The sequence below is a fragment of the Lithobates pipiens genome, unplaced genomic scaffold (assembly GCF_037356315.1).
Source record: "Lithobates pipiens isolate NorthernLeopardFrog02 unplaced genomic scaffold, aLitPip1_a1.2 Scaffold_13, whole genome shotgun sequence".
Classification (NCBI taxonomy): domain Eukaryota; kingdom Metazoa; phylum Chordata; class Amphibia; order Anura; family Ranidae; genus Lithobates; species Lithobates pipiens.
The window spans coordinates 56,632,232-56,920,589 of record NW_027507718.1 but is presented as its reverse complement, the minus strand read 5'-3'; positions in this window follow the sequence as shown (position 1 = coordinate 56,920,589).

The following is a 288,358-nucleotide window of genomic DNA, read 5'->3' as shown; positions in this document are numbered from 1 at the left end:
TTAGCTTAATTCCATTTTAAACAGATATTTTTGCTAGAAGACAATAAAAAAAAAAAAGAATAACAATAAAAAGTTGGAAGTAAAAAATTATTTATTTCTGACAGCTTATGTAAGTTTGTGAAGCTAACACGTTATATTCACAAAGGAGATGATGTAAAGTGAAATTGTGAAATTTTAGCAAGAAAAGTATGAAAATATAATTAAAGCTTTTTGCATTAGTTGTATTTTAAATGGGTTTCTTTTACAGGAAATAAGCAAGAGAAAAAATGTTGACTATTGTGTGACTTTCTGAGCTGCTGGAAGTCAATTAGGTAGTAAATTACCCTTTTAGCATGAAATAATGGAATATGACCACAAAAGTGTTTTCATTATTATATACTGTTATTTTGACAGTAATTGACACAGGTTGCAAGAACATGTGATTTAGGCAGGCATATTCACTATGCACTCTATTTTATTGCAAATGGTTTCTGTTATTTAGGAGGGATTTTCATTTAATAAAGAACATCAAATTTTTTTTTTTGTAAATTTTGATTTGACAGAAGCAAACGTACTGATAATTCTACCAGGATACCGTTAACAACATTATCAACATAATAATGAATTTTTTAAATGAAAACCTTTCTGATTTCATTAAATACTTTATTTTAGACCCAGTGACATTATCACTGCATATCTGTGCTTCTCTATGCAATGCAGGTAGATCATAACTGGTGGGTAGGGCTGGCAAGGTGCTGTACATAGATTCATGAAAACACTCCAGCTCAGTCCTGATGTAAGTAGCAGGTTGGCCCTTGGGAGATTTATGTGAATATCCCTTTAAATTGATATGTGGATGTCAGTCTGGAGGAGTGGGCATTCTTTGTTAGACTGCATTTGTGATGTTGCTCAGCCACTATGATTGAAAGAAGTAAAATCCAATTAATGAAAGAGGCAGGCCAATGTTAGTAGGGTTGGGGAGATGCTGGACATCCTTTGGCCAGGAAATTAGGTGGGCTCTGTATGACTTCAGATTCTAGTTCACACTGTCAGAATTTCAAAGTGTGCATTGAAAATGGTGTAAGCAATTTCAGTACAAGATTGTAGTCTGTACAACGGTGGAGGGATTCCAGAAAGGGATGAGGACTTTGGTGCATGTGTATGTTATTTTTTAGCTCATTTTTATTTACATGCAATGTATTAAAAAATTTAATTAAATAATATGACGCCAACAATGTGAAAAGCAAAACATTCATATATATGTGCAGCTGTCCATTTATGTGGATGAGCCCACCATGGAATTAAAACATTAAAGAAAGTAAGGTGCTACTAAACCACCACAATACTTCATATAAGTGATGCTGAATATAACATATTCCAAAATAAATCCATAAAGAAATTCTTAATTGGAAATAAACATATATATAGTATGTGTATAAATGTCCCATAAAATATAACAGTTCTTTTCAAAGTTCTCCAGCCACCATGCTTGAAGATGTAAAGTGCTTTAATCACCGTCAGTAAGTACAAAGTGCATACTCACCAATCATAAGCTTTTGACAAGCCTCAAATAATTTGGGAAAATAATCAATGTTATTCCTCAGATTATAATTCAAGTAATTCACATGTGGTACTGTATAAGATCCACAGACACCAGGCACTCCAGATATCTCTCTTTCACGCAATAGGGAAGGGACTCAAAAAGGATAATAAACCATAAAAGTCTAGTACTTTTTAGTGAAAGATAAATATAAAACATCAGACGTGCCGTTAGCACCAACATAAACAGCCTGAGGTTTGTTGCAAGCCACTCGTAGGGAGCTGGCATGTGTTCCAATGCCCAGAATTATGCACGAGACCCAATAGGAAGTAGATGTGACAGAAAAATATGTTTTGTTTTGTTTTAATTCGTTAATCTAGTTATTTTTGTTTAGTTAAATTTGGTTGATTCATTCAATTCGTGTTCAGAATTCGTATTCGGAATTCGTATTCAGAGTTTTCCAATTTTCTTCGAATTTACAGATTTTTTTGATTCGAAACATTCAAATTGATACATTTTCAAATCGGTCAAAACAAAAATGTCGTATTATTTTCGATTTGAATGCAGCAAAGTGAACAAGCAAAAGAGACATCTTCATCAATTGATTACAATGACTCTTTAAATCACCTTTGGCTTAACAAAAACAGCATTATTTCAAAAGGGTACTCTAATAACACACACACTCTTTGATTTCAGCAATATGTGTAAAATTAGAATTCGACTGAAGTTGAATGTAAAATTTGATTTGAATTTCAGTCTGAGTTTCCGAAATTCAGACGACTTTCATTACGTTATTTGGAGCACTCAGTAAAATTTGTTTATATTGTAATTGGGGTATTTGGATATATCCGAATCTCTGAATAATGAAAAATTTGTCCAAATATTAATTCAGAATGAAACTAACTGCACATGTCTAATAGGAAGTAACATCAATGATGGCGGACATGCAGCCTCAATTCATTTCACAAAGTATGCGTCATCAGGAAGCTTGAAGGAGAGGTGTGGCCAGCAGCCGGGGTGGATGGCTGTGTAAAGACACAGCATCCAGCGACATCCACTGACATTTTTTGCCCCAAAAGGCTACCAACTAGCTCGGGATACTCCTGATACAATCTGGCAGTGATGCGGAAGAGAAAAGGTGAAAGAAATCTGAGGAAATTGATGGATTTCTACCCGCCAACGAGCACACCTAGGCTGCAAGATGGCGCCAAAGCCTCAGACTTGCGGCGCGGCCTGCAACACAGCGGAGACCGGGGGAATCCAGCACACAACACTGCAGCCTCACTGTTTCAAGGCAGCAGTGGTAGGCCTTCTCCGAGGTCCTCACCAAGCCACAGCCTGCAGAAATCAGCCCAGAAAAGATCCTCCAACCACAAATATGTAGGTGAGCTGGATGAATGCTGTGACTCCCAAAATAGCACAAGAGACTTCATTGAGCAGATAAACAAATTCCCTACATCAGGGCAACCCTTTAATGATACAATAATGAGGGACAAGTTAGTGACTCTCAGGGGATCTCTGCACAAAGATATGACACTATGCATAGCGCAATTGAAGAGTGAGGGTTCTGTCATGGGAGAAAGAGTCAGTCACTTAGAAGACAAAATTGGGTGAATTCACAGTAGCTCGTAACGAATTAGTAGATGCACATAATGACGCTGAAGGGGATATACAAGCTATGAGAGAGAAAATCGCAGATTTGGAAGATAGGTCGCGAAGAAACAACATTAAGCTGCAGGGATTAGAGGAATCTATAACCCCCGGCTGAATTGAGGCAAAATGTCCAAGACTTCATAGTGGCCATTTTGCCTGACTCACCAGAGAGGGAAGTTATAGTGGACAGAGCGCATCATCTTCCTCAACCTAAATTCCTGCCAGAAAAAGTTCAGAAGGATGAGATCGCTCACTTCTTTCACATTAAAGGCGAGCTCATGCGCTTTTCTAGGAAAAATCATCCTCTTCCAGCTCCCTATTCTGGACTCTCTGTGTTTGCTGACCTATCACAGCATACTATGATAGCACGTAAAAACCTATCTTCTCTCACCAAACTACTGCAAAACCACAAAATCCCCTATTCCTGGGGCTTCCCCACAAAACTATTAATTACTTGGAACAACCATACTCACGTCATCACAAACATGGAGTATGGGCTAACCCTGGCCAGAAAATGTAATATTTTACCTGAAGAAACATATACCCCATCACCTAAACAAGGATCCCCTAAAATAACCCCAGAATTGAACACTACATGAACCATACCCTGATCTTGTTTCCACTTTCTATTGTTCCTCAACATCAATCCATTGGGCCTAAGATGATGCACATTTTGGTTCACTTGGCGCTAATTACCCCACTTCAAATTGATGCGAAAAATATTCGCACATTGTGAATTTATTCACCTTTTTACGTTCACATTCTTGTTTGTGACTTTAACCATTTCCTTTGTTTCGTTTGTATCTGAGGAGCACTATGAAAAATCCACCTTCCTATTAGCCTGGATGTACATTCCAATCTTCTTCTACTGCACGGCCTTGATCTTGCATCAATACCTGGTTCAATAGCACCATCTACAGGCAAAGCTTTATTACTACATAATATATAACCAACGGGGGCGTGGCTTGACGCTGTTCCGAGATGGCCGCATAACTCCTGAGCTCCCGTCCACGAGACCCTGCTACATAGGCTAAGGCAAGTGACAGTGTACTCTGTACCACCGAATTGTGCCCCTTATCGCTCCACCATGTCGGCGGCTAGACCCCGCTCATCCCCGGAGCCTGAGGCTCCCCCGCACAGGCAGATTCCGGAGATCTTCCAGTCGCGGCCTACCAGTGGCTCCCGAGCCGCGGCCTCAAGTGAATCACGATCGCACAGCAGGAGCCCGCTGCGCACTAGGCCTGATACAAGCCCCGGGAACAGCCGGCGATAAGCCTAGAAGATTTGCGCAGTGTAGCAGCGGACATTAAACATACCCTATCTGCTGCAATATCCGATCTGAGGGCTGACATTCACTCCATGTCGCTACGGGTGGACGAATTAGAAGCTGTCCAGACCCGCCATGATGCCTCCCTCTGCCAAGTACAACAGCTCTCTGAGTCCCACGCCATACACCTGAGGGACATCAACAGACACCTGGAAGACCTCGATAACAGAGGGAGACGCCGCAACCTGAGGGTGAGGGGTATACCAGAGTCCTTAGACCCTAACCTGCTATCCCAAAGAGTCGCCCAGATTTTCAATGACCTCCTGGAGAGGCCTCCGGACACCCCAGTGGCCTTTGAGCGTATACACAGAGCCCTGCGCCCCAGAGGCCATGACACTGACCCTCCGAGGGACGTGATATGCTGCCTGGTGGACTTTCCTCTGAAGGAGGACATTATGCGCAAAGCGAGAGAAAGGAACCAGATTACCCACAGAGGAGTGACCATCAAGATTTTTCAGGACCTTTCCAACATAACCCTGCAGCGTAGAAGAGAACTTCGACCTCTATTGGAAGTTCTGAAAAACAGAGCTATTCCATACCGTTGGAAATACCCTTTCTGCCTCTCTGTTTCTCACCAAGGTCGCATAGAAAATCTGCGAGTCCCAGAGGATCTTGAGCATTTCTGTACCGCTCTTGACCTTCCTTCCGTTGACCTCCCTGACTGGTACAGCGACTTCAGGCTGCCTACTCTCCGTAGAGTATCCTCCATGGAGGTGATGGACGAAGCGGGCAACTATGCCATTGGGAGACGCCGGAGACCCGACCACCAACCTCCTCCACCTCACTCACCACGGAGGAATGCTTCTCCACCAAGGAATGGCAGTCCCACAGCTTCGCCTGCTCATCGCAGACCCCGCCGTAGTTGAGAAGACACCGAAACCCTCTCCTACCTGTTGAATGACGCTTTCCGTTATTAATGCTGGACCTAGTTGCCGTATAGGCCTGCGGACACAACCCTTTCAACCTCTACACCCGTCAAATTTCTTTTTAGTGTGTTCCTACACCGAGAACTCTCGATTGATCCCTGCTTCTTGATTCTACCCATCGTTGAATCTTCAGTTTAAACCCACAGACTCCCCCACTCTACCCACACAAGTTGAGACACGTTTGGTCCCCTCTTTATGACAGTACCCACGTCGAGTCCAGATACATTCCCATCGTTCTTCATCTTCTATCAAGTCGCATGGATCTCCCGGCATCTTCCCTGTCTTTTCTCCCTTCTGCTCCGACTTTGAGGCCTTAAGGACCCCCATTATGCTTTTGCTTTGCCTCCTGCTACCCACGGCCTCGGATTACTCCATGTGACTCTCACAAACCTTTGCTTCATCCGGCACCTGTTTACCGTTACGTAGTGCCCACCTCAGCATACCTCAATCAGACGTGTCCATGGTACTTCCATCTCCTTAAGTGGTATATTTGCCTGTGTTTTTCTCACCTCTGCCTCTCTCCCCTCTTTCTTTACCCCTCCCTATTCCTCTTTCCTTACTCTTCTTTTATAGTGTCTACAGCTAAGGTTTATCTGCATCGACCTGATATAACTTGTGCTAACTTGAAACCTTCCTGTGAGTCGGAAGTGAGGTGCAGGATAAAATTAGACTTTAAACCCCGCTGCCCAATTATTGACACGTTATCATCCAGTATCCTGGGCGATCATCTGTCTACATCATGACTGGTTCCATGCGGCTTCTCCTCTACGCCCGAAAGTTGTCAGAAGCTCTTGGGGTCATCAACGCTGAGACTGCACGCAACCAGATGGCAGTGACCACAGGTGACTGTTTAACAATTTCTACTATAATGTGTACTCCCCAATGGCATATTTGCTACCCACATGTCTTGACCTACCCCTCACTTCCGGCTCCAAGCTCTCAGCCTCTCTCCACAATGCTTTCAGGTAATTGTTATATATCTCATGGGTGTAGGTGCCAATGCATTACCTTCTTTGTTTTCCCTGTGTCCGATTTCCTTGTCCAGGCATTATATTATGTCATTCTGATCCTTTGTTTATGGAATATGTTATGTTATAGTCTACTTGCTAGAAGCTATCTTTGCATACCCGTGATATGCCCCGCCCTAACATTCCCCCATGTACAAGAAGTAGCAGGTCTATTTTATGTCACCCTTTTAACTGCCAACTTATGACCAACCCCTCATCACATTCCTTGTAAACCCCTGACCATTCCTCCCCGGCTTCTCCTGAACTACCGTTCCCATTCCGCATCATCACCCCCCTCCCCACTAGCCCCGAACAGTATTGACTGCCCCTGACTCTCTGGTTTCACTGTTTCAACTATGACACGTTCAAATCCACCCGCCCTCTTGCTCCCCCGTAGCCCTTCCAATGTAGCTATTGTGCTAATAACTTCTGATCGCATATCCATTGTCTTAATCAATTGCCGATCCTCTGCCTCTTTAGGTCTCTTAGTGACGGAGATCTCCTACATCTCGTGTGACATCGCCCGCTACCCCCGCACAACAGACGCTGGTAGTCAGAGTTGACCCGGCCGGTGCCTCCCTCGGTTCTCCGAGGGGTTGACAGGTTCAACCCATCCACCGGCCCCACACTCCCCGTACCCCCCACCGGGTTCACTCTTCCCCTAACACCCCCCCCCTATCTTTTGTCCCCTCTTCTCCTCTTCCCCCCCCCCCTTTTTTTTTTTTTCTCTCTCTCTCTCTCCCCCTCCCCTGGGACCCTCCCCCCAGAAGCTCTTTAACTAATCTTACCTCTCTCACAATGTCACCGACAACGCAAAGCTCGAAAAATCTGTCACTACAGCTTGTCTCTCTAAATGCCAAAGGCCTAAATACTCCTGAGAAGCGCCACCAGACGCTAACGCTAATGCAAAAACTGAAGGCAGATGTGGTCCTCCTTCAGGAGACCCATTTCAGTGCTAAATCTACCCCCAAACTGTCCAACCAAACTTTTCCTGTAGTATTTCATGCTACTAGTCCATCTGCTAAATGTAAAGGTGTTTCCATACTCCTCTCAAAGCACTTTGACCTTCAGCTTACGGATACCTTAGCAGACGAAGATGGTAGATTCCTTTTCATCAAAGGAACATATAAAAGTAGAATGTTCACCATCGCCAATATATATAGCCCCAACTCTTCACAGGTGCCTTTCTTTCGAAAAGTGGTACATAAACTGCACTCCTTCATGGAAGGAATGCTGATCCTCGGTGGTGATTTTAACGCCCCCTTGGATCCCTTATTGGACACCTCCTCAGGGTCCTCCAGCCTGACATTCCGTGCCCTCAAACAAATCAAGAAAAGTCTCCAGGAACTACTACTCCATGACACATGGCTATCGCTTTATCCCAAAGACAAAGATTTCACTTTTTTTTCCATCCCGCACAATAGGTATTCTCGCATTGACTACCTCATGGTTTCCCAACACAGCTTACATAATCTGACCAAGGCCTCAATTGAGCCTATGACGATCTCAGACCACCACCCTATTACAGCCCTGTTCACATTCCCTGAAAAACTTGACCGGACCAGCGTCTGGAGACTAGATGCAAGCATCCTCACGGACGAACTCAGAGCAAACGTAATTAGAGACTGCTTAACCCACTATTTTTCAGAAAATGACACACCAGATGTTTCCCCCCTGACTCAATGGGAAGCACATAAATGTGCTGTAAGAGGAAAGATTATCTCCCTGGCCGCTGCCCTCAAAAAAGAAAGAGCTGCCGAGCTAACAACACTGTTCTCGCAACTTAGGTCCCTTGAAACCCAACACAAGAGAACTCTTGCGTTGGATACCCAGGCAGAACTAACGTACGTCCGCACCCGAATCCTAGACATATTGGGGTATCAGACGAGAAAGAGATTCGCCCTATCCCAGAAGCTCTTTTACGAACATGGGAACAAGTCAGGACACCTCCTGGCCCGAGCCCTGAAAACCAAAACTGCTAAACGAACGATACACCGTATAAATTCCCCCACGGGTTCGGTCCTTGAGTCCAACACAGATATAGCTTTGGAATTCGAACGTTACTACACCTCTCTCTACAACCTCAATCTTTCGACTCCACAACCCCTGGACCCCCGTAAACGACTCTGTGACATCCAGACGTATCTCTCGAAGCTCCCCCTTAAGACTATCCCCTCGGACACCCTCCAAGCCCTGGAAGCCCCTATCTCCTCAGCGGAATGGTCACAAGCAGTTAAACAACTGAAGCCTGGAAAGAGCCCCGGCCCCGATGGGCTGACCTCAGCTTATTACAAGTTGTTCGCAGAGACGCTTCAAACACCTTTTCTGAAGGCCTTTAATTCCACTCCCACCTCGAAATCCCTCCCTGGCGGTATTTTAGAAGCCCACATTGCTGTCATACCCAAACCAGATAAGGATCCCACACTCACTAGTAGTTATAGGCCGATCTCCCTACTTAATGTGGACGTGAAAATATTTGCAAAAATTCTCGCCAATAGAATCCTCCCGCTCCTCTCGACCCTGATATCCCCCGATCAGGTAGGTTTCGTCCCCGGACGCGAGGCAAGGGACAATACCCTGAAATCCATTAACATTCATCATCTGATCACGCAATCTAAACAGAAAGCCTTCTTCCTGTCCCTGGACGCAGAGAAGGCGTTTGACAGAGTGGCCTGGGACTATATGGAAGCAGTACTCACCACCCTAGGACTCGGCCCTCATATGATCAATATGATCATGTCCCTTTACTCCACACCAACAGCGCGGGTACGGGTCAACGGCACTCTGTCAAACGCCTTCTCCATCAGAAATGGTACAAGGCAGGGATGCCCCCTCTCCCCGATCCTTTTTATTCTTACATTGGAACCTCTTCTCCAAACCCTTACCTTAAACTGTGACATTAAGGGCGTCCACACTCCAATAAAAGAATTCAAGTATGCGGCCTTCGCCGACGACATCCTAATGTATCTCACGGAACCTATTACCACCATCCCAATTGTCCTCTCAGAGTTCCAAAAGTTTAAGGCTATATCAAATCTTAAGATAAATTTTTCCAAGTCTTATGCCCTTAATATTTCCCTTCCAGACACACTCAAGACGCAATGTGAATCAAATTTCCAGATACGCTGGAAACCTGACTTCATTACTTATTTAGGCACCCAAATCCCCCGAAAGTTAACGGACCTGTATGTGAAAAATCATCTCCCCATCTTGCACAAATTGACGACGGACCTTGAAAGATGGAACAAACAAATTTTATCCTGGTTTGGTAGGATCGCGGTCCTCAAGATGAACGTTCTACCCCGCCTATTATATATCCTCCAAACCATACCCATACAAGTCCCCCAATCTTTTTTCACAACCTACAACAGCATCTGCTCCAGGTTTGTATGGGGTGACCGGAAACCTAGAATCTCACTTAAGACTCTTTCTCGCCCAAAACATCTAGGAGGCCTGGGCTTCCCAGATATACTTAATTACTATAGAGCGGTCCACCTGACCAGGGTAGTGGATTGGAACATTCAGGACCCCTGTAAAGAATGGGTTCAGTTGGAAGCTTCTTTCTTACCTATACCACTCGCGTCACTACCCTGGGTACGATCTACCCATATCCCCGCTTCCGCCACCCTACACCCTCTCCTACATCCCACTCTGAAATGTTTTCAGCAAATCTGCTCCCGCACAAAAATCTCCTCGATTCCCGGGCCCCTAACTCCACTCAAGTGCAACCCAGACTTCCCTCCCGGCGTGTCCCCCGATTTTTTATCGGCTCACTGGCCACAAGACAGCTTACAGGCCTACCATTTGTATGACAGAGGCAGACTCATCTCCGCCCCAACCCTTGCCAGCACTGTGGCTAGACCACCTATTCCCCCCTGGACTTACCTTTTAATTGCATATTATCTACAATCCTTAAACAGAAACTCCCTATGTTCCAGGCCTCTCTCGCCCTTTGAGAAACTTTGCACCCAAACAACCCCCCAAAGACACGTAATAGCCCTCACTCACAACATGTTGTGGGATGGGGAACTCCCCGGATCCACCTTAGCTTGCAAACGCTGGGAGGAAGACCTCTCCCAGTCAATATCCGATGAGCAATGGAGCTCTATTTTCCAAACCATCCATAGAGGCTCTTCCAATGTTAGCACTCAAGAGAATAATTATAAGATCCAATCGAGATGGTACCGCACCCCTTCCATTGTACACAAATTCACTCCCAATGCCACCGACGTCTGCTGGAGGTGTCTCTTGGAAAAGGGTACACCACTGCATATTTGGTGGTCCTGTACCCTCCTTCAGGACTACTGGAGAGAAGTATGTAGAATCACCTCCCAAGTTACCACCTACAATATTGAACCCTCACCATCACAATGCCTTCTCCACCTTTCACCCTTATCTAGGCGTGTCTACCAGGGCTCCTTGGCGATGCATATTCTCAACGCGGCGAAACAGTGTATCCCTGTTCACTGGGGGTCTCCCAGAGTCCCCTCCATTAAAGAATGGTTCGCCAGAATCAACAAAACGGCCGAAATGGAGGAGCTGATTCACATTTCCAAAGACACCCTCTCGAAATTTAGCACGAAATGGGCCTGTTGGAAACACTTTCAGACCACCACAACTTACTCAGAGGTATTCAAATGAAGGCTTTTAGTTCACAAATTTGCTGCCTTTACCCTACGGGGCTTTATCTACTTTTCACTACTGAACTTACTACAACATAACTGAGAAGAAGGTGAGAACCTATGCTACATGTTCATTGCTCTGCTTCGGGGGGGGTCACAGGGAAGGGGGACACCTCCCCCTTGACGTGATCCCTTCATACCTCCCTTCCCCCCCTCTTTTTTTTTTTTCTCTCCTTCTCTTCTTCTCCCCTTCCCTTCTGCTCCGTTCCCTCCTCTTAATTTTACTTCAGACCATCCCAAAACAGACGTTCACGCACTTTAGCCCCCGTAATCACCACATACCCCCAACAACACATAGTCTCCCCATCCTAGGAGGATCCCCTCCTAGGTTTCCATTGCCATGTCCCAATACGCACGCTAACCCCCCGTTCTCATATGGCTTGACCCGTCGTACTATATTATGAGTCCCTCGACCTTTACGAAAAACCTGGGGCAATTCCTCTCAGGGTAACATGTTTTGGACCATACCTGTTAGTTTATATTTTGCTTATCCACCAGACAAGCTCCTACTCAGGGTTCTCTCCTAAGCAGTTCTGGTCTTGTGATTTTCAGCATGTTTCTGTATTCTGTACACCCTATTACTCTGTAACTCAGCCGTTTTTGTATTCAAACTGTTGTTGGAAATTTCTGTTCGTCTGTACTTTTGAGCTTTTTCAGAATAAAATTTGTTTCAAAAAAATTAAAAATAAAAATAAAAAATATATAACCAACACTTCTTATAGCAAAATCAAAGACTCTAGACCAGGGATATGCAATTAACGGACCTCCAGCTGTTGCAGAACTACAAATCCCATGAGGCATAGCAAGACTCTGACAGCCACAAGCATGACACCCAGAGGCAGAGGCATGATGGGAGTTTTGCAACAGCTGAAGGTCCGCTAATTGCATATCCCTGCACTAGACCAATGACCTTATCAATTGTCTCCATGAATGTGAAATTAATTGAACAGCCCTTTCAAACCACATTCCATGTGGAGAGAAATTGATAAGCTCAAAGGGGGTGTATTGTGTGCACAAGAAACACATTTTATGTCAGCCAAACAACCTAAATGCACGCACAATGCCTTTCCTCACATTTTCAGTGCCACAGCACCTTTCAAAAAAAGGGGGGTGTTGATATCCATCAAACAAACTGTTACCTTCAATTTATATGAGGTCATATATGATACCAACGGCAGATACAACATATTAGTATGTGATTTAAACAATTCCACGTATACTGTGGTGAACCTATATGCACCCAATAGAAGACAAATCTCCTTTTTAAAATCTCTGCTTAAAAAAGTAGATCAAGTTAAAAAAGGTTCTCTAATCCTGTGTGGTGACTTCAACAACATGGTAAACAAACATATGGACTGTTCTGATCAAAATCCTTCTAATAGGCAAGAATTCCAATCCTTCTTGTCCGCCACAGTTTATATGATACCTGGAGGTGCATCCACTCGTCTGAAAAAGACTTTGCTTATTACTTATCACCCCACCGGGCCTACTCCAGGATTGACCTCTTCCTCTCAGACCTTAACCTACTTCAGAAGATTATTTCAACATCAATACACTCAATTATGTGGTCGGACCACGCTTTGATTTCCATAATATTAAAGAAGCAGGACTCAACTTCCCCGACATACTTTTGGAGGAAAAATACTGAAATCCTTGCTAATCCCTCAAACAATAGACCTTCTCCTAAAATAGAAACTATCTATTTCACGGTAGACAGAAAGTTCACCTAGCACTTCTCTCAAACCATCAACACTACTTGAGATGCATTAAAGCTAATTATTATGCCCAGGGAAATAAGGCAGGCAAATTATTAGCCAATAATATCTCCAAAAGACAACAAAAGTCTAAACTCATCTCTATTAAAGACCCATACACAGGCATTCTAGAACATCACCCAACAAAAATAGCTAACGCCTTCATGAAATATTATAGAGACTATACAATCTTCACTCTGATAGCACCATACCACAGCCCACAGACCAGACCTTCAACACCTTTTTAGACTCAGTAAATCTTCCTTCCTTAAAAGGAGAAGATCTATCCTTGCTTAATTCACCAATCCTACCTAAAGAGATTCTTGACACTATACATTCTTTACCAAAAAACAAATCCCGGGATCAGATGGATTTTCCACAAAATAGGCATTGTTCAACAGTGTTGCCTCCTCGGCCTCATTCCCTGAGGAAATGTTACAAGCGACTATTGTCACATTGCCGAAGCCAGGTAAGAAGCCGGACTCTAGTTAAAATGTCAGACCTGAGAGCGCATGCGCGGAGTATCCAATATGGCCGCTTGAGCCGGAGCTCCGCCGAGTCCAGCGCCCACGACTCACACCGCGCACCGCAGACAGCTCAGCCAAGGTCGAAAACGGGCGATCCGTCTCCCCCTCATCCCGGGAAGCTCTCCGTATGCCCAGAAAACCAGTCTGCAGAGACCTGGTACCGCAATTCGACGGGACTCCGCCGACAGGGTGTACCAAGATGGCCGCCGCGGCCCAGCAACACGCCTCAGGGAGAGAAGCACATCCTGAGCCAAGGCAAGTGATTGCTCCAGCCTCCCTCACCTATACCCCATCCCACCAAAGTGGAGCCCTGCAACCCCCCACCCCATCTCCAGCCTCCACGGAATCTCTGCTTGGCAGAAGCTTCGGGGACCCACCATATTCCCCAGCGGGCCCTACCCTTATCCCACCACCAGGGGGACCCTCTCCTTTCCCCCTATCAGAGTCTGGCACACATACAGATGATCTTCTCCTAAAAATGTCAGCTCTCCTGGAAAGGGGCTTAGCATCTACTGCTGCCAAAATTACGGGAGACATTAAAACGGATTTTCAAAACCTGGGTGCCAGGATGGAAGCGATAGAACACAAACTTGACATGACAGTCTGAGTAACCAATCAAAATTCGGAGCATATTCAGACTCTGCAAGATAGGCTGGATACCGCCATACTCAGAATCGATGAACTCGAAAACAGATCCAGAAGATAAAATTTCCGGATCAGAGGAATACCGGAATCCATCTCTGATGTGGCACAAGCTACCCGAGATATCATCAAATCCTTGATTCCAGATATACCGCAACATCGCTTGGAGCTAGATAGGGTCCACAGAGCCCTAGGACCCCCTAGAAAAGATGGATCTCCCAGAGACATCATTGCCAAGCCGCACTTTTACCTGGTAAAAGAAGAGATCATGAAACAGTCCAGAGCGACAAAACAACTCTCCTATCAAGGCCATTCTATCCAAGTCTTCGCCGACCTCTCCCCCTCCACAATCCAGAGAAGAAGAGCTCTAAAACCCCTTCTACTGGTGCTCGCTCAAAAAGAAATAAAGTATTGGTGGACATTCCCCTTTGCCGTTAAGTTCCAGCACAAGGGCAAGACTCATTTTTTCACCAATTTCCAAGACGGAGAAAAGATCCTCCTATCCCTGAGGCTTATCACAACGGAAGCGGACATGGATACTTCAAATCCGAATTACAACCCAGCTAAACGTCCGCCTCCAACTAGCCTACTTACACCCCTGTGGAATAAGCAGCTGTCAAAAAGAACGAAGGACCACACCCAGACCTGAGGCCCGACTTCTTTTACACTCTCCAACTTTTCTAACCCTAACTTCACTTCAAGATGGAGTGTACCGGGGACACTTCCCCTCACCTGGCGGGAGCTCTGGCTCCTCTGATTTTCCTTGAACATTCTTCCCCTGACTGCGGGACCCATCTACGGTCCCCCCTCTGGCTGACCTGCTCACACGATGGTCTTCTCCCGCTTAAAGCCAGGGAACATGGTTTGGACTTCGCCTAGCCTCTGGTCTCCACAAAGCTTTTGTTTTCATTGGACGACGCAGAGACTTCTAGCAAGTCGGATCTTTTCCAGGACGGACATTCTGCTTTAATCTCTATTATAGATGCTTGTTCTCCATCCTGCCCCCAGCGTTCTGTCCCTCCCTCCCTCCCTTCCCCTTCACCCTCCTGACCCCTATCCCCCTTCTCCCCCCCTTCCCTCTTTCTCCCCCCCCCCTTTTTTATTTATTTATTTATTTTTTGAGCAGGAAACTGTCCTACGCCTCTTCAAGATAATCCTGTCATGACCCATGCTCTACATAGAGGCCCGCAGTGGGGCAATGCCCCCTTCATAGTACTTCCTTTCCTACATACTTGTTTTACGGTTTGGTTCGTGGTTCTATAATTTTGTTTATATAGCCAAACAGAGCGTTAGACTCTGTCATTGACCTCAAATATATACTTACTGCACCTGGTGCTTACTTTATATCCGTTATTTGTATATTGATGTGTCGGGGCGCTGGACTTGGTCCATGTGCCTCCACCTACCCCGCGAAACTCCAATGTTTTGTGGGCTAGGGTGCCTGCCCCTAGAGGAGCAGGCGTTTTTGGTAGGGGTAACCTCCGGGGGACGGTTTGGTCCCCAGGGGCTTGCCCCGAATCACCAGAGGAGGTTTCCTCAGGATTCTTCCTCTCCTTCTCTCTACTCTCTCTTCCTTTCCTCTCTCTCTGATCCTTTACCTCTTCATCTTGATCTATCTCCGAGATTTTCAGTGGTCGCTCATTATTTTCTCTCCCTCCAGGCCCACACAATTGTTTCTCCTAGAGAAACGACCCTGCTCGATGGACTACAAAATGGGACGTTAGACCCCCGTGACTCTCTGGAGGCTTGTGACGAAGGATTGGTAAGCACCCCCTCTCTTTGTTTCCATGGCTGACCACCCGGGCTCTAAACTCAGAATAGCTTCTCATAACGTTCAGGGCTTGAACTCCCCTATTAAGAGGAGAAAGATGTTTGACAGTTACAAATCCCTGAAATTGGACGTAGCTCTGATCCAAGAAACCCATTTTCCTGATCGGTACAGCCCAAACTTCTTACACCAGCATTTCCCCCAGTTTTATTTAGCAAAATCTGAAAACAAAACAAAAGGAGTGGCGATCTTATTGGCTAAATCTAGTAATTTTGTCTGGCAGGCGGATTTCAAAGATCCAAAAGGGAGATTTATCCTCGTTAAAGGGACAATAGATGGCCAAATTTACTCCTTCGTGTCTTACTACGCTCCTAATAAGGGACAACACAAATTTTTCCAATCCACGATGGCCACTCTTGCCCCCCTTCTGGAGGGCAACGCGGTCCTTGGAGGAGATTCTAATGTTGCTCTGGACCAAGGTCTGGATAAATCGAACCCGTCCAAAAGTAGGCTCATTCGTCCCTCTAACACCAGCCTTAAATTCGCTAAATTAATTCATACTCACGGACTGGCAGACGCATGGCGTGAAGCCAACCCGACGAGTAGGGATTTCACCCACTTTTCCAATCCGCACCAATCCTATGCTAGGATAGACCACATATTATTGCCTACATGTTTACTGCCCAATCTTGTTAACTCCAAAATTATAGACACTGCCCTCTCAGATCACTCTATAGTCACTATCACTATGCAGAACTCCATCCATAAAGCTAAGCATTTCCACTGGAGACTTAATGAGTCAATTTTAACAGAGCCCTCTAGGGTGGCAGACATCAATAAAGTGCTTCTTGACTATTTCGATCTCAACAGGACGGAGGGTATTTCAGCAGAAACCTTATGGGCTGCCCACAAAGTCTCAATAAGGGGGAAAATTATTCAAATAGCATCACAGATCAAACGTGAAAGAGAGGCTGACATTTGCAGGCTTGAAAACACGTATGCTGACCTCAGGGCCCAACACAAAAGATATCCCCACAGAATTCCCACCTCTCTTCTGGACTCAGCTAAGCTTGAGCTAAATCTCGCCTTGACGGCGAGGGCTGAGAAACATTTGAGATGGACCGGGGCCAAATTTTACTCACATACAGACAAATTAGGGCGAATGCTAGCCAATAAACTCTCTCCAAAGATGAGGTGCAGGACTATTCCCAAAATCAGGACTCATGATCACATAACCACTTCTGACCCTACTAAAATTATATCTGCATTTCGAGAATTTTATGCCAAACTGTACAAAGACGACCGTCAGGGTCCCCCCAATCTTACCTCTAACTTTTTGGACTCTTTACCCATCCCATCCCTTTCGGACGAACACAAAGCCATCATGGAAGAGAGGATCACCGTAGAGGAAACTTTAGAGGTAATAAAGAACTTAAAGAAGGGCCCAGCCCCCGGACCGGATGGTCTGTCGGTGCCCTATTATAAGTCTTTTGCAGAGACCTTGGCCCCTTACATGACAAATTTCTTCAACGAAAAGGTGAATGGCTCTCCTCTAAACCCTGATCTAAACTCAGTTTTCTTGACAGTGATTCCAAAACCAGACAAAAATCCAGAAGAAGTAAGTAATTACAGACCCATTTCATTGATAAATAACGACCTCAAAATTCTCACTAAAATTCTCGCAAATAGGCTGAACTCCTTTATTCGAACGTATGTCCACAAAGACCAGGTCGGCTTTATTCCAGGTAGACAGGGTCCTGACCAGACTAGACGCACCATAGATGTGATCTCCATCCTCCAATCGAACTGGCCGGGGGGTCCCAAGCAACAGGGTATGTTACTTTCATTAGACATACAAAAGGCCTTCGACTCTGTCTCGTGGCAATATCTTTTTATGCTCCTGGAACGATGGGGGTTTGGAGACCGCTTTATGGGACTAGTTAAAGCTTTATATTCTACGCCCTCAGCTATTATCAAATCACAGGGATACCTATCCACCCCTATCAAGATAGCTAGAGGTACTAGGCAGGGGTGCCCTTTATCCCCATTACTCTTCGCAATAGCGATCGAGACACTAGCAATAGCAATTAGGACGAACCCAGACATCAAAGGGGTACTCTGTGGGCCGCAGGAACACAAATGCGGACTGTTCGCTGACGACTTAATACTCTTCATCACCTCCCCCCTTATTTCCCTCCCGGATTTATGTAATACCTTGTCCTCCTTCGCGAAAGTCTCAGGCCTGGAAGTAAACTTTTCCAAATCCCAAGCCCTCAATGTCTCCCTCCCCCCAGCCACGGTGGATTTACTTAAATTAAATTTCCATTTTGACTGGAATGATCGGGCCATTAAATATCTCGGCATAAACCTTACTCCCAAATTCAAAACTCTATATGAGAAAAACTATCCCTCCATGTATCGCAAACTTGAACAAGATTTAAAATTTTGGTCCACACAAAATATCTCCTGGCTGGGTAAAATTAACGCCGTAAAGATGACCTTGATGCCAAGACTCTTGTACCTCTTCAGAGCTCTCCCAATCCCGATAAGGTCGGACCACCTCCGATCTTTTCAAAGTAAGGTCCTGAAATTTGTCTGGGGAGGCGCAGGTTATAGACTCCCCCAACAAACGCTTTATTTAACACGCAAAAAATGGAGCTTCGGCCTCCCGCATCTACATAAATATTATCAATCGGCCAGACTTGCGCAACTCTCAGTGATATATTTTAATGGGGAGAAGCCTGACTGGCTACAAATAGAAAGATTCGCAGCCCCGCATAATACTCTAGACTTTTTACTTTGGACCTTACCTAAATGCAGACCTCCAATTTTGGCTCCCACACTCTCCCACTCCCTTGCCCTATGGGACAAATTAAAGCTGAACCCAAATATCATCTCTAGCATGACCCCTCTGTCCCACATCTTCCGGAATCCCAAATTTCCCCCAGGGCTAGAGATCCAAGCCTTCCAATGGTGGCTAGACAAAGGGCTGTACCGAATAGGCCACTTCTTTTCTACCAATGGGCCACTCTCTCTCGCACAATGCATTAGCAAACTGGACCTTCCGAGACCGGAAAGGTTTAGATTCGGACAAATTAGTCACTTCCTACATAGCTTATGGTTGGACAAACCAAATCCCCCTCGTTTCTCTAATTATGAGCTCTGGTGTGGTCAAGCGGTGGAACAAAGGGGGGGGGATCTCCATCATCTACGCTTCACTCCTACATCCCTCGGGGAAGTCCTCTTATATGACAACCTGGGAGGAAGATCTTCAGTTTCAGTGGAGCCTGGAGTCTTGGCAATCTGCCTTTTCCATGGCCTTCACAGGAATAATAAACACATCCCTAATGGAGGCAAGTTTAAAAGTAATCGCCAGATGGTACCGTACCCCCGCGAGACTAGCTAAGATATACCCATCGGCCGACCCCTTGTGCTTCAGGGGTTGTCACCTATTGGGCACAATTGCACATGTGTGGTGGGAATGCCCTAGAATTAGACATTTTTGGAAAAAAATATTCAACATTATCAAAAAGGTGACCGGACACGAGCTCTCCAGGCTCCCAGAAATTGCCTTACTGAATGCGCATCTTCCTCTCATCTCCAAATATAAGCGGAAGCTGATCCACTTTATTCTACTGGGGGCGAAAATGACCTTAGCTAAATCCTGGAAACAACCTGGGGTCTCCGTTAGGCTAGCTATAAGAAAGATCTCATGGATTATGTCCCAAGAAAAATTAGCGAGCTCCCTCATGGACACGAAGCAAAAATTTGAACTAACCTGGGAGCCTTGGGCCCAATATGTGGGGATCTCTCTTGTTCCTGGGATCCCCTCGGCTCAAACACTAATCCAGAGTGACCACTGAGAATCTTTTGACTACTACCTCTTTTCTCTTCCTTGCTTTTCCATCTTTCCTCTTCTTTTCCTGTCTCTTCGGAGGGCTATCCTCCCTTCCCCTCAGGGATACTGATTGACCTCTACAACAATCCCCCTAAGTCGATTGTAGTTATAACGGGGGGAGCCTGGGAGCTCTCGCCCTTTAAGGGGGGGGGGCCCTGTTCCTGTGCAGTGTGATCCCAAGAGGGGCACGGGGACAGGTTCTCCTCCGGCAACTGGCCCAGGTTGGGTTCATCCTGGGAACTTGAGCTCATCCAGCCTTGGTTTAGTACGCCTTTACCTTAGTCCTAGCGGACTCCCCGGATGTCTCACCCACACCTTTGTTGAAGGGACGCAGGCTTAGACCCGATAGAGCTATCTCTCTATAGGCGTTTTTTCTCCTTTTATATACAAATTCTCTTCTCCCTTAAAAGGATAAGAAGGTTGACTTTATTCGTTTTTGGTATTTCGATATCACATTGTTGTTATTCGAGTATTATCTGTCATTTATGATGTTTTGGTATCTCTGTATCCTGCTACTTGAAAATAAAATACTTTGAAAGAAAATGTCAGACCTATCTCCATCCTAAACACGGATGTAAAGATCTATACCAAGATCTTAGCAAATAGACTAGCTAGAATTACCCCTAATCTAGTCAAAGCTGACCAGGTGGGCTTTGTCAGAGGTAGACAAGCTCCGGATGGCACTAGACAGCTATTTAACCTTCTACATATTGTAGAAGCTAAGAAAACACCTGCAACAATTTTAGCTTTAGATGCAGAGAAGGCTTTTGACAGGGTCCACTGGGGTTATCTCAGATCGACCCTGCAAAAGTTCGGACTCCAAGGAACAATCCTGTCTGCAATCTCTGCCCTATATACCACACCTTCAGCTAGAGTCTCCTCATCCAATGCCCTCTTCGATACATTTTTTATCACAAATGGAACCCACCAGGGGTGCCCGCTATCCCCAATCACTTTTACTTTAATGATGAAACCCTTGGCGGAGGCCATTAGAGCAGACGATGGAATTTCCGGGATCAAGATGGCAAACCGCATACATAAGATAGGCCTCTTCGCTGACGATGTGATTCTAACAATTACCAATCTGGCTTCTTCCCTGGCCAGACTATATACATTATTGCATGAATATGGTACAGTGTCTTATAAGCTTAATGTTACAAAATCCTGCTTATTACCCAATAACTTATCGAAAAAACAATTATCTCTGTTAAAAGAAAGGTACCCATTTCAATGGATGACCAAAACAATCCCTTACTTGGGCATCAAATTAACTGCTCCAACATCTCTAATGTATTCAGCGAACTTCCCTGCCCTAATACAAATCATCAAAAATGACTTACAGCATATAGCCTCCTATGAACTCTCCTGGTTGGGCAGAATAGATGCTATAAAAAATGACTCTCCTACCTAAACTAATTTACTACTTCAGAACCATACCCATCTGCTTATCAAAATATTTTTTAGCCTCATCGATAAACTATTCAGACAATTTGTATGGAAAAGCAAAATACCCAAAATATAATTTTCAATTATCCAAAAACATAGTTCCAATGGTGGAACAGGATTTTCCAATATACCTTTAATCTGCCAAAAGTTTCCTTCCATTATGGATACTCTCTCCGCCTGGGAAACACTCCATTTTAATATAGATCCTGAATTTAAATCCAACCAGGAGATTTCCAACCTTCGAACATATGAATACATAATCCCAAATCTTAATATACAGTTTTGGTTGAAGGAAAACATACTCACCTATAATGACCTAACTCTAAAAAAAAAAACATACTTACTCTATGTTACAAATACAACACTTCGCCGGCCGGCTCCATCATATAATGTACATTATGGTGTATGGAATTATTTACTACCCAATCAAAATGAGCCTAAGGGCCTATCCTGGTTCTACAAGTTCATTAAAACTGCTAATATGACTAATTGGGAGAGGGATTTAGGCTCCACTCACTCTCCTGAGGAGTGGAAAAAAGCAATAAAAAAGCAATAAAAATGAACTATAAATATACTCATTGTACAAACCATTAGGATCTTATGCTGAAGATTTTACATAGATCTTATCTCATGCTGGTAAAGCTTTCAATCATTTTCCCCTCAGAACCCAACCTATGTTGCAGACAATGTGGCTCAAAGGGCAATATTTACCACATACTTTGGGGATGCAAACATATCCGCAGCTTTTGGCATGCGGTTTTCAAAATCATTTCCTCTACGACGGGATTCTTCATAAAACCTAACCCCCAATTAGCCTTTCTCTCCCTTACAATTTAAAACATTCCAATGCAATTCAGGAGCATAGTGCTTCATGTACTAATAGTGGCCAGATTGACGATCACTTCCAAATGGAAATCCAATTTAGTACCTAATACTAAAGAGGTAATTCAAAGGGAAAATGTGCAGCACTCTTATGAAAAACATTTCAATTCTCGGTCTCAGTCGTTATTAACGTCTGATAAACAATGGGCACTATGGTCTTCCAGATTCTCCAATTCAGACTAATCTTCTCCATGAAAGTGACCTACTGAAGGATATTGGTGCTCTAGTTCCACCCAGGTAAAGCCAAGTTTTGTTATTCCTTATATTGTTATTTCCTATGTTTACGGAATACTTACGTTAATAGATTATCAACCTATCATATAATAATAATGTGATAAACAGAGGCATTATCATTTACTGATTTTTCTTTTTATGATGAGTGTTTGCCTTCCTCCTCCGTACCTACTGGGGGCGGTAGCATCCACATTGAGAAGTAGGATGTGCAGTCCCCGCAGTAACAAAGAAGCAGGTAGATATGTCAAGTTACAATGTACATGTACCTTTATATCGAAATGCAAATTGCACTCTGTACGATAACCCATATTAATGTATATATTTTCTTCTATTAAAAACTAATAAAAACAATTAAAAAGGAAGCCTGAAGAAATTAAAGGAGATGAAAGTACTATCTTTAACCACTTCAGCCCTGGAAGATTTGGCTGCTCAATGACTAGAGCACTTTTTACAATTTTGCACTGCACTGCTTTAACTAATAATTGCATAGTCATGCAATTCTGTACCCAAATTAAATTTGTGTCATTTTTTCCCCACAAATAGAGCTGCCTTTTGATGGTATTTGATTGCCTCTGTGATTTTTATTTTTTGCGATATAAATGGAAAAAGATTGAAAATTTAGAAAAAAAATATGATATTTTCTACATTTTGTTATAAAACTCAGTTTTAGTCATACATTTAGGCTGCATTCACATCTGAGAGTAATGTTTTCAAGCAGAAAATCGCGCAAATTTACAGCAATTTTGCGGCGTTTTTTACCGCGATTTCGCTGAGTTTTTTACCGCGATTTGCCACGATTTTGTGCAGGACAAAAGGTCACCAATGTTAAAAGAAGAAAAACACCCAAAACTACTCGATTCAAGCAATAAAAAAGGGTCCGTAACTTGTTTGAGCTTCAGGCGTTCGGCTTCAGGCGACATGGAGTGGAGATGTGAACCATCTCCATTGAGAATAATAGATTTTTTCCCCTCTAGCCTTTTGTAGCTTCAGGCTTCAAGCTACAAAACGCTCAGGTGTGAATGGGGTCTTAGGCCAAAATGTATTTCGGACATGTCTTTGTTAAAAAAAAGTCAATAAGCATATATTTATTGGTTTAAGCAAAAGTTATAGCATCTACAAACTAAAGTACATTTTCTGGAATGTACGCCTGCTTTAGTTTATGGCAGGGCAGTAAACCCCCCCCCCCCCCAAATGACTCCAGTTTGGAAAGTAGACATCCCAAGCAAATTGTTGAAAGTCATGTTGAGCCCATTGAATATTTTTTTTTTTCACAAGTGATTGAAAAATGACAGAAAAAAATACACAAAGCTGTCACTAAATGATATATTGCACACACATACCATAGTTATATGTGGAATTACACCCCAAAATACATTCTGCTACTTCTCCTGAGTATGAGGATACTACATGTGTAAGACATTTTGGGAGCCTAGCCGCGTACAGGACCCTCAAACCCAAGCACCGCCTTAAGGATTTCTAAGAGTGTAAATTTTTTATTTCACCCCTCGTTACCTATCACAGTTTTGAAGGCCATAAAATGCTAAGATAGCACAACCCCCACACCCCAAAATGATCCCATTTTCGAAAGTGGACACCCCAAGCTATTTGCTGAGAGGTATGTTTAGTGCAGAGAATATTTTATATTTTGCCACAAGTTGAGGGAATTTTTTTTTTTAGTTGACACTAAATGAAATATTGCTCAAACATGCCGTGGGCATATGTGAAATTACACTCCAAAATACATTCTGATGCTTCTACTGTGTATGGTGATACCACATGTGTGAGGCTTTTTGAGAGCCTAGCTGTGTACAGGACCCCAAAAACCAATCATTGCCTTCAGGTTTCCTAAGGGCGTAAAATGGTGATTTCACTTCCTCACTACCTATTGCAGTTTTGGAGACCCCCCCCCCCCCCCCCAAATGACCCCATTTTGGAAAGAAGACACTTCAGATAACCACTGGGAGACAAAGCCCTTCTGACACATTTTGTTTACATAAATATATTTTTCTTTTCACTCGAAAATTCCTTTGAACCCCTCAAACATATATGTGTTTAAAGCAAAGGCCCTAAAGATTAAAATGGTGGGTGTTTCAATTTTTTTTCACACACAGCAATTTTTCAAATGCAATTTTTTGGGCAAAAAAACACTTTTTTATTTTAATGCACTAAAACACACTATATTGCCCAAATGTTTGATGAAATAAAAAGATGAAGACACGACATGCTTTAAAATTGTGCACAAATGTGCGGTGACATACTAGATTAATTTTTAAAAGCCTTTAACTGCTTGCCGACTGCCTCACGCCAATATATGTTGGCAGAAGGGCTTGTGCAGGCAGAATCACATACCTGTACGTTGCCCTTCAAGAGGTGGCCAGCTCAGGGTTGCGAGTTCCAAGCACTCGATCGCCATGGGGATACCCACAATTGCCTCATGGGGAGGAAGAACGGTGAGACGCTAATGTAAACAAGCATCTTCTCGATCTGCCTAGTCAGAGTTTCACTGATCTCTGCTCCCTGTGATCGGAGCAGAGATCAGTGACATGTCACACGCAGCCACGCCCCCCCCCCCCCACAGTTAGAAACATGCCATAGGACACACTTAACCTCTATACTGCCACCTAACTTGCCAGTGTAATTTATACAGGAATCAGTGAATTTGTATAGCATTGATTGCTGTATAAATGACAATGGACCCAAAAATGTGTCAAAAATGTACGATGTATCCGCCATAATGTCGCATAATGTTGCAATCATGATAAAAATTGCTGATCACAAAAATTATTACTGAAAATGCCATAAAACTATCCCTTATTTTGTAAACGCTAGAACTTTTGCACAAACCGATTTTCTTTACCAAAAATATGTAAAAGAATATGTATCAGCCTAAACTGAGAAAAAAAATGTTTTTTATATATTTTTGGTGGATATTTATTACAGCAAAATGTAAAAAATAATTTTTTCAAAATTGTTGCTCTTTTTTTGTTTATAGCGCAAAAAATAAAAAACGCAGAGGTGATCAAATACCACAAAAAGAAATCTCTATTTGTGGGAAAAAAAGGACGTCAATTTTATTTGGGAGACACGTAGCACGGCCGCGCAATTGTCAGTTAAAGCAACACAGTGCCGAATCGGAAAAAGTGGTCAGGAAGGGGTTAAATTCTTACGGGGCAAAAGTGGCTAAAATCATTTACAGGTTACCACTTTAGATTTACAGAGGAGGTCTGCTGCTAAAATGTCTGCCCTTGATCTGACCTTTGCGGTGATAACTCACATGCATAGTGCAATTGCTGTTTACATATGACACCAGACCGACGCTTGCATTCACATTTACGTGTGAGCCCGGGGGGACACTTTTTTTTGTTTTGTTTTAATTATTTATTTTGCTTTTTTATTTTATTTTTAAACTGTTACTTTCATTTTTAATCATTTTTATAGTTAACTCAGGGAATGTAAATGTTCCCTAGCAATAGGTAGTGACAGGTACTCTTTTTTGAAAAAAATGGGGTCTATTAGACCCTAGATCTCTCCTCTGCCCTCAAAGCATCTGACCACACCAAGATCGGTGTGATCAAATTCTTTCTCAATTTCCCAATGGCGCTGTTTATATCTGGTAAAATCAAAGCCATGAAATGCTTGTAGCTTCCGGTTTCTTAGGCCATAGAGATGTTTGGAGCCAATCCTGGTCTCCGATCAGCTTTATGGTCAGCTGGCAGAACCACTGGCTGCATTCTCTGGTTCCCTCTAGGGACAGGAGAGCCTGAGAAAACCAGGGAGGGGGGATATTCCCACCCACTGCTTGTAAAAGCAGTCTAAAGGCTAATTAGCCACTACATGAATACCGACTGCTGGCTGAAAAGAATGATACCAAGATGATACCTAAACCTGCAGGCATAATTCTGGTATAACCAATGAGAGTCCAGCAACTTACCAGTATGTTGCTGGTTCTTGTTAGGCATATATTGGACTGCATGAAAAAAATATATTGATCAGTGGGTATGCCCACCATTAGAATAGTGCCCTTCATCCACCCACTTCTAATGATGGGCATATATGCACCATTGTTTTAAACTGTGGTGGTTAGTGATGGACAAACTTCTGATGGGATATTTTGCGAAAGCGAACCGCGAATGTGACCGGTTCGCGGCGGACCCCATTGAATTTATTGGCAGGCAAACCTTAAAAACCTCCAGGTCATATTTTCAGCCACAAAATACTTACTAGCTGTGCACACATAATCCCACAACATGGACACTGACATAACAAAAGTATTAAGTGAATTTGGGATCGCCAACGACAAGCATTCTTTTTTTATCTGTGAAATTTTGACAATTGAGGAGCGCATGAAGGCCACGGAGGAGAGGCAAGGTCAGGCCAGGCTATGAAGGGGGTGCAGGAGATGATCAGTGCCACAGTCAGGGCAGCGCAATCCCGTGCCAGTGTCCCAGTGTGCCAACCTGTGCTTGAGCCCCTCCCCCTGCCCGGCCCTTACCCCCACCTATGCAGGGCTCCACTGCGGTGGTCTGGAGGTGCCAGTCCAGTGCTGATCCTCAGCCATGGTGCTGGAATTGCCTGCTGATTGGCTTTTCCTCTGCTATCTCCCTCACTGTCTGAAACCAGCACCGCGATTAGTGATGGACGAACTTCCGATGGGACGTTTTGCGAACCGCAAACGCGGCCAAAAGTTTGCGAACCACAAAGTTTGCGGTGGGCCCCATTGACTTTAATGGCAGGCGAACCTTAAAAACCTACACACATAGTCCCACCACATGGACACTAACATAACAGAAGTATTAAGTGAATCTGGGATCGACAATGTCCACATTTGTGAAATTTTGACAATTCAGGAGCGCATGAAGGCCATGGAGGAGAGGAAAGGTCAGGGCAGGCTATGAAGAGGGTGCAGGAGATGATCACCAGCACCATGATAGAGAGCACTGACACCAGCACCGTGATAGAGAGCACTGACACCAGCACCTAGATAGAGAGCACTGCTACCACACCAGGTATAGGTAGAGAACACTGAGAACACTGAGACCACACCAGCACCATGATAGAGAGCACTGACACCAGCACCGTGATAGAGAGCACTGCTACCACACCAGGTATAGGTAGAGAACACTGAGAACACTGAGACCACACCAGCACCATGATAGAGAGCACTGACACCAGCACCGTGATAGAGAGCACTGACACCAGCACCGTGATATATAATATTCTTTCTATATTTGAAAGAAAGTACGTGTATAACCCTATATACTGTACACCTATACCAGTCCTTAAAAGGACCATTGTGGACCTAGTAGCTAGTGATTTGCAGACTGTCCCTCAGTCCCTACACTGATAAAAGACAGCTGCAGAATCGGGCAGCAATCAGCAGCACAGCAGTCAGCAGCAGTGCACCACAACCCTATATATTGTACACCTATACCAGTCCTTAAAAGGACCTTTGTGGACCTAATAGCTAGTGATTTGCAGACTGTCCCTCAGTCTCTACACTGACAAAAGACAGCTGCAGAATCGGTCAGCAGTCAAGTATAATATTCTTTCTATATTTGGAAGAAAGTATATTATACGTGTACAACCCTATATACTGTACACCTATACCAGTCCTTAAAAGGACCTTTGTGGACCTAATAGTAATAGCTAGTGATTAAACTGACTGTCCCTGCTCCACACAGTCTCCTGTCCCTACACTGACAAAAGACAGCTGCAGAATCAGTCAACAGTGCACTCAGCAATCACCAGTCCTTAAAAGGACTTTTATGGACCTAATAGCTAGCGATTTGTGTCACTAGAGTCTGTCCCTGCTCCACACAGCAACCTTTCCCTACACTGACAAAATACAGAATGTAAAATGGCCAGATCACGTCTATTTATAAGGTAGGGGGAATGTCCAATTTTCCATGTGCTAAAATGTCTCAATTGGCTGTCCTGTACCCAATGATGGATGTGTCATCATGGGTCAAAGTTCTTTCACAATATAAACGCATATGTCCGCCGGGCGAACAGCGCCAGAAGTCCGCCGGTTTGGCAAATTGCGAACACGCAAAATTCGCCGCGAACCAACCGACGGGCGAACCACAAGGCCAACTCTAACCGCGATAGAGACTGAGCACTGACACCAGCACCATGATAGAGACTGACACCAGCACCGAGATAGAGAGCACTGACACCAGCACCGAGATAGAGAGCACTGGCACCACACCAGCACCGTGATAGAGAGCACTGACACCAGCACCATGATAGAGACTGAGCACTGACACCAGCACCGAGATAGAGAGCACTGACACCAGCACCGTGATAGAGAGCACTGACAGCAGCAACGAGATAGAGAGTACCGACACCACACCAGCACCGAGATAGAGAGAGAGCACTGACACCAGCACCGAGATAGAGAGAGAGCACTGATACCAGCACCATGATAGAGAGCACTGACACAACACCAGCACCGTGATAGAGAGCACTGACACCAGCACCGAGATAGAGAGCACTGACACCAGCACCGTGATAGAGAGCACTGACACCAGCACCGTGATAGAGAGCACTGACACCAGCATTGAGATAGAGAGCACTGACACCAGCACCGAGATAGAGAGCACTGACACCACACCAGCACTGTGATAGAGAGCACTGACACCAGCACCGTGATAGAGACTGAGCACTAACACCAGCACCGAGATAGAGAGCACCGACACCAGCACCATGATAGAGAGCACTGACAGCAGCAACGAGATAGAGAGTACTGAAATCACACCAGCACCAAGATAGAGAGAGAGCACTGACACCAGCACCGTGATAGAGAGCACTGACACCACACCAGCACCGAGATAGAGAGAGAGCACTGACACCAGCACCGTGATAGAGAGCACTGACACCACACCAGCACCAAGATAGAGAGAGAGCACTGACACCAGCACTGAGATAGAGAGAGAGCACTGACTCCAGCACCATGATAGAGACCACTGACACCACACCAGCACCGTGATAGAGAGCATTGACACCAGCACCAAGATAGAGAGCACTGACACCAGCATCATGATAGAGAGCACTGACACCAGCACCGAGATAGAGAGCACTGACACCAGCACCGTGATAGAGAGCACTGACACCAGCACCGAGATAGAGAGCACTGACACCAGCACCGAGATAGAGAGCACTGACACCAGCACCGTGATAGAGAGCACTGACATTTTGAACATAAACATTGCAAGCAGATTAGACACAAACATTTTTGGCCAACATAAGTATAACATTTATTGAAATGAGTATTTAAAGACAAAAGTATAAGGTCCACTTATCTGATTCCTCCCCCATCTGATGGCCCATTGCAAAAATTTAGGGAGGGGGAGTATTTTGTACAGGTAACCCTCTCTACTTCATTGAGAGCTGAATGCAAAAATAATGTGTGTTAACTTTGGCCAGCTTACTTACACTACTGGCAGCCCACTGGAAAGGTAAGAAGTGTCATATTAAAAAAATAAAATAAAATACACACTGAACAAATGGAAGCACATTTTTACATTCTGCTATTACCTATCAAGATAATAATATGATAAACAAACTTAAAACAGTACTATTTGAAAGTATTCAGGCAGGCTCTTGTACTACATGCTTTGGTGAATTCATCCATAAATCTGACCACAAAAGAGGTAGGTATAGTATGGGTTGCCAAAGTCAGCAGATAGAGGATTGCTATCAGCTGACTTAGTGGTTGGGGGGAGGGAGGGTTCCAAATGAATTTGGGCCACCAAAAAAAAGTCTCTGGCACTCTGCATGAATTTAAGGACACTCATAAAATTTGTACACATTTTAAGGGGTGTCTAGGGGAAAGCACTACTATGGAGCTGACAAAATACATTGCTAAGTGACTAGGCTATATGTGTATATGGGCCCAGAAGAGCATGCTGGGGAAGTTAGTGAAGGCAAATATGCATGGAGGACAAAAAAGTAACTTTAAAAGCTTCCAGCATGCATAAGGACAAATGGGCACGGTATATTACAGCATATTACAATCATGGAAATTAGGGAATGATGAAAGAAATACAACATATTAGCAAACATTAAATACATAGAATGTGATGTTAAAGGAGAAAACTTGCCTTAATATAGTCCTTCTGCAGGACCTCAATAATGGCAGAACAAGTCTCTGGAATAATGATCCCCAGAGGCTGGGGGGAGATGCCTGTGGAGAACTTGAGGTCCTGCAGGCTTCTCCCAGTCGCCAAGTACCACAATGTGATGACTAGCCTCTGCTCCAGAGTGATGGTTTGCCGCATGCAGGTATACTGCCTGCTGATATAAGGGGACAGCAAAGCCAACAGACAGTCCATCATCCGGAGATAATTCTTGAAATCATCAGGATTATTCTCCCGGATCTCATGAAGCAAAGGCATGTGCGAGAATTGGTCACGCTGGAGCAACCAATTCTTCGTCCATGAACTCCTCCTCACCCTGTTCACGGACTGAGCTTGTGTCAAAGCTAGAAGCCCAACACCAAACCCCTGCACAGCACAAACTCGAACGACGAGTATATACACACAACATGGCTTCAAAACGGTCGGATGGTCAGACCGGACTAGCAGAAATCACTGAAAAACAGCAAGGCCTGAAAGAATGAACTGAAAATCAGCAACAAGCAGACAAGAACGCACTGAATATCAAATATGGTACTATAAATAGCACGCAATGACAAACAAATGCAAACTGACTGCACACACTGAAAAGCAGATACTAAGCCACAAGCACAAACTGAAGAGCAGTGACGATCTGAAGCACAAGTCTGAAAAGCGCGGATCGTCTCTAACCAAACTTCTACTAACACGCCCTCAGCAGAAGGAGCCCAAAGGCTGAACTTCCCTTTTCTAGTTCCGTCATGCATGGTGTACGTCACCACGTTCTTCACGATTGGAAATTCCGTCAACTTTGTGCGACTGTGTATGCAAGACAAGTTTGAGCCAACATCCGCTGGAGAAAATCTGATGGATTTTGTTGTCGGAATGTCCGATCATGTGTACTGGGTATAACTCTACTCTCTCCCCAGACTGACAATGCTGCTGTCCAAAAGTGTCTGCTTGTCTACTTCTATTAGAATGCAGACACCCTAAGACAAGAAGTGTGTAACTGGCTGGATCACCAGGTGAAATAAAGGAAAAGAACATCTAAAAGGTAAACCTAAAACAGTCACTACACCTAAGGACTGGTGAACTGCAATACATTACATTTTAGTTTTCAGGTTTAATCCTTTCAGAGCCAGGCCAGTACTGGAAGAAATCAACAGAAACAATAGCGCAACCCTACAGTGTGGCATTAAAAAATTAAATAAATAAAAAAATATTGAAAAGTAGAAATGCACTCACAATGTATGCATATGTAGGGCATGGCATAAAGGTGATTTGGGAGTCAGAAATGTTCAAGGGGCAGCCAGAGAACCACCAGACTTGGTCTACAGTTGGGGATGAAGCATGCTGAAGATAGAGGAAACTACTTTCACTGCAACTGGTGTTCAACCAAGGACTGGAATTCCCAACGTCACTGTAAACACATGCATTTTAGACACAGGATGCATTTTGAAGCTGGTTGGCTTCTTCATCAGTCTGTCTATGCTGGGCTTCTGATCTACAGAACCGCTTCCAGCTGGCCAGGTCGGAACTCTGTACTGCAGTGACCATGAACTTATAGCAGAACTGTTTAGCAGACTCTGTTGAACAAAGCTATAGCTGTGATCAGTGGCTGACAAGCCTATTTACCTAAAATATGACACGTCTTCCACTGCTGCAGCTAATCTGCCCTGTGTCTCCCCTGCAACTACCAACTTCTCACCCATTCCACCTTCGTCAGTTTCTAGTACTACAGGGGAACCACAGGGGAATTTAACTCTGCAAACAGATCCCGATGGCTGCTCAAACCTCCCTGTACTGCTCCCCCTCCATTCTCTCGGCACCCTCTCCTTGCAGCTCTGCTGACTGGCTTCCCTCCTCCCCCTCCTGCTGGTTTCAGTTTCTGCTGTGGAGGCTCAGGGAATATCAAATTTTCTAAATATTTTGCCCCCACGTCCCTCTGACCTGAAATGCTGATGCTGCTGGGGATGGGAGATCAGCATCAGGATGGAGAGTGGGGGAGCTGATCAATGTGTCATGTTTACCAGCCCCTTCCTGAATGAGCACAGTGAGTGATCTGTGCTTTGACCTTCACCCATACTGGCCCCCCTCACTGATCCCCCGAGGCACCCCCTCCCTACAGTGCTGCTGGCTAGCTTCCCTCTCCCCTATCCTACCAGCTTCAGCTACTGCAGGGGAACCTCAGAGGATATCAACTTCATGGCACTCCAACCTTGAATCCCCCAGCAGCCCTGATCCCTGCACTCCCCCTTCTCACAGTCCCGCTGGCCAGCTCCCACCCCCTCCTGCTGGCTGCTGCTAGGGACATTGGTAATAGGGTGGAGAGGTCATGTTTAGCAGTCCCTTCCTGAATGAGGACAGTGAGCAATCGCTACCAATTACTCCTGTGTTCATTTATCACTGAAGCTAGTAAACTGTTTTTTAGTGTAAAATAATTTTAGTGTATTTTTTGTGAAAACAATTATTTGGTAAACATTTTTGTGGGGTCTAAAAAAATCAGTATCACATTTTTTTTTATTCTACAGGTCATGCGCTTACAGAATATGTATGGTTTGTTGGCTCTTTTACAAACTATGAAAGCTATAAGTAAAAAATTATAACCTCCACATTTTTAGAATAAATTACTTATTTATGGTTTATCTATATTCAATTTTCATCGTTTTTCAAAAAAGCGCAATTTAAAATTTAGAAATATATTGTTATTTATGAACTCAATTAAGTTTTATTTTTTATATTTAGTAGTAGGATTATTTTGTAGAAAGTACGCCAGCATTTTGTACATTTTTTCTAGGGTTGTGTCCACTAAAAGGTTCTAGTGTATTTTTAGCAAAAACATTTTGATAAACTTTTGCACATATATCACCATATGGCCTCAAAAATCAGTATCACCTTTTATCCTATTGGTCCTATTATTCAGAAAATGTGTGGTTTGGGGGCTAATCAACAAACTCTGAAAGTTGTAAGTGATAAATAAAAAAAAACAATGCAAAAATTGCAAAATTGGTCTGGCAACCTGAGTTTAGAAGTGGAGCGCAGGACCTGGCAGTGAATTAATACTTCTTTAATCAAATTGTTTTTATAAAAAATATAAGAAAAATAAATTTTACACATACAGGACCAAGCCAGGCTACAATGCGTTGAAATACATCACACAAAAGGACACTTTTCAATCTGAGCACCTAACAAACACAGTAAATGTATATTTCACATTCCTGAAGTCTCCATCACTTTGATCATATCGCTAACTGTAAAGATTGTGCCTCATATAGCATGCCGCATTCTAACCTGAACGTGTGTAGAACAACATTGAACCTTCTTCAATTGAAGATTAATAAGAAAATAGTGAACTAGAAGAAGATAAAGAAAAAAGGAAAAAGATAGGAGGAATAAAGGAAGAAGAGAGTTTGGGGTATGAGGTTTGAAATTTTAGATTTTAGATTCAAGGGTACAGAAATGATATATAAATGAACCATCACAGGAGTGTACTTTACATATCCATTTACCCTGAGGAGGCATTCCATGCAGACCAATTATTTAGGTATTTCTTTCTAGATCCATCTCTAAATGCTAGAATTTTCTCATATTCCGAGATAACATTCACTTTCATAATCAATTCCGAGATGTTAGGAGTAACCCTTGATTTCCACTTATGCACTTTCAAGGTCCTGGCTGCGAAAACGATGTGCATAGCCATTGTTCTCATGGGTACTGGGTATTTTGACATACCAATACTTAATAATGCCTTTTCCGGGGAGGGCCTGATCAGGACGCCTGTGACTCGGGCAATCAGTTTAAATACCTCGTTCCAGAAGCTCCGCAAGTGCGGACACATCCACCACATATGAAGTAGCATCCCCACCTGGCCACATCCCCTCCAACACTCGCTAAACTTCTCGTCTGAAAATTTAGCTATTATGTAAGGAGTGAGATGCCATCTAGCCGTTATTTTCACAGCCAGTTCCTCATAGTTCGAACATCCCGAGAAGCTAGCATTATTTCTAAAAGTCAGTAACCATTGTTGCTCAGTAAATTTCTGACCTAGATCTGTCTCCCATCTCTCCAAATGTCCGAACCGATAAAAAGAAGACTTTGCATTGAGTAAGTCATACATTAATGAAATTCCCTTAGGTTTGGGTTTGGGTGAATTCAGGAAATCCCACACCGTCGTAATAAACTTAGTGCCTGACTCCTTCTTTTTTTGGAACCAAGACAGAATTTGACAATATGTCAGAAATTCAGTCTGGGGTATATTAAATTTGTTTTGGAGTACCTGGACTGGAAGGGCATGATGTGGTTGCCCTCTAGAAGGTCCTGAACAGTGGATATCCCGCCTCTGCGCCAAACGGCCAGAGACATGTTCGGAATTAACCAAAGAAGAGATTCTATGGGGATAGGAACCAAGGTGAATGATTTTGTAGTGTGGTACGATGTAAGTAGATCCTTCCAGGCTCCCAATGTTGAGGGCATGTGGCCTGGTACGGTTCAGGAGGGAGGGGGGGCCGCTCTCTCGTCCCCCCCTCTTTTCCTGCGGCCTGCCAGGTTGCGTGCTCGGATAAAGGGTCTGGTATGGATTTTTAGGGGGAACCCCACGTCAATTTTTTTTTTAATTTGACGCGGGGTTCCCCTTAATATCCATACCAGACCTGAAGGGTCTGGTTATGGATATTTAGGGGGAACCCCACGTCAAATTTTTTCTTAAATTTGAGGCAGGGTTCTCCTTAATATCCATACCAGACCTGAAGGGCCTGGTAATTGAATTTGGGGGACCCCCACGCTTTTTTTTTTATTTATTTATTTATTTATTTATTTATCAATGACTTTCAATGAGTGTTCTCTGTATTACGGAGCCGACAATTCATTATAGCTGCGAGTGATTTTAAAGGACTTTTTTTCCTGCATAAATGACACTTTGTGCAGGGACAATTCTAAGCACGGGAAACATGCACCCCTTCACAGGCATACTATAGACAACCCCCCCCCTACGAAATTTAAAGGAATATTACACTTTTATTGTTTCACTTTAATCATTATTAAAATCACTGCTCCCGAAAAAACGGCCGTTTTTAAAACTTTTTTTTGCATTGATACATGTCCCCTGGGGCAGGACCCGGGTCCCCAAACACTTTTTAGGACAGTAACTTGCAAATTAGCCTTTAAAATTAGCACTTTAGATTTTGAACGTTGGAGTCCCATAGACTTTAATAGGGTTCTAAAGTATGCTATATACTAGCTCCGTCGAATCTTCTTTATACATTCGACAGACACCATAAGCCTTCAAAGACAGATTCGACCGTAATTCATGTGGATTTTCGGACGAATGCAATTTTTGAACGAAAAACAAAATAAATAAAAATGAATTTCGGGAGTAACTAAATAAATTAAGTTTTCAGACGAAAACGAAATTCCGAAACGAAATATTTTACTCTGCACATGTCTAGTGGTCAGTAATAAATTGGAATTGCTCAGAGTTATAAGCGATTAGAAGGGAGCGGAGCGACTTAGGATGTATCCAGGCCTGTTCCAATTGGCACCAAGGCTTCGGCTCTAGGGTGGAAAACCATCCCTGAAGTTGATCCAGAACCGCGGCCGTGGCGTAGTCCCGTAGGATAGGTACTCCCAATCCCCCCGCATGCTTCTTCTTAACTTCGCATAGTAGCAGAAAATCTAGCTCTATTCCCCGCCCAGATAAATGCTAACATTTGTCTCTGTAAAGCCTTAAAAAAGTGGGTGGGTATGTGGATTGGTAGAGCCCTGAAGAGGTATGTCAGTTTGGGAAGCAGTAGCATTTTATATGCTGCTAAGCGTCCGTGCCACGATATATAATATTTCTTGAGTTTATTTATGTCTGACTGAAGCAACTCTAATAATGGGGGGAAGTTTGCCTGAAATAACTGGGTAGTTGAAGGAGTTAAGTTAGTGCCCAGGTACTTTATGGAGTCTGAAGACTACGGATATGAAAGAGCTCCTCGAATTTGTGCTTTAAGGCGATCATCTATACCGATTCCTAGAATGCAGGACTTATTTTCAATAATTTTATAATAAGAAGCATTCCCAAACTTCACAATAATTTCATGCGCTGCTATAAAGGACTTAAAGGGATCGGAGAGTGTCAAAATGACATCATCCGCAAATAGTGAGAGCTTGTGCTGCTTTTGCTGGGAGTGGATGCCCTGCACATCTAGCTGTTGTCTAATGGTTTCGGCAAAGGGCTCCATTACTAACGCAAAAATAATGGGAGATAGCGGGCAACCTTGTCTGGTGCCATTTGTTATATGGAATTTTTTGGAGAACATTCCCTCGGCATACACATAGGCAGACGGGGAAGAGTATAGAGCTAGTATGGCTTGGTGGATTTGTCCCGCCAACCCAAACTTTTGTAGAACCCTGGTCAGATATCCCCAGTGAATTCTATCGAAGGCCTTCTCTGCATCCAACGAAAGGAGCAGAGAAGGCCTTCCCGACTTCTCAGCTGAGTAAATTAAGTTTATCAGTCTCCTGGTTGCGTCATTGGCCTGCCAGCCTAGTACAAAGCCCACTTGGTCATGGTTGATAAGCCCCGGTAGCAATCCCGCCAGTCTACTAGCAACCATTTTCGCATATACTTTAATGTCGACATTCAATAAAGATATCGGTCTGTAACTCTGTGGAAGTGTGGGGTCCTTACCCACTTTTGGTAAAGTAATGATGGATGCAGTAAGCATCTCACTCGGAAAAGAGGCACTGGACATCGCGGCTCCAAAGATCCGTTTCATATATGGTGATAGTTCAGTTTGGAACAATTGATAATACTCTGACGAATAGCCGTCCGGACCCGGCGCTTTATTATGAGGCATACTGTTAATAATTTTTTGGATTTCCGGAATCGTGCAAGGTGAGTTTAAAGCCTCCAGGTCACCTTGAGATATTTTGGGTAGATTAAGCGAATTTAAAAAATTGGAAATCGATCGTTCGGATGGTTGGAACGTTTCTGGGTCATCTTTAAGATTATAAAGGGTCTCATAATAGTCGCTGAAAGCGTCCGCAATCTCTTTAGGGTTGTGAACTTTACGCTTCGTAATGGGGTTAACCATGCATCCGACCTTTTGTTGTGCAATCCTTTCCCGAAGCTGGCCCGCCAGCAGTTTCCCCGCCTTGTTGCTGTATCTATAGCTATGAGCTTTAAGGAAACAAAGGCGGTTCTCCTGCTGGGAGACCAGCAAAGTACGCAATTCTTGTCGAGTAGCAAACAGAGCTTCCCTAAGTTTTTGTGTAGTGTTTTGTTTGTTTGTAGTTTCCAAATTCTCTATCTTCTCTAATAGACCGTTAAGCCGTTCCGTCCATTGCCTCTTAACCTTAGCACTTAACTGGATTAATAAACCCCTCATATACATCTTGTGTGTATTCCAGAGGGTGAAGGGATCCGACACCGACGGAGCATTGATCTCGAAAAATTCTGACATAGCTGTCTTTAAGTATTTTGTATTCTCAGGCTGGGAAATGATGGACACATCATTTCGCCACCTGTTTGCTCTCGTGACAGCGCCTTGTTTCCCCACCCTAACTGAAAAAGGCGCATGCTCTGACCAAGTTATGGCATGAATCTCAGATTTGACAATCTTCTGTAACAAAAATTTGTCAACATGGAACCTATCAATACGTGAATATGAATGATGTACATTTGAGAAAAAGGTATAGTCCCTTTCTGACGTGTGCTGACACCGCCAAACATCAAAAAGGTCAACAGTAGAAACATTTTTTGTTAAATTTGGCCTGCGAGACTTACGTTTTCGCGGGTTAGAAACATCTAAATCCCTATGCATAATAGCATTAAAATCCCCACATAATACAACATGGCCCCGTTTCATGGTTGACACTTTTTTCAAACTTTTTTGCAAGAAGCCATGTTGGTTGGAATTTGGGAGATACACATTTACTAGAGTGTATGTCACCTGGGCAATCTCACAAATAAGAATAATGTACTGTCCCGATTGGTCCAAGTGAGAGTCTATAAAACAAAAAGGGATGGTATTCTTAACCGCGATAACCACTCCTGCTTTCTTCTTGGGACCGTTGGCCATAAACACCAGTGGAAATTTGCGATTAGTAAATGAAGGGTGATTCCCCGCCATGAAGTGGGATTCCTGAAAACAAACTATGTCACAGTGCAATCTAGCCGCCTCCTTCCACGCCATTTGACGTTTATAGGGACTATTAAGACCCTTGACATTGAGCGACGAGATTGTAAAAGCCATATTGCGTTGTGTAAGTCTCAAATTCCAATACTTGTCAGGTCTGATGGGTCGCTCCTATGGAGAGGAGCAGCCAATGGGACTTCAAATAGACTAGTAGTGATAGGCAGATAAGTCCAAATCTGTACCCTCGATAGACTATATAAGGGAGAACCACAGTAGGGTTCGGTGATAGAGTAGCTGCTAGATAAGCGACTACAGCAAGAACAGAAAAAGAAATAAAAAGGTAGTGATTCACTGAGGAATCTGTGCTGGTAATATACCGTTAAATCCTGGGGGTAAAAGCGGGTTTAGGTAGAACCAACAGTTAGTAAGAAAAATTAACGCGTTCAAAAACCAAACAAAAAGATAAACCTGTAGGCCTGTTATCTGGGCGTGAAAGCGAATTTAGTACTACCGTCATGAAATAAACTCAGCCCCTTTTTAGCATCTGAGCTTGTACGCGTGGAGAGAGGTGATCCCGTCCTGGTCGGGTCTGTACTTGGTGGTAGCAGAAGTTGCCACTCTTCAAGAAGGCGGATACCCTCTGCGACTTTGGCCACTACATGCAACTTCCCATCGTATGTGATGAGCAACTTAGCCGGGTACAGCCACCTATAGGGGATTCGGTGGTTGTTCAGGGGTTTTGTTATAGTAACCAGTTGCCTACGTTGCTGCATGGTGTAGGCCGAGAGGTCGGCAAAAAAGGATTAATCTTTAAGCTCGATAGGTAGTTCCTCCCTCCTTCTTGTTGCTCTAACAAACCTCTCTTTTACATGGTAGAAATGGACCCTGACTAAGGTGGTGTCCATTACTGGCTGATTTAGTGTGGGAAAGTCAGTAATAGAGTCCTGCAGCTCTCTGGTATCATCCATGGAGGAAATAAAAGCACTCACCTCCTCTGTGTCAGTCATGTGTGCCTCCGTTCTTTGCCTGCTTTTCGCTGGGCTTGTAGATGCAGAAGTAGATATGGAGTGCGAGGATGGCATCGCTGCCTGCGGGTTGCCATGGTCTGTGTGTCGGACCGTCCACTCCCGCTGTGGCTGTTGGCCTTGTGCGCGGCCGCCATCTTGGACAGGGAGCTGGCGCTGCTGGGCAAAAAAATCCAGCATTTTGCCCGGTTTTGTGAGCCCTTTTCTCTTCCTAGATGGCATCAGGGAGGTTGCCCGCCGGTGCTGGTATAAATTGCGGCTGATAACGAGGGCTGACACCGCTATAATTCGCCTTTTCAGCTCAGAGTGCGGCGGAGCTTCTCTCCTAAGCGTCCATTCGCTCCGCTATTCGGCCACGCCCCCGAATTAATACTTCTTTAATATAACTATGTGTTACTGAAGAAAATACGGCAGTGAAAATTTAAAAAAAAAATACAGTGAATGTTTAGGGAATGCAATGTTACCCTGAGATAAGTCAAGAGTTAACAGAAAGAATTGTAAGGATTTTTTTTTGTTTTTGTTTTGTTTTTTTGTTTAACAATTTAAAAGAACAGTAAACTATTTTGCCTTTTGCCCTTGAATTTAAACAGAGTTTAGGGTTAAATGGAACTGGTGTGCTGAGACAGCATAGATTAATACAGTAAGACTAATGTTTTTTGTCAAAGTTTTTAACTTTTCCCCCCAAAATCTATACTAAAAAGTTAATTTTTAGTTTTTTCTATAGTATCTAAAAATTCTAAAATGTTATGCTCTGAAATATTTCACCCCAAGATTAAGGATTTTGAGATAGAAATGCATTTCGTTTGGCTAGTATGGATGGTGAAAAACTGACCAAACTTAATTTACTGCTACAGTATTTCAACCCGTAAGTGTTTTTTGCATTTAATTGATTTTCTATCATGTGGAATATCTAAGAGCTAAAGGTTAACAACTTATAATGATGGCTGGGTGTATAAATGAATTAAATCAGTGGGAATCACTGTGAACTGTTCCACCCACATGAATCTTTCCTCTACTAGCTTTGCACTGAGTTAAGTAACTACCACATTCAGGTATGACCCCAATTATTGTGTATATGCTAGATTATTTAATGGTTCTATTGTAACATGCCAATGATCTCATTTGTGGTCAAAAGATCTTATAAGATACTAGGCAGTTGTGTTATTGAACATATTCTAGACTTTTTTCTTAAAAAAATAAAATAAAAAAATAACCTATAAAAAATGACAGTGAAAAAGCATTTGTTGAAACCTGGAAAAAAGAGAAGTATGGAGACTCTGGATGAAGCTGAAGGAAGCTCCTTCTACTTACTTACTCTATGACTTATTGGACCTGATTATTAAAGTGTTTGATATAATAAAATGTAAGAGTAACTCTACTTTTGTTGAGAAAAAGCAATCTCCTCTTGGTAAACTTTATACAGTATATTGCAAGGATTTTAACAAACCATGTTGCAGATACATTCTTCTGTTCTTAGGAAACTAAGGAAACTATGTTAAACTATGTCATTGGAAGGCTGATTACTGAATGTCGCAGTGTCTGCATCCCTTTAGAAGTAATTAACCCATAGGCGGAGATCACCAAAAAATATCATTTTTGTTGCAGAGAATGCCTAATATTGTACTTGTATCTTATTGCAGACTTCTGAGGAAGTCAGTGAGCTAATCACAGAAGCAGGAAATTACATTTCTGGGTAAGTTTTGTATACCAATTGTGTATAGAAGGCCTGCAGGTTGTCATATGGCATTGAATTTTGCAGAAAAGTAAATTGGCTACAGATTGTAAAGGAAAGATCATGTTTAATATATTTATTTTTTATTTAACAATATAGTTTGTGTAGCAATTGTATATTGTAAAAATGTTTATACTGAAATATTAAACAGTTTTATATTCATGAAAATAAACAAGAATCTATAATTAGCCATTAGTGCCATGTATCAGTGCCATCTGCCATCAGTGCCACGTCAGTGTCACGTGTCATTGTCCTGGTGCTCCAGGGCCTTCAAAAGTGTAATAGGTAGTCAACAATTTAGATGTGTAATTTATGCTCCTAGAACACGTGATGGCGCTCCCTGCATGTTGGGCGTCTCTAAGTGGCCAGGCTGTGAAAAAGTCCCACACATGTGGTATCATAATACTCAGGAGGAGTAGCAGAATTTAATTTGGGGTGTCATTTGTGGTATACACATGCCATGTGAGAGAAATAACCTATTACAATGACAATTTTGTGGGAAAAAAAATAAAAAACAAAAAAAACGTCATTTTGCAAAGAATTGTGTGAAAAAAATTATAACACCAAAAACCTCACTATGCCTCTTACTAAATACCTTGCAATGTCTACTTTCCAAAAAGGGGTCATTTGGGGGGTATTTGTACTTTCCTGGCTTGTTCGGGTCACAAGAAATGAGATTGCCACCAGTACATCAGATGTGATCAATTTTGTATGATTCGCACCACAGCTTGTAGACTCTCTAACTTTCACAAAGACCAAATAATATCCATTAAGTTGGGTTATTTTTACCAAAGATATGTAGCAGTATAAATTATGGCCGAAATTTATGAAGAAAAATTAATAATTTGCATAATTTTATCACAGAAACAAAGAAAATGTGTTTTTTTTTCAAAATTTTCGGTCTTTTTTCATTTATAGCGCAAAAAAGAAAAAACCCAGAGGTGATCAAATACCACCAAAAGAAAGCTCTATTTCTGGGGAAAAAAGGGCAAAAAAATCATTTGGGTACAGTGTTGCATGACTGAGTAATTGTCATTCAAAATGTGAGAGCACCGTAAGCTGAAAATTGGTCTGGGCAGGAGGGGTATTTAAGTGCCCAGTAGGCAAGTGGTTAAGCATACATCATTACTAAACCATTTACTAGAACCTGAAATCAACTTCAATGACATTATACAGATGTGTGTATTTCTCTATGTTTAGTCCATTGCCTACAAATAAATAGAAATATATACTTTACCAAAAATCTCAAAATCTTTTGTCTGAGAGATATCAGTTTTGTCTGATTCCTTCTTTTTTTCTTATGCTTGTTCTCCCTTGTGTTTCCCTCTCCTGTTTTTCCATCCCCACTGCAGTATGTATATAAGTCTGAATGACACAATTAGCTTTTCCTTCAAATGCCTTTGATAATGATGTAACTGGTAATGAAAACATAATGGTTATTCACATGTAATTTCACCTATGTTCATCATAATACTTTTAAACATGCATCCTTATATTAATACTATATATACTAATATATTCCAATGAGTACAATCAAATAATATATAATGAATATACGTTGAATATTATAAAAGTACATAAACAGAATATATGTGAAATGATTAATTTAAGTAGGCATATAACTACTCCGTATAATGTATTACTAATACAATAGAAATGATTGCTAATAGAATTACTTGCAATTCCTAATACGTGTTCATAAGGCAACTTTTAAATAAGCCCCTTTTTCTTTTTCCAGTAATGAGAAAAAAAATCAGTCTCTATTCATTGTTCAGTTGAGACATGAGTCATCAGTCTCATTATAACACACTCTACCCCCATGGCCAGTCCTTATCTTGTTTGGTTGTCTGGGATCCTCACAATTTACAACCTGAGAGAATATGCGATTAGGTTTCTTTCCATTAATAAGAATCCTGGAGGGAAAGGGAGGAAAGGGGAAGGAGAGGGAAGAAAGTGAAAAAGGTGAAAAAATTATAAATTTTCAGAAATATGGCCATTCGAGAGGGGATGATAAAGGATAGATCCATTTTTATCTTTGTTCCTGTTTTTCTACTTGTATTTGTGTATGTATTTTCTTTTCTGAATGTTTTGTATTCATATATTGGAAATTAAATGGAAGATTTAGTATGTTTATAATAACTTAATCAAAATAATTAAAATATAAATAAGAATCCTGGAGTGTCTGGCAACATGACTCTTGATGAAGGACCCAGTTTGATGACAGGTTCAGTCCAGAACTGGGCGCCAAGGATTAATACCATCCACATGATCGCTGTGTCTTTGCTATTCATCATTGTCTTTACCAATCAACATTCTTGTTAGACTGTCAATCTTGAATTGAATAAGAAACTTTTTAGGCACAATAAAAAAAGAATTTTAGAACAAAGAATAACAAAGAATATTAATTAATATAAACATACATTTTTTTACAAATCTTTTAAAATCCCACAAATAGTAGTTATAACCATGTACCCTACTGTAACAAAACCATGATTCTAATGGAGACTAGCAATATATATTGTGGTCTTTCCATGGTAAGTCGAAATCCAAGAATATGGTTGAAGGACAGATTTGCAGTTGAGTGATGTTTATTCAAATAATAAAGATTGACTTCAATCTTTTTCTATTTAAAAAAAAAAAAACACATGGTATGAATGCATATTCTTATCAATTGATATTTACTTTTTCTAGCTATGCTATATATATATATAGCAACTGGTTCCTTATCCTTCAGATAGCTAAAATTATTCAATGATCCTCATGATTATGGTATTTTGCCACGATTGGCAAGACCAATAAAAATGTGTAGAAGCTCAAAATATGAAGATCTGAAAGTTGAGAGAGAATTTTCACAATGTCAAATCATCACATTCTCTTGAGATACTTAGTAAGTCTCTTTTTCTACATTATCTTCCAGCTTTTTCAGTTGCATGCAATTGATTGACATGAACCCATTTTTCCACAAAACCATTATTTTTGACAATTCTTATTTTGTAAACCACAGGTGAGATCTTGCCAATGATATTGCATAGACTTTTCCATGACGGAGGAAACATTTTTTTCTTTTACTTGGTCTCGAGCAAAAGTGTACAGATACACTTTATCACCTGTTTCATACTTCTTCTTGGTGGCTTTAAGATCATAACACGTTGTATTACTTACTGCTGCTTTCTCAAGATTCTTCTGTGCAAAGGCAAAAGCATGTTGAAGATGCTGACGAAGGTTTTCCATGTACTGATGTGTTATTGCTGCATTGATCAGTAGGGATGAGCCGAACACCGACCCCCCCCCCCCCCCGCGGTTTGATTCACACCAGAACTTGCGAAGAGGCAAACAATTTGTGTGAACACGTGATCGCACCAAGTCTATGGGGACACGAACATGAAAAATCAAAAGTGCTAATTTTAAAGGCTTATATTCATGTTATTGCCAGAAAAAGTGTTTGGGGACCTGGGTCCTGCCCCAGGGGACATGTATCAATGCAAAACAAAGTTTTATAAACGTCTGTTTTTTTCAGGAGCAGGTATTTTAATAATGCTTAAAGTGAAACAATAAAAATGAAATATTCCTTTAAATATCGTGCCTGGGGGGAGGGAGGGTGTTCTTAGTATGACTGTAAAGTGGCACATCTTTCCTGTGTATAGAACAGTACAACAGAACAATGACATTTCTGAAGGAAAGAATGTAATTCAAAGCTGCTTGTGGCTTTAATGAATTGTCGGATCCCAGCAATATAGATAAAAAAATCATTTAAAAACAGCATGCACCCTCCCCCCCAGTCCATTACCAGGCCCTTTGGGACGAGTATGTATATAAAGGGGAACCCCACACCAAAATGTAAAAAAATTGCCCGGGTTCCCCCCAAAATCCATACCAGGCCCTCCAGGTCTGTTATGGATATTAAGAGGAACCCTGTACCAAAATTTTTAAAAAATTGCATGGGGCCCCCCCAAAATCCATACCACACCCTTATCTGAGCACGCAACCTAGCAGGCCACAGGAAAAGGGGGAGGGACAAGAGAGTGCCCCCCTCCTGAACTGTACCAGGCCATGTGCCCTCAACATGGGGAGGGTGTTTTGGGGTCCCCAAAACACCTTGTCACCATTTTGAAGGGGGCAAGGGCCTCTTCCTCACAAGCCTTGCTGTTGGCTCTGGGGTCTGCGGGTGGTGGGCCTATCAGAATCTGGAAGCCCTCTTTAACAAGGGGACCCCAGATCCTGCCCCCATGTGAATGAGTATCAGGTACATTGTACCCCTACACATTCACCAAAAAAAGTGTAAAAATGGTTAAAATGAATGTAGACAGTTTGAGGACCTGAGAAAAAAAAGGAAAAACTCCAGCTGTTATAAACCTGAGCATGGGGCCACCCATGGATGTAAATGGGTGACCCTGCCCCCTTCTAATGTCTGTGACATCACGCAATGTCACCGGGTAGTCCCGCCCTTAGCTATATAACAGCTGTTATTGCATCCCATCGAAGCAGAATTTATCAGTTTTTTTCCTTGGGTCGCCAGCGCTGTCATCAAAGATGGAGTTACATTGCAAGGCACTTTTTTTTAAATAAAGGACTTGTCCCAAAATGGGGGGCAGGATCTGGGGGTCCCCTTGTTAAAGGGGGCTTTCAGATTCTGATAATCCCCCTGCCTGCAGACCCCAACAACCACCAGGCAGGGGTTGTGAGGAAGAGGCCATTGTCCCCATCAATATGGGGACAAGGTGTTTTGAGGGTGACCCCAAAACACCCTCCCTATGTTGAGGGCATGTGGCCTGGTATGTTTCAGGGGGGGTGCTCTTTTGTCCCCCCTTCCCTTTTACTGGGGCCTGCCAGGTTGCGTACTTGGATAGGGGTCTGGTATGGATTTTGAGGGGACCCCCAAGAAATTTTTTTTTAATTTTGGTGTGGTAACCACCCGTCTCAGCATGCAGTGGACCAGTTTCTTGACAATATACAGATCCCCTGATGCCTCTATCTGATTGGAGGAAGTATGCACGGTAATCAAAAACTTAAAGTTGCAATCGGCTCCCTATTACAAATCCTTCACTACAACACTCGCACGCAATTTGGCCCATTTCTTTAATGCTCTGCAATGGGGAGACCCTCTAGATAACTCAATAAACACAGCATATATTCCAGTTCTCCCTAAACCCCAGCTCGGTAAGCAATTTCAGATTGATTTTGCGAATGATTTGAAGATTCTGACTAAAATCCTTGCGGATCGTGTATCTTCTTTTATTAGCCTATATATTAATAAGGATCAAGTGGGCTTTATTTCTGGAAGACAGGGCCCAGACCAAATCCGCCGCGCAATCGACATCATATCCCTTCTCAACTCAAACTGAAACAATGATACCCCTTGGCAGTGCTGTCTCCTCCCACTAGACCTCCAAAAAGCCTTTAATTCTGTCTACTGGCCCTATATTTTCTCTACCCTGAAACACTGGGGATTCAGAGACTCCTTTATCAATATCCTGCATGCTCTTTACTCCACCCCAGAGGCTCAGGTGAGCCTGCAGGGATTTAACTCAGAATCTTTCCAAATATTTAGGGGCACCAGGCAGGGATGCCCACTCTCACCACTGAAATGGATATTTTGATGATATGCAACTCCTATCCTCATATTGATTAGTGGTTCCAAATTAATAACTACTGCAGTAGGGAACAGACACAAAAGATATGCTCAGCATCTTTCCAAATAACCGTTCTTCTTTATTATGATGCATTTGAAGGTTTTTATACACATGATTACGTAGGTATCACATTAATATTACAATTGTACATTTATGGTAACAAGGGCGTTACATAGGCAGGCTAATTCTAATCAGGACTTGAAGGAATGCAAAACATGTACTGAAAACATTGTTAGTACCGTGTGCACAGTGAGGGCATCGTGCAATACATATAAATTAGAATACAATTATATACAGAACCTACAAATTTTCATTACAGTCTCCTCTCTTTTGATCAATATTTTGATTACTAACCATACCTGCTATCACCTTTAACCTGGAACCTCCACACGCTTAGGTGGAGGTAGTCCTGGCCAAAGAGGCAAAAACTCCATTGTGGAGAAAATAATAGCTGAGCAGCTTTTTTCATTACAAAATGACTTTTCACTATGAAAAACAAATGATTGATAAGACATATTTACAGAGTACTAGCCGTACACTCCTGCGGCCAGAATGGCCTTCTAGGTTAATTGCTGGTATGCTGACTTATCAGCACATGTAAACACAGACAATTCTACATAAAATGGAAGAGGTACAAAAGACAAATATGACTTCAACGTGGCTAAACTACTTTTCAAATATATATATCCCTTACAATTAAAGTAATTGAATAAAGAATTACCCTAGACCAGTGATGGCGAACCTTGGCACCCCAGATGTTTTGGAACTATATTTCCCATGATGCACTGGCACTCTGCAGTGTAGTTGAGCGTCATGGGAAATGTAGTTCCAAAACATCTGGGGTGCCAAGGTTCGCCATCACTGCCCTAGACTGTTATCGCAAGAGGGAAACAAATCAAACACAGAGATTTCTTTAATTTAGTCATTTTTTGCAGTGTCTGGTATGGATCCAGGTGACTTTTCTTTCAAGTATTGCAAAACTGTACATGAAATAGATGCTGTATTGAGTCTCCAAACATTTCCTTATGTATAAATGTCTCTTAACAATCCACAAGTCACCTGGCTTTAGTTTTAGATCCTTCCAAACTTTTAGGATCTGGAATTGGGGAGAAAACACATAAATAAGTTTGTCAAAAACCTTAAAAAATCAGCAACATTCTCTGTGAGATCTGAATGGAGGACTTCAGCTGCTGAGACAAAATATAAGCAAGTGAGTAACACACTCCCAAACCAATTCCCATAGGGAGAGAGTCCAACATCCCCTTACAGGCTTGATAAAATATAAGAAAACATTCAGGCAAACATTTTCTAGTTTCTTACTCTACTTTGGCCGCTACATTGTAGACAGTAGGGGGTGTAAAAATAAAACCTCAAAACTTCTAGTAAGGACTCTCCTATAAAAATGATTTTCTCTGTTACTCTGTGTAGATTCTGCACTTTGTAGTAACAAATTACTTCTGATAACACTTTTTTACTGTGGCCTTTGCAGTAGCATTTGCCACTGGACATCCAGAAAACATGTCCATACAAACAAAATACATACTCGTAAGATCCTGACTTGGGCATCTGGATATATCTTTTTGTTATCTCTGGAAGGGATGTTCAGCTTTTGGTAACACCTTTGGTAACAGGTAAAACAAGAAGTAGTATGTTATAAAAACAAACTGTGGTGAACCCTGGCTCTATCCCACGCTCATTTACTAAGGCAGCCATAACTGCTTGTGACAGATGACATGATCCATGTGTCAAGCTGAAGGGAAAAGAGTGTCTGGCAGATATAAATGATCATCTTTTCCAAAGTCTTGTTTCGTAAGAAGTTGCCCTCTGTGGACCACTTGTGCTTCTCGTTCTGGGGTCCTTAAAGTTGAATTATTAATCCCTGCTATACTGGGCCAGAACTAGGGTGGAATCTGTGAGTTGCACAGACCCAGCAAGTGTCCGGGGCTGTAAATGCAGCATCCTTAGAGTCGCCTGGTCTGCTTCCATATGCGAGTTTTACTGTTAGTATAGCTATCTCAGCAAGAACCTGGAAGGCTGAAAACAGCCGATCAAATTAACTTGTCATGCTTGATTGGTTTACCTGCCGAAGTAAAAACAAACTTCTGGCCCTTCAAATGGAACCAAAAGCTCTCTATATCTCGACTATCTATATAAATATATACTCTTTTTATAGCTCACAGGCTTTGCTAAAACATGGAGCTCTGCTTCTTGAGCTGGGGAAAAAGGATCCAATGACTGAATACAGGGAATCCTTCTGGGTGATAAACTTCATCCTCGGTATAAAACCGGAAATAACACTACAAAAAAGTAAATACTCGGGTCTTCAGGGAGTGTGTCCTGCACTGGGCTCACAGCAGCTGATTCCCACATCATCAATTTAACACATGTGCTTTTTCTTTGTCTCCAGCCTCCTCCAATAGAGGCAATAAGGTGGCTGGATTCAAATGTACGCATTTTTCATTTTTAGATTTGTACATAAACAAAACAAATTCGTATTTTGAAACTTTCATTAGACAAACATTTAGTTAGCTATATATTTGCTGTGCAGAATGTCGGACCATTAAAAATTAAATATTCAACCAAAATAATATCTGTAACTTTGTCTAATAGCATAAATATAACAATGGCTTTTTTCTATCATGCTGTTTGTGTAAGAACTCCAGTTTCATGTTTCAGAAAGACAACTTTTTCCTGGCAATATTATAATAAATGATAAGAATACCCTGCAGTCATACAGAGATGTCCATAAATCCAAAATATTCTTCTACTTATACCCACTGCACTTACAAGGAAAAGGGGCACACCATTTCACAATCCACACATTCTGCTTTGGATTTCAAAAATAAAAAATACATAAAAACAAAAGGACCAACAATATTGTCACGTACCTTACAGCGGAGTCAGACTGTTGAGGGTGGCCTCTTGCACGGTTCCGGTCTCCACACCCCTGGAGGTGGTAACAGGGAGCGTGAAGACAGCGAAAGGGTGCAGGTGCCTGCAGGTGGAAGTTGAAGACCTGGAGACGCTGGGTCCTCACGGAGGAAGAGGTGTAGGTAGATCACGGAGGTAGACAGCAGAGGCTCAGCAGGTATACAGGAAACACTGCGCGTCTGGAACAAGCAAGGTCGGCAACTGGCAGGCAATGCGGTACAGGAACGAGAGGCAGGTGCGTAGTCAAGGACGAGCAAGGGTCTGGTAATGTGCTAGCAATGAGGTACAAAATCAGGAAGCAAGCCAAAGTCAAAAGTCTAAGCCGAGGTCAGTGGTAGTCCAGGAGATCAAAACAAGGAGTATCCAAAGGAATGGGTATAAGGAACAAGGTCACAGGAACAAGATCACAGGAACAACGGTCAGGTGTCTCAGGAGTAGCTGAAGACGATCCAGCACTGGTATCAAGTCAGGATCCTGTTTATATAGGGTGAGATGTGCCCGGATTGGTGGACGTGGCCGTGCGTGCGTAATTACGTACACACGTTCGGTTGGCGCGAGTGCGTCCACGTGTTCGTATTGGCGTGCGTCCGTTCGTACCGGAACTTGCACGCCTCCGACGGGGACACCGCACATGATCCTTGGGATGAAAGTGAACTGCTGCCACACGGGGACGGATCTTCGCATGGGGAGTTCTCTGACAAATATGTATGATAGACCAGAAAGCACTTGGCCATCAAAAACTATAAAACAACTGGCTGCAGGCAGCAGCTATCCTAACAGGGTGTGTGGACTTGATGTGATGGGTCTGTTATACTTAAATGTTATTATTACTCTCACATCATGGACCGCACATTAAGTTATTATCAGACTTCAAGATTTAATTTCTGTAGAAAAACTTCCTTATATATCCCATTCATCTTGGCTTTGTTAAACATTATTGCAGCTGTATTGAAATTAACAACCTCATCTTAATCTTTTTTTCCTTTCACTCAATAAATGTAAAATTACAAAATTGTTATCTTAATCTAAACGAATTCCATTTTTACCAATTTCTCCATTAACCTGGATTTCATTTCCAACCAAAGGTTGTCTAAACCAGTTTCAATATTTCTATATTTATTAATAAAATTGTTAAACTCATATTAGAAATGAATACTCATATGATAATTTCAATATCACGCACTAATATATATGCACAGATAAATGTCCTTCAAGGGGGACATAATACTTAATTTTACTCAATTTCTCTCTTTTTTTTTAATGCACTGTTTCAACTATCACAGGATATTCAATTAGTGTAAGACATGGTTAAATGTAACCTTCATTTTACCGTGTTTGGAAAACAGATTCAAAAATAATTGTGATCACATTGTTTAGATTCGTTAACCCGGCACATTTTGTTATAAATGTTTTGTCTAAAAAACTGAAATTGGCATGGTGTCCTTCCAGCTTATCACCAACCTCTCATCCCAGCTACATTCTTTCAGGAGAGCTGTCAATATCGAGGTAAGGAGGCCGAGATGCTGAGAGGGCTCCCCTTGCGGCCGAGTGCAGTACAACCCTGAAGGTGACACAGGGATGCAGTGCCCACAGTAGCACAGGTTGCCGGGTAGCAGCAGCAGGTGGAAAGCTGAGTAGACAGTCTCTGGAGGCAACTGTGCAAGGAAGTCCAAGGCAGGGTCAGGGTCAAGCCGAAGGTCAAACACGGGAGATCAATCCGGAGGTGAGAGCAATGGATCCTGAGCTGGAGACCAGGAAACGGGAGCCAAGCCAAGCCGAGGTCGGGTGCCAGGAGCAGACAAGGAGTATCAGGGACAAGCCAGAAGTCGGAGCCAGGAGAGTAGCAGAAGCAGGTCAAACAAGCCGGGTCGGTAAACAGGAGATCAGACAGCAGGGATAACAGGCACAGGTACTCAGGAGAAGCTGACGATAAACCAGCAATGCGGCACTGTCAGGTGAACGTTTAAATAGGCACGGCGCTGGGGTTACGTCGTGAGCGCGCCATCGCGTTCGTACGCCTACGACGTGTAACGTTATGCGTTCGTCCTACCCCACGTACTCGCACTTGAACAGAAGCTACATCAGGCGTTCGTCTGGGAATCACATTGCGTCTTCGTGAGCGCTGACGCGCGTTAACACGATCGTATGTTCCGAGGTAACGCCTATTTCCCTGACAGTGCCCCCCCCCCAAGAGGCAGCCTCCGGATGCCTAAACGAGCCCATTTTTCGGGATGAAGACTACGAAACCTGTGTATGAGCCTAGGTGCATGTACAAAACTTGCAGGTTCCCAAGAATTCTCTTCAGCAGAATACCCCTTCCATTTAATTAGAAATTGGATTGTCCTACCTCTCCGACGACAGTCAAGGATAGATTCGACTTCAAATTCGGTTTCGTCACCAACCTGAACCGGAGGCGGGGGCACTTCTTCTCTTCCTGAAAAAGGACTGGAGATGACACGTTTGAGAAGAGAGACATGGAAAACGGGATGAATTCTGAAAGATTTAGGTAAAGCAAGTTCAAATGCTACAGGGTTAATTTCACGTCTGATCTCAAAAGGGCCCAGGAACTTGGGTCCCAACTTCCGAGATGGACATGACAATTTTAGATTCACTGCAGAGAGCCACACTTTGTCCCCTATCTTAAAGGCAGGGTTAATTCTCTTCTTCTTATCATAATGTTTCTTGTATTCCTCCTGAGCCTTCTTCATAGTATCCTGGAGCATCTGATAGTTATAGTTGGATAAGGTTTACTCTGTCCTGAACTGCTGGGACCATGGATTCAGGAATGGTATTGGGTAAAAATGAAGGGTGGAACCCGTAATTTGCCCAAAAGGGTGATTGGTTGGTAGAGGCGTGTACTGAGTTGTTGTACGCGAATTCCGCACAGGGAAGCAAGGAAACCCAATCATCCTGGGAAAAGGAACAGAAGCATCGTAGATATTGTTCAAGCGTCTGATTGGTCCTTTCCGTTTGTCCATTACTCTGTGGATGGTAGGCCGAGGATAGACATATTCTAATTGACAACAACTTACAGAGCTCCTTCCAGAACCTGGAGGTAAATTGTACCCCTCTATCTGATACAATGCTGTCGGGTACACCATGTAATCGGACAATTTCCCTAATGAAGATTTTTGCGGTATCCAAGGCGGAGGGGGTCCCTTTCATCGGCAAAAAGTGCGCCATCTTAGATAAACGGTCCACCACCACCAAGATGGTAGTGTACTCTTCAGAAGGGGGCAACTCCACGATGAAGTCCAAAGATATTTCCTTCCAAGGTTGTTCTGGGACTGGTAGCGGCCTTAGCAGGCCCCAGGATCTAGCATTAGACCCCTTGTTTCGTTGGCAGGTTGTACAGGAGTCAACGTACTTTTTACAGTCAGATCTTAGGGTAGGCCACCATAAGGACCGCTGCACAAGGTCAATCGTCTTCCGAACTCCGAAGTGGCCGGCTAGCTGATGGTCGTGGAAGGTCCTTAATACGGGTAACCTGGCTTGCTGAGGAACAAAAATTTTATCCTGATGCCATAGAAGCCCTTCTTGGCTTCTCAGGGAAGAAGCTTCTATTTCTGTACACTGGCTAGAGGCCTGGACTAACGAGGCTCTTAGATCCGGTTGGATTAATAGGAAATTCTGAGGAGACAGGATAGTACTGGGTGTAATTTTTTCTGAGGAATCTGGGAACATCCGGGACAAGGCATCTGCCTTGCCATTTTTTGATCCTGGACGATAGGTCACATGGAAATTGAACCTCGAGAAGAATAAGGCCCATCGGGCTTGTCGGGGTCTTAGACGTTTGGCCGTGCGGAGATATTCTAAGTTTTTATGATCAGTGAAAACCAGAATGGGGTGAGCGGCACCTTCCAAGAGGTATCTCCACTCTTCAAGGGCGGTCTTGATCGCCAGAAGCTCCCGGTCACCTACATCGTAGTTCCTTTCTGGGGAGCTCATCTTCCGTGAAAAGAAAGCTACGGGGTGTAATAATGCCTTGGGACCTTGACGCTGGGATAGAATTGCCCCTGTGACCACCTCTGAGGCGTCAACCTCCAGTACGTAGGGTAAGGCAGGGTCTGGATGCTGCAGGATAGGTGCGGTAGTGAAGAGGGTTTTGAGCTGGTCAAAGGCAGACTGTGCTGCTGGGGACCAGAGGAACTTGGTATGCTGACGAGTGGTCTGCGTGATGGGTGCTACGATGGTGGAGAAGTTCCTTATGAATCTTCGGTAGAAGTTTGCAAACCCGATAAACCTCTGAACGCCCTTCTTGTCGGAAGGAGCGGGCCAGTCTAGGATGGATTTCACTTTCTGGGGGTCCATGGCGATTCCACCTGTGGTGATGATGAGTCCCAGGAATTGAATGGATTCTTTTTCAAAGTCACACTTCTCGGCTTTAACGAATAGTCCATGGGTCCTGAGAATACCTAGCACTTTCTTAACATGTATTCTATGGAGTTCCAGAGTGGTCGAGAAGATAAGAATGTCGTCCAAGTAGGCGACGACGAAGTGGTCCAAGTACTCCCGGAAAATGTCATTAATAAAGTGCTGGAAAGTTGCTGGGGCATTGCACAATCCGAAGGGCATGACTAAATATTCGAAATGCCCAAATCTTGTTCTGAATGCCGTCTTCCACTCGTCCCCCTCCCGAATACGGACAAGGTTGTAGGCTCCACGTAGATCAAGTTTGGTAAAAACGCGGGAAGTGTGGAACCTTTGGAAAAGTTCTGGGATGAGCGGAAGTGGGTAGCGGTTCTTGAGGGTGATATTATTTAATTCCCTGTAGTCCACACATGGTCTTAAAGTCTTGTCTTTTTTTTCTACGAAAAAGATGCCGGCACCAGCAGGGGATGAGGAAGGACGGATGAATCCCTTTGCCAGATTCTCGTCTATATACTGTCTCAAGGCCCCAAGTTTAGTCTCAGAAAGAGGGAAAATCCGGCCGAAGGGAATGGGAGCTCCTGGCAATAATTCGATGGGGCAATCATAGGGACGATGCGGGGGTAAGATGTCCGCCTTTTTCTTGTCGAACACATCTCTGAATTCCTGGTAAGCTGCTGGTATGTTGGGAGCAGGACTGGGTACGGGTTGAACGGTCAAACAGCTGGACAAGTTTCTTGACTCGGGATCCAGGCAGTATTGTTGGCAGTAGGCAGAAGTGAAGGTTATTTGTTTCTTGAACCAATCAATCCGAGGGTTGTGTGCCTGAAGCCACGGGATTCCTAGGATGACAGGAAACATGGGAGAACACAGGACGTCAAATTTAAGAAACTCCCGATGCCCTGAACCTGTGGTCGTTAGAATGGGTCTTGTTTCCCTGGTGACATGGCCAGAGCTAGGTAGGGAGCCATCGGCCAGACGGACAGTCAGTCTTTGTTTCTTTAAGAGAAGCGGGAGAGCAAGACTTTCAGCCAAGGATAAATCCAAAAAGCAGCTGCAGGCCCCAGAGTCAAGTATTGCCTGTAAGTGGACCTCCTGACCTGCCACCATCAGTGTGACAGGAAGGGTGATGTGGGCTGAAGCGGGCTTCGTTACTTGGAGGTGAAATGGAGCACAGAGGGTCGGTTTACTTGGTCTTGTGGGACAGTTGTTAATACGATGTCCTGACTCCCCACAATAGAAGCAGAGGTGTGCCTGACGGCGGTGAAGCTTTTCCTCAATGGTCAAGGGGGAGCGGAACAGGCCATTCGGAACAGAGGTTAGGATAGGATTAAGAGTCCAAGTGCGTTCAGACTGGCGTTCACGTAGGCGCCTATCAAGCTGAATGGTAAGTTGGATAAGTTCCTCAAGTGTTGAGGGAACCTCCAATCTGGCTAGTTCATCCTTGAGGGCTTCGGACAACCCCATCCGGTATTGATATTTTAGAGCTGCCTCATTCCAGCCAGCATCTGTAGACCAAGTACGGAACTCCACTGTATAGTCCTCTGCAGGCCGCTCACCCTGGCGAAGGGAGTACAAGGTTGCTTCGGCTGTAGCTGTCCGAAAGGGATCATCATATAAGCGAGCCATGGCTTGAAAAAACTGATCCAGAGTACTAATGAAGGAGCTGCGTTGCTCCAGTAGGCCGTGAGCCCATGTCTGGGGATCGTCCCTTAGTAGTGAGATGGTAAAACCCACCTTGGTCACTTCAGAAGAAAAAGTCTGAGGCTGCAGGGAGAAGTACAAATAGCATGAGTTCCTGAAGGACCTAAATTTTCGTCGGTTCCCATGAAAATACTCTGGTGCAGGGACTCGTGGCTCTGGAGAGGTTGAGATTATAGTGGTAGAACCTTGGCCAGAGAGGATAGGTGACTCAGGAGGGTGCTGCAGACGTTCCTCCAGCCGGAGATATTTCTCTTGGAGTCCCTGAATCGCTGGGGTAAGGGCCATGACTTCCCGTAGGATGGCCTCTATCGGGGAGTTACCTCTGTCGGCCTCTGACATATGGCTGGTTTATACTGTCAATATCGAGGTAAGGAGGCCGAGATGCTGAGAGGGCTCCCCTTGCGGCCGAGTGCAGTACAACCCTGAAGGTGACACAGGGATGCAGTGCCCACAGTAGCACAGGTTGCCGGGTAGCAGCAGCAGGTGGAAAGCTGAGTAGACAGTCTCTGGAGGCAACTGTGCAAGGAAGTCCAAGGCAGGGTCAGGGTCAAGCCGAAGGTCAAACACGGGAGATCAATCCGGAGGTGAGAGCAATGGATCCTGAGCTGGAGACCAGGAAACGGGAGCCAAGCCAAGCCGAGGTCGGGTGCCAGGAGCAGACAAGGAGTATCAGGGACAAGCCAGAAGTCGGAGCCAGGAGAGTAGCAGAAGCAGGTCAAACAAGCCGGGTCGGTAAACAGGAGATCAGACAGCAGGGATAACAGGCACAGGTACTCAGGAGAAGCTGACGATAAACCAGCAATGCGGCACTGTCAGGTGAACGTTTAAATAGGCACGGCGCTGGGGTTACGTCGTGAGCGCGCCATCGCGTTCGTACGCCTACGACGTGTAACGTTATGCGTTCGTCCTACCCCGCGTTCTCGCACTTGAACAGAAGCTACATCAGGCGTTCGTCTGGGAATCACATTGCGTCTTCGTGAGCGCTGACGCGCGTTAACACGATCGTATGTTCCGAGGTAACGCCTATTTCCCTGACAAGAGCACAAAGGAGGGGGTCACATTTGCGTACATGACACACACAAGTGATAGAACTAAAGGTTCCAGCATTCACAAACATACTCAAATATATCTCTAAAATTGCTTACATTATTCCCATTTGTACACAACACATGCATATCATTCTCTCACTTTATTTTAACGCATTTTATTAATACTTCCTTGCTTAAACTTCTGCTTTCTTTATTTTGTTCTGATATCCTTTGCATCCAATGTATTGTAATACCATACTTCACGTACTGTACCTTCTATGATCAGATGGGCAGCCATAGTGCTCATCCCATCTTCCCTCTCTGACAACATATAAAGGATTCTGTTTTAACTCTCATTACTGTTTGTTGACTTTACTAGTTGTAATGCCTGACCCTAAATTCATCCCACTACTTAACATCAAAAAGTCCCTTTCTGGCTCGTGTTAATGTCACTCTTGATTCATCCTGCTCACATAGATAGCTGTTTCTCTAGCTGTATACTCTGCATGATTCTTTGTCCCTGTGGACTTTGGTGGTAACCCAGTTACCCTTTGTGGATCCCTGTCCACTTTAACCATTAATCTAGGGGCTCAGTATAGGTGGAACGGCACCTTCGGTTCATATATAGCACTCCTCTTGCGCTGGGCATTTTTTAGGGGCTCTTACCCGTCATTCCCTTACTTAATTTAATGCCCATAATGACTGGCCAGTCTTCTCTACGTGTGCCTATACCCTCTTGCCTCTAAACTACTTTATCTAGCAGATGTACTACATATACCTGTGAACAGCACTATTTTTCCCTTTCTCTATAACACTCCGATGGACAGTAGACAGTGACAACATAACATATAACCACCAATCAATACAGTTCGATTAAGGGGAGTAAAATAAGTACCCTTTGTCCCGAAAATGCCTTACCGATCAAGGAAGTCTGATAACTCAAATGTAAGCAAAAGGTTTACCTCAGCCTGCTGATTATCAGAAATTCCCAGATCGTCTCAAGCTCCTTGTTTCGGATACTCAGGGTCACCTGATAACCCCTGCTGGCCAAGCTCGCCACCTGAAATAGATATTTTGATGATAGGCAACTCCTATCCTCATATTGATTAGTGGTTCCAAATTAATAACTACTGCAGTAGGGAACAGACACAAAAGATACGCTCAGCATCTTTCCAAATAACCGTTCTTCTTTATTATGACGCATTTGAAGGTTTTTATACACATGATTATGTAGGTATCACATTAATATTACAATTGTACGTTTATGGTAACAAGGGCGTTACATAGGCAGGCTAATTCTAATCAGGACTTGAAAGAATGCAAAACATGTACTGAAAACATTGTTAGTACCGTTAGCACAGTGAGGGCATCGTGCAATACATATAAAATAGAATACAATTATATACAGAACCTACAAATTTCCATTACACCACTGATCTTCTCCATAGCAATTGAAATGCTGGCGATAGCCATCAGAAACAATCCGAACATTCACGGCATTCAATGTGGAACCTGGTGTTACAAATGTGCTTTGTTCGCTAATGACATACTCCTCTTCATCTCGTCCCAGGTCATTTCCCTCCCTAATATTTGCCGGCTCCTGGACAACTTCGGAAAATCTTGGGGCTCCTGGTCAATTTTAATAAATCCCAAACACTCAACATTCATCTCCCGGACCATCTGCTCAGCAGACTTAGAAAGGAGTTTCAATTCACCTGGAGTGACACGTCAATCATGTACCTGAGGATTAACCTAACGTCCAAAGTTGATCTCCTTTATCAGACCAAATACCCCCAGCTATTCAAAAAACTAGAGAATAATATAACCAGGTGATTGCAGTTTTCCCTATCCTGGTTGGGCAGAATCAATCAATAAGAACCAATAACTGCTTCCTCGCATTTTATACTACTTCAGGGAGCTCCCTATACCCCTAGCCAGGGCCCACCTAAAACAATTTCAAGCCAAAATCATTACATTTATTTGGGGGGGACACAGGCTTTCTAAAACAGTCCTATTCAGGTTGAGAGAGGAGGGAGGTCTGGGCCTTCCAAACATATTTTATACTACCAAGCTGCACAGCTAGCCCAGATCTTGGCAGTATACTCTCTCTACCTGACTGAATACACATCGAACGCCAGGCGATCCCACTCCACACCCTAAACTATCTCCTATGATGCCATAAGCCATAAGAAAAGGAGACCCCCAATATTATCCCCAACACTCTCACATTCATTTGCCCTTTGGGACAGTCTGAGAGGTAAACTGCAGTTGACCTCCCCCATTGAACCTCTTAAGCACCTCTTCCAAAACCTGACATTTCCACCAGGGTTAAACATTAAGGCCTTCAGGTGGTGGCTCAACACCTGGAGGGTCTGATATGGAATTTAGGGGGACACCCGTGCATTTTTTTTTAAATTTTGGTTCAGGGTTCCCCTGTGGGGAAATTCTATGCCGTTTTTATCAATGAGCTATTATGTGTATTGTCGGACCCGACAATTCATTATAGCCGCAAGTAGTTTTAAATTACTTTTTTTCTTTGGAAATGTAATTTTGCTGTCAGGCTGTTCTAAACACAGGAAACATGTGCCCCTTTACAGGCATACTATAGACTACCCCCAGGTACGATAAATAAAGGATTATTATACTTTTATTGTTTCACTTTAAGCATTATTAAAATCACTGCTCCCGGAAAAACTGCAGTTTTTAAAACTTCTTTTGCATTAATACATGTCCCTTGGGGCAGGACCCAAGCCCCCAAATACTTTTTATGACAATAGCATGCATATAAGCCTTTAAAATTAGCACTTTTGATTTCTCCCATAAACTTATAAAGGGTGTTTCGCAGCTTTCAAATTTGCTGCAAACACGCAAAATTGTTCACTGTTCGATGAACGGCCAATGTTCGAGTTGAACTCATGTTCGTCGCGAACATAAAACTCATCCCTAATGATGAGATTATTAATACGATAATAAGGGAAAAATTTGCTTATATAAGTAGGGGAGGCTAAATTAAATTTGAGAAGATTTGAAATTGATACTCCAGGATTTTCACCCAAACTTGAAACTATATAGAAAAAAAATGTGAACATATTATATTAAACTTTATAGAGAAATAGGGAGGGGGAGGGGGAGTGGGAGCCGCTAGGTTGGTGGAAAGGGGGTCTGGTGGGAGGGAAGTGGAAATTATAAGTATTTATGAAAATGGATTTAGTTGTTTTTGTATTTAAAATTTTCATATTGTAAAAACAAATAAAAATTAATGGAATTTAAAAAAAAGTATGTGGATAAGTTAATAGGTGAAAATGTAGCTCTAAAAAGAAAATACAGTGTTAATATTAGTAAAGTGAGTCCCAAAAGTGAATGTGGAAAACAATAAAAAAAAGTTCCACAGAGGTCTGTCCAGTCCAATGGGGATTCTTCCCAAACTGGAACTATGAAAGCAATTCAAACCACATAGCATTCATAGGTGGGTAGTATCCAAAGAAGATATAAGGGTGGTTACTCTTACCAGATCCCGGGGACCAAAATGCCAGCGGCACCAGGTCAAACATGCATGGGTACTACAATCGACAATTCAATCAGGATGTTCACAAGGATTGTCAACTGTCTTCAGAGGCTGAGGAACTCTCCAGCGAAAGTGACAGCACACAGACCAAGGAAGCCAAGATGGAGCACTCAAGGGGAGGAATGGGGCATGCATGTACAAAAAAAAAGGACAGCAGTTCCAATAGTGCAGGTAAAAAACAATGGGATTTTAATTTTAATAAAAACCAATACAATAAAATGTGATCACAATACCAAACGGGGCAATATGAGGAGCAGAGAAAATCACGCCCTATGCGTTTCATCCTAGAGGGACTTTAACTGGGGCATCTAACAGCTCTCCCATATGGCACATATATTTATACATTTCTAAAAATGGTATGAACCAATAAAGGCACAATACTAAATAGCCAATAACAATCCCCTGGATAGGTGGAATACAAATCACATGACAGTCCAAATATACTCCCACCGAATCAGGAGCCAATCCCCGGCCACTTGGCCGATTATAAAATCACCAGAAGGTCAGACTGTGTGTGTAGAAAGCCTGCGAAAGCGGGGCGTAAACCACGTGGTACCTATAAGCCAATTGCAACCGGCGTTGCTCCAACACGCGGTAACGCCCATCGCTGTATGCGGCAAAACATAGTCACTCGCGGAAGTGGTCATCCAACTCAGAACGAGGCTTGGATAGACACACATTCCCAGGAAGTGACAAAGTGGAACACATCAACGTCACACGCAGAAGTGGTCATCCAACTCAAACCGGGGCTTGAATGAACACACCTCCACTGGAAGTGACTGGATAAACCACACCAGCATCACAACATCCGCCGGAGAGTAGCATAGGAAGCGGCTGCGACCTCCTTCTATGGAATGGAGACTGTGAGTCATTGGATGGATTTATGTCTCTCCTCAATTCCAATAATATAGATATAAGTCCGACCCATACAGCCAGTCTTACCTCTGTCCACTTTCTAGACCTAGAAGTCTGTGTTGTAGATAAACATCTGGAATTTAAGACTTATTTTAAACCTACTGACCGGAATGGTTACATTCCGGTCAATAGCTGTCACCATTCCCAGTGGTCGGTCCCCCGTAGCCAGTTCCTCAGAATAAGGAGGAACTGTACACGGATGGACAACTACAACATCCAATCCACTATCTTGAAAAATAGATTTGTGGAAAAGGGGTACCAACTCAAGGTTTTAGATTCAGAGATCCAACGGATTTCTGCGCTTGATAGAGCTTCCCTGTTGAAATCTGTTCCTAGGACTGCTAATGCTGACAAGTTTAGATGGTCTTTTTTTACAACACATTCCAGTCAGTCTAGACAGATTAGGGCGATAATTAATAAACATTGGAGGACCCTTCAGAGTGATAGGTTCCTCGGTTCAATTATTCCTGATAAGGCTGGTGTCATTTTTAGGGGAGCACGGTCCATTCAGGGACAGATTGCGCCTAATGTGATTGACCCCCTAAACATACTCAGTTTTTCCAACAATGCAAGGGATACTATCCCTGTCGCAAATGCAACATTTGTTAGTACAATGTTTGCAGTAGACGTAAGAGTGACACTTTTCAATGAGCGCTCACTCTACATAGTTACCCCATGGAACAGTTTACCACATGTGCCACCAAATTTGTGGTTTATTTACTAACCTGTTCCTGTAATAAACAATATATAGGACATACCATCAGGACTTTTGCTATTCAGGTAAACGAACATTTAACCAACATCAAAGCAGGGAAGACCAATCATAGTGTCCCTCGGCACTATCTTGAACACCATGATCGGAATCCGACAGGAACACAATTTGTAATTATTGGCAAATTTGTTCCTTGTTGGAGAGGCAATTCTCTTCTCCATGGGGTTTCTCATTTGGAAACCTATTGGATCTAGAATGTAGAGTGGGACATCAATTCGTTTATAAATAAAGCCTAATTGATTCTTGAGTATCTAGACCATCAGTCAGTTTGAGTGGTGGGGCAGTGTAGATTTTAGTGTTAGGTATGGTTATTTTTTATGCCGTATGTGGTTTCAGGTTTATATGTATTTTGCAATTTTATTTTTTTTACGTTTTTTTTTTGGAATGTTTATTTATTTATATGTGCATTGGTTGATGTTTACATAAGTATACGTTTTTTTCCCCGTATACTATTTGTCACCATGGTGTGGGTTCAACCAATGTCATGCTATTAATGCAGAGATTATGTGTTAACTATTTTAATATAGTAACACCTTATATATTTTTTATCTTTATCTATTTATGTTTATTATCATTATGGTGCTAATTATACAGTGAAGTAATCAATATCTCTGGTGCATTGGCCATATGGTGGAGGTTTCTTCACTCCTTATTTTGTTTGGTGTGTTTTGACGTCCTTATCATGTGGCTCAATGACCGTTTTGGGAATGTGGATCTTATATATGAATTGTGGCACATACCGATGACGTTATGATGCCTACAGTTCTTACGCTACTTTCCGGCAAATGTTGTGACGCTGGCGTGGTTTATCCAGTCACTTCCGGTGGATGTGTGTTCATCCAAGCCTCGGTTTGAGTTGGATGACCGCTCCCGCGTGTGACGTTGATGTGTTCCACTTCATCACTTCCGGTGGATGTGTGTCTATACAAGCCTCATTCTGAGTTGGCACTTCCGCGAGTGACTATGTTTTGCCGCATACCGTGGGCGTTACCATGTGTTCGCACAGTTTTGTTGGAGCAACGCCGGTCGGGATTGGCTTATAGGTACCACGTGGTTTACGCCCCGCTTTTGCAGGCTTTCTACACACACGGTCAGACCTTCTGGGTGATTTTATAATTGGCCGAGTGGCCAGGGATTGGCTTCTGATTCGGTGGGAGTATATTTGGACTGTCATGTGATTTGTATTCCACCTATCCAGGGGATTGTTATTGGCTATTTGGGATTGTGCCTTTATTGGTTCATACCATTTTTAGAAATGTATAAATATATGTGCAATATGGGGGAGCTGTTAGATGCCCCAGTTGAAGTCCCTCTAGGACGAATTGCATAGGGCATGGTTTTCTCCGCGCCTCATATTCCCCCGTTTGGTATTGTGATCACATTTTATTGTATAGGTTTTTATTAAAATTAAAGACCCGTCGTTTTTTACCTGCATTATTGGAACTGCTGTCCTTTTTTTTGTACATTTATGCTCCATTCCTCCGCTTGAGTGCTCCATCTTGGCTTCCTTGGTCTGTGTGCTGTCGCCAACGCGAGTTCGCTGGAGAGTTCCTCAGCATCTGAAGGCAGTTGACGATCCTTGTGAACATCCTGATCGAATTGTCGATTGTAGTACCCATGCATGTCTGACCTGGTGCCGCTGGCATTTTGGTCCCCGGGATCTGGTAAGAGTAACCACCCTTATCTCTTTTTTGGATACTATACACTTATGGATGCCATGTGGTTTGAGTTGCTATCATAGTTCCAGTTTGTGAAGAATCCCCATTGGACTGGACAGACCTCTGTGGAACTTTTTTATTATTTTCTACATTCACTTTTGGGACTCACTTTACTAATATTAACACTGTATTTTCTTTTTTTTTTTTTTCCAAATAACATATTTATTTATATTCAAAGAGTGCATTACACGTCATGCATTACTACAACATAGTAGAACAGTTAGAACAGAGAAAAGAGGGCTGCAGGGACCACCCAGCCAGTGGCCTGTTCCAGTAGGCCCCCCAGGGCCGGCGACTGCCAGCCCTGGGGGGGCCCCCCGCGAACAACCGGGCCGACCCTGTTAATCAACAAGTGGCGTTGCCCACCTTAGGGTCCAGTAGGGTAGCCCCGCACCCAATCATAAACAGCTACCAACAGTATTAACCTCTCATGAGTAGCAGCATCTACGAAGTAGTGTGCTAGAGGAGCAGCAAGGCACATAGGAACACCAGCCATGAGGAAAAGGGAGAAAGAGACTGGCAGAGAGATATAGGAATACCAAGCAGTAGAGAGAGAGGAAAAACAAGAGGAGAGACGAGAAGGATAGGAAGTAAGAGGGGTAAGGAGAATGAGAGAGAGAATAGCAAAGGAGATAAAGAGAAGAGAAAAGAAAAGGGAGGGAGAGGGGAACGTGGGGAAGGAGGGGTAAGGAAAGGTAGGGGGTATAGTCACCGTGTGTGGTCCCTGCGGCATTTTCACCTCCGGAGCTCCCGTAAGTTCCATGGGCTCCAGACCACATCATGGGCCTCAAGCCTGTCCCGTATCCTGGCGGTCATCCTCTCCATCAACTCCACGTCCTGAACTCTAGCATGGAGTGCTCCGAGAGCGGGGGGCAGCACCCTTTTCCAATGTAGTGCTATTAGGCATCTCGCCGCTGTCAGGATATGTCGTGACAATGTCTTGCGGGACTTCGTCAATTTAGGGAAAGGGATGCCCAACAAGAAGGTCTTAGGATCCAGGACCACCCGCCGGTCCAAGAGATCCGACAAGAGGCGCCGGACCCCCTCCCAGAAGGGAACCACCAGGAGACATTGCCAGAAAATGTGGAACAACGTGCCCCTGTGGGTCAAGCACCTCCAGCATCTGTCAGAGGTAGTAGGGTAAATGGTGTGGAGGACGTCTGGGGTCATGTACCAGAAAAACAAAATTTTGTACGCGTTCTCCCTGTAGAGCGTGCATAGAGAGCTTTTCGAGGCCTGGGACCATATCGTCTGCCATTGCTCATCCGTTAGCTCCTCCCCCAGCTGTTCCTCCCACTTGAGCATATAAGCATGTCTGCATGCCGAAGCTAACGGAGGTGCATTAAGGATTTTATATATAGCTGATATCAATCCTCTTTGGGCCATGCCCTCTAGGATTATGGTCTCAAAAGCGGAGGGAGGGGAGAATCGCAAGTCAGAGGATATGGTCTGGGCAAAGTGCTGTATCTGCAGATAGCTGTAGAAGCTCTGTCTCGGGAGGTCAAATTTGGACTGAAGATCAGCATAAGACAACATTCTCCGCGATCTGGGGTCCACTAAGGTCCCCAGATGGAAGAGGTTCCGGGACGACCAGGGGTGGGACATCGCATACGTCAGACTGTCTGGCATCTTAGGGTGGTACAGGAAGGACGTCAGGAGCGATTTGTCCGAGGACAAGACATAGATCTTAGTAAGCTTGCGCCATAGGCCCTGTAGATGGGACATAGATCCTAGCAGCTGGGTCCGGGGAGTCAACGCTGGGGCGCTCCATAGCATACTATTAGGATGCACTAGAGCCATCCAGAGCTTCTCAATTTCCGTCCATCTGTTGTACGACCTCTGGGTGAACCAGGAGGTCACTGCCCGGAGCTGAGCTGCCTGGAAGTACTTTACAAGATCTGGAAACGCCAGTCCCCCGGCCGAGCGAGAGGCTGTCATTACCGAGCGGGGGATTCTATGACGCTTGTAATTCCATGTAAAATCAAGCAGGTCCGCCTGTAATTTTCTCAGGTGGTGATATGGTACTGGGATAGGAAGGGTCTGGAAAAGGTAGAGGAGCTTCGGGAGAATCGTCATTTTCACCGAAGCAATCCTACCAAAGAGGGAGATCTGGTGCTTCCGCCATTGGGAAAGTAATTGCCTAATAACTCCATATAGGGGCGGGAAGTTTGCCTGATACAGAGATTCAAAGGTCGGGGTGATATGAACCCCCAAGTATTTCAGGGAATCGGTTTTCCAGTGGTACGGAAAGGTGGTTCGGAGATGTTCGGCTTCCTGGGGCGGCATATTTACCAGTAGGGCTTCCGATTTGGATGCATTAATTTTATAGCCCGATAGGGCACTGTAGCGGTCCAACTCCCTATGTAGGTTAGGCAGGGATATCCTGGGCTGGGTCAGGGTGAGAATGACATCGTCCGCGAACAAGGACACCTTAAATTCCCTGTCTCGAACCGGGACGCCCCTGATATCCGGGTTCCGCCGAATGGACGCCGCCAGGGGTTCCACACAGATAGCAAATAGTAAAGGCGATAGGGGGCAGCCCTGGCGCGTGCCATTGGATACCGAGAACGCCGAGGATGTGGCGAAGGGGGTTTTAACCTGGGAGGACGGGTTGAAATAAAGGTGGCGTATGGCCCGCAGAAACGGTCCCCTCATCCCCATGTGCTGCAACGTAGCGAACAGGAAGGGCCACCCCAGTCTATCAAATGCCTTTTCCGCATCTAAACTCAGAAGCAAAGACGGGGTGCCCCCCCTATTCGCCACGTCGACTAAATCTATGACCCTTCTGGTATTGTCGCCGGCTTGGCGAAGAGGGACAAATCCCACCTGATCTTTATGGATGAGGGAGGGGAGGACCCTATTGAGCCGGAGGGAGAGGAGCTTCGTAAAGATCTTTAGATCTGTATTCAGGAGTGTAATGGGCCTGTAATTGGCACAGAGAATGGGGTCTTTATCGGGCTTGGGTATCAGGGTGATGAAGGAGCGTTGCATATCGGAAGGGACCGGGGTATTTAACAAAAACACATTAAACAGTCTGCTCAAATAAGGAAGCAGAAGGGGCAGAAACGTTTTGTAGTATTCGTAGGGTAAACCGTCCGGGCCCGGGGATTTATGAGCCGGTAGCGACTTGACGGTCAGCTCTATTTCCTCCTCCGTGATGGGCATATTCAGGGAGGCCAGATCCAGGTCTCGGATATGGGGGATCCCACTGTCTGTCAAGTATTGGCGCATGCGCTGGGAGAGCTCCTCCGACAAGGGAGCACTGGGTATGTCGTCGCTGTTGTATAACTCCGCATAAAATTTCGCAAATGTGTCTGCTATCTCCTTAGGGTGAGAGACTACGGTGTTGTTTTTAGTTTTAATCTGATGTGGAGTGGATAGGAGGGTTTTATCGTTAAGTTTCCTCGCCAAAAGAGAGTGCGCCTTGTTGCCCCTGTCGTAATACAGCTGCTTAACCCGCAGAATGGCCTTTTCTACCCGGCGAAGCGCCAGGTCCTTAAGTACCATGCGAAGCCTAGTGATCTTCCGGAGGAGTCGCAGCGACGGAGAGGCCTGCATATCCCTTTCTAACTGCCCCAGTTCCCTTTCCGTCCGCAGTTTAGCGGCCTCTGCATCCTTCTTTAAAGCAGAAGAAAGAGCCATGCACTTTCCGCGGATGACCGCCTTATGGGCCTCCCACAAAGTGGGGAGAGTAACGTCCGGGGTCGCGTTCTCAGCGAAGTAGAGTTTCAAGGTTGAGGTCATTTCCGCCTGTGAGGGGGAATGTTGTAGGAGAAAGGTGTTAAGTTTCCAATTGTAGGGTCTAATTACAGGGGCCGCTAGATCCAGTGTTAACAGGATCGGCGCGTGGTCCGACCATGAGATCGGCAGGATATGGGCTCTGCGGGCCACTCTCAGCGTTGAATTGTTAGTAAAGAAGTAGTCTATGCGGGAGTGCAACTGGTGCGGGGCCGAGTAGAACGTGTACTGGCGGTCCGCCGGGTGAAGGGCCCACCAGACGTCAAAAAGAGCGTGTCTACGGGTCAGCTGGCGGAATAGTTTCGAATCCCTAAGAGCTTTAGCAGAGGGAGGCCGGGTCATTGTCGCCAAACGGTCCGCAATGGCGGAGTGAGCCAGGTTAAAATCACCCCCCACCACTAAGTAACCATGGTCCGACTTGAACAGACGGGACAGGAGTTTGGAAAGAAAGCTATGTTGGCGGACATTGGGGGCGTACAGGGTGCATAGAGTGATCGGCTGTGAACCCCATTTGCCCTTAAGAATCAAGAAGCCTCCCCCGGGATCACCATAGTGATCGAGGTAGGTAAATGGGGCTCCGCGACGTATCAGGATGGCCACGCCGTGTATTTTCTTTTTAGCGCTACATTTTCAACTATTGTCTATATGAATGTATGTCACATTTGTGTGTAGCAGGTTTGCCTTTTTTTATAGAGTAACGCAGTATATATTTTTTCCATTTATGTGGATAAGTTAAACACTCTCCATGTGCCTGTATACAGTAAGGAGCATAGGTTGGAGGTTTTTTTTCTATATCTAACCATAGTGGTTTTGCTAAGGGGTCAAACCAGTGTTTCAGATGGTCCAGAGGGTAGATTAGGAAAGGGGTGACTGTAATGCCTAGGTATGAATTGCATGATTCAGCCCATGTGTATGGCAAGCTCTTTTTAAATTTAGCTATAATAGAATTAGGGATGTTTAGCTCCATTATTAGAGACTTATGCCACGTACACATGCCCGGACTTTCCAGCAGACTAGGTCTGAAGAGATTAGTCCGTCGGACAATCCGATTGTGTGTGGGCTAGTCTGATCATTCCTAGAAAAAAAAATCTGGCGGACCTAGAAATAGAACATGTTTCAAATCTATGCAAAGGTCTCAATTCCGACTGACTAAAATCGGGAAAACCGTTCGTCTGTGGGCTGGTCTGATGGACCAAATACAACGCAAGGGAAGCTATTGGCTACTGGCTATTGAACTTCCTTGTTTAGTCCCATTTACATTTTCACGTTAAAAATGAACGGACTTATGTTCATTCAGAAAGTCCGTCGGAACTCTGCCGAAAGTCCGGTCATGTGTACGCGGCATTAGAATGATTGACTTTATAATAAGATAGACTACTGAATTCTGTTAAGATTGTGTGAACTTGTGGAAGTGAAGTTTGGGGGTTCGCAGCATCAAGATAATATCATCTGAGAACAGATTTTTAGCGTTCGGTCTTTCTCTGAATAGAAAGCCTGTTATCAGTGGGTGGGAGCGAATCTTTTCCACCAACGGTGAGATCATCAAATTGAAGATCGATGGGGGGAGTTAACACCCCTGTCTTGTTCCATTAGATATGGAAAATGGTTTGGAGAGTAAGCTTGCCATGTACACCTGGGCCGAAGGGGTGGAATATAGTGCTAGTATAGCAGATAGAATTATCCCCTGAAAAACTAATTTATTAAGTGCTTGCGACATGTAACCCCAATTAACTCGATCAAAGCCGTCTCTGCGTCGATAGAGTGCAGCAGAGAAGTCGTTCGAATTTGCTTAGCAAAATGCACATCAATCACACATCTTGTGGAATCAGATGTCTGTCTGCCCGGAATGAATCATGTCTGATCCAGTTTTATTAAAGATGATAATACTCTTTTAAACCTTTGAGCTAAAGTTTTGGCATACAGTTTGATGTCTACGTTAAGCAGGGAGATTGGTCGAAAGATAGCCGGACAGTCAGGACTCTTTCCTTGGTTTGGGAATGGCAACGTCTCTGCTGGGAAATTCATTCTGTTAGCCACAGAATGAAATAACTAGGTGAGGGATCAGGAGAGGGGGAAAGTAGTGATAATATTCATTAGGGAACTCATCAGGGCTAGGAGATTTTCCACAGAGCTTTGATTGAATTGTTTTTTGTATCTCTGAGGCAGAAAAGGGGTGATTTCTTTCCTCTAGATCTGAAGGAGTTAGGGAGGGAAGTTTGATTTTGGCTAAAAAGTAAGAGATGTCGACCATCTCCAATGTCTCAGCAAAGGACATATGCGTGGCCTTAAATATCCTCCGGGATTGGGATGTTCCTGGTTCGGGCTTTCCTCCTCCTCATTACTGCTATTATTATTATGCACCTGGTGTGTCTCTCCGCCATTTTCCTATCCCACTATGATGAAAGAGACGGGACAGAGAATATTCTAGAAAGAACGTCAGGGGCGGGCGATGCAGGCGGAGTTTCACACATGTGCAGTGTATATAAAGCTTAAACACGCATGTGTAGTAACTACGTTCTGTGTGCAGAGAAAGGAAGAACGGAAGAGACGAACGTTATAACGAAGGTAAGATTTTAACTTTGGTTACATGAGCGGACTATACTGAATATAGATTGATGCCTTTATTGGCTTTTAAGATTATCCTGAGATGAGTGTTTTTGTCTTTTGTTTGGTCTTGCAGAGAAAATGTATCAATTTAAAAACAAAGAATTCCTGGGCGAATTCCTGGATAAATAAAGCAGCTAGGAAGGCAACGCTGGAGAAGCTGCTTGGATTTGTAAAGATCTGGGCCCCCAATGCAGACATGAGGTCTCTGGAAACGAAAAATTGGTAGCTTGAGAAGCACCTATAGGAAGGAGTATCAGAAGATCCAGCAATCCCTGAGGTCAGGAGCAGCAGCAGATCAGGTGTATGTACCCAGTCTGTGGTACTATAACAGGATGCGCTTTCTTGATGACCAGATTGAGGGCATGGAATTGCTTTGAACTCTTCTGGCACCCCTTCCCTCCAGCCTTCCATCCAGCCTTCCCTCAACCCCAGCTGAGGCTTCCATGGACCAACCTGGGCCTTCCATCCAGGAGGCGATGGAGGAGCCCAGTTAGAGCCAGGTATAGGATTTTTATACATATTTTTTATGTGAAAATTATTGTTGTTAACTAGATGTTATTATTGATAATAAATGAATGAATTAACAAAAAAGTGTATCACATATCAATAGACAGTAGTGGCCAAAAATGATTGGGACAAGAATGAAAAATGCTGGGCTCAGAATGATAGTCTTTTCTATTTAGTAACATTAAATTTTCAACAGTCATGAGCTGAAAACTGTGTGTGTTTGATGAACAAAAAACTAAAACTATGTCCCTTTTTCATACACAGGAAGACCTCAGCCAGGACGAGGCTCTGGCAAGTGGCACACAGGAGGAGGCAGGGGGAAGGTGTCAGCCAGGAGGTGGCAGGGCCCAGTAACACCCAGTCTCAGGTGCCTCCCCTAAAACAGAGGAAGCAGCACTGGCCCTCATCAAGGAGGCTAATGATGCCCTGAAATCCCCCCTTGATGCTGTAGAGGCCTATGGCATCTACATAGCCTTCAATTTACAGAAAATGGACTGTCGAAAGAAGTTCACTCCCAGCCATCCACATGCCCAGCGTTTGAATGCTAGCTTGGCAAAATTTCTAGCATTTCAGCTGCTGCCTTTTCAGTTTGTAGACTCGGCCCCCTTCCGTGAGTTTGTGCAATGTGCGGTTCCTCAGTGGCAGGTTCCCAAGCGCCACTTTTTGTCACAGAAGGTAATTATGGCTCTCTACCAGCATGTGGAAGGCAATGTCCATGCCTCGCTGGACAGGGCGTTTAGAGGTAAGGTGCATATTACCGCTGACTCATGGTCCAGCAGGCATGGACAGGGACCTTACTTATCTGTCACGGCCCATTGGGTCACTCTTCTGACAGCTGGGAAGGATGCAGGACAAGGTGCAGTAGTGTTGGAGGTTGTTCCGCCACCACGCCTCCAAAATGCTACTACTGGTTGTGACACACCTCTCTCCTCCACCCCTCCTCTTCTTCTTCTTCCTCCATGGCCTCTTCCAGTGCTTTGTCCTCGGAACCAACGGTTCTCCCTATGCGTTCAAGGGGCTACGCAAGTACGCAGGCAAAAAGATGCCATCCTGTGCTTGTTTGGTGGACAAGAGCCATGCTGGGGCAGATATTTTGTCAGCCCTGCAGGGGTAGGCCGAGAGGTGGTTGATGCCATGTCAGATTAAGCCAGGAATGGTGGTTTGCGACAATGGCACCAACCTCCTCTCCGCCCTCCGACAGGGACAACTGACCCATGTGCCCTGTGTGGCTCACGTCCTTAACCTAGTGGTGCAGTGGTTCTTGGGCAGGTACCAAGGCTTACATGACATCCTGAGGCAGGCCAGGAAAGTCTGTGTGCCTTTCCGCCAATCATTTAATGCCAGTGCTCGGCTGGCTGAGCTCCATAAGAAGTTGAACCTGCCCAAGAACCGCCTTATATGTGACATCCAGGTGAAACTCAACGAGGGCCATCAATGAGTACCTGTGCGACTATGGCACCAGGGCAGGGTCAGGGGAGCTCTTTTTTTTCACCACGCCAGTGGGGCATGATCAGGGATGCATGCACTGTCCTGTCAACATTTGAGGAGGCCACGAGGATGGTGAGCAGTGACAGTGCATGCATCAGTGACACTGTACCTCTTGTCCACCAGTTGGAGCATACACTGTGTGGAATAATGGACAGGGCACTTGAGGCAGAACAGTGGCAGGAAGAGGAGGACTCCCGTGCCTCTCAAGGCCCCCTTTATCCAGACAGTGTTCCTGCTGTCCCACCCATCACACAGGAAGAGGACAAGGAGGAAGAGGAGGCTTGTGTCAGCATGGAGGTGGAGCCTGGCACTCAGTAGCAGCAGTCTTTTAGGGATTAATTACAGTCCCAAGAAACCCGTGGACTTGTACGTGGCTGGGAGGAGGTGGCTGCGGATCAAGTTGTCCTTAGTGACCCAGAGTACTCCGGACCGAATGCCTCAGCTAGCCTACGCTGCATGGCCTCCCTGATCCTGCAAAGCCTGCGGAAGGATCCTCGTATTCTTCGGATCAAGGAGAGGGACCATTACTGGCTGGCCACTCTCCTTGATCCATGGTACAAGGGTAAGGTTGCGGACCTTATCTTGCCATCGCAGAGGGAGCAGAGGATGAGACATCTCTGGGAGGCCTTGCAGAAAGGTCTGTGCAACGCGTTCAGAGAGACTGGGAGGTTACAAACTCCTGGTCCTGGACAACATTTTGCTGAGGCTTGGGTCAGTCACAGAAGGAGTGGTGAAGAAGGTGGCCATCTGACCGATGCGTTCAGACAATTTTTTAGTCCACAGCGCCAAGGTATGATCAGTTTCAGCAACCATCGCCAGCGTCTGATTTATATGGTGCAGGAATACCTAGGGGCAAGGTCAGACTTGGACACCTTTCCCACCGAAAATCCTCTAGGTTACTGGGTCTTGAGGATGGATCACTGGCCAGAGCTTGCACAGTATGCAATTGAGCTACTGGCCTGTCCTTCATCCAGCGTTCTTTCGGAACCGCACTTTCAGTGCTGCTGGTGGCTTTGTAACCGACCTGTCCACCAACTCGGTTGATTCGACTGACCTTCATAAAGATGAATCAGTCTTGGATCACCACCAGCTACCAAGCACCTGAAGCTGATGTAACTGTCAAAAACCATGAATCAGACTGAGACAGAAGTACAATTAAATCACACTTGTTTATTAAATAAAAATAAAAAGGTAAATAGAAAAAGCGTAGTCAAAGCATAGCCAGAGTCCAGTAACCAGATCGAGTAGTCAGCCAGGCCAGAGTTCAATAACCATATCGGGTAATCAGCCAGGCCAGAAGTCAGGGATCCAAGTAGAGCAACAGCAAGCAAGATAAGGAGCCAAAAGGGATGACAGCAAGCCAGTCTTTAAACAGAACCGCAGGAGATGGTTTCTTGTGATGTGACCAAGGTGAAGGCAGAGGTGAAGTGAGCTGGACAGATTTAAGTAGGCAGGTCAGACGAGCATGATCAGGAACAGCTGGTAGCTGTGGAGAAAAATGAGAGTTGGTATTTAGCCAACAGCTGAGCAGCCCAGAGAAGGAAGGGCTAAGCCAGCTCTGACAGTAACCGAATAATTTATTTTTGAAATGTCACATCCCTCCAAAACTGCCTATGCTGATGCTGAGTGACTGTCCTGTTATGTTGACTGACTATCCTCTTCCTCCTCAATGATCCTGCTGATAGCTTGGAAGAACATTTTTGGTTCTGGGTGACGCCACCAGTGGCTAAGGCCCAATTTTTCAGCCCCTGTTTAACAGGGGCATGTAATTACAATTTTTGATGCAATGCTTTGCAGCAGGGCTCATTCCTGCACTCCAACTAGAGTATCTGGGAGAGGTTGCAATGTCGTAGCACCAGCACCAATGCCTAAGGCCAAATTTTTCAGCCCCTGTTTAACAGGGGGCATGTAATTACAATTTTGTATGCAATGCTTTGCAGCAGGGCTCATTCCTGCACTCCAACTAGCATATCTGGGAGAGGTTGCAGTGTCGTGGCACCAGCACCAGTGCCTAAGGCCCAATTTTTCAGCCCCTGTTTAACAGGGGCATGTAATAAAACATTTTTTTTATTACAAACGTTTTTTTATTGAGAAAATAGTAATACAGTTGATTGACAGTACATGTACATGTGTGAAAATCAAGAAAATAACAAAAGGAAAACAAATAAATAAAATTTTGAAGCATCCAAGGAAAAATTAGGCAAGATGCAGACCATCAGTATCTAACAGAGCATAACCTGTTTGAAATGGGGATAGGGTATATCTGCGAGTTATAATCTTGTGAGGACTGGTTACTCAAACTGGTGTTCAATCTTAAGGTAGTAGGGTATCTCTGTGAGATTTCCAGGCATTCCATCTGCATTCGAATAGGTGCATTTTATCCCCTAAAGTATATAGAATTCTTTCCATGAGCATAATAGTATCCATTCTGTTAAGAATGGAGGACAGGGGAACTGTGGGGGATTTCCAGTGTAGAGCAATGGCCCATAGAGCTACCAAACACATAATGTGGATCAGACATTCTTCACTGCGAAGGACACCCGGAATTGATGCTCCAAGAAGGCATACAGGGAGTGTGAGCTGTACAGGTGTACCAGATATGGTAGAGGCCATGGTCTTCACCCACCCCATAATGGGGAGAGCTGGTCACAGTCCCAAAATATGTGCCTAAAAGTACCTGGGACAGGACACCCCCTAAAACACAATTCAGAGGCCCCAGGAAAGATAGAGTGAAGTCTGGATGGGGTATAATACCATCTAGTTAATACCTTGTAAGCCGTTTCTCTAATCGCTAAGGACTTTGAAGCTCTGCGTAAGTAACCAGCATCGTGTCCTAGTCCCCCAAATTAAACTGTTCACCACAGTCCGACTCCCATTTACATTTATAAGGTGGTTCCCCTGGAAATCCAGTGGATAGAGCCGATCTGTAAATGATAGAAACCAAGCCTTTTCCCCTGGGAGAGTCACGGCAGATCTGTTCAAACATAGTAGAGGGAGAGGAGGGTGAACGGGCCAAGTGGGTCATATAAAAGTGTCTTATTTGCAAATATTGATAATATTCCCTAAGTGGAATCTGTTTTTGTGTGCGGTGGAAGGTCAAATGTAGCGAAGGAATTACCAAACTGCAGGTCCGCCAATGTGACCAAAGAGTTAAAAGTCCACCAAGAGAAACTTTCTGGGTGTTGAAAGGCTATAGTGAATGCGGGTTCTCCTAGAAAGGAGGAGCCTGGAGGTGCAGGCGATACTAATACAAATTTATTCTTATATAAATAAGTAAATAAGTTCCATAGTAAAATAGAGTGTGCCACTAGGGAATTCAGGGAGGTGATTTTTAGAGTAGACTTTGTGGGGGACCAAAGTATAGAAGCGAGTCTATAAGGTACGATGGACTGCGATTCAAACCTGACCCATGGAACCTTGGAGTCAGGGATATTCCATTGAGCTATCTGGGAGAAATGAGTGGCCAAGAAATAGAGCTAGAGGTTTGGCAAACCCATCCCACCAGACTTTTGTGGGTTATACAGAACATGTTTAGAGAATCTAGGCCGCTTGCCCTGCCAGACAAACCTGTTGACATCCTGTTGTAGCTTATCTATAAAGGGTTTGGGGATAGGTATAGGAAGGGCTCTGAAAAGGTATAGGAGTTTGGGTAGGAAGGTCATTTTAATTGCTGTGACTCTCCCAAGGAATGAAATATGGTAGGTGCTCCACAGCTTAAGCATATTCTGGAGCCGGGACACACATGTTGGATAGTTTGCTGAAAAGATTGAGGACCAATGTGGTGTGATATAGATGCCCAAGTAGGGTATTTTATTGGTTGACCAATGCATAGGGAAGGCACTCTGGAGAGTCTCACACTGAGCAAGGGGTATGTTTACGGGAAGTGATGTGGACTTCGTCATATTGACCGTGAGTCCCGAAATTGAGGCAAATTTAGAAAGTAAGGCAAACAAGTTGGGCAAGGAGTTATGTGGTTTGGTTAAAAAGAGCATGACATCATCTGCGTACATGCAGAGATGTGAGGAAGTGGATGCTAATGGGCATCCAGAAATGTGTGGGTGTAGCTTGATGGCAGTTGCAAGGGGATCTAAAGCTAGGGCAAATAATAGGGTTGATAAGGGGCATCCCTAACGGGTACCCCTACCCAGCGTGAAAAATCCAGAGTTACAACCCGATAGTCAAATTCTCGTTTTAGGGTGATGGTATAGGGCTTGCACCCCTCTTAAAAATTCCTCCCTGAAACCCAGCCGTTTTAGGACCGCGAATAAAAATGGCCATAGTACGCTATCAAATGCCTTATTAATATCCAGGCTCAATAGCAGAACCTGTTGTTTACGTAAATTCGCATCTTGTCTGTGATAAGTCTGTGTGGGATGAAACCCGATTGGTCGGGGGGGGGGGGGGGTTAGAGATTCTATAATGTTGGCCAATCTATCTGCTAGGGCTCGACTAAAGATTTTGAGGTCGTTGTTGATGACCGATATTGGTCTATAATTTTGCGGGAGGGAATGGTCTGTAAGGGGTTTGGGTAGGAGGGATGTTGCCTAAAGTCATTTCAGTAGGGAACTGATCTCCTGTAAGAATATTGTTAAACATGCTAGTAAGGCATTGAATTAAAATAGGGGCGTAATGTTTGTAGTAATTAGCCATGAGGCCATCCGGGCCACCGAGGGCTTCAGAGATTTGACAACCCCTAGCAGTTCATCCTCTGTGAAGGGGGCATTAAGAGCGTCTGTTTGTGACTCAGAAAGGGTGGGTAGGGGCAAGGAGGATAGCCAATCATGGGCAGTTTGGTCAGGAAAAGGAGGTGGGTGAGAAAGTAATTTGAAGTAGAAGTTTTCAAAAATATGCAGGACATCCTGAGGGTGGGAAACTACATTACCTGAGGAATTACGGAGTTTATAAAGATGTGGAAGATGCAGTGTTTGATTTAACTTACGGGCAAACATAGAAGATGCAGTGTTGCTGTGAAGGAGAAATTTGGCCTTGGACCAACGAAGAGCCTTTTCAGTTTTAGTGGATAACAAAGTATCCAACTCAAGTCTCTTCTGAGATACCATGTGTTCGCTGGACCTTGATGGGTTCCCTATTTGAAATTTATGTAGTTGGCCCAGCTCGGTAGTTAAAGTGTAAATTTGTTGCCATCGTTCCTTGTGTTTTCGTGATGCTATACTAATAAGATGGCCTCTCAGCACCGCCTTATTGGTGACCCAGAGAGTACTAGGAGATATATCAGGGGTGGCATTAATAGTGAAATATTCTTGAATGGCTGTAGAAATGTATTGGCGTACAATAAGGTCCGTGAGGAGGGAATCATTCAACCTCCACGTGTAGGGGGTGTCTGATAGGCCAATTAGAGAGGTAGATAAGGAGACCATATTATGGTCAGACCAGGGGCAGAGATGGATAGCAGATTGTGTGGCGTTGGCCAAGATGATGGGAGTGCAGAAAATATAGTCCAATCTAGCAAATGAGTTATGGGGATGGGAGAAAAAGGTGAAATCTTTTGCACTCATATTATGTGCTCTCCAGGCATCGGCTAGTTGGAATTATTGGAGTGTTTTGGACATTGACTTGGGGAAAGATGAGCTTGATTGGGAGGCATGGCTTCTGTCCATCTGAGGGTGGGCTACTAGATTAAAGTCCCCGCCAACAAACATGGGTGTGGAAGAATATCTTTCCAAAATCTTAAAGAAGGTAGTAAAGAACGTGGCTTGTGCTCCATTGGGGGAGTACACATTTGCTATAGTGAGTTCACGTCCTGCCACTAAACCTTTTATGATAATAAATCTGCTTTCAGGGTCCCTATAGACTTGTTTCACCTCCAGCGGGAAAGAGTTAAGAATAGACATGTGCAGAGTAAAATATTTCGTTTCGGAATTTCGTTTTCGTCTGAAAACTTAATTTATTTAGTTACTCCCGAAATTCGTTTTTATTTATTTCGTTTTTCGTTCAAAAATTGCATTCGTCCGAAAATCCACATGAATTACGGTCGAATCTGTCTTGGAAGGCTTATGGTGTCTGTCGAATGTATAAAGAAGATTCGACGGAGCTAACTATATAGCATACTTTAGAACCCTATTAAAGTCTATGGGACTCCAACGTTCAAAATCTAAAGTGCTAATTTTAAAGGCTAATTTGCAAGTTACTGTCCTAAAAAGTGTTTGGGGACCCGGGTCCTGCCCCAGGGGACATGTATCAATGCAAAAAAAAGTTTTAAAAACGGCCGTTTTTTCGGGAGCAGTGATTTTAATAATGATTAAAGTGAAACAATAAAAGTGTAATATTCCTTTAAATTTCGTAGGGGGGGGTTGTCTATAGTATGCCTGTGAAGGGGCGCATGTTTCTGGTGCTTAGAATTGTCCCTGCACAAAGTGTCATTTATGCAGGAAAAAAAGTCCTTTAAAATCACTCGCAGCTATAATGAATTGTCGGCTCCCGTAATACAGAGAACACTCATTGAAAGTCATTGATAAAAAAATAAATAAATAAATAAATAAAAAAAAAAGCGTGGGGGTCCCCCAAATTCAATTACCAGGCCCTTCAGGTCTGGTATGGATATTAAGGAGAACCCTGCCTCAAATTTAAGAAAAAATTTGACGTGGGGTTCCCCCTAAATATCCATAACCAGACCCTTCAGGTCTGGTATGGATATTAAGGGGAACCCCGCGTCAAATTAAAAAAAAAATTGACGTGGGGTTCCCCCTAAAAATCCATACCAGACCCTTTATCCGAGCACGCAACCTGGCAGGCCGCAGGAAAAGAGGGGGGGACGAGAAAGCGGCCCCCCCTCCCTCCTGAACCGTACCAGGCCACATGCCCTCAACATTGGGAGGATGCTTTGGGGGTCCGTGACCCCTCAAAGCACCTTGTCCCCATGTTGATGAGGACAAGGGCCTCATCCCCACAACCCTGGCCGGTGGTTGTGGAGGTCTGCGGGCGGGGGGCTTATCAGAATCTGGAAGCCCCCTTTAACAAGGGGACCCCCAGATCCCGGCCCCCCCCCTGTTTGAAATGGTAAGGGGGTACAAAAGTACCCCTACCATTTCACAAAGAAAGTGTAAAAAATGTTTAAATAAAACAAACACACTTTTTAAAAATTCCTTTATTAAAAATAAAAAAAGATTCCAGCGGCGGTAATCCACTCTTGCTATCCAGCGACGGACGGTCAGCTCTCCATCGATGTCTAATGTCATCCAGCGCAGCGCAGCATCCTTCTTCTGTCTCCTCCACGGAGACACTGGAGGCATTCCGGCGCTGACGTTTCTTATATACGGAGGGCGGGGCCACCCGTCACCTGACCCCGCCCCCCTCTGACGCAAGGGGAAACCCGGGGTTCCCCGTGACGTATGGGTGACCCCGCCCCCCTCTGATGTAACGGAAACCTGCCTGTGTTACATCAGAGGGGTGCGGGTCACCCCTACGTCACAGGGAACCCCGGGTTTCCCCTTGCGTCAGAGGGGGGCGGGGTCAGGTGACGGGTGGCCCCGCCCACCCTATATAAGAAACGTCAAGCCGCCGGAATGTCTGTAGTGTCTCCTCGACGGAGACAGAAGAAGGATGCTGCGCTGCGCTGGATGACATTAGACATCGATGGAGAGCTGACCGTCCGTCGCTGGATAGCAAGAGTGGATTACCGCCGCTGGAATCTTTTTTTTATTTTTAATAAAGGAATTTTTCAAAAGTGTGTTTGTTTTATTTAACCATTTTTTACACTTTCTTTGTGAAATGGTAGGGGTACTTTTGTACCCCCTTACCATTTCAAACAGGGGGGGGGCCGGGATCTGGGGGTCCCCTTGTTAAAGGGGGCTTCCAGATTCTGATAAGCCCCCCGCCCGCAGACCTCCACAACCACCGGCCAGGGTTGTGGGGATGAGGCCCTTGTCCTCATCAACATGGGGACAAGGTGCTTTGAGGGGTCACGGACCCCCAAAGCATCCTCCCAATGTTGAGGGCATGTGGCCTGGTACGGTTCAGGAGGGAGGGGGGGCCGCTCTCTCGTCCCCCCCTCTTTTCCTGCGGCCTGCCAGGTTGCGTGCTCGGATAAAGGGTCTGGTATGGATTTTTAGGGGGAACCCCATGTCAAATTTTTTTTAAATTTGATGCGGGGTTCCCCTTAATATCCATACCAGACCTGAAGGGTCTGGTTATGGATATTTAGGGGGAACCCCACGTCAAATTTTTTCTTAAATTTGAGGCAGGGTTCCCCTTAATATCCATACCAGACCTGAAGGGCCTGGAAATTGAATTTGGGGGACCCCCAAGCTTTTTTTTTAATTTATTTATTTATTTTTTTATCAATGACTTTCAATGAGTGTTCTCTGCATTACGGAGCCGACAATTCATAATAGCTGCGAGTGATTTTAAAGGACTTTTTTTCCTGCATAAATGACACTTTGTGCAGGGACAATTCTAAGCACGGGAAACATGCGCCCCTTCACAGGCATACTATAGACAACCCCCCCCTACGAAATTTAAAGGAATATTACACTTTTATTGTTTCACTTTAATCATTATTAAAATCACTGCTCCCGAAAAAACGGCCGTTTTTAAAACTTTTTTTTGCATTGATACATGTCCCCTGGGGCAGGACCCGGGTCCCCAAACACTTTTTAGGACAGTAACTTGCAGAATCTTTTCTCTCTGTCAAATCTTTTTTCTCTGTCGAATATTTTCTCTATATAATCTTGGACTAATAGAGGTAAGGTTAAGCACATTCGACCACAGGTTCTATAGACAGATTGTTATTGTCAGAGTCATGTCGAATCTCCTATTCTATATCGAACTGTTGTAACAATGAAAACGAAAATAAAGCATTTATTTATGTCGGATCTTTCGTTTTTCGGATTTTGTGCTTTCGTTATCGTTTGTCAAAACGAAAACGAAAATAGCTGAAATTCGGACGAAAATGCATTCGGACGAAAACGAATGCACATGTCTAGTTAAGAAAAAAGATAGCTACCCCTCTGCATTTTGATTGATATAGGGTATAAAAGGCTTGCTTATATGACTTATGAAAAAAGGATGGGTGTTTGTCAGAGGCAAAATGGGTCTCCTGTAGTAAAATGATCTGGGCTCCCAGCTTCTTATAGGTAGTGAACGCTTTTTTTTCACTTGTGAGGAGATTTAAAGCCCTGCACATTATGGGTAACACAAGTTATCACCATTTATTAAGGGAGAATAAATGAGGCTCATCTGAGAGGTTTAAAGGTTTTAAAGGTGCAGTGCCGAAACTCTCCACCACAAGGGGAATGCCAGTCAGGAAAGACCTTGGATAATAGTCAGCATTATGATCCCAGTCAAAGAGGTGACATCTGGAATGCTTCAAGAACTGAAATAATAAAAACTTAACATAACATGAAACAACCAAATAAACAACCAAAAAGAGTGCCAGTAGAACCAACTTACGCTGGACTAACAATGGGTCAGGTTGCAAGTAGCAAACACCTGAAACAGTAAAATGAGATATGTAAGGGGCAAAAGCTCCCTTAACTCCTAGAGTCATATCCCGTATTCCAGGGGAAGACTGGATATGAGAGCAGTGGGGTAGCATGGCATCGACAACCACCGAACTAGCCTGCTAGATAAAACCCAAAAAAGTTTAACTCAGATGTGCATGTATTAATAAAAGGACATGGGATATCTCCTTATCCAAAAGCCCTAGGTCCAATTCCAACCAGGAAAAATAAAGGGAGTCCCAGGATCAGTTTCCTGCAATAAGCGGGTGTGTGAGAAAAACCATTCCCAGAAGGGAAGAGGAGAGAGAGAAGAAAAAAAAAAGGGGGGGGGTGGGGAATGGTTGATATTCAGCCAGACATTTGGAGCATCACGTAAACACCCAGGAGTGGAGGTGATCTAAAAGTGTCTCCAATGGGTACCATAGTTGAGTGGCTTAAAAAAAAAAAAACCTGCAATGATGGCTCTAAGCTTGCAGAACCAGGATGATAGAGTCTTGCAGTAACCTGTCAAAAACTGTGTTCCAGAGGATCCAAAAAAGGACAGTAGATGGTGCTCAAACTTCAGGAGATTCCAGAGGATAAGTGTGAATTCACTAAGAACTGTGGAAAAAGTCCACAATGATGATAATAAAAGTGCTTGCATTCAGCTTTGTTGGGCATTTTGGCCAGCTTCATGTCTTTGACGTCTGCGGTCTCTTCTCGGGGACGGGGTACTCCAAATGGGTGTTGATCTAGGAGTAGAAGGGAGGCAAGGAAGGGATGCGGCATCTATAAGGCCCAATTTTAGCAGGATTTCTTGACCTTCCAACAGGGTGGTCGCCGTGTATGTAGTACCATTGTGAGGAACTGAAAGTTTAAAGGGGAAGCCCCATCTGTAGTGTATACGTGCGTTTGCGAGCACTGTAGTGACCTCTTTCATCTTACGACGTCTGTCCAGGGTGGCTGGAGAGATGTCTGGGTATATTTGAATTGGAGTGCCGTCCAGGGAAATATTGTGGGAATTGCGGGCAGCTCTGAGGATTTCCTCCTTAATAAGAAAGTCCTTTAGGCAGAGGACTATATCCCTGGGAGGTTTATCAGGAGGGGGCTTAGGGCGGAGTGCCCTGTGTATATATATGATCGCATTTAAAGGATTCAATCTCATGGTATGGAAGGAGGCATTGGAACAATTTGTGCATAGCAGGGATAAGATCAGAGGTGCTTTCAGGAACCCCTCTGATCCTGAGATTGTTCCTGCGATTACGATTGTCGAGGACCTCGACTCGGGATTGTAATTGAGAGAGAGTCGCAGTGAGGGTCTCAAATTCCCTGGAGAGATCATTGTGGGCTATACTGAGTTCATCATGCTTAGTTTCTAAGCGGTCAGTGCAGGCACCCAGGGCAGAAATCTCCTGCGTTAGGGTGTTAGTGCTTTTGTGCAGCTCCGTTTGGAACTTAGTTGCTATTTTGCTGTAAATAGATTCCAGACTCTTATCTAAGTCTGCTTTTGTAAGGGGGGGGGGTGAGTACTCACAATCTTGTGAAGGAGCAGCAAGGTCCTGGGTAGTCTGTAGTGAGGGAGAAGCAGGGCTGCCAGTGCCATCTTGGGACATTCTGTAGTGTTCCTGATTCCTCAGCAGATAGTTGGTAAATGACCTCTGCGCAGTCTTTCTTCCCTTTTTCAGCTTCGACGGCATGCACAACTCGGTCCGCGGGGTGTTGGGAGCTGTTGTGGAAAGTTTGGTGAACTTCTGGCCCCCATATGCAGGCTAAATCGTCGGAGTAGTGCGGAGTGACTCGGTCATGCGGCTGGTCCCGTGGAAGCCACGCATGCACCCCGGTAATTACAATTTTTGATGCAATGATTTGCAGCAGGGCTCATTCCTGCACTCCAACTAGCGTATGTGGGAGAGGTTGCAGTGTCGTGGCACCAGCATCAGTGCCTAAGGCACAATTTTTCAGCCCCTGTTTAACAGGGGGCATGTAATTACAATTTTGTATGCAATGCTTTGCAGCAGGGCTCATTCCTGCACTCCAACTAGCATATCTGGGAGAGGTTGCCGTGTCGTGGCACCAGCACCAGTGCCTAAGGCCCAATTTTTCAGCCCCTGTTTAACAGGGGCATGCAATAAAAAATTTTTATGCAATGCTTTGCAGCAGGGCTCATTCCTGCACTCCAACTAGAGTATCTGGGAGAGATTTCAGTGTCGTGGCACCAGCAACCAGTGCTTAAGGGCCAATTTTTCTACCCCTGTTTAACAGGGGCATGTAATTACAATTCTTGATATAATATTGCACAGCAGGGCCCATTCCTGCACCCACCGAGAGGACTTATAGTGTTGTGGCACCAGCACCACCACAGCCACCAAAGGCCCAATTTTTCTACCACTGTTCAACAATGGCATTTAATTACAATTCTTGATATAATTGTTCACAGCAGGGCGCTTCAGCGCCCACCAAGAGTCACTTTGAGGTCTTACAGTGTTGTGGCAACACCAACACCTTAGGCCCACGTTTCTGCAGAGCATATAGGGCAGGCCCCTACTTTCAAACATCCAACTTACAAATGTCTCCTACAACAGGACAACAGGAAGTGAGATGAAAAAAGCCCAAAAAATTATACAGGGGTGATAACCCTTACCTATGTTTTCCAAAAAGCTTAAAAATAGATTTTTGACTGGAGCTACACTTTAAAAATGTACCAGTTCAAAATTACAAACAGATTCTACTTAACATAACAAACCTACACAATTCCTGTCTTGTTTGCACAGCCTGTATACTGCTGTTCTGAGTATATAGGGCCTGGGGGCCCCACGCCTTTCCTTTTTTTATTTGGGTACGGGGTTCCCCTTAATATCCGTACAAGACCCAAAGGGGCTGGTAATGGGCAGGGGGGGCTACCCATACCATTTTTTTCTCAATGATTTTAATCCGTATTGCCGGAACCAGATATTACATTAAAACCACAAGCAGTTTTAAATTACTTTTTTCCGTTAAATGTCATTTTGTGCAGGGACTGTTCTAAACATGGGAAACACGTGCCACTTCACAGGCATACTATAGACACCCCCCAGGCACGATATGTATAGGAATATTTCACTTTTTTTCACTTTAATCGTCATTAAAATCAGTGCTCCTGAAAAAAACTGCAGTTTTTAAAAGAAATTTTGGCATTGACCCATGTCCCCTGGGGCAGAAGCCGGGTCCCCAAACCCTTTTCAGGATATCTTGCATATTAGCCACTAAAATTAGCTTTTTATTTCAAACATTCGAGTCCCATAGACTTCAATGGGGTTCTAAAGTTCGTACGAATTTTCAGTCCGTTCGAAAGTTCTGGTGCGAACCGAAACGGGGGGTGTTCGGCTCAACCCTAATGGTGAGCTACAAATCACAGAAGATAACAAACAATGTAGCGCTATAATGTCAAAAAATGTAAAGAACCTAGATATAAATCACCAAATAATCTGGTAGTGAAATCAAACTTAAAAGGCCAGCACACATATCACATGTTGTGCGGTCCAGTAAAAAGTACAGAAAAATATGTGCTAAAGTGAACTAACAGCATGAACATAAAAAAGTCCAGCTATGACAAAATAATGTGAAACGTGAGTCCAGATTAGGGATGAGCCGAACACCCCCCGGTTCGGTTCGCACCAGAACTTGCGAACGACCCCCGCGTTCGGTACGAACGTTAGAACCCCATTGAAGTCTATGGGACTCGAACGTTCGAATTGGAAAGTGCTAATTTTAACGGCTAATATGCAAGATAGTGTCCTAAAAAGGGTTTGGGGACCTGCCTCCTGCCTCAGAGGACATGGGTCACTGCAAAAAAAAGTTTTAAAAACTGCCGTTTTGGCGGGAGCACTGATTTTAATGACGATTAAAGTGAAAAAAAAAAGTGAAATATTCCTTTAAATATGGTGCCTGGGGGGTGTCTGTAGTATGCCTGTGAAGTGCCACGTGTTTCCCGTGTTTAGAACAGTCCCTGCACAAAATGACATTAAACGGAAATAACACCATTTAAAACTGCTTGCGGTTTTAATGTTATATCTGGTTCCTGCAATATGGTTGAAAATCATTGAGAAACATGGCATGGGTAGCCCTCCCTGCCCATTACCAGCCTATTTGGGTCTTGTACGCATATTAAGGGGAACCCCGTACCCATATTAAAAAAAGGAAATGCGTGTGGCCCCCAGGCCCTATATACTCAGAACAGCAGTATACAGGCGGTGCAAACAAGACAGGGACTGTGTAGGTTTGTTGTGTTAAGTTGAATCTGTTTGTCATTTTCAACCGGTACATTTTTAAAGTGTAGCTCCAGTCAAAAAATCTTTAAGCTTTTTGGAAAACATAGGGAAGGGTTATCACCCCTGTATAATTTGTTTTGTCGTCCATCTTTTTTCATCTCACTTGCTGCTGTCTCCTTGCGTTTGCAAGTAGGAGATGTTTGTAAGTTGGATGTTTGAAAGTAGGGGCCTGCCCTATATTATAGCGGTATGTACTGGGTACAGAGCACGCAGACAGCACGCACTATCTCCTAACACTACTGACTGCAAGCTCTATTATTAACCACTTGTTAGCCCAATGTTTGCATAAAGTGAAAGATGAAGTTATGCTGAGTAAATAGATATCAAACATGTCACTCTTCAAAATTGCACATGCCCGTGGAATGGCGCCAAACGTCGCTACTTAAAAAATCCCCATAGGCGACGCTTTAATTTTTTTTTTACTGGTTTCATGTTTTGAGTTGCAGAGGAGGTCTAGGACTAGAATTATTGCTCTCGCTCTAACATTCTCGGCGATACCTCACATGTGTGGCACATGCGAGCACATGGGGACATGGGCGCTTTAATTTTAATTTTATTTTTTTATTGTTCATTTTACTTTATTTATGTTAGTTTGACATTTTTTTCCCCAAAAATATATTTTTAATCACTTTTATTCCTATTACAAGAAATGTAAACATCCCTTGTAATAGGAATATGGGGTGACAGGTCCTCTTTACAGTGAAATCTGGGGGGTCAATATGACCCCACATCTCACCTCTAGGCTGGGAAGCCTGAAATAAAAAATAAAGAAAAGATTCTGGCTTTGATCGTACTGGCGAGTTGGTAGAAGCACCGGAGGGCGGTGAGGGGTGGGGGGGGCGTCTATGGCTGGGTATTTCAGGGTATCACCGAGTATGGCTGGGTATCTCTGAGTATGGCTGGGTATGGCAATTTATGGCAGGGTATTACAGAGTATTGGCGGGGTACTACAGAGTAATAGCAGGGTACTGCAGAGTATTGGGGGGTACTACAGAGTAATGGCAGGGTACTGCAGAGTATTGGGGGTACTGCAGAGTAATGACAGGGTACTGCACTGCAGAGTAATGGCAGGGTACTGCAGAGTATTGGGGGTACTGCAGAGTAATGGCAGGGTACTGCAGAGTATTGGGGGTACTGCAGAGTAATGGCAGGGTACTGCACTGCAGAGTAATGGCAGGGTACTGCAGAGTATTGGGGGTACTGCAGAGTAATGGCGGGTACTGCAGAGTATTGGGGGGTACTGCAGAGTAATGGGGGTTACTGCAGAGTAATGGGGGGTACTGCAGAGTAATGGCAGGGTACTGCACTGCAGAGTAATGGCAGGGTACTGCACTGCAGAGTAATGGCGGGGTACTGCAGAGTAATGGCAGGGTACTGCAGAGTATGCACTGGTATTGCAGAGTATTGGCAGGGAATTGAGGGGTTAAATTCGGTGAGCAGCGATGTGGGCACTGCAGATGCAGCCCACATCGCTGCTGACACCGATCTCTTTCCCCTCCGCTGTACCGATCGGTACAGAGAGGGGAGGGAGGAACAGGCGTCATAACATGACGCCGGTTTGTTTCCAAGTGATCACTCCGTCATTTGACGGAGCAATCACGTGGTAAACGGCCGCTATGAGCGGCCGTTTACCGTGATCCGTGATGCGACCCGGCGGTCACGGATGCTCTCGAGTGCGCACACCTCGGGGCACGCGAGAGCAGAATTCTGGGAGGCCGTTAATTAATGGCCTCTCAGAGTTAAACAACCGCCCTGAAGCCGTTAATCGGCAATGGGCAGTTGTTAAGTGGTTAAAGCTAGATCACTAGCTATATAGGTGAGGTGAATATAGTGGTGTATACTGCAGTCAGGGCACAGACAACAACCACTACACAGCAGCAAGATAGGAAATCAGCCAAAAACGATTGGTGTGTACTGTGTTGAAGGTACACAGAACACCCACTGCTTCAGATGCTAAGTAACACACTACACGAAGCTGCCTCAAAGGCGGCCTTATATAGTGTGGGGCGTGCACTACACAGCCTGAGCTATGATTGGCCACAGGCAGGATGCCTGTGGCCAATCATGGCTCTCCTCGCTGCCGGCGCTGCGATTGGCCAAGCATGCGGGGTCACAGTGTATGCTTGGCCAATCATGGGGCAGCAATGCACTGCGCCACCGCAGTGCATTGTGGTCCGCGCGCGCGTCACTCGAATTTTGACGCGAACGGCCCAAACGTTCGGAATTCGCCGAACGGCCGAACAGCCAATGTTCGAGTCGAACGTACGTTCGACTCGAACACGAAGCTCATCCCTAGTCCAGATGTTTCGTTGGTATGAACTATGTATAGCCTTCCGTTCACAGGCAGAAATGATTATAGAAAACGATGGATACCCTTACCGGAAGTGATAAACACAAACTACTATATAGTAAATGTGTCATGCAGGCTTATGTGCGTCACACACGATTCGTATACATCAGGCCATGGATCACCACGTGAATACTCACTGCCCACTTCAGGATCGATACACCTCAGATCTCCAGGGGTTCTCAACTCTCTCTCGAAGGTTCCGGTCAGCTAGGAGCTCGGAGCGGGTTCACCATAAACAAAAAGTAAGGACACAATGCCTCTCATAGTGAAAATCCACCATTGAAGGTTATATTTGATTTTTTTTTCCAAATGACAAAAAATAACATAAAAAATATAAAAAAATAAAAATAAATCACGTGATCCAATAAAAAAGAACAATAAAAAGAGCAATATGGGGAGCAGGAAACGCGGTTCGACTAATAAGCCTTCTACTGGGGCATTACCTGTCCCCCCTATATTGCTACCATATATATAAGTCTTAACAAATTAATCAATGTCTCCCACCTGTCAGAAAACACCTCCTCAAACACTTCCTCCATTAACCCTTGATGTGTGTGCACACAGCGCCGCACGCATTGACAGTACCAGCACCCAGCCAACATTATCTCACCTTACAGTGAATGGTTGAACACTCCATCCCAAGATAATAATTGAGGGCAGGTAACCATCAGATCCAAGATGGCGGCTGCGCGTGCATTCCACCGGGGTTAGTACAAGAAAAACGGAAATGTTAATCAACTCCAATATATAAATGAGCTATTATCAAAGATTATACCACAAAGCCAGATCCTGCCGTCTATATGTAAGGGCAGCAAATCTAACAATCCATGTTTGCACAATACTGTCCCGTTTGTTTCTGTGCAATACACAAAGGAGGAAGCAAAACACTGTCTGCATTCCAAGCCTCTATCCGAAAATGGAAGTGATCATACGTCACTTCCGGTTCCGGGAGATAGAGTACATTACATACAGAGTAGAACAGAACCATTTCAATGGGGAGGAAGCAAACCTATTGTTTGCATTCCACACCTCAATGTGAAACTCAAAGGGTAAAATAAATAGCGGCCGGAAGTGAGCCAGGACCACATACCAAGCCTCATTCTCAAACCAGAAAAGGTCAAAATGCCTGAATTAATTTAATAATGCAATCAATAATCTGCTACACTCAGGCCGCGTACACACGGGCGGACTGTTCGCCCAACCTTGTCCGCTGAACAGTGTTTGGGCGGACAGTCCGCTCGTGTGTGGGCTTTTCAGCGGACAGTTTCAGCGGACAGTTGGACGGACAAAGTCTTTCGGAAATTCCGAAAAACTGTCCGCTGAAACTGTGTTTGAGCGAACAGTCCGCCCGTGTGTGGGCCTGTCCGCTGTACTTTCGAAATGAGCGGACTGTTCCCTCTCGGAAAGTCCGCCCATTTCGAGCGCGTGTACAGGTAGGCGGGGCCCGCGAAGGAGACGTCGCGGGCTCCGCCGCCTGGAATGGGCTTAAAGGGGAACCCCAACGCCGAAAAAAATCGGCGTGGGGGTTCCCCCAAAGTCCACACCAGACCCTTGTCCGAGCACGCTACCCGGCCGGCCAGGAAAGGGGGGCGAGCGAGCGCGCCCCCCCTCCTGAGCCGTACCAGGCCGCGTGCCCTCAACATGGGGGGTGCCTTGGGGAAGGGGGGGCCGCGCGGCCCCCCCACCCCAAAGCACCTTGTCCCCATGTTGATGAGGACAAGGGCCTCTTCCCGACAACCCTGGCCGTTGGTTGTCGGGGTCTGCGGGCGGGGGGCTTATCGGAATCCGGGAGCCCCCTTTAAGAAGGGGGCCCCCGGATACCGGCCCCCCACCCTATGTGAATGAGTATGGGGTACAATGTACCCCTACCCATTCACCTGTGAAATAAAGTACAAAAAAAAACACAACACAGGGGAAAAAATATTTTATTGCACAGCTCCGGGGGTCTTCCGTCTTCGGGGTCTTCTCGCCGGACTCCTCCGCTATGTGTGTGTAGCTCTTTTACTAGCGGAGGAGTCCGGCTTTCTTCCTCCCCGCCGCCGGCCTCTTCTCCCGACTTCGGGGGTCTTGTCCCCCTCTTCGGTTCTTCTGCCGGGCCACCGCGCCTTCTTGTAGCTCTTTTGCAGGCGGTGGCCCGGTCTTCTGTCGCCGCTGCCTTCCGTTCTTCTGTCGCCGCCTTCGGTTCTTCTGCCGGGCCACCGCGCCTTCTTGTAGCTCTTTTACAGGCGGTGGCCCGGTCTTCTGTCGCCGCTGTCGCTGTCGCCGCCTTCCGTTCTTGTTCTTGTTCTTCTTCTCCAGGCGATGTTGACACGTCGCTCCCTCCGGCCGGAATGCCAGAGCCGCGCTGTGCGGTCACTTATATAGTGACAATGGGGCGGGGTCACATGGTATATGTCACATGGGTTGGTCACATGGGTTGATGTCACATGGGGACTATGACATCGTAAGGGGGCGGGGTCACCATGTGACCAACCCATGTGACATATACCATGTGACACCGCCCCATTGTCACTATATAAGTGGCAGCGGAGCGTGTCCCTGGCATTCCGGCCGGAGGGAGCGACGTGTCAACATCGCCTGGAGAAGAAGAAGAAGAAAAAGAACGGAAGGCGGCGACAGCGACAGCGGCGACAGAAGACCGGGCCACCGCCTGTAAAAGAGCTACAAGAAGGCGCGGTGGCCCGGCAGAAGAACCGAAGAGGGGGACAAGACCCCCGAAGTCGGGAGAAGAGGCCGGCGGCGGGGAGGAAGAAAGCCGGACTCCTCCGCTAGTAAAAGAGCTACACACACATAGCGGAGGAGTCCGGCGAGAAGACCCCCGAAGACGGAAGACCCCCGGAGCTGTGCAATAAAATATTTTTTCCCCTGTGTTGTGTTTTTTTTTGTACTTTATTTCACAGGTGAATGGGTAGGGGTACATTGTACCCCATACTCATTCACATAGGGTGGGGGGCAGGTATCCGGGGGCCCCCTTCTTAAAGGGGGCTCCCGGATTCCGATAAGCCCCCCGCCCGCAGACCCCGACAACCAACGGCCAGGGTTGTCGGGAAGAGGCCCTTGTCCTCATCAACATGGGGACAAGGTGCTTTGGGGTGGGGGGGCCGCGCGGCCCCCCCTTCCCCAAGGCACCCCCCATGTTGAGGGCACGCGGCCTGGTACGGCTCAGGAGGGGGGGCGAGCGAGCCGTACCAGGCCGCCCGGGTAGCGTGCTCGGACAAGGGTCTGGTGTGGACTTTGGGGGAACCCCCACGCCGATTTTTTTCGGCGTTGGGGTTCCCCTTTAAGCCCATTCCAGGCGGCGGAGCCCGCAAAGTCTCCTTCGCGGGCCCCGCCTACCTGTACACACGCTCGAAATGGGCGGATTTGCCTCCTCCTTACGTGGGCGAGTCCGTTCATTTCAAAAGTTGAGCGAACTGTTTGCCCAACCTTGTTCGTCAAACAGTCCGCTCGTGTGTGGGCAAGTCCGCTCATGCAAATTTTGAGCGGACTGTTTGCCGAAACTGTTTGACGAACAAGGTTGGGCAAACAGTCCGCGCGTGTGTACGCGGCCTCAGATAAAAACAAATAGGGGCAAAAATAAAAATATGTACTTGGAAGAGAAGGCTGCCCTCTTTCTAACCCAGTCATACTTATCCCACCCATCTACATCTGATACAACAATTACGGAGTGGGGATCCATCCTAAGGCAGAACTCTAACTACCAGAATAATGTATGCATTCATAATACAGAAAAAAATAGTAATAGAATAATCCATCAATATTCCAGAGTAAAAAATAATCCAGAGTCATAAATAATCAATAAATATAGCTAACATTATCAGCGAATGTGATTATATGCTAGCAATAATAAAAAAAGAAAACATTGCATGCTAACAACTTCAAGATATGAAAGGATGTCCTCATGCTAAGGCCATTATAGACAAAACTGTCATATAACATCGGAGTGAGTGCACTCATCGGTCAAATAATCGAAAAAATGACCACTTAAAAATCCAAAAAAAGAAAATTGGGAAACTAAATCAAAAATAAATAAATAATAAAAATGAATAATTAATGAATGAAAAAAGGGGAAAGGAACAAAGAAATACGAGCCGAGGCGCCACTCACCCACGGTCTATGAAACTGTTGATGTCCCAATCAACATTCATGCCGTAGGGCGAGTAGCACCTCAGTTCATATATCCAATATGTTTCTAAGTGCGAAACGCCCCTAATCTTAGGTTCACCCCGCCAGTGAGGGACAAATTTGTCTATCACTTGAAATAGGGAGCCATTAGGGTCTCTATCATGGCACTCTAAATAATGGCGGGGACCGTATGCTTATCACAGCCTTTCTTAATTTTAGCAATATGTTCAAATGGAAGCTACAGACTTTATACCTGCAATATCAGATAGAATTTGGGGATTTTAACCTCTCCAGCACCTGAAAGATGATTAGAACAGAGGATACCCCCTCCATATATGGATAGACCACGAGTTAATAACTTAAACGCCTACCCACCTCCAACTGCTTTTTCTTCCCCTCGTAGGGCACGTCCTAAAAATTACCAACAGGAAGCAAATAGGTCCTTTAGACGGTACCCTGATGATAGACAGAGAAAGGGACCTCCCTTCAAAAATGGAGGGCAGGACCATAATAGGAAGGGGAATAACCCACCCTATTTACATAAAAAGGGGCCTGTGTGGAACGATCATTTGGCCTCTAATTATATGGATAGACCTATGAATAGGGAAGTTAATTATCAACATAACATGCCTATATATACACAGAACCGTTATGCGGTCCTGCGTGATGAGGATCCCCGTAATATACATTTTGATCGTTCTTACACAAATAGAGAAGATAGGTATATGCAGACCCCCTATAATCATGAATTCACGTCCAGCATTCGGGTTTTCACGAACCCAGTCCCAATTTCGCTCGAAGTCCAAACCCAAGAGAGGCAGTAGAGGAGGCTGGCGCCTTCAATGGAGGAAAGCGAAAAAGAACGCAGTAGGGAAGGAGATCTTTAACCTAAGCAAGGCCATACTTTCTGATGATGAGAAGGTTGTCCTTGACAAAGGGCTTAAGTTTGTCCCACCTCGACAATTAGATAAATGTCATACTTTTATTGATGTGCAGAAGTATGTACGTAAATTGACCATACAGAGACATTTCCTTGCCAATCCATCAAACGAATTGGAGGGGAGACCACAGGGAACTATTTTGCACTCAGGCCTCTCCAATCCGTCACTTTATAATCCACCGAACACCTCCAGTCATTTTATTAATGTATTTAAAAATGTAGTTCTTCGTGATTTAAATGCATTACCGAAAAAACGAGTTTATCATGATCCGTCTATTGTAGCTGGTTTAAAATCTCTGTGTGATAGAAAGGATCTTATTGTTCGACCAGCCGATAAAGGTGGGGGTATAGTTGTTTTAGACAAAACTGACTATATTACCCAGATGAAAAATTTATTAGATGATCGTACTACCTACAAAGTTCTTTTGTGTGACCCCACAACTGAATATAAAACAGCTCTTAAATCTTTAGTTGACGAAGGCCTTTCGTTAAAGATTTTGAATAAGAAAGAACATGATTTTTTGATCCCAGTGGCCCCACGAATCCCCGTGATATATTATCTTCCAAAGATACACAAAAACCCAATCAATCCCCCAGGGCGGTATAGATTCCGTCACAGCAAGGATTGAGAGGTATATTGATTTCTACCTGCAACCCTTAGTTAAGACCGTACCCTCATATCTTAAGGATACTCGTGATATGATCAGGTTACTTGAGAGTGTGGAATATCAAGAAGGTTTGCTTTTAGTAACGGCTGATGTATCGGCTTTGTATACATCCATTCCTCTAGATTTGGGTCTAGCTGCAGTTGAGTATTTCCTGAATAAGGGTTCCTCTTTACCCCCCATACACAAGAATTATATTATGGATCTGTTAACATTTGCAACGGAACATAACTACTTCTGGTTTCAAAACGTGTTTTATTCCCAAATCAAGGGAGTGGCTATGGGGGCAAAATATGCCCCCAGTCTAGCCAATTTGTTTATGGCCCAATGGGAGGAGGATGTCGTCTATGCTTACAAACGACCTGAAGTAGTCCTATGGGCTAGGTACATAGACGACATCCTCCTCCTGTGGAAAGGGGACCATGCATCATTGCAGTTATTTATGACAGAATTAAATGCTAACAAAAGAAGTATCATTCTTACTTTTGAAGCAAGTGTTAGTTCCATCAATTTTTGGGATCTGAAGATTTCAGTCATTAATCAACAATTAGTTCTACAGACCGATTTTAAGACTACCGACCGGAATGGTAACATTCCGGTCGATAGCTGTCATCATCAACAATGGTTACAATCTGTCCCTAAGGGGCAATTTATGCATCTTAGATGCAATTGTTCCCGAACTGAGGACTTTGTTATTCAGGCTTCTGTCTTGAAACAAAGATTCTTGGAAAAGGGATACAGATCTAACACATTGGATGATGATATTTGGGCAGTACAATGCATGGACAGATGCTCTTTGTTGGCTGATAAACCACGAGCCAAGGATGGAGATCACTTCAGATGGTCTTTTTTCACAACTTTTTCTATTCAACATAGGGAAGTTGGAAAGATTCTGAATAGACATTGGAAGGTGTTAAGTGAGGACAGAGTGTTGGGACCTGTGTTGCCCGATAGGGCTGGTATTATTTTTAGGGGCGCCCGTTCAGTGAGGGGTGAGATTGCTCCCAACACATTGGACCCTCCAACTAAACCAACATTTTTCTTCAATTGTAAAGGTTTTTTTCCTTGTAAGAAGTGTAACGTGTGTGCGCATAACGTTATGAGACGCAAGACTGACACCTTTGCATCCAGAGTAACAACACGGATATACAAAATGAGACACTTCACAACGTGTGCAAACAAGTATGTCGTATATTTAATTACATGTCCATGTAATAAACAATATGTTGGCCGCACAAAGAGGACTTTCTCTGTGGGTGTCAACGAACATATTGCTAAAATTAAGAAAGGCTGTGATAAGCATACGGTCCCCCGCCATTATTTAGAGTGCCATGATAGAGACCCTAATGGCACCCTATTTCAAGTGATAGACAAATTTGTCCCTCACTGGCGGGGTGAACCTAAGATTAGGGGCGTTTCGCACTTAGAAACATATTGGATATATGAACTGAGGTGCTACTCGCCCAACGGCATGAATGTTGATTGGGACATCAACAGTTTCATAGACCGTGGGTGAATGGCGCCTTGGCTCATATTCCTTTGTTCCTTTCCCCTTTTTTCATTCATTCATTTTTCATTTTTATTATTATTTTTTTTTTGGTTTAGTTTTCCCAATTTTCTTTTTTTGGATTTTTAAGTGGTCATTTTTTCAATTATTTGACCGATGGGTGCACTCACTCTGATGTTATATGACAGTTTTGTCTATAATGGCCTTAGCATGATGACATCCTTTCATATCTTGAAGTTGTTAGCATGCAATGTTTTTTTTTATTATTGCTAGCATATGATCACATTCGCTGATAATGTTAGCTATATTGATTGATTATTTATGACTCTGGATTATTTTTTTACTCTGGAATATTGATGGATTATTTATTCTCTATTATGAATGCATACATTATTCTGGTAGTTAGAGTTCCGCCTTAGGATGGATCCCCACTCCGTAATTGTTGTATCAGATGTAGATGGGTGAGATAAGTATGACTGGATTAGAAAGAGGGCAGTCTTCTCTTCCAAGTACATATTTTTATTTTTGCCCCTATTTGTTTTTATCTGAGTGTAGCAGATTACTGATTGCATTATTAAATTAATTCAGGCATTTTGACCTTTTCTGGTTTGAGAATGAGGCTTGGTATGTGGTCCTGGCTCACTTCCGGCCGCTATTCATTTTACCCTTTGAGTTTCACATTGAGGTGTGGAATGCAAACAATAGGTTTGCTTCCTCCCCATTGAAATGTATGTAGAGAATGTGTGAACCGGAAGTGGTGTGTGACTACTTCCGGTTTCACAACGAGGTTTGGAATGCAAACACTGGTTCTGTTCTCTGTATGTAATGTACTCTATCTCCTGGAACCGGAAGTGACGTATGATCACTTCCGTTTTCGGATAGAGGCTTGGAATGCAGACAGTGTTTTGCTTCCTCCTTTGTGTATTGCACAGAAACAAACGGGACAGTATTGTGCAAACATGGATTGTTAGATTACATATAGACAGCAGGATCTGTCTTTGTGGTATAATCTTTGATAATAGATCATTTATATATTGGAGTTGATTACCATTTCCGGTTTTCTTGTACTAACCCCGGTGGAATGTACGCGCGGCCGCCATCTTGGATCTGATGGTTACCTGCCCTCAATTATTATCTTGGGATGGAGTGTTTAAGCATTTACTGTAAGGTGAGATAATGTTGGCTGGGTGCTGGTACTGTCAATGCGTGCGGCGCTGTGTGCACACACATCAAGGGTTAATGGAGGAGGTGTTTAAGGAGGTTTTTTCTGACAGATGGGAGACATTGATTAATTTGTTAAGACTTATATATATGGTAGCAATATAGGGGGGACAGGTAATGCCCCAGTAGAAGGCTTATTAGTCAAAACGCGTCGGGCTAGCGTTTCCTGTTCCCCATATTGCTCTTTTTATCGTTCATTTTTATTGGATCACGTGATATTTTTTTGGGGATATTTTTTATGTTATTTTTTATATGTCATTTGGAAAAAAAAAAATCAAATAAAACCTTCAATGGTGGATTTTCACTATGAGAGGAATTGTTTCTTTACTTTTTGTTTATGGTGAACCCGCTCCGAGCTCCTAGCTGACCGGAACCTTCGAGAGAGAGTTGAGAACTCCTGGAGATCTGAGGTGTATTGATCCTGAAGTGGGCAGCGAGTATTCGGGTGGTGATCCATGACCTGATGTATGCGAATCGTGTGTGATGCACATAAGCCTGCATGACACATTTACTATATAGTAGTTTGTGTCCATCACTTCCGGTAAGGGTATCCATAGTTTTCTATAATAATTTCTGCCTGTGAACGGAAGGCTATACATAGTTCATACCAACGAAACATCTGGACTCGCGTTTCACGTTATTTTGTCATAGCTGGACTTTTTTATGTTCATGCTGTTAGTTCACTTTAGCACATATTTTTTTTTATTTTTTACTGGACCGCACAACATGTGATATGTGTGCTGGCCTTTTAAGTTTGATTTCACTACCAGATTATTTGGTGATTTATATCTAGGTTCTTAAAATTTTTTGACATTATAGCGCTACATTGTTTGTTATCATTTGTTATTTTGACTTAGTTTGTTTGTATGTTAGCTGCTGTTTTGTGTTATATCACAATTTTTGTCACTTATATAGGGAGCGCAGTGTTTTCCCCCTCTTTTTGATTTGTACAAATCACAGAAACCAGAGTTAGTAGCCAATATACCTTTTTTTTTATAATTGTAATTTTTATTAATTTTTCAAAGCAAATACAATATAATTGAGCATTGGAAAATTCAATAAGCAGAAATGAACATAGATTATAACATTAACATTGATTACAGAAGACAGAGAATAATGTCCACATATGCAGGCACAAGGGTGAACTGCATAACCATATCTTGTACAGTGAATAACAAACAGTTTATGTAAACCAAAACAAAAAAAATCCATTCAACAGAAGGCCAGTGGCCAGAGAAAGACAAAGCAACCAAACAATCACATGGTCATCCTGGTGAATCGCCGGAGGGGGTGAGTTACCTGGGGGATTATGTAGGGAAAGATGGGAGTAGTAGCCAGCAAGGAGGTGCTACGACTGGCAGCTGCGATCAGAAGGCTGTATAGGTAGGGGGGCCCCATATTCCGACTGATCCCAGGGTTCCCACACTTTATCGAACTGGGGAACCAAATCATACACCGAGGCCGTCAGATACTCCATTCTCCGAATTTCGGACACCAATTGGAGAAATCTAGGCCAGGGGGGAGTTGCTCCAGACAGCCAACACAATGGGACAAGCCTCTTAGCAGCTAGTAAAATGTAAGAGACCAGCCGGTTGGTATTTTTAGGTAGGCCTGGGACAGGGAGACCCAACAAACAATGTAAGGGAGCGATCGGGAGGGACACCCCTGTCACCTCCACCACCAACGACCCCACCGCTATCCAAAAAGGTTGTAACAGGGGGCATTTCCAGAAAATATGAAACAGTGACCTAACGTCAAGTTCACATCGCCAACAACGCGGCGAGACTGAGGGGTCATATTTGTGGATGACATCGGGGGTCCTATACCAAAACATGAGGATTTTTATTGCCGTTTCCCTTTGTGTGACACACTTAGAGGATTTAAAGGTAGATGACCAAATCCTATCCCATGTCTGTAGGGGGATAGGTTTGTCCAACAACTGAAACCATTTACTCATATACAGATTTGTAAGTTCATTTAAAGGAGTCGACTCATGGAGGATTCGGTGAATAGAGGAAATTAAATGTAGTTGATGGGGACCCTGAGCACAAAGGTGCTCAAAGGCCGTGGGACTGTCAAGGATTAAAGTCGGATATTTGGAGCTAAAGAAGGGTCTAACCTGTAGGTAAAAGTAAAACGAGTGCTTGGGGATGTCATATTTTTCACGTAAAGTCTCAAAGGCATGAAGTCTACGTGAAACAGGGTTCACCAGGTTTCTGAGTTGGAAAAGGGGGGGATCTAGCCACGGGGAAATCCTACCCAGAGACAGTCCATCAGGGATAATAGGGTTAAACAAGACATTCGTGAGGGGGGGCAGGCTGAGGAGAGGGAGTACTTTTTGCTGCACTTTTGCCACACGTCCAAGGTAAAGGACATTGGGGCCGTACATTGACACCTAAGGTTAGGATGTAGTGGGGATGGAGCGCCTCAGATCAAGGAGCATGGGTGAACCGGATATAGGACCCCCTTCTCAATAGCAGCCCACTGACTCGTGGCACTAAGAGAGGACCAGGTAGTAATAATTCATACATGGGTAGCATGATAATATTTCACAATATCCGGAGCCCCCAATCCCCCCGATCTCTAGGCGCAAACACCACTGAACTGGCAAAGCGATGAGACCTGTCAGCCCATATACATTTTAGAAAACGTCTTCAGAGAAGTTTAAGCTGTGGGGTTGGGATGGCAACTGGCAGTGTCTCAAAGTGGTAGAGCAATCTGGGCAAGACTGACATTTTAAGGACGTTGATCCTGCCCAGTAGGGACAAAGGGTATTTAGACCAGGTCAGTAGGGAATTATTTATATCCTGAACCAGGGCAGGAAAGTTTGCACGGAACAGGTGGGAATAAGAAGGAGTCAAAAAAACCTCCAAGTATTTGAGTGAGTCATTGCACCATCTATAAAGATAAGTTTCTTTCAGGCTAGAGAGTTGTGTAGCGGGTATGTGTATGGGAAGGGCCTCAGTCTTGGAGGTGTTAACTTTGTAACCAGAGATACCCCCAAAGGATGATAGTAGCTTATGCAATGAGGGGAGGGAGACCTGTGGATTGGTAATAGTTAGCAAGATGTCATCTGCAAAGAGTAATCATTTATACTCCCCCTGTCGCATCACCACCCCACGGATATCTGGATGAGAATGTACGGCCTCGGCTAGGGGTTCTAGAGATAAGATAAATAACAATGGTGATAGAGGACACCCCTGCCGAGTACCGTTTATCAAGGGGAAGCAAGGCAACAAGAAGGACGACATCTGTACCTGGGCAGTAACCATTGAATATAAAGCCTCAAGTGCTTTTAAAAAGGGGCCCTTAAACCCATAGACTTTGAGCGTGGTGAACATATAAGGCCAGCTAAGCCTATCGAAGGCCTTTTGTGTGTCTAAACTAAGTAGAAGTGCTGATTTGTTGGTCCTATCCAGAAGGTCGACCAGATTGATTGTGCGGCAGGTGTTGTCTCCGGCGTGTCTGCCAGGGACAAACCCCACCTGATCTCTGTGAATAAGTTTGGGGGCAAGAACTGATAGTCTAGAAGCAAGGATTTTCATAAATATCTTGTAGTCCGAATTCAGAAGGGCTATAGGCCTATAATTATCTGGGATGGAGGGATCCTTACCCGGCTTGGGAATCACTGAGATGAAAGAGTGTGAAAAGTGGGGGTGGGGAGGGGTGCCCTTTAGTAGAGAATCAAAAAAAGTGAGCATGTGTGGTCCCAAAATGTCTAGGTAGGTTTTAAAGTAGAAATAGGGGAGACCGTCAGGGCCGGGCGACTTATGCGATGGGAGCTCCAATATTACATCAGAGAGCTCGTCTGCCGTTACTGTTTTGTTTAGGGCCTCTAAATCACTCGACGAGAGCTTGTGAAGTTTCAGGTTGGAGAAAAAGGACTTAAATTTCTCTTGTGTAAAGTGAAAATGATTTTCTGGGGATAGATAATTATAGAGTTTATGGTAAAAATTGCCAAAAATGTTTGAGATTTCACGAGGGCAATAGGTCCTAGATCCGTCAGGCCGGGAGAGGAACTCAGGAAAGGAGTTGAATGCGTGCGGACGTAGTTTATTAACTAACATTTTATGGGGTTTATTGGAAAATTCGTAGAATTTCTGCTTCATCCAGAGCAGCCATTTGACTACCCAGTCGAGTTGTGCTGTTTTAATCTGTTCCCTAAGTAGAGTGACTCTCCGCAACCTCTCCACCATGGGGGCGCCCAGAGGCCTCCACTCAGCCGAGAGAAGAGCAGAAGTTAACGATCAAATAAATTCAGTCCTGTCTCTCTTCAGTCTAGAACTCTCTGTAATGCAAGCGCCTCTAAAAACGGCCTTGTGGGCTTCCCACAAGGTGGAACAATCAGGGGCCGACCCTTTGTTCAGTTGGAAAAATTCTGTAAGGCTCTTCGCAAGGACAGAGTGGGAGCTTTCAGATTGTAAGAGGTGATTGTTAAGCCGCCAGTGGCAAGATCTGGGGTAGGCCTGGGTGAGCAAGAGGTCTAGGGTAATGGGGGCATGATCAGACCAGGTAATCGGCATCACCTCAGAATGAACCACGTGTGGGATGAGAGGGGCGGATATAAGAAAGTGATCGAGCCGTGAACACATTTTATGAACTGGAGAATAAAAAGTAAATTGCTGAGCTGTGGGGTGTTTAATCCTCCATGAGTCGAAAAGCTGGTGGGATCTAATAAGCTGATGGAAGGAGGTAGCTTGGGAGGAAATCCTCCTGGAGGGTGTGGACAAGAACAGAGTTTGTCTATCTCTAGAGGGAGACATGACCAAGTTAAAGTCCCCGCCGACTATCATAAAGGGCTCTGATGGGTAATGGGGGGAATCAAACAGGCCACTAAGGAAGTCAATCTGACAAACATTAGGAGCATACAAGTTGACAGGGTCAGAGAGGTGTTAAAGTATTGACACTCTAAGACTAGGTATCTACCATGGGGGTCTGCATGGGATTTTTTAACCTTAATGGGACATTACTTTTTGATCAGAATCGCAACACCTGCCCTGCCTGTAGGATCAGAGGCTAGGAAGGAGGTAGGAAAGTGTTTGGAGGCAAACTTAAGGGAGCCATCTGCTTTAAAATGGGTTTCTTGCAACATAATCACGTCCACACCGGAGGACCTGAATTCCTTCAGGGCCAGCTAGCGCTTACATATAGAGCCTAGGCCCTTTACATTATATGACAAAATTTTTAAGGCCATAAGGGTGAGTTAAATGGGTAAGCATGTGTAAGTACCTGGGGGTTGTAGTACAGCCAAAAATAAGTAACATTTAACCAGGACACCATTCGACAGCTAGTATACCTTTGAGTGGTTCGATGTATTTACATCATGTTGAAAAGAGCAGGAACTTATAATTTAACAGTGCTCTGGGGAGATTGGGAAAAGATAAGTCTCAGATGAAAGGTGGCTTGGAAAGTTAGCCATAGTAGTTTGTTAAGGATGATGTGCAAATAGAATAGAAGTGGTGATGAAAAAAAAAAACTGAAAAAAATGGTTCAAAAGAGAGAACCAGTGCAGCTTTACTGCAGTAAGTGGGAAACCTGATTTGTTAGGTAGCAGAAAATAAAACACCTACGTCTTCAGGGGTGTTCAGTCAGAGTAATACTGATGGAGCTATATATTCCAGTGACCATTTGTTCTAGGGATTGTGCTTGTCCAGGCTCTTATTCCACTCCCTAGGGGGCTTGGATGTAGAGCGAGGGGCTTGTGTGTACGGAGGATATGTTGGGATAATTTTCCAGCTTTTTAATAGATGAAGCCCCTTGTTGAGTGTGTTAACGATTAAAGTTCAGCCTTCTCTAGTGATCGAAAGTGTAACAGGGTGTATAACTAACTCTGATTCTCCACAGTCATATATTGTGGATAACATACTTCCATTACTTTCTAGATTTCAAAACCAAAATAAAACTTGGAATAAGCTCCCCTTATCGTTAATAGATGAGATATGGATGCCCCAGCTTCTTTATTTTCTGCTCAATTACTACATTCATATGCATTTAAGGGTTGCTACCACTTAATATTTAGATGACGCTAGAGGGGATGCCTTGCTTGTTGTCATGCCCACCTGTTTGTTAATGTGTAAATTATGAGATACAGTTAAAAAAATGCTGGTTATCTCTTATTCTATCAAATATACTCCCATATGGGAGAATGATAGATTTCCTCAAACACTGGCTCTAAAGCCCCGTACACACGAGCGGACTTTTCAACATCCAAAGTCCGACGGAATGATTCCGTCAGACTATTCGATCGTGTGTGGGCTGCAACGGACTTTTGATTCGCAAAAGTCTGACAGACTTTAGAAAATGGAACATGCTTCAAATTTTTCCGACGGAACTCCGCCGGACCCAGTTCCTACCGAAAAATTTGCTCGTGTGTATGCTATTCCAACGGACTAAAACCGACGCTAGGGCAGCTATTGGCTACTGGCTATGAACTTCCTTATTCGAGTCCAGTCGTACGTCATCACGTTCGAATCCGTCAGAGTTTGGTGTGATTGTGTGTGGCCAAGTCCGCTCAGTCGAAAAGTCCGTCAGAACTCTGTCGGAACTCCGGCAGAACTCCGGCAGAACTCCTTCGGAAGTCTGTCGGACATAAGTCCTCCCGTGTGTACGGGGCTTTAGAGGCTTTCAGAGATGGGGAAAATTAGGAATAACAACCTTAACTCACCTATATAAGAATGGTATGCTTAAATCCTTTGAAGAAATGTTTGCAAGACATGCTTTATATGCCCAATTCTCTTCTGTTAGGATATTCTTCCCTCCGATCTTTGTTCTTGACAAGAGAGTACACACAAGGTTAACAAAGGGTCTTACCTCTACTACATATAGGGCATTGTCACATAGGTTTTTATTGAATTTTCCCATCCGCTCTAGGGCTGGCTGGAAAAAAGATATTGGTCCCATCCCAGAGAAGGTATGGGATAGTATTCTGTGGTCCTCACCCCTTTCTCCATTGCACAGACTGACATAGATTTTTTTTTTTTTCGTTTTCAAAGAGCTTTATTGAAAATAACAAGTGGAATACAAAGTAGGACATGGAAAGAAATAAGAAAAAATAGAAGGCATTACAGACATATCATAAGTAAGATACAATGTCAATAAACCACAGTGACAAGGGGCATAATATTCGAGTAAGTGCAAATAATCAATGGTATACTCCAGTTCCCTCATGTAGAAAGGGAACTGAAGGGGGAAGGGAAGGGCAGGAGGAAGCGAGAAGGAGCAGAGAGAAGTAAGAAGAGTGGTTGCCAGTAGGGGATCAAGGTTAGTACTTAGTTAGTAAGCAGTGTTGTCTATCGTCGTGTCAATCACATTGCAGTGGATTCAGGTTATTCTAGGAGAGTGTAGATCAGTACGGATACCCCAACATAAGGGTTATCACCGGGGGGTAAAGATTACAATCTAATCAGGTGCAGGGTTTAGCTCTAGGATCAGAGAGCCAGGGCTTCCAGTGGCAGTGGAATTTCCCCAGGGACATTTGCGATTTTGCAAAGAGGTGTTCCATCAGCAGGTGTTCATTTAAAATGTCAATGACATTGCCGATATTGGGAACATTGGGTTGCTTCCATTGGCGGGAGATAGCTAGCCGGGCTGCTATGAGAATTTGTGTGACAATAGGGCGGAAATGCAGAGGCCAGAGCGAGATGTCAAGACCAAATAAGGCCATCTGCGGGGTGATGACACGAGACAAACCAGTTATGCCATGGATGAAATTAGTGATGTCCATCCATAAAGGTTTTATGAAGGGACATCCCCACCAAACATGAAGTGTATGCCCGTCCATATTGCAGTGTCTCCAACATTTGCTGGAGTAAGTGGGGAAGATGCGGGCAAGTTTTGCAGGTGTATAATACCAATTGTACAGAATTTTAAGTACAGTCTCCCGGTGAGATACATTTCTTGAGTATCTAGCTGTTAAGTGGATTGCTCGATACCAGTCTGATGGTAGAAGATGAATGTTCAATTCGGTCTCATAGCGGGTAATAGCCAGAGGTTTTTCGGGTTGAGAGTGTCGGACCAGAAGGGCATAAAGGTAGGAGATGCCGCGGGTCTTGTTGTTGGACAAGGAAAAAAGCTGGATGATGCTTTTAGTGGAGTTGCAGGTGGAAGTTGGAATTGAGGCGAGGATGTGGCGTACTCTCAGGTAAATGTAGAAGTCTTTATGGGGGAGAGAGAATCTATTGGTGAGTTGGTGAAAGTAGAGGAGCTGAGTGTCCTGAAATAGGTCTCCTATAGTCCGGATGCCATGCGTTATCCATCTTTGCACAGGTAAATCTGGGGAGAGGAAGGTGAACGCTGCAAGAGGTAATTGGCGGAGAGCATGAGGATGTATTCCCTCTGCGTTTTGTAGCAAGGATTTCCAATTAGTCAGAGTGGCGTTCAAGGTGGGTAGAGAGGATTGATTGGGGTGATAGCCCATCCATATAGCTGCCAGGAGATGTGAAGGCGCTTGTGCAAAGTCAATTGCTTTGATGAGGGTCCAGGGCTGTAGTGAGGACATATCCCAGAGATTCCTGGTTTGGTCGAGCAGTGTTGCTTTATAATACAGTTTGAGGTTAGGCACTCCCAAGCCGGCAAATCTCGTTGGTGTGTATAGCAAGGAGGCTTTAACTCGTGGTTTGCGGCCTGACCATATAAAGTTGTTAAGCAGTCGTTGTAAACCAGCTATGTCAGATTGGAGCATTGGTATCGGTAGAGTTCTGAACATATATAGTATATGTGGTAATAAGAACATTTTACTAAGAGCTATTTTGCCTGCCCAGGAGGCCTGTACCTGTAAAAGCGAAGTGGTTAAAGCCTGTAATTTCTGGGTGAGCCCAGCCAAGTTAGTACGCAGTATTAGAGAGGCAGGGGAGGTCAGTTGGATGCCCAAGTAGGCCAAAGATGAGCTGGGAGCCCAGGAAAACGGGGATATAGAGGAGATATTGGATTTGAGTTGCGGGGGTAAAGATATTCCTAGCATGGCAGATTTAGAATGGTTTAATTTGTACAGAGAGATGAGGCTGAATTGCTGCAAAAGGTCAGACTGACATAGATTTTTATTCTCCATAGAGTCTATAGAATTCCCCAATTTCTGTATGCAATTGGATTGAGATGTGAGCCAGCCTGTCCTAGATGTGCTAACACAGGCACATGACGTTAATACATCTTCTGTGGCGGTGCCTGAAACTTCAAAGATACTGGGTGGAGGTGATTGGCACCTTAAATGGGCTATTGGATACTAACATTCCAATTGAACCAATTATAGTGTATGTCTATTGGGCTACAGTGATATGTCTAGTGACACCCCTTTTATGGGTCAGGCCGCGTACACACGGGCGGACTGTTCGCCCAACCTTGTCTGCTGAACAGTGTTTGGGCGGACAGTCCGCTCGTGTGTGGGCTTTCAGCGGACAGTTTCAGCGGACAGTTGGACGGACAAAGTCTTTCGGAAATTCCGAAAAACTGTCCGCTGAAACTGTGTTTGAGCGAACAGTCCGCCCGTGTGTGGGCCTGTCCGCTGTACTTTCGAAATGAGCGGACTGTTCCCGCTCGGAAAGTCCGCCCATTTCGAGCGCGTGTACAGGTAGGCGGGGCCCGCGAAGGAGACGTCGCGGGCTCCGCCGCCTGGAATGGGCTTAAAGGGGAACCCCAACGCCGAAAAAAATCGGCGTGGGGGTTCCCCCAAAGTCCACACCAGACCCTTGTCCGAGCACGCTACCCGGCCGGCCAGGAAAGGGGGGCGAGCGAGCGCGCCCCCCCTCCTGAGCCGTACCAGGCCGCGTGCCCTCAACATGGGGGGTGCCTTGGGGAAGGGGGGGCCGCGCGGCCCCCCCACCCCAAAGCACCTTGTCCCCATGTTGATGAGGACAAGGGCCTCTTCCCGACAACCCTGGCCGTTGGTTGTCGGGGTCTGCGGGCGGGGGGCTTATCGGAATCCGGGAGCCCCCTTTAAGAAGGGGGCCCCCGGATACCGGCCCCTCACCCTATGTGAATGAGTATGGGGTACAATGTACCCCTACCCATTCACCTGTGAAATAAAGTACAAAAAAAAACACAACACAGGGAAAAAATATTTTATAGCACAGCTCCGGGGGGTCTTCCGTCTTCGGGGGTCTTCTCGCCGGACTCCTCCGCTATCTGTGTGTAGCTCTTTTACTAGCGGAGGAGTCCGGCTTTCTTCCTCCCCGCCGCCGGCCTCTTCTCCCGACTTCGGGGGTCTTGTCCCCCTCTTCGGTTCTTCTGCCGGGCCACCGCGCCTTCTTCTAGCTCTTAAAGGGGGCTCCCGGATTCCGATAAGCCCCCCGCCCGCAGACCCCGACAACCAACGGCCAGGGTTGTCGGGAAGAGGCCCTTGTCCTCATCAACATGGGGACAAGGTGCTTTGGGGTGGGGGGGCTGCGCGGCCCCCCCTTCCCCAAGGCACCCCCCCCATGTTGAGGGCACGCGGCCTGGTACGGCTCAGGAGGGGGGGCGCGCTCGCTCGCCCCCCTTTCCTGGCCGGCCGGGTAGCGTGCTCGGACAAGGGTCTGGTGTGGACTTTGGCGGAACCCCCACGCCGATTTTTTTCGGCGTTGGGGTTCCCCTTTAAGCCCATTCCAGGCGGCGGATCCCGCGATGTCTCCTTCGCGGGCCCCGCCTACCTGTACACGCGCTCGAAATGGGCGGATTTGCCTCCTCCTTACGTGGGCGAGTCCGTTCATTTCAAAAGTTGAGCGAACTGTTTGGCAAACAGCTCGCTCAAACAGTCCGCTCGTGTGTGGGCAAGTCCGCTCATGCAAATTTTGAGCGGACTGTTTGATGAAACTGTTTGACGAACAAGGTTGGGCAAACAGTCCGCGCGTGTGTACGCGGCCTAACACTATTGGGCGCGCCCTTTTTGTCACCCGTAGACAGATTGCTCTTAAGTTGACATCTCCCCATTCGCCAACTGTATCTGAATGGATTTTAGACCTTAATAGGATTATTCCTTTTTGAAAAACATATGTACTTTTTAAAGAATTCTATGAGTAATTATGATGCTACCTGGTCAAAATGGCTTCAATCTATGACTTAGGCACTATAGTAAACCAATATGCACTATGTACTGTAATATCAGATATTGCTTTTGTTTCTTTTTTCTTTGTCTTTCTTTACTTTTTTCTTTTTATACTACAAGAGCAGGAGTGGTGTAGGATTGGGTGGGGTTTGTTGTGGAGGAGTGGCTTGGATTTTTCTTTTGTTGTGTTTGGTTCAATGAGGTTTTGTTTGTATAATCTGTTAGTATTGTTTAAATGTCAGTTGCTTATAAAAAAAATTCTTGTGAGAGAAACTAGGGTTTAGGGATCTTGTGGATGTGATCTATTGTAATGTCTCCTGGAGTCAGTGAAGGTGCTACTTCATGAAAAAGGTTTCGTACAAAATGAGGCAGCTTGGAAGGTTGTACAGACTCAGGAATGCTTCTAAGTTTTAGGTTTTAGGTTGTTGCATCTGGAGTGGTCCTCCAGATCTGCAACTTTTGATTTCAGCCAGGTAATGTCATCTGAGTGAGACGTGTCTGCATCAACCATATTATTATAGGATTCCATACAAGCTCCCATGGAGTCTTCCAGGTCTTCCAGGTTGTTTACTCTTTTTTCCAGAACTTGTATGTCAGCGTTACATTTTTGGAAGCAGGCAAGTAGAGATGAGTGTAGGGAGAGTAGCATGTTCTTCATTAATATATCAGACATGGGCTGCCCTACTGTGGGGAATGAGGCAATTGGATAAGGTTTAGATGTTTTATCTTGTGGTTCACCTACCTTCATGAAGGTTAGAGAAAGTTGCAAATTAAAATATGTACTCTCACAGGGTGACACTGTGAGTGTACAAATAATAATTTGCCACCATCCCAGCAATGGATATGGATAAACTACAAAACTAACAAAAATGGACTTTAAAGGCACACAAGTAAGCCAACTAAAATAATTAGGTATGTTTATTAATGTAAAAATTAGAGTAGAAAATAATTATTCCATATACATACATATATCTAAAACACTCTATAATATGTACCCCACACAAACACTCTCATACCACTTAAAACTAGAAAAAGCAGAGTAATACGTCCAGATGGGCAAAAATATATCTGTTCCCGTAGTATCCAATTATAAACGTATATGTAGGATCCTGTGGATCAGGGTGTGGGTCCGGGCACAACTTTTTCATTTATTCGCTCGACATGTTGTGCGTAAGGATACACTTCCTCAGGATCATACAATTCTATTTAATACACATATAGAGAGAAATAACAAATAAATGTACATTTTATTAGCATAACACACATAGCTTGAAAAAGCAAGCAAAATTTTTTTAATAATTATAGATATAGAGAATTGCTGTCGATAGGGTCAATTGGCCATAGGTTCATCCCGCAAAAAGCTGGTAAGCCCCCCGGAGTCAAGAAGCAAAGTCCCCCACTTGGAGCGTAAATATATAGGGTAATATGTTGAAAAGATATAAAGATTGATGTTAATATATTGGAGATAGATTGCTGAGCAACGTTAGGATTAACTGGGCATCCACTAAATAATAGATTGTAACATCGATAGGGTTTAAGGTATCCAACAAGGGGTTAACATTCCTAGACAATATAAAGGGTTACTATAGATATATAAGCAATAAAGGTGGATCATAGATAGGAATTAGTGTCCATTGCTCAGAGGTATATTTCACTCTATACTACCTCAGCATAAAGTAATATAAAATATAGGGATATAAATTAAAATTACTTAGGCTTCATGCACACGAGACGGCAGTGAAAACTCTGCTCAAAAAAAGCTGAAACGCGCGTTTAGAAATGCCCGTTTTGCCGCGTTTGCATGCTGCGTTTAGCCGCGTTTGCGTTTATAAGCTTTTATAAAGAGAACATCATGTAGACCCCCCCCCCCCCCAAGCTCTCAAAGCATGTTTTTTTTAAACTATTTCTGCCATATGGGATGTGTCCCATAATTGCATGTGATTCATGGACGTCATTTTTAGAGATGTGTCTTCCAAGATGATCAACTTGCTAATCACAATCTAAGGTGTGGACAAGCCTAGCTTGGGGGAAGGGGGGTGGCTTGTGGAAAAAAAGTTTCAGTTTCATGAAGGATGGGTGTTCAACATGGAAACATGGTGGGGGGTTGGGGCTGACTAGACATTGGTATGCAGGTTTTTCTATGTGAAAAAAAAGACAATGCTATGGTTTGGCCAGACTAGGTGGAGTCACTGATTAGATTAGAAATTGGATGAGGGTTTGGGGCAAAGAAGTGGAGGCATTCCTCATTGTCCAAGCTACTGGAAACACTAGAGATTTTATGGGATTGTATCACAAAGTAAATACGCTCTATGAATTATATAAAGTAATTACAACATTTTTTTAAAACTTTTTTAATTGTTTGCTATGATTTTCCATCATATTTCTGAGTTTTCAGGTCCAAAAAATTGGGTTCCTTTAAAAACGCTTATAAACGCAAATGCGGCTAAACGCGGGTGCCGTGTTTATCCGCGTTTAGCCACGTTTTGCATCTGAAACGTGGAAATTTTTGCATCTGAACCCATTTTTTTGCTTCTGGAAAAACGAGGTTAAACGCAACTGCATAAAAACGGCAAAAAACAAAACTGTGCACATGGACACATAGGATAACATTGAATGAGTTCACGGGCAGTTGAAAAAAGGGTCCAACTGCTTTTGAACATGCGTTTAACAGCGTCTCGTGTGCATGAGGCTCTAAAAGGACACAGAAAATATAAACAGACTGATGCTGTGTACACACAGCCGGACTTTTCATCGGACTGAACTCTGAAGGACTTTTCGATGGAGTTCCGGCGGAGTTCCGTGGAAACTGACTTGTCTACACACAATCACACCAAAGTCTGATGGATTCGACCATAATGACCTACGACCGGACTAGAATAAGGAAGTTCATAGCCAGTAGCCAATAGCTGCGCTAGCATCGGTTTTCATCCGTCAAACTAGCATACAGATGAATGGATTTTTCGACCGGACTCGAGTCCGTCGGAAAGATCTGAAACATGTTCTAAATTTAAAGTCCATCTGATTTTTTGACAGCAAAGGTCCGATGAAGCCCACACACGGTCAAATTGTCAGACGGATCCGTTCCGTCGGACCTTTGCTGTCAAAAAATCCAGCCGTGTGTACACAGCATTAGCCATAGAGTTTACCATATGATCGTTCAAAAACTAAAGTAATGAGGTAACGTGTTGCTGATAAGCGAGATTATACAGATATGTCCCAGGAGAGGTAAGTATTAGCACAGAGACAGACATGCACAGCTGCTAGTTATGAGAAGCCAATATGTATTTATTTAGAAAGCCTGGTGAAACATTGTACAGAGACACAGGCTGAGCTATTACCTATAATGTAAAACAATGAGGTACCATCAGATAAATGCTATATTCAGTATTAAGCTTCAAAAAGAGAAATCAAAAGATAGGCAGGTAAAGAGTTGTATAAGATTGTTAGCTACATTGTAAATTGCCGTGCGGTGCAGTATAAATAGCTCTCCTGTGATTAGGGCAGTGTCTGCTGGAGACACAAAACACACTGAGTGTCTATATACATGTCCTGACCCTCACTCCCGGGCGGAAGCGGCACACACTGGCCTGGCCGACGGCTATTGCGCATTTGCCAGGGACACCAATATCACAGCGGCAACCGAGCAATGCACTAATAGCGGAGGGGACAAGGAGGGCCAGAGGTCACCCCATATCCCCGTCAATCGCCGCACATCTGACCCAAGGAAAGGAGACATGATGTGTGGCGGTACACGGCCAAACTGGGAGGCCAAATGCCTCAATAGCAATGGGCGGACCAGCAGTGGGAGAGCCAAGGACCCAATCAGACCACAGAACAATTAATTTAAACCATACAAAATACAAAGGTTATTGACAAACTTGTAGATAGTTAAAAACTACATATATTCATACTTTTTAACCCATATAATTAGCCATTAGAGAAATAATTGATATTAGTAATATTCATAATTAATAATTTAACAATAATTTATATTAGTACTTTTCTTAATCTTAGACTTTGTATCAGACTGACAAGGTATATTGCAAAAGGGGGAAGAATTTTTTTTTGCTCCATTGAAATGATACCATATCAATACAATAGTTGTACATATTGACTATTTTTTAGAACCTTCATTAGAGCATTTGAAAATTATAAGCAACGGGTTTAGCCAGTATGGCACCCAGAATTGGCCAGTGTACCTGCTAGGTTGTTACAGATCAATATCCAATCTTTCACAGTGATGTTAAGTATAAAATGCAATAAAGATCACATGATGTAGGAGAATTAAAGAGGATTTTAGCTACCATTCTACAGAAAAGGTTTGTATGATTGAGTTTCATTTAACCCTGGCAGACGAGTGGCATTTAGTCGCTCTATCCAGATAGTTTCTTTTTGTAAAATATATTTATCCCATCCACCCCCTCTGGGGCTTTTGGGGACGACGGCCAGAACAACAAAAGAGACAGAGGAAGTATCAAAGTGATGATAGAAATCTAAATGTCGGCTAATGAGAGTGAGCATTTTCCCATTGCCCAAATAATATATATGATCATTGATTCTCTGTCTCAGTTGTCTGCCCGTCTGCCCATCTTCCCCACTTAGAAGGCCCTGCAGATGCATGTCATGATGTATACCAGTCCCCGTGTGTCGCATGTTGCAGAAAATTTTGGATAGTAGATCTCGCTATTAGGGAGATGATTGTATGACCAGGTGCTACCCGTGGGCAGTTGTCCCTAAAGATAATTTTCCTGGGTTGGCACAACATCTTCAATAGGGTGAGGAGGAGATGCAGGATGTGATGGTCCAAAAGGGAATTTGCTGGACATGTCGTGTGGGCCAGTTCCCCTGTATAGACTATGGAGCTGAGGCTTCAAGTGGTCATGTAGAATGGCAGTCGCCCCCCCCCCCCCCCCCCGGATTACCTTACTACCTGGAAACAACAATGCCCGTGTGTGAAGTTGGGTCATCCAGTCATCACATTAAAACTGTCCCTTTTATCAGATCTAGGTGGACAGAACCGACCCACTGGACATAGTAGGTGTGAGGGGTTAGCTCGGCAGCGGGTGTGTGTGACCCCCTGGATGGGTTCACAACACAAAGTCAGGCACAGCAGACAGCGGTGTAGGTTCAAAAAACAAAAGATCCGGTTTATTTATGCTCCATGCAGTGATACATATAACAGCCAAACAAAATAAAACAAGAAAATAAATCCTGGTCAGCTTGACCTCTAACTACACACATAGACTCCCTGTCTAACAACTGGGTACAGCCTTGTGCTGTACCAGTCCCTGCCTATTGTAAAGGTTTTGCCACACAGGCGTTAACTCACCGCACAGTACAGGTGACACACTCCCCAGTCTATACAACACAAAACTGGTTCCAGGATGGAGCATCTCCCTATGCATGCTGAGGTTTTTTGTAGAGGTCTTAATGAGCCCACTTACTACAGCTGGGCTCATTAACTCTTCCCCTCTAATTGTAAAAGTCTGCATAAAGCCTGAATCTAGGACACACATATTTCCCATCCTGGATACAACCAGGTGATTTTACCTGCGTGCTGCCACATACCCCCCCCTCTTGTTTCAACCTTGGGGTTGTAACACAAGCAGCCAGACACGCATGTATCCGAGACAAAGCATCCACATTCCCCATTTTAACACCAGGGCGATGCTTAACTGTAAAGTTAAATTCTTGTAGGGCCAGGAACCACCTATTTACCCTTCTATTGGTCTCCTTGTTTTGAGCCATCCACTTTAAAGGAGCGTGATCAGTCACCAGGTCAAAGTGCCTACCTAGCAGATAGTACCAAAGGGAATCTAGAGCCCACTTCACTGCTAAACATTCCTTCTCAATCGTGGAGTAATTTACCTCATGGGACTTCAACTTCCTGCTGAGGTAAATGACTGGGTGCTCTTCCCCGTTCCAGACCTGGGATAACACTGCTCCTAACCCAACGTCTGACGCATCAGTTTGTACCACAAAGTCCTTAGAGAAGTCTGGTGAGTACAACACTGGCTGGCTACATAAGGCTGTTTTTAAGGACTGAAATGCTTCCTCAGCCTCTGGGGACCATTTAACCATAACCGACTCTTTCCCTTTCGTCAGGTTGGTGAGGGGCACAGCCTGAGAAGCAAAATGGGGAATGAATCGTCGATAATAGCCAGCGATTCCCAGAAAGGCTCGTACCTGTTTCTTGCTGTTGGGACGTGGCCAACTCTGTATGGCCTCGACTTTATTGACTTGGGGTTTTATCACCCCCCTCCCAATAGTGTACCCAAGATATTTGGCCTCCTCCTGTCCAATGGTACACTTCTTTGGATTGGCCGTAAACCCAGCTTCCCGGATAGAGTCTAGGACTGCTTGTACTTTTGGCAAATGTGAGACCCAGTCTGTGCTATGGATAATCACATCATCCAGGTAAGCTGCAGCATATTTCTGATGGGGCCTCAGAATCTTATCCATTTTCCGCTGGAATGTTGCCGGTGCATTCTGTAACCCAAACGGCATTCTCTTATATTGGAATGCCCCATCTGGGGTTACAAACGCAGTTTTCTCCTTGGCCGACTCGGCCAGGGGAATTTGCCAATACCCTTTGGTGAGATCAAGAGTTGTCATATATCGGGCTGTTCCCAGCCGGTCAATCAACTCATCTATACGCGGCATGGGGTAGGTGTCAAATTTTGTAACTTTATTTAATTGTCGAAAATCGTTACAAAACCGCCAGCTCCCATCAGGTTTGGGCACTAGTACGATAGGACTGGACCAGTCACTCTGGGACTCCTCTATCACACCCAATTCCAGCATCCTTTGAACCTCCCCACGTATTGCCTCCCGTCGGGCCTCTGGTATTCTATAAGGTTTTAGTTTTACCCTTTCTCCTGGCGGGGTGATAATGTCATGCTCTACGCCAGATGTTTGTCCCGGAAGCTCAGAGAAAATCTCTTTGTTACGAAGTACAAACTCTTTAACCTCCTGTTGTTGGGCTTTCGATAAGGTGTCTGCTATTCCAACCTCAGGAACTAAGCAATCAGGCTGTACTTGTGACAGAGTCTCTGCGACTAGGGATTCCCTATCCCTCCAGGCTTTCAGCAGATTGACGTGATAGATCTGCTCCGGCTTTCGCCTTCCTGGCTGTCTAACCCTGTAGTTCACCTCACTAATTTTTTCAATTACTTCATATGGACCTTGCCATTTGGCCAGAAATTTGCTTTCAACCGTAGGGACTAGCACCAAGACCCTATCCCCCGGGGAAAAAGTACGTGTCTTGGCCCCACGGTTGTACACTCTCTGCTGTGCTAACTGCGCTTGGGTTAAATGTTCCTTTACAATTGGCATTACCTGTGCAATTCTATCTTGCATCAGGGCGACATGCTCAATCACACTCCTGTGAGGAGAACTCTCATTTTCCCCAAGTTTCCTTGGCGATATCCAGCAGCCCTCTTGGGTGTCTCCCATAGAGCAACTCGAAGGGTGAGAAACCCGTAGAGGATTGGGGTACCTCCCTAATGGCAAACATCAGATAGGGTATTAGACAATCCCAATTCTTTCCATCTCTATCCACCACCTTCTTTAACATTTGTTTTAGGGTTTTGTTGAATGTTTCAACCAACCCATCTGTTTGGGGGTGATACACAGATGTACGCAATTGCTTCACTTTGTACAACTTGCATAATTCTTTCATAACCCGGGACATAAAGGGTGTACCTTGGTCCGTAAGCAGTTCCTTACAAATACCCACGCGGCTAAAAACAAGAGATAGCTCTTTGGCTATGGTTTTGGCCGAGGTATTTCGGAGAGGAATTGCTTCCGGATAACGGGTGGCATAGTCCAAAATAACCAAAATGTACTGATGCCCCCTAGCAGACTTCATTATCGGACCTACCAAATCCATTGCGATCCTCTCAAAGGGGACCTCAATGATAGGAAGAGGTACCAGTGGGTTACGGAAATGTGGCATAGGTGCCGACTTCTGACACACAGGGCAGGAGGAACAATACTTTTCTATTTCCTTCATGACCCCAGGCCAATAGAATCTCTGCAATACCCTCTCTGGTTTTCTCTGTCCCCAGATGACCTCCCAGAATGTGTCCATGAGCCAATTCTAACACCAACTTCCTGTAAGGTTTGGGCACTACAAGTTGCTCAATGGTTTCTTCTGCCCTTTGAGCCACTCGATATAGCAGGTCCCTTTCCATAGTGAAGTAAGGATAAGGGCAAGTCTTATCTGGGTTCACTAACTCGCCATCTATTTTCACCACATTTTCCCGTGCCTTTATTAGGGTGGGGTCTTTTAACTGTTCTGTGGCAAAATTTTCCCTGTGAACCTCAAGATCCGAAAACTCCACAGACGGCATGTTTTCATCTGAGGATGTTGGCTCCTCCCCAGTTTCTCGAGTTTCCCCCGCCAATACCGACAAGGGAAATTCAGGAGAGTCCTCACCACTCCCAGAGGAATTCTGGTCATCTTCCTGGTTTATAGGGGCACCAGTGGGGGGCTCAGGACAATCCCAGAGTTCCCAGAATTTTGGAAAATCCCTTCCCACAATAGCATCATGTGGTAAGTGAGCCACTAACCCCACCTGATGAGAGAGGTTACCTTTGGGGGTCTCAAAAAACACTGAAGTTACAGGATACTCTCGGGTGTCCCCATGCACACAAATAACAGCCACCCTGTTCTTCCCAGAGACCTCTGTAGTAACTAATTCAGCTTTTATCAATGTTACCAGGCTACCTGAATCTAGCAACACATCAACATGTCTACCATTAATACACATTTTACATAAATGTTTCTCAGGTCCCCGAATGGCAGTGCATGCAACTGTCGCAAACAGCGACTGACGTCTCTCCCTTATAAAGTCACATTGCATAGGCTCATCCACAACTGGGCAATTGGCTGCAATATGTCCCTCTTGCCGGCAGCGGTAGCAAATAATCTTTTTCACTGCCTCTTGCAGCATGGGCTTCCTGGGCTGCTCCCGCCAGACCTTAGGTAGAACTCCCACCCTCTCACTCTCTCCACCCTCACCCCTTGGAGTCATCTTACCCGCCACTGGGGATGATCTGGTCTTAGGGGGGAAAGTCCGTGAGTCCCTGGAAGAGGTGGTCAGGTTCTCTGTAGCCAAGTACCTCTCAAGGCAGGTCCACAAGTTTATCTGCATTTTCTGGGTCTCCATGGCTTACCCATTTTTGGATGGCAGTAGGAAGAGCTCTCAGGAAACGATCCATAACCACACGTTCCACAATGTTTGGTGCAGTCAAAGTCTCTGGCTGCAGCCACTTCCTGCTCAGGTGAATGAGATCATACATTTGAGACCTGGGAGGTTTTCCAACCTGAAAAGTCCAGTTATGCACACGCTGAGCCCGGACGGCCAGGGTGACACCCAGCCGTGCCAATATTTCTGCTTTTAGCACCACATAGTCTTTTGCTTGGTCAGGCTCTAGGTCATAATACGCTTTCTGCGATTCCCCAGTTAACAGAGGGGCCACCAGTCCAGCCCACTGCTCCTTAGGCCACTTTTCCCTTTCAGCAGTCCTTTCAAATGTGGTCAAAAACACCTCCGGATCATCCTCTCCAGTCATTTTTGTCAGTAAACGGCTCACACCAAAGGATGCGGTATTATTGTAACCACTTGCTTCATTGGTCTGCGGACGTTGCTGTATTAATGTCTCTATTTTCTGTTGAAAATTCTGCTCTTGCTTCTGCAACAGGTCTATGAAGCGGGCTTCAGATCGCTGCTGGGCTTGTTGCTGAGCTTCCAAACTCTGCTGCAAAGTTGCATTTGTCTGCTGCTGGGCTGCAAGGCTCTTTTGTAAACCTGCATTTGTTTGCTGCTGATTTGCATTTGCTTGTTGCTGGTTTGCATTTGCTAGAGCCAGCTGTCTCAGTATCTCCTCCATGCTGGCCTTAACAAAAAAAAAAAAAGTGCCAAAATTCTCCACCAACTGTGAGGGGTTAGCTCGGCAGCGGGTGTGTGTGACCCCCTGGATGGGTTCACAACACAAAGTCAGGCACAGCAGACAGCGGTGTAGGTTCAAAAAACAAAAGATCCGGTTTATTTATACTCCATGCAGTGATACATATAACAGCCAAACAAAATAAAACAAGAAAATAAATCCTGGTCAGCTTGACCTCTAACTACACACATAGACTCCCTGTCTAACAACTGGGTACAGCCTTGTGCTGTACCAGTCCCTGCCTATTGTAAAGGTTTTGCCACACAGGCGTTAACTCACCGCACAGTACAGGTGACACACTCCCCAGTCTATACAACACAAAACTGGTTCCAGGATGGAGCATCTCCCTATGCATGCTGGGGTTTTTTGTAGAGGTCTTAATGAGCCCACTTACTACAGCTGGGCTCATTAACTCTTCCCCTCTAATTGTAAAAGTCTGCATAAAGCCTGAATCTAGGACACACATATTTCCCATCCTGGATACAACCAGGTGATTTTACCTGCGTGCTGCCACATAGGACATAGCTCCACACTCCATGGGCTCCTCTTGCAGGGGAATTTAAGGCTGAATATGGTCCTGAGAATGACACCAACACTGTAGCACTTTCTCATTCCTTCATGTCAGAGCAGAACTCTGGGTCCCCGGGGTGATCACTCCCTGACTCTCCTGAGTGCTAGGTTTGGCAATGGCTTTGTTATCCATACTGCCAGGGCTCCTTAGGACTTGGCAGGTCCAAGTAGATACTCTACCATCTCCACCAGTCAGTCCATCATCTGTTACACCCCTTGGCTGACTCAACACTGAAGCTCATTGGATAATGTCCATATGTACCAGTTTATGATGGATGGTTCCACAATCTGTAGTTCCCGTTAGCTTCTCTGGCTGCAACCACTTAGTGACTAGTTGTAACAGTAACAGTCACTCAAAGGCAGGCCAAGATCTTCCCATTCAACTTCACATAATCTTTGCTGTCAGCCACTGACTGGTCTTAGTAGCCCATCTGCAGATCCTCTGATAGGAATGGGGTGATAAGACACCCCCACTGGTCCTAAGGCCATCTCTCTTTCTGCCGTTTGTTCGAACATTATCAGGAATACTTTCACATCATCATATGGAGTGAGCTTTTTCCGGAAATAGCTGGTTCTCCCTGTCACTGGGTTGATAGAGGCAACAACTGCCTTCAAATGCTGCACTAGAGTGGTAAACTGGGTCTGCACAGAATCCTTCTGCACTTCTAGCTGCCTTTCCTGGGTATGCTGAGCCCGTATCAGCAGGGTCTGGTCTGGTTGGCTTTTGAGGAGGCCTGAATCAGGGCTCTTACTAGGGATGAGCTTCGAGTTCGAGTCGAACTCATGTTCTACTCGAACATTGCCTGTTCGCCTGTTCAGCGAACAGTGAACAATTTGGGCTGTTCGCAGCAAATTCGAAAAGCCGGAACACCCTATACAAGTCTATGGGAGAAATCTAAAGTGCTCATTTTAAAGGGTAATATGCAGGTTACTGTCCTAAAAAGTGTTTGGGGACCCGGGTCCTGCCCCAGGGGACATGGATCAATACAAAAAAAAGTTTTAAAAACGGCCGTTTTTTCAGGAGCAGTGATTTTAATAATGATTAAAGTGAAACAATAAAAGTGTAATATTCCTTTAAATTTCGTAGCTGGGGGGTATTTATAGTATGCCTGTGAAGGGGCGCATGTTTCTGGTGCTTAGAACTGTCGCTGCACAAAGTGTCATTTGTGCAGGAAAAAAAGTCTTTTAAAATCACTTGCGGCTAAATTGTCGGGTCTCCGTAATACAGAGAACACTCAATGAGTGTTCTCTGTATTAGCCGACAATTCATTCATTCATTGATTAAAAAAAAAAAAAAAAAAAAAAAAAAGCGCGGGGGTTCCCCTAAATTCAATCAAAAGGCCCTTCAGGTCTGACATGGATATTAAGGGGAACCCCGTGTCAAATTTAAAAAAAAAATTGACGTGGGGGTCCCCCCAAATATCCATACCAGACCCTTCAGGTCTGATATGGATATTAAGGGGAACCCCGCATCAAATTTAAAAAAAAAATTGACGTGGGGGTCCCCCTAAATATCCATACCAGACCCTTTATCCGAGCACGCAACCTGGCAGGCCGCAGGAAAAGAGGGGGGGACGAGAGAGCGGCCCCCCCTCCCTCCTGAACCGTACCAGGCCACATACCCTCAACATTGGGAGGATGCTTTGGGGGTCTGTGACCCCTCAAAGCACCTTGTCCCCATGTTGATAAGGACAAGGGCCTCATCCTCACAACCCTGGCCGTTGGTTGTGAGGGTCTGCGGGCGGGGGGCTTATCAGAATCTGGAAGCCCCCTTTAACAAGGGGACCCCCAGATCCCGGCCCCCCCCTGTTTGAAATGGTAAGGGGGTACAAAAGTACCCCTACCATTTCACAAAGAAAGTGTCAAAATGGTTAAATAAGACAAACACACTTTTGAAAAATTCCTTTATTAAAAATAAAAAAAATAAAAAATAAATTCCAGCGGTGCTAATCCACTCTTGCTATCCAGCGACGGGTCTCCGGGGTCCAGCGATGGATGATCATATCCAGCGACGGGGGATCTCTCAGTCCAGCGCTGTCCATACCTCCTTCTTCTGTCTCCACTGCGGAGACACTGCAGAGAGCCGAGCGCTGACATTTCTTATATTGGGAGGGCGGGGCCACCCGTCACCTGACCCCGCCCCTCTGACGCAGGAGAGGGAAGCCAGGGGTTCCCCAGTGACGTGTGGGTGACCCCGCCCCCTCTGATGTAACGGAAACCTGCGTTACATCAGAGGGGGCGGGGTCACCCACACGTCACTGGGGAACCCCTGGCTTCCCTCTCCTGCGTCAGAGGGGCGGGGTCAGGTGACGGGTGGCCCCGCCCTCCCAATATAAGAAATGTCAGCGCTCGGCTCTCTGCAGTGTCTCCGCAGTGGAGACAGAAGAAGGATGTATGGACAGCGCTGGACTGAGAGATCCCCCGTCGCTGGATATGATCATCCATCGCTGGACCCCGGAGACCCGTCGCTGGATAGCAAGAGTGGATTAGCACCGCTGGAATTTTTTTTTTTTTTTTTTTATTTTTAATAAAGGAATTTTTCAAAAGTTTGTTTGTCTTATTTAACCATTTTGACACTTTCTTTGTGAAATGGTAGGGGTACTTTTGTACCCCCTTACCATTTCAAACAGGGGGGGGGCCGGGATCTGGGGGTCCCCTTGTTAAAGGGGGCTTCCAGATTCTGATAAGCCCCCCGCCCGCAGACCCTCACAACCAACGGCCAGGGTTGTGAGGATGAGGCCCTTGTCCTTATCAACATGGGGACAAGGTGCTTTGAGGGGTCACAGACCCCAAAGCATCCTCCCAATGTTGAGGGTATGTGGCCTGGTATGGTTCAGGAGGGAGGGGGGGCCACTCTCTCGTCCCCCCCTCTTTTCCTGCGGCCTGCCAGGTTGCGTGCTCGGATAAAGGGTCTGGTATGGATATTTAGGGGGACCCCCACGTTAATTTTTTTTTTTAATTTGATGCGGGGATCCCCTTAATATCCATATCAGACCTGAAGGGTCTGGTATGGATATTTGGGGGGACCCCCACGTCATTTTTTTTTTTTATTTGACACGGGGTTCCCCTTAATATCCATGTCAGACCTTAAGGGCCTTTTGATTGAATTTAGGGGAACCCCCACGCTTTTTTTTTTTTTTTAATCAATGAATGAATGAATTGTCGGCTAATACAGAGAACACTCATTGAGTGTTCTCTGTATTACGGAGACCCGACAATTTAGCCGCAAGTGATTTTAAAAGACTTTTTTTCCTGCACAAATGACACTTTGTGCAGCGACAGTTCTAAGCACCAGAAACATGCGCCCCTTCACAGGCAGACTATAGATACCCCCCAGCTATGAAATTTAAAGGAATATTACACTTTTATTGTTTCACTTTAATCATTATTAAAATCACTGCTCCTGAAAAAACGGCCGTTTTTAAAACTTTTTTTTGCATTGATCCATGTCTCCTGGGGCAGGACCCAGGTCCCCAAACACTTTTTAGGACAGTAACTTTCATATTACCCTTTAAAATGAGCACTTTAGATTGTGAACGTTCGAGTCCCATAGACTTTAATAGGGTTCTAAAGTTCACACGAAGTTTAGGTCTGTTCGCAGGTTCTGGTGCGAACCGAACAGGGGGGTGTTCGGCTCATCCCTAGCTCTTACTACCACCGCTGATCAGGCTGCATTGGTGAGGCTGCAGATGGGCACTGATCAGGATGCATTGATGGGCAATGATGAGGCTGCATTGATGGGTACTGATCAGGATGCATTGATAGGCACTGATCAGGCTGTATTGATCAGCACTGATTCAGGCTGCAATGGTGAGGCTGCAGATGGGCACTGATCAAGCTGCATTGATGGGCACTGGTGAGGCTGCAGATGGGCACTGATAAGGCTGCATTGATGGGCACTGACCCTTGTTTTGCTTCAGAGTTCTTTATCCTGAAACTTCCCTTAAAATTAAGGTGTGTTATACGCCTGTGTGTGTAGTGCCGCGTACACACGATCAAACAATCTGGTGGAAAAGTCCGGCAAACTCAAGTCCGCCAAACAATCCCCCCGTGTGTAGCCTCCGGCATACTTTTTTGACCCAACAGTACGGCGGACTTAGAATTTCGGTTTGCACAACAATCTGCACGCCGCACTCGCATTTCGGCGGACAATCCGGCCGTGTGTATGCCAGTCCGCCGTACTTTTGAAATGAGCGGACTTTTCCCGCCCGGAGAAAAGTCTGCTCATTTCGAGCGGGTCTCCAGGTAGGCGGCGCCCGCGAAGGAGATGTCGCTGGCCCCGCCGCCTGGTATGGACTTAAAGGGGAACCCCCAACGCCGAAAAAAATCGGCGTGGGGGTTCCCCCCAAGTCTACAACAGACCCTTGTACGAGCACGCTACCCGGCCGGCCAGGAAAGGGGGCGAGCGAGCGCCCCCCCCCTCCTTAGCCGTACCAGGCCGCGTGCCCTCAACATGGGGGGTGCCTTGGGGAAGGGGGGGCCATGCGGCCCCCCCACCCCAAAGCACCTTGTCCCCATGTTGATGAGGACAAGGGCCTCTTCTCGACAACCCTGGCCGTTGGTTGTCGGGGTCTGCGGGCGGGGGCTTATCAGAATCCGGGAGCCCCCTTTAATAAGGGGGCCCCGGATACCGGCCCCCCACCCTATGTGAATGAGTATGGGGCACAATGTACCCCTACCCATTCACCTGTAAAATAAAAGTACAAAAAAAAAACACAACACACGAGATAAAATACTTTATTGCACAGCTCCGGGGGTCTTCCGTCTTCGGGGGTCTTCTCGCCGGACTCCTCCGCTATCTTCTTGTAGCTCTTTTGCTAGCGGAGGAGTCCGGCTTTCTTCCTCGCCGCCGGCCTCTTCTCCCGACTTCGGGGGTCTTGTCCCCCTCTTCGGTTCTTCTGCCGGGCCACCGCGCCTTCTTATAGCTCTTTTACAGGCGGTGGCCCGGTCTTCTGTCGCCGCCGCCGCCGCCTTCCATTCTTCTTCTTCTCCTGGAGATGTTGACTCGACGCTCTCTCCGGCCACAATGCCAGGGATGCGCTGCGCGGCCACTTATATAGGGACAAGGGGCGGTGTCACATGGCTTTATGTCACATGGGTTGGTGTCATATGGTGACCCCGCCCCTTACGATGTCACAGTCCCCATGTGACATCAACCCATGTGACCAACCCATGTGACATAAAGCCATGTGACACCGCCCCTTGTCCCTATATAAGTGGCCGCGCAGCGCATCCCTGGCATTGTGGCCGGAGAGAGCGTCGAGTCAAAATCTCCAGGAGAAGAAGAAGAACGGAAGGCGGCGGCGGCGGCGACAGAAGACCAGGCCACCGCTAGCAAAAGAGCTACAAGAAGATAGCGGAGGAGTCCGGCGAGAAGACCCCCGAAGACGGAAGACCCCCGGAGCTGTGCAATAAAGTATTTTATCTCGTGTGTTGTGTTTTTTTTTTGTACTTTTATTTTACAGGTGAATGGGTAGGGGTACATTGTGCCCCATACTCATTCACATAGGGTGGGGGGCCGGTATCTGGGGCCCCCTTATTAAAGGGGGCTCCCGGATTCCGATAAGCCCCCCGCCCTCAGACCCCGACAACCAACGGCCAGGGTTGTCGGGAAGAGGCCCTTGTCCTCATCAACATGGGGACAAGGTGCTTTGGGGTGGGGGGGCCGCGCGGCCCCCCCTTCCCCAAGGCACCCCCCATGTTGAGGGCACGTGGCCTGGTACGGCTAAGGAGGGGGGGCGCTCGCTCGCCCCCCTTTCCTGGCCGGCCGGGTAGCGTGCTCGGACAAGGGTCTGTTGTGGACTTGGGGGGACCCCCACGCCGATTTTTTTCGGCATTGGGGGTTCCCCTTTAAGTCCATACCAGGTGGCGGGGCCAGCGACGTCTCCTTCGCGGGCCCCGCCTACCTGGAGACGCGCTCGAAATGAGCGGACTTTCCTCCGCGTGTGTGGGCGAGTCCCTTCATTTCGAAAGTACAGCGGACTTAGTACGGCGGACTTAGTACGCCGTATTAGTCCGCTGAAAAAGTGCCGTGTGTGGGCAAGTAGCCCGTTCGAAAATTCCGATGGACAGTTTGGCAGACGTCCACCAGACTAAGTACGTCGGACAGATGGCTACGTGTGTACGCGGCTTTATAAGTCGATAAATACAGTATTCATTTGTTATGTTATTAGGTTGAATTCATTCCCCTAATCAACTTATTTTGTTTGTTTGGGCGCACACATACAACCTAAACGAATGGTCTCAACCTCAATACAAAAAGAATCTTATTACAATATTCACAATACGCTCACTAAAATAAAAACAAATAAATCCAAATCAATTCAGATCATTAGTTATGTCCTTATGTTATTACATTATTTCAGATGCTTCAAACATTAATAAAAGGCCCAAACTATTGCAAGTCTTTTGGAAAAAAACATATGAATACAAATGAGTTTGCTGTTTTCATTATAATTTCTCTCAGATTAGTTGAAATTTGTTAATATTGTGATTAATTTGAATCTTCAAATCACACAAATTTCATCAGAATTTTGATTCGTAATGAAACAAATAGCACATGTCTATTGTGACAGAGAGAGGCCCTGGCACTGTGAGATTATAGAAAAATGTGACACAGGATTTGCATTTAAGGTAAATGAAACATTCCAGACTAGTGTTTCTGGGCACAGAAAGCTATGCATTTGGCTTTCTCTGGATTCTGTAGTTCTGGATCAAAACTCCCAATCCTGTGTCACCTGATATCTGTGTACACAGATGTGCAGGGTCATAATATTATTTAGATCTGAGCATAGCTCAGAGCTTCCAGTTTTGGAGACAGCTTCCAGTGTGGGAGGTGGAAGGTCTCATTGGGGGGTCAAAGGGCCCAGCCAGAAGGCATGAGACAAAGTGTCCAATATAGCAAAGATAACTTGCCACAAATGTGTGGCTGTGTTGAATTGTAAGTCCTATTAAGTTGCTGCACATTTTCACTTGCAATTTGTACACGTGCAGAGCACTTGAAGTTCTGATTGAAATTTTTCCAATTTGTAGCAAATTTGCATGGCAAGGGAAAAGTTGCAGTGGTGAGTCTACAGAAAGAGCTCTGCAATTCACAGTGACCCCTATAGTTGGGATGACTATGGCACAACATAACTGAACCAAAATTTGCAGCAGACTTGCAGAATGTTTGCAAAGAAAGTTGATTTGGAGTCAAACTTGTGAAGCCTGGCAAGTCTAGCAATAGCTTAGCAAGTCATTTTCAAACTTGCAGCTCAATTACTTGCTATCTTGGGTCTCATTGAGAAATCAGGTTGGCTCCTATTGGGGTGTCAGGAAAATCCCAATTCAAAGACCAGAGGTGGGCGAGAGGTGGGCCGTGCAGTGGGACACTGTGACTAAAGGCTAAAGAGCCAAGTATTCCAGGAGAACTGGACAACACAGCCAGAGAGACTGGTAACAGATGTAGTTTGACACTGCAATTGAAGCTGCGTGAGCTTATGAAATAGGAGGGCTTAAGGCTTTGAGCCCGACAGCATGGGCATGCGGTCGCCCCTCCCTTTATTAATAAGAGAATAGAAGCAATAGTGTAAATATTTAGGGCTATATACAGGTTAATGTATTTGGGTTAATGTCCCTTTAAGAGAATGGCAAATTGGGCTGGGGGTGGGGTTAAGGGTTGCAAGGCTATTGGTGATATCCTAAATGGTCATGTGACCCATGGGGAATGTTCTGGAAAGGGGCTTATTATATATAGGAATCTCTCACAGGTGCACTCACACCTGTTCCCAGCCAGGCACTGAAGGCACTGAAGGTGTAACAAGCTTTGCAACAAGCTCAGTGAAGGTGAAAACAGTACTTCAGTTATGGCTATGAAAACCTTAATGAGGCAAGTGTTGGAGAAAGCTGGGGATAAAGGTGGAGAAAAAGGACTTAGAAAATGCCTGGCTTTGACAGAGAATGATAATGAGCAAAGTGTTTTGGCTGAGGTAAATTCAGTACAGTATCCTGTGGTATTCCCCTGTAGTCAGAGGTAGAACAGCTGTTAATGACATTCAAAACCGCCCTACCCGCTGCCATGAACCGTCTCCGCAGCTGCTGGTGTCACAGGACAGAGAAGACAGCAGCACAGCATGGCTGGAAAAACCAGCAGCCACTATGCAGCATCAGGTCAGCTTGAGAGAAAAGAAATAGAGGAGGGTCCGGTCCCCATCACCACCCAGAGGCAGTGCTGGGTGGGCTAGAGGTGCATCAGCTATACAGAGGACAGAGGCAGTGTCTGCGGTTGTGAGGAGAGACAAACCCTGCCCAGTAGTATTACCACAGCATGCGGCTGCAAGCAGTGTGAGTATTACAGACATCCCACGGATGGCCACTGGAGGCAACAGAGAGCAGCATTATGCTGCTTCAGATATAACAAATGCTCCAGCGCCCCACCTGGCGGTATAGGTGAGTTAGCACACACACTTAGAATTATGGAATCCACTAACAGATTAGCTGACACTATGAATACACCTGCAATTTAAAATTGTAATTATGGTAATGTATGGTCTAATCAAAATATACATTCTGTCAGCTTAGGCAATATAGGTAACGTTAATAACAATCAGTCAGCTAATGTTAATTCGCAATATCTATTACCAGCTGAGATTAATATAGCTAGCGCATCGGTACCAGAAGTGTGCTTTAAAGAGACATTACCATGTGAGATCTCACTGTTAGGTTACCACCTTACTCCTCAGACTAAGGAAAAAAAAAAATAGAAAGGTCAATTCGTAGATATTCTGTTGCTTATTCCATAAAAAAAATAAAAATAAATAAAAGGAATTTGTCAACAGAAATGACAAAAACAAAAATCAGATGAGAAAGATGAGGGTGATAGGAGAAGACCTGTGGCGAGGTCTTTTAATAATTGGTGGTAGTCATTTGCAATATACTCCAGTGTGCTAGGTGGGAAGCACCTGGGGTATTGCAGCGGGCTGTTTCAATACATGGAGCATGTGCTAGAAGCGTATAAAAGTTTTGTAGGTCTAGGATGGTTTCAATATGATGAGGCATTTAGAAAAAATTATCAATCTACCCATCATTGAAGTGGGGCAATAAGGACGTTGAGTTGTGGCTTAACCTGATGATGCTACAGAAATTGGGTTTCATTAGGCAGCAGCCACAATATACAGTGTCCCCTTATAAAAGGGTATACTGCTTTGCTTACAATGAGAACCAGTGTAAATGGGGGGGGGGGGGGAGTTGTACAAGTACAAGCATGAGTGTTCTGGACCCCACCCTTTGATCAGGTGTTTCAAAAAGGAATTCCAATATTCAAAGCTCCCAGAGGGATATTTATGCAAAAAGCTCACACCCCAATGAAACTAGCAAGTATACAGCAATGGTTGGACATATACCCAGACCAGGAGACAGCCAAGTTCCTAATTGAAGGTTTCTCCAAAGGTTTCCCTTTGCCAGTATTTCAGGGTGAAGGGTGTGAGCCAGTTAAAAATTTTAAATCAGTGGATACTTACGCACACATTGTTAAAGAGAAGTTAATTAAGGAAGGTAGGATAGCAGGTCCATTTGATTCCCCTCCTTTCTCACCGTTTAGGATATCGCCGTTAGGCATCATACCCAAAAAAAAAAAAGAGCTGAATACCTTTCGCCTAATCCACCATTTATCATTCCCAAAAAGTAGCTTGTTAAATGATGAAATAGATGCCGGCATGTCATCAGTATCATATTACACGTTTGAAGAGGCTATTCAGCAAATTAGGAAGTTTGGGAAAGGTGCGTTGCTTGCGAAAGCAGACATAAAGATGGCCTTCAGGCTGCTACCGATTGGCAGAAGCTTTCAACGCTTTGGGTAGGTATTTTGAGGGCAAATACTGCTTTGATATGTGCCTCCCTATGGGATGTGCCATATCTTGTGCATATTTTGAAAAATTTGCAACCTTTCTCCAATAGATTGTGCCTTTTCAATCTGGCTACCAAGGTATACTACATTACCTGGAAAACTTTTTATTCATTGGTCCAGCGCAATTTCCTGTCTGTTATTTTATGTTACATGTTTAGTGCGGCAGCGCATCATTTCAGTATCCCACTAGCTAGTGAGAAAATAGTTTTTCCTTCCTCGATTATAGCATTCCTAGGTGTCAAGATTGACACTGTTAATCTGATATTTCAGTTACCTGAATCTAAAATCTTTAAGATTAAAGCTTTAATTTCAGTGTTGATTAAAAGAACTCCAATCTTTATTAGGCCTTCTGGCATTCGCGACAAGGATTATGGCAGTTGGCAGAATCTTCTTGCAGCGCTTGTACTTGGCCATGTCTGGAATGAAATCACTATTTTCCCACATCAGATTGACAGTTGACCTCAAGGAGGACCTGTCAGTTTGGTTTAAATCCTTTGATATATACAATGACAGATCAGTTTTTCAGGAACAATTTGTGTCCTCATCTGACCTTGAGCTATATACAGAAGCTGCAGGCTCATATGGATTCGCAGCTATTTGGAAGACTCACTGGTGCTGTGGTAAGTGGCCTGTGAGTTGGGAGACGAATAAAGTCACCAAAAGCATAGTAGTGTGGGAGCTTTTCCCTTTAGTGGTTGCGATAGAAATATGGGGTGAGCAATTTGCAAATAAAAGAATCCTGATTAATTTGGATAATAAAGGGGTCATATATGCTGTGAATTGTTTGTCAGCCAAATCTATACAAGTGGTCAAATTACTAAGATACTTAGTGTTTCTTTGTCTTAAATTTAATATTTGGTTAAAAGCCAGGCACGTCCAGGGTAGGAGAATCCAATTGCGGATGCATTATCTCGATTTCAGGTATACCGATTTCGCCAACTCCTGCAGAATGCGGACAAGGAAGGTAATGTGTGTCCAGAAAATCTGAGGAGCCTAATTTAGAGGTTCTTACAAATGCGATAAGACATTCTGTGGCAGAAAATACATGAGTTGAGTACTCAACCGCATGGAATAGGTGGTGTAATTTTGCTATGGAAATGGATATACAATTTGAGTCACATTTCCAAAATCATGGCAGGTTTATGTTTTTTCTTCAAATTAAAAATATTTTAAATTAAAAAATTACGGCTATATTATTTAATACTGCATTTGTACTAGCCTTTTTGGGGCTCTCAGAATATCTGAGTTGCTGCCAAAAAAAGTAATGGTGGGTTTACTAAAAAAAGAATGTGATTGTCTCAGTCAAATTGTTCATCCCTGTGTCAAAAAACAGATAGGTTAGGAAAAGGCAGTTGGGTACCTTTAAGTCGATGTGGAGATGAGGATATACTATATGTCCAGTTAGAGTCATAAATGGTTACCTGGCAGTTAGGCCAATAGGAAAGGGGAATTTTTTTTTATTTTTATTTTTTTTTTTTTTTTGGTTGATGCTGATGGGTCCCCTCTTACTCAGTATCAATTCAATTGCATATTAAAGGCTTGCTTGAGAAAATTGAATTTGCATCAATTTAAGTTTACTTCTCATTCTTTCAGGATCGGGGCAGCTACGGAAGCTGCTAGGATGGGATTGGATGATGCAATAATCAAACGGTTGGGGAGATGGGAATCTCAACGTTTTCAGATTTATGTCAGACCTGATCTTTTTCTTTAAATTCTAGGTAATAGAAGATATGTTTGGATCCTGAGCCACTCTTTTGTATACTGGGCTAATAAAAGAGCCAAGAAACACTGCTATATGTCCAATTTGTCTATGGATCCTGGAGAAATTTCATGAATTTCCAGAATTTATGGGTCTCAAATGGGCTAATTTATTTTTATGTCTCTAGATTGATTGAGTCATGGCCAGTTCCGGATGTATTAACAGTATACCTAGGGGGAAATGATGGGGGGAAAGTTAGAACTCTGGACCTCATGTCGTTGTTTAGACATGACCTAATTAAGGTTAAGTTATCTTTTCCGAATACCAGAATTATCTTTTCGGAGATAATCCCTCGGCTATTATGGCTCCAAGAAGTTAATTACATTTTTTTTTAAAGAAAATTAGGAAGAGATTGAACAGGTTTATGGAAAAATTTATGCTGCGCATTTGGTTAAAAGATTTCGGTATGCTCGAGTCCTTTAAGACTGAGCTGTTTTGAAGTTGATCGTTTGCAATATAAGAATTTTATGATGCAATAAAATTATCTGAATATGGTTATTATTTATGCGCATTGGAGGTTTCCTCATATAGACACATTAATATAGAGGGTGGTTTCCCTGGATTATATAGAGCAGATGGAGTTCCCCTGTCCGATATAGGTTTAGATATATTTAATGTGGGATTGCAAAACTTCATTGAATTGGCCGGGGGTTGTGGGGTAGGCCGGGCTTTAAATTCTCAAACCAGGCATGTGGGCACTTTGGTTAAAAGATTTATGTATGCTCGAGTCCTTTAAGGCTGAGCTGTTTTGAAGTTGATCGTTTGAAATATAAGAATTTTATGATGCAATAAAATTATTAGAATATGGTTATTATTTATTTATTGATTTGAATATACCAATAAATGTACAGCGGCCAATTCTTTGCCAATAAGTGTGTTGAGTTATTATTTAAATAGGCTATATAAGTTTTGGTATTCGGGGAGGGTAGGTATGGCCTGCATTCCCATGAAATAGGAGGGTTTAAGGCTTTGAGCCTGACAGCATGGGCATGCGGTTGCCCCTCTCTTTATTAATAAGAGAATAGAAGCAATAGTGTAAATATTTAGGGCTATATACAGGTTAATGTATTTGGGTTAATGTCCCTTTAAGAGAATGGCAAATTGGGCTGGGGGTGGGGTTAAGGGTTGCAAGGCTATTGGTGATATCCTAAATAGTCATGTGACCCATGGGGAATGTTCTGGAAAGGGGCTTATTATATATAGGAATCTCTCACAGGTGCACTCACACCTGTTCCCAGACAGGCAGTGAAGTTGTAACACGCTTCCCACCCCCCCTTCCTTTGTCGCTAAGCACGTTTATGTGGTCTGTCACCCTACGTGATGTAGGGGGGACTTTGGTTAAAAGATTTATGTATGCTTGAGTCCTTTAACCTCCCCGCGCCCGCCCTATAGCCGAATGACGGCCGTAGAGCAGGCGCTTTCGTCCGGGTGGCCGTCCCTGGATGTCCTAATGTTTACTTCCGCAATGCGCGCCGCCGCGGGCGCGCATCAGGGAAGTTTTGTGTTTGCCGTGTCCCCCGGGGACAGGCAAACAAAGATCACTGCAAACGGCCAATCACAGCGGCCGCTTACAGCGCAATCGGCGTGCCCAATGGGAGATGATCTCATATGTAAACATATGAGATCATCTCTCAGCGCCGCTCTCCCTCCTTACACAGACAGAGTGTGAGAGGGGAGAGATGAACGGCTGCAGCGGCCGTCAGTGTAAAAAAAAAAAAGTAAAAAAAAAGTGCCATCCTCCCCCAGTGCCATCCTGCCCCAGTGCTATCCTGCCCCAGTGCCATCCTGCCCCAGTGCCATCCTACCCCAGTGCCATCCACCCCAGTGCCACCTGCCCCAGTGCCACCTGTTGTCAGTGCCATTTGTCCCCAGTGCCATCTGTCATCAGTGCCACGTATAAGTGCCATCTGTCATCAGTGCCATCTGTCATCAGTGCCACATAGTGCCATCTGTCATCAGTGCCACGTATTAGTGCCATCTGTCATTAGTGCCACGTATCAGTGCCATTTGTCATCAGTGTCACCTGTCAGTGTCACGTGCCATCTGTTGTCAGTGTCTCATGTCATCAATGCCACTTATCAGTGCCATCTGTCATCAGTGTCACGCATCATCGGTGCCACGTATTAGTGCCATCTGTCATCGGTGGCACGTATTAGTGCCACATATTAGTGCCATCTGTCATCAGGGCCACATATTAGTGCCACGTGTCTTCAGTGCCACGTATTAGTGCCACGTGTCATCAGTGCCACGTATAAGTGCCACGTGTCATCAGTGCAACATATTAGTGCCATCTGTCATCAGTGCCACATATTAGTGCCATCTGTCATCAGTGCCACGTGTCATCAGTGCCACGTATAAGTGTCATCATTGCCACGTATCAGTGCCATCTGTCATCAGTGTCACGTGTCATTTTCCTGGTGCTTCAAAAGTGTAATAAGTAGTCAACAAGTTAGATGTGTAATTTATGTTCCTAGAACACATGATGGCGCTCCCTGCATGTTGGGCCTCTCTATGTGGCCAGGCTGTGAAAAAGTCCCACACATGTGGTATTGTAATGCTCAGGAGTAGTAGCAGAATTTTTTTGGGAGTGTCATTTGTGGTATACACATGCCATGTGAGAGAAATAACCTATTACAATGACAATTTTGTGGAGAAAAATAAAAAAAATGAAAAATCTTAATTTTGCAAAGAATTGTGGGAAAAAAATGACAACATCAAAAAGCTCACCATGCCTCTTACTAAATACCTTGGAATGTCTACTTTCCAAAAAGGGGTCATTTGGGGGTTATTTGTACTTTGCTGACTTGTTCGGGTCACAAGAAGCGACATAGGCCACCAGTACATCAGATGTGATCAATTTTGTGCGATTCGCACCACAGCTTGTAGACTCTCTAACTTTCACAAAGACCAAATAATATCCACTAATTTGGGTTATTTTTACCAAAGATATGTAGCAGTATAAATTGTGGCCAAAATTTATGAATAAAAATTAATAATTTGCAAGGGGCGTGGCTTGGCGCGCAACGGAGATGGCAGCCTAGAGGGAGAGCTCCGTCGGAAAGCGGCCCCAGCACGTCTGATTACAGCAGCAAACGGCGCAATAATGAGCAAGCAAAATAAGCACCAGCACCAAACTCGTCCCCGCCGCTCGGTGGCAGTTAATCCCGGCCGGGACATCTCTGACATTTTCAAGAACCAGGCCTCAGCACTACAGGCCCCGGAGGAGGACAAGATGGCGCCGGTCCATGCGGACGAGGACTACAGCGAGGACTCGCAATCAGCCGCCGAGGACAACGGTAGGCACAGCTCCCGTTCCACGCACCCACTTACCTACGAGGATATGTCCGGTTTTGCAGCCGACATTAAGGCCTCATTCTCCGCAGCAATCACGGACTTAAAAACCAGCTTCCTGGTAATGCAGGAAAAAATGGCGGCTGTGGAGACGGCGGGGAAGATGAGAGACAGGTCAATACACAGACTCGACGAGGCTGTCACAGCTCACTCCCTACATTTCATAGAGATGAACAGACATTTAGAGGACCTGGATAACAAGGGGAGACGTAACAATATCAGGGTACGCGGCATACCAGAGTCCGTTGCGCCTGACCAAATCACCTCAGTCTTACAGAGGGTATTCAATACTCTACTCGAACGTCCGGAGGACTCTGCCATTGACTTTGTCAGAGCGCACAGGGCTCTCAGAGCGAGAGGCCCCGATACCCTGCCCCCGCGCGATATCATTTGCTGCTTGCAGAGCTTCACACTTAAAGAGGATGTAATGGCTAAGGCTTGCAGGAATGACCAAATAGTGTTCAATGGGGAGAATATAAAACTTTTCCAAGACCTGTCCCAAATAACTTTGAGAAACCGAAGGGCTCTACGTCCCCTGCTTGATAGGTTAAGGGAGAAAGAAATGCGATATTCTTGGCGCTTTCCCTTCGCTTTGCTGGTCACGCATGGAGGTAAGCAACATATACTACGAACGCCTGCAGAACTCCCCGAATTTTGCGCTGCTCTCCAGCTTGACCCGATCGTTTTACCCGACTGGTATCAGGAGTTCTCCATGCCAACTAAGGACAGAAGCCCACCTTTCTCACCGTTCGCCTCGCCGGAAAAGCACCACACCAAACGACAGAGGCAGGGACAAGGAGACTTCTCGCCAAGGGGAACTCCCCGAAGTCACCCACACTCCTCCAGGAATCTGATGGAAGCTTAAGATTTGTAATGCGCTCGTACCTACCTACTGCCCGGAAACATCAATGCTGCTCTTTTCCCAGCTAACCACCATATAGCCTTTGGGGGCTCCATGTTCCACGTTCCGCCATCGCCAACCACAGAGCATTTCTACATAACTGCTTACATGCCGCAGAAACGATTCCCTCTGAGACCATGCTCCGTTCGATTTAACCCCGATTCTTAGGTGTTTCTGAGGAAATTACCTCACCAGTACTAAACAACTACAACTTTGGGGTATTTAGGCTGTGGGACAATGGCTGATTTTCTGAGTGATGCAGCCCTAGAGGGGTGATGGTATTTAAGGAAATGTGTTTGTGGGCGGGGATGCCTGCATGGGGCAGCACCAGCCCCCTCAGCTCGTTCTCAAGCGGGTGGCGGGTGGGTATGATACATTTGGCGGTTGAATGTGCCTTAATTTATCATTTATTGTCGTTTGCTAGGCTTGCTTGTTATATTTCGGGGTTTTTTAACCCTGTTTTGGATCTAGTTTACTGTTTTTTTATTTTATTAATCAGATACCAGTCTGCATTTAATGTTTGCTGCTGTGACAGACCATTTAGCACCTGCCATAGGCTTCATGGAGCCGCCCACGGTTCTTTACACTTACAGTTGAGTTACCGCTGTCATAGACGACGGTGCGGTGCCTTTGGATACATACCCTCTCAGTGCAGACATCGGGTTCATTGACCTGAGGTGGCCTGCACGGTGAGGGTTGCTGTCTCCGGGGAGGGCCTTCCCGAACCCCACAATAGTGCTCCAGGCGGGTTGCTTAGGGGCCAGTCTCACGCACTAATTTTGACCCCCTTGAGACGGTTATTTGATCTTAAGGGGGTGTAACCTACCACTCCGTCTTCATCTCACTTCATCTTCCTTATTTTCCTCACTGCTTTCTTTCTCTTTACTTCGTCTTGCCACGATACAAACGTTAGTGCAATATATTGTATGCTATTGATTAGTGTGTACATCATAACTTTCTGCTATCTTGTCAGGAGTGTTCCAGCAGGTGTCGGATCCCGCGCCTCCCTGAGTCTGAACCATGGCATATTCTGATTTGGGACGTAACCCAACGGTAGTCTCTCACAATGTCAAAGGGCTTAACATTCCGTAAAAAAGAACCACTTTACTAAGAGAACTTAAAAAAGGTAGGCCCAGTTTTGTATTTTTACAGGAGACTCACTTTAAGACAGGACACACACCAAGATTGACCGACTCTTACTTTAGGGACGCATACCATGCCACCAGCCCTGGGTCCAAATCAAAAGGGGTCTCAATACTGGTGAGCAGGGATGCTGACTTTGAGGTCACAGATACACTGGTCGACCCAGAAGGGAGGTTCCTTTTTCTCAAGGGGAAATGCAGAGGGACTCCCTTGACTCTGGCAAACGTATACTTCCCCAACTCGGCCCAACTAACTTTTTGCCGAAAACTGACAGATGAACTGAAATGCTTCGGTTCGGGTAGACTGATTTTGGGTGGAGACTTCAACGTACCCCTCATACCGACTGAGGATACCTCTAATGGCAAAACCGCCATTCCTTACAGGGCTCTTAAAAGCATTAAGAAGCTCCTGCATACCCTGAGTCTGGTGGACTCATGGCGTCACCTGAATCCTGAGGGCAGGGACTATTCCTTTTTTTCCATTCCTCATAACCGCCACTCGCGAATAGATTATATCTTCGTTTCTCAGAGAGACTTGCCACGGCTGAGTGCTGCACACATTGGGATACAATCAATCTCTGACCACGCTCCAATATCTATGACATTAGACTGGACAAATGCCCAGACCGGACATAACACGTGGAGACTAAACTCGTCACTACTAACAGACCCCGTGCTACTACCGGAATTGGTCTCCTCATTGACTGAATTCTTCAAGCTAAATGACACACCCGGGATGAACCCCTTAGTGATATGGGAAACTCATAAATGCCACATTAGGGGTGAGCTGATACGCATGGGATCTCGGAAAAAACGGGAGAGAGATAAAATGATTAATGACTTGACCGCAAAAATAAGATCCCTTGAATCGTTACATAAACGTTCCCTTACGGTACACTCAGCAGAATCATTACTTGAGACACGGAAAGCCCTTAAACAGATTCTAGACAATACTACCAGACGGTTCTTATTTTTTAGAAGGAAAGTCTACTATGAACATGGGGACAAAACGGGTAAAGTTCTGGCGAGGGCCCTGAACACTCGAATAACACACAATCACGTCAGGGGTATCACTGGTGGGGATGGGAAGACAGATATCGAAACTGAGAAGATTGCCCAACACTTTCAAAACTACTATACAAACCTATACAACCTTCCGAACCAGAAGAGACCGTCGGATCTGGGGGGAGACAGGGCCCAAGCGATTCGGAATTACTTAGACGCAGCTAACCTCCCCAGACTTAACGAAGAAGACAGCAAACAGTTGGACAGACCCTTTGACGACTCCGAAATTAAGACAGCTATAAGAGAGTTGAAGACGGGCAAGAGTCCGGGACCTGATGGGTTCAGCGCCATTTATTATAAGACATTTTCCGAAATTTTACTCAATCCCTTTAGAAATGCAATGAATTCTCTGACATCCCAGAGACCGAACTCAAACGACTTCTTGTCCGCCTTTATTACTGTTCTTCCCAAGGAGGGGAAGGATCCACTTAACTGTTCCAGTTATAGGCCCATATCCCTCCTAAATACGGATGTGAAACTGGTAGCAAAGATCTTAGCTAACAGACTGAAACCCCTACTCCACGAATTGATTGGACCCGAACAGGCTGGATTCATGCCGGGTAGGGAGGCAAAAGACAATGTGACGAAGTCCCTAAACCTGATACATGTGGCGCACCAGCGAAAGATCGAGGGCTTTCTCCTGTCAACCGATGCGGAGAAGGCCTTCGATCGAGTAGCTTGGGATTATATGTTCGAGGCGTGTAGGCGTACTGGCTTAGGCCCCGGCATGATGGCTTGGATTTCGGCACTGTACTGGAACCCTTCGGCTAGGCTTAAAGTGAATGGTTCACTCTCAGACACAGTGCTTATCAAGAATGGCACAAGGCAGGGGTGTCCATTGTCGCCCCTGCTTTTCATTATCGCACTAGAGCCATTCATAAGACACACCATCATGAACCCATCGATCAGGGGATTCCAACTCAAAGAGAGAGCTTTCAAAATCGCGGCTTACGCCGACGACTTGTTGTTCTTTTTAACAGAACCCCACACTTCTATTCCTTCTCTTTTACGCGAATTTGCACAATTTGGATATGTCTCCAACTTCAAAATAAACTACTCTAAATCGATGGCCATGAATGTGTCTCTTCCCGAGGCCCGACTGTCGGTGGCCAGAGCCGGTACCCCCTTTAAATGGACAGCCTCAGCTATTAAATACCTGGAAGTTTGGTTAACCCCCAGACTCTCACTGACGTATGCGCAGAACTTTCCCCCCCTACTTAAAAGCATCACACAGGACCTTCAGAGGTGGGGATCGGGCTACTTCTCATGGTTTGGCAGGGCGGCCATATGTAAGATGACTATACTGCCAAAGGTACTTTACTTGATTCGCACTTTGCCCATCAGGATACCCATGAGCTTTTTCAAATCCTTACACTCTCTTCAAACAAGTTTTATCTGGTCGGGAAAACCCCCCAGATTGAAAAAGTCTCTTCTGACCAAGCCCAAAGACAGGGGTGGCCTAGGCTTACCTGATTACAAACTTTATTATTATGCAGCGCATATTGCGCGTATTATGGATTTGCATTGCCACTCCCAGGTTAAAGACTGGGTTTTCTTGGAAGAGGAAGCCAGCACGATCAATCTCCAGTTCTCCCCCTGGATCCCGCGGCTTAGATATCCCAGATCTATGCTATCCCACCCCACTATAGGCACTACTCTCAATATTTTTCATATATTAGCTAAACAACCTGAATTCTCCACCCCTCTGAGCCCCTTAACCCCTATCCGAGATAATCCGGATTTTACGCCGGGTTTACAGAACCCATTACTCAGACTACAGGGACCGAAAAGACCGCTCTTAGCGTTGGACTGTTTCACCGGCAACCTGATAAAAGATTTCTCAGATCTCAAAGTTGACAGTGAATTACCACGACTACCACTCTGGACATACTTCCAACTTAGGAGCTACTGCAATGATGCCACACGTAGACCACACTTCACGAGAGCAGTGACAGACCTAGAATCAGTTTGCTTGAAGGGTGAACCCACCCAAAAAACCACTACGCTTGCATATGCCTGGTTAAGATCGCTGGGTCCACGAGAGGACCACGGGCTCAGGGAGAAGTGGGCTCGGGCTCTAGGTACGCCGATTTCGGACGACCAATGGGACAAGGCCTGTATTTTAGCACACAAATGCTCATTGAGCACGAAAATGCAGGAGACGTCCTACAAATTATTGACCCAGTGGTATGCCACTCCGGAGAGAATTCACAAATGGTTCCCGCATTCATCTGATAGGTGTTGGAGATGTGATCAAGAGGAGGGCACTTTGCTACACATTTGGTGGCAATGTGACCGACTACAGACATATTGGTCAGGGGTGAGGGAGCTGATCGGGCGGATCACGGAGACCAGCCTAGGGCTGGATGCGGCATGCTGTTTGCTCCACATCACCAATACCTCCTTTAAGAAATACAAGAAGTCGCTTTCCAGACATATGATAAATGCAGCCAATTCTCTGATACCATTATATTGGAAATCCAAAACTACCCCTACTATAAGAGAATGGCTGCTTAAAATTGCTCTTATCTGTGAGATGGAGGATACGGCGGCCCAATCTGATGAGCGAGTAGATGGTTACCATAGGACCTGGTCTCCGTGGTTTGCTTTCAAATACTCTCAGTCTTTCGGGGAATACACGGGCCGAAGCCTGACAGCCTGATGTGAGGCGGTATCCTGACAATACGTTCTCTAATACTTTAATACCACACTAACATTGCTCCTGTTAACTTACTAGAGTTTCTGGAACAAGGCGCTCTTTTTTCTCTTCTTTCCTTTTTCTCCACTTTCCATCCCACTCCTTGTCTATCTCTATACTTGGTTTCTTCGATAAGCAACTAGTTTTCCTTGATATGTCTTTTGGCTGTTCATTGGGAATGAATGATTCCTTATGGAACCCGGGGTTGGATAATGATCTGCCCTCCTAGGTCCGGTAGGGCCCGCAATGGAGGGACTTGGTTGTATTAGATGATACCCCAATAGCCGACTAAGAAATGTTATTGACACAGTTTTGATCTTGTTATGCATTGTTTCGTTTGTACAGTGTCTATTGCATACCCATGTAATTTGTGTCTTCATTTGCCAATAAATCTTTTTGAATGGAAAAAAAAAAAAAAATTAATAATTTGCATAATTCTGTCACAGAAACAAAGAAATATGCGTTTTTTTTTCAAAATTTTCAGTCTTTTTTCATTTATAGCGTAAAAAATAAAAACCCCAGAGGTGATCAAATACCACCAAAAGAAAGCTCTATTTGTGGGAAAAAAAGGACAAAAAATTCATTTGGGTACAGTGTTGCATGACTGAGTAATTGTCATTCAAAGTGTGAGAGCACCGAAAGCTGAAAATTGGTCTGGGCAGGAAGGGTGTTTAAGACTGAGCTGTTTTGAAGTTGATCGTTTGAAATATAAGAATTTTATGATGCAATAAAATTATCAGAATATGGTTATTATTTATTTATTGATTTGAATATACCAATAAATGTGCAGCGGCCAATTCTTTGCCAATAAGTGTGTTGAGTTATTATTTAAATAGGCTATATAAGTTTTGGTATTCGGGGAGGGTAGGTGCGGCCTGCATTCCCATGAGCCAGGTGGTTTAATATTTTCCATTGTGTGTATTATGCTGAAGCTGGAGAAGATCCACTGCAGGGCAAAATTTATGTTAAACTGTTATTTTGCTTTTTGACATTTTAATAAAAGTGGGCTACCAGGCCCTTAACCACTTGCTTACTGGGCACTTAAACACCCTTCCTGCCCAGACCAATTTTCAGCTTTCGGTGCTCTCACAGTTTGAATGACAATTACTCAGTCATGCAACACTGTACCCAAATGAATTTTTTGTCCTTTTTTTCCCACAAATAGAGCTTTCTTTTGGTGGTATTTGATCACCTCTGGGGTTTTTATTTTTTGCGCTATTAATGTAAAAAGACCGAAAATTTTGAAAAAAAACGCATATTTCTTTGTTTCTGTGACAGAATTATGCAAATTATTAATTTTTCTTCATAAATTTTGGCCACAATTTATACTGCTACATATCTTTGGTAAAAATAACCCAAATTAGTGGATATTATTTGGTCTTTGTGAAAGTTAAAGAGTCTACAAGCTGTGGTGCGAATCGCACAAAATTGATCACATATGATGTACTGGTGGCCTATCTCGCTTCTTGTGACCCGAACAAGTCAGGAAAGTACAAATACCCCCCAAATGACCCCTTTTTGGAAAGTAGACATTCCAAGGTGTTTAGTAAGAGGCATAGTGAGCTTTTTGATGTTGTCATTTTTTTCCCACAATTCTTTGCAAAATTAAGATTTTTCATTTTTTTTCCCCACACAATTGTCATTGTAATAGGTTATTTCTCTCACGTGGCATGTGTATACCACAAATGACACCCCCAAAAAATTCTGCTACTCCTCCTGAGTATTACAATACCACATGTGTGGGACTTTTTCACAGCCTGGCCACATAGAGAGGCCCAACATGCAGGTAGCGCCATCATGTGTTCTAGGAACATAAATTACACATCTAAATTGTTGACTATTTATTACACTTTTGAAGCACCAGGACAATGACACGTGACACTGATGACAGATGGCACTGATACGTGGCAATGATGACACTTATACGTGGCACTGATGACACGTGGCACTGATGACAGATGGCACTAATATGTGGCACTGATGACAGATGGCACTAATATGTGGCACTGATGACACGTGGCACTAATACGTGGCACTGAAGACACGTGGCACTAATACGTGGCACTGATGACAGATGGCACTAATACGTGGCACTAATACGTGCCACCGATGACAGATGGCACTAATACATGGCACCGATGGCACGTGACACTGACAGGTGGCACTGATGACAAATGGCACTGATACGTGGCACTGATGACAGATGGCACTAATACGTGGTACTGATGACAGATGGCACTATGTGGCACTGATGACACGTGGCACTGATGAAAGATGGCACTTATACGTGGCACTGATGACAGATGGCACTGGGGACAAATGGCACTAACAACAGGTGGCACTGGGGGCAGGTGGCACTGGGGGCAGGTAGCACTGGGGGCAGGTAGCACTGGGGTGGATGGCACTGGGGGAAGGTAGCACTGGGGTGGATGGCACTGGGGGCAGGTAGCACTGGGGTGGATGGCACTGGGGTGGATGGCACTGGGGCGGATGGCACTGGGGCGGATGGCACTGCTGGGGGAGGATGGCACTGCTGGGGGAGGATGGCACTGCTGGGGGAGGATGGCAAATTTTTTTTTTTACTTTTTTTTTTTAACTCGAGGCAGAACGGCTGCCGCTGCAGCCGTTCATCTCTCCCCTCTCACACTGTCTGTGTGAGGAGGGAGAGCAGCGCTGAGAGATGATCTCCTATGTTTACATATGAGATCATCTCCAATTGGACACGCCGATCACGCTGTAAACGGCCGCTGTGATTGCCCGTTTACAGCGATCTGTGTTTGCCTGTCCCCGGGGGACACAGCGAACACAGAACTTCCGCGATGCGCGCCCGCGGCGGCACGCATTGCGGAAGTAAAAAATGAGGACGTCCAGGGACGGCCACCCGGACGAACGCGCCTGCTCTACGGCCGTCATTCGGCTATAGGGCGGGCGCGCGGTGGTTAAATATAGTTCCTGTCTGCCATGGACTCACAGTGTACTGTAATTGTGTGTGTGTAAATACACATGTTACGCACACAATCATAATCCACTGACTTCTTGCTAAATGGTGCTACTGGCATACCAGTTCCATTTATAATTTGTGAACTTTTAAAATTCTGTTAGTTTTGTCCACTTTATTTTTTCCAGCATATGCAGCTAAACAGTTGTTAGATGATAAAAGCATCTTGTTTAACCAACCATGCATAATTGTTCCCTCAATAAATATAATTGAGGAGATGTGCCTACTTCTCTTTGTACCATATTTCAAAAGGAATAGTATTATGTACATGTCAATGATCTTTAAAATTGCTTTTGATTCCCACTCCATTACATCAGAAATTTATTGCAAAAACACTAAATGTTACATATTTTATTGAAAAAGTCCTTGCTGAAATCATTTGTCAAATTCTATTATCCTGCCTGTTCTTCTTGTGCTTTTTTTTCTTCTGTATGTGATTATGCATTGCCTGTCCTTACTTTAACTCATGTGTCAGTTTATTAGACAAGACATTTACATGTATAAAGCTTTGTAAACTTTTCAAGGAAAAAAAGGGCATGTGGTCACTCTTCTTTTACATCCCATAGCCATATTCCTGATACCATATTTAAAATACATAACATATTTAATTTATACTCCCAGCTTGACATTTATCTATTTTAAATTATATAAACACTTTGAAATGCAAGGATACTTCTTTCTATCATTCTCTTCTTATCTCTCGTTTCTTTCAACCGGAATTGGCCTCTAAGGGCCCATGGACCAATTGAGGCCGATGGGCCTACTCATAAGTTAAACTAATTGGTTACACCTAGCGGATGTTACAGAGGGAGATGGGGCCACCCCCCACGGTTCCCAATGCTACATGTTGAAGCACACTTGTGCATCATCTAGAGGAGGTTCCTTCTTTTTATTTTCTATCTTTGGTTTATTTTTTTCCAGTTTAGGTCTGACCTTACTATATAAATCTAAAATAAGGACAAGGATACACAAAACCTCACATAAATACAAGGCCATTTGAGATGTAACCGACTCATAACCGATTTGTCACCTGTACCATTACTTTGTACTAAGATGGTAAATGTCGATTTTGTACTTGTTAAACATTTTCTGAATAAAAATATTGGAAAAGAAATGCAAGGATACCTTATTAAATTCAGTTATACAGTATAGGTTGGTTATGGTGAGACCACAAGGGAATGCCAAGTGTGCAGTAATTTGTGATATAGTATTCATCTTATTTTAACCATTCCCTCTCAGCCAATGTATATAAATGGGCAGGTGTTTGCTCTCTAGTTTTGGAAGGACATATCCATACATCCTCCCACTTCTGCCCCTGGTGCCTAAGCCCTAGGGTGCTCAGAGGTACAATCTGTGATCGATTTGTTTGGAGTAAAAGGGGCAGTCACAGTGGCAATGTACCATGTAATCCCTGTATCTAATCACAACAATCACAAATGTAAACAAACAGAAGATTATTGCCAGTTACTAGCCCTCCTTCCCTCTCATAGAGACCATGTGTAAAGGAAGGAGGGAGATCTTGAGCAGTGAGTTTATTTATTTTACAGTGCTTTTAGAGTGTCACACTTGTCACACAAGAGTGAAGCATCTGTCAGTACCCTGATTGTAGCCAGGGCAGCTATCATCAGTGCCCTGATGAGCCACACCAGTGCAGCTTCTGTCTGTGCCCAGATTGCAGCCATCAACAGTGCAGCCATCATCAGTGCCCTGATTCAGCCACACTCATTAGTTTTCTGTTTCAGCAACACCAGTGAACCTGTCATCAGTGTCCTGTTTCAGTAACATCAGTACAGCTGGCATCAGTGCCCTGATTTAGCCACAACAGGACAGTCGTCTGTCAGTGCCCTGATGAAGCTATACCAGTGCAGCCATTGTCAGTGCCCTGATTGTAGCCATCAACAGTGCAGCCATCATCTGTGCCCTGATTCAGCCCCACTAGTACAGCCATATGTCAGTGCCATAATCCATAGCGCCAGCGCAGCCATTTGTCCAGGCAATGATTCAGCCACTCCAGTGAAGTCATCTGTTAGTGCCTTGATTCAACGACACCAGTGCAACCATCTGTGGTGCCCTGATTTGGTCACAACAGTTCAGCCATCTACTGTGTCCCTGATTGCAACCACATATGTCCCAATGTCACCATCACATCAACATAGTGTCACCAGAGCCAGCATTTGCCATGCCCAAAAAAAAAAAAATTACACAGGCAAGGAAGCATTTCAAAACCTTAGCATGACAGATGACAGCAGCGCAGAGCCCTTACTGTTTGATTTGGATTCTAAATACTAACACATGGAGAAGAGTGTGTCGGTAATCAACTCGGGAAGAAAGAGTACCTACAAAAAGATGAGACAGGCTGAGGCATTCTGGAGAGGAATCAACAATTACCAGCAGCACTGTACATCATCCTGGTGAAGTAGTAAGCACCAGCAGCACAGTACATCTGGATGAAAGTTAAAGTATTTCACTTACAAAAATGGAACTATAGGTAGTGCTAACCATAACTCGCGTGTCTGTCATATACAATCACAGGATCTTTAGATGCAGAGATAATTGCGGGATGATGCCATATATGTGAAAACTCATCCTATACGTACGTTACGTTCAAACCTCTGGACTTCCTTATATATTTTTTATACACAGTTTTGGCACTGTTGTTTGCACTTTTATTATATTGTAAGTTGGGCTACATCATTCTGTTCTATATAGTAGTTTAATAAGGTTTGAATGACTTATGGGAGTTGGCTAGCAACTTTTTTTTCATTCTGAAATAATATTGGATTGCGCAGATTATTATTTATACACTGTTTGGGCACATATATCTGTAGTGTTTTCTTATCTCTCTCCAAAGCACTATGTCCCATATCTGTCTCTTGCTCTGTAGCTCTGCTATCAGCCTGAGAAATTCTCACATGTTCTGCAAGACGAGAGAGACAGTAGTGTGTGTCAGGGGAGGTTGCTATAAAAAGATTTGCAGTCAGATTGCGGTCTAAGCCCTTGTACACACGGTCGGACATTCAGACAACCAAATCCGTCAAATTTTGTCTGACAGATTTTGTCCGACGGATTTTGTCCGAAACTGTTGCATACACACATTCGGACAAAGTTGTCAGAAAATCCGATCGTACTTAACGTGATGACGTTATTTCGTTAGGACAAGACTACGTTCAGGCTAGTAGCCAATAGCTTTGGTCTAGGAATTTGATCTGAGCATGCGTGGCACTTTGTCCGATCGGAATTCTCGACACATGATCGGACAAATTCTGATCGGATCATGTTGTCGGAAAATTTTATAACCCAGCTGGAAAACTTGGCCCGTCGGATACTCCGACGGAAACAGTCCGATGGAGCCCACACACTGTCGGATTATCCGACAACACGGTCCTATCCGACATTGTCCATCAGAATGTCCAACCGTATCTACAAGGGCAAAGAGCAGAGCTCTGCACATTCCTTCCTTCCTTTGCCAATGAGGAGAAGGGGTGTGCGCCTTTCCTCCAATCAGCTGTCTTGGCTGTATGCCAATAATCCACTCCCAGTGCTAACCAGGAAGAGAAAAACTTTAACATGAAGAGCACGTTCTAAAGGATATATACACAGATGAAGACAGCAGATATACATGTAAAACTTATATAGGTAGATTTGTTTCATCTCTGTGTATCATCTAAGGCTGTTCACTTCACTGGGTATATGTGAGGGTTTACATCCACTTTACTATATTTCTAATACACATCATAGGCATACTTAGAATTACACCCCAAAACACATTCAGCTCCTCCTCCCGTGTATGTTAAAACAACTCATGTGAGTCTTTTTCATAGCCTAGCCTCATAAAGGGTCACAAAATCCAAGTAGTACCTTCAGACATTCAAGGAGGATAAATTACACATCTAATTCCTTGGCTACCTATCCAATTTTGGAGGCCCTGGGGCACCAGGACAGTGGAAATATCAATAAAAGGACCACATTTTGGTAAGCGAACACCCCAAGGTATTATTGAAATGCATATTGAGTGTTTTGAAGACTTCATTTTTTGCCACAAGTTTTTGGAACATGAAGAAAACAAATATTTTTTTTAGACAAAGTTGTGAATTAAATATGATATTTCTCACATACAGTATGGGAATGCCTAGAATTATACCCAACAACACATTCTACTACTTCTTCTAAGTATGGCAATACTACATGTGTGAGACTTTCACTTTTTGGATTGATTATATATCGGACATTGTATCTTGCGTACCACACAAATCAAGCAATTATAACCAATGTACTGCAATGGTCACCTCTATATGAGTGATCAGGGAATATAGCTTAGTGTAGTGTAACCTATAGCAATCACACATCCTATAAGTCAAGCAAGCCTAGACTGCTCGTACATGGTTGCCCCCAGGAATGCCATGTTCACTGACCAGGAAGCACAGGAGGCTGAAAAAGGAATAACAAAACATCTCCTGTGGTTGCAGGAGTGCAGTTGTCCATGGGGGATTGCTGGGACTGGTGTCCCATAGAAATACAGTTACATACCGCATTTTTTCGGCGTATAACACCAATTTTTTCCCTTAAAATCATGGAGAAATCGTGGGTACTTGTTATACGCTGATCCTCCACCATTTTGAAGCCACTGGGCGGCTTTCAGCTGCCTCCGGCCCCTCTTGGCGGCTTTCTGTGGCTTTCGGCCCTTCTCCGCGGCTTTCGGTGGCTTTTGGCTGCCTTAAGCCCTTCTCGGTGGCTTTCGGCCGCCTTCAGCCCTTTTCGGTGGCTGAGAACCGTCGAGAATGGCCGATAGCGCCCGAAAGCTGACGAGAAGGGCCGAAGGCGGGCAAAAACCGACGAGAAGGGCTTTCGGCGGCCAAAACCCGCCGAAAGCCACCAAGAAGGGGCAAAGGCGGCCGAAAGCCGACAAGAAGGGCCGAAAGCTGACGAGAAGGGCCGAAAGCTGACGAGAAGGGCCGAGGGCGGGCAAGAACTACGGAGCGCCGCCGAGATACACATGATATCTCGGTGGCACCATTTTTAAAAATAAAAGCATTGATGGACAAGGCTGCATTGATGGACAAGGCTGCATGACAAAGCTGCATATGACACCGACAAGGATGCAATGATGGACAGGGCTGCATAACAAGGCTGCAAATGACACTGACAAGGCTTCAGATGGACACTGATAAGGCTGCATTGATGGGAATTTAAATGTTTTTTTTTCTTAAACTTCCCACCTAAAAGTTTTTTTCCTTAAAATTCCCTCCTAAACTTGGGGTGCGTGTTATACGCCGGCGAATGTTATACAAAGATAAATATGTATAAAGCCGCGTACACACGGGCGGCCTGTCTGGCCAACTTAGTCCGTCAGACAATCCGACGGACAGTCCGTCATACTTTCGAATGAACGGACTTGACCACACACACCACTTTTTGAGCGGACTAATACGGCGTGCTAAGTCCGCCATACTATCCGCCCTACTTTTGAAATGAACGGACTCGCCCACACACGCGGAGGAAAGTCTGCTCATTTCGAGCGCGTCTCCAGGTAGGCGGGGCCCGCGAAGGAGACGTCGCTGACCCCGCCGCCTGGTATGGACTTAAAGGGGAACCCCAACGCCGAAAAAAATCGGCGTGGGGGTCCCCCCAGAGTCCACAACAGACCCTTGTCCGAGCACGCTACCCGGCCGGCCAGGAAAGGGGGGCGAGCGAGCGCCCCCCCTCCTAAACCATACCAGGCCGCGTGCCCTCAACATGGGGGGGTGCCTTGGGGAAGGGGGGGCCGCGCGGCCCCCCACCCCAAAGCACCTTGTCCCCATGTTGATGAGGACAAGGGCCTCTTCCCGACAACCCTGGCCGTTGGTTGTCGGGGTCTGCGGGCGGGGGGGCTTATCGGAATCCGGGAGCCCCCTTTAATAAGGGGGCCCCCGGATACCGGCCCCCCACCCTATGTGAATGAGTATGGGGTACAATGTACCCCTACCCATTCACCTGTAAAATAAAAGTACCAAAAAAAACACAACACACGAGATAAAATACTTTATTGCACAGCTCCGGGGGTCTTCCGTCTTCGGGGGTCTTCTCGCCGGACTCCTCCGCTATCTTCTTGTAGCTCTTTTGCTAGCGGAGGAGTCCGGCTTTCTTCCTCGCCGCCGGCCTCTTCTCCCGACTTCGGGGGTCTTGTCCCCCTCTTCGGTTCTTCTGCCGGGCCACCGCGCCTGCTTATAGCTCTTTTACAGGCGGTGGCCCGGTCTTCTGTCACCGCCATCGCCGCCGCCGCCGCCTTCCGTTCTTCTTCTTCTTCTTCTTCTTCTTCTCCAGGAGATGTTGCCTCGACGATCTCTCCGGCCGGAATGCCAGGGACGCACTGCGCGGCCACTTATATAGGGACAAGGGGCGGTGTCACATGGCTTTATGTCACATGGGTTGGTCACATGGGTTGATGTCACATGGGGACTATGACATCGTAAGGGGGCGGGGTCACCATGTGACACCAACCCATGTGACATAAAGCCATGTGACACCGCCCCTTGTCCCTATATAAGTGGCTGCGCAGTGCGTCCCTGGCATTCCGGCCGGAGAGATCGTCGAGGCAACATCTCCTGGAGAAGAAGAAGAAGAAGAAGAAGAAGAACGGAAGGCGGCGGTGGCGGCGACAGAAGACCGGGCCACCGCCTATAAAAGAGCTAAAAGAAGGCGCGGTGGCCCGGCAGAAGAACCGAAGAGGGGGACAAGACCCCCGAAGTCGGGAGAAGAGGACGGCGGCGAGGAAGAAAGCCGGACTCCTCCGCTAGCAAAAGAGCTACAAGAAGATAGCGGAGGAGTCCGGCGAGAAGACCCCCGAAGACGGAAGACCCCCGGAGCTGTGCAATAAAGTATTTTATCTCGTGTGTTGTGTTTTTTTTGGTACTTTTATTTTACAGGTGAATGGGTAGGGGTACATTGTACCCCATACTCATTCACATAGGGTGGGGGGCCGGTATCCGGGGGCCCCCTTATTAAAGGGGGCTCCTGGATTCCGATAAGCCCCCCGCCCGCAGACCCCGACAACCAACGGCCAGGGTTGTCGGGAAGAGGCCCTTGTCTTCATCAACATGGGGACAAGGTGCTTTGGGGGGGGGGGCTGCGCGGCCCCCCCTTCCCCAAGGCACCCCCCCATGTTGGGGGCATGCGGCCTGGTACGGCTCAGGAGGGGGGCGCTCGCTCGCCCCCCTTTCCTGGCCGGCCGGGTAGCGTGCTCGGACAAGGGTCCGCTGTGGACTTGGGGGGGGGCCCCCACGCCGCTTTTTTTCGGCGTTGGGGTTCCCCTTTAAGTCCATACCAGGCGGAGGGGCCAGCGACGTCTCCTTCGCGGGCCCCGCCTACCTGGATACCCGCTCGAAATGAGCGGACTTTTCTCCGGGCGGGAAAAGTCCGCTCATTTCAAAAGTACGGCGGACTGGCATACACACGGGCGGATTGTCTGCCGAAATGCGAGTACGACGGACAGTATTTCGAACATTCCGAAATACTTAGTCCGCCGTACTGCACGCTGAAAAAGTCCGCTGAAGCCCACACACGAGCGGACTGTCCGCTGAAATGTGTTTCGGCGGACTAAGTAGGCCATACAGTCCGCCCGTGTGTACGCGGCATAAGTCAGGTTGAAAAAAGATACAAGTCCACCTAGTTCAACCAAAAAAAAAATTAATAAAATACAATCCCATATACACAATCCTATACCCACAGTTGATCCAGAGGAAGGCAAAAAACCCCAGCTAAGCATGAAAAATTCAGGGGCGTGGCTTGACCTCTGAGGAACATGGCAGCTTAGCTTGTGAGCTCCCGCTGACACAGTGGAATAACAGCTTACAACGGAGGTTTCTTTAGCTTCATATCACCCACAACATCATGGGGACATCATCCCGTGGTTCCTCCGCATCCCACTCTAGGTCTCCCTGTGATTTGACCGGCAGGGTGAGTCAAAACATCCCTGAAATGTTATGGTCCCAGGCCGGAAACATGGTGCCCGCACAAAGCTCTCCTCCGGAATCCAGCAATATAGCTCCCACACGGCTCTCTCCCGACATTAGAGACATTATCCTCATGCCTCAGCAGCACCCCAGCCTCAGTGATCTAAGGTTCGTGCAGCGGACATCAAAGAAACCCTGACGGCGGCAATCTCTGACCTCCGGATTGACATACAGGCGATTGCAGGCAGGGCACAGGACGTGGAGAAGACCATAGCACACCACTCCAATGTGGTACCTGCCAGGTGATAGACACCCATACCTTACAGCTTAGGGAGCAGAATTGACATATGAAAGATTTAGACAATTGTGGCAGGTGCCACAATCTTTGTCTTGACGGCCTCCCAGAATCGATCCATGCATAAAACCTACAGACCAAAGTGGTAGGCCTCTTTAACACTATTCTGGACAGGGGCCCCACGATCCCCATAGGGATGGAATGTATCCATCATGCCCTCTGCCCGTGAGGCAGGGATTCAGAGCCTCCCAGAGATGTAGTCTGCTGCATAATAGACTACCAACTTAAGGAAGACATCCTAAGGAAGGCCCACACCAAAACTTCGCTGAAGTATAAGGATGCGGATGTTCGTCCGTTCCAAGATCTTTCCATCATCACGCTTTAACAGCACAGAGAACTCCGCCTGCTACTAGAGGTACTGTGAACCAAGAGAATCCAGTACAGGTTGTACCCTTCGGTCTCTCAGCTTCCACGCAGGACCGTTCTGCATTTCTCAGGGTCCCAGAAGACCTGCACCACTTCTGCGACACGCTGGAGATGCCCTTTACACAGATATATCTGAATGGTACGTGGAATTTCACCCTCAAGCTGCAAGACGCTCACCACTAGGCAGTGAACCCATAGAAATCCAGGAGCACCGAGCCCAAAGACAACGCTCGCCATCAGAAGACAGATCCCATCACTTCACGCCAGGCTCTAACCATGGTTCCAGCCCAAAGATGGCACCACATACGAGAAGAGCTCACCATGATAGCTGATCAGCGACTCAGAGGTTATCCTTGCTCAGCTAATTTGTTTTGTTTTTCAAGTTTTCTTACTTTTTTCTTTCCCAATTTATCCCTTCCATTGTCCAATTGCCATTCCAATCTATGTGAGATGATCTCCCCATTCTGGCATGAAACCCTTAACCATCCGAGACTTTACACCTGGGCATCCACCTACTGAACACATTGTGACTCCTAGCCCCAGTTATTTTGACAAGTCCAACCATCTAAGTCCGGGACTCTAGCTGCAGTAGCCTATAGGGAGGCCCTGTAAGATAATATCCGTGAGTGGTAAACCTTCCACAACCCATAAACTTTTTTTCGGTGGGGGTTTGGAGGCATGGTCCCTGCAGATAATCTTCTACCGAATATATGGGAAACACACATAGGAAATGTTCCACTACTGACCCTACCAACAAGGAGGAAAGGCCTAATCCATACCACATGCACAGTTCAACTATCCCGTATAGGGCTAGGCTCTAGTTAGTAAGTAAGGGGAAAACAAACCTGTTATTCTGCAGGGATAGTTGATATGGCCAATAGAGCACAGATACCAACTTAGAAACTGAAAGATTGCAATAAACAGAAGGCTTTACAGATCCTAACCCCTCCATCAGAGTATTGCACTCGTTCTCTTACAACATATATCCAGTAAGATAACATCTGTGTATGTCCAGAGTTACAGCTGCTCCATAGGGACTTCCTATTGGAATGTAAATACTGAAGCAATGGTCTTCCTACACAAGGGCGTGAGCTATGTGGGGATTATCCCTATATTAGGGCTATATATCTGACCTACACTGTTACACATCCCACGAGAGATACTCCATAGACTGTTAATACATATCATGCCAAATGAAGGGGTAGACATGCCCAGCCATCATATATCCCCTTTTGAACTAAATTATACAACAAATAGACCACAGGCACCATTAGGTACGAATATTTACCCATACATCTATTGGAGCACATGATCCTCCCTAGCGAATCACAGACCCACTCCCCTCTTGAGAGGATCACTACTCATTTAGTAGGGGTCACCAATTCTTCCCAGATAATGGGGGGTTACGATATAAACTGATATTATGAGATAATGTAATGTTTTACATTGTTGTATTTCTGTATGTTTTTCACAGATCTCAGTTTAGCTAATATACAATTATACTGTGTTCTTGTTTTTGTTTGTAAAATATTGCTCTGGTGACTGAGCTTTGTTTAAAAGTTTTAGATATGATTTCCAGGCTCCTGCCATTTACTAGTAAGGGACACGGGCTAAGCCCCTATTCTAGTATATAAGTACTGCCTCATGCCAGGACCCACACCCCCTCCTAGAAGGAAGTATCCCTTCCAACCATCTAAAATGGTAATGTACCCATCCGACCTCACTTCACCCATACGCCACCTCCTCAATCTGAATTCATATAACCTCCTCTTTTCAGCGAGTCACACCCCTTCTAACACTACTACCACTCCTTACCGTAGCAGGCTCCCCCCCCACACAGCGGTATCCAGCTCTCTCCATTTTGAATGATAACCATATCCACACATAATGCCTCTGAACCACCCCGGCTGTACCTTGTGTTAGGTATACACCTCACTCAGACTAGTGAGCTATTTCTCGCTACTCGCCGGATACTACCAAGTGCTTACACATTCTCTATTCTTAACCCTTTACCTGATTGCTCCTCCACTAGAACCTCAGAAGGACATATCCCTCCTTAAACCTTCCCCTACCCTCTCCTATGATCTTCCTCTGCTCTCATTTGATCAGCTGATGCACAGTTCCACACCAATCCCCTGTCCTTTCTTTACTTTATATACCCATCTCCTCCTCAGATGCACCCCTACCTAAATTCACAAATGCTCCAACTGTACCAAACAAAAATAGCTTCATCAATCTCACACTCCACTCCTCTCTCACTGAAGACAGCCTCGATCAATGCCAAAGGTCTAAATATCCCTGAAAAGAAATCCCAAATTCTCAGACAGACAATGTCACAAACTCAGAGCAAATCTAAAAAACAATCTAAAACAAATCTAAAACAAAAGGGGTATCCATCCTCATCTCCAAAAATACACCTTTCCAACTGACAGACGCCCTCTACGACCAAGAGGGGAGATACTTATTCCTAAAAGGGACAATTAAATCTAAGCCTATAACAATTGCCAACATTTACACCCCTAAGCCCTTGTACACATGGTTGGATATTCCGACAACAAAATCCGTTGGATTTTGTCCAACAGATTTTGTCCGAAACCGATGTTGCATACACACAGTCGGACAAAGTTGTCGGAAAATCCGATCGTTCTGAACGTGATGACGTTTTTTCGTTACGACGGGACTATGTTCAGGCTAGTAGCCAATAGCTTTGGTCTAGAAATTTTATCTGAGCATGCGTGGCACTTTGTCCGATCAGAATTCTCTACAAACGATCGGACAAAGTCTGATCGGATCATGTTGTCGGAAAATTTTAAACCCAGCTCTAAAACTTTGTCGGATATTCTGACAGAAACAGTCTGATGGAGCCCGACAACATGGTCCGATCGGACATTTTCCGTCGGAATGTCCGACCGCGTGTACAAGGGCTAACACCAAACAAGTTGCATTTTTCGGAATATCACTAACTCTTATCCTCCTTCTCAACAGATATTCTAATTCTTGGAGGAGACTTTAATGTCCCTCTCAACCCACTCTTGGACACATCCTCTGGTACCTCAGCCATGCCCTAGAGCTTTAAAACAAATCAAATTACAACTCCAAAGCTGCATGTTGCTTGATACCTGGAGAACGCTGAAGCCACAAGGTAAAGACGATACATACTTTTCACACCTTCATGAAAAATGCTCACAAATTGACTACTTCTTAATTTCTCAACCCAACATTCCTCTACTTAAAAAACCACAATAGAGCCCATGACAATCTCAGATCACCACCCGATAACCATTCACCTAGTCTTTCCAGAAACAAGTACCAAGACAAGAACATGGAGACTTAACCCTTCTTTAATTAAAGACCCAGTGAAAATTTTCTCATCTTGCATTAAAGACTACTTCACACTCAACAACATTCCAGAAACTCCTACCCTAATACAATGGGAAGCTTACAAATGTGTCATCCTGGGAGAACTCATAAAAATGGCATCCAAGATTAAACAAGAACGCCAATCCAAAATCTCAGCACTTATGTATCAAATAAATTCACTAGATGCTACACACAAACAGAACACAGCATCAAAAACATATCAAGAACTAACCCAAGCAAGAAAACAGGTTTGGTCGTCAACCAGAGACTGACCACATTAATCACCTTGCAGGTGGACAGACAGTTAAGGAGAATGCCAGCCAAAACCAGAATGCTGGAACCAGCACCTATAATGGACATCAATAAACAGGCCATGGTCAGTGCAAGCAGCAGGCAGAGGCAACACTGCACTGGTGTGAGGGCGACCATGCTGGCTGCATTGATCTGGTGACACTGGGGACTAGTGCAGTAGCAATCAGGGACACCATTTCTAGCTTACATTGGTGTGGTGACACTGTGACTGGTGTGTCGGTAATCATTGGTGCTATATAAATCCTGAATATTAATAATATGACTGTAATGTGGCAATGATCAGGGACACTGTAAATGGTGTGGTGGTGATTAGGGAGAATATGACTAGTGTGGCAGTGATCAGAGATGCTGTAAATGGTGTGGCAGTGATATGATTGTGTGGAGGTGATTAAGGATACTGTAACTGGTGTGGCGGTGATCAGGGACACTGTGACTGGTGTAGCAGTGATTAAGAACTATATGACTGGTACTGCAGTGATTATGGGCACTGTAACTGGTATGGCGTTGATCGGGGATAATATGACTCATGTGGTGGTGATCAGGGACACTGCAACTGATGTGGAACATCTGTGAGTGGTGTGGCTGTGATTAGGGACACTGTGAGTGGCTGGCAGTGATTAAGGATACTGACTGGCAGCACTGGTTTGGTGACATTGTACTTCTGGGGTGGTGATCAGAGATAGAGGCTGTTGGCACTGACATACAGTTATATCAGAGCAGCCAGCCATTTTACATAATTGTCGCCACAGGGGTACAATGCCACTATAGTAACACTGCACTTGCTCTGGTGACAGTATGTGAAAAAATATTATAAGGTAATGAACAAAACATAGCGCAAGGACCTTGAGAGTATATATGGTGTCCTAATAAACAACCTAGATGATGATGCTAGTGTATTTATAAATTACTTTGCTGTGAGTGCCAATTGGAGATCTTGAAGTCCCTTTATGCTTACTGGCACTATGGACTCCAGTAATATGCTAGAGTCCATAGTGCCTGAGGACTTCCTGTTAGCAGTGATGCACTTCCAGTTCAACAGAGCAGCACTAGCGTCCATGCTGGCTTAAATGCTGCAGCTTCCTCCACTCTCACCTTCCAGGGAGCATGGATTTTGCCACATTATACCCACTGGCTGGGTAGTACGTGAGAGTGTGCCCCATATAAGAATCCCATCATGGTTTAGATACGCTTTTCATACACTGCACACCAAGGAAATCAGTGTAAGCACTATTTAGTATTGCTGCTTTAATGTGGATACAATTTACTTATTGTGGACTTTGTTTTTAACTCCTCATTGAGTCAATAAAGTGTCCATTGGATTTTATTTGACATTGGCATATTAATTCAACACTAAAGTTGGGCAAACAGTTCGAGCAGAACAAACGTTTTTAGCCCGGACATTGCGTGTTTGCCCGTTTTGCATGGCGCTCAGTGAGATGTTCGGCAGCCGAGCGCCTCACAATGCACTGCATTCTGCACAGTGCATTCTTAGCCCTGATTGGGCAAAGCAGTGAATAGCTGGTTGTTAAGGAGTGAGCCAGGAAGCCGGCAGTGGAGTCCTTAATAGAAATGGGCACCCCGTTTGGTTCACACCAGAACTCCCGAACAAGGAAAAAGTTTGGCCCAGAGCCACAAACTCTATTAAAGTCTATGGGACAAAAAACAAAAGTCTCCATTTTGAAGGCTTATGAGTAAATTATTTGCCATAAAAAGGGTATGGGGGCCCAGGTACTGCCCTGGGGGACATGCATCAATCCAATTTTTTTTAAAAAAACAATCATTTTTAGAGAAGCAGTTATAAAACCCCCACCCAAAGCACCTTGTCCCAATGTGTCCCTCAGGGGAATGCCTGCTCTGCTGGATGACAGTTCTTAAATATGTAAGGGGCACCTGTTGGCCCTGCCCTTTGTGACATCACCAACCAGTGATAAAGGCTCTGCCCCCGCACCCCAAAGCATCTTGTCCCCATGTTGATGAGGACAAGGGCCTCTTCCCGACAACCCTGCTTGGTGGTTGTGTGGGTCTGCGGGCAGGGGGCTTATCGGAATCTAAGACAGACAAGTAGCGCCAATCTAAGTGCAGCAATATTAGTAACACAATTAATTGAGTAGTATTGCACTCACTAAAAATAGGATAAAAGCAGGCACATCTTTATGAGTATCAGCTCAATGTCAGGGATTCAGAGCGATATCCAGACAGTGATGTGTGATCTTGCTCGGTTTCTGCTTTCCCGGGATAGACATGAGGGGCACAGAAGTAAGCAGTCATGCAGGAGGTCCCTGTTCTCTGGAAGAGGAGGCTGTGACGTGCACTCATTTGGAGTATTCGTGCTCCTTTATCCGGCATAGTCATCATCTTAGGTGTGGTATATAGAGCTGGCAGAGTGGGCCAATCGGATCACAGGACCATCCCCCTTTCAGTAACTACACACACCAGGGAAGCCGGGGGTGGGAATTTGGCATAACATTGTACAAGCCATTTATTTTTTTTATTTTTTTCTAGTTCTGCTGACATCTGATTACTCATTAGTTGTTAAGGACATGGTGGCCGGCTTCCTGGCCTTGCTCCTTAACAACATATTGAAAATACCTATATTGACACTTTATTTGTGTACCTCATACTCATTTACATAGGGGGAGTTAGGATCTGGGGGACAAGGGCCTCTTCTTAAACAACCCTGGGCTGTGGTTGTGGGGGTCTGCAGACAGAGGGCTTATCAGAATCTGGTAGCCCCCTTCAATAAGGGGAGCCCCAAATCCAAGCCCTCCTCATTGTACTCCTACCCATTCACTAAAAAAGTATCAACAAGAAATAAAAACACACACACAGTTTTTGACAATTCCTTCATAAAATAATAAAAAAAAAAAATGTCCACCCCATGTAGATCCATCGTCAATCACGACACCCACTGCCACCTCCGGACCCGAAAAAAGAAAGAAAAAAAGCTCTTATATAGGTAAGGGCCGGGGCCACCTGATGACCTCACCTAGTGGCACCACCCCATGTGATGTCACTGACCAGTGCATGCTGGGTCGGTGATGTCACAAGGGGACGGTTCTACCAGGTGAGGTAGACAGATGGCCCCACCCTTACCTATATAAGAACTGTCAAATGGAGGAAGGGGCCGAACTTCTGGAAGATTGGGCTGCGGCCTGGTCTCCCGGGAGTGGGGAACGGTACCTGTCAAAAACAGATACTGTTTCCCCCTTCCCCCTGAAAGGTGCCAAATGTGGCACGGGGGGGGGGGGGGGCGATGACGAATAAGTGGAAGTTCCACTTCTGAGTGGAACTCCGCTTTAACTACTATGTCAGTCACTGACAATCCAGTCTCAGAGAGCATGCTTAAATCAATGAACTGCTTGATGCACATGATCACCACTCCAAAGAGATCCAACTAATTAAATAGAAACTAGCAGACCTTGAAAATAGGTCAATATGAAACAATATAAAATTCAGAGGTGTCCCCCTAATGAGCTAAAAAAATACTTGCAACAGCTCTTTGTCACCCTACTTCCAAATCTTTCCTCCCACGATATGCTCATTGATCAAATGCATAGAATCGCCCAAACCAGACCACCTCCCTGCAGAGATGCCCAGAGATGTCCTAGCCAGACTACATTTTTCCCACATGAAGGAGCAAATTCTCTATACTGCTAGAACCACAAGACCTCTTCCTGCTCCATACTCTAAAATATCTCTCTTTGTGGATTTATTCCCTGCTACAATGGAACTGCACAGTGATATCAATTCTACAGGAGCATAAAATCACTTACCATTGAGGGTACCCCACCAAACTACTGATTTCTAATAAAAAATTCTAATCTTGTCACCTAGAGATGGCTACAAGAAACTAACAAATTGGGGCCTCCTACCCATCCCCACAGCCTCTCAGTCTCCATGCAACTACACCATCTCCTCAGCTCCTCTGCAGCTTCCACCGAAACAGGCAGACAATGGCTAACCATTACCATATGGTCACTCGTCCCAAGCAAGAAAATATCTTGCCTGAGCAACTTGTATGATTTCCACCTCACCCTCCCCAGCTGAATAGTGAGCCAATCATACACAAATGAACGTTGTTCTCCACCACTTTCTGTTTTCTATATTTCTTGACCACTTTTGGTGTGTCATTTTGGCCAATCATTTACAATATTTGAATTACATATTATACTACATTAGTTGTATTTTCAGGTATTCCACCAACCCCAACAGAAGCAGACCATCAGCTCTCACATCATTTATAGAACATGAAGACCTGTACAACCCCTGGAGGTGTATGCATGATGTTGAGCACAACTATACTTTTTATTACCACTCCAGGGGCTCCTACTTTTGGATTGATCTTTCCTCACAAGTGAAAAAAATCTTACTAGCTACCTCAGAATTTCCCATAGGTCTTATTACCTGGTCACACCATACCCTTGTATCTATTAAAATATTTCCCCAATCTCAACTGACAAATAACTCTTTGGAGACTGAACTCATTCCTCTTAACTAACCATCGGCATGAGAACCAAATCAAATCCAAGCTTAGGAACTATTTTGAAAATAATTGTGAATCTATTAGTGATCACTCCATGGTATGGTTGGCACACAAAGCTTTTCTGCAAGGTCTTATTAAATTTGGAGCCCAAGAACGTAAACGGCTGCAATAGATTCATTGCTGAGCCAAATCAAACTTCTAGAGCAGACAAACAAAGCCTCACCAAAACTGTACTGTACAATTTACAGGAGTGAGAAGTTCTCACTCCTCCAAACTCCAAAAAACATTGATGCATTTCTTTCATCTATATACCTTCCATCACTATCCCCCAAACAACTAACATCTTTTTTGGCCCCTTTTACCCAAGATGAAATCCACAGAGTCATTAAAACTCTTCCCTTGCACAGAGCCCTGGGCCAGATGGATTTTCTTGTTCAATATGTTTATTGAATTTTACAATAAAAAGAAGAATATAACATTATATTGGCATGTACATTGGATTCGAAATTAATGAACATTGTCATACATTTGATGATACCATCTCACTTAGATAATACAAGAAATAGCTTAAATATATGCAAAATAAGTTGAAAAAGAATCAAGAACAAACTTGATCCTATTATTAGAGAGTATAAGACCCTAAGAAGAAAAAAATAAAAATGGAGACAAAAATAAAATTCCCTCAGTTATCTGTACATCAATTGAGTCATGCCTCCAGACCACCTGACCAACCCAAATGGGATCAAACTGTGGATGAATGGGGGCATGATCTTAAGGTAATGAATTATTAATTTACAGAATAGAGGGAATGTTTGATGAATCTTAGCCCTTGTACACACGGTCGGAAATTCCGACCACAAAATCCGTTCGGCAGACTATTGGCGCCGTTCGCCCAGCGGACTTCCGGTGTTTACTGTGTAAAATAACTTTGACCTATGATGACACATCCATCATGGGGTACAGGACAGCCAATTGAGACATTACAGCACATGGACACTTGGACATTCCCTTAACTTATAAATAGACCCAATCGGCGGCCATTTTACATTCTTTCTTCTGTCACTATAGGGAGAGGTTGCTGTGTGGAGCAGGGAGAGATTGCAGTGACCCAAATCGCTAGCTATTTGGTACACAAAAGTTCTTTTCAGGACTGGTATAGGTGTTAGGTGTAGTTCACAGTTCAGGATATAGGTTTGCTGTGCTAGTGATTGTTGCAGCAGCCTGAGTGTCAGTTTAGTCATTAGCTGTTACTATCAGGTCCACAAAAGTGCTATTCCAGTTATTGTTCCAGTAGCCTCTGTTTTGTCAGTTTATATAGGGACAGGCAGGAAGCAGTGTGTGAGGCAGTGAGGGTCAGTTTAATCAGTATCCGTTACTATATTAGGTCCACAAAGGTTCTTTTCAGGACTGGTATCAGTGGTATGGTAATAGGCTTGTATACGTATAATATTCTTTCTTCCAAATATAGAAAGAATAATATACTTGACTGCTGCCCTTCTGCTAATCATTCACAACCTACTTGTTCCACAAAGGTCCTTATAAGGACTGGTAATAACCTGGTGTAGGGTGCTATAGTACATAGGGTTGAGTGAGGTACAGTCTGCTATTCTATAAGGACTGGTATAGGTCCACAATACATAGGGTTGAGGTGCACTACTGCTGACCGCTGCCCTAAACTGCAGCAGTCCTTCATTGGTATAGGGACTGATGTACAGTCTGCTAATCAGTCACACACAACCTACTTGTTCCACAAAGGTCCTTATAAGGACTGGTAACTTGGTCTGTCTAGGGTGCTATAGTAGATAGGGTTGAGTGAGGTACAGTCTGCTATTCTATAAGGACTGGTATAGGTCCATAATACATAGGGTTGAGGTGCACTACTGCTGACCGCTGCCCTGTACTGCAGCAGTCCTTCATTGGTATAGGGACTGATGTACAGTCTGCTAATCAGTCACACACAACCTACTTGTTCCACAAAGGTCCTTATAAGGACTGGTAACTTGGTCTGTCCAGGGTGCTATAGTACATAGGGTTAAGTGAGGTACAGTCTGCTATTCTATAAGGACTGGTATAGGTCCACAATACATAGGGTTGAGGTGCACTACTGCTGACCACTGCCCTATACTGCAGCAGTCCTTCATCGGTATAGGGACTGATGTACAGAATGCTAATCAGTCACACACAACCTACTTTTTCCACAAAGGTCCTTATAAGGACTGATAAGGTATAGGGTACTACAGTACATAGGGTTGAGTGAGGTACAGTCTGCTATTCTATAAGGACTGGTATAGGTCCACAATACATAGGGTTGAGGTGCACTACTGCTGACCACTGCCCTATACTGCAGCAGTCCTTCATAGGTATAGGGACTGACGTACAGTCTGCTAATCAGTCACACACAACCTACTTGTTCCACAAAGGTCCTTATAAGGACTGGTAACTTGGTCTGTCTATGGTGCTACAGTACATAGGGTTGAGTGAGGTACAGTCTGCCATTCTATAAGGACTGGTATAGGTCCACAATACATAGGGTTGATGTGCACTACTGCTGACTGCTGCCCTATACTGCAGCAGTCCTTCATCGGTATAGGGACTGACGTACAGTCTGCTAATCACTCACACACAACCTACTTGTTCCACAAAGGTCCTTATAAGGACTGGTAACTTGGTCTGTCCAGGGTGCTATAGTACATAGGGTTAAGTGAGGTACAGTCTGCTATTCTATAAGGACTGGTATAGGTCCACAATACATAGGGTTGAGGTACACTACTGCTGACCGCTGACCTATACTGCAGCAGTCCTTCATCGGTATAGGGACTGAGAGTTTTGTCACAGGGTCATTTAAAAAATGACAGGCAGAGGAAGAGGCAGGCCCTTCCGCAGGGGTGGTAGGGGTAGGGCAGGAGCAACAGGCTTGAGCCAAAGTGGGAAGTTGCAGAAGGTGCGTTCAATTACTTTAAAGGACGCACCAGACTTGGTTGAGTGGCTCACTCAGCCTTACTCTTCTGCACGCTCCTCATCCTCTCGATCTGCACCCTATTCTTCACTCTGTGCTATGTGCACCCCCAAAGACACTACCACCAAAAACACCACCACCACCATATACCTTCCTCTTGAGTCACAGGAATTATTTTCCGATCCACATCAAGACATTTCTGATGCGCAGCCACTCTTGGTATTGGATCAGGAAGAGGAGGTAGCAACAACCGCTACTCAGCAGTCTGACGACAGTACCCAGATCAGCCCAAGGAGGAGGTTGGTCCCCGGTGTTACAGCCTACTCCGAGATCTCTACTTATAGTGGTGGGGAAGGTGATGTCGATGATGACGTGTCTAGTGATGTCACGTGGGTGCCCACAAGATAGGAAGAGGAGGGGAGTGCAGAGGGAGATATGGACCAGCAGATAGGGAGGAGAAGCAGGAATAACTTACATTGCACAGGAGGGACAAAGCAGACTGCAAATGTATCAGGAGCGAGTCATCGACCATGTACGGTCACATCTGGTGCTCCCAGGACACCGGCACATGGCTCCGTAGTGTGGGCTTTTTTTAACGTGTCTGCTGCTGACAATAGCGTTGCCATCTGCAATCTTTGCAGTCAACGCATTAGTCGCGGTAAGCCCAACACTCACCTAGGGACGACCGCCTTAAGAAGGCACATGAGCAGCCATCACCGAGCCCAGTGGGAGCAACGGAACACACAAAGCCACACTCCAGGCTCTCACCGTCCAGCCTCGTCTTCTACTTCTCCTTCTCCTCTCTCCTCACAATTGTCCTCCACTCCACCTTCCATCACGCCAAGCTCACGTTTTTCTGCAAAAAGGCAGGCTTCCGTGGGCCTAATGTTCGAGCGTAAAAAAATGATGATGCCGGATAACCCTCTTGCCCAACGGTTGACGGCTGGCTTGTCAGAACTCATAGCCCGCCAACTACTGCTATATAAACTGGTGGACTCGGAGGTCTTTCGCAAATTTGTGGCCATTGGAACACCACAATGGAAGGTCCCAAGAAGGAAGTATTTCTCAGAGAAGGGCATCCCAGAGCTATATGGCCATGTTCAGCGGCAAGTGAATGTATCTCTGGCACACAGTGTCGGTGCCAAGATACATCTGACCACAGACACGTGGTCTAGCAAACACGGGCAGGGAAGGTATATCACTTTTACTGCCCATTGGGTGAACCTTCTGACGGCCGTCAAGCATGTAACCCGTGGCACCCGTGTAGATTTGGTTTTACCGCCACGGATTGCATGCAGGCCTGACTCTTCTTCTCCTCCTCCTCCTACTCCATCCTCCTCCCTCTCCTCCTCGGCTGACTCCTCCTTTTCCGCTGCTTTGCATCTCTTCCTCTGCGCCGCCCAAGCTCCCCAGAACCTATTCGACATGCCAGGTGAGAGGTTGCCATGCCGTGCTGCGTCTGTTGTGCCTGGAAGCCAAGAGCCACACTGGCCCGGCACTCCTTTCAGCTTTGCGTTCACAGGCAGATCAGTGGCTAACACCGCTCAATTTGACAGTTGGTAAAGTGGTGTGTGACAACGGTGCCAATCTGCTTAGCGCATTGAAACAGGGCAAAATGATGCACATGCCATGCATGGCACATGTCTTAAACTTGGTCGTGCAGGGATTCGTTGTCAAATACCCTGGGGTCCAGGACATCTTGCGGCAGGCAAGGAAAATCTCGTCCCATTTCAGAAGATCTTACACGGCCATGGCTCGCCTTGCTGACATTCAGCGGTGACACAATCTGCCAGTCAGACGTCTTATTTGTGATTGCCCGACGCGATGGAACTCAACCTTCTATATGCTTGATAGGCTGCTCCAGCAGAAACGTGCAGTTAACGTCTACCTGTATGAACTCTGCGGCAGAACAGGTTCTGGGGAGCTGGGGGTTTTTTCACCGCGCCAGTGGCAGCTCATGCGCGACGCATGCAGACTTCTGCGCCCATTTGAGGAGATCACCAAACTGGTCAGTCGCAGCCATGGCGCCATCAGTGACATGGTACCTTATGCCTTCTTTATGGAGCGTGCATTGCGTCGTGTCATTGATCAAGCTGTGGAGGAGCAGGAGCGGGTAGATGAGGAAGTCGCAATGCTGGATGAATTCCCAGGGGGGGGCTACTCTATCTGAGACAAGTCAACAACAGGAGTCTGAAGAGGAGTCAGAGGAGGATGGTGCCGGGGCGGATGAGGAGGAGCAAGAAGAGCATGCTTTAAACCTTTCTGGGATCCCTGTTGTGCGTGGATTGGGAGAGGAGAATGAAGAGGACGACATTATCCTGGATGATGAGCAGGAGCCAGGCCACCACACTGCTTCCAGTTTAGTGCAAATGGGGGCCTTCATGCTCCAGTGTTTTAACAGGGACCCCCGTATAAAAAGCATAAGGGTCAAGGACCAGTACTGGGTGGCAACGTACTTAGACCCCCAGTACAAACACAAAATGGCGGAAATGTTACCGCCGCCACAGAGGGCTGTCAGAATGGAGCACTTCCAGGCCTTGCTTCGAGAAATGCTGCATTCTGCCTTTGCGTGCGCTGGCAGAGGAGCAATTCCCACTCCCAGAGAAGGAGTTGCGGGTACCAATCCAACAGGGCCTGCAAGAAGAGGCCGGTTTGAAGATGTGTTGGTGACTTCGGATATGAGGTCATTCTTTCAGCCGACCCATCGACAGGTGTCATCCGGATCCAGCATCAGGGAACGCCTAGACCGTCAGGTGTCCGACTACATGGGGTTAACGGCCGATGTGGACGCTCTGAGAAGTGATGAACCCCTGGACTACTGGGTGGGCAGGCTTGACCTCTGGCCAGAGCTTGCCCAATTTGCAATCGAACTGTTGGCTTGCCCCTCATCCAGTGTCCTGTCCGAAAGGACGTTCAGCACAGCAGGGGGATCGTGACCGATAAGCGTACTCGCCTAGCTCACCACAGTGTTAACTACCTCACATTTCTAAAAATGAATGAGGCATGGATCTTGGAGGAATTCAACACATGTGACCAGTAGACCATGTATATGTCTATAAACAATTTTTTTAAACGAGCACAGAGACCTTCTTTCTTCATTTGGCTCACTTCTTTGTCCAAAAAAAGCACACCGTACTATATGCCCATACCCTCCTCTTTGAAGAGGTTGAGCGGTGTCATATTTCTACTGGGGCTGCTTATTATGAGGGGCTCCCACCATCCCTGTGCTATGCTGACATCCTCCTGGGGCTGCTTATTATGAGGGGCTCCCACCATCCCTGTGCTGACTTCCACCTGGGGCTGTACCTCTGCTGTGCATATTATGAGGGGCTCCCACCATCCCTGTGCTATGCTCATTATGAGGGGCTCCTACCATCCCTGTGCTATGCTGACTTCCTCCTGGGGCTGCTTACGGTGCAGGTGTCAGTGCTGTATATCACGGTGCTGATGTCAGTACTCTCTATCACGGTGCTGCTGTCAGTGCTGTATATCACGGTGCTGGTGTTAGTGCTTTATGTCACGCTGCTGATGTCAGTGCTCTCTATCACGGTGCTGTTGTCAGATCACTCTATCATGGTGCAGGTGTCATTGCTGTATGTCACGCTGCTGGTGATCATCTCCTGCACCCTCTTCTTTGCCTACCCTGACCTTCCCTCTCCTCCATTGCCTTCATGCGCTCCACAGTCCTGAATTGTCACAACAATTTCCCATATAAAAAATGAATGCTTGTAGTTGTCGATCCCGGACCTCAAATTAAGGGAGCATGATCAGTATAGAAAGATCAAGAAAGTTCTTTGAAAAAGTAAGTATTTGTCGTGTGTTCCTATTATTATTAATATTACATGCTGCGCCATGTGTTTTTCTTTATGGTGTTGTACATTTAAAAATGGCTACTTTCATGTTCATGCGCACAGTAAGAGTAAACATTGTTTGTTTCCTAAATAAATACGCTGTTTTCCCAGATACCTGATTAACCACTTGCTTACTGGGCACTTAAACCCCCCTCAGTCCCAGACCAATTTTCAGCTTTCAGCGCTGATGCACTTTGAGTGACAATTACGCGGTCATACAACACTGTACCCAAATGAAATTTTTATCATTTTTTTCCCACAAATAGAGCTTTCTTTTGGTGGTATTTAGTTACAGCTCGGAGTTTTATTTTTTGCTAAACAAACAAAAAAAGATGCAAAAAAAAAAAAAAAAAAAATCATGTTTAATAGTTTGTTATAAAATTTTGCAAACGGGTCATTTTTCTCCTTCATTGAAGTGCGCTGATTAGGCGGCACTGATAGGCTGCATTGGTGGGCACTGATGGGCTGCATTGGTGGGCACTGATGGGCTGCATTGGTGGGCACTGATAGGCTGCACTGGTGGGCACTGATAGGCATAGTTAAGGCGGCACTAATAGGCACAGATAAGGCGGCACCGATGGGCACAGATAAGGCGGCACTGATGGGCAAAGATGGGCACAGATAAGATGGCACGGATGGGTGGCACGGATAAGTGGCACGGATGGGTGGCACGGATGGGCACTGATAGGTACCACAGATAGATGGGACTGATGGGCACTGATAGGTGGCACTGATAGGTGGCTCTGATAGGTGGCACTGCTGGGCACTGATGGGCGGCACTGCTGGGCACTGATGGGTGGCACTGCTGGGCACTGATGGGCGGCACTGGGGTGCAGCACCTTTGAGGCAGATTTTGGGTGGCACTGTGGGTGGCACTGTGGGTGGCACTGTGGGCACTGCTGGGTGGCACTGTGGGCACTGCTGGGTGGCACTGTGGGCACTATGGGCACTGCTGGGTGGCACTGACAGGGGGGCACTTACTTTATTTCAGGATGGCACTGCGGGTGGCAGGTGGGCACTGGCAGGGGGCAGGTGTCCGCTTGAATTGCTGGCCGTGATCGGGACTGATGTCCCGAACACGGCCGCCGGCGATCGGCTTTTTTTTTTTCTCCTCGCGCTGTCAGCGCGAGGAGGAATACTAGCCGATTACCGGCTCCGTTTTATCACATGATCAGCTGTCATTGGCTGACAGCTGATCACGTGATAAGGGGTCGGGATCGACCCCTTACACGGATCGGTGATCAGGCGAGTCTCACGGACTCGCCGATCACAGAGCGCGCCGCGCGCGCCCCTCAGGGGGCGCGCAGGCCGCTCGGAACCGGGACTACGTCAATAGACGTAGTCCCGGCAATCTAGGTCCGCGCTAATGCCGTCATTCGGCAATAGCGCGGATCCCAAGTGGTTAAATACATTTGTTCATGTTATTTTTGAATTTAATAAAAGAGGTTTAGGACATTGTTGTCTAGATGTGTTTGAACCTAGAAGGAACAGCAAACTAGATTCAGTGTAATGTATGGAGATGACAGTCAGCAGCTGTCTACACATCTGGACTCAGGAGTACTAGTGTGGGACACCAGAACAAACTTTTTAGGGTGTCAAACACAGGTACTCCATTGGATACATGGGGACCCAAAAAAGGTAAGTATCCCAGCTTTAGTAGGGCATAAATCATGTCTTCAGCTTGTAATTCTGACAAAACAGACAATTGTACCCCACTTCCAAGCAAAGTTTATCATTCATATTTGTTGCCTCAAATATCTGTGTGCTAAGTATACCTTTTGTTCCATTCTCATAGGGGAGCAAAGAATCAAGAGATATGAGGTCACCAGGGACTCCTCACCTCTTGAACAAGGGGAACAGAGGTCACAACCAGAGGACGTGGAGGAAAGAGAGGTGCTTGAGATTGAGACCACAACAGGTGAGTGTCAGACACCCAAGCTTCAGGTAATAAGAGATGTTTGCTTGCATATTTATAATACATGGTGTGTTTTTTTTTGATTTTTAGGTGATGTGCAGGTTGTGGAAGAACAATCAGATCATTTCACCAGTGACAGTGCCCAAAGGCTAATCCAGGACATCATGTGGTGCAGTCAGGATTTACACATTATCAACAGAAAACTATGGATATTGAAGTAAAACTTAAGAACATGATTGATGTCCTAGGAAGAATTTAATTTTCCAAAAAATTGGCATTATTTTGTGTTTTTTTCAAAAGGTTTTACATTTTAAATAAGCCTAATTTTGAAGATGCACACAGTATGTCAACATGTACTATCTGCCAACAGGGGATAGCAATGTATGCGTTTTGTGCCTGCAACCCCTTCCTCAAAACTCAAGTAGGTGAGAGGAAGGTGTTGCACCCCCAAAACACGTCCATTTGTCCCCCATGATGGGAGATAGCACATGTTGACATTAGGCATGGGATCAGAATGCAAATCCCCAGTTTGACTCCCAATTTGTGTGCATCTTCAAAATTAGGCTTTTACAGGGGTGACTTAACCCCATCTGTTGAAGGCAAGATCCACATTTTTTGGACAATATAATGTGTGATATATAATGTCTTGCCTTTTAAGTTTTTCAATGTTGAACTTTGTAATCTCCAGAATTGTGTATGTTCTGTTTTGAAACATGGCTGTTTATGTATCCTTAAAACAAAAAAATATGTAGCAAACTCAAAATTTTATATTTTTTTACAAAAAAATGTTTTACAACGCACATCTGAATGTGTATGGAGTAAAATAATTTTTACTCAACAATGTGTGGCTTCTTCTTTCAATGATCAATATCATTTTTTGTGTTTAAATTGGTGTTTACAGTGTCAATGGGTTTAGATAATAATGTACAAACCACTTGGTACTGCAAGTGCACTAGGAGACAGAAAAAAGAAACACAAGCAGGAATTCAAAAATCCAGATTTTTCCAGCTTTAAATGTAAAATGTATTCAAACATGTGCTGGCAAAGCAAATTGTCTCCCTCCCTGAAAAATATTGCACATAATTTTGGCGCACTTCACGGGCACTTTGGGGTGGCAAGCCAGGACGGGCCGCTTCCAGGGACGTCATTGATTGCTGAAGACGGGCATCAGGCCCAACTGTGACCACATAATTTGGGTTGTTTCTTTTCATAAAGTTATGCAAGATACAAAAAGATAAAACGATGGTGTTTAGTTTGTATTCCACCATATTAATGGGCTGTAGACATGTCACTGGAGAAGTGGTTGAGGGGGTGTACATCTCACCTAGGTTGCTACACAGTGTGAGATGGTAAGTCCAGGATGGATCAGTTTCTCAGCAGCAATATGCTGCTGAGTTGTTATTTAATCTTGCCGGGCCTGGGTTTATATGGAATGGCAGGTAGGTTTGGTAGAGGGACCTGTCATTCCACACCCCCCATCCCTCGTTCCAGTTCTGGGTTTTGGATCAGGTGAGCTTTGATCCTAATTAGCCTGGGAAGGTAAAGGCTCTGCGGGCCTGCAGGTGTTTGCTCTCAGCCAGGGAAACGAACAGTCTGTGTGTTTGAGGAAGCTGCAAGCACAGCCACTGCTGGAGCTAAAATCCACCCTGCGATATCCAGGCGAAAGACGCTGTGTTTATAAGTGTCAGATAGGTGAGAAGAACCTGTTAGTAAGCGCCCAGCCGGGCTAGGTTGTTTGTTTTTGTTATTATTTTGTTCCTGTTATACACAAGAAGCACGGTGTTGCTGTATACTTTGTTTGTTGGACTGTTTGTACCACGAATAAACGCCAAGGTCTGCTTTATAAAGTCCAAGTCTGCTGTGAACTGTGTCCAAACACACCCTACCCCGGGAAGATCCCTTACAATTGGTGGAGAATGTGGGCAACACGGTTGCTAGGGGCAACGGTGTGGACAGACTTGGCTACAGCTGCTGATGTCCTGGGTGAAAGCTGCAACTACACTCCAAGAACAGTCCAGCAACATGGAGGAGATGCTGAAGCAGTTTATGCAAGTGAGTTTGCAACAACAGCAGGCTCAGACAGAGGCCAATAGACGACATGAACAGTCCATGGCTGCACAACAACAACTTATCGAGCACCTGATAGCAAATCGAGAGGCGCCTGTGGTTGCTAATCCACCCACAGTGATGGGAGCCGCTCCAGAGATTTTTTTTGGGAGAAGGACTGTGCAGAAAGCGCTGCAAAAGATGACTGCTGAGGACGATGTTGAAGCCTATCTAACAGTATTTGAGCGCGTGGCTGAGCGAGAGAAGTTACCAGCCGCTGAGTGGGCAGAGGTAATTGCGCCCTATTTAACAGGTGAACCTCAAAAGGCCTACTATGACCTCAGTGAGCAAGAGGTTAAGGACTATACTCGGCTAAAAGAGGAGATACTTGCCCGACTAGGAGTTACTACTGCAGTCCGTGCCCGGAGGGTACGCAACTGGAGCTACAGTCTGGACAAATCAGCGAGGTCCCAGATGTATGACCTAATCCATTTGGCAAGAAAGTGGTTGGAGCCAGACACTTCTACTCCTGCACAAATCCTAGAGAAGGTCGTGATGGATCGCTACCTCCGAGCGCTTCCTACTGACCTGCAACGCTGGGTGGGACAAGGTGATCCTAAGAATGCAAACGAACTTGTCAACCTTGTGGAGAGGTTCCAGGCGACTGAGGACTACCTCCGTGATGTTCCTGCAGCATCTTCACCTCCCCGGAGCGCCAGATCTGTGTCGTCAGCTGGTAAGAGACTTCCATCTATTGGGGGAGTGTGGAGGGGTGCTGATGGCGGGAAAAGGGCTCAAGTGGTGTCTCAGGGACAAAAGACTGGTGATGGTCCCGGGTGGCTAAGGGGCTCTGAAAAGGACTCCTTGCCAAAGAGACCAGGCCCTATCCAGTGTTGGAGATGCCATGAGGCGGGACACGTGTCGGCCCATTGCCCTCTTACCACTGAACCCATGGAGTGTGACGCTAGCCGGCGTCAGTCGCTGTTTGCGGAACCATCTTGTGCTGCAGTTCCTGGACTAGAGACTGAACCGCAAATCTGCAATATTACCATCAATGACCTTCCCGTTGAGGCGTTAATGGACTCGGGAAGCCTCGTAACCTTGGTGCATGCTAGCCTGGTGGCTGGGGACTTAGAGTCTAAAAAGCATATGAGTGTTGTGTGCATACATGGTGATACAAAAGTGTACCCTATAGTGCTGGCTAAAGTCGGGACTGAACAAGGCACCGTACAATATGAAGTGGGTGTGGTAAAAAACCTCATGCATAATGTAATATTGGGGCGCGATTTTCCATTATTCTGGGCTCTCTGGGAAAAAAGAAAAATCCCCAAAAGGAGTGGGGATACCTCTAAGGGGGTTGCTTTGTCCCCTGTGAATGATAGAAGTGTGCAGGATGAAAATGATTGTTCTCCTTTGCAGGTCCTGGCTGGGGAGGAGGAGGCTCCTCCCACTGAGCAAAATATACTAGACTTAGAGGTGTCTAGGGATAATTTTGGCGCTGCACAATTACAGGACCCCACTCTCAAAAATGCGAGAGAGCAGGTTGCTGTTATGAATGGGGTACCTCAGGAACCAGATGCTGAAAAAAGATTTCCACATTTTTCGGTGACTAATGATCTTTTCTATAGAGTCAATAAGGTTAAGGATGAGATTGTGGAACAGCTTCTGGTTAGTGATGGCCGAACGGTTCGCCCGGCGGTCGTTTCGCGGCGAATTTCCGACTTTCGCCGTCCGCGGGTTCGAACGCCTTTTTCCGTCGTTCGCCCCGGCGGACTTACGTGTTTAATGTATACAAGAACTTTAACCTTTCGTGACACGTTTATCATGTGTTACAGGACAACCAATTGAGACATGACAGCTCATGGACACTTGGACATTCCCCCTAACCTATAAATACACCCGATCCGGTGGCCATTTTACATTCTTTCTTCTGTCACTGTAGGGAAAGGATCCTGTGTGGAGTAGGGACAGAGAAAACGCTAGCTATTTGGTACACAAAAGTTCTTTTCAGGACTGGTATAGGTGTTAGGTCAGCAGCCTGAGTTTCTTTTGTCAGTTTAGATAAAGGGACAGAGCGCTGTATGCTGCTATTTTAGGGACAGCTCAGCCAGATTAGTCTTTCTTCATCATCATCATCATCATCATCATTAGCTGTTACTATCAGGTCCACAAAAGAGCTGTTCCAGCTAATCGTTCCAGCCTACTCTTTTTTGCCAATTTGTATAGGGACAGGCAGGAAGCAGTGTGTCAGGCAGTGAGGATAATTTTAAAGACTTGCTGTTACTATTAGTTCCACAAAGGTTCTTTTCAGGACTGGTATCAGTGGTACGGTAATAGGCTTGTACACGTATAATATTCTTTCTTCCAAATATAGAAAGAATATTATACTTGACTGCTGCCCTTCTGCTGCAGTCTGCTAATCATTCACAACTCACTTGTTCCACAAAAGTTCTTATAAGGACTGGTAACTTGGTCTGTCTAGGGTGCTACGGTACATAGGCTTGGGTGCGGTACAGTCTGCTGTTCTGTAAGGACCGCTATCGGTCCACAATAGATAGGGTTGCCGTGCACTACTGCTGACCGCTGCCCTATACTGCAGCAGTCCTTCAGCGGTATAGGGACTGACACACAGTCTGCTAAACACTAATACACAACCTGCTTGGTCCACAAAAGTTCTTATAAGGACTGGTAACTTGGTATAGGGTGCTACGGTACATAGGCCTGAGTGCGTTACAGTCTGCTGTTCTGTAAGGACCGCTATCGGTCCACAATACATAGGGTTGACGTGCACTACTGCTGACCGCTGCCCTATACTGCAGCAGTCCTTCAGCGGTATAGGGACTGACGCACAGTCTGCTAAACACTAACACACAACCTGCTTGGTCCACAAAAGTTCTTATAAGGACTGGTAACTTGGTATAGGGTGCTACGGTACATAGGCCTGAGTGCAGTACAGTCTGCTGTTCTGTAAGGACTGCTATCGGTCCACAATACATAGGGTTGCCGTGCACTACTGCTGACCGCTGCCCTATACTGCAGCAGTCCTTCAGCGGTATAGGGACTGACGCACAGTCTGCTAAACACTAATACACAACCTGCTTGGTCCACAAAAGTTCTTATAAGGACTGGTAACTTGGTATAGGGTGCTACGGTACATAGGCCTGAGTGCGTTACAGTCTGCTGTTCTGTAAGGACCGCTATCGGTCCACAATACATAGGGTTGCCGTGCACTACTGCTGACCGCTGCCCTATACTGCAGCAGTCCTTCATTGGTATAGGGACTGACGTACAGTCTGCTAATCACTAACACACAACCTGCTTGGTCCACAAAAGTTCTTATAAGGACTGGTAACTTGGTATAGGGTGCTACGGTACATAGGCCTGAGTGCGTTACAGTCTGCTGTTCTGTAAGGACCGCTATCGGTCCACAATAGATAGGGTTGCCGTGCACTACTGCTGACCGCTGCCCTATACTGCAGCAGTCCTTCAGCGGTATAGGGACTGACGCACAGTCTGCTAAACACTAATACACAACCTGCTTGGTCCACAAAAGTTCTTATAAGGACTGGTAACTTGGTATAGGGTGCTACGGTACATAGGCCTGAGTGCGTTACAGTCTGCTGTTCTGTAAGGACCGCTATCGGTCCACAATACATAGGGTTGACGTGCACTACTGCTGACCGCTGCCCTATACTGCAGCAGTCCTTCAGCGGTATAGGGACTGACGCACAGTCTGCTAAACACTAACACACAACCTGCTTGGTCCACAAAAGTTCTTATAAGGACTGGTAACTTGGTATAGGGTGCTACGGTACATAGGCCTGAGTGCGTTACAGTCTGCTGTTCTGTAAGGACCGCTATCGGTCCACAATACATAGGGTTGCCGTGCACTACTGCTGACCGCTGCCCTATACTGCAGCAGTCCTTCATTGGTATAGGGACTGACGTACAGTCTGCTAATCACTAACACACAACCTGCTTGGTCCACAAAAGTTTTTATAAGGACTGGTAACTTGGTATAGGGTGCTACGGTACATAGGCCTGAGTGCAGTACAGTCTGCTGTTCTGTAAGGACCGCTATCGGTCCACAATACATAGGGTTGACGTGCACTACTGCTGACCGCTGCCCTATACTGCAGCAGTCCTTCATTGGTATAGGGACTGACGTACAGTCTGCTAATCACTAACACACAACCTGCTTGGTCCACAAAAGTTTTTATAAGGACTGGTAACTTGGTATAGGGTGCTACGGTACATAGGCCTGAGTGCAGTACAGTCTGCTGTTCTGTAAGGACCGCTATCGGTCCACAATACATAGGGTTGACGTGCACTACTGCTGACCGCTGCCCTATACTGCAGCAGTCCTTCATTGGTATAGGGACTGACGTACAGTCTGCTAATCACTAACACACAACCTGCTTGGTCCACAAAAGTTCTTATAAGGACTGGTAACTTGGTATAGGGTGCTACGGTACATAGGCCTGAGTGCGTTACAGTCTGCTGTTCTGTAAGGACCGCTATCGGTCCACAATACATAGGGTTGCCGTGCACTACTGCTGACCGCTGCCCTATACTGCAGCAGTCCTTCAGCGGTATAGGGACTGACGCACAGTCTGCTAAACACTAACACACAACCTGCTTGGTCCACAAAAGTTCTTATAAGGACTGGTAACTTGGTATAGGGTGCTACGGTACATAGGCCTGAGTGCGTTACAGTCTGCTGTTCTGTAAGGACCGCTATCGGTCCACAATACATAGGGTTGCCGTGCACTACTGCTGACCGCTGCCCTATACTGCAGCAGTCCTTCATTGGTATAGGGACTGACGTACAGTCTGCTAATCACTAACACACAACCTGCTTGGTCCACAAAAGTTTTTATAAGGACTGGTAACTTGGTATAGGGTGCTACGGTACATAGGCCTGAGTGCAGTACAGTCTGCTGTTCTGTAAGGACCGCTATCGGTCCACAATACATAGGGTTGACGTGCACTACTGCTGACCGCTGCCCTATACTGCAGCAGTCCTTCATTGGTATAGGGACTGACGTACAGTCTGCTAATCACTAACACACAACCTGCTTGGTCCACAAAAGTTTTTATAAGGACTGGTAACTTGGTATAGGGTGCTACGGTACATAGGCCTGAGTGCAGTACAGTCTGCTGTTCTGTAAGGACCGCTATCGGTCCACAATACATAGGGTTGACGTGCACTACTGCTGACCGCTGCCCTATACTGCAGCAGTCCTTCATTGGTATAGGGACTGACGTACAGTCTGCTAATCACTAACACACAACCTGCTTGGTCCACAAAAGTTCTTATAAGGACTGGTAACTTGGTATAGGGTGCTACGGTACATAGGCCTGAGTGCGTTACAGTCTGCTGTTCTGTAAGGACCGCTATCGGTCCACAATACATAGGGTTGCCGTGCACTACTGCTGACCGCTGCCCTATACTGCAGCAGTCCTTCATTGGTATAGGGACTGACGTACAGTCTGCTAATCACTAACACACAACCTGCTTGGTCCACAAAAGTTTTTATAAGGACTGGTAACTTGGTATAGGGTGCTACGGTACATAGGCCTGAGTGCAGTACAGTCTGCTGTTCTGTAAGGACCGCTATCGGTCCACAATACATAGGGTTGACGTGCACTACTGCTGACCGCTGCCCTATACTGCAGCAGTCCTTCATTGGTATAGGGACTGACGTACAGTCTGCTAATCACTAACACACAACCTGCTTGGTCCACAAAAGTTTTTATAAGGACTGGTAACTTGGTATAGGGTGCTACGGTACATAGGCCTGAGTGCAGTACAGTCTGCTGTTCTGTAAGGACCGCTATCGGTCCACAATACATAGGGTTGCCGTGCACTACTGCTGACCGCTGCCCTATACTGCAGCAGTCCTTCATTGGTATAGGGACTGACGTACAGTCTGCTAATCACTAACACACAACCTGCTTGGTCCACAAAAGTTCTTATAAGGACTGGTAACTTGGTATAGGGTGCTACGGTACATAGGCCTGAGTGCAGTACAGTCTGCTGTTCTGTAAGGACCGCTATCGGTCCACAATACATAGGGTTGACGTGCACTACTGCTGACCGCTGCCCTATACTGCAGCAGTCCTTCAGCGGTATAGGGACTAAGAGTTTTGTCACAGGGTGATTTAAAAAATGACAGGCAGAGGAAGAGGCAGGCCCTTCCGCAGGGGTGGTAGGGGTAGGGCAGGAGCAACAGCCTTGAGCCAAAGTGGGAAGTTGCAGAAGGTGCGTTCAATTACTTTAAAGGACGCACCAGACTTGGTTGAGTGGCTCACTCAGCCTTATTCTTCTGCACCCTCCTCATCCTCTCGATCTGCACCCTCTTCTTCACTCTCTGCTATGTGCACCCCCAAAGACACTACCACCAACAACACCACCACCACCACATACCTTCCGCTTGAGTGCAAATGGGGGCCTTCATGCTCCAGTGTTTTAATAGGGACCCCCGTATAAAAAGCATGAGGGTCAAGGACCAGTACTGGGTGGCAACGTACTTAGATCCCCGGTACAAACACAAAATGGCGGAAATGTTACCGCCGTCGCAGAGGGCTGTCAGAATGCAGCACTTCCAGGCCTTGCTTCGAGAAATGCTGCATTCTGCTTTTGCGTGCGCTGGCAGAGGAGCAATTCCCACTCCCAGAGAAGGATTTGCGGGTACCAATCCAACAGCGCCTGCAAGAAGAGGCCGGTTTGAAGATGTGTTGGTGACTTCGGATATGAGGTCATTCTTTCAGCCGACCCATCGACAGGTGTCATCCGGATCCAGCATCAGGGAACGCCTAGACCGTCAGGTGTCCGACTACATTGGGTTAACGGCCGATGTGGACGCTCTGAGGAGTGATGAACCCCTAGACTACTGGGTGGGCAGGCTTGACCTCTGGCCAGAGCTTGCCCAATTTGCAATCGAACTGTTGGCTTGCCCCTCATCCAGTGTCCTGTCCGAAAGGACGTTCAGCGCAGCAGGGGGGATTGTGACCGATAAGCGTACTCGCCTAGCTCACGACAGTGTTAACTACCTCACATTTCTAAAAATGAATGAGGCATGGATCTCGGAGGAATTCAACACATGTGATCAGTAGACCATGTATATGTCTATAAACAATTTTTGGAATCAAGCACACAGACCTTCTTAATTCATTTGGCTCACTTCCCTGACCCAAAAAAGCACACCGTACTATATGCCCCTACCCTCCTCTTTGAAGAGGTTGAGCGGTGTCATATTTCTACTGGGGCTGCTTATTATGAGGGGTTCCCACCATCCCTGTGCTGTGCTGACTTCCTCCTGGGTGTTCTTATTATGAGGGGCTCCCACCATCCCTGTGCTGTGCTGACTTCCTCCTGGGGGTTCTTATTATGAGGGGCTCCCACCATCCCTGTGCTGTGCTGACTTCCTCCTGGGGGTTCTTATTATGAGGGGATCACACCATCCCTGTGCTGTGCTGACTTCCTCCTGGGGCTGCTTACGGTGCTGCTGTCAGCGCTGTATGTCACGGAGCTGCTGTCAGCGCTGTATGTCACGGAGCTGCTGTCAGCGCTGTATGTCACGGTGCTGCTGTCAGCGCTGTATGTCACGGAGCTGCTGTCAGCGCTGTATGTCACGGAGCTGCTGTCAGTGCTGTATGTCACGGAGCTGCTGTCAGCGCTGTATGTCACGGAGCTGCTGTCAGCGATGTATGTCACGGAGCTGCTGTCAGCGCTGTATGTCACGGTGCTGCTGTCAGCGCTGTATGTCACGGAGCTGCTGTCAGCGCTGTATGTCACGGAGCTGCTGTCAGTGCTGTATGTCACGGAGCTGCTGTCAGCGCTGTATGTCACGGAGCTGCTGTCAGCGCTGTATGTCACGGAGCTGCTGTCAGCGCTGTATGTCACGGTGCTGCTGTCAGCGCTGTATGTCACGGAGCTGCTGTCAGCGCTGTATGTCACGGAGCTGCTGTCAGCGCTGTATGTCACGGAGCTGCTGTCAGCGCTGTATGTCACGGAGCTGCTGTCAGCGCTGTATGTCACGGAGCTGCTGTCAGCGCTGTATGTCACGGTGCTGATGTCAGTGCTCTGTATTACGGTGCTGCTGTCAGTGCTCTGTATCTCCTGCACCCTCTTGTTTGCCTACCCTGGTCCCTGACCTTCCCTCTCCTCCATTGCCTTCATTAGCTCCATAGTCCTGAATTGTCAGAACAATTTCCCAAATAAAAAAAAAATGCTTGTAGTTATCGATCCCAAATTCACCTCATACATGTATTATGCTATTGTCCAGGTGGTGGGACTGCGTGCTACCCCCTAATAATTACCCCGTGGCCGCAAATTCGACCTAAAGGTTTGCGAAATTCGCCTCCCATTGAAGTCAATGGAGCCCGCGGCGAACGGTCGTTTTCGCGAACGTTTGTGCCCGTTCGCGTTTCGCGTTCGCGAAACGTCCCGTCGGAAGTTCGTCCATCACTACTTCTGGTACCTAAGCCGTACCGGCGTCAGGTGCTTGACATGGCACATAACCATGTTCTTGGGGGACACTTGGGGACTGACAAAACGCGAGAGAGGGTTCTCCAGAGGTTTTTTTGGCCGGCGATATATGATGACATTAAAAAATACTGCGAGTCGTGCCCCACATGTCAGGTTAGTGCCCCAGTGTCACATTTTCGCAGTCCTCTGGTTTCGCTCCCTATTATAGAGGTGCCTTTTGAGCGTATTGCCATGGATTTAGTGGGTCCCGTGGTAAAGTCAGCTAGAGGACACCAGTATATTTTGGTAGTCATAGATTATGCGACCCGCTATCCTGAGGCTGTACCCTTAAGAAACACTGCATCTAAAACAATTGCACGTGAGTTGTTTTATATGTTCTCTAGGACTGGGATCCCCAAAGAAATCCTAACTGACCAAGGTACGCCATTTATGTCAAAACTGATGAAGGAATTATGCAAACTATTTAAAGTCTCACACATCCGTACCTCTGTATACCACCCCCAGACGGACGGATTGGTGGAGAGATTTAATAAAACTTTGAAACATATGTTGAAGAAAGTGGTGGGAAAAGATGGTCGTGACTGGGATCATTTATTACCCTACCTCATGTTTGCTATTAGGGAGGTGCCCCAAGCATCCACAGGGTTCTCACCATTCGAGTTGGTCTATGTTCGTCACCCTAGGGGTCTACTGGACATTGCAAAAGAGACATGGGAGAGTGAGTCCACCCCATACAAGAGTGTTATTGAGCATGTAGCACAAATGCAGGACCGTATAGCCACTGTAATGCCCCTGGTAAGGGAACACCTCCAGAGAGCTCAAGAGGCCCAAAGTAGAATTTACAACCGGTCCGCAAGAATCAGGACATTCAACCCAGGCGATAGGGTCCTTATACTAGTCCCCACTGTTGAGAGTAAATTCTTAGCGAAGTGGCAAGGTCCTTATGAAATTGTTGAAAAGATCAGTGAGGTGAACTACAAGGTGCACCAACCAGGTAGAAGGAAGCCTTTCCAAGTTTATCACATAAACTTGATCAAGCCCTGGAAAGACAGGGAATCCTTGGTGGCGACAAATACTGTTAATAATTTGTCACCACCAATCCCTCCAGTCAAAGTAGGTGATGCTCTATCAGTGTCACAGAAACAGGAGGCTCTGGAATTTTTACAGAAAAACAAAAACAAGTTCTCTTACCTCCCAGGGCATACCCACCTCATCCATCATCACATTGAAACTGAGCCTAGAAGCAGAGTAAACCTAAAGCCCTATAGGATACCGGAGGCACGTAGAAAAGCCGTATCTGACGAGGTAAAACGTATGCTTGATCTGGGGGTAATTGAGGTGTCACAGAGTGAATGGTCCAGCCTGATTGTGCTAATCCCAAAGCCCAATGGAACTTGGAGGTTCTGTAACGATTTCAGAAAGTTGAATGAGATCTCCAAGTTCGATGCTTATCCTATGCCCAGGGTAGATGAGTTGATTGAGAAGTTAGGTAACGCCAGGTACATAACCACCCTCGATCTCACAAAGGGCTACTGGCAGATTCCACTTTCTGACGAGGCTAAAAAGAAAACTGCATTCTCCACCCCTGATGGGCTATTCCAGTATGTAGTGATGCCATTCGGGTTACATGGAGCGCCTGCAACTTTCCAGAGGTTGATGGACTTGATTCTGCGACCACATCGGGATTACTCAGCCGCCTACCTCGATGATGTGGTCATTTTTAGCCCTGATTGGGAAAGTCACCTCTGTAAGGTACAGGCCGTGTTGGATACCATAAGTGATGCAGGGTTGACCATAAATGCCGAGAAGTGTGCTCTAGCCCTAGAAGAGGCCAAATATCTGGGCTACATTGTTGGGAGAGGATTGATTAAGCCACAGCTAAATAAAATTGAGGCAATACAGAATTGGCCTAGACCCCTGACAAGGAAACAGGTTAGAGCTTTCCTGGGTATTACCGGTTATTACCGTAGATTTGTGCCGAACTTTGCCTCAGTTGCTGCTCCACTAACTGACTTGACAAAGGGCGGAAAGACAGCAATGGTCACGTGGACCCCAGAGGCCGAGAAGGCTTTCCAAAGCCTTAAGTCTGCCTTGTGCCAACCACCTGTGTTAGTTACCCCCAATTTCAGGCGAGAATTTCTGGTCCAGACAGATGCCTCTAACACAGGCTTAGGTGCAGTACTCTTACAAGTAGTGAATGGTGAGGAGCATCCGGTGACGTACTTGAGTAGAAAACTAACCCCGGCCGAGAAAAATTATGCCATTGTGGAGCGAGAATGTTTGGCAGTGAAGTGGGCCCTAGAATCTTTAAAGTATTACTTGCTAGGCAGGAAATTCAAGTTGGTGACAGACCATGCCCCCCTAACATGGATGAAGTTAAACAAGGAGAGAAATGCAAGAGTGACTAGATGGTTTCTGTCCTTACAAAACTTTAATTTCACTGTGGAACACAGGCCAGGGAAATTACAGGCAAATGTTGACGCATTGTCGAGGGTGAGTTGTCTGTGGGGACAAAAGGCTCAGCCCTCCGGTCTGAAAAAGAGGGGGGGGATATGTAGACATGTCACTGGAGAAGTGGTTGAGGGGGTGTACATCTCACCTAGGTTGCTACACAGTGTGAGATGGTAAGTCCAGGATGGATCAGTTTCTCAGCAGCAATATGCTGCTGAGTTGTTATTTAATCTTGCCGGGCCTGGGTTTATATGGAATGGCAGGTAGGTTTGGTAGAGGGACCTGTCATTCCACACCCCCCATCCCTCGTTCCAGTTCTGGGTTTTGGATCAGGTGAGCTTTGATCCTAATTAGCCTGGGAAGGTAAAGGCTCTGCGGGCCTGCAGGTGTTTGCTCTCAGCCAGGGAAACGAACAGTCTGTGTGTTTGAGGAAGCTGCAAGCACAGCCACTGCTGGAGCTAAAATCCACCCTGCGATATCCAGGCGAAAGACGCTGTGTTTATAAGTGTCAGATAGGTGAGAAGAACCTGTTAGTAAGCGCCCAGCCGGGCTAGGTTGTTTGTTTTTGTTATTATTTTGTTCCTGTTATACACAAGAAGCACGGTGTTGCTGTATACTTTGTTTGTTGGACTGTTTGTACCACGAATAAACGCCAAGGTCTGCTTTATAAAGTCCAAGTCTGCTGTGAACTGTGTCCAAACACACCCTACCCCGGGAAGATCCCTTACAGGGCGTTTGAAACAGGTGGAACCGGCTGGCCAGAATCCCAACGCGTTCTCCACAACTCTTCTGGCTCTGGCCAGCCGGTAATTAAAAACCCTCTTCTCAGGGTTGAGGGTCCTCTGGGGGAATGGCCGAAGACAAAGGGCAGTCCTTCAACGTTCTCCTCTGGGGATGGCAATCCCAAGCCACCACTCTCAAGACGTTGGTAAAACTCGGTCCGGGTAAATACTCCTCCATCCGGCATCCGGCCATTCCTCCCCACGTCCACATATATAAATTCATATGTCACCGACACCACCGCCATCACCCTGAATGGGGTGGTGGGATGATGCGGACGTGCTTCCCATCGATTGCCCCTCCGCAGTTAGGAAAATCCCACCACTGGGCAAACTGGGAGGCCACAGTCTGCTATTCCTGTGGCGTTGGAGGAAACTGTGGAGTCAAACAAAAAAATCGAATTAGTAATTTTGCACATTACATTACAAGCAGATTAGACACAAACATTGTTGGCCAACATCAGGATAACATTTCTTGTAAAGAGTATTGAAAGGCTTAAATATAAGGTCCACTTATCAGATTCATCACCCCCTCTGATGGCCCCTTGTAAATATTTTAGGGGGGGGGGAGGTATGTTTTGGACAGGTAACCACCCTCTCTACTACGTAATGGAGTAATAACAAAGTAATGTGTGTTACTTTGGCCAGCCCCTCATTAATTACACTATTGGCAGCCCACTGGACAGGTGATAAGAAATGGCATCAAAACAAATTAATGAATGGAAGCACATTTGTAGATTCTGCAATTACCTATCAAGATAATAATATGAGAAGAAAAATTTAAAGAAACGTTTAGCGCATTAGATTTATTATGGTTAACAAAAAGTCCAGAGACTACTGAAAATTTGTCTAATAAGTCTATTAAGTTAGGGGCCGACACATGTGGATGAGTTAAGAAAATAAGGATGTCATCAGCGAAGAGACATAATTTGTGTTTGTATCCACCTAACTCTATGCCTTTGACATTTGGATTAGAACGGATTAATTGTGCCAACTGCTCTATAAGTAAGGCAAAGAGCAATGGAGATAAAGGACAACCTTGCCTAGTTCCTCTGCTGACTTATAAGCAGTGTATTTAAAGTGGGAGTCCGCCATTTTTTTTTTTTTTAAAGCCAGCAGCTACAAATACTGCAGCTACTGACTTTGAAAATAATGACACTTACCCGCCCAGCGTGCCCGCGATGTCGGCACCCGAAGCAGATCTCTCAATTGTCTCTCGGGTGCTGCTGCCGCCATCTTGGGTATGGGAATCAGGAAGTGGAGCCTTTCGGCTTCATTTTCCGGTTCCCTACTGCGCATGCGCGAGTCATGCTGCGCAATAAGGATGGTCCCCGCTGTCTCTGGGATCAGTGTGTTTCCCAGCAGGCAGCGGGGGACCTTCGGAAAGGGGCGTAGATTCTGCAGAAAGGAGCGTACCTTCTGCAGAATCTACGCCGGAAGTGGGTGCAGATACCTGTACTGTACAGGTACCTGGACCCCCCTCCCCCCTGAAAGGTGCCAATTGTGGCACCGGAGGGGGGAGGGTTCCAATGAGCGGAAGGTCCACTTTAGGGTGGACCTCCACTTTAATGTAGGCCTGTGGGTTAGCATAAAGAGAGGAAACCCATGCTAGAAAGTGATTTTTAAACTCCCATTTTTGCATAATATATTGCATGTATGGCCAGGAAACTGAATCAAAAGCTTTTCTAATATCTAAAGATATAAGGCATGTCGGAATCTTTCTTTTCTTAGCAGTATGGATAAGCAAGAGAGCTTGTTTTATATTGTCGCCCGCCTGTCGCATGGGCATGAAACCTGTTTGATCACAATGTATTAATTGACCTATAATCGCATTCAATCGTGTCGCTATGATCTTGGCTAATAATTTGATATCTAAATTTAGGAAGGAAATGGGGTGATAATTAGTCCAGGAAGTGAGATCAGAACGAGGTTTGGGAAGCATGGTTATTATAGAGGTCAGGGTTTTGATTCTAAACTAAGTTCCGGACAACAAAGAGTTGAAAGCTCTAGCTAAAATTGGAGATAAAATAGATGCGAATTGTTTAAAATAAGTTGCTGAAAATCTGTCTGGACCTGGTCTCTTATGGAGTTTTAAGGATTTGATGGTGTTTTGAACTTCTAAAGTTGTAATAGATTTTTCAAGAAGTGTTGACATTGTGTTTGTTCTAAAGTAGGGGGATTAATACCAGAGAACAGGTCATCTGCCTTAGTTTTGTCAAAGTCAGTGTTAGAGAAATACAATTTAGCCAGGATAGAATGAAAAATCTCCAATATTTTAACTGGATTACTCATGTAAGCGTAACGAGAAGTTTTCAGTCTTATAGATGTCTGTGTATGTTGTATTTTTTTGAAGAATACATGCCATTAAGGTGTCAGGTTTGTTAGCCTTAAGATATTGAATGTGATTTTTTTTATATTTATCAGCTGAGTCAGTTAGAAATAGGTCTAAATCAAGATGTGCTTCATCTAAATTTGCATTTGTAGTAGCGTTAGGATTAGACTGAAAAGCCATATGACTAGCATTAAAATTAGCTGCCATCTTTGCAAATAAAATCTTACATTCTCTTTTAAGAGATGTGGCCTGTTGTATAAGTTTGTCATGAAGGACAGTTTTATGGGCTTCCCATAGAGTAAGGGCTGATATATCTGCATTATCTTTAAATGAAAGGTAATCTGTGAGTCCTGCCTCTATCTCTAAGCGATGGGATGGGTGGGTTAGTGTCGAATCATTAATTTACCAAGTTGTATCTTGTGACCTGGGTATCGGAGAAGCTATGGTGGTGACAATCGCACAATGATCAGTCCAAGAAAAGGGAATAATTTTAGAGGAAATAATCTCTAGGAGCATACTAGTTAGGATCAAGATGTGGTCTATAAGCGAAAAAGAATTGTGTGGATTTGAGTAATGCGCCAACTAGTGGGGTTAAGTTTTCTCCAAAGATCTACCAATCCATGGATATTTAGCAAGCGTTGGAGGGATAAGTTGTTAGAATTTGTAATAACTGATGACGGAGATTTATCCAAATATGGAAAAAACAGTAGTATTCGAGTCCCCACATAAAATGGTTGTCCCACATTTGTGAGTATCGATAATTTGGAAAAGATGTGATAGAAAAGCCTCCGGGCATTTATTGGGGGCATAGTATGATACAAGTTTTACTGGTGTATCCGAAATATATCCGGTAAGTAGAAGATATCTATCCTCAGGGTCGTTTAGTTGGGATACAAGAGTAAATGGCATAGTCCTATGAAACACGATAAGTGTACCACATTGCTTAAAAGTAGCTGAGGCTGTATAGAATTCTGGGTATGTGGCAGATAAAAATTTAGGAGAGGCTTTATCGATGAAATAAGTTTCCTGTAGACAAATAATATGAGCTTTTTTGGTAGCAAGGGAGCGCAGAGCTTTAGTGCGCTTATGTGGAATGTTGAATCCTTGTACATTCAAGGACAATATATTTATGGGGGCCATAACATGTCAAAGACAATTGTTATGTCAGGGAATACACAACCTGAACTGTGAGACTCAACCACCACCCCGAGAGAAGAAAAAAAGAGGAAAGAGAGAGAGGGAGAAAAAAATCCAAATGAACAACCCTATTAGATGCAAAAAATGTTAAGGTTAAGGAGCGTCTCTGAGGAAATTCAAAAAATCCCAGAGAGTCTCCAATGTCACCATCAGAGTCCCACATAATCTTAGTGGGGGTCTAGGGGTGACGTAAGGAGCTGCAAGATGTTCCAAAAGGAAGGACAGCACCGGAGAACCACTATAGCTAATCAAAAAGTAATAGTGCATTGAGAACCAGAAAAAAGAAAAAGCATCAAAATAATAACAAAACCGCTATGAATTCATCAGGGCCACTTGTGGCCAAAAATAACATAAAAAAATGCCTGTAGGGAAAAAAACAAGTTAAAAAAAGAAAAAAAAAAACTATGCAAAAAAGAATAGTCTAGAATCGACTTCAGTTCATCAGGGCCACATGGACTATCCAATATGTAATATACCAACTGTTGTGATATGGCTGAACCAGAGTGACTCCATCTTTGTAAGTTCATATGAGATTAACTTGGGTAACTTTGCTAGTTAGCTTAAACTCTGTATCTGCAGACATAGCAGTTTTTCTGTGGACATGCACATAGGGAAATATAGCTTGCATAGGCAGTTTTGTTCTGTGCTGTCTAAATAAAGAAATTGTGTCACAATATGTCTGAGCCACATATCCCATGACTGTGATTCAGAAGCAGATGACATGAGTAATGATATGTAATGATATGTAATGATGATGTGTAATGTACGCCTCTGTATTAACCACACCCATGTTCTATACAATGATTGGCTGATAAGGGTGCATATAAAATGCAGCCCCTCCCACAATACACCAGACAACTGCTGAACTATAATCTTGGCTCACATTTTCTCTCGTTGTCTCCTTAGCACTGCAGTGTTAAGTAAAGGGTTTCGTGAGTATTGTAATTGCGTTAGCTATACCTCTAGCTGGTCTTTGTCAGGTATATAGAAATAGCATTTTAATCACAACACCAACCATATTCATTTTGATGAGTGCCATTTCCTATTATTTTCCTGGGAGCTTCCGTGAAAAGTCCCTTAAAACATAGAGAACACTGAACCAGGCTGAGTCAATTGGGGTTTGAGCGCGCGTCTCTTGGCAACAGTGAGTGGAGAAAGGTCTGTAAAGAGCTGATATTGGTGTTCTTGAAAATTGAGATACCTCTGGCTTCTGAAAGTAATTGTTCTTTAGTATGGAAGAAGTGAAATTTAGCAATTATGTCCCTGGGAGCACTTTGTCTTACGTGGGGCTAGAGCTCTATGTACTCTGTCCATCTCTAGCCTTTTAACAGGAATGCCAGGTTACAGTTCCTGGAAGAGGGCTTTCATAGTAGCCTGTAAGTCTACAATGGACTCAGGAATCCCCCTGATTCTCAAATTAGAATGACGGTCCCTGTTTTCCTGGTCCTCTTAACTGGACTGTGACAACAAATTCTCATCTTTAAGGTTATCTTTTTTTTTACTTAATATATTTTTATTGAGACATTTTCAAATATAGGATAACAATGTTATACAATATGTAAAACGGGCTTCATAACAAGCTAGATAATGCAATAATGAAACTATGTCCAGCCCACCCGTTGACACCAACCCTCGGTGCACCTTTTCCACCCCCCCCCCCCATCCCTCCGATCCATCCCCCCACCCCACTTCGAGCACGCAGCGCCGTCACCGGTCGCTTTGGTCGTGGCTAGATAGCTATACACGGGCAAAAAATCCCCCCACCCCATCCCACGGTCCTCCCATAAGAGAGTCCGCCTGGGGGGGGGGGGGAAGAGCCCCTCCCTTTCCATCCACCAAGCGGGTACTAGTCTACCCTCGTGGTAGACTCACTCCGGAGGGTACCCCATGCCAATCAACCAAGGGTTCCATAATGTCTCGAATTTTCTTAGATTGTTTAGTTTTATAAACATTGCTCTCTCGCACCATACTATAGAGTTGATTACATTGACCCACTGTCCAATTACCGGGGGATTTTTGGCTTGCCAATTTATTGCTATCAGCCGCCTGGCCTGATACAAACACCTCAGGACAGATGGCTTAATTAGCGGAGAAATTCTAACCTCCTCAAATATCCCCAATAAGCAAGCCCTGGCCTTGGGTTTCAGGGTGGTCTTAAAAACCCTTTTTATTTTAAGAACTATTTCTAGCCAGTAGCTATACAATTTTGGACATTTCCATACCATATGGAAGAGGTCACCCGGTGCCCCACATCTAGGGCATTCGTCTCTAGGTTTCCTACCCATTTTCCACATCTTATAGGGGGTATAATATGCCCTATATATAAGGAACAGATGGGACACTCGCTGAGATGGAGATATAGAGGCCAGGTGCCCCTGCTCAAGCGTCTTATCCCATTGTTCTTGGGATATCGGGCCTACATCCCTTATCCAGCCCTGCCTACTCTTAGCTGGGCCTTCACCTTTCAAAAACCTTCCTCTGAGCTTTATATATAACCGAGAAATCTGGCCTTTTACTTGCCTTCGGTCCATAAGACCCTGGAGCTGGGGGATTTCGGTTCGCTCAATAGTGAGTGTCCCATATTGGGCTTGAATTCCATGTCTCAGCTGTAGATATTTATAGAACGTCCTGTTAGAGACATTGAATTCCTGTCCAATAGCTTCAAAGGACTTCATTACGTTCCCTTCATATAGGTGCACCAATCTATTAATCCCCTGACTATCCCATTCCAGAGATCTATCTATCTTGTTTAATTCGCACAGGTGGCGATTATGCCATAGGGGGGTGTAAGTGGTTACTCCCACGTACCCCATCTTTTGCTTTGCTTGCTGCCATACCTTCCTCATTAAGACATTAGTGGGGCAACTATGGGTGAATGAATTAGCCTCTAGAGCTTCAGGTACTAACTTATGGGGTGCCCCTATCAACAACAGCTTATGATTTGTAGACCCCCCCTCTTGGAGCCCCGCCCCTGCTAAGTGCTGGAGTTGGGCAGCCAAGAAGTATGCACCCAGATGGGGTATGGCCAAACCTCCCTCCGTGATGGGGAGCTGCAACGTATGTAACCCTATCCGGGCGTGCTCCTTTTTCCAAATTAAGTCCCCAATAAGTGAATCCATGCTTTGGAACCATTTCTGGTTAATCCAGATTGGGGAATTATGTAAGATATAAAGTATTTGAGGCTGCCAAAGCATTTTTATTAGGCTGCAGCGTCCCGCCACTGAGAGAGGGAGGCCGTACCATCTGTTAGGTTTCAGCTTCATTTTCAGCAATAATGGTGCTAGATTCTCATTGGCATATTGGTTTACATCCCCAGATATCCAGATACCCAAGTACTTCAGCTTGGTCACCGTCTCCAGGCCTGCAATCGTTGGCAGCACCCCTTGATCCCCAGGTCTGGGCAGTGGCAGAAGGGCTGATTTGCCCCAGTTGATCTCTAGACCAGATTGTTGACCAAACTCTCCCATCAGCTGCACCACTCTATTCAAGGTAGAGTCCACATCTCCAATAAAAAACAGGACATCGTCCGCGAATAGAGCGATTTTTTCTTCTTCCCTTCCCCGCCGGAATCCCTGAATGTCCGGGCAAGATCTTGCAAGGACCGCCAGGGGCTCCATAGCTAATACAAATAAGAGGGGGGACAGCGGACACCCCTGTCTTGTTCCCCTCTCCAGCTGGAATGTTTCAGAAAATTCAGTTCCCATCTTGATTTTGGCCCTAGGTTTATTATACAGTAATTTTGTCCACTGGATAAATAAGGGGCCAAAGCCAAACCTCTCTAACACCCTCCACAAGTAGCCCCATTCCAGGCTGTCAAAGGCCTTGGTGGCATCTAGTGCTAAAATAGCTCCCATCCCCTCATTGTCCCTGGGTATTTGAGTATTGAGAAAAACTCTTCTGATGTTAGTGCTAGTTGCCCTACCCGGGATAAAACCCGACTGGTCTGGATGTATTAGTTTGTGAATATATTTGTTTAACCGAATTGCTAGTGCCTTGGCTAATATTTTAATATCCGAGCATAGCAGGGATATCGGCCGGTATGATGAAACTTCCTGGCGGTCCTTCCCCTCCATCAGAGTTAAGATAATATTGGCCTCTAGCATCGAGGCGGGGAGTTCACCCGCCTCCAATGCATAGTTCAATGTCGCCAAGAGTTCCGGCAGTAGCACTTCCCCATAGCGTTTGTAGATTTCTGCTGGTAAGCCATCTGGCCCTGGAGATTTATCGTTGGGCATTGCAGCTACTGCGTTTTTTAACTCCTCCAGCGTGAGCGGTGACTCAAGGGACAGTTTGTCCTCTGCTGATAATGTTGGAATTGCTGTCTGAAGTAGAAAGTCAGTGGCAAGATTACCTCGCCCCTGAGTGACGGATTTATATACGTTTTTATAGTAATCATGGAGTACCCTCATGATCGCAGGGGGACTAGAAACAAGATCGCCTTTTGGCGACTTAATTACCTGAGCTACTGTTGGAGCACCATTAGTTTGGACCAAAAGGGAAAGGGCTCTACCCACCCTCTCTCCTTCACCAAAGTAATGCTGGCGTTGAAATATCCGCCTGTTCTCTGCCTTTTTTAGAAGAGCCATTTTATAAAATTGTTGACTAGCCAACCATTCCTTCTGGCTTGCAATCGATGGAGCTTCTATATATACTTGCTCCGCCTGAGTAACTTTGTTTCTTATTGCTAGCTCCTGTTCTCGGGCTTTCCTCTTAATTATTGCGACTTGTTGTATTAATGTACCCCTGATATAGGCTTTTAGGGAATCCCAGACTATACCAGGAGGAGCTGAGCCCTTATTTATTTGAAGAAATTCCCCTATCTTGTCCTGAGAGGGGCTTGAGCCGCCCATTAGTTCCAACCAGCCAGGGTTTATCCTCCACTCCCTTAAGCCTGTTCTAGCACCCAAAAACACTGTCATGGACAGGAGGGAATGGTCTGAGACCCCCCTTGCCCCATATTCTATATCCTGTACCACCTCCGCCACTTCTTTATTCCCCAAAACCATATCAATTCTTGATAATGTGCAATAGGTACTGGAAAAGCAAGAGTACTGCCTTTCTTGAGGATGACGTGTTCGCCACAGATCATTTAATCCTATTTCGGAGACAAAGCCCTGCAGACGCCCTATTCTAGCCCCATCTGGGACAGGAAATCTGTCCAAGTGCCTGTTCAGCGTTTCGTTGAAATCACCTAATACTAACCATGGGACACCCGGCTTGTCTAGGCAAAACGCCAGTAATTTATACATTACCTCCAACTTGAAGGGAGGGGGTATATAAATGTTGGCTAAGATGTATTGCTGCCCGCTCAACAGGCCATATAAGAAAACAAATCTCCCCTCCTTGTCAATAGAGGACTCCTTACACAGGAAATGCGTGCCCCTCTTAACCAAGACACTCACGCCTCTAGAATATGATGTATGAAAGGAATGGTAGTATGCCAAAAATTTCCGATTGTTTAACAGTGGGGCTGTGCTAGGGGTTAAATGCGTCTCTTGGAGAAAAAGAAAACCGGGGCCCCCCTCGCTGTTTCCAACATGACTGCTGCCCTCTTTTTTGGGTCCCCCAGCCCCCTCACATTCCATGAAATGATATGTACACTACCCATGAGTGTTAATAATTTCTAAACCGGGCGGGGCCCGTCCTCCCACAACGGGCCCCCACCACCCCCCCGCCCCACCCCCCCACCCGATACCGTCATACCAGCAGTGCGCGCTCGAAGTGCCCCCCCAACCCCGCTACCCTCCCACTCCCCCCCGCCCCTCCTCCCCCGCCCCCTCCCCCTACCCGCCCATCAGGGCATCCCCTGGGGGTCACAATTGTGGCCCGATTTTCCATACTCTCAAAAACCCTGGACGCCCAACCCCGCTCCCCCTTCTCCCCCGATTTACCTGGAAACATCTGAACTCCCCAGACTACCTCCCCTCATCCTCGCTCGTCCCCTCCACTTAAGATAATAACTAAATAGCATAGGCCCGAGCTGGCCTAAGCTGGCCTGCCATTGCACCCAACTTTACAAAAAAAAGAGAAAAAGGAAGGAGGGATCCCGAGACAACACTTTTCTAGAGAACGTGTGGTTCCCCTAAACGCATATTACTTAACCTCCACCCTCCCCTAAAAAAAGGAAAAAAAAAAAAAAGGAGATACAAATCTTGTGCCAGACTCATAGAGGGAAAATCCATCCGCTTCCCCTCACAATAAATATACAAACTACTTAACCCCTTTCTCCCCACATAGTGCCTTATCAATAAACTCACATATTATAATCTGTGCATTGTAGGTGCACCTATTTCATATTTTCACTTCCACCCTCCCTCGATAAATATTCAAATCATGTGCTACACTCGTAAAGAGAATGACTATAAACTTCCCCTCCCATTAGAAATACTAGCTACTTTAACCCTTTGCACTTCTATTTTAGTTTCCTCTTTACTTCTCCCCATTTTCCCCACACCCTTCTTCCCCCCTAGCCCTCCTTCCTTGGGAAAAAAAAAAGGGGGGCGGGGGATACTCAATGCCAGCACCCCCAATACTTAGCTATTAAACGTTTATAGTGATATTTATGCTATGTTTTTCTATTCATACCATCACCCTTCCTCCCCCCTCCTTGCTGATAAGTGATAAGTGACCTTATAGTGACATACCTCTCGCTAAAACTAACTGCCATATTAAACATTCCATGTTACTGCTTAATAAAATTATTTCTCGTGCAAATATTATACAGTCCTCATCCAAAGCAAAAAACAAAGCAAAGCAAAACAACACAAAACAAAACGAAACAATAATAAAAAAAAAAAAAAACTTTCTCCCCTTTGCTCTCCTACTTTTCCCTCTGCTCCCCTCCCTCCCCCACTCCTCAAGGGGGTGGGGAAACAAGGGAGGAGAGGAGAAGGACCCCCAGAGAGGTAGTTTTCCAGTCCTGGTAGTGCTAAGGGAGCTAGAAATCCTTTTTATGCTCCTCCAGCCATTTTTCCGCCTCCTCTGGGGTGCCAAAAAAAAAAGTTGAGCCCAGAGCGGTTATGCGTAACCGGGCAGGGTACAGCAGTGCACAGCTTATCTTGTATTTTTGGAGAGTTCGCTTGATGGAGATAAACTCTGCTCTCTGCTTCTGTAAGTCTGGTGAGAAGTCTGGGTAGAACGAGACCCTAGTCCAGTGATGGCGAACCTTGGCACCCCAGATGTTTTGGAACTACATTTCCCATGATGCTCCACTACACTGCAGAGTGCCTGAGCATCATGGAAAATGTAGTTCCAAAACATCTGGAGTGCCAAGGTTCGCCATCACTGCCCTAGTCCCTTTGTAAAAGATGTCTCTCAGTTCCCTGGTCCTACGCATCAAAATAATGCGGTCATTATAATTCACGAGTCTCAATATCAATGGCCTAGTGCGGCCCTCTGGTGGTCGAGGACTTATGGGGACTCTATGGGCCCTTTCTATGGCAAAAAGTGAAGTAAAAGGGGTATCGCCGAGGAGTTCCCTAAACCAGTTTTCCAGAAAGTTTATAGGGTTAGGGCCCTCGCTCCCCTCTGGGAGACCAATCAGGCGAACGTTATTCCTACGATTTCTATTTTCCATCGCGTCTAATTTCAATGCCTGTATAGCCATTTGTTTCTGTAGCCCATTTATTTTTTGCTGTAATGGGGAGAGCTCGTCCTCAACCGTGCTTAATCTTCCTTCTAGGACCGTGGTTCTTTCCATTGTATTGCTCAATAATTGGCCCATAGAATGTAATTCGGTTTTAATACTACTTAGCTGATTATCGAGGCCACATATAGAAACTTTGCATTCATTAACTGCTTGCAATATGTCGCGTAGTGTAGGTTCGCCATACTCTATCAAAGGGAGTTCCGCTAGAGCTGTTGTGTTATGTGCTGTCTTGCTTGCTGCTACAGCTAAGTCATACACCTTACTTCCACTGGGTGATCGACCTGGGTTTGGTGTTAGTTGGCTAATGCTTCTCCTTTCCGGAACAGCCCCCTGTGTCCTTGTTTGCCCTACTGGCTGGTGGAGCCCCCTTCTGGTAGGAGAGGTTGCATGGGCAAAGCGTTCAAGTTTTGCTGCTGTTGCAGCAGATGCCTGGTTTGCTTTTTCTTTGGCGGCCCGGGTTTTTTGATTCCCCTCACTAAGCAGTCTGTCCTCGTTGGCCCGTTTACTGAGCATGATGTAACGACTAGGAGTAGTAGTATTACTAGACTACAGCAAAGCACCCCACAAAACAGACAAACCAAAAAAAAAAAAGAAAAAAAAAAAAAAGGGAGGGGGTATATCCAATAGGGGGGGAAGGGGGCTAACTTGCTTCCAGTAAAGGGGTAGGGGCCCAATGGCAGCGCAATTTCCAAGCAATTGACTTTTTTATTTAGTCCGTCTATATGATGTAGGTCCATGCAGTACAGTACAGCAAAAATAATACAATGACCTCAGTCCAGGGGTACAACCAACTAGCCATATAAAAAGAAAAAAGGAGATTTTTTCGCCGACACTGCCAAAAGGGGGGAAGAAGAGGGTGTTATATTAGCTGTTGAGAGCCGCCTTGACCGTGGGCATTACCCAGTTCACACTCACTACTCGCATTTATCTTCTTCACAGTTGAATGTCGGATTTACACAGTTGGTTTGGCTCAGTTCGTCATTCTATAAACACAACAATGCAGTCATATGGAAGGGAGAGGGGGGGAGAGGATTTCCACCAACTCCATCATGGGAAGCAGGACTGCCGAACCATTCAATGAACCCCGGCTACACCAAGAGCCTGACAGCCTCTACCTCCCGGCAAATTAGTTTAGTAAACAATATCTCTGGGACAGTTCATTAATCGTTCATATGCACATTCCCGGCTCCTGCACCCTCCTCCTTGCTTCCCTCTCCCCCGCGTCTCTCTCCCGCGTTACCGTTAGCCTAGGCAGTTGCCTTAGGCTTCACCGAGGTTCCACGGGCAGACCTCCACTTGCTGCGTTCTTCTATTTTCAAACTGCCCGCCCTGCCGAGTTGCTATAGCAGGTCTCGCGATGTCCCGGGGCCGCTGTGTGGGTTCCTTCGGGTTCCCACGGATTCCTTCGGTCCCCTCCTCGTACCGCGCCACTGACAAGCCAAATCTAGAGCTCGCGATAGTACGAGTTCCCGCGAGATCTCCCGCTGCTATCACCAACGTCACAGGCACTGTACCATCCGGATTGGTGGTTTCCACGAGCTCAGGAGTAAGGAGGCTGGGACCGCTATATTGGGCTCGGCACCCGAATAGACACCGCTTCTATTACCAGGCTGATTTCTTCCCATCAAGGGGGAGTGAGGGGAGACAAGGTCAGCGCGCCCAGCATTCGCACTCACTCACTCACTCCCACATCCGACCACGCCCCGATCTTTAAGGTTATCTAGTTCAGAAGTATAATGTTGAGTATGATTTTCAATCTACCCGCACTTCTAATTCAGCTGTTCTCTGTCCCAGCTCTCTAATTTCCTTAGTTAGCTTGTCAGTTATGTGGTCAGATGTTTGTTTAAGAGCTTTTTGCAGCATACGTTCAAATTGTTTAAACATAGTCGATTGAACTACTGATTTTGAGATTCCTCTGCAGATTCCTGTGACTTTAAGCTGTGTGCCAGATGCTTGAGGATACGCTGTCTACTGCACTGTGAGGGGGCAGCCGACGCCATCATGTATAACGGCCCAGATGAGGTTTCCTTTTTAGAAACAGTTTTAAAATTGATTTTCTGGCCTTTAAGGACCATGATATCGGTACCAAAGGGTCCTGTGATGTGGAGGACACAATCAAGTGTCATTCGTTTGACCGCTGAAGCCCGTGGCTCTGCGGTGTGTCCGTCCCTGGAGCAGAGCTCTAAGGAGACATGTCTGCTCCCTCAGACTCCATGCATGCCCCAGATGGATTTTCTAATGAATATTATAAGCATTTCAGTGATATACTTTCCCCCCACTTATGTACCACATATAATCAATACGGACTAACAGGGAAAATCCTCAAAGTATCACTGGATGCCCTACTAGTATCCTTCACCTAACTAGGTAAATCAACAGATTCCCTGGCAAAATACAGGCCCGTATCTTTATTTAATACAGACACAAAACTTTACACAAAACTCCTAGCCCTCCGTCTCTTGTCGGTTATGTTCCAACTCATACATATAGATCAGGTAGGTTTTATCCCAGGTAAACAAACCTCAGATGTAACCTGTGCCTCATAGACATCATTCAGTGGGTGGAACACAGTTGAACGCTTTCTCATTGGATGCGTAGAAGGTGTTCGATAGAGTGCAATGGACCTACCTAGAAGCTGTTCTGCACAAATTCGGCTCATCACCAGGAATGTTTCTGAATGCCATTCTTAGCCTATATTTGTCTGAAAGTGTGGACATCGGGTGTTGTTTCTAGACCCTTCAACATCTCAAATAGTACAAGACAGGGGTATTTATTATAACCATTAATCTTCACCATGGTTACGGAACCCCTAGCTCAAAAGTTCCACTCTGCGCCTCGGGTCACAGGCATAAATATTGGTACCACAAAACATAACATCGACCTATATGTGGACAATATCATAACCACCCTCACAAACCCTGAAAGCTCTCTCCCTGAAATACAGCACATCCTTGACTAATTTAGTGCCATATATCTATGCAAAGTAAACCACAGTAAGCCAATTATGCTAGCAATAGGTTTAGACAAACATACCACACAATATATTGTGAAACACTTCCTATTCTCATGGTCTCAAGATTTCTCCATATCCTATCTGTGAACTACTGACCACACCCAGTAAGAATTTTCTGTACTCTAACCTGATATACTGTACCTCTTAATAAAGTTTCAACAAATTACTAAGGATTTACATCATCCTTTTGTGTCCTGGGCTGGCAGAATTATTCTAGCCAAAATGTTTATGATTCCACATATATTATACATTTTTCGTACGTTACCTATTCCATTTCTCCCTGGGCAATTACAGACACTTTGATTTCTTTATATGGCAACAGAACCACCCCATAAAAAAGTCAATTTGATGACCTCATCACGAATGGGAGGATTGGGGGTCCCCAATGTACATTCATATTACTGAGCAATTCTACTGGAACAACTCAAACTTTGTTGGACTTCATCTAGTCATTCCAATTGGAAGCTAATAGAGTCAGTGGTACTGACAAAAGACCCCAAACTACTCCTTGGTGCCTTACTGCTAGCCCCTACACCTGAATATTACCCGCTGGATGCAATAACATCCTCTCTGAGAGTCTGGACAGCTTGGATGTTCCTTAGATGTTGAAGGGTTTACCCCATACAGTCCCTGTCATCATTGCACTCATACTTCCAGACCTACAGCTGCAGCCCTTTATTGAAGTGGGTATCCAAACAACAGGAAACCTTTTTGCTTTATCAGTCGTATTGACTTTTGCAAACCTCCAAACCACCTATGGCCTACCTTCTCAAATGGTCTTTGTTTACCTGAGGATCAGGTCATGACTTACTAAAACCCGCATTTACTAATTTCCACAAGACAAGAACCTGTGCCCCTTATTAAAATTCTATGAATCAAGAAACAAACTCCTTAAAAGCATCTTATACATCTATGATCTCCTCTCACAATCATCTGGGGAATTCATCCAGAACCAAATATTGCAATGGTCCAAGCACAAACCCTCTGTTCCCCCATTGGATCAATGGTACAAGGCATTTTTGTTACCTTCATGGCTTTCACACTGTATCACAGATTGGGAATCATTACAAAAACGTTTTCAGCAATGGTACTATACCCCTAACAGACTTGCTAAGATTTACCCCAACACCTCTCACCTGTGCTGGAGAAACTGTGGTTTTCCAGGAACTCCTTTCCATATATGGTGGGAATGTCCAGTCCTCAAAAACGTCTGAACTAAAACGCTAAATCTCTTCCACTCAGTCATCCTCACGACAACTAACCTATCCTCGCTGGATCTCTTACTAGGCTTGGCAATCCCCACATGGCCTAGACAATTCCAAACCATAGCCACCCCCATCCTCATTGCTGCACGATTGGCAATAGCCAGAAAATGGAAGTCCCTACAGCCTCTGTCCCTCCAGGACATGACCATAACCCTAGACAACCACTTCAAAATGGAATACCTCTTTTCCAAAGCCAAACTTTCAACAAAGAAATTCCACAAAGACTGTGAACTATGGCTCAGCAATCCAAGAAGTGCAAATCTGGACTGACCCCCCTGACTCTACACACTATAGCACTCTCCACCCTTCTACTTAAACTTTTCAGTACTGTTAAATCCAATTAGGGAGTCTCCAAACAAGACATTTAGATTATGAGATAGTAGACCCAGATCTTAAAATAATATAAGTAGGAGCTTTTTATTATATACACTGCAGTGGAGAGACACAACACACACCGATATTCAGCACTACCAGGCCAAATAAAGAAGGAAGTGTCTCTGACTTAAAAACTACAAGTTTAACAATATATACTTTATTAATATGCATAAGAACTAGGCGTGTTATAGGTGTGATTGTATAGTTTAGTCCAATCAGCATACATATCTTATTAGTAGCAAAGGAATAGTTAAATGGGCGGTTACATCAAGTGACTGGCAAAAAATATAATTCAGCAGGATCTGGTCAGTTCAGACTGGTTTTAGTAGGAAGGCCTATTTTGAGCAGCTTTCTAGGTTCTTATCAGTGTTTTGTGTCATCACATATCCAACAGTTTCGAATTCCCAGGAATTGAAACAGGCCATCTAACAAGGAAAAAACAAATCAAGCATAATAAATAAATTCCTAAAGCGACAGTCTCTATATAGATATATACAGCTCCCTCGTCACCTCCTCCCATGCTCGCCTCCAGGACTTTTCCAAAGCCTCTCAATCCTATGTAATGCCCTACCCCAATCTGCCCGCTAATCTCCTACTTTATTAGCTTTTAGACGATCTCTGAAAACCCTTCTCTTCAGAGAAGCCTACCCTACCCACACCTAACAACTGTATTTTCATTTTCTCCTTCAGCTCATCCACCTTAGTTATTACCTTTTGTTTACACTTGACCCTCCCTTCTAGATTGTAAGCTCTAATGAGCAGGGCCCTCTGATCCCACCTGTATTTATTTGTATTGTAAGTGTACTGTCTGCCCTCATGTTGTAAAGTGCAGCGCAAACCTGCGCTATATAAATCCTGTATAATAATAATACAGTATCTCAAAAAGTGAGTGAACCCCTCACATTTTTGTCAATTATTTATCTTTTGATGTGACAACACTGAAGAAATGACACTTTGCAAAAATGTAAATTAGCAAGTGTACAGCTTGTATAAAAGTGTACATTTGCCGCCCCCTCAAAATAACTCAACATGCAGCCTTTAATGACTAAACCGCTGGCAACAAAAGTGAGTATATCCTGAGTGAAAATGTCCAAATTGGGTCCAATAAGACATTTTCCCTCCCCGGTGTCCTGTGACTCGTTAGTGTTACAAGGTCTCCTGTGTGAATGGGGAGCAGGTGTGTTAAATTTGGTGTTATCGCTCTCACTATCTCATACTGGTCATTGGAAGTTCAACATGGCATCTCATGGCAAAGAACTCTCTGAGGATCTGAAAAAATGAAATTGTTGCTTTACATAAAGATGGTCTAGGCTATAAAAATATTGTCAAGACCCTGAAACTGAGCTATAGTACTGTGGCCAATACCACAGCAGTTTAACAGGACAAGTTCCACTCAGAACAGGCCTCGTCTAGGACTACCAAAGGGTTTGAGTGCACGTGCTCGGCGTTATATCCAGAGGTTGTCTTTGGGAAATAGACATATGAGTTTTGCCAGCATTGCTGCAGAGATTGAAGAATGGGGGGTCAGCCTGTCAGTGCTCACACCATACGCCGCGCACTGCATCAAATTGGTCTGCATGGCTATCATCCCAGAAGGAAGCCTCTTCTAAAGATGATGTACAAGAAAGTCCGCAAACAGTTTGATGAAGATAAGCAGACTAAGGACATGGATTACTGGAACCCTGTACTGTGGTCTGATGGGACCAATATAAACTTATTTGGGTCAGATGGTGTCAAGCGTGTGTGGCGGCAACCAGGTGAGGAGTACAAAGACAAGTGTCTTGCCTACAGTCAAGCATGGTGGTGGGAGTGTCATGGTCTGGGTCTGAATGAGTGCTGCAGGCACAGGGGAGCTACAGTTCATTGAGGGAACCATGGATGCCAATATGTGCTGTGACATACTGAGCATGATACCTTACCTTCAGAATCTGGGCCACAGGGCAGTTTTCCAACATGATAACAACTCCAAACACACCTCCAAGCTGACCAATGCCTTTCTAAAGAATATTAGGGTAAAGGTGATGGACTGGCCAAGCATGTCTCCAACCCTATTGAGCATCTGTGGGGCATCCTCAAACGGAAGGTGGAGGAGCGCAAGGTCTCTAACATCCACCAGTTTTTTGATGTCGTCATGGAGGAGTGGAAGAGGACTCCACTGGAAACCTAGGAAGCTCTGGTTAACTCCATGCCCAAGAGGCAGTGCTGGAAAATAATGGTGGCCACACAAAATATTGACACTTTGGGCCCAATTTGGATATTTTCACTTAGGGGTCTACTCACTTTTGTTGCCAGCGGTTTAGACATTAATGGCTGTGTGTTGAGTTATTTTGAGGGGACAGCAAATGTACACAATTATGCAAGCTATAAACTCACTACTTTACATTGTAGCAAAATTTAATTTCTTCAGAGATATAGTAAAGGTATAATAATATATTTACAAAAATGTGAGGTGGGTACTCACTTTTGTGAGATACTGTGTATATATATATATATATATATATATATATATATATATATATATATCAACATTATCAGGTCCCTATAATTCTACTAATTTCCCTCCTCTTTTAAAGGCTAATATGCAAGTTATTGTCCTAAAAAGGGTTTGGGGACCAGGCTCCTTCTCTAGGGGACATGTATCAATGCAAAAAAAACTTTTAAAAATGGCAGGTTTTTTTGGTAGCACTGATTTTAATGACGCTTAAGGTGAAAAAAAAGTGAAATATTCCTTTAAATATCGTGCCTGGGGAGTGTCTATAGTATGTCTGTGGAGTGGCACGTGTTTCCTGTGTTTAGAACAGTCCCTGAAAATGACATTTCTAAAGGAAAAAAAGTAATTTAAAACTGCTTGCGGTTTTAATGTAATATCTGGTTCCGGCAATACGGATAAAAATCATTGAGAAAAATGGCATGGGTAGCCCCCCCACCCATTACCAGCCCCTTTGGGTCTTGTACGGATATTAAGGGGAACCCCGTACCCAAATAAACAAAAGCAAAGGGGTGGGTATACAGACTGTGCAAACAAGACAGGGACTGTGTAGGTTTGTTGTGTTAAATAGAATCTGTTTGCCATTTTTAACTGGTACATTTTTAAAGTGTAGCTCCAGTTCAAAAATCTATTTTTAAGCTTTTTGGGAAACATAGGGAAGGGTTATCACCCCTGTATAATTTTTTTGTCCGTCCGTCTTTATTCATCTCACTTCCTGTTGTCTCCTTCCATTTGCAAGTAGGAGACGTTTGTAAGTTGGATGTTTGAAAGTAGGGGCCTGCCCTATATGCTCTGCAGAAAATTGGGCCTAAGGTGTTGGTGTGGCCACAACACTGTAAGCCCTCACAGTTACTCTTGGTGGGAGCTGGAACACCCTGCTGTGAACTATTATATCAAGAATTGTAATTACATGCCATTGTTGAACAGTGGTCGAAAAATTGGGCCTTTGGTGGTGGTGGTGCTGGTGCCACAACACTGCAAGTCCTCACAGTTACTCTCGGTGGGTGCTGGAATGGGCCCTACTGTGAAATATTATATCAAGAATTGCAATTACATGCACCTGTTAAATAGGGGCTGAAAAATTGGGCCTTAGGCACTGGTACCATAACACTGCAACACCTCACAGAAACTCTAGTTGGAGAGCAGGAATGAGCCCTGCTGCTAAGTATTGCATCAAAAATTGTAATTAGATGCCCCTGTTAAACAGGGGCTGAAAAATTGCACCTTAGGCACTGGTGCCAAGACACTGCAACCCCTCACAAATACTCTAGCTGGAGAGCAACAACGAACCCTACTGCGAAATATTGCATCAAAAATTGTAATTACACGCCCCTGTTAAACAGGGGCTGAAAAATTGAGTCTTAGGCACTGATGCTGATGCCACGACACTGCAACCCCTCACAGATACTCTAGCTGGAGTGCAGGAATGAGCCCTACTGCAAAGTATTGCATCAAAAATTTTAATTACATGCCCATGTTAAACAGGGGCTGAAAAATTGGGCCTTGGCCACTGGTGGCGGTGCCCACAACCAAAAATGTTCTTCCAAGCTATCAGCAGGATCATTGAGGAGGAAGAGGATAGTCAGTCAGCATCAGCATAGGCAGTCTTGAAGGGATGTGACATTTCAAAAAAATGATTCAGTTACATCAGCTTCAGGTGCTTGGTAGCTGGTGGTGATCCAAGAATGAAGGTCAGTCGATCAACCAAGTCGGTGGACAGGCACACCCTGTGATCAGTTACAAAGCCTCCAGCAGCATTGAATGTACGTTCCGAAAGAACGCTGGATGCAGGACAGGCCAGTAGCTCAATTGCATATTATGCAAGCTCTGGCCAGTAATCCATCGTCAAGACCCAGTAACCCAGAGGATTTTCGGTGGGAAAGGTGTCCAAGTGTGACCTTGCCCCTAGGTATTCCTCCACCATGTAAATGAGATGCTGGCTATGGTTGCTGGAACCCGATCATACCTTGGGGCTGCGGACTAAAAAATTGTCTGAACGCATCGGTCAGACGGCCACCTTCTCCACTGCTCCTTCTCTGACTGACAGAAGCCTCAGCAACATGTTGTCCAGGAACAGGAATTTGTAACCTCCCCGTCTCTGGGAACGCGTTTCACAGACCTTTCTGCAAGGCCTCCTGGAGATGTCTCATCCTCTGCTCCCTCTTGCGATGGCAAGATAAAATCCGCAACCTTACCCTTGTACCATGGATCAAGGAGAGTTGCCAGTCAGTAATGATCCCTCTCCTTGATCCGAAGAATACGAGGATCCTTCCGCAGGCTTTTCAGGATCAGGGAGGCCATGCAGTGTAGGTTAGTTGAGGCATTCGGTCTGGAGTCCTCTGGGTCACTAAGGATGACATGATCTGCAGCCACCTCCTCCCAGCCACGTACAAGTCCACAGGTTTCTTGGGACTGTAAATCATCCCTAAAAGACTGCTGCTGATGCTGAGTGCCAGGCTCCACCTCCATGCTGACACAATCTTCCTCCTCTTCCTGTGTGATGGGTGGGAGAGCAGGAACACTGTCTGGATAAAGGAGGCCTTGAGAGGCAAGGAAGTCCTGCTCTTTCTGCCTCTGTTCTGTCTCAAGTGCCCTGTCCATTATTCCATGCAGCGTGTGCTCCAACAGGTGGACAAGAGGTACAGTGTCACTGATGCAAGTACTGTCACTGCTCACCATCCTTGTTGCCTCCTCAAATGGTGACCGAGCTCCCCTGACCCTGTCCTGGTGCCGTAGTCACACAGGTACTCATTGATGGCCCTCTGCTGTGTGTTCAGCCACTGCAGCATGGTCAACGTTGAGTTCCACCAGGTGGGCATGTCACAGATTAGGCGGTTCTTTTCCTTTTGGAGCTCAGCCAGCCGAGCACTGGCATTTTATGACCGGCGGAAATGTACACAGACTTTCCTGGCCTGCCTCAGGACATCCTTTAAGCCTGGGTAACTGCCAAAGAACCGCTGCACTACCAAGTTAAGGATGTGAGCCACACAGGGCACATGGGTCAGTTGTCAATGTCGGAGGGTGGAGAGGAGGTTAGTGCCATTGTCGCAAACCACCACTCCTGGCTTAAGCTGGAGTGGTGTCAACCACCTCCCAGCTTGCCCCTGCAGAGCTGATAGAATATTTGCCCCAGTGTGGCTCCTGTCCCCCAAACACACACCAGAGCAAGCACGGCATGGCATATTTTTGCCTGTGTACTTGCGTAGCCCCGTGAACACCTACGGAGCACCGCTGGTTCCGAGGACAAAGCACAGGAAGATGCCATGGAGGAAGAAGAAGAGGAGGGGGTGAAGGAGAGAGGTGTGTCACAACCAGTAGTAGCATTTTGGAGGCGTGATTGCGGAACAACCTCCAACACTACAGCGCCTTGTCCTGCATCCTTCCCAGCTGCCAGAAGAGTCACCCAATGTGCCGTGAAAGATAGGTAACGTCCCTGTCCATGCCTGCTGGACCATGAGTCAGCGGTAATATGCACCTTACCGCTGACCGCCCTGTCCAGCGAGGCATGGACATTGCCTTCCACATGCCGGTAGAGAGCCAGAATCACCTTTCATGAGAAAAAGTGGTGTTTGGGAACCTACCACCGAGGAACTGTACATTCCACAAACTCACAGAAGGGGTCAGAGTCTACCAACTGAAAATGCAGCAGATGAAGTGCTAGCAATTTAGCCAAGCTAGCATTCAACTGCTGCGTATGTGGATGGCTGGGAGTGAACTTCTTTCGACGGTGCAGCAGCTGGGGCAGGGACATTTGCCTGGTACAATCGGATGTTGGTGTACCAAATTGCCCGCAAGTACTGTGACACACCTACTTTTACACCTTCATTCCTCTCAGTGCAGGTTTCAGAGAGGACTGAAGATATAGTGGGGTTGGAGATCCCAGCTGATGAGGAGCAAGGAGAGGTCCACTTTGTTCTTTGGTGTGGGTCTTTTAGGTACGCTTGCCAACGAACTGAATGGTAGGTCAACATATGTCTGGTCAAGCATGTGGTGCCCAAGCAGCTGATGTTTTGGCCACGCGAGATACACTTGAGATATATGATGCAAATAGCAGCGGTGTGATCTGATGCACTTGTCTCAAAAAAGGCCCACACCAATGAACTTTTTGAATAGAGCGTAGAGGCAGCGTCCTGCACAGGTGGAGCTCTGTGGTGTGGTTCAGTCGGCGTGCTGCCCTTTAGCTGACCCCTGGAGGGCATCCTGCCTCTTTGGAGATGTGCCTCCTCCTCCTCATCCTCTCTCCTATCAGGCACCCAAGTGGAGTCAGTGAACTCATCATCCCCTCCCTCCTCATCACTGGAGCAAACCTGGCAGCATGCTGCAGCTGGTGGAACATGACTGCCAGATTTCTGTCCTTCTTGGGCATCCCCTCTCTTTGGGGTCATGCTACTGCCTTTCTCTAGCTGGGTATCATCATCAGAACCTTCAAAACTCTTGGCATCCTTCTGGAGCATGTACCCAACACTATGCTCAAACAGTTCAGGAGACTCCTCAGGAGGACATGGTGGGTCTAGGGAAGGAGTGATTGATGCCATTGAGCCGAGGGAAGAGGACGCGTTGGCAGCTGCTTTGCCAGTACCCTGAGCCTGGGTGAGAGAGGATAAGGAGGCTGAGGAGGGCTTGGTCATCCACTCTACCAAGTCTTCGGCATGTTGCGGCTCAACGCGTTCAGCTGCCGAAAATAAGGACAAGTGTGTCCCATGGCCACATGCTGATGACGATGCACCGTGTCCATGACCAGCACTGTTGCCTCTAGACACAGAGCCTGTTTGCCATCTTTTATTGGCTCGTGACTGTCTGCCTCTCCTTGTTGGCCTTCCAGACATACTAGTGGCCTGCAGGGAGATGAGAACACCAGCAATTGGGGTAGCTTTAGGTGCACACTGAGCAGATGACACAGTACACCGACTGTAATTACTGCAGCTGCCTGCAATATAGGATCAGCAGGACACCAGCAATTGGGGTAACTTTAGGTGCACAACGTGCAGATGACACAGTACACCTATGATACCTATGTGCCTAGCACAGGGTTCCCAAATTGCTTCAAATAATTTTGTGGTGTCCATTATTGTACTGATAATTTTTTCCTGGGACATGATCCACAAGATCTTCTTCTTGGCGGCCAAGAGAGAGACCGTTGGTCACTTCCAGGTCTTTGCTATGGCGATTTTCGCTCCCAAAAGCATGAATGATATTCATTTATGAGATTGTTTAGGGACCTTGGGAATGTGGGCATTCAGTAGTGCTATTTGGGGTATTTCGGGACAGAGAGGCCTGAGACTCTCCTGATAAGGTTGAACATTTTGTTCCAGAATCCTCTGATTCTCGGATAGTCCCACAATATATGGAGTATGAAACCCTGTGATTGACAGTCTCTAAAGCATAACAGTGAAGTAGAGGGAAACATCAGTGCCAATCTAGCGTGGACCAGGTACCATCTATTCAACACTTTCAGATTTGCTTCTATCAAAGAGATGTTCATTATACCTTTAGATGCTCTTGTAACCATTTTATGCCATTCCTCCAGGTCCCAGGTATCCTGCTAGTCTCTTTGCTATGCATTCCTGTACGGGAATTTGGAGGTGGGTTCTGAAAGTGACGTGTATATTATAGATATACCCCTCCCCTTTGCTCCATTGCCTGGCCACACCAACGCTCATAATGTGTAAAGTCTGGGAGAGTGGGTTTATTTTTCCATATAGAGGATAGAAAGTGAGAGATCTGAAAGTATCTACATTTTTCTGATTCTGGAAGTTCCAATTTATCAATACATTGTTTCAGAGAGATCGGGCCAGAGGTAGAGAAGAAGTGTCCAATATGATACATCCCCTTATCTAGCCACCATTGGAATGATTTGATGTCCAAACCGGGCTTGAAGAGGGGGTAGTGGAAAATGTGAGCCAATGGGCGTGTAACAGAAGTCAGAGAAGGAAGGTGTATCATGTCATCCCATAACTTAAAGGAAATGGAAAGCATAGGGGACATTATTGGGGGTCTAGATTTTTGGGTACACCATAGTAAATAGTCTAGGGTGTATTTTGGGACCGCCTGTCGCTCTATGCTGATCCAATCAGGTTTCTAATGTCTAAAATAGACCCATGAGAGTTGGGCTAATCTATCAGCTTGGTAGTATTTAAAAAGATCAGGAATACCTAGTCCTCCTCGTGTTTTTGGGCTGTAGAGGATGCATCTGGCTAATCTGTATCCTTTTTTCCTCATATAAATTTGATTATCCTCCCCTGGAAAGACTTTAGATAATCTTTTCTAATTCCTATTTGGAGGGATTTAAACAAATAGAGGAGTCTAGAGAGAAGAGTCTCTATTAGTTCTTTTTTTTTTATGCAATTTTTATTAAGGAAGATGCACAGGTGTACAGAAAACTCCAACAGACTTGAAAGAATTTCCAAACAAAACTCTTGAAAAAAAATCAAAAAAATAAAATCAGAACACTAAGGCCGCGTATACACGGGCGTGATTGTCTGTCCAACTTAGTCCGCTGAACCGTGTTTCAGCGGACAATTCGCTCATGTGTGGGCTTCAGCGGACTTTTTCAGCGGACTGTCTGACGAACAAAGTCTTACGGAATTTCCGTAATTTTGTCCGTTCAAACTTGGTTTTGTCCGTCCAAACTTGGTTTCAGCGGACAGTCCGCTCGTGTGTAGGCAAGTTGGACGAACTAAGTATGGCGCATGCTCAGAAAGGATTTACACGGCCGAAGGTTGCATTGCAGTGTATAGGACGTCGTTTTTCTAGTCCCGTCGTACGTGCTGTACACGTCATCGTGCACGCTTTCAGCGGACTGTCTGCTCATCGTGTGTGGTCAAGTCCGTTGATTCAAATTTTGAACGGACTGTCTGTCGGATTGTCTGACGAACTTAGTTGGGCAGACAATCCGCCCGTGTGTACGCGGCCTAAGGCAGTAGAACATACTGGCCTTCTTACAACAGCTTGTCCTTCTTGATTATGCAAACTATCTAAAGATAAGTGGTATTCAGTTCAGTCTCCAGAATACAAAAGATAAAAGAACCACAAAGAAAGGTCAATCTGTGTTGGTATGTTATGTAACATTTAGGTAGTCCTTATCCCTAGGTCAATGACGAGGTCGGCCCGGGAGTGATTATGGGGACTATTTGGGGGTTATGCTATAGGTGACTGGACAAATCTCTATAGTGTGCAGTGGCTTATTAGCAGGGTCTATTGTTCTAAGCTGCCTAGGGAGATATCACGGAGGAAGTCGGTGGACAGCAATGGGAGGTTGTGCTGCTGGGGCTCTGTACTGTTGCTATTTGATTGTATGTGTGTCTAGGTTCTGAAGCAGGGTTACAGATACAGGTAGGGGGTAGGGATCCAGGTGGGGATGGGGGGAGGGACTAGGAGGTGGGGGGGAAGGCAAGGGGATGAGGAGGGAGAGAAGAGAGGGGGAAAAAAAGAAGAAAAAAAGAAGAAAAAAAGGGGGGATGGGGAGAGGGCTTCTCTAGGCATCTGATACATTTAGCAGGGGATTTGAGGATTCATGACATCTCTGGTCTCCCCTTCCTGCCCCCCCTCTCGGATCATCCCAACTGGGATGTGGCTTATTGCATTACATGACATGCCCCCCTCTCACTCACTTTTCCAGCCCGGGTTCACTCATGGACTAACCAGGTACTGTCATCATTAGTGTGTTTATGGGGGTCTTTACTTGTATACCTCCGAGTATGCGGGGGTGGTCTGGAAGTGTTTCTAGCAAGCCCATTTCTTGCTGAATTTCGAGGGCGTGTCCCTGGAAACATGAATCAACTGCTCCATTTCTGCTATTTTGTTTATTCTGGTGAACCACTCTTTAAGCGAGGGTATTCGGGGAGAGCCCCAGTGAATGGGGATACATTGCTTAGCTGCATTGATCATGTGCATTGCCAAGGAACCATGGTAAACATTTCTCGTCAGGGGCGAGAGGTGTAGAAGGCATTGAGATGGGGTTTGATTCGATATTGTATGTGGTAACTTGGGTGATGATTCCGCATACTTCTCTCTAAAACGTTTGCAATGGGATACAGGACCACCAAATGTGTAAGAGCGTCCCCGTATCCTGGTGACATCTCCAGCAAATATCTGTTTAAGTTAGGAGTGAATTTGTGCAGGAGTGCTGGTGTACGGTACCATCTCGACTTTATTTTGTACCCGTTATCCTTGGTGCTTACGTTTAGGGAGCCCTTGTGGATGGTATGGAAAATAGATTCCCATTGTTCATCACTGATTGACAGGGATAAATCTTCTTCCCAATTTCTGCAAGCCTTACTGGAGCTACAGTGGTGTGAAAAAGTGTTTGCCCCCTTCCTCATTTCCTGTTCCTTTGCATGTTTGTCACACTTAAGTGTTTCGGAACATCAAACCAATTTAAACAATAGTCAAGGACAACACAAGTAAACACAAAATGAAATTTGTAAATGAAGGTGTTTATTATTAAAGGTGAAAAATAATCCAAACCATCATGGCCCTGTGTGAAAAAGTGATTGCCCCCTAAACCTAATAACTGGTTGGGCCACCCTTAGCAGCAACAACTGCAACCAAGCGTTTGCGATAACGTGCAATGAGGCTTTTACAGCGTCCTGGAGGAATTTTGGCCCACTCATCTTTGCAGAATTGTCTTAATTCAGTTACATTAGAGGGTTTTCGAGCATGAACGGCCTTTTTAAGGTCATACCACAACATCTCAATAGGATTCAGGTCAGGACTTTGGCTAGGCCACTCCAAAGTCTTCATTTTGTTTTTCTTCAGCCATTCGGTGGTGGACTTGCTGGTGTGTTTAGGATCATTGTCCTGCTGCAGAACCCAAGTTCGTTTCAGCTTGAGTACACGAACAGATGGTCAGACATTCTTCTTCAGGATCTCTTGGTAGACAGCAGAATTCATAGTTCCTTTTATCACGGCAAGTCTTCCAGGTCCTGAAGCAGCAAAACAGCCCCAGACCATCACACTACCACCACCATATTTTACTGTTGGTATAATGTTCTTTTTATGAAATGCAGTGTTCCTTCTACGCCAGATATACTTGGACACACACCTTCCAAAGAGTTCCACTTTTGTCTCATCGGTCCACAGAATGTTGTCCCAAAAGTCTTGGGGATCATCAAGATGTGTTGTGGAGAAATTGAGACGAGCTTTGATGTTCTTTTTGCTCAGCAGTGGTTTTCTCCTTGGAACTCTGCCATGCAGGCCATTTTTGCCCAGTCTTTTCCTGATGGTGGAGGCATGAACGCTGACCTTTTACTGAGGCAAGTGAGGCCTGCAGTTCCTTGAACGTTGTTGTGGGGTCTTTTGTGACCTCTTGGATGAGTCGTCGCTGCGCTCTTGGGGTAATTTTGGGCGGCCGGCCACTCCTGGGAAGGTTCACCACTGTTCCATGTCTTCGCCATTTGTGGATAATGGCTCTCACTGTGGTTCGCTGGATTCCCAAAGCTTTGGAAATGGCTTTATAACCCTTTCCAGACTGATAGATCTCAATTACTTTCTTTCTCAATTGTTCCTGAATTTCTTTGGGTCTCAGCATGATGTGTAGCTTTTAAGGATCTTCTGGTGGACCTTACTGTGTCAAGCAGCTCCTATTTAAGTGATGCCTTGATTGTGAACAGGTGTGGCAATAATCAGGCCTGGGTGTGGCTAGAGAAATTGAACTCAGGTGTGGACAACCACAGTTATAGTATGTTTTAACAAGGGGGGCAATCACTTTTTCACACAGGGCCATGATGGTTTGGATTTTTTTTCACCTTTAATAATAAACACCTTCATTTACAAATTGCATTTTGTGTTTACTTGTGTTGTCCTTGACTATTGTTTAAATTGGTTTGATGTTCCGAAACACTTAAGTGTGACAAACATGCAAAGGAACAGGAAATGAGGAAGGGGGCAAACACTTTTTCACACCACTGTAGGTCGGTCCTCGTCAAAGAGTAGGTTATGTGTGAGCGCTATTAAGTGTCGTTGGGGGTTCGACCGCGTGCATATCTTCTCAAAAGGGGTTAGCGGTCTGGAGTATTGAGAGTCTCTGTCTAGCGACCTCAGGTAATGGGTGATTAATAGGTAAGTCCAGAGAGGGATGGGTGGCCTGTTTGTATTGCTTGCTATTTTCGAAGCAGGCATGAGCCGTCCTTCCTCGTAGAAGTGGTAAGCTTGTAGTCTGTCTTGTGTCCAGTTGTCTGACAGGAGTTCGTGAGACATGCGAGGTGGGGTATGGGCCGATTGCAGCCAGGGTATGGATGCTAGTGGAAGGGGTGAAAAAAGATGTTTCTAATGAGACCCAATCTTTACAGGTGCTGTGGACATTCCAGTCCACAATTCTGGTTAGATGGACAGCTCTGTAGTAGTTGAGTATGTCCGGGAAGGTTAGACCTCCTAAGTGTTTTGGACATGAGAGGGTCCTGAGGCAGAATCTGGGTTTCCAATTCCCCCAGAGGAACCAGAAACAGATGCCGTTGTAAGTTTTAAAGAAGGCTTGGGGGACCTGTATGGGAATGGTTTGGAGTATATATAGCAATCGTGGCAGGACGTTCATCTTTAAGATAACAATTCTGCCAAACCAAGAGAATGTTTGCTTGTTCCATCTCTCAAGGTCGGCCCTTAGGTTGTGCAAAATGGGGAGATGGTTCTTAGTGTAAAGCTCAGATATCTTCCATGGAATTTGGGTGCCTAGGTAAGTGATTGAGTCATTTTTCCATCACACTGGGAAATTGTTTTTTGCATTGTTTTTGGATCTGTTCAGGAAGGGAAATATTAAGGGCATACGATTTTGAAAAATTTATTTTAAGAGTGGATATGGCTTGAGATTTTTGGAATTCCGATAAAATGATTGGGATGGTGGTAAGGGGGTTCTGTGAGGAACATCAGCATGTCTTCGGCGAATGCAGCATATTTAAATTCTTTTTGTGGCGTTTTGACACCCTTGATGTCTCTATTTAAGATGATTGTCTGTAAGAGGGGCTCCAAAGTAAAAATAAATAGAATCGGGGAGAGGGCGCAGCCCTGCCTTGTTCCATTTTTGATGGAGAAGGTGTCTGACAGAGTGTTGTTGACTCTCACTCTCGCAGTTGGGGTAGAGTAGTGGGACATGATCATGTTCATCATGTGGGGGCCAAGGTCTAAACTCCTGAGCACCGTTTCCATGTAGTCCCAAGCCACTCTGTCAAACGCCTTCTCCGCGTCTAGGGATAGGAAGAAGGCCTTCTGTTTAGATTGCGTTATTAGGTGGTGGATGTTAATGGACTTCAGGGTGTTGTCCCTGGTTTCACATCCAGGGACAAAGCCCACTTGGTCTACATTAAATAGAGAAATTGGTCTATAGCTGCTTGTGTTTGTGGGGTCCTTATCCGTTTACGGTATAACTGTAATGTGGGCTTCTAACAGACCTTGGGGGAGTGACTTTGAGCCAGAAAGGGAATTAAAGGCTTTAAGGAAGGGCATTTGAAGTGTTTCTACAAACGATTTGTAGTAAGCTGAGGTTAGCCCATTGGGGCCAGGACTCTTACCGGGCTTCAGTTGTTTTATGGCTTGAAGCCATTCTAACGGCAAGATTGGTGTTTCCAATGATTGGAGTGTGTCAGAGGGGATTTGTTTATGCGGGAGTTTATCAAGGTACATCTGAATGTCCTTTAGACATTTTTGGGGGTCTCGAATACTTGTGTTTACGGATTCAAGGTCATAAAGGGAGGTGTAATACTTTTCAAACGCGTGGGAAACATCCATGTTTTTTTCGTGGACTGAGCCAGTAGGGGAATGTATTTGGTGGATCGTCCATTTAGCTTTTTTTGATTGCAGTGCTTGTGCTAGTAAATGGCCTGACTTGTTCCCATGCTCATAAAAGAGCTTCTGGGAGAGGGCAAATCTCCTTCTCCTCTGGTATCCTAATTCTTCTTGAATCTGGGTGCGGGTTTCCAGTAAGTCAGAGTGAGTATCTACTGCTAGGGTTCTCTTGTGTTTCGTTTCAAGTGATCTGAGTTTCAAGAATAATTCCGCTAATTTAGCAGCTTTCTCTTTTTTGAGCGCAGATGCTAGGGAGATAAATTTGCCTCGCACTACACATTTATGTGCCTCCCATTGCGTGAGTAAAGGGACATCTGGTGTATCGTTTTCTTTAAAATAATGGGTTAGACAGTCTCGGATTTCCTTTTCTCTAGATTTGTCTGTCAGGATACTCGCGTCTAGCCTCCAGATGTTGGTACGTTCAAGTGTCTCGGGAAAGGTAAACAGAGTTGTAATGGAATGATGATCAGAGATCGTCATTGGTTCTATAGTGGCCTTGGTTAAGTGCTGGAGAGCCTGTTGGGAGACCATGAGGTAGTCAATACAAGAGTACCTATTGTGTGGGATGGAGAAAAAAGTCAAATCTTTTTCTCTGGGATGTAGTGTTCGCCATGTATCGTGGAGCAGTATTTCCTGGAGGCTTTTCTTTATTTGTTTGATCGCCCTGAACGATAAGCTGGAGGTCCCTGAGGAGGTGTCAAGTAGAGGGTCTAAGGTGAAGTCACCACCTAAGACCAACATCCCCTCCATGAAGGAGGCTAGCTGATTGACCACCTTCCTGAAGAAAGGTACTTGGGAAGTTTTGGGACTATAGATATTTGCTAGTGTAATCTACCTGTTTTTGATTGTTCCTTTGACGAACAGGAATCTCCCATTGTCATCTATTAGGGTGTCAGAAATTTGGAAATCAGACTGTTTAGAGAGAAGTATGGCGACTCCTTTGAATTTGGATGTGGGGGATATTGCGTGGAATTCCACAGGAAAGGCATGGTTGGTCAGTTTGGGGGTAGATTTGAAGAATAAGTGCATTTTCTGAAGAAAAACCACTTCAGCTTTCAACTTTCGTATCATCGACAGTACTTGGTAGCGCTTCTCTGGGGTGTTTAGGCCTTTAGCATTTAATGAGACTAGTCTCAAGGACGAGTTAGTCAGGTTTTTTACTCTCGTTGGAGGCTGGTGCTGAGGGCTACGTACACTTCTTCCGATAGGGGGGCCCCAAGAAGGAGGAGACCCAGAGAGAGGGGGAGGGGGAGGGAAGAGAAAAAAAAAGGGGGGGGGGGGGGCGAGAGGAGAAAGAGGGGATGGAAAGGGGGTGAGATCTAGGAGATTGGGGTAGAGGGGGAGCGGGGTATATACGGGTGTAGGGAGGGTGGGTTAGGGTCTGCCGGTCCGAGAAGCGGAAAAAAGAGCGTGAGGGAGTGCCCAGGGTGCAAACCCCACCGGGGGAAGGTGGGTGTTGCGCAGTTCCACCGGGCAAAGAAAGGTGAGACTGGTGATTGGGCTGCGCCTGTCAGCCCTTCGGACTGTGAGGTGTAGCACCGGTTGGATCAACAAAGACTACCTGCGTCTGTTGCGTGGGTGTGGCGGGTGCGGTTCTTCGAGAAATGTGAGTTCTTCTTCCCTATGAGGCCTAAAAGAGTGTGGATTCGGCATGCTGAACTGGAAATATGCAGGGAGGTAGGGAAGTTTATGATTCAGCGTCTGCTCTAAAGGGTCTGGAGCTGGTAGCGGGGCATAGGGTCTATATGAGGGTAAGCGGTGTGTGTACACAGTGGGGGTCTGGAATGAAGATGTTCACAAGTCTACTTAGGGCTCTATGAAGCGATTTGGTCACAGTGTGAATCGGGGCCTGGGGATGTAGCTATATGTTTTAGGTTACCTTACTTAGTGTTATCCCAGATCTGCAATCAAACCTTGCAGTCGGGGTCGGGTGACACAACTGTGGGGGGCTAGGTTGGGAGAATAGCGTTAGGATTCATATACTTGGACCTAGCCACGGGTGTTATGTCCACAGAAGAGAGGAACAAGCAAAAAGGTGTATTTAAATAAGATTCAGAATTAGGTACATTAACAAAGGGTAATCCCACCAACAGCTAATTCAACAACATGAGTTATGGATGGCACAACATATAACTTGAACACATAAAAAAAAATAAACAGTAGCACACGTGCCTATGAGACATGTAAGAGCACTGATACATATTCTACTATATTGCATAGTATTTAGAGCCGGGAGGGGTCCACTTTCCCTGTAGTTTTCATTTTACCTCTGCATGGGTATTCCCTTCTGTCCTCGCTTCTCTCCTCTGGCTGTCAATCTCGCTTCATCCTGTCCTCATTTATCCAATCTCCTTTCTCCTTGGTCACTTCCTTCCCCATCCTCTCCTGTCTGTCCCTGTCCTTCTTCTACCCCTTCTTCCTCTGCTCGGTACCCTTCCTTCCCTTCTCCTTACCTTTATCCACTCCTCCTCAACCCCTTTTCTAAGACCCTTCGTCCCTCCCTGATCTTTTGGGGAGGCCTCTAGTGCTTCTCATCCTCCCTGCGAGGCAGGGAGTAAGTGTCTTGTGTTATGGCAATCCTGAATTGGGTGCCAACCCTTGCCACTTAGTTTCATAGCATTTGCCACAGCCCGATAGGACTGGAAGCATTCTTACCCGTACAACTCTCTCCCAACTCCTCTGGAGACCCAAGCATCATACAATCCATTGGAGAAATGGTCTACGTTACCTACAATGAAGAAGTGGAAAAAAATAATTAAGGGGGGGTTATGGAAGCGGATGACTAGCGGAGAGTCCAGCGGGCAGGTCATGTTGTCAGGCGACTTCTCAATTCCATTTGCAGTCGGTCCTAGCTAGCAATTAGTGTTCCAGGTGGGCATATGGTGGGTGAAAGAATGTAGGGCTGTTCATAGCCAGAGTAGTACAAGCTGAGGCCAATGTGCTTAATTTGGATCTCCTATGAGGTCCTCAGTCTGTGACAAAATTTGCCGTGAGGAGGCAAGGGGGGTATTTTCAAAATTTGTTGCTGTAATCCATGATCTCAAGTGTTGTGGTGGTTGTCGCTGTAGCTCACACCCGCTCTAGGGTGGGGGGGATCTCCAGGGCTATGAAGTAGGTGTGGCTATCAAGTCGGTATGTGAGGAGAGGTGTCAACTCAGGCTGGTAAAGAATTCTCCATTTGTGACTAGAGCTTCCAGTACGTGTGCGTGGCTCACAAGCTTTGTCTGGATGGGTCCATGTTTACATGTGGAGGGTCTCAGATACATGTATCAGCAGGCTGTAACTTGTAACAGATAAAATTTTGCAACAACTGGTGCCATTCATTCAGAATGTGGGAACGTACCTCACTAGTTATGGCGGGGGCTGCGATGTGCAGGTGAGGCAGTAGGGCTGCCGTTTCTCGGCATAGTTGCATTCCTCTGTGGAGAGCGAGGGAGAGGAGGCTGTTGTGTGAGCCTGCGACGCCGTCCGATGGTGTAGTTTCCTGCCTCATCCACTCCTTCCATGGATGCCGCTCTGTTGAGAGTAGGTAGCCTGAAATCGCTATACCAGTCTGGTAGGTCAACGATTGGGATGCCCAATGCAGTGCAGAAATGATCCAGGTCCTCCGGGACTCTTAGGTTTTCTGTGCGCCCCTGGTGGGAAACTGACAGACAGAAAGGATATTTCCAATGGTACGGTATGGATCTGTTCCTCAGGACCTCTAACAGCGGTCGGAGTTCCCTCCTTCGCTGAAGTGTAATGTTAGACAGGTCTTGGAATATTTTGACATTCGCTCCCCTGTGGGTTATCTGATTCCTTTCCCTGGCCTTGCGAAGGATTTCCTCTTTCAGAGGAAAATCTGTCAGGCAGCAGACTATGTCCCTCGGTGTTCAGTGTCATGACCTCTAGGGCATAATGCCCTATGAATGCGTTCGAATGTGATCGGAGTGTCTGGGGGTCTTTCAAGCAGATCATTAAAGATATTGATGACCCTCTGTGTCAGGTGGCTAGGATCTGTTGATTCAGGGATCCCTCTCACTCTCAGGTTCCGACGTCTCCCCCTGTTATCGAGATCCTCCATATGTCTATTAATTTCCCGCAAGTGTATGGCATGAGACTCGGTGAGTTGTTGCACCTGACAGAGGGAGGAATCATGGCGGGCTTGTGTTGCTTCTATTTCTTCTACCCTCAGCGCCATAGACTGAATGTCCGCTCATAGGTCTGAAACTGCGGCTGATAAGGTGCTCTTAATGTCGGCCATGACATTGCGGAGATCGTCTAGGCAGATCGCTGGTTGTTCCCAAGAGTCTGAGTGCGCTCTCGAGCATAGCGGGCTCCTACTGTGCGACCTCGATTTACTCGAGGCCGCGGCTCGGGAGCTGCCAGAAGGCTGGGATCTAAAGATGTTGGGGATCTGCCTGCTGGGTTGGGTATCAGGCTCCGGTGGGGGCCTGGATCTCGCCACCGACATATTGTGGCTTTGTGTGTCTTAATTTGGGAGAGAGGACCAGCTGTTCACTTGCCTTAGCTTATGTTGCAGGGCCTCGCAGACGGGAGCTCAGGGATTATGCGGCCATCTTGGAACAGCGCCAAGCCACGCCCCCATCATGCTCATTTTGTCTTTTTGTTGATAATAACTTTCTCCACTCCAATTCAAGGAACTCTCGGCTTTGACTGTGAGTTCAAGGTTTAATAAAGCTATTCAGGCACCATCTAGCTGGTCGACTTGGACCTTTGTTGGGTCTTTTTTGTACTGTTTGCATAACGAGGAGAAGTCTCTCTCTAGTTTCTCTACGTCCGAGGCTCTTTCTTTTTTAATTTGTGAAGCTATTTGGATTAGATTTTCCTGGATCGTAGCTTTGTGGGCCACCCATAACGTCTCAGCCAAGATTCCCTCTACGTCGTTAAGGAGGAAATATTTCTTCAACGCTTTGCCAAGTACTATAGCCTGGATTGGGTCATTAAGTAAAGTTTCCTTGAGTCTCCAGTGTGAAAGGGGATGTCTTGTGAGGTGTCCCTGTAATGTGAGTATAACTATAGAGTGGTCCGAAAAGGCTGTATCCTTGATGTAGGCTTAGTTTACTGTGGGGATATGTATCGAGGAGACAAAAATGTGATAGATTCTGGAATAAGATTGGTGAGGGCATGAGAAATGTGTGTAGTCCCTGTTAGTCAGGTTAAATTCCTGCCAGATATCGGCAAGACTTTGTTGGTAAATAAATTTACTATTTTGGAGCTAATTTTCGTGGGGCGGGTGAGTTGCGCTTAAGGTGGTTTAGATTTGTCAAGGCTTTGGTCGAACGTGATATTGGAGTCTCCTCTATATATCATTGTCCCTTCCATTAGAAGCCCTAAGGTTTGGAACACGGATAGAAAAAATTTAGCCTGGCCTTTGTTGTGGGTGTAGTAAGAGATTAATGAATACAAGTGATCTTCTATCGATCCCTTCACTAAAATATACCTACCCTCAGGGTCCTTATGTACCTGAAGGGCTTTAAATGTACATGTTTTTGCAAAAAGGATCGCTAAACCCTTCGTCTTGTCTTCGGCATTTGATAAAAAGAATTGGGGATAGTGAGCATGGAGAAAAGAAGGGGTGTATCGTATTGGAAAGTGTGTCTCCTGTAGCAGAACTACTGCCATTTTTTGTGATTGGTATGTCTGAAGGACTTTTCTCCTTTTAATTGCCGAATTAAGGCCCTGCACGTTGTGGGAAACTATTCTGAGGGAGGGGAGGAGCTGGTTGTTATTAGGCATGACCAATGGAGGAAATAAGTATATCGATATAGACTTCACTTACCCCTCTTTGTAGATGATGGAGCGATCTCGAGCGGCAACTGAGAATTGGCAACCAGAGAAAATAAGTTAGTGGGAAGGAAGAAAAAGAGGGGGAACAAAGTGCAAGAAGGCCTAACAAGGGCCTGCGGCGAAGGATGGGGGAAAAGTCCCCTCTTTCGTCGTCATACACAAAACAGTGGTAGTCCTCTAATAGGACTACTGTTCCATCACCCAAAGATGGTAAACCCATGATCGAGAGATGGATTGAGGCACATGACTGTTGCCCCAGCCAAAGCCATCCCTGGAATTAAACAAAAGCAATTAAAAAATATAAACTATAACATTAGAAAAAAACTGTAACTTTATTGCAACAATGGATCAATGCCAGCAGGACACTTGGAACTTAATCTATTATAACATGTCGGGGAAGGGGAAGGAGGGGGAAGGGCATGAGAGGGAGATGGGAAAGGGGGTGGGGGAGGGAAGGGGTCTAGGGGGGAAGGTTGGGTAGAGGTTAAGCATGGCTTCATATTTCACGGACTATTAGCGGATTGTGCTATGAGTGGCCCCTAAATCAAGAAAAAATTGTTTCAGCTTCTCCCTTCTTGATACTGAGATACTGGTAACTGTCCTTAAGGCCAACTGATGTGTTACCAGTATGGTTTTCTCTAAGTTTTTAGGATGTTGCATCTCAGTCAAGTTGCTTGTTCCATAAGGTTCCCCTTGTTCCATATTCTTGTTGAGTGGTGTTTGCATCAAAACAGAGGAGGTGAACAGTCATTCCTGTGAGGAGAAGTGGATGGGGTAGTGTAGGGGAATCAGGAGGGTCTCCCAGATCCAGAAGGAGGACCCATTTAAATTTGCAGAGGAGGGTTGCCCCTTGGGTAGTAAGATAAAATACTGTAGATTATGTTTTGTCCGTCTTCAGGTAGGCATGGGTTTCTTTACTCTTTTTCTTTTGTTTGTCTTCCATGAGGGGGAGATCGGGCTTGTAGAAGTAAGACGTTTGGAGGATCCTGCTTGAAGATTTCATTTGTCCATTGTTGGGTCTTGTGAGATGAAATTCAGGGAGACCTTGACCATCATTTTGGGCTACAAAAGCATTCAGCCTTTTCTTTTCTTTCTTCTTCTTGAGCCTCAATGCTACTGCACACTTCTGTCAGCAAGTTCTATAGATGGTGCTAGATGGTCACAAAACAAAAGGTTGCACTGACCCACATCCCTAAATATGAATGAATAAAGCCAAAGAAAGTTCCTCTAATGCTGCGTACACATGACCGGACTTTCTGGCAGACAAGGTCCAAAGGGATGAGTCCATCGACCAATCCGATCATGTGTGGGCTAGTCCGATAGTTTTTCGGAAAAAAAAATCAGATGGGCCTAGAAACATAACATATTTCAAATCTATCCGATAGACTCCATTCCGACAGACTAAAATCGAGAAAACCGTTCATCTGTGTGCTGGTCCGATGGATCAAATATGACGTAAGGGAAGCTATTGGCTACTGGCTATTGAACTACCTTGTTTAGTCCCGTTTACGTCATCACGTTCAAAACTAACGGACTTTCGAACAGACTTAGTCAATTCGTGTGTGGCCAAGTCCGTTCGTTCGGAAAGTCTGTCGGAACTCAGCCGAAAGTCTGTTGGGAAGACCCTCGGACCTAGTCTGACGGAAAGTCCGGTTGTGTGCACGCGGCATAAGTGAGACTTTTTAGGGGCAGTGAACAACTATATGGTCACAAAGAAGTACAAAAAATATACATTGTATTTGATCGAGGTTAAAATGGATAAGGTACAAGACATTAGGGATGAGCTTCGTGTTCGAGTCGAACGCATGTTCGACTCGAACATCGGTCGTTCGTGCGTTCGCCGAATTCCGAACGTTTGGGCCGTTCGCGGCAAAATTCGTGTGGCCCACAATGCACTGCGATGGCGCAATGCATTGCTGTCTCACGATTGGCCAAGCATGCACTGTGACCCCGCATGCTTGGCCAATCGCAGCGCCAGCAGCGAGGAGAGCAATGGTTGGACACAGGCATCCTGCCTGTGGCCAATCATAGCTCAGCCTGTGTAGTGCACGCCCCACACTATATAAAGCCGCCTTTCAGGCGGCCTCGTGTAGTGTTTGTTAGCATCTGAAGCAGTGGGTGTTCTGTGTACCTTCAACACAGTTACACACCAATCGTTTTTGGCTGATTTACTATTTTGCTCTTGTGTAGTGGTTACTGTCTGTGCCCTGACCGCAGTATACACCACTATATTCACCTCACCTATATAGCTAGTGATCTAGCTTTAATAATAGAGCTTGCAGTCAGTAGTGTTAGTGCGTGCTGTCTGCGTGCTCTGTACCCAGTACATACCACTATATACACCTACATAGCTGTTCTCTATTTGAGCCCACTTGCCATCTGCAGGAGTTATTGGAAGTTGTGCTGTGCTTCCAGCACAGCACAGTATACATCTGTATATACCCCTTTATCTCTGCTGTTTTCTGGTTATTGTCTGCGTGCCCTGACCGCAGTATACACCGTGATATTCCCCTCACCTATATAGCTAGTGGTCCATCTTTAACAATAGAGCTTGCAGTCAGTAGTGTCACTCAGGAGATAGTGCGTGCTGTGTGCGTGCTCTGTACCCAGTACATACCGCTATTATCCACCTACATAGCTGTTCTCTATTTGGGCCCGATTGTCATCTGCGGGAGTTATTGGAAGTTGTGTGTGCCTCCAGCACAGCACAGTATACATCTGTATATACCCCTTTAACTCTGCTGTTTTCTGGTTATTATCTGCGTGCCCTGACCGCAGTATACACCGTGATATTCACCTCACCTATATAGCTAGTGGTCCATCTTTAACAATAGAGCTTGCAGTCAGTAGTGTCACTCAGGAGATAGTGCGTGCTGTGTGCGTGCTCTGTACCCAGTACATACCGCTATTATCCACCTACATAGCTGTTCTCTATTTGGGCCCGATTGTCATCTGCGGGAGTTATTGGAAGTTGTGTGTGCCTCCAGCACAGCACAGTATACATCTGTATATACCCCTTTAACTCTGCTGTTCTATAAAAAAGGCATCTGCAGGAGTTAGTGGGTGTTGTGTGCCTCCAGCACAATATAAACTACCCAACCACTGTTTTACCCAACTCCCTTCAGGCCATTACCATGTCTGGAAGGCCAGCAAGGAGAGGCAGACAGGCGCGAGCCGATAAAAGAGGGCAAGCAGGCTCTGTGTCTAGAGACAACAGTGCTGGTCGTGGACGCGGTGCATTGTCATCAGCACGTGGCCATGGGACATGCTTGTCCTTCTTTTCTGCAGCTGGACATGTTGAACCGCAACATGCCAACGACTTGGTAGAGTGGATGACCAAGCCCTCTTCATCCTCCTCATCCTCTCTCACCCAGTCTCAGGGTAGTAGAAAAGCAGCTGCCAACACATCGTCGTCCCTCCTCTCAATGTCATCATCAGTGACTCCTTCCCTAGACCCACCACGTCCTCCTGAGGAGTCTCCTGAACTCTTTGAGCACAGTGTTGGGTACATGTTCCAGGAGGATGCCCAGTGTTTGGTGGGCCCTGATGATGACACTCAGCTAGAGGAAGGCAGTAGCGTGAGCGCAGAGAGAGAGGATGCTCAAGAAGCACAGCAATCTGGCAGTCATGTTCCACAAGCTGCAGCATACTGCCAGGTTTGCTACAGCGATGAAGAGGGAGGGGATGATGAGGGCACTGACTCCACGTGGGTGCCTGGAAGGAGGGAGGAGGAGGAGGAGGAGGCACATGTCCAACGAGGCAGGATGCCCTCCGGGGGCCAGCTTAGGGGCAGCACACCGACGGAATCACACCGCAGAGCTCCGCCTGCGCAGAGCGCTTCCTCTGCGCGTTATTCTAAAAGTTCTTTGGTGTGGGCCTTTTTTGAGACGAGTGCATCAGATCGCACCGCTGCTATTTGCAACATATGTCTCAAGCGTATCTCACGTGGCCAAAACATCATCCGCTTGGGCACCACATGCTTGACCAGACATATGTTGACCTGCCATGCAGCTCGTTGGCAAGCGTACCTGAAAGACCCACACCAAAGAACAAAGCGGACCTCTCCTTGCTCCTCATCAGCTGGCATCTCTAACCCCACTAGACCTTCAGTCCTCTCTGAAACCTGCTCTGAGAGGAATGAAGGTGTAGAATTAGGTGTGTCACAGCCAAGTGCTTCCGGGAACTCTGCTAGTGGTACATCCACATCCGATTATAGCAGGCAAATGTCCCTGCCCCAGCTGCTGGACCGGTGGAAGAAGTTTACTCCCAGCCATCCACATGCCCAGCGGTTGAATGCTAGCTTGGCTAAATTGCTAGCACTTCAACTGCTGCCTTTTCAGTTGGTAGACTCGGCCCCCTTCCGTGAGTTTGTACAATGTGCGGTTCCTCAGTGGCAGGTCCCCAAACGCCACTTTTTCTCACGGAAGGCGATTCCGGCTCTCTACCGGCATGTGGAAGGCAATGTCCTTGCCTCGCTGGACAGGGCGGTCAGCGGTAAGGTGCATATTACCGCTGACTCATGGTCCAGCAGGCATGGACAGGGACGTTACCTGTCTTTCACGGCCCATTGGGTCACCCTTCTGGCTGCTGGGAAGGATGCAGGACAAGGTGCAGTAGTGTTGGAGGTTGTTCCGCCACCACGCCTCCAAAATGCTACTATTAGTTGTGACACACCTCTCTCCTCCACCCCCTCCTCTTCTTCTTCCTCCATGGCCTCTTCCAGTGCTCTGTCCTCAGAACCAGCAGTGCTCCGTAGGCGTTGCAGGGGCTACGCAAGTACGCAGGCAAAACAATGCCATGCCGTGCTTGCGCTGGTTTGTTTGGGGGACAGGAGCCACACTGGGGCGGATGTTTTGTCAGCTCTGCAGGGGCAGGCCGAGAGGTGGTTGACGCCACGCCAGCTTAAGCCAGGAATGGTGGTTTGCGACAATGGCACCAACCTCCTCTCCGCCCTCCGACAGGGACAACTGACCCATGTGCCCTGTGTAGCTCACGTCCTTAACCTGGTGGTGCAGCGGTTCTTGGGCAGGTACCCCGGCTTACAGGATGTCCTGAAACAGGCCAGGAGAGTCTGTGTGCATTTCCGCCGATCATTTAATGCCTGTGCTCGGCTGGCTGAGCTCCAAAAGGAGTTGAACCTGCCCAAGAACCGCCTTATATGTGACATGCCCACCAGATGGAACTCAACATTGGTCATGCTGCAGCGGCTGCACACGCAGCAGAGGGCCATTAATGAGTACCTGTGCGACTACGGCACCAGGACAGGGTCAGGGGAGCTTGGTTTTTTCTCACCACGCCAGTGGGGCATGATCAGGGATGCATGCACTGTCCTGTCACCGTTTGAGGAGGCCACAAGGATGGTGAGCAGTGACAGTGCATGCATCAGTGACACTGTACCTCTTGTCCACCTCTTGGAGCATACGCTGCGTGGAATAATGGACAGGGCACTTGAGGCAGAACAGAGGCAGGAAGAGGAGGACTTCCTTGCCTCTCAAGGCCCCCTTTATCCAGACAGTGTTCCTGTTGTGCCACCCATCACACAGGAAGAGGGTGAGGAGGAGGAAGAGGAGGAGGAGGATGATTGTGTCAGCATGGAGGTGGAGGCTGGCACTCAGCATCAGCATCAGCAGCAGCAGTCTTATAGGGATGATTTACAGTCCCAAGAAACACGTGGACTTGTACGTGGCTGGGAGGAGGTAGCTGCGGATCATGTTGTCCTTAGTGACCCAGAGGACTCCGGACCGAATGCCTCAGCTAACCTACGCTGCATGGCCTCCCTGATCCTGCAAAGCCTGCGGAAGGATCCTCGTATTCTTCGGATCAAGGAGAGGGACCATTACTGGCTGGCCACTCTCCTTGATCCACGGTACAAGGGTAAGGTTGCCGACCTTATCTTGCCATCGCAGAGGGAGCAGAGGATGAGACATCTCCGGGAGGCCTTGCAGAAAGCTCTGTGCAACGCGTTCCCAGAGACTGGGAGGTCACAAACTCCTGGTCCTGGACAACGTGTTGCTGAGGCATCAGTCAGAAGGAGCGGTGGAGAAGGTGGCCGTCTGACTGATGCTTTCAGACAATTTTTTAGTCCGCAGCCCCAAGGTATGATTGGTTCCAGCACCCATCGCCAGCGTCTAATTTACATGGTGCAGGAATACCTAGGGGCAAGGTCAGACTTGGACACCTTTCCCACTGAAAATCCTCTGGCTTACTGGGTCTTGAGGATGGATCACTGTCCAGAGCTTGCACAGTATGCAATTGAGCTACTGGCCTGTCCTGCATCCAGCGTTCTTTCGGAACGCACCTTCAGTGCTGCTGGTGGCTTCGTTACCGATCACAGGGTGCGCCTGTCCACCGAATCAGTTGATCGACTGACCTTCATCAAGATGAATCAGTCTTGGATCACCCACAGCTACCAAGCACCTGAAGTTGATGTAACCGAATAATTTCTTTTGAAATACCACATCCCTTCAAGACTGCCTATGCTGATGCTGAGTGACTGTCCTGTTATGTTGATTGTCTATCCTTTTCCTCCTCCTTTTCCAATCGGATATGTTGGAAGAACATTTTTGGTTCTGGGTGATGCCAGCAGCCCAATTTTTCTGCCCCTGTTTAACAGGGGCGTTTAAGTACAATTTTTGATGCAATGCTTTGCAGCAGGGCTAATTCCTGCAATAAAACTAGAGTGTATGGCAGAGGTTGCAGTGTGATGGCACCAGTGCCTAAGGCCCAATTTTTCTGCCCCTGTTTAACAGGGGCGTTTAAGTACAATTTTTGATGCAATGCTTTGCAGCAGGGCTAATTCCTGCAATAAAACTAGAGTATATGGCAGAGGTTGCAGTGTGATGGCACCAGTGCCTAAGGCCCAATTTTTCTGCCCCTGTTTAACAGGGGCGTTTAAGTACAATTTTTGATGCAATGCTTTGCAGCAGGGCTAATTCCTGCAATAAAACTAGAGTATATGGCAGAGGTTGCAGTGTGATGGCACCAGTGCCTAAGGCCCAATTTTTCTGCCCCTGTTTAACAGGGGCGTTTAAGTACAATTTTTGATGCAATGCTTTGCAGCAGGGCTAATTCCTGCAATAAAACTAGAGTATATGGCAGAGGTTGCAGTGTGATGGCACCAGTGCCTAAGGCCCAATTTTTCTGCCCCTGTTTAACAGGGGCGTTTAAGTACAATTTTTGATGCAATGCTTTGCAGCAGGGCTAATTCCTGCAATAAAACTAGAGTATATGGCAGAGGTTGCAGTGTGATGGCACCAGTGCCTAAGGCCCAATTTTTCTGCCCCTGTTTAACAGGGGCGTTTAAGTACAATTTTTGATGCAATGCTTTGCAGCAGGGCTAATTCCTGCAATAAAACTAGAGTATATGGCAGAGGTTGCAGTGTGATGGCACCAGTGCCTAAGGCCCAATTTTTCTGCCCCTGTTTAACAGGGGCGTTTAAGTACAATTTTTGATGCAATGCTTTGCAGCAGGGCTAATTCCTGCAATAAAACTAGAGTATATGGCAGAGGTTGCAGTGTGATGGCACCAGTGCCTAAGGCCCAATTTTTCTGCCCCTGTTTAACAGGGGCGTTTAAGTACAATTTTTGATGCAATGCTTTGCAGCAGGGCTAATTCCTGCAATAAAACTAGAGTATATGGCAGAGGTTGCAGTGTGATGGCACCAGTGCCTAAGGCCCAATTTTTCTGCCCCTGTTTAACAGGGACATGTAATTACAATTCTTGATATAATATTTCACAGGAGGGCCCCTTCCTGTGCCCACCCAGAGTAACGGTGAGGACTTATAGTGTTGTGGCACCAGCACCACAACCACCAAAGGTCAATTTTTCTACTACTGTTCAACAATGGCATGTAATTACAATTCTTGATATAATCGTTCACAGCAGGGCGCTCCAGCGCCCACCAAGAGTCACTTTGAGGGCTTACAATGTTGTTGCAAAACCAACACCTTGTTCCGCCATTTCTGCAGAGCATATAGGGCAGGCCCCTACTTTCAAACATCCAATTTACAAACATCTCCTACTTGCAAACGGAAGGAGACAACAGCAAGTGAGATGAAAAAAGATGGACGACAAAACAAATTATACAGGGGTGATAACCCTTCCCTATGTTTTCCAAAAAGCTTAAAAATAGTTTTTTTGACTGGAGCTACACTTTAAAAATGTACCAGTTGAAAATTACAAACAGATTCAACTTAACACAACAAACCTACACAGTCCCTGTCTTGTTTGCACCGCCTGTATACTGCTGTTCTGAGTATATAGGGCCTGGGGGCCACACGCATTTCCTTTTTTTTAATATGGGTACGGGGTTCCCCTTAATATGCGTACGAAACCCAAAGGGGCTGGTAATGGGCAGGGAGGGCTACCCATGCCATTTTTCTGAATGATTTTCAACCATATTGCAGGAACCAGATATAACATTAAAACCGCAAGCAGTTTTAAATGGTGTTATTTCCGTTTAATGTCATTTTGTGCAGGGACTGTTCTAAACACGGGAAACACGTGGCACTTCACAGGCATACTACAGACACCCCCCAGGCACCATATTTAAAGGAATATTTCACTTTTTTTTTTTCACTTTAATCGTCATTAAAATCAGTGCTCCCGCCAAAACGGTAGTTTTTAAAACTTTTTTTTGCAGTGACCCATGTCCCCTGAGGCAGGAGGCAGGTCGCCAAACCCTTTTTAGGACAGTATCTTGCATATTAGCCGTTAAAATTAGCACTTTCCAATTCGAACGTTCGAGTCCCATAGACTTCAATGGGGTTCTAACGTTCGTACCGAACGCGGGGGTCGTTCGCAAGTTCTGGTGCGAACCGAACCGGGGGGTGTTCGGCTCATCCCTACAAGACATAAAAATATGCTGGATTCAGATAAAGATGTACGCAATAAAGTATAAAGTAACAACAGTTAACAACCACCATTGAACTGTTCTCTGGCTTCAGATGGGCACTGATACACTAATACACAATTTTACACAGGAATGTGAAGGGGGGGGGGGTTGGTACCTCACTCCTTTCTTACACAGAAACACAAAGGGTGGGAGATGAGAAAACTGCAAGCAGGCTTTTCTTCATCATTATATTACAACCATACATATGTCAGTGATATGCCTTGTAAAAACTTTGACAGGATCATAACTAGTTAAAGTTTTATCACATTGGGGGGGTGTGGTGACTGCTAACCAAGATGGTTGCTTAGAGAAGAGCTTTGCTCTGCATGATGGGAATCAACAGCACTATGATGGACTAAAGCCCTCCTAAACCTCTGCCAATAATCCCCCAGACTCCCCTATGACCCATGACACTAACCGTCATGTGGCAATGCCTGCAAGACTGGTTCTTAACCACTTAACAACCGGCCCATAGCCGAATGATGGGTACAGGGTGGTTGTTTAACTTCATATGACGTCCTCCCAGAATTCCGCTCTCGCGCGCCCCCTGGGACCACTCGAGAGCATCCGTGACCGCCGGGTCCTGTGCATCACGGATCACGGTAAAATGACGGAGTGATCACTTGTAAACAAACATGACGCCAGTTCCTCCCTCCCCCTCTCTTTACCGATCGGTACAGCGGAGGGGGAATAGATCGGTGTCAGCAGCACTGTGGGCTGCATCTGCAGTGTCCACATAGCTGCTCACCAAAATTTAACCCCTCAATTCCCTGCCAATACTCTGCAATACCCGCCAATACTCTGCAATACCAGCCAATACTCTGAAATACCCGCCAATACTCTGCAATACCAGCTAATACTCTGCAGTACAATTCCAGCCAATACTCTGCAATACCCTGCCATAAATTGCCATACCCGGAGATACCCAGCCATACCCAGCCATACTCGGTGATACCCTGCAATACCCAGCCATAGACACCCCCCCCCCCTCCCGCCACCCTCCGGTGCTTCTACCGACTCGCCAATACGATCAAAGCCAGAATCTTTTTTTATTTTATTTAAGGATTCCCAGCTTAGAGGTGAGATGTAGGGTCTTACTGACCCCATATCTCACGGTAAAGAGGACCTGTCATCCCATATTCCTATTACAAGGGATGTTTACATTCCTTGTAATAGGAATAAAAGTGATCAAAAAATTAATTTTTGGGGAAAAAAATGTCAAACTAAAATAAATAAAGTAAAATGAACAATAAGAAAAAATAAATTGTTTTAAAGCGTCCCTGTCCCCATGTGCTCACATGCAGAAGCCAGTAAAAAAAAATTTAAAGCGTCGCCTATGGGGATTTTTAAGTAGCAACGTTTGGCGCCATTCCACAAGCGTGTGCAATTTTGAAGAGTGACATGTTAGGTATCTATTTACTCGGCGTAACTTCATCTTTCACATTATGCAAAAATTGGGCTAACTTTACTGTGTTTTTTTTTTTAAGCACAAAATTGTTTTTTTTCCAAAAATAAGCATTCGAAAAATTGCTGCGCAAATACCGTGTGAGATAAAAAGTTGCAACGACCACCATTGTATTCTCCAGGGTGTTTGATAAAAAAACATATATAATGTTTTGGGATTCTATGTAATTTTCTAGCAAATAAATTATGATTTTTACATGTAGGAGAGAAATGTCAGAATTGTCCTGGGTGCTCCAGAACGCCTGATGGTGCTCCCTGCATGTTGGGCCTCTGTATGTGGCCACACTGTGTAAAAGTCTCACACATGTGGTATCTCCGTACTCAGGAGTAATAGCAGAATGTGTTTTGGGGTGTAATTTGTGGTATGCATATGCTGTGTGTGAGAAATAAACTGATAATATGACAATTTTGTGAAAAAAAAAAGTAAAAAATATCTCGATATTGCAAAGAATTGTGGGAAAAAATGACAACTTCAAAAAACTCATCATGCCTCTTACTAAATACCTTGGGATGTCTTCTTTCCAAAAAGGGGTCATTTGGGGGGTATTTGTACTTTTCTGGCATGTTAGGGTCTCAAGTATTGAAATAGGCCGTCAGTACATCAGGTGTGATCAATTTTCAGATATTGGCACCATAGCTTGTGGACTTTATAACTTTCACAAAGACCAAATAATATACACCGATTTGAATTATTTTTACCAAAGATATGTAGTAGTATACATTTTGCCCAAAATGTATGAAAAAAAATTACTAATCTGCTAAATTTTATGACAGAAACGAAGAAAAATTCATTTTTTTACAGAATTTTCAGTCTTTTTTCTTTTATAGCACAAAAAATAAAAAACTGAGTGGTGATTAAATACCACCAAAAGAAAGCTCTATTTGTGTGAAAAAAAAGGACAAAAATTTCATATAGGTCCAGTGTTGCATGACTGAGTAATTGTCATTCAAAATGTGAGAGCACCGAAAGCTGAAAATTGGTCTGGTTATTAAGGGTGTTTAAGTGCCCAGTGGTCAAGTGGTTAAACTACCCGACTGCTTCCCAGAAGTGTCTGGGAGGCAACCAGTGGCGCTAAGCGTCGGACCTCTAGTGCCGGACCTCTAGCGCCTGCATCGCCAGATCTCACAGACAGAATGGAGAAGAATACAGATGCAGTGGCAGCTGTGGAGGACACACACTCTAGTGATTCTGTCTCCCCCTGCATCTCACCCTCATCAAGAATCCCTGTTAAATGTAAACTAAGGTTGGATCCAGAGGCAAATATTTTCAACAACAGACACCCTGCACTAAATATGGAGGTGAGGGACTCCCAGGGCACTGAGCCAATTATCATGCCCTCTGCTGACCCCATAGCACATTTTCCTACTGCGGGCAACCTATATATGATATTACTGTGAAAGAAATGCTGATGTCACTAAGATCCTCTATACAGTCAGAAATCCATTTCTGCACAACAACTCCCTCACTTTGCCCGCGCCCTCTTCCAAGCAGTTGTTCCCTCATTGTCCCCAACGGACCTCACCATTGACAAAATTCACAGAGTACCCAAACCATCCTTCCTGCCGCCAGTGGTTCCAAGAGTTGCTTAGAGTTCATTTCAGTGACGTATGGGTTACCGCGCCCCCCTCTGATGTAACGCATCATACGACGCAAGGGCAGCTACAGCACCTACCCGTGAGAATTTTTCCAGTGCAATTCTATCTCGCTGGTTCTCGGCACATTTTCCTATCGCAGCGAGCATGAGAGGGAATGCCCCTCCAAGGGCATACCAGGCCCTTAGGTCTAGTATGGATTTTAAGGGGAAGCCCCTACGCTGAAAATAAATGGTGTGGGGGTCCCCCCAAAAGCCATACCAGACCCTTATCCAAGCACGCAGCCCGGCCGGTCAGGAAGGGGGTGGGGACCAGCGAGCACCCCCCCCCTCCTGAACTGTACCAGGCCGCATGCCCTAAATATGGGGGTGTGCTTTGAGAAAGGGGGGCTCCCTGCGGCCACCCACCCCAAAGCACCTTGTCCCCATGTTGATGAGGACAAGGACCTCTACCCGACAACCCTGGCCATTGGTTGTCGTGGTCTGCGGGCGGAGGGCTTACCGAAATCCAAGAGCCCCCTTTAATAAGGGGGCCCCCAGATTCCAGCCCCCCACCCTATGTGAATGAGTATGGGGTACATTGTACCCCTATCCATTCACCTGGGGGAAAAAGTGTCATTAAAAAAAACACACTACACAGGTTTTTTATTACGTTTATTAGGCAGTTCCGGGGGTCTTCTACTGACTTTGGGGGTCTCTTCCGACTTCTCCATGCTTTCCGGTTCTTCACCCGCAGAGAGCTGGGACCAACGTAACGAAAGCTACCACCAGTAACACACTACGCCACGAGGGACTCAGATCCTGCAGTGCCAGATGTGTCCCCCTGCTTAAGCCAGTACATGTCCGGGCCCATCCAAGGTTTGCTAGAGAGCATTTGGATGATCCAGAAGAGGATTGGGAGAATGTCATATGGTCAGATGAAACCAAAGTAGAACTGTTTGTTAGAAACTCAACTCCTAGTGTTTGGAGGAGAGAGAAAGCTGAGTTGCAACCAAAGAACACAATACCTACTGTGAAGCATGGGGGTGGCAATATCATGCTTTGGGGCTGTTTCTCTGCAAAGGGAACAGGACGACTGATTTGTGTACATGAAAGAATGAATGGGGCTATGTATTGTGAGATTTTGAGTGGAAACCTCCTCCCATCAGCAAGGGCATTGAAGATGAAATGTGGCTGGGTCTTTCAGCATGACAATGATCCCAAACACACTGCCTGGGCAATGAAGGAGTGGCTTTTTAAGAAGAATTTCAAGGTCCTGGAGTGGCCTAGCCAGTTTCCAGATCTCAACCCCATAGAAAACCTTTTGAGGGAGTTGAAAGACCGTGTTGCCCAGCGGCAGCCCCAAAACATCATTGCCCTATAGAAAATCTGCATGGATGAATTGGGCCAACATAACAGCAACAGTGTGTGACAACCTTGTGAAGACTTACAGAAAATGTTTGACCTCTGTCATTGCCAACAAAGGATATATAACAAAGTATTGAGATGAACTTTTGATATTGACAAAATACTTATTTTCCACCATAATTTGCAAATAAAACAAACTCTTGGACCCATAACAATCTGGTTTCCGCCATGGCCACGGGACAGAAACTGCACTCCTTAAAATCTGGGATGACACCCTCAAAGCAGCAGATGAAGGAGAATCATGTCTCCTGTTGCTGCTGGATCTCAGTGCAGCCTTCGACCCATTAGACCACAAAACTCTGCTTACTCGTCTTATAGAAGTAGCCGGAGTTGCAGACCTACCCTGGTTCGCATCCTTCTTATGCCGCGTACACATGTAGCAGACTATCTGGCGGACTTAGTCTGGCGGACTTAGTCTGGCGGCGACAGAAGACCGGGCCACTGCCTGTAAAAGAGCTAGAAGAAGGCGCGGTGGCCCGGCAAGAAGAACCGAAGAGGGGGACAAGACCCCTGAGGAGGGGGACAAGACCCCCAAAGTTGGAAGAAGAGGGCGGCGGTGAAGAAGAAAGTTGGGGTCCTCCGCTAGTGAAAGAGTTAGCAAAAGAGCAGAAGATAGCGGAGGAGTCCAGCAAGAAGACCCCCGAAGATGGAAGAAGACCCCCGGAGCTGTGCAATAAACTATTTTAACCCTTGTGTGTTGTGTTTTTTTTTACTTTTTTTCACAAGTGAATGGGTAGGGGTACATTGTACCCCATACTCATTCACATAGGGTGGGGGGCCGGGATCCGGGGGCCCCTTATTAAAGGGGGCTCCCTGATTCCGATAAGCCCCCCGTCCGCAGACCCCGACAACCAACAGCCAGTGTTGTCGGGAAGAAGCCCTTGTCCTCATCAACATGGGGACAAGGTGCTTTGGGGTGGGGGGCGCTCGCTCATTCCCACCCCCTTTCCTGGCCGGCCAGGTAGCGTGCTCAGATAAGGGTCTGATATGGACCCGGGGGGGACCCCCACACCGACTTTTAGGCGTAGGGGTTCCCCTTTAAGTCCATACCAGGCGAAGGAGGCATCGCTGGCCGCGGCTACCTGGAGACACACTCAAAATGAGCAGACTTTTCTCCGGGCGGGAAAAGTCTGTTCATTTCAAAAGTGCCAGTCCGCCGAAATGCAAGTCCAGCGGACAGATTGGAGTGCAAAAATACTTTCTTAATCCTTTTGGGTAAAAGTGCGCCGGAGCCCACACACGGCGGGATTGTTAGCTTTTCCACCGGATTGTTTGATCGTGTGTACGAGGTATTAGAGAACTGATCTCAGAAAGTGAAACTAGGAGCTTTCACTTTGAAAGCACATAAAATTAGATGCGGAGTCCCTCAAGGATCACCCCTGTTAACCATGCTCTTTGACATCTATCTCCATTCACGCCTCAAAATCAAAACAAAAAAGACCAATACCATGCACTGGAAAACTGTCTCTTGTTGAACGACGATTGGATGACAGAGAACTCTCTCAAATTCAATGGATTCAAAACAGAACTCCTCTTATTCCATGCAAACCGAAACAAAAACCCTGGCACGACGTCTACACCACTCACCATCCTCGGACAAGTGCAGCGCTTGTTCAATAAATAATGATTAAATAATCGCACAAGTGAAACATGCAAAAATGGTGACAATCCAAAACCCAAAATAAAGTGGCATTCAAATGAAATCAATATGAACATGTAAATGTGCAATAAAAAATGAATAAAAATGTATTCATATGTGAGTCCATAAATCTTAAATAAATGTTGATAAAAATATAAAAAAAAAATCCAACAGATAGTGAGACTTGATTGAATAAAAATAATATACTTGACCACATGGGACCTTTAATCACCACTAATAAGATGGGGGCTTACCATATCATCAGCGACCCCCTGTTTAAGGGAGGTCAGTCAGCACATATAATGTCAAAAATTCCAGCTCCAGATGACCAGATGTGAAAAAACTGGTGTCTCCTATCTGCAGATTCCGCAGTTCAGGTGATCAGTAATTGCAAACTTCCCAAATATTTGCCAGCGTGAAGGCTCATGCAAAATAAAAAGTTCTCAGAATCGTGTAATATGTTTTAACACCAAAAATAGTTTTTCTTTATTGCATAACATCAGATGCTGTAAAAAGGACTTCACCGAGTCTCCAATGTACAGATAGCATTTAAAATACAAACAGCGTTGAAAACGAAAAATAAAATTGCTAGCAGATAAAAAACCTGTATGTGGTTTTAAATTGCAATCACACATGTGCAGGATGTGTGGATGTGGCTACCTGACGATCGTTTCATCACAGGCCTGACATCATCAGGGGTACGCCCACACTCCTGCTCTGAGTGCTTATATAGTCCATTGGCAAGGGGAGGAGACCTTGCCATAGGCAGAGCAGATAACGCCCTCTAAAGTTACAAATGAGATCACAACAATTGCAATGGAGGAGGAGGAACTGACCGGAGTGGACATGCGGTGAGCTTTGCTCCTTCCAACCCAGGCAATTAGGAACAGATGCTGTAATTCCCTAATTAGATTGGGGCTGTGAACTGCGAGATCTGCCTGATCCCCTCTTGAATATATCCAAATGATTTTAATGACTATCCTCCTATAGACCTCCTGACCTATAGCTTACTCCCGAGATAGCTGTACCTGTGAAGTGATCAGTGCATTCGGTATCATAGTGGTGAGAGCAGAGTGGAAAGCGGAGGTAGAGACGGATGGAGCGGCTACAGTGTATGGCTGACACGGGCACATGCTCCTCCCCGGGTACAGCCAAAGCCTTCCGAAACCCGAGCGGAGGATAAACCGCAGCCGACTCCTGTGGGGGATCTTGAGTGATGCCGAAGATTACCGAAGCCGGCGGAGACACAACAGACAAATTTGCGGAGATCCGAAAGCCCTGCCGAGACTCACCGAGACCCAGGTACTGACTAGATACAGTGGTGTGAAAAAGTGTTTGCCCCCTTCCTCATTTCCTGTTCCTTTGCATGTTTGTCACACTTAAGTGTTTCGGAACATCAAACCAATTTAAACAATAGTCAAGGACAACACAAGTAAACACAAAATGCAATTTGTAAATGAAGGTGTTTATTATTAAAGGTGAAAAAAAATCCAAACCATCATGGCCCTGTGTGAAAAAGTGATTGCCCCCTAAACCTAATAACTGGTTGGGCCACCCTTAGCAGCAACAACTGCAACCAAGCGTTTGCGATAACGTGCAATGAGGCTTTTACAGCGTCCTGGAGGAATTTTGGCCCACTCATCTTTGCAGAATTGTCCTAATTCAGTTACATTAGAGGGTTTTCGAGCATGAACGGCCTTTTTAAGGTCATACCACAACATCTCAATAGGATTCAGGTCAGGACTTTGGCTAGGCCACTCCAAAGTCTTCATTTTGTTTTTCTTCAGCCATTCGGTGGTGGACTTGCTGGTGTGTTTAGGATCATTGTCCTGCTGCAGAACCCAAGTTCGTTTCAGCTTGAGTACACGAACAGATGGTCAGACATTCTCCTTCAGGATCTCTTGGTAGACAGCAGAATTCATAGTTCCTTTTATCACGGCAAGTCTTCCAGGTCCTGAAGCAGCAAAACAGCCCCAGACCATCACACTACCACCACCATATTTTACTGTTGGTATAATGTTTTTTTTATGAAATGCAGTGTTCCTTCTACGCCAGATATACTTGGACACACACCTTCCAAAGAGTTCCACTTTTGTCTCATCGGTCCACAGAATGTTGTCCCAAAAGTCTTGGGGATCATCAAGGTGTGTTGTGGAGAAATTGAGACGAGCTTTGATGTTCTTTTTGCTCAGCAGTGGTTTTCTCCTTGGAACTCTGCCATGCAGGCCATTTTTGCCCAGTCTTTTCCTGATGGTGGAGGCATGAACGCTGACCTTAACTGAGGCAAGAGAGGCCTGCAGTTCCTTGGACGTTGTTGTGGGGTCTTTTGTGACCTCTTGGATGAGTCGTCGCTGCGCTCTTGGGGTAATTTTGGGCGGCCGGCCACTCCTGGGAAGGTTCACCACTGTTCCATGTCTTCGCCATTTGTGGATAATGGCTCTCACTGTGGTTCGCTGGATTCCCAAAGCTTTGGAAATGGCTTTATAACCCTTTCCAGACTGATAGATCTCAATTACTTTCTTTCTCAATTGTTCCTGAATTTCTTTGGGTCTCGGCATGATGTGTAGCTTTTAAGGATCTTCTGGTGGACCTTACTGTGTCAAGCAGCTCCTATTTAAGTGATGCCTTGATTGTGAACAGGTGTGGCAATAATCAGGCCTGGGTGTGGCTAGAGAAATTTAACTCAGGTGTGGACAACCACAGTTATAGTATGTTTTAACAAGGGGGGCAATCACTTTTTCACACAGGGCCATGATGGTTTGGATTTTTTTTCACCTTTAATAATAAACACCTTCATTTACAAATTGCATTTTGTGTTTACTTGTGTTGTCCTTGACTATTGTTTAAATTGGTTTGATGTTCCGAAACACTTAAGTGTGACAAACATGCAAAGGAACAGGAAATGAGGAAGGGGGCAAACACTTTTTCACACCACTGTAAGCGGACATGCAGGGAGTGTGGCTCGCTTAGATAGCCCTTTCGCCCGGCTGGCTATATATGATCGGAGCTCCACAGAGAAAGTCACCCATAAAGCCAAATTTAAATAGTTATATACACGATATAGAGGAAACGCAATATTGCGACAGTGGGAATGTAAGAGGCTCATTGAGGCAATACATACAAAGCTCCATCATTGGGACTGACTACAGCTTATAAACACATTACTGTGAGCGTTAAACCTGAATATTTTCAATATGCCGCCTAAAGGTACTCACTTTTGGAGGGGAAAAATCAAGAAGCTGATAGAAATTTAAAACACCTGATAAATATCACTGATGAATTGGAAAATAGAAGCAGGCGAAACAATATCAGAGTTAGAGGCTTGCCAAAAGCAAAGGGACCGGATGGGCTGAAAACCATATTGCAAGAAATATTTAATCTGATATTAAAGCGACCGGGTACATTTGATATTGAAATCGATCGAGCACATAGAGTATAGATATTTAAAGATGAAGATGCCTCTAAACCAACGGATATAATATGTAGGATACATTTTTTTCATGTAAAGGAGAGTATCATGGCAGCTGCACAGCAACAAAGAGACTTTGAGTTTGAAGGTTCCCCTGTGATTTTTTTGCAAGATTGATCCAAATATACCTTAGCCGAAAAGAAAGCGATGAAACCATTATTGGATACTCTACGAGAAAGGGAGATTTTATATAAATGGGGATTTCCTTTCCAGCTTATAGTTCATCAAAATGGACAAAGAGACAGAGAGATCTCACAGATTTTTTGAAAATCTTCATCTGCCCTTAGTGAATTTACCTGCATGGCCACAGCCATATACTGACATTTCATGGGAACTACATTATAAGAGATAGAGAGGAGTTAGGGGGAGGGGGTAGAAGGTTGTGAGGGGATGGGGGAATAGGGGGGTGGTGGGGTTTTTTTCCTTTTTTTTGTTGATATGATCATAAACACAGATGTATGTTATATTTGTTTTGATAGAGTACAATAGGGGTCATGGGGATGGGGGTCCCTTTTTCTTTTTTTTCTTTTCTTTTTTTCTTCTTCTTCCCTTTTGCTGGGTATGATTATAAACACAAATGTATGTTATATTTGTATTGATAGTGTATAATAGGGGTCATGGGGGTGGTGGGCTTTTTTTTTTTTCTATAAGGGTATAGGTATGTAATACTTACATTATTAATGTATAATCACACGATGGGCTCACAAATGAAGATGTGTGGAACATTTCTAGTAGCACTAAGAAAAGAATGGGTGAAGAAGAAATTGGATATGCAATATTTCAAATTTATTAGCCATCACTCAGGGTATACAATATAATGCACTAGTATGTTTTTTTTTATTTTTTATTCTAATTTTGAATTGTGATATCAACAGGCAGCAATTGGGTGGTTGGTAGGGTAAAATAGCACAAATATAATTTGTGGGGGAACTCAGGGTGGTGGTAGGGTTGATGATAAGGGTAAGGAGGGAGGGGGATGGGGGGGACAAAGTGACCTATCACCCCCCTTCCTTTTTTCCTTTTTCCCCTTTTTTTCCCCCTCTTTCCCTCTTTCACTCTCCCTCCCTTACTGGGATTTATATATACGCCTTTTTAAGGAAAGAGGACATGATAAAAATGCCTGGGTCGGACACGTTTTCTTATAGGGAAGTTACCTTCAACACCTCCAAGTTAGGGACCTTACTAGTAAAGGTAGACTTATGCCACGTACACACGATCGAATTGTCCGGCAAACTTAGTCCGGCAAACAATCCGGCATATACTCCGGTGGACTTTCTAACGAACGGACTTGGCCACACACGGACACACGGAAAGTGTGGCGATTGCTAACGCGATGACATACAGCACGTACGACGGGACTAGAAAAAGGAAGTCCAAGACCCAGTACAGCACCCTTTGGGCTCCTTCTGCTAATCCCGTGTTAGTAGAAGTTTGGTTAGATACGATTCGTGCTTTTCAGACTTCAGCTTAATTCGTTCGTTTTCTGCGGTTCAGTCTGTGCCCGTGAGGTTTGTATCTACTTTTCAGCGCGTGTGGATCAGTTCGTACCTGTTCTCAGGCGCTTCTAGTCCACTCATTCCTGTTTTTCAGGTCGTTCTTCATAGGTCTTTCTGTTCTTTTTTTTTTTATTCTTTATTTTCACAATATAGTGATACAGTCTTTCATATCTAAACACATACACACCTACATCTTATGTTTAACACAGTGCCATTCATCATTTAATCGTGCTTAATTTCTTCTATTACATTACCATGTTTCCTTATATTCACTATTATTTTTTCCTTAACCTGGGATAGCCCTTGTTATTTGTCTTAAAAAAAGAAAAACAAACACAAAAAAAAAAAAGGAAAGGGAAAAAGAAAAAAAGAAAAGAAAAAAATAATAATTTTTTTCTTCTTCCTCCGTCTCCCCCCTCTCCTACCCCTCCCAAAAATTACAGACCCTCCCACAGAAGTTTAAATACAAGAAAACATTGAGATTGAGCTTTGTTTTAACCCTGTGTTATGACGCAGCTAATGTATCTCTGCCCCTCAACCCTGCCAAAGAGAAGCATGAAAGGATTTTCATGTCTACATTCCAGTCAAGGAACAAAATGGTAAGACAGGGATATTATAGAGACAGGATGACCCCAGACCAGAATGTGGATATAACAGAAAAGAAAAGTAAAACAAAAAAAAACCCCCATCTAATGATTTTGTTCCCTATATATTATATAGGGTTTCCACACTTCATGATACCTATCTTCTTGCTCTCTCAATATCATAGTCAAATTTTCCATTTGTTGAATCTCCGATACCCTGCTCATCCATTGTGATTTGGTTGGAGCCACCGTAGTTTTCCATAAAACTGGAATGCATGCTTTTGCTGTTGTAAGCAAATGCCATAAAAGAGACTTTTTATATTTCTCTATGGATAACGGAACATCATGCAATAAAAAAACTGCCGGATTTTCCTCAAGAGACACATCTGTTATTTCCTTCACTATTTCCGATACCATCTTCCAAAAATCTTTTACTCCGGGACAATCCCAAAATATATGTAACAGAGTACCCTCGGCTCCCTGACAGCGCCAGCACAAATTTGATACTTGTGGGTATATCCGGTGCAATACTTCTGGGGTCCTGTACCATCTACACAAAATTTTATAACCCCCTTCTTGGTATCTAGTTGCTATTGACGCCTTATGCGTGAACATGAAGATCTTATTTTTCTGTAAGTCTGAGAAAGTGACTCCTAGGTCACTTTCCCAAGCTCGTAAGAAAGCCAAATCTTGTGAGGCTTCTTGTTCCATCTGCAACGCATACATCGATGAAAGGGAGTGTTTCAGTGGTTTACCTTTTAAGCATATCTGTTCAAACCCAGATAGTGTCCTAATCACCGGTATTCGCTGCCTGCTTAATCAGAGAAAAGCATTTAGCTGTACTCGCCTGAATGGGTCCAAATCCTCCCTAAATTCTTTGTTCTATCTCTTCCTTATACATTACATGATTATCAATTGAGAAATGTATAATCCTACTGATTCCCTTTCGTCTTAGGTCCCTAAAACCCTGATCTCTCAAACCTGGCTGAAAACTCGGAGTGCCCAAGATTGGTATCATAGGACTTGGATGTTCTGATATCCTAGTTTTCTTGAATAACTTTTGGACTGTCTGTAGTGTGGCACCCACTGTCGGATGTCTACGTACCTCTTGTGGAATTTCTACATCTGAGAGCCACACTATTCCTTCCAGTGGTATCGGGATTATTGCTTGATCCATATATATCCAAGGTTTTTCTTTTTGGAGTCTACACCAATCTACTACCCATGCTAAATGTGATGCCTCATAATAGCCCACTGGATCTGGGAATCCTACCCCTCCTCTCTCTTTTGGTAATATCAAAATATCACTGCGTATTCTGGCTTTTTTACCTGCCCATATAAATTTCGTAAATCTTGATCTCAGATCTCTCAAAAATCTTACAGGGAGCTTTATAGGTAGGGTCTGGAACAAATATAGCAGCCTCGGCATTACGTTCATTTTGATAATATTAATTCTCCCAAACCATGTAAAAAACATTTTATCCCAATGTTCAAAATCTAACTAGATCTGTCCTATTAATGGGATAAAATTTTGTTCAAACAATCTGTTCAACTTATTTGATATTTTAGTCCCTAAATAGCATATGTGGGAATCCGTCCATCTGAACGCAAAATGCGCCGCTAGCTGGGATTTCATTACATTATTCATTTCTACCCCCATCGCTTCCGATTTACTGTAATTTACTTTAAAGTTAGATATCTCTCCATATATGCGCAGCTCCAGTAACAAAGAAGGTAAGGAAATCCCTGGGGAGGTTATGAAAAACAGCAGATCATCCGCATATGCGGCCAATTTATGTTCATTTTTTTTTTATTGAAATGCCCTGGATATCAGGATTAGTTTTTTGTTCTCAAAAAAGGTTCTAATGTGAGAATGAATATGATAGGGGAGAGTGGACATACTGACGCGTTCCATTCCTTATACAGAATGGTTCAGACATTATCTCATTTATCTTTACCCTAGCTTTTGGGCAAAAATATAATCTATCAATCCAATTCTGCATCCCATTTTTTAGTCCTATATGCTGTAACGTAGCTCTCAGGAATGTCCAGTCGACATTATCAAATGCCTTCTCTGCATCCGCCGATATAAGTACTAGCGGTTTTTGATAGTATTGTGCTATATATAGAGCATTGATAACTCTCTGCGAATTTTCTCTTCCCTCCCTGCCAGGGGTAAATCCCACATGATCTGGATGTATTAAAGCTGGAATAATTGGCAAGAGTCTATTCTCAAGTATTTTTGTTAAAATCTTGAGGTCTACATTTAGTTAAGAAATTGGGCGGTAGCTGGCACATTGAGTTGGATCTTTCCCTTCTTTCGGGATCACAGTTATATGAGCCATTAGCATTTCTGGTAGCATCCTTTGCCCGTCCCGTATAGAGTTAAATGCCTCTATAAATTTTGGTGCCAATTTTTCAAAAAAGGTCTTATAATAAAGTAATGTATACCCATCCGGGCCTGGGGCCTTTCCTGGTTTCATTTCTTTAAGGGCTTCTGACAATTCCTCTATTGTAATTGGTCCATCTATATTTTCTGCTTCTTCTTCAAGAAGCATAGGCATTCCTGATGCCATTATGTATTTTTTTACCATTTCCCCTCTAGAAGGTATCCCCGACGTGGGCCGTCGATCCTCAATTTTATAAAGAGTAGTATAATAATCCCTAAATGCTTTCGCAATAGCCTGTGGTGAGTTGACTAACACATCTCCTTGGGCTTTAATTCTCTCAATATAATTTTGTGCTCTCGTTTCTCTGAGCGCATTTGCCAGCACTCTGCTGGGTTTATTTCCATATTCATAGTATACTTGTCTACACCGAGTTAATTTTGCTTTCGATTTATCCATCAATAACAAATTCAATTCTTCCCGTAACCTCATTAATTTTTCTTCAGTCTGTTGCACCTGCGATTTCTTATGTACTGATTCAAGTGTCCGGATCTCTTCCAGCAGAGTGTCTAGTTTAGCGCCCAGAGCCCGTTTCCTTTGCGCTCCTAAAGAAATAAGAATTTCCCTAATATAGCATGTATGTGCTTCCCATCTACATAGTGGGGTTACATCCTCTGATTCATTTGCTATAAAGAAGAATTCTAATTCCTGGGCTATCTAATTCTCGTACTCTGGTTCTCTCAGGAGTGTCTCATTCATCTTCCAGTTCCATTCTCGCTGGGTTTTCTCTCCCCATTCCATAACGCTATTAGTTGGCGCATGGTCCGACAACGTAAAGGATCCTATGGACGCCTCTTTCACGCAGGACAATGCACTTTGGGATATGAAAATATAGTCTATTCTAGTATATGTCTTATGTTTAGCTGAGAAAAAAGTATAGTCTCTTTCCTGTGCATGGAGAATTCTCCATGTATCTATTAACTGCAAGTCCTGTAACATTTTCTTCGCTCTGCGCAATTTTACTGCAGATAGATGAGAGACTCCCTTTGAGACATCCAGGGCAGGGTCTAATGCTATATTCAGATCCCCTCCCATCATCAGAATCCCTTCTTTATTTTGGTATATCAGATTCAAATATGTCTCAAGCGCCGCGACCTGGCCCTCGTTCGGTAAATACAAATTAACTAATGTTACTTTTTGTTCTTGTAAAATGCCTTTTACAATAAAAAGTCGTCCTGCCTCATCAGTGATTATCTTACATTCTTTCCATGGTATTTGATTTGAAATCATAATTGATACTCTGTTTGCCTTTGTAGTCTGAGCAGCACTGTGATATACTGTAGTAAATCTCCTATTTCCTAATTTTGGGATTTTGTCCTTTCTAAAATGTGTCTCTTGTAGAAAAATAATTTGGGTCTTCAATCTCCCTAGTTCCGTTAACAATCTAGTCCAGTTCTCTGGGCTATTTAACCCCTTTACGTTATAGGAAGTCAATTTTATCCTAGTCATCTTTTATCGCTTGGCTACAACCAAATCCCAATGCCGAAAATCCAGATAGCAGGGAGGAGGGGAGGGGGAGAGGAAGAGGAGAAGAGAAAGAAAAAAAAAAAACCACAACAATAGATGTATCCCAGGGCCAGACAGACTAATAGAAAGAATTAGAAATTTAAGACGCCTCTAGCTTTCCTCCCCTAGAAGGAGAGGCGTCTAACTTATGGAAAGTGAATAAGCAAGACAGCGATCTGAGCTCTGTTAGCAATCCATATGCACCCTTTATCCTGAATTTCCCCCTCTTTAACCTATCGCACAATCAACCCTTCTAATGTATTGGATTTCTTAGCTATCATATCTTTTCATTTTCATAACCCCTTTACATCCATATCTGTCCCAAACCCATCCCCTCTTTTCTCTTTTTCTTTTTTAATCTCCTCCTTCTCCACCCATTGCTTTACATTTATTAAATTCCAAGAAAAAAAAAAAAAAAAGAAACACCTACAAGCGGGTTCCTTTATTATTATATTGTTCAAATATTAATATTCTCTCCTCCTCTCTCTATTTTTTTTATATATCTCTCTATATCACCCATGTCCGACTACTCAGACAGATAGGGCGATGAATCCCGCCATCAGGGCGCCGGAGGAGATCCCTATTTTCCCTAATCCTCACTACCCCCACCCCCTCGATCCATACCAATTAGTGATTCCCTCATCTCTGTGTTATTCTCTTATCCTAGTGATAACATATCATATTTATTAACCTTTTATTCCCCCTACGTGACCTTCTGATTGAGAGGGATTAACTCAACCAAAAAAAATAAAAATAAAAAAAAATTCCCCCTGAGCACCCAATCGTGTACTCTTCTAGTGTACAATCTCAGATCATCAAAAACAAACCTCCATCGTAAAAAACAAAACAAAGGAAAAATAAATAGATAAGTAAATAAACAAAATTATATATATAGATATATATACCCATAATATATTATTATTATCAATCTATCCACAGTGCAATATATTGTTTATTCTTAATCCTCTAATATCTCCCCCACCCCTTAATCTTTATTAAACTGTATTTAATTATGTCACCTCTTAGTGTCTTCCTACATTTTATCCCTTCTTTTTACCCCTTCTCCCCCCCCCCTCCCCCATACCGGGATCCCACCCCTCCGTCTTCGAGCTGCTATTCCAGTTCATGGGATATATTCCGTTTTCTTCTCCCTCTCCAGAGGTCCTCCCTCAAAAAAAATAAATAAATAGCTGGATCAATTAACCACTTGAGATCCGCGCTATTGCCAAATGACGGCATTAGCGCGGACCTACATTTCCGGGACTACGTCTATTGACGTCGTCCCGGTTACGAGCGGCCTGCGCGCCCCCTGAGGGGCGCGCGCGGCGCGCTCTGTGATCGGCGAGTCCATGAGACTCGCCTGATCACCGATCCGTGCAAGGGGTCGATCCCGACCCCTTATCACGTGATCAGCTGTCAGCCAATGACAGCTGATCATGTGATAGAACGGAGCCGGTAATCGGCTATTATTCCTCCTCGCGCTGACAGCGCGAGGAGAAAAAAAAAAAGCCGATCACCGGCGGCCGTGATCGGGACATCAGTCCCGATCACGGCCATCAATACAAGGGACCACCTGCCACCTGCCAGTGCCCACCTGCCTCCCGCAGTGCCATCCTGAAGTAAAATAAAAAGCAAAAGTAAGTGCCCCCCGTCAGTGCCCATAGTGCCCACAGTGCCACCCACAGTGCCACCCACAGTGCCACCCACAGTGCCACCCCACAGTGCCACCCACAGTGCCACCCACAGTGCCACCCAATCTGCCTCAAAGGGGCTGCACCCCAGTGCCGCCCATCAGTGCCCAGCAGTGCCGCCCATCAGTGCCCAGCAGTGCCGCCCATCAGTGCCCAGCAGTGCCACCTATCAGAGCCACCTATCAGTGCCACCTATCAGTGCCCATCAGTCCCATCTATCTGTGGTACCTATCAGTGCCCATCCGTGCCACCCATCCGTGCCACTTATCCGTGCCACCCATCCGTGCCATCTTATCTGTGCCCATCTTTGCCCATCAGTGCCACCTTATCTGTGCCCATCGGTGCCGCCTTATCTGTGCCTATTAGTGCCGCCTTAACTATGCCTATCAGTGCCCACCAGTGCAGCCTATCAGTGCCCACCAATGCAGCCCATCAGTGCCCACCAATGCAGCCCATCAGTGCCCACCAATGCAGCCTATCAGTGCCGCCTAATCAGCGCACTTCAATGAAGGAGAAAAATGACCCGTTTGCAAAATTTTATAACAAACTATTAAAACATGATTTTATTTTTTATTTTTTTTGCATCTTTTTTTGTTTGTTTAGCAAAAAATAATACTCCGAGCTATAACTAAATACCACCAAAAGAAAGCTCTATTTGTGGGAAAAAAAATGATAAAAATTTCATTTGGGTACAGTGTTGTATGCCCGCGCAATTGTCATTCAAAGTGCATCAGCGCTGAAAGCTGAAAATTGGTCTGGGACTGAGGGGGGTTTAAGTGCCCAGTAAGCAAGTGGTTAAAAAAAAAGAAGAAAAAAAAAATTAAAAATGCATAATCCAATACCCAGACTTAATAAAAATTCATAGTAAGGTCAAAAGTAAGTCCTCATTAAATCTCCCTGATACTTATACATATAATTTTTAAGCTTTGACATATCGTAGTATTTTAGATCTATTAATTCATTCTAAACAAAACAAAAAAAAAATGTATCTTTATGAATTCATTTTAAATCATCTCATTCAATCCGTACTAATTTCTTGTTCCTATAATGGGCTTGGTCTAGATCTCTCCCGCTGCCATAGACTTTGTTGAGAGGGTCGTTCCAACAGTTCTGTCCAATTTGGGACTTCAATAGCCTCTGAGCCCAGAAAAAAGAAGAGGTCTGGGAGTTGGGCCGGTTCCCTTAGATTGAAACTTTGCCCCCCCCTTTATTTATATGTAGCTCCTTTGCTTATCAGATAGTCCAGTAGGGGCTTTAACATCCTTCTCCTCATTTTGGTTTGTCCACATATATCTGGATATATTTGTATTTCACTTCCCTCAAACTTTACTGTTCCCTCTTGCCATGCCGCTCTTAAAATGTCCTCTTTTACCCTGTAAAAGTGTACACGACACAGAACATCTTGTGACTTAAACCGTGCAGGAACATGGGTTCTGGGAATCCTATGCACCCGGTCAAGCTCAATCTGAGTATTCGGGGGATTTTGCAGCACTTGATATAAGATGCTCATCACTATGTCTCTTAGGGTATCCCCCTCGCTCCCCTCTGGGACCCCCCTAATCCGGATATTGTTCCTTCTACTCCTATTTTCTGTTTCCTCAGATTGCAATTGTAACATAGCCATTTGTTGATGTTGCTTACATAATTTCTCCTCCATAGCCACCAGTCGTGTATCAGTCGGGTTGTTTATCTTTTCTAGGCTGCACACTCTGCTATCAGCCGCTGCAATATTATCCCGTACCTCCTCAATTTCTTCTCTCAGTGAACCCACTATACCGGCCAGAAGTTTTTGTATATCTTCCTTCGTCGGGAGAGCCTGGATAAGTTGTCTAATATCAGGCTCAATCCCCTGCTCCTGTGTATTATATGTGGCATGCGTAGATACCTGCTCCTCTCCTCTTGAGGCTATAGGGGTCGCTACCGTGTGTACCGCATCAGCTGTCTGAAAGTGTAGCCGACACTCCATGCTGTGACTGTGACTGCGACTGCGAGGTCACCGACGCTCCACACTGTGATAGATCAATAGCCGGAGCCTGTGTTAATACCTCCGCAATAGGCTCCTGTGTCCGCAGCATGCTGGTATCTGTGTCTGCCAGCTGTTTGGATTCCCGCTTTACCGCCAGGTATCGAGTGATGTACGAGTGGGTTGGAGTGTATGCCCCTCCTGCGCTCTTCCCTCTCCTCTGCATGGGTTAGATAGGGGTGTGCATACAACCACTGTCGGTCTCCTGAAAGGTGCACCTCGGTACCGTTGAGCTCCGCTCTACATCGCTCTCATGCCGCCATGCTTAGGCCACTCCCCCTCAACAGCTGACCCTGTGACGAGGCCCGTCCCAGTCATAGGTCTTTCTGTTCTTCAGTGCATTCGGTTAAGCTTGTTTGACCAGCCGACCGTTTTGAAGCCATGGAGAGTGGATGTACTCGTTCTCGAGTTCGTGCTGTATGGGGGTTTGGTGTTGGGGTTCATACTTTGACCTGGGCCCAGTCCATGAACAGGGCAAGGAGGAGTTCATGGACGAAGAATTGGCTGCACCAGCGTGACCAATTTTCACATATGCCTTTGCTCCGTGAGATCTGTGAGAATAATCCTGAGGATTTCAGGAATTATCTCAGGATGACGGACCCCATTTTTTTACCATTTGCTGGTTTGCTGACCCCTTATATCAGCAGGCAGGATACCTGCATGCGGCAAGCCATCACTCTGGAGCAGAGGCTAGTCACCACATTGCGGTACTTGGCGACAGGGAGAAGCTTGCAGGACCTCAAGTTCGCGACAGGCATTTCCCCCGGCTCTGGGGATCATTATCCCAGAGACCTGTTCTACCATTATTTGGATCCTGCAGAAGGAATATATGAGGGTAAGTTTTATCCATTAATATTGCATTATATGTATTGTATGTTTGTATTAATTTCATCATTACTTAATATCCATGACAGGAATATGCTGTGAATGTCCCCTTTATATCCATACATGCATTTTTAAAATTTGTTTATTTTTCATTTCTCCTTTTGTGTCCCACATGCATATTTGCCTTCACTAACGTCCCCGGCATGCAATCCTGGACCCATATACACCCATAGCCTAGCCCCTTTTTAACAATTCATATTGCCAGCTCCATTGTACTGTTTTACAACCCTCCACCCTTTTTTAAATGTCTTCAGGTGTATTGTGTGATCTTCTAATTAATTAGACCCCCCCACCCTTTTTTAAATGTCTTCAGATGTAATGTTTGATCTTCTAGTTAATTAGACCCCCCCACCCTTTTTTAAATGTCTCCAGGTGTAATGTGTGATCTTCTAATTAATTAGACCCCCCCCCACCCTTTTTTAAATGTCTTCAGGTGTAATGTGTGATCTTCTAATTAATTAAAACCCCCACCCTTTTTTAAATGTTTTCAGGTGTAATGTGTGATCTAATTAATTAGAACCCTCCCCCTTTTTTAAATGTCTTCAGGTGTAATGTGTGATCTTCTGATTAATTAGACCCCCTACCCTTTTTTAAATGTCTTCAGGTGTAATGCGTGATCTTCTAATTCATTAGAACCCCCCCCCCCCCCACACTCACCCACATAAACTATGTTCCATGGGCCATCAGAGGGGTGAGTAATCTGAGAATTGGGCCTTATCTTAGATTTTTGTAAAGACGACTTTTCAAATATGTTTTACTGCTGTTCCAAAATGTTTTATGGTTTAATTTGTTAGGAATTGTTTTGATTTAAGTAATAATTATCTTTTTTTCTGTGTTTGACTCCCAGTTTTCTTCCACACCACAGGAATGGCAGACTGTGGCTTCCCAGTTCACTGCCCGTTTGGGACTTTCCCAACTGTGGAGGGGAGATCGATGGGAAACATGTGTGGATTGTGCCACCACCCTATTCGGGGTCTTACTACTGGAATCACAAGGGGTTACATAGTGTGGTGTTAATAGCGGTGGTGTCGGCACAATACGACTTTATCTACGTGGATGTGGGGAAGAACGGCGGGATGTCAAACGGAGGAGTGTTTTATCAGACGGAGTTCTGCCACTGTCTACTGACTGGTGGCCTGGTAATGTGGAGGGTCTACCTTTTGTATTCATCCCCAATGAAGCGTTCAGTCTGGGTGACCATTTGATGAAGCCTTTCTCACAAAGGACCCTCACCCCGGAGAGGAGGGTTTTTAATTACCGGCTGACCAGAGAAAGAAGGGTTGTGGAGAATGCCTTTGAGATTATGGCCAGCTGGTTCCATCTGTTTTTATCCTCAATAAACTTGGCAGAGTACAAACTGAACCATGTCATTCTCTGCTGCTGCATTCTCCATAACTTTTTACGAAGACATTCAGGAACATATTACCTGCAAACAATTGGGCCTGAGGCCGGACAAACACCAGAACTCACAGGCCTGGATCCTGCCCATCCTGCCTTGGCCCACCAAACAGCACGTGAGGTGTGTGAACAATATGTCACCTATTTTAATGGTAGGGGCCCATTCCAATGCCAGCTAAACAATAAATATTTACTTTTCTTCTAAAAGAAATTGTCTGATCAAATCTTTCTGTTTTCTTCTTGTTTGCTTTTCTTTGTGGCTGTCTCCTAGGTTCTCCTAGTTCATGGATATTCAATTAGCGGACCTCCAGCTGTTGCAAAACTATAAGTCCCATCATGCCTCTGGGTCTCATGCTTGTGGCTGTCAGAGTCTTGCTATGCTTCATGGGGCTTTTAATTCTGCATTAGCTGGAGTTCCACTGATTGCATATCCCTGTCCTAGTGCATTTGTAGTGAAAAATGTTTTCCCTTTAGTAAATAAGCCCCTTTTGTCACTGAAAACACCCTCCATTGGCTAGCCATGAAGGATCAGGTTACATTCAAGACCCTCTGCCTCATTCACAAATGTACACAAGGAAAAGCCCCACAATACCTTTGTGACAAAATAAAGCACTACACCCCAGGTCGCTCCCTCCGATCAACTAAACAGAACCTCCTCCACTTCCCTAAGATCCGTTATAAATCAAAAGGCAAACAAATGTTTGCAGTTCAAGGACCTTAGCTATGGAATGCTCTACCCGCGGACATCCGCTCAGAAAAAAATGATTTGGCCTTGAGGAAGACGCTCAAGACCCATCTCTTCTGAAGACTCAGATGGACACTGGCAGCAAAAGCACCTTGAGGTGATTTCGTTTGCATATATAGCGCTATACAAATTACTCATTCATTCAACTTCACTCCCGTTCGATAAAGCCCCAGGTCCAGATGGACTTTCGAATGCTTACTATAAAACATTCAGCCATATCCAGATTCCCAACTTATTACCCATATTCAATGAGGCCATGTTAACGGGCACCTTCCCAACAGAAATGCTAAAAGCTTACGTCATCACCCTGCCTAAGCCAGATAAATTCCCTGAGGTTCCATCCAACTTTTGCCCCATTTCTTTATTAAATGTGAACATCAAGGTTTATGCCAAACTATTAGCAAATAGACTGTTCGACATCATGCCGTTGCTGGTGAGACAGGACCAAACTTGCTTCACTAAAGAACGTCAAGCTTCTAATGCCACAAGACGTTTACTAAACATTGTTCCCTTCACTGAATCTCGAAAAACGCCTTTTCTGCTTGTTTCTATTGAGATAGAGAAGGCGTTTAATAAAGTTCACTGGGGATATATGAGGGCGGTGCTGCACAAATTTTGTTTTCAAAGTCAATTCCTTTCCACCATGCTAGCTCTTTACTCAAACCCCTCAGCGCAGGTCCTCATCTCAAGTTTATTGTCAAAAAACATCATAATCTCGAATGGCACCCGCCAAGGATGTCCACTCTCTCCCTCCATTTTTAATCTAATGATGGAACCCTTGGCGCAGGCCATTTGATCACATCCCCACATATCAGGCTTCAAATTTCAACAGAAATCACATGTAATCAAGCTTTTCGCAGACGATGTTATACTTCTCCTCTTCAATCCTACTATCTCACTACCATTCACCCATGACACCCTTATTCTCTTCAGCACCATCTCATACAACAAAGTCAATTTTAGTAAATCATTAATCCTAGACCTTGACATTAACCACCACACTCGCATACACTTAAAACAATTGCTCTCTTGGGGGCGTGGCTTGACGATGCACTAGAGCGGACGTGCTTCCCGAGAGCTCCGGCGCTGGCATGGTAAACACTTTCTCTTTTTAACTACGATCTCCTAACAGTTACTCTGCCCGAAGATGGGGAGGAGGACAGGCAATTCCCTACCCAAGAAGGGTGCCACTATGGGAATGATTAAGCGTTTTTGATCCACGGAACCCGAAGATGCGGATGAACTGGACGACCTAGGCCGCTTGCCACACAGCGCACTGCTGGGGACAAGCTCCGCCTCTAAACATAGGCTGGAAAGCAGATTCCTCGGCCGAGTCGGAGGGGGAAGGCGACTTGACTGGCCCTCGCAGAGCAGTCCCCAGGGTGAGCGACCTTCCAACCAAAGCGGACCTGGCCTCAATGTTGCTGAACCCTGAAAGAGTGATTTAGAAGGAGGTCTCAGCGGTCTGCTCTGATTTGTCGCAGGTTCTGGTACGTGTGGAGGAAACTGAACAGCGACTGGACTGCCATGCGACCGCCATAAGATCCCTGCAGACGACCACCCGCCAGCTTACAATTGCCCACCGGACGGCCCTTTACAAGATTGAGGACCAAGAGAACCGGAACAGACGCAACAATATTCGGATTTGAGGTCTCCCGGAGGCGACCAGGGACGAGGACCTTCTGCCATCTGTCAGAGGTATTTTTAACAGTCTCCTTGGTCGAGTGGCGGACACGCCCTTAAAAATTGACTGGGTTCACAGGGCCCTTCGTCCCCGTAGACCTTGCTACTGATGCTCCGCGTGACATCATTTGCCGAGTCCATCATTACCCAGATAAAGAGCTAATTATGTGGAAGGCCAGAGATGCTACGCCATTCGATTTTGACGGCACATCACTCACTCTCTTCCCAGACCTGGCAAAGGAGACCCTGGACAGATGCAGGGCCTTACACCCTCTTACAGAACTCCTGCAAGCGACGTCCATTAAATACAGATGGGGCTTTCCTGCGGCACTGATTGCCACAGTGAACGGTAAAACCTCAGCCCTCCGGTTCCCGGAGGACTTAGTAAAATTTTGTGAAGACCTGAACATTGCTGTTCCGGATCTCCCCGGTTGGCAAGATGTCATCCTGCCTTTGCTGGGCGGCTCCAAACGCAAATGGCAGAGAGTGGGCCGTACACAAAAAACCTCAGCACAGGGAAATTTGTAACTTCACTAGATTGGAATCTAAATGGAACCTTGAAGCCATGTTTACCTCCTTCTCCGGCCAGAGAGGGATTCCAGGTTCCCACAAGTATAACCCCTGTAGAGTTTTATTTTTACTCGGGCCTGGTTTGCTGACTTAGTTATGCATTTTGCTTTGCTGCCCGAGGTTTATACATAAATGTTCAATGTTTCATACTTTTGATACCCTGAACTTATGGGCAAGCCCGAACTACTGCTCTGAGCAATGTGACCTGCAAAGGTAGTGGGGGGTTGTTTTTTGCCAGCCCCGCGGAACTGCTCAGGGGAATATGCTTTGGATTGACCACTGATCTAGTTTAGTTTACTTTGGCCATTCAGACTCTGTCTTATGTCATTTGCTTTTTACTTTTATTTTGCACTTTTTCTTTATTACTTGTGTTACAGTACTGTGAGGTTATATGAGGTGTCGGCGCCGGACCGTCGAGATGCGTCTCTGACCCCCATGGCGTGGTTAGCATTCGACTGTCCAAATGCCGCCTCCCCCTTTCACAGCGGAGGCTGTCTGGCGTGGAGTCCTGGTGCCCTTGCCCTATTTGGGGTGAAGGGCATGGGGGTGACAGGCCGGGCGTGCGAACTGCCTTTGCACTGCAGGTTCATGCTACTCTTTCTTTTACTCTCCCTTCTGATGTCCTGTTTTATCTCTCTGCTTCTCTCCGCTTCCTTTCTTTCTCCCTGGCTCCCCTTCCCTTCCCCCTCCCCACCCTCATCCATCTCTGTCCCCTTCTCCTTGAGTGGACCTGTTCGCCTCAGTATTATCACAGTATATTTGGACTGGGCGCAGTTACTCTATTTGAAACCCCATGGCTACGGTGAACCTTATTTCCTTTAAAGTTAGGGGACTGCATGCCCCTGGAAAGGGACACAACCTATACAGGGAACTGGACCGTCTGCAGGGGGATGTGGTCTTTCTTCAAGAAATCCACCTCACCCATACGACCTCGGTCAAGCTATACTCCCCCAAATACCCTACGTGGTATTATAGCCTGTCAGATATTTCTAAAGCTAAGGGAGTGGCCATTGGGTTTCGTAGGGGAACCGCGTTCACATTGGAATCTATGTCAAGTGACCCAGCTGGCTGCTTTTTATTTCTGAGGGGCACCCTGGGCAGCATGCCATGTACCCTGGCTACTCTTTATTTCCCCAACAGAGACCAGGCGGGTTTTATTGCATCAACACTTACCTCACTGTGGGATTTCGCTGGTGGGAGCGTGCTCCTGGCGGGTGATTTTTTTAATCCAACTCTTTTTTATTTTTATTCAGGTTAAAAGATATACAACCGCAAAATATACAATTATTTCCCAAGACATACATCCTAACCCTCCCCTAAATGTACCCTCCTTCCCCATCAGTCCACTGCGCCCCCAATACCCCCACCCGGGAGCGTTAAATTCACCACTATATCAAAACATACCAAAAAAAAGAAAAAAGGGGGGCAAGTAAAAGTAACCCTTTAACATTACAAGAAAAAAAAAACAGGATTGAGCGGTCATCTCTTTCGTTTATCCCTCCCTCACCCCCCCACCCCTTGTTCGCACTCTCCTCCATCCATACACCTTACATCCCTTCCACTTTTAGCCCTTGTACACACGGTCGGAGAATCTGTCGGAATGAGTCTTATCGGACCGTGTCGTCAGATAATGCGACTGTGTGTGGTATGCATCGGACTGATTCCGTCCGAATCTCCGTCCGACCCAATTTTCCAACATGTTGGAAATATTTCCCGACCAACTGGGCTGGACGGACCTAATCCGATCATGTGTAGAGCATTTTGATCGGACCAAGTGCCACGCATGCTCAGATCAAATTCCTACATCAAAGCTATTGGCTACTAGCCTGAAGGTAGTCCCATCGTAACGAAATTACGTCATCACGTTCTGAAAGATCGGATTTTTCGCCAACTTGGCCCAACCGTGTGTATGCAACAGTTTCGGACACAATTCGTCAGACTAAATCCTACGGGCAAAATCCGATGGATTTGGTTGGCAAAATCTCCAACCGTGTGTACGTGGGCTTACTCATCCTTCTAACACCTCTCACACCACTTTTCCCATATCCTTACAAAAGTTACCTCTTTTCCTATATATATATATATATTCCTCTTTCTTTATCGTGTCTTTAACTGTTTCCATCCATTCCTTTACTGTAGGTGCTTCTTTCCTCTGCCATTTATAAGCGATCAACTTTCTCCCTTGGAAAAGACATCTAATTACCGCTAATATGAATATCCCCCAACCCATCCTCCCTTTCTATCAGACCCATTATACAGATTTTGGCCTCTACTTCTAATGATGTCCCAAATACTTGGTTTATTTTCCCTATAACTCCTTTCCAATATCTGTATAACCTTGGGCATCGCCATAACATGTGTATTAAATCCCCTCTTCGATCTCCACATCTTTGACATTCTGCATCCTGCCTTCTCCCAAACCTAAACAACTTAAGGGGAGTGTAATATGACCTATGTATCAAATACAGTTGAGATATGATATGTGATGGAGATAATGAAACTTTAGCCCCCAATGCCATAACCCGCTCCCACTGTTCATCCGACATTGGACCCACATCTCTCTCCCACTTTACTCTTTTTGCACTCTCTATCTCTCCCTCTTGTTCTATTCCCTTTATATAACCGTAAATTTCTGAAATAACTCCTTTCAATGTTTTACTATTTATAATTTTCTTTTTTTTTTTTTTTTTTTTTTTTTCTCAATCAAAAGTTTTATTGAAAACAAAATCAGGTTTACAGTCAATGTTTAAATACACGTATTATAGCCGTCTATCTGTAAACAGTAAAAAACAGATAATTACATCTCCAGTGTGTTCTGATTTGGTTAATGATAAAATATGAGGTGATTACACAATAGAGGACGTTAAATAGCGTACAATATATGAGGAAGGGTGAGTATTGAGTGGGGTGTTTGGGGGGGGGGGGTGGTGGCAGGGGAGGGGAATGTGGGGTGTGGTTCGCCCTTTGCAATAGTATATAACTCCGCTTGTTACATATATTCTTTGTCATTCTGAGCCTAGTTCCTACTCTGCTGAGGGTCAAAGGATGTTGGAAAGGTTAGCCTTTGAGTGTACGAAATTCAGGAGAGAGTGTGAAGGCCAGCCATGGTTGCTATGTTTTGTTAAAATTTGTGCTGTTTTCATGTTTGGTTGCCACAATCTCCTCCATCTTGTAGATATATTGTACTCTGTTAAGCCAGTCTGTAATTCCCGGGGCTTTGGTCGTTTTCCAATGAATTGGTATCAGTGTTTTGGCAGCTATGAGAAGATGTCGGGTCAGCGATTTTTTGTATCGGTTTAAATTGATGGGGACCAGATTAATCAAGCATGTGGCCGCATTCAATTCCAGGTGAGTTTCTGTGATGTGCTTTATCCAGGATCTAATTGCATCCCAATAGGTCCGTATTAGTGGACACTCCCACCATATGTGCAGGAAGGTGCCTATATGTGTGTTACATCTCCAGCATGTGTCCGAGGCGGAGGGAGACCATCTCCTGGCTTTTTGTGGTGTAATATACCATTGAGCGAGAATCTTATAGGATATTTCCTGGTATTTGGAGCTTAAGGAGCACTTATGTGCCAAAATGCATGCCTTGTTCCATTGCTCATCAGATATACTGGTCTGGAGATCACATTCCCACTTTGTTTTGAGTTTAGTTTTGTCATCATGTGACGCTTGAGTTAACATCGAGTATGCAAGTGATGTGGTATTCGCTATTGGTGATCTCTGTAAACATATATTCTCAATCGGAGTCAATGGGAGGCAAAATTGATGCTTGTGTTTGTTGTTTACCAGGAAGTCCTTTAGTTGGATGTAAAACCAACTTCCAGGAAACAGCTCCCCCACCTCGGCGTTTAGTGTTTCGAATGTCTTGACTTGTGAACCTGACATACAAGTGTGTACCAGGAAGTCTTCTGGCATTTTGTGGTGTAGGCCAGGAATGAATTCAGGGTTGTTCGTGAGTGGTGTCAGGGGACCTGGGTTTGTTGCGATTTTTTGCAACTTTACCAGTGCTTGCCAAATCTTTATGGTGTTTTCGATTAATGGGTGACCTATAAGTTTTGGCTTTCTGGAGTGAAGCGGCCATGGGAGGTAGAGAGTGTTGCGCGTTGCCAAATTACTTTCTAGCTGGACCCAATCCTTATGTGATCCGTGGCAATGCCAGTCTATCACTCTTGTGACGTGGGTGGCCTGGTGGTACTTTTTAAAGTCCGGCAGTCCTATACCCCCATCCCTTTTAGACAGTGTTAAACGTCGGAATTGGATTCTAGGCTTCTTATCTGCCCAAAGAAATCGTCTTTGAATTTGGCTCAGTGTGGTAAAAAAGGGTTCTGGAATTTTAATTGGTAGAGCGTTAAATACGTACAGAAGCTTGGGGAGTACCGTCATCTTTAATATTGAGGCCCTTCCAAACCAGGAGAACATTTTTACATTCCATTTGAGAAGGTCCCTTTTGATCGAGGCAAGTAAAGGTTTGTAGTTTACATCATATAGTGATTCAATTTTACTGGTTAAGTTTATGCCCAAATACCTAAGGGTGCCTCGTTCCCATTTATAGGGGTGATTGTCTTGTATACTTTTAAGGTGGTTCTGTGGTAGGGTAAGGTTCAGGGCTTCAGATTTCGACTGATTTACTTTAAAGTTGGATATATACCCAAAGGTTTGGAATATTTTGTGGAGGTTAGGTATCGAAATGTGGGGATTGGTGAGGAAGAACAGGAGGTCATCCGCATAAGCAGCAATTTTGTACTCTCTATCCTTTAGTGTAAAGCCCTGAATGTCAGCGTTTAGATTAATCGTTCTGATTAGAGGTTCTAGGGTAAGGATAAAAAGGAGTGGCGATAAAGGGCAACCTTGGTGGGTACCATTATGGTTCTGAGAAAATATTATTAATTTTGATTTTGGCTTGGGGATTCCGATAGAGAGCCGAGATCCATGACAACATGTTTCCGTTGAGGCCAATATGAGCGCATGTAGCCATCATGTAGTCCCAGGAGACCCTATCGAAGGCCTTCTCGGCATCAGTAGAGAGCAGCATGCCTTTGGTGTCAGATTTCCGTGCATAATGAATTAGGTTCAAGGCCTTGATGGTGTTGTCACGGGCCTCCCTCCCCGGCATGAATCCCACTTGTTCGGGGCCGATTATTTTTGCTAAAAGAGGTTTTAGTCTAGTGGCTAGAATTTTAGCTAGGAGTTTAAGGTCTGTGTTAAGAAGTGAGATAGGTCTAAAGTTGGCGCAGTCCGTGTGTTCCTTATTGGGCTTGGGGATTACAGCTATATGTGCCATAAGGAAGGATTGGGAGTCATGTTGGTTCTTCGCTAGGAAATTAAAGGCCGAACGAAGGGGCTTTATAAGAGAGTTAGTGTAAGTCTTATAGTATTGTGACGTGAAGCCATCGGGTCCGGGGCTCTTTCCTGCTTTTAAGTCTGCAATCGCGTTCGAGATTTCAGTGGTGGTTATGGGGTCCTCTAGTGCATTTGTATCTTCTATCGTCAGGGAGGGCAGTCCACTATTCTGTAGGAAGTCACGTATAGCGTCCTGTTTTGTGCTCGTCAGGTGAGATGGTTTGTGTTGTGTCGGGATTTTATATAGTTTAGAATAGTAGGCATGGAACAATTCCGCTATTTCTTCTGAATTGTGTTTTAAAGTACCCCTTTTGTCTTTTAAGGCATGAATATGGTTCGACAACGTGGCCTCTTTTAGGGCTTTGGCCAGTTGCTTGCCACTCTTGTCTCCGTATTCGTAGAAAATGCTGTTCTTAAAGAAAAGAGAACGTTTAATCTTCATGTCTAGCAGAAGCCTCAGGGAGGTTCTGTGTTGTGTTAATTGGTTTTCTAGTCTGAGTGACTGGGATTGTTTATGTTGTAGTTCAAGGTTTGCTATTTGCTGGGAGAGTTTATTAATTTCATCTTCCCTTTCTCTTTTTTTCCGGGCACCCCATTTGATAAGTTTGCCTCTTATCACTGATTTGTGTGCCTCCCAGTTGTTTAATGGGTTCGTGTCAGAGTCAATGTTGTGGGAAAAATATGTGTTAATGGCGGTCAGGATGTCGTCTTTTATAATTGGGTCGGTGAGGAGGGTGGAATTCAATCTCCAATTAAATGCGGACTTGTGCGGTGTATTGAGGTGTAATGTGACTGCCGTGGGTGCATGGTCGGAGAGGGCTATGATGCCTATCTCCGGTGAGAGCAGGTTACCAAGGTCCCTTTGCGAGATGAATATCATGTCGATTCTCGAGTACTTTTTATGGGGTGCCGAGAAGAAGGTGTAGTCCCTGCCTGTGGGGTGCATGGACCTCCACGTATCTACCAGTGTTAGGGACTGCAGTAGCACTTTTATTCGTTTGAGGGTCCTGTACGGGACTTGCGTGTGTCCTGTCGAGGTGTCTGTAAGGGGTGCAAGGGGGACGTTAAAATCTCCACCAAGGATGGTACACCCTTCTGTAAACCATTTGAGTTCCTCTACCAGTTTGTTGCAGAAAGAAATATGAGAGGAATTCAGGAAGTACACATTAGCTAAGGTTACAGGTGACCCCTCCCAGGAGCCTTTGAGAAATAGAAATCGTCCCTCGGGGTCTGTCAATTGTTGTTTTAGCACAAAGGGAGCATCCTTGTGGAGAAGAATGGATACTCCCTTGGTTTTGGCCAAGGGGTTGGTGGCGTGATACACTGTGGTAAAGGTACCGTCAGTGAGTCTAGGGATATTGCTGCCTATAAAGTGAGTTTCCTGTAGGAATACAATTAAGGGTCGAGCTTTTTTAAGTTCCCTTAATAATTTGGACCTTTTTTCGGGTACGTTCAGACCATTTACATTATGGGAAAGGACGGTTGGTGCTCTCCCTAAGAAAGCGTATGCCATGTCGTAAGCAGAACCGTTATAGGTGGATGTCCAGAGATATGTTGAGTATATTAACAGTGTACTCTGTATTTGCTGCGGTCGCGGGGCATAGGCGGGCAGGGATAATACAGAAGGGATGGAACAATTGTGTAGTTAAGGGATAAATGTAGGTGGGGGGGGGATGGGGTGAGACTTGTGGGGTGATATGAAGGGATGAACTAATCTGTCCCCACTGGAGGGTGAGTCAGCCTGGTGTCTGACTCGTTCTAGAGTAAGGAGGTATTTCCCCTGTGGGGGGTAGTGGGAGGTGTTATAGTAAAGGTAGTATTGTATGTTGCGCTAGGTAAAAGCGCGGTGTCTATTTGTTAGTAGGTAACCCTGAGTAAAGGTCCCGCGGGACCTGGGGATCCAGATATCAGGATGGGGGAAGTGTCCCCCTGAGAGTAAGGTAACTGGGATCATGTGTGTGAACAATCTTAGATAGAGGTTAGCAGCTTATGGTGTCGTGTGAGATATTGACTGGAACTGTTTCCATTCTGTCTGTTAGCATCTTATACTCTATCAACATTTTATAACTGCAAAATACTTACAAAATAGTCAAAGAGGAGAACTTCTAAAGAAAAAAAGGGGGGTAAAAAGAAAATAACATTTCAAGTCATATAGTGCTTAAACATAATGATCTGTCAACCAAAAGCAGGAGTTTAGTACTCTGCAACCTAGTACGAGATAGCAAACATTAGGTGACTCTACACTGTAACGTATTCATTAATCCTATTAACGAGGAGTAAGGGCCTAAGGTAAAAAAGTAAATAAGCTCAGCTATACTCCCCGGCATGTACCAAAGGTCTCCACCGAGGGAGATTTAAAGTGTCTTGCACCGGGTTCTAGATATATAATCGCCTCCCAGAAAAGGGGGTAGTGGTAAACCGGGCTATCAATATACCGCAGTTAGGTTTAGCAAGACGTCCAGACAGCAAAAAGTGGGTAAACAGTGTTGGGGTTTTCCCTCCACTTTCTTGGCCAGTCCCATTCCCAATGCAAGGCCTTGCGTGGTACAGGCTAAAAGATTTGTGTCAACCCTTCCATAGGTTGCAAAGGGGTAGCAACCAAGGCCTCTACTTCCGCATAACTTCAGTCGGGAATGAACTGTACAAGGTACCTCCCGGGAGGCAGTAGGAGGTACGGATCGTGTTACTTACAGTTCAGCTAGAGGCAGTGGCCCAAGTTTGTTAGCAGGTTATAATTTCCAGGGGTCAGTCATTGCATAAATCTGTATGTAGGACTGGCCGGTTCCAAATAGGTCAGAAAAAAGTTAAGAAAAGCTGCCGAGGAAGGTGTGGCGGTGAGGTTGGTAGGCTCAATAGTCCAGTTTAGGTTGTGAACCGGTCGCAGTTTGTGTTCAGGTGCTGATCTCGCACTAACTTGGCGCCTGTTAACCTAAGGCAATCTAACGACCTTAGCGTTCAATAGGTGACAGAAACTTACAACTTGCAGGAACAGAACTTGTGCATAGCATCTGCATGTCAGTAGCCCCTCGTGTCTCTTCCTCTTGGGCTCCTCGCACTTCTAGAGGGATACGGAGGCTCGCAACCGCTCCTGTCTGGATTCCTGCGGTGTTTGCTTGATTGGTAGGGCGACTGTGCATGGGACGGTCCTGGCGAGAATTGCGGATTGTTCACTTCTGGGGGTGTACGGAATTCTGTGTACCATTCCGGGAGGTCCAGGGTGTCGATCTGGAGGTCTTCACAAAATTTATTTAGATCCTCTGGGACTTTGAGCACAAATTGTTTCCCCAGGAAACTTGCTTGAAGTGCGAATGGGAACTTCCATCTGTAATTGATTCCCTTTTGCCGCAGCACCTCTAGGAGTGGCTTCAGGGCCCTCCTGTTTTTGAGCGTAATGGGCGACAGGTCCTGGAAAAGTTGTATTACAGCTTCCTCATGTACAATCCGTTCTTTGGCCCTGGCCTTTTGGAGAATGTCTTCCTTCAGGCAGTAGTTGGGTAGGCAGCATATGATGTCCCTCGGGGGGTTTCCATCTGGTGCTCTAGGCCTGAGGGCCCTATGTGCCCTGTCGAAATCAATAGGGGATTGTTCTGGTCTGTCTATGAGGGTATTGAACATGGCAGTGAGAGTAGGCCTGATTTGTTCTTGGGAGATAGTCTCAGGTACCCCTCTGATTCTGATATTGTTCCTGCGTCCTCGATTATCTAAGTCTTCGATTTGCCGGTTCATATCGATCAGGTGTTGAGAATGCGTGGTTGCGATGTCGTCCAATCTAATCAGGGCTCTGTCTCTCCTCTTCCCCGCACGGTCTGATATTGCCAGTTGTTCCGTTAGGCGCAGAATTTCCGTTTTGATGTCAGTGATCGCCGCAGCGAAAGAGCTTTTAATGTCAGCCGCGATGTCTGTCATGGCCGCATAGGTAAGCAGATGGTCATTCCTATTAGCGCCAGTATTTGAGTCTTCAGAGGCTGGTAGCGAGACCTCGTCATCCTCCATGTCTTCTATGATACTGTTACTCTGTGTAGGTGCTTTATTGGCGTTTCTACCGCCGCCAGAGTATTTAAATTTGCTTAGATTTGCAGATGATGTTTTGCTCTGTGGGGTCCCCAAAGAGCGCAGGGTATGGTTATGTGTACTTCTCCGTGAGTGCGCTGACATAGTCAGTATGATCCGTTTTCACGTCTCAGGTCCCCAGGTCACCAGGGTTTTGTTACAGCATCACCTTAAAGGCTATACACCAGGCCACTGCCCCTATTGTAAATTCCTGAAAGTAAGTGGCAGGCCAATGACTAAGTGGGGTGTACCTTAATCACTGTGGTTGTTGTGATCCTATTGTGCCCAGGACAGCTGGTCCTCTGGGTAGGCTCTTAAGGGGGTAAAGTAAGCTGGGTGTAGCAAGATGGCCGCTGGCTTTTTATCCGCAGGCCTGCTGGCCCATATAGTCCCACAGCCTGCTTCTGGCCCCTAAATGTCCCAGGTCTTGTCGGGTGAGGTGTCAGGGGGGGCTCCCCAAACTCTATGTCTCTGCAGGGTTCAGGATGTCAAGCAGCGGCAGGTACAAAGGGGGGGGGCGGGCTTCGCAGTACTCACTGTGTGCTGTAGGCCTAAGATGTGGCCTGTACTCCTGCGGAGCCTAGCCGCGGTTTGGTGCTCGCCGATGGCGGTCCGTGGCTTCCCTGGGCCTGCCCGGATGCTGCAGTACTCGGCCCCGGGTGATGCACTCCCGGGATGCTGCGTCTCAAATGGCGGAGCGTGGCGTGGAGCGGCTCGTCAGTAGGCCCCAAGATGGCGCCCGCTATTGTCCACAGCCTTGCGGCGGCCCGCGGCTTCAGCACTGTCCCCGCCGCACAAATAACACCCAGGTGTGCAGCCCAGAGTTCGCGGCAGCTGCCCCGTGCAGGATGGGTGTTTGTCTGTGTGGAAATAGCTCCGGATGGCAACAGATTGCGATCGGCCCCCCGGAGCTCAGCTTCCACACGTCTGCTCGTATAATTTTCTTAAGTGCAGGCATCTTACTCCACTCCAAAATCCTTCCTCTAAATTGTACCTCCAACTCGTGTTTAATTTGTATATAATTAAAGAAGGTGCGAGCGGGTAGTCCATATTCGACCCTTAATTCCTGAAAAGTTTTCAACCTCCCTTCCCTGTACAGTTGTGGTAAGAAATGGATGCCCCTCCAATCCCATTCTTCTATTTTCCCCATTTTTCTAATTTCCACTACATTTTTATTTTTCCACACTGGGAAAAATTCCGTATATCCGCTGTATCCCAACATTGCTTTTACTACCTCCCAACATTTTACCATCAGTTGAACTGTTGGACATCTGGACCTAAATGAGTCGGCCTCCACTGCCTCCACAACTGTATTATGCGGGGTGTCATTCACTAGGAGACTATTTCCTTTCTCCTCTTCTACCGTTAAATTACTTCCTTTCATATACTGTAATTGGGCTGCCAAAAAATAATATCTCATGTTGGGTAGCGCCAACCCTCCCAGTTCCTTTGGTCTTTGCAACGCTTGTAAGCAAATTCTTGCCACTCCATTCTTCCATATTACTTCTCTAAACATACTCTCTATTTTCTTAAACCAATGTTTTGGAATCCAAACTGGTGAGTTTTGTATTACATATAATATTTGAGGCATCCACACCATCTTAATTAAGTTACACCTACCGGCTACTGACAAGGGGAGGTTTTTCCATACTCTAATTTTACGCCTCAGTTTTGTCATAAGTGGAACTAAATTCCCTGCTATATACTGCCTCGGATCTGATGTCACATTCACTCCCAAATATTTCATTTGCTTAACTATTTTAATTTGGGATACCTATCCTGGCAAAAGGACTTTTAAGGGGTCCACTGGCAGGAGAACAGTTTTTTCCCAGTTAATTTCAAGTCCGGAGAAATATCCAAATTATTTTATCATTGTCATTGCCGCTACCAATGAGGGCCCCGTATCCCCCAAAAACAGCAGCACATCGTCTGCATACATAGCGACCTTTTCCTCTTGGTTACCCCTTTTAAAACCCTGTATCTCCTGCGCTTCTCTCAAGGCTATGGCCAATGGCTCCATTGCGAGGGCGAAAAGCAGGGGCTACAATGGGCACCCCTGCCTTGTCCCCCTCTCCAAATGGAACCACTCTGAGCACTCCCCGTTTATCCTCACTTTCGTCCTTGGCCCTGTATACAACAGTCTTATCCATTGCACAAACCTTGGCCCAAACTGGAATTCCGCTAGCACCTTCCCCAAATAATGCCACTCTAGGCTATCGAAGGCCTTAGTCGCATCTAGGGACATGACTGCTCTATTTCCTTCATTTGCTGATGGAATCTGCATATTTAAATAAGTTCACCTCACATTCATACTTGTGGACCGCCCTGGGATAAACCAAGTTTGGTCCGCATGTACTAATTTAGCAATTATTTTTTTTACTCTTGTTGCTAATACTTTTGCCAGGATTTTTACGTCTGAACACAGTAACGATATAGGCCTATATGATGCAGTCTCCAACTGATTTTTCCCTTCTTTTGCCAAGACCACCACTGTAGCCTCCATCATTGATAGCGGCAGCTGCCCCACGTCAAAGGCTCCATTGAAAACCTGCAGGAGAGCGGGTAATAATATTTCCCCACATTTTTTATAGATCTCTATTGGGAGTCCATCCGGACCTGGAGCTTTCTGGTTTATCATTTCTGTTGTTACTTTTTGCAACTCCTCCAAAGTCAATGGAGCCTCCAAACCCTCCTATCTTCCTCTGATAATTTGGGTAATATTATTTTCCCAAAGAATTCCTGCATCTCCCCTACTACATTGGAATTTGAAACTTTTTGTTAAAGAAGTTTTTATTAAGATTTTGTACGCGTACAGTATCATAAACAATAACAATAACAGATGTATGAATGAAAAAAGTGACAATATTGTTCGTTACATATAAGAGTCGACAATCTCGTATGGCATGCAGCAAGTAATTCTAACCAATACTATGAGGTCATGCTTTAAGGCATATATCTGTAGGCTTGGTCTACTTAACTAATTGGTCTAATAAAAAGGGGAAAGTGTATCAGGTCTCGAGATCCCATTGGAGGGATTTAGTGTCACTTCAGATAAGTTTGATGTCATAATGGGGAGAAGCAAATGTTCAGTTTGATTATGAGAAGCTTTTTTTTTTTTTTTTTTTAAATATAATTTTTATTAAATTTCACAGTTACAATTGGATTGTCAAACAAGGTCATATGAATAATACATTGTAACATTCAAATAATATACAATTAGATTGATTGAGAACATTACCATTGGAACATATAGATAAAGTTTGCATGTGAAAAATACTGCTGCGGTCACTCCACCTGGAAGTCACGTCTAAGGGACATGCCCCCCTCTAGCGCCCCAATTGGGATCACACTGCGCCAGAGGAGGTCCGTTGTTTGGAGTCGAATAAGACATATATTCCAGTTGGAAGATCGCTTATAAAGGGACTAAACAATGATTTGATTGCCTAAACAATTAACTTGCTTCAACTACCTGGTAGGTGACGTGAACGATAAAGTTCTAGGGGTGTCAGGAGGGGTATAGACAGGGCGAATAGGGGAAATGAAAGAGATTGTGTTATCAACGGCCATACCATTCTTTCCAACAATTCCAGTTTTTGTCAAAAGTCAAGCAAGAGTTATTTCTAATCGATAATAATCTTTCATAATGGTAGTTAAGATTTACTTGTGCCATTACTTCAGAGGGGTTCGGAGAGAGAGTATTTTTCCAGTGCCTGGCAATAATCAGTTTTGCTGTGGTTAAAATATGCGTCACGACCATCCGGAATTGATAAGGGTAGTTATGTATACCTAAATGGAGAATTGCCATAGCTGGGTTTGGATTCTGTAATATGCCGGTAATTTCGGCAAGGACCGTGAATATTTTTCTCCAGAAGCTGGTTAGGTTTTTGCAATGCCAGAAGATATGTAGTATTGTTCCGGGTGAGTCACAGTTCCTACAGCATATCTGGGAATGCGTAGGGAACATTCTAGCTAATTGAAAGGGTGTCCTGTACCATTTAGTGAGAATTTTTTGGGTCAGTTCCCAGTGATTAATGCAGTGCGTGGCCTTGTAATTGTAACGCAGTGCTACTCGCCAGTGGTCAGGGTCAAATGTTTTTTCCAGATCTTTTTCCCAGGATAGTATATTTGGAGTTTTGATGAACTCGAGTTTGGATTGTAATAGGTTGTAGATAAGGGATATGCCTCTACGTTTGCTGTGTAGTGACGTAAGGAACTGCCATACCTGGGTGTTTATTTGTATAATCGGAAGGGGATGTTTTGTTAAGAATGATGAGATTTGCTTATATAACATAATATGTGAGGTAGGTAGATTGTATTTACGTTGTAAAGTGTTAAATGACATTAGAGTGCCATCGTCTAGAAGTTCTTCCACTGTTTCTATTCCTAAATCTATCCATTTATGAATGTGGCTATAGGGGAGAATTATTCAGAGCGTCTGCAATGGTATTTTTAAGGTGGTGAGATTATGTTCATTTTTGGGTTGTGACAGAAGATGCCTCCACGCAAGAAGAGTGGCCTTGGTGGTTGGGGACAGGGATGTAAGCGATAGCTGTCTCCAGGAGTCTGCTATCAGTAGTAGACTTAAAGGGTACGCCTTGTTGACAAATGCTTCTATATTCACCCATAATGGGAGTGAAGAGTCCTGGAACCAGCTTTTGGACTGGGCAAGAAGAGAAGCCCAGTAATAGTCTTTTAGATCCGGGAGCCCCATCCCCCCTCCTTTCCTATGCCGAGTAAGAATATTATATGAACAGCGAGCTCTTTTCCCTTGCCAGATAAACAACTTAAGGGATCTGTTTAGTTCGTTGAAGCAGGAGGCTTTAAATGTAATGGGAAGGGTTCTGAACACGTACAGTATTTTAGGGAGAATGATCATTTTGTAGGATGCAATTCTGCCCTCCCAGGAGAGTTCAATTTTGGTCATATTGTCCAATATTTTCCGAATGTCCGAAATTAACAATTTAATATTAATCTCGGCTATCTTTGAAATTTTCGTCGCAAGTTGAACGCCCAAGTATGGTATGGATTTCTCCGCCCACATATATGGGAAGGCATTTTTTAAATGAGTTTTAGTAAGATGGTGAACGCCTAATCTAATAGTCTAATATTAGGGACTTATTAAAGTTTACTTTATAGTAAGATAATTTACCGAATTCATTGAGAACGTTGTGGGCGAATTGGAGTGAAATAGAGGGGTTGGTAAGTAGAAGTATAACGTCATCTGCAAAGAGACTTATGACGTGGTTATCCTTATGGAGTTTAAAGCCTGAGATATGGGGATGAGTACGAATGGTTTCCGCCAGGGGCTCCATCATTAGGTTAAAAATTGATGGCGATAATGGGCACCCCTGGCGGGTTCCATTCGTAATTTGAAATTCTTTCGATAGCAGTCCTGATGTATAGACCTGTGCTACTGGGCTTGAATATAGGGCCATAATAGCTGATAGGGATTCACCTCGGAAACCAAATTTTTGCAGAACTGCCTCCATATAGCCCCAGTGGACCCTGTCGAACGCCTTCTCTGCATCCACTGATAGGAGCAGAGAAGGCGTTCCCCGGGCCCCTGCCTGGTTAATGATATTCAAAAGGCGTCTTGTGGCATCTGACGCTTGACGGCCTTTGGTGAAGCCCGTCTGATCTGGTTTCACCAGGTCTGGGATAAGATCATATAATCTGTTAGCGAGCAATTTTGCATAGATTTTTACGTCTCCATTGAGAAGAGAGATGGGGCGGAAATTAGCTGGCGTATCGGGAGTTTTTCCCGGTTTTGGTAGTGTGATCACATAAGCTTTTAGCATTTCTGGTGGGAAAGAACCTTTTGTCCTGGCCTCATTGAATAGTGATATGAGATTTGGGGTCAATATTTTGGTAAAGGCTTTGTAGTATCCATTGGATAAGCCGTCTGGGCCGGGAGCCTTATTGAGGGGGAGGGACTCTATGGCTTTTTCTAATTCTGGAATTGAGAAAGGGTCGTTCAATGTTTGAAGCTGGGATTCTGATAGTGAAGGTAATTTGATTTTAGATAAGAATTTGGCTATATCCGTTCTATTTGGTTGGGTGATATTGGGGTCGTCTTTTAAGTTATATAGTGACGAGTAGTAGTCCGCGAATGCGTTAGCAATACCCTGTGGATTTTCTATTTTCTTGGAGACGTCGGGATAGTGCAGATGGGGAATTACCGTTTTGGATCTTCTTTGTTTTAATCTGTTCGCTAGGAATTTACCTGCCTTGTTGTTATTAGCATAGTAGTTTAATTTTAGTCTGTTCATATATTGGTCGTGTTGAGTGCAAAATAATTCTCTGAGTTGTGAGCGTGTATTGGCTAGTTTCGAGGCAGTGGCAGCTGTAGGTGTGAGTTGGTTCTCTTTTTCAAGCTTACGAAGTGCAGATGTGAGTTCCGTAATTTTAGCCGAGCGGGCCTTATGGGCTACTGTGTTTAGTTTGATTAGGATACCCCGGATATAAGCTTTGTGGGCATTCCAATTTGTAAAGGGATTTGTGTCATCGGGGGTATTAAAGTGAAATAATTCTGTCAACTGGTTGGCGATGTCTTTTTGTAGTTTAGGGTCCTGTATTATGTAGTCATTGCAACGCCATAAGCGAGCTGCGGCAAATGCACTCCCACCCTCTATCTGAATAAGTACTGGGGCGTGGTCTGACCACGTTATATCATATATAGCAGAGTGGGAGATTCTCTGCAGCAGCAACTTATCTACTAGAAACATATCCAATCTGGAGTATGAATTGTGTCTGGGGGAATAATAAGTGTACGTTCTATCATTAGCATTTAGACAACGCCACGCATCATACAAATCCTCTTTGATAAGAAGGTCCCGAAAATTCGGGTTACGATTTTTAGTGCGGGAGGAAGAGTCTAGGTTTACATCTACTACCATGTTGAAATCACCACAAATTAATATACTCCCCGCTCGCATCTCTGATATCTTTTTGGTGATACGTTTTACAAATTGGAGTTGACGCGAGTTGGGAGCATATATACACGATAATGTAAAAGGAAGCTTATTTATGGTACAAACCAGAATGATGTATCGACCATCTGGGTCGCAAAAGGAGTCCTTTAGTTCAAATACCACCGTATCTCTCACAGCTAGCATCACTCCTCTCTTCTTCGTCATAGCAGATGACAAGAACACATGCGGGAAGTTCGGGTGGGAACATCTAGGTGTGGCTGAGCTATGAAAATGGGTCTCTTGGACTGCTAGAATGTCTGCATTGTGCTGGATAGTCTCTCTCCATAGGGATCTTCTTTTAGCCGGATGGTTAAGGCCCCTCGCATTGATCGATAAGATCTTAACTGACATTCACAGTTGTGGGGCGATAAGGCAGTCGGTAGTGTCTTCGTTCATGGGAAAAATGGCACAGTGTTCTCTGAAGTGGAAAGGATGTAGAAACAACGATCAATAGGTCCTCCGATAGGTGTGTAGTTAGATAGGGAGCAGAGTTAAAGCATAGGTGGAACTTCGCGACAGTCAATATCCAGGATGACTGCCAATAGTGGTGGTAAGGAAGGCAAACAATCGAAAAAGCGGTAATGTCCAGAACTGTATGTGGAGATATTCGAAAAATTACAGCTGCGAGCATAGTGGTCGAGCAAAATCTCCAAAGGTCAAAAGGGGTAGGAAAACAAAAGGAAAACACTCAAAAACATACGAACAAGTCCAGACGGACCAGGCAAACTGGCCGCCCAACTGGAGGGAGCTACGGTACGGTGTACGGTACCATAGGCCATTGGGGAACCCTACTGTATTTAGCAGGTCGAGTCATACTGGTCGGTTAAGGTACGCCTCGGATTGGATCTTCTGCGCTGTTGTATTTGCCACTCTGGTTGTACTTTGCCAGGTGGGGCCATATGCAGTGGAGGAGGATCAACACTTGTATCAGGCGGTAAGATTTGCCAATGATGGATGAGACTCAATCCATCTTCCAATGAGGTAATCAAGTGAGTGGTGCCCTGATGTGAAACGACAAGTTTAGCCGGGTATTTCCATTCATACATTATCTTGTGGTTTCGAAGCGCTTTAGTGACTGTCGCCATGTTGCGTCGCAATTGCAGCGTGTATTGCGAAAGGTCCGGGAGCACTTGTAAGTTTGCAGCCTGTTCTGGAATGTTCTCCGCTTTGCGGAAGGCATCTAAAAGTAGTTCCTTGGTCTGGAAGAAATGGACTCGAAGGAGCACATCTCTCGGAACTTCTTGCGGTAAGAAGGAAGGTTTGGGTACTCTATGAATCCTGTCTATCTTCAGATCCATTGGGGACAATGATGGCGCTACAGCATGAAATAGATCTGTGGCATAGGACTGGAGCTGTTGCATTGTGACGCTTTCCAGTATGCCCCTTATTTTCAAATTGTTCCTGCGGGAACGGTCCTCGAGGTCTGCCAATTTCGATTGTATTTTAGATATAGAGTCTTGTTGGGACATATGGGAGTCAACAAGTGCGTTGAAGGATATAGTAACATCACTCATCTGCGTTTCAACTTGATGCACCCTGCCCCCCAGTTCAGTGATTTCAGCTCTACATTGCTGGAGGCACGTCATCATGTCTGACTGCAGCGATGATCTAAGCGACATAAGCATCTCTTTAAGTGTAATATCCGAGATTGATTGCCCTGTAGTTGGAAACATAGCGATTGGGTCTGCTGGGGTATGTGTGCCTGAGTCCTTGTCATGAGCACCACTCACCTCCATATCCAGAGCTGAGAATTTGTTTTGATGTGCAGGGATTTCTGGATCCAGCCTGGGCTTGGATTTCGCCGGACTTCTAGTTGTGGGTGAGTCACACGGCGATGTATTTCCACTGTTCCGTGCAGCGAACATGGTGTGTGCAGTAGCTGCATTCCTCTCCTTCTCCGTCCGCAGCGCTTCTGGTCCGGACGGTGGCACTAGAGCACTTGAGGCTTGCCTGAGGTTTTGTCTCTCGCTGCCATTTTCCTGTGGTCCGCGGGAGACGGCCGGAAAAAGGGCCTGTAATTTTTGCATTTTCTCCGCCGCGCGGAGCTTCTTCTTCATGTCCCCGGGACTCCTCGCGTCTGCGGTGTTTCGTCGAGCCGCGGCGGCGATTCAGGTGTGCGACCGAGCGGCGGTAGGTCGATAGTTCCCCTTCAGTCGAGCGGAGCTCTATTCACTTGCGGCCATCACGTTCGGCGGTCGCCACGCCCCCCCGAGTATGAGAAGCTTTGTCGTCCAGTCACCCCAATAGGGATAAGACTGTGACTGGAGAATTGGTAAGGGATTAGATTCAAATGTCACGAGTACTTAAGGAATAGAACAATATGTTGAGGTAATGATACAAATTGAAAATAACTAAAAGCATATTTCATAACATTGGGTGAAATAAATGCAGTCGAAGCTGCCTTCCGACTGAATATCCGACACCAAAGTGGTATCTGAGTAGTAAATCTATAATGGGGCAAGGTAGGGGCGGTGGAAAGATGGTAATGTAAAAACATCAAATGGGATAGGAGTGTTCTGTATACAGCCTGTTCCGATATTGGAGAATGGGTAAAATGCTCCCACTGACATTTGTGGTTTGTAAATTCAAGTGGTTCCTGAGAATGTAAACAAAACCTCTATGTAAACAGTAGTAAAAGATAAAGAGAATCTAAAAAGGGATCTAGGTGAGTAAGAAGAGGGGGTATGGAAATGCGGTGATTCAAGATTTATTTGTGATAGATGTTATTAATATTATGATGAGTTTTCATATCATGTAAGCAGATCTCGATATTCCTGTGTGGTGGTGAAATGTTGCCAACAGGACCACGTCTGTATGAATTTGGAAGGTGTGTCTTTGGCTTGATGTATCAGGTCTTCCATTTCGGCTGTTTTGTGGATTCTATCGAACCAATCACGCATGGTTGGGGGGGTAGATGATCACCATTTCCTGGGGATGCACATGTTTTCAGCGGCGATCATGTGCATAGTGAGGGGTCGTAGGTAGGTACAGTTCGGTTTTGCAGGGTAGTGCAATAGGAATTGTGCAGGCGTGTATTCAAGTTTATATGTGGTGATTTTTTGTATCAAATGGTGGACTTTCTTCCAAAACGGTTGGATCTTATGGCAGGTCCACCATATATGTAATAATGAGCCGGTTTCAGTGCCACATCATCAGCATTGCGGTGAGAGGGAGGGGTAAATGTGGTGGAGTTTAAGAGGTGTGCGGTACCATTGTGAAATGAGTTTATAGGCATTTTCTTGCGCATAAACATTCAAGGACCCTTTGTGTGCGATGGTAAATATTGTTTCCCAATCCTTATCTGTGAGGTTGATAGATAAATCAGTGGACCATTTCGTCGTGGTCCAGCAGTTCCGTTGTTGTTGGTTCGGGAACAGTAATCCGTAGGTAAAGGAGATAAGGGGTTCTGAGTGTTGGCACATGTCCTCAAATGGGGTAAGAGGTCGGGACCACTCTGATTTTGGAGCTTGCATGTCGGGGTAATGTTTAATTTGGATATAGGTCCAGTACGGAAATGTGTTTGGTCTAAGATGGTTCGAGAGGGTAGAGTATGAGAGCAGTTTGTCGTCTGTGAAGAAGTGGGTAGCCCGGACAGGCGTGTGTGGCCATTCAATCTTCAAAAAGGGAGCGTGCATTCCTGGTGTAAAAGTCGGGTTCATTGCGAGGGGAGTCATTGGTCCGTTTATCGACGATATCTTGTAATTTGAGCATGCCTTTTGAAAAACGGAGAGTGTGGGGTAAATCAAAGGGTGTGATTTATAGATAGCTGGAGTGTGTTCATTCGGTATCCATGGTGTCTGAGCTAGGGGGATGTTGGATAGTGAATTTTCTAATTGGACCCAATCCTTAGTGGAAGTGTGTAGATTCCAGTCCAGAATTCTTGTCAAATGTGCTGCCTGATGATACTTTTCGATATCAGGGAGGCCGAGACCATCACTGAGTTTAGGAGATGTGAGCTTGATATAGTTTAGTCTAGGGCGAATCGGTCCCCATATGAATCTAGTGCATAATGTACGATAGGTTGAGAAAAATGTGGGCGGTAGTTTGATAGGGATCGTCTGGAGAAGGTATAAAACCCTCGGGAGGACGTTCATTTTTGAGTATGGCCGTCCTACCGAACCATGAGAAAAGTCCAGACGACCATTTCTGTAGGTCATTTTGGATGTTGCGTAGCAGGGGTAGATAATTTGCATCATATAGGTCGGTTAGAGATGCTGGTAGTTGGATGCCTAGATAGGTGATGGAATGGGTGTTCCACTTAAACGGGAAGTTGAGCTGGCATTGGGAGCATTGTTGTGGGGTTAAAGTAATATTTAATGCATGAGATTTTGTGAAATTTATTTTGAGATGGGAGATTTGATTGAATAGGTCCAGTGTTTTCAAAAGATTTGGAAGTGTTGTCAAGGGCTCTGTAAGGAATAGGAGAATATCATCCGCAAAAGCAGCTAATTTGTAAGTGCGATATTGTATAGTGATTCCTTTGATATCCGGATTCACTCTGAGACATCGAAGGAGGGGTTCTAAGGTGAGTACGAATATAAGTGGGGATAGAGGGCAGCCTTGTCACGTGCCGTTGGATATGGGAAAGGCGTCCGACAGGTGGCCATTAATGCGGATTCTTGCAGTGGGCTTGGAGTAAAGCATGAGAATGTATTGGAGCATGCGGTCAGGAATGCCAATGGCTTTCAAGGTCTCTGACATGTAATTCCAGGCCACTCTATCAAACGCCTTTTCCGCATCCAACGACAAAAAAAAACCTTTTTGGTCAGCTTTGTTAAGCCAATGGTGGATGTTAAGGGCTTTTAGGGTATTATCCCTCGCTTCCCTGCCCGGGATAAAAATTACTTGGTCGAGCTGTATAGGGTCAGGGAGTAGGGGAAGCAATCTGTTGGCCAGGATTTTAGCGTACCATTTTAGGTCTACATTTAGTAGGGAGATCGGTCTATAGTTGGGAACTAATAGAGGGTCTTTGCCGGGTTTGGGGATTACCGTAATGTGTGCTGTTAATTAATCTCTAGGGGCCGTAGTAGGTGTTGCATATGCGTCAAACGTGGTGGCAAAAAAGGGTGTCAATAATTGTTTAAATAATTTATAGTAACCGACAGTCAGGCTATCGGGCCCCGGACTTTTACCAACTTTCAACATGTTTAGAGCTAAATCCGCCTCTTCTACAGTTATAGGTTTGTTGAGATCTTGGGAAAGGGTTTCTGAGATCGGGGTAGGGCTGTATTGTGTGAGAAAGTCTTTTATCATGGATTTTCGGTTGGTGGATGTTTGGATAGTTTCTGAGGAGTGTAGATTATATAATTTAGAGTAATATGACAGAAATTGTTGAGCTATATCCGGGCTGGATGTAACTTTATGTCCCTGTGAGTCTGTGATGGAGTGGATGGTTGTGGTGGCTTTTTTGGAATGTAGGGCTCTAGCTAGGAGTCTGCTAGCTTTATTGCCATATTCGTAGAAGCTTTTTTGGGACAAAAGATATTTGCGTCTAATTTGTTTTCCTAATAATTGCGACAATTCCTTCCTGGCAGCTAGGGCTAGGGTCAAGGGCATCTAGGGCTAGGGTCTTTTTATGGAGGTTTTCTAAGGACCTCATTTTTTGGAGTAAAGTTGTTTGATGTAGCTCCCTGAGTTTCCGTCTTTTGGAGGCTGCAGCAATGAGTATGCCCCTAATCACACATTTATGTGCTTCCCACGTAATTTGTGGTGAGGTGTCAGAGATGTTATTTTTCGCAAAGAATTGTTGTAATACTGTTCTGATGTCTGAGACAATAGTCATGTCAGTAAGTAGGGAAGGATCTAGTTTCCATGATTGGGGACGGGGATGTGATTCAGGAAATGTTAGGCTTATTGAGATTGGGTGATGGTCAGATAAGTACATAGGATCTATAGAAGCTTTCTGAAGATAAGGGAGGGCTGATTGGGATACAAAGAGGTAATCAATTCTAGAATATTTGGCATGTGGTGAAGAGAAGGAGGTGTAATCTTTGCCATCTGGGTAAAGTGTGTGCCACGTATCGTGGATTAGGAGTGATTGTAGTTCAGATTTAATTGCCTTTAGGGCGGTATATGGTAGAGAAGAGTTACCATTCGATGTGTCAACTAGGGGGTTCAGTGGGGTGTTGAAATCACCACCTAGTATTAGTGTACCTTCTTGGAAGTCTATTAGGCGTCGTGTTAAGTCGCGAAAGAAGGGCACTTGTCCACTATTCGGGGCGTATAAATTTACCAGGGTGAGTTTCCGATCGTGATAGGTACCCTTTAGGAAGAGAAATCTGCCCTGATCATCAATACATGAATCCGTAATTTGGAAGGGGGTATGTCGGGCCAAGAGTATAGAGACTCCTTTCGTTTTTTGATTCTGTACTGGTTGAGTGGAAGACAGTGGGGTACTGAAAGTTGTGGAGTTTTGGAATAGAGTTTGTGCGGAAGTGGGTTTCCTGTACAAATATGATATCTGTATGGTTGAGTTTCATATTGAGGAGTTGCGATCTTTTTTCGGGTATGTTTAAACCCTTAACATTCAGGGAGATAATCTTTAGTTGTAGTACAGGTGGTTGCATCGATTTGGTAGCCATTATGAGTTAAGGTGGAAAGTACCCTTAAGGAAATTATTTGGAGTGGCCAAATGGGTAGAGGCAGTCCGGGAGTTTGATTGTCAAGGCTGAACTTGGGGTAAGATGGATAGTCAGTTAATCGGAATCCAGAACACTCCTAAATATGTGGTTGAGAAAGGGTATGTGGGGCAGGGGAGTGAAGAATGGATAGGGGTGGTGTGGTGGGTAATAGGGAGACCGGCTATAGGTGAGGACCAGCTCACCTATACAAGTGGAAAAGGGTGAAAGCTGGAATAGATCAGTGGTGACGAGAATATATGTGGTGAGATAAAAAGTAGCAGGACAGTGTACCACTTCGTGGGAGGTGGTTCGGTTGAAAAGAGGTGTGTTCTTAGAGTAGTCGTCAGACTGTGAGCCTAAGAGCTATTATATTCAGTGCAATTTGGGGAGAAATTCGGTTTTTAGAGTATAGGGGGAATAACCGTCTGGTGTAAGTTGGCATGTGAGGAGGGGAGAGAAGGGGATGCAGGGGTCGCAATACCCATGCGGCTATATTTAAGGGCACTGGGTGAATTGCATATCTTGGGTTGTGGCAGTACAGCATGTACATTCAGTAGTCTGATATTAGGACAATAATGTAAAACCGTGTGTAGGTAACTTATTAGCCAGCATATATTTAACAGTGTAGGACCGCTGTAGGGGCAGTTCAGTCTGAAACATAAATATATGATTTTCAAACTGAAAGATAACCATAGAACGAGTATAACAGCAAAAACTCGGGTATAACCCGGCAATAAAGCTAAGTACAGCACGTCTACTGGAAGTTCTATATCATTGTTAGTGTAAAATATAACAAGACATATATTTCCTCTAATATAGTCAGGATGCGGGAAAAAGAAGAGAGAGAAAAAAAAAAAAAACACACAGGGGAAGAGGATAGAGAGGAGAGGGTGGGGTCGCTTCCAGAGAGCAGATAACCTGGTATATTCTGTATACCTACAGGGGTCCTTATAAGAGGAAGTTTGTTTGTCATCCTTATGAGGGCAAGCCCATTTGGAACAGTCACTGCAAAGATCGTGAGAGTCCAGAGATCTTGTTGAGCAAGTCCAGGCGAGACAGGTATCAGCTACCGTTTGTTGGAAGGGGCTTTGTGTGGTAAAGTAGGTCATTCGCTGGCTATTGCTTAGTCTGCATGACCTTTATTAGTCTCAATCAGATCCTGCAAGCAATGGATATCAGGGAAGTAACCTTCTTTGTAAAGCTCAAGTGGTGAGCCAGAGGGTGGATCAGAGGAGTAGAAGACCTATCTCTGGATGTCAAGGAGACGATTCGCGGTGGATATGAATAATGTCTATTTTTAACGCCGGACTCATCAGAAAGGTGCAGATCAAGAAACCAGGCACTGGTGTTAGCGACCGTGGAGATTAAATCAGGTGCGAGGGTCATAAGCAAATATGAGGCTAAGTGTAAAGACCGCAAAGCACTCTAGGTGATCTGGGTATAGTACATAAGTTTGTGGTACCTACTGAAGCCCTGTTGACAGCAAACAATGCTGTGTGGGTCCGGAGTATGTAGGAGACCCCAAAGTATGATGAGAAAAAAAAAAAAAAGGGGGGTGGGGAAATTCTTTTGCCCGCATCAGTTTGGTGATAGGATAGAAATGGCTTGAAAGGGATCTAACGATCCCTACGAGCTCTTCTTGGTAGTGGGGCAGCCGTAGGGCTGTGTTATGGTGGATGTGAGGTTGCATGAGGACTCAATCTCGTGATGGATGGAGAGCGGCGTCTCCTAAAGTGAGAGGCCTGTGTTTCCATGCAATCTTCATTCAGTACCTTGGAAGTCGGATTGGAGGTGTAAAATTCTGCATACCAATTCGGTACCGCTGTGAATGGAATATCCAGGGCTTGGCAGAAGGAATCGAATTCATCAGGGTTTCGTAAGCACTGATGTAGGGCCGCGGTATGTTGCAGATAATGTGAAGGGAAATTTCCATCGGTACGGTATGCCTTTAGCTTGTAGTACTTCCAGTAGAGGGCGCAAATCCTTTCTATGCTGCAAAGTTATGGCTGATAGATCTTGGTAAATGGTAATCTTGCATCCATCATATTCCAGTGGTCCTTTGAGTCTTGCCTGTTTTAAAATATCTTCTTTTAATTTGTAGTCATTGATATAACAAATTATATCCCTAGGGGGATCGGATTCCCTACCACGTGGTCTGAGGGCTCTATGGATACGTTCCATTTCAATGATGTCTGTGGCAGATTTCTCTAGTAAGGCATTGAATAGAGTTGATACTGTGGGGGTTAATTGAGAGTTATCCACACTCTCAGGCAGACCTCTCACTCTCACGTTGTGCCTTCTCCCCCTGTTATCAAGATCTTTGATATGCCTTTGCATATCTCTCAAGTGGGCTGTGTGAGAATCTATTACAGTGGTGACCTTCCGCAGCACAGACTGTTGTATAGCTGTTTTCTTCTCTACCTCCTGCACTCTTACCTCCATTGCCTGCAGTTCATAGCGGAGGTCCGTGATCACGGCGGTAAAGGTGTCTTTTATGTCGGATGCCACTGCTCGGAGGTCTTGCAGAGTGGGCTGTTGGGGAGTAGGGGGACCCACTGCGGTGTCAGTCCAATGTGCGGTAGCCGGCGCCAGAACGATCTTGTCGCGTGCTTGTGAGGCTGCTGAGGAGACGGTCGCCATATTGGCTCTCTGAGTCCGGAATAGCTCCGGGATGTTATGGCCGCTGTGGATTCTATTACCTCTCGGGGATCTTGATCGTGAGGCAGAGTTATGGCGGGATGCCGTCCCCATACTCGGAAGCTCAGAAGAGAGGGTAAGTGTCCCGTGATAGCTGAAAGAAGGCTATAGTCTGACGGAGGTGCTGAGTTAAGCGGCCATCTCTCTTCAAGGCAAGCCACGCCCCCCAGAATTTGAAACTTTATATAGTTCCTCATAATATTTTTTAAATTCGTCCGCTATCTCAGAGGTTGACTTCCTTATACCACCCTCCCTATCCAAGATCGCTGGTATTATAGGAGAGGAACTATTTGCCTTAGCAATTAATGATAAAACCCTCCCCACCTGTTCCCCTTCTCCAAAGAAAGTCTGCCTCTGAAACAGCCTTTTCTTCTCCTCTTTCTCCCATATAAGTCTTTTATATTCTACTTGATTCTCCTCCCACTCCCTATAGCTCTCCCCTGATGGAGCCCTCAGATACCTTTCTTCTGCCCCCTTACATTCTCTTTTGCTGCTGTTTCTTTAGCTATCGCCTTTTTCTTAATCTGAGATATCTTTTTTATTAATACCCCCCTGAGAAAGGCTTTCAAAGTGTCCCACATTATTCCTAAGGACATGGATCCTACATTTATACTCAAAAATTCCTTCAAATTTACTTTTACATCCTCCATATTCTCCATTAACTCTAACCAAAAGGGATTTATTTTCCACTCCTTTCTACTGTATCTTCTCCCCATTATCATTGAGAAAGTTACCGGCGAGTGGTCTGAAATTCCCCTTGGCTCATACTCCACCTTCTCCATTATCCCTAATGCCTCTTCATTACATAACACCATATCAATCCTGGACAAGGTGGAGTGCGTCCTGGAGTGACAAGAATACTGCTTCTTCAAGGGATTCCACCTCCTCCATATATCCACAAAACCTGTTTCTTCACAAAATTGAAATAATAACCCATTAGGTCCCTCCCTACTGCCTACCTTCTGTGGGAACCTATCTATCTTTTGATCTATTGTCATGTTAAAGTCCCCTGCTATTATAACTGGGATCCCTGGCTTATCTATTATAAACTTCATCAGCTCGCATAATATTTCTGCATTAAATGGCGGAGGAATATACACATTAGCAATCACACATACTATATCTTCTATCCCACAAAAAAGGAAAATATATCTCCCCCTATCATCTATGATGCTCTGTCTGCAGGATAGACCCAACCCAGGATCTATCAGGACACTCACTCCCCTTGAATAAGAGGTATGCGTGGAATGATATTGTGTCCTGTATTTCCTATGTCTTAACACACTGATTGTATCTCGGTCCAGGTGGGTCTCCTGCAAACAGAGCATCCCATAACCTCCCATACTACCCATAGAAAATATCGCCCGCCTCTTCAACTGTTCTTTCACCCCTCGCACATTCCATGAACAAATTTTTACTCTTTTAGTGAAATTACCCCCTTTACTTCGCAATTCCATATTTAAACCTGATCTCTCAATATCAAGTTATCATCGTCCATATTAATTCTATTCTCCATTCTGTGCATCCTCTCTGTATTTTATCGTGTATTCTCCCCCCTACTATTTTCCAGTGCTCCCTAGATGTTTCACCCACACATATTATTTCTAAATTCACTACATTCCGTACACACGTTTTAACACTTTTTTGTGAAATGTATCGAATTACTTCTCTGTTCCTTATTTAAACTCACTTTCTCAGTGTCCTTTTATTAACCACCATATTGATTCTCATTTCTATTCCATACGTCATCTTTGTGCTTTAATATTTTCTGTGAACTCAACAGACCTTTACCATACCTTCCCTTACCCATCCTCAACCTTCCAACCTCCTTTCTCACACTATAATTCATACATTCATTCACCCCTTCGCCTCTACATTCCACCCCCCACCCCTTTTTTCTTTCCCTTTCACCCCCACCCACCCCATACCGCACTTGGGGCTCATCTACGGGGCTTCCATAGTGACCGTTCTTTCCTCCCAGGGTGATATAACCTTCCCACCTACCCTCCCTCCCAACCCACTCCCATTACTTCATTTGCAAATCAAAATTATCCCATTGCAGCAAGGAAAGGGAAAAAAAAAAAAACCCCACAAGGGGGAAGGAGTGAGGAGCACCTATACCCCAATGTCCTCGTCTTAGTCCCTCCTCTCGACCTTGACCATCACTTCTTCAGAGGAGATAATTGAGATGGGAAGAAAAAAGGAACAAAAAAAAGACAAAAAATAAAATTAAGGGGAACACTTCCCTTCAGTCCAAACCGCAATCTAGAATCAATTTCCTCTTTCTTTCTGTCTTCTTCGTATCATATCTTTCCCCCCTGTTGAATCTGACACTCGTTTTTCTCCAACCACAATTTGGCTTCTTCTGGGTTATTAAAGAATACCGTTTCCCCCAGTGCTGATACTCTCAACCGTGCCAGACAAAGTAGTGCATAATTCACTTTAAGATGTTGCAATTTCCTTTTTCACTCTATAAATTTAGCTCTCTGTCTTTGAAACTCGGGGGAAAAATCCGGATACAGTGAAATCTTCGTCCCTTTATATTCTAAATTGCTCAGTTCTCTTGCTTTCTGAAGGATAACTATCTTATCTCTATAGGACAGGAGTTGAATAATTAGAGGTCTTGGCTGGCTTCTTCCCGCCACAGTCCTAAAGGGAATTCTGTACGCCCTTTCAATTGCAAAAAATCTCGATAGCTTCTCACCCCCTACTTTGTCTTTTATCCATGTTTCCATAAATTCGATAAGACTGTTACCTTTAGTGATGGACGAACTTCCGACGGGACGTTTCGCGAACGCGAAACGCGAACGGACACAAACGTTCGCGAAAACGACCGTTCGCCGCGGGCTCCATTGACTTCAATGGGAGGCGAATTTCGCAAACCTTTAGGTCGAATTTGCGGCCACGGGGTAATTATTAGGGGGTAGCACGTAGTCCCACCACCTGGACAATAGCATAATACATGTATGAGGTGAATTTGGGATCGATAACTACAAGCATTTTTTTTTTATTTGGGAAATTGTTCTGACAATTCAGGACTATGGAGCTAATGAAGGCAATGGAGGAGAGGGAAGGTCAGGGACCAGGGTAGGCAAACAAGAGGGTGCAGGAGATACAGAGCACTGACAGCAGCACCGTAATACAGAGCACTGACATCAGCACCGTGACATACAGCGCTGACAGCAGCTCCGTGACATACAGCGCTGACAGCAGCTCCGTGACATACAGCGCTGACAGCAGCTCCGTGACATACAGCGCTGACAGCAGCTCCGTGACATACAGCGCTGACAGCAGCTCCGTGACATACAGCGCTGACAGCAGCACCGTGACATACAGCGCTGACAGCAGCTCCGTGACATACAGCGCTGACAGCAGCTCCGTGACATACAGCGCTGACAGCAGCTCCGTGACATACAGCACTGACAGCAGCTCCGTGACATACAGCGCTGACAGCAGCTCCGTGACATACAGCGCTGACAGCAGCACCGTGACATACAGCGCTGACAGCAGCTCCGTGACATACAGCGCTGACAGCAGCTCCGTGACATACAGCGCTGACAGCAGCTCCGTGACATACAGCGCTGACAGCAGCTCCGTGACATACAGCGCTGACAGCAGCTCCGTGACATACAGCGCTGACAGCAGCTCCGTGACATACAGCGCTGACAGCAGCTCCGTGACATACAGCGCTGACAGCAGCTCCGTGACATACAGCGCTGACAGCAGCTCCGTGACATACAGCGCTGACAGCAGCTCCGTGACATACAGCGCTGACAGCAGCACCGTAAGCAGCCCCAGGAGGAAGTCAGCACAGCACAGGGATGGTGTGATCCCCTCATAATAAGAACCCCCAGGAGGAAGTCAGCACAGCACAGGGATGGTGGGAGCCCCTCATAATAAGAACACCCAGGAGGAAGTCAGCACAGCACAGGGATGGTGGGAACCCCTCATAATAAGCAGCCCCAGTAGAAATATGACACCGCTCAACCTCTTCAAAGAGGAGGGTAGGGGCATATAGTACGGTGTGCTTTTTTGGGTCAGGGAAGTGAGCCAAATGAATTAAGAAGGTCTGTGTGCTTGATTCCAAAAATTGTTTATAGACATATACATGGTCTACTGATCACATGTGTTGAATTCCTCCGAGATCCATGCCTCATTCATTTTTAGAAATGTGAGGTAGTTAACACTGTGGTGAGCTAGGCGAGTACGCTTATCGGTCACAATCCCCCCTGCTGCGCTGAACGTCCTTTCGGACAGGACACTGGATGAGGGGCAAGCCAACAGTTCGATTGCAAATTGGGCAAGCTCTGGCCAGAGGTCAAGCCTGCCCACCCAGTAGTCTAGGGGTTCATCACTCCTCAGAGCGTCCACATCGGCCGTTAACCCAATGTAGTCGGACACCTGACGGTCTAGGCGTTCCCTGATGCTGGATCCGGATGACACCTGTCGATGGGTCGGCTGAAAGAATGACCTCATATCCGAAGTCACCAACACATCTTCAAACCGGCCTCTTCTTGCAGGCGCTGTTGGATTGGTACCCGCAAATCCTTCTCTGGGAGTGGGAATTGCTCCTCTGCCAGCGCACGCAAAAGCAGAATGCAGCATTTCTCGAAGCAAGGCCTGGAAGTGCTGCATTCTGACAGCCCTCTGCGACGGCGGTAACATTTCCGCCATTTTGTGTTTGTACCGGGGGTCTAAGTACGTTGCCACCCAGTACTGGTCCTTGACCCTCATGCTTTTTATACGGGGGTCCCTATTAAAACACTGGAGCATGAAGGCCCCCATTTGCACTAAAGTGGAAGCGGTGTGGTGGCCTGGCTCCTGCTCATCATCCAGGATAATGTCGTCCTCTTCATTCTCCTCTCCCCATCCTCGCACAACAGGGATCCCAGAAAGGTTTAAAGCATGCTCTTCTTGCTCCTGCTCATCCGCCCCGGCACCATCCTCCTCTGACTCCTCATCAGACTCCTGTTGTTGACTTGTCTCAGATAGAGTAGCCCCCCCTGGGAATTCATCCAGCATTGCGACTTCCTCATCTTCCCGCTCCTGCTCCTCCACAGCCTGATCAATGACACGACGCAATGCACGCTCCAGAAAGAAGGCATAAGGTACCATGTCACTGATGGCGCCATGGCTGCGACTGACCAGTTTGGTGATCTCCTCAAATGGCCGCAGAAGTCTGCATGTGTCGCGCATGAGCAGCCACTGGCGCGGTGAAAAAAAACCCAGCTCCCCAGAACCGTTTCTTTCGCAGAGTTCATACAGGTAGACGTTAACTGCACGTTTCTGCTGGAGCAGCCTATCAAGCATATAGAAGGTTGAGTTCCATCGCGTCGGGCAATCGCAAATAAGACGTCTGACCGGCAGATGGTGTCGCCGCTGAATGTCAGCAAGGCGAGCCATGGCCGTGTAAGATCTTCTGAAATGGGCCGAGATTTTCCTTGCCTGCCGCAAGATGTCCTGGACCCCAGGGTATTTGACAAGGAATCGCTGCACGACCAAGTTTAAGACGTGTGCCATGCACGGCACGTGCGTGATTTTGCCCTGTTTCAATGCGCTAAGCAGATTGGCACCGTTGTCACACACCACTTTACCAACTGTCAAATTGAGCGGTGTTAGCCACTCATCTGCCTGTGAACGCAAAGCTGAAAGGAGTGCCGGGCCAGTGTGGCTCTTTGCTTCCAGGCACAACAGACGCAGCACGGCATGGCAACGTCTCACCTGGCATGTGGAATAGGTTCTGGGGAGCTTGGGCGGTGCAGTGGAAGAGACGCTAGCAGCGGAAAAGGAGGAGGCAGCTGAGGAGGAGAGGGAGGAGGATGGAGTAGGAGGAGGAGAAGAAGAGTCAGGCCTGCATGCAATCCGTGGCGGTAAAACCAAATCTACACGGGTGCCACGGGTTACATGCTTGACGGCCGTCAGAAGGTTCACCCAGTGGGCAGTAAAACTGATATACCTTCCCTGCCCGTGTTTGCTAGACCACGTGTCTGTGGTCAGATGTATCTTGGCACCGACACTGTGTGCCAGAGATACATTCACTTGCCGCTGAACATGGCCATATAGCTCTGGGATGCCCTTCTCTGAGAAATACTTCCTTCCTGGGACCTTCCATTGTGGTGTTCCAATGGCCACAAATTTGCGAAAGGCCTCCGAGTCCACCAGTTTATATGGCAGTAGTTGGCGGGCTATGAGTTCTGACAAGCCAGCCGCCAACCGTTGGGCAAGAGGGTTATCCGGCGTCATCATTTTTTTACGCTCAAACATTAGGCCCACGGAAGCCTGCCTTTTTGCAGAAAAATGTGAGCTTGGCGTGATGGAAGGTGGAGTGGAGGACAATTGTGAGGAGAGAGGAGAAGGAGAAGTAGAAGACGAGGCTGGACGGTGAGAGCCTGCAGTGTGGCTTTGTGTGTTCCGTTGCTCCCACTGGGCTCGGTGATGGCTGCTCATGTGCCTTCTTAAGGCGGTCGTCCCTAGGTGAGTATTGGGCTTACCGCGACTAACGCGTTGACTGCAAAGATTGCAGATGGCAACGCTATTGTCAGCAGCGGACACGTTAAAAAAAGCCCACACTGCGGAGCCATGTGCCGGTGTCCTGGGAGCGCCAGATGTGACCGTACATGGTCGATGACTCGCTCCTGATACATTTGCAGTCTGCTTTGTCCCTGCTGTGCAATGTAAGTCATTGCTGCTTCTCCTCCCTATCTGCTGGTCCATATCTCCCTCTGAACTCCCCTCCTCTTCCTCTCTTGTGGGCACCCACGTGACATCACTAGACACGTCATCATCAACGTCACCTTCCCCACCGCTATAAGTAGAGTAGGCAGCAACACCGGGGACCAACCTCCTCCTTGGGCTGATCTGGGTACTGGCGTCAGACTGCTGAGTAGCGCTTGTTGCTACCTCCTCTTCCTGATCCAATACCAAGAGTGGCTGCGCATCAGAAATGTCCTCTTGATATGGATCGGAAAATAATTCCAGTGACTCAAGCGGAAGGTATGTGGTGGTGGTGGTGGTGGTCGTGTTGTTGGTGGTAGTGTCTTTGGGGGTGCACATAGCAGAGAGTGAAGAAGAGGGTGCAGATCGAGAGGATGAGGAGGGTGCAGAAGAGTAAGGCTGAGCGAGCCACTCAACCAAGTCTGGTGCATCCTTTAAAGTAATTGAACGCACCTTCTGCAACTTCCCACTTTGGCTCAAGCCTGTTGCTCCTGCCCTACCCCTACCACCCCTGCGGAAGGGCCTGCCTCTTCCTCTGCATGTCATTTTTTAAATGACCCTGTGACAAAACTCTTAGTCCCTATACCGCTGAAGGACTGCTGCAGTATAGGTGAGCGGTCAGCAGTGGTGCACGTCAACCCTATCTATTGTGGACCGATAGCGGTCCTTACAGAACAGCAGACTGTACCGCACTCAAGCCTATGTACCGTAGCACCCTATACCAAGTTACCAGTCCTTATAAGAACTTTTGTGGACCAAGCAGGTTGTGTATTAGTGTTTAGCAGACTGTACGTCAGTCCCTATACCGCTGAAGGACTGCTGCAGTATAGGGCAGCGGTCAGCAGTGGTGCACGTCAACCCTATCTATTGTGGACCGATAGCGGTCCTTACAGAACAGCAGACTGTACCGCACTCAAGCCTATGTACCGTAGCACCCTATACCAAGTTACCAGTCCTTATAAGAACTTTTGTGGACCAAGCAGGTTGTGTATTAGTGTTTAGCAGACTGTACGTCAGTCCCTATACCGCTGAAGGACTGCTGCAGTATAGGGCAGCGGTCAGCAGTGGTGCACGTCAACCCTATCTATTGTGGACCGATAGCGGTCCTTACAGAACAGCAGACTGTACCGCACTCAAGCCTATGTACCGTAGCACCCTATACCAAGTTACCAGTCCTTATAAGAACTTTTGTGGAACAAGCAGGTTGTGTGTTAGTGATTAGCAGACTGTACGTCAGTCCCTATACCGCTGAAGGACTGCTGCAGTATAGGTGAGCGGTCAGCAGTGGTGCACGTCAACCCTATCTATTGTGGACCGATAGCGGTCCTTACAGAACAGCAGACTGTACCGCACTCAAGCCTATGTACCGTAGCACCCTATACCAAGTTACCAGTCCTTATAAGAACTTTTGTGGACCAAGCAGGTTGTGTATTAGTGTTTAGCAGACTGTACGTCAGTCCCTATACCGCTGAAGGACTGCTGCAGTATAGGGCAGCGGTCAGCAGTGGTGCACGTCAACCCTATCTATTGTGGACCGATAGCGGTCCTTACAGAACAGCAGACTGTACCGCACTCAAGCCTATGTACCGTAGCACCCTATACCAAGTTACCAGTCCTTATAAGAACTTTTGTGGACCAAGCAGGTTGTGTATTAGTGTTTAGCAGACTGTACGTCAGTCCCTATACCGCTGAAGGACTGCTGCAGTATAGGGCAGCGGTCAGCAGTGGTGCACGTCAACCCTATCTATTGTGGACCGATAGCGGTCCTTACAGAACAGCAGACTGTACCGCACTCAAGCCTATGTACCGTAGCACCCTATACCAAGTTACCAGTCCTTATAAGAACTTTTGTGGACCAAGCAGGTTGTGTATTAGTGTTTAGCAGACTGTACGTCAGTCCCTATACCGCTGAAGGACTGCTGCAGTATAGGGCAGCGGTCAGCAGTGGTGCACGTCAACCCTATCTATTGTGGACCGATAGCGGTCCTTACAGAACAGCAGACTGTACCGCACTCAAGCCTATGTACCGTAGCACCCTATACCAAGTTACCAGTCCTTATAAGAACTTTTGTGGAACAAGCAGGTTGTGTGTTAGTGATTAGCAGACTGTACGTCAGTCCCTATACCAATGAAGGACTGCTGCAGTATAGGGCAGCGGTCAGCAGTAGTGCACGGCAACCCTATGTATTGTGGACCGATAGCGGTCCTTACAGAACAGCAGACTGTAACGCACTCAGGCCTATGTACCGTAGCACCCTATACCAAGTTACCAGTCCTTATAAGAACTTTTGTGGACCAAGCAGGTTGTGTGTTAGTGATTAGCAGACTGTACGTCAGTCCCTATACCAATGAAGGACTGCTGCAGTATAGGGCAGCGGTCAGCAGTAGTGCACGGCAACCCTATGTATTGTGGACCGATAGCGGTCCTTACAGAACAGCAGACTGTACTGCACTCAGGCCTATGTACCGTAGCACCCTATACCAAGTTACCAGTCCTTATAAAAACTTTTGTGGACCAAGCAGGTTGTGTGTTAGTGTTTAGCAGACTGTGCGTCAGTCCCTATACCGCTGAAGGACTGCTGCAGTATAGGGCAGCGGTCAGCAGTAGTGCACGGCAACCCTATGTATTGTGGACCGATAGCGGTCCTTACAGAACAGCAGACTGTAACGCACTCAGGCCTATGTACCGTAGCACCCTATACCAAGTTACCAGTCCTTATAAGAACTTTTGTGGACCAAGCAGGTTGTGTGTTAGTGATTAGCAGACTGTACGTCAGTCCCTATACCAATGAAGGACTGCTGCAGTATAGGGCAGCGGTCAGCAGTAGTGCACGGCAACCCTATGTATTGTGGACCGATAGCGGTCCTTACAGAACAGCAGACTGTACTGCACTCAGGCCTATGTACCGTAGCACCCTATACCAAGTTACCAGTCCTTATAAGAACTTTTGTGGACCAAGCAGGTTGTGTGTTAGTGATTAGCAGACTGTACGTCAGTCCCTATACCAATGAAGGACTGCTGCAGTATAGGGCAGCGGTCAGCAGTAGTGCACGGCAACCCTATGTATTGTGGACCGATAGCGGTCCTTACAGAACAGCAGACTGTACTGCACTCAGGCCTATGTACCGTAGCACCCTATACCAAGTTACCAGTCCTTATAAGAACTTTTGTGGACCAAGCAGGTTGTGTATTAGTGTTTAGCAGACTGTGCGTCAGTCCCTATACCGCTGAAGGACTGCTGCAGTATAGGGCAGCGGTCAGCAGTAGTGCACGGCAACCCTATGTATTGTGGACCGATAGCGGTCCTTACAGAACAGCAGACTGTACCGCACCCAAGCCTATGTACCGTAGCACCCTAGACAGACCAAGTTACCAGTCCTGATAAAGAGCTTTGTGGAACAAGTGAGTTGTGAATGATTAGCAGACTGCAGCAGAAGGGCAGCAGTCAAGTATAATATTCTTTCTATATTTGGAAGAAAGAATATTATACGTGTACAAGCCTATTACCGTACCACTGATACCAGTCCTGAAAAGAACCTTTGTGGAACTAATAGTAACAGCAAGTCTTTAAAATTATCCTCACTGCCTGACACACTGCTTCCTGCCTGTCCCTATACAAATTGGCAAAAAAGAGTAGGCTGGAACGATTAGCTGGAACAGCTCTTTTGTGGACCTGATAGTAACAGCTAATGATGATGATGATGATGATGATGAAGAAAGACTAATCTGGCTGAGCTGTCCCTAAAATAGCAGCATACAGCGCTCTGTCCCTTTATCTAAACTGACAAAAGAAACTCAGGCTGCTGACCTAACACCTATACCAGTCCTGAAAAGAACTTTTGTGTACCAAATAGCTAGCGTTTTCTCTGTCCCTACTCCACACAGGATCCTTTCCCTACAGTGACAGAAGAAAGAATGTAAAATGGCCACCGGATCGGGTGTATTTATAGGTTAGGGGGAATGTCCAAGTGTCCATGAGCTGTCATGTCTCAATTGGTTGTCCTGTAACACATGATAAACGTGTCACGAAAGGTTAAAGTTCTTGTATACATTAAACACGTAAGTCCGCCGGGGCGAACGACGGAAAAAGGCGTTCGAACCCGCGGACGGCGAAAGTCGGAAATTCGCCGCGAAACGACCGCCGGGCGAACCGTTCGGCCATCACTAGTTACCTTCACTTTTCTCGGGGAGGCCTAGTACCCTAAAATTTTTCCTGCGTATAGTATATTCCATATTGTCCATTTTATCCATACACATATTCAGTTGCCCCTTCATCACTTGCATCTCCTGTTTCAACGGATACAAATCATCATCCACCTGACTGACTCTCCCCTCCAGAACTATGATTCGGGCCATAGCTTTCTGTACTTCATTTTTCAAATTTAACACATCTTCCCTTATCTGTTTTAATTGGTATGATACTTCATCCAACGATAATTTGCATGTATTAATTGCAGATAAGATTTCCTTTAAGGATGGTTCTCTTCCTTTTACAGAAATTCCTGCCTCTACACCCATATCGATGTCCTGTCCATTATCTTTTTCTGTGGGAGGACTGATCACAGACTCCTGTGCTTCCGCTGTTCCGCTTGCTACCGCTGTAGTGGCTATTTGGGCTGTTATTTTTGCTGTTTTAATTGTACTTGTCACAGTTGTTTCTGTCACCAAGCCCTGGCTCTTCCTCCCTGCCATTTGTACTGTAGTTGTAGCCTGCTGCTGCCCCTCTCCCACTTGCACACTTTTTTGGGTGTTTGATTTGGTGTGTGAGCATACCGCTCTAACTTGGAAGCTGCGGCTGCAGCAGCAGCAACTGTCAGCCCAGGTAACTGGCCTGTCTTCTCCTTTGAACTACGCAGCGTTTGTGTCCCATTGTGTGTGGCCGCCTCCTCAGCCCCCCTTTTCCTCATCATACCTTAGGTCTGACGCTTCTTCCACCAGGGGGGTACTGCTCTATCCCACCTCCGTTCCCTCTCTCACTGGGATTACTACGCGGGGTTCGATGGTTCCCTGCGGAAGAGCTGTCGGCGGCCTCCACACTCCTCCAGTGTTCCTCCGCTGCTACGCTCTCTGTTGACCGGCCGTTTTCACTGTGTCGTGCCGTCTCAGCGTCTCCTTTCCTCTCCTTCCTCCCCCTCCTCACTGCTTCGGCTGCATCGGCTGCTGGAGTGGGCGG